Source organism: Oreochromis niloticus, linkage group LG22 (genome assembly GCF_001858045.2).
Source record: "Oreochromis niloticus isolate F11D_XX linkage group LG22, O_niloticus_UMD_NMBU, whole genome shotgun sequence".
In the NCBI taxonomy this organism is placed as follows: domain Eukaryota; kingdom Metazoa; phylum Chordata; class Actinopteri; order Cichliformes; family Cichlidae; genus Oreochromis; species Oreochromis niloticus.
This window is the reverse complement of record NC_031985.2, coordinates 7,377,938-7,654,709: the sequence shown is the minus strand read 5'-3', so window position 1 is coordinate 7,654,709 and position 276,772 is coordinate 7,377,938. Positions and strand designations below refer to the sequence as shown.

Below are 276,772 nucleotides of genomic sequence, written 5' to 3'. Positions count from 1 at the left end.
CACACATTTGTAAGTATTCAAAAGTACACATATCATTGTACATGCTTCATAATTGATCACACACACCTGCTGTAGAGTCTTATGTCACTTTTACTAAAACCTTAATAATCATATTTGAACTGAATCATACTGAATTAATTGTATTTCCGATTAATGTTTATATATTTTATTTACTTGTTTACTAAAGTTATAAACATTTTTGTCCCACAGTGAAACATTTATTGGTTAGTTTTGACACTGGTTCCTCTGGAAACCCAAACATCTCCGAGTTTGTCGGTTTCCCAGTAATTGATGGCATTCAGATGGCTTACTACTGTGACAGCAGCAACAAGATACTGGAAGCAAGACAGGACTGGGCGAAGAAAATATTAGATACCAACCCTCAGATGTTGGAGTCGCTCACTGACTATTGTTTTGTGGATCGGCCAAATCTGTTCAGATTATGGATTTCTAGTTTGAAGCAGCAGTTAAACCAAAGTAGAGGTGCAGTGTTTTCTGTTATTTGTTAAGCCAAATCATCATAAATCATGTATATGCATAAACATCACTGATTAATGTAAAAGATTGTTAGCTAATAATTAGTTAATCATTAAAAAAAAATTAATTTTGTAATCATCAAACCTCACTAATGTGAATGTCTCCTAAAAAGAATGATAAAATAATTGTTCTCAGTTTTAGTCGTGTGTTAAAAATGCAAGATTCAGATTTTACCTTTAAAAAATGATATATCTTTTTTCATGACTGTTTTATATCTTGCATTATGTCTTTATTGTGCTTCTTAGAGTTTATAGCCTCTGAGTTTCAGATGTTCACTGCAATCTCTGTTTTCTCTCTCACCTCAGCTGTCCACATTTTACAGATGATAGAAGGCTGTGAATGGGATGAAAACACCGGAGAGGTTACTGGACTTTTACAGTACGGATATGATGGAGAAGACTTTCTTAAATTGGATCTAAAGATGCTGACGTGGATCGCACTGAAACCAGAGGCTGACATTATCAAACAGAGTTGGGATGCTAACACAACCAGAATGAAAGACCGTGAAAAATTCCTCACTAAGATTTGTCCAGCGTGGCTGAAGATGTATGTGGAGAGTGGCAACAGCTCTCTGCAGAGAACAAGTAGAATCACATGACCTGATGCAGTAGTGTTTGTTTTACTTTGTATTATCTTTTGAATAATAGTTATAAATGAAAGAGAAAATGGAAACATGTTTTGGTAGATTTGGTATTTAATGATTTAGAAGATATGAAAACATCTATGAAGTTTTCCTGATAGCTCCAGTTTAAGGTTTTTCATCAAAAACATCTTCAGGCACAAATAGTTTTTGCAAATTATAGCAAAAATAGAAATGGACATTTCCAACATCAACACACATTGCAGCACTCGAACAGCATTTTGGATAATATCACTTTCCTAAGAACAACTAAATTATAAAACAGTGTTGTTTTAGCCCAGCTACTGCCATGTTTTCTGATCTCAGATGCCATGTTATATATACTGCTCAAAAATATAAAAGGAACACTTGGAGTTACATTGTGTTGTTTAAGTTTTCCCTTTAGTTTTTTGAGCCGTATTTTTAGTGGTTCTCTGCAATGTGACAAAATATCATACCTTCAGTCAAACACAGAAACAGTGAAGAGCAGAAAGTCTGATCATCTTAAATAATTGAAACAACAAAAAGAACTGAAAAAGAGGCCACCTCTCACCATGGCCATTTTGATTATAGCTCCTCTTGAAGCCTCCTTTCTCGTTCAGATGCATTTTAGGAACTGAGACATCCTCCAACGTGATGTACTGAGACTAACTTCTGAGTATCAGGCAAGAGGACAGACAAGATAAGGAGGAACAAATTAGTTAAATCCGAAAAGTCTCAAGAAAAGCTATTATCAAAAGAAAACAGAAACTACAGTATACTACTTTAAATAACCTCCTTTTTTCTTTTAACTGAGAACATTTATACAGTAATTTGAATGTGAGTAAAATTTACAGTCAGCAGGTTGTTTAGTGAAAGATCTTAATGCAGTGATGCTGTAGTTCATCAGTGGTTTCCAAACAGTGAATGAGCCGTTTTGCAACCTCTCTTTTAGCGCCACCTGGTGGTGAGTTTGACTGCTGGTGATGTTAAAACTGATTGATAGATTAAGATAATATTTATTATTTTTGTGGTTGAAAGATAATTATTTACGTGAACTAAACCAATGATTTTTCTTTAAGTATTCTTGTGTTCACAATTTCATTACCATATCTCAGTGTATTTCGGGTTATATTTAGTTTAAAATATGTCATAATGTAGCCTCATGCAGCTGCTGGAAGCTGGTGATAAAACGTTGTATGTGTTACATCATCATATACGTTACATGTTTTAAATGTCTCTGTATTTATCCTCCCCTCTCTAAAGCACTCTGAATTACATTCTGTCTGAACAGTGCTACACAGACAACCTTGACATGACTTAAGATGATGATTCTTTGACTCTAATGACTCAGTTTTGAATATTAAGTTGTGGTTTTTATTTACACATCATTTCTTGAAGACTCCCTTCTCTCCAGTCAGCTGCCACGCTACAGGTTTCTATCCTAACAGAGCCGTGATGTTCTGGAGGAAAGATGGAGAGGAGATCCATGAAGGTGGGGATCCTGGAGAGATTCTCCCCAACAATGATGGGACCTTTCAGATGAGTGTTGATCTGAATGTTTCATCATTCACACCTGAAGACTGGGGATGGTACAACTGTGTGTTTCAGCTCTCTGGTGGTGAGGACATTATTGACTGAATAAAACTGTGATCAGAACAAACTGGGGCAAAAAAATATTTAAAACTGATGAAGGGGAGAGAGGCATTTTTTTTTTTTTTGGTTGTATTGTGGATTGTCTATAATGTTTTTGATTGTTTTGGCCTGTTGTTTTTAATAACTGTTACTGTAGGAATAGCTAATGGAGATCCTAACAGAGAAGCTATTCTATTCCTGCATTAAATCACAACAGTCACAATAATCGGATACTCACATTTTAGCATACTTGCTTTCCCTCACCAATATGTGATCTTGTTGTGTATGTTATTAGATAAATCAGATGAATGTGATAGGATGGATGGATATACTTTTGTTGTAGCCTACTTTAACTGCACATTTTATCCTGTGTTTGTTCTCATTTGTTTTTTCTTTACTGAGCTGAGACGTCCTCTGACATGCTGTTCAACAGCATCGCTGCAGTCGTTGTTTTTGTTGTTCTCATTCTCATTGCTGCTGCTGGATTTGCTGTTTGCAAAAAGAAGACAGGTAAGAGATTCAAAGAAACGGAGTTCACTAGTCAGCCAGCAGCAGAAGTGAAATGCTCAGTTATATTGTGTATTTTATATATTAGACATGGTTCTTTCTGAGTTTATGTGAGAAAACATGAGATTTTCAGGCACTTTGAACTGTAAGACACATTTGTTGTCTTTTTTATTTCAGACAGACGGCCTACATCTTGTAAGTACCACTTTTTGACATGCACTCTGGATTTAAAAATATGATTTCATTAATATTACCAATGGATTCATTCCCATGCTTTTTTAAGATGTTTGTTTCAGATTCCTTTATTATCATACAGATCTGCTGAATACTGTGATGCTTTGCACACTCTGGTTTTAATTAAACTTTTAATATTAGACCAAGATAATCTGAGTAAATGCAAATTGCAGTTTTTAAATGATTTTATTCATTAATGAAAAAAAAGATATCCAAACCTATACTCCAAATGAATAAGTTCCCATAATTTAGTTTTCTTAAGTAAACTTTACTTAGTTTTTTTGAGGCAATGAGTTTGCATAATTTTTTGGGAACTAATTAGGTTTTACAGTGTACCTGTCACTATGTAAAAAAGTAATTGCTCCACTGTAAATAATGAATTAACATTATTTTGAATGCTGAGTTCAGTTTCACTAGCTAAACCCAGGCCTGATTACTGCCAGACCTGCTGAAACAAGGCTAAAAAACTTTAAAAGCAACACATCATGCTATGATCTAAAGAAACCGCTAAGAGACAAAATCACTGATATATATATATATACCAGCATGGAAAGTCATTGCTAAGTCTTTGGAGGTCCAGTGAATCACAGTGAGAACAAATTTCCACAAATGGAGAAAACTTGGAACAGTGGTGAACCTTCCCAGGAATTACTCCACAAAGAACACATAGCATAAAGAACTGCAGGCCTCACTTAAGGTGAGAGTTCATGATTCAATAATAGGACCGGGCAAAAACGGCATCCATGGAAGAGTTTCAAGGAGAAAACCACTGCTGACCAAAAAGAACACAAAGGGTCGCCTCACATTGGCCAAAAAGACAAATGATGAGACAAAACTTGAACTATTTAGTTCGAGTTCCGTTCCATCTGACGTATCACAGTCATCATATCAACAGTCAAACATGGTGATGGTGTGATAGTCTGGGGCTGCTTTAGGACAGCTTGCCATAATTAATGGAGCTATGAATTCTGCTCTCTACCAGAAAATCCCAGAGGAAAATGTTCAGCCATCAGTTTGTGCCCTGAAGTTTAAAAGCACTTGTGTTATGCAACAGGACAATGATTTGAAACACACCAGCAAGTCCACCACTGAAGGGCTAAAAATAAACAAAGTAAAGGTTTTGGAGTGGCCTAGTCAAAGTCTGGACTTAAAACTGACCGAGATGCTTTGGCATGTCCTTAAACACATCATTCATGCTTAAACCCTCCAGTGTAGATGAATTAAAGCAATTCTGCAGAGAAGAGTGGGCCACAGTTCCCCCACAGCGATATGACAGACTAATTTCCTATTATTGCAAATGCCTGACTGGCAAGGGTGGTGCAATCAGTTATTAGATTTAGAGGGTAGTTACTTTTTTACATAGTGCCAAGTAGGTTTGGATAGCTTTTTTCCCTGAAATCCTCATTTAAAATCTACGTTGTCAGTTTACTCAGGTTATCTTTGTCTAATATGCTCTTTTTGTCCAAATCCTAATCTATAAAAATACAATAACCATAAAAGAAAGCAACAGTTTATAGGTTATAAGGATGAGAAAAAATGGCACCAGAAAAACAACCTTTAGCTCAGCTGTCTTGTAATAATCATTGAGTTTCACTAGCAAAGAGTTTTCACATCTCTTTTTGAGCCACGTGACTTTTTTAAGATAAGATAAGATAAGATAAGATAAGATAAGATAATTCTTTATTGTCATTGCACAGTCATACATAGTACAGTAGTACAATGAAATTGGAAAAACTGTCCTACGTCGGCACTACATATAACACAACACGACACGATATGACACATCACAACGCAACACAAACAACACAACACAGTATATTAACTTAGAAATAAAAAAGAAGAATAAGTGTTATGTGTATTGCACACTGTTATTATTGCACATTAATTATTATTGCACCTTGTTATAAATATAAATATTATTATTGTTATTGTTTTAAACATTGTTACCTCCCCCTAAAAAAAGTCCAGGGAGGTAGCCAATCAGGTCAGCTATTTGCATTGATTAGGGCTATTGCCCTATTGTAAAAGCTGTCCTTGAGTCTGTTTGTTCGGGACCTCAGCAGCCTGAACCTCCTGCCAGACGGCAGCAGCTTAAACACCCGATGTCCTGGGTGTGTACAGTCTCGTAGGATGCTGCGTGCCCTCTTGAGACAGCGAGTGCTGTACAGGTCCTTCAGGGAGGGAAGAGGATGTCCAATGATTTTTTGGGCCATATTGATGACCCTCTGGAGTGCCTTTCTGTGTGCTGCGGTGCAGCTGGAGAACCATACACCGATGCAATATGTCAGCACACTTTCAATGGAGCAGCGGTAGAAGACGGTCAGCAGCTCCTTCTTCAGGTCCATTTTTCTGAGGATTCTCAGAAAGTGGAGACGCTGTTGGGCCTTCTTTAAGACCGCAGAGGTGTTAGAGCTCCATTGGAGGTCTGTGTCTATGTGCACACCCAGAAACTTGAAACTGGAGACCCTTTCCACGCACTCCCCGTTAATGCTGACAGGCTGCAGCTCAGACTTCCTCCTTCTGAAGTCGACTACCAGTTCTTTTGTCTTGGTGGTATTGAGGTCCAGGTTGTTATCTACACACCAATCTGACAGCCTCTGAACTTCAGCTCTGTACGCCGTCTCATCTCCCCCTGAGATGAGCCCCACCACGGTGGTATCATCTGCAAACTTGATGACTGCGTTGTCTGGGTGGGTACTAACACAGTCATGTGTGTACAGAGTGTACAGTAGGGGACTCAGTACACAGCCTTGTGGAGAGCCGGTGTTGAGGCTGAGGGCTGAGGAAAGATGAGGCCCCACTCTAACTCTCTGTACACGGTCTGACAGGAAGTCTCTGATCCAGCGGCAGGTGGTAGAAGGAAGTCCGATTTCCAGCAGTTTAACTATTAGTCTGTCCGGGAGTATCGTATTGAAAGCAGAGCTAAAGTCAACAAAGAGCAGCCTGGCGTAACGGCCCTGCACTTCCAGGTGAGAGATGGTGGTGTGGAGCGTTGTAGCAATGGCATCTTCAGTTGATCTGTTAGCTCTGTATGCGAACTGGAGTGGGTCGAGTGTGGGTGGCAGGCAGGACATGATGTGACGTCGGACCAGTTTCTCAAAGCACTTCATTATAACAGGTGTTAGAGCAACTGGTCGGTAGTCGTTGAGGCTGCTAATGTTAGTACACTTTGGCAGTGGGACAATTGTGGCTGACTTAAGGCACGGTGGGATGCAGGACTGGGACAGTGAAGTGTTGAAGATCTTAGTGAAGACCCCAGCCAGCTGGTCTGCACACTCTTTTAGGACCTTTGCGGTTACCCCATCTGGTCCGGCGGCCTTCCTGGGGTTCACTGCCCTCAGTGTGCGCCTCACCTCATATTCCTGCACTATGAGGCTTGGGCTGCTGCTGCTGTCCAATGTTTTTGCTGCTGCTGCCTCTGGTCCCTTCACCTCAAAGCGTGCGAAGAAGTGGTTCAGCTCCTCCGCATTTGGTAAACTACCTGACACTAGGTTTTAAAGGACTTATAGGTTTTTGCATGTCATGTAATATTTTTCCTTCTGTGGAATAAAATATTTTTTAAGGACAGCTTTCTGGTAGTTTCAGCCAGCAGTAAGTCGTTTCTCTGTGATTTTTTTTATTGCCACCTTTCTTTTTACTTCCATCTGAATAACTTGTGACTTTTTGGTGATTTGCAGCAAAAGATGGTCTGAGGTTAACCTTTGCATGACCCATGTCTATTTGTGCCTTAGAGTGAAAAAGATAACTATGTTTTATTCATAGATTCTTACTGATGCAGTCTCTCTTTCTTATTAATAGTCTAGCTCATTTTCTCCTGACAACGGATCTAAACTGTTGGAGCAACTAAATCAACAAGGCTGACTGTCCTGTCTCCCTTCCCACCACATCTCAAAAGGTTCTCTATTAGACTGAGAGCCTGTCACTGCGGAGGGCATTACAGACTCATTAACTCATGAACTCATTTTGTGATATGTTTTGTTATCCTGCTGGAAGGACAACATGGGGACACATCGGTCATAATGTACATGGTCAGCAACATAGTAGTTGCTGATAACAGTCGTGGAGGCTTTGGGGTAATATCCTCCACTGCCAACACCACCAACCAGCAGCAGAACATCAGTGTTATTTGTGATGTGTATTTCTTTAGGTCAGGTAGTTTACATTTGGTAAACTACCTGACACTAGGTTTAATGCATTATTTAATGCAGTATGTGGTTCCACTTGTTTGTCTTCTGTGTGTTTGTTAGCAGTCTAGTATACACAGTTTTCAAGATGTCACGTTCAAATTATGTGTGATGGTAGACAGCAATGACAGCTCGAGCTGATGTCATTTTGGTAAAAATTGTGTCTAGGTCAAGGTCACGCCCTTCAGCGGGAGTTGCACTCTCTGAGTGCTCCTGCCAGTTGCGCTGGCTAACATTTCTTTCCAAAAACACTGAACAAACAGAAGGACTCAGAGAGTGCAGCTCCCCACGGATGGCAAGGGTTATACTGAAACTTTGCTGCTGTTTTGATGTCTTCATTACAACATGCTGAATTGGCTGAAATCTTTGGTTTCTATATGTAGCCAGGTGGAAGGTCAGTATTATGGGACATGCCACTGGAGGGCGCTGTTTCTTTTGGGGTACCTCTCGGAGCGCAAGGGATGATGGGGATCTACGGAGACATTCACAGAAGTGCTAGCTTGCATTGGTGTTATGTCGGTGTGCAATGCCGTTTTCACTGCGTGATCTGTTTTAAATGCAAAGTGTGGAACAGTTAAGGCACCAGGAGTTGCTGCAACCAACTTCACCGTTCATCTCAGAGGGATCTGTATTCCGTTTTCTGCTGGATTAATGCACTGTATGTATTTGAGTTCACACTCGTATTATAATCGCTGTGGGTAAGAGAGAAAATGTACCTTGTTAACTGTTTAATCTTGGCTCTGTATCTTAGCAGGAGAAGCCACTACAGTTATTTTTGCACTGCTAAGTTTGTTGTATTTCTGTATGGGTTTATATCAGTCACAAATTGACGCTAGACATCCTTGAGTTCCAGACGCTGATAAAGTTGGGGAAATAACCTGCAGTAGCAGTAGGTTACCAGTGCACAAAGCTGTTACTGGATAAGAACTGTCTGTAACAATTTTATTTCTTTATTTTTACAACCTTTTTTTATTTTCTTCTGAGCGCTTACTTTATCATTCAGATTAAAAGAACCCCAAAGATAATCTGTGTTCTGGCCTGGTTAATTTAGCCAGGCTACACAATTTGGTACCAGGAGTGGGGTATCTGCAAAAGTGGCAGCTCAGTGATTTTGTTTTTTTTATGGGTTTCAGTTTAAGTAGGTAGGTTATTTTACGGTGCAAAAAATAACTGTAGTGGTGGTCACCCGCGGCGCGAGGGATTGGAAAGGACCTGACGATTGGGGCCATACCAGAGGTGTGCAGAGGAGCAGTGGCCAGTCTGTCCAGAAGAAGGCGATTTCGATCGAGGGAAGGATTCTTTCCAGAGGAGAGGAGGACATCAGTGGCACCTAGCTGAATAGACTGCTAAGGCAATTTCTGCATCCTGACCAAAGGCTAATCTGGACACAGACATTTCATTATGTCAGACACAAACAGTGACGATGACCAGGGTTTGGCGGGGGCCACCGGAAGGGACCCTGTCACTGAGCTTCAGGCAAAATTGTCAGAACTGAGTAACAAACATGACCAGGCTATGGCCAGGATAACTGCTTTGAGTGACGGGGCAAGTAGGTCGTATGTGTATCTGCCGCGAGAGCGACCTATCCAACCCTTTAGTGGGGATGCAACCGTGGATGGACGTTCTGTAGAGGAGTTTATTGATGAAGTACAGAGGGGTATCAGAACTAGAGGCTTGGGTAATGATGATCAGGTTGACTTCATTTTTTCCCTCCTCAGGGGTTCTGCACTTGAAGAGATCAAGTTGTGTACTGGGGGAGAGCAGACTGAACCCGAAGACATTTTTTGTTTTCTCAGAGAAGCTTACGGTGAGAGGCGCAGTGTAGCACAGTTACTGCAAACCTTTTTTAGCCGTTTCCAGCTAGAAGGTGAAGATTTCTTTGAGTACTCACACGCTCTGTCCCAGATCCTCCGCTTAGCCCTTAAACAAAGGCCTGATGCAGTACGAGACGCAAAGATGGCAGTTAGAGACCAGTTTGTGGAGGGAGTAAGGGACTCCACTCTGCGAAGGGAGCTTCGCAAGATGGTGAGGGAAAAGCCAGAGTCTACGCTTTTTGATGTACGTCAGGAAGCAATTGCTTGGTCTATGGAAGAAAAACCTACTGGCACCAGAGTTGCCAAGAGCAGGCCCATATTAAGTGCCAGTGCGGTTGCAGGGGATCAGAGTACCCGTGAAGCTCCAGATAGGTCATCTGCAACTCTAGATGAAATCCTTAAGGTGGTGTCTGAGCAGGGCAAGGCTATTGGGGAGTTACTCAGTGTGGTTCGGGAGAGTGTTACATCCGGAGAAAGGGCCCCTAAACGTGGGATTCCCAGATCAAAGTTCCAGTTCACTGATGATGGGAAGCCCATCTGTTTCAAGTGTAAGGGAGTTGGACACATTGCTAGGGAGTGCAAAACCCTTAAGCAAGGAGCTTCTCCAGTTTCTGTTCCTGCACCTGTTCAGGGAAACTAGCTACCTCGGTTGCCAAGAGCCGGGCAATTCGAGGGGAGACTACTGGCTCAAAGACCCTAACTCGTGAGAGATTTTTTGACAGAGCAGTTGGTAAATGTCCTGAAGTTGAAATTGAGGTGGGAGGGATTAAGGCAAGAACCCTTTTGGATACAGGGAGCCAGGTTAGCACCATCTCAGAGGCATTTTTCCGACAACACCTAATGGGTGAAGATGATGATGTAACCCCTACAGCTAAATGGCTTAAATTGACTGCAGCTAACTCATTGCCAATTCCTTATATAGGTTACATTGAGCTGGATGTGCAGGTCATGGGGTTAACAGTGCAGGAGTGTGGGTTTTTGGTAGTCAGGGACCCCGCCCCAGAACCCGGAGGGCCACAGGACCAAGAGCTAATGTCAGCTAAAGTTAAGGTGCAGGAAAATGATGTGGAACAGCAGGTGGAAAAAAGTGCCAGCAGACTAGAGGGATCCCCCCCTGTTCTTGTTGGAATGAACATAATAAAGAGATGTAAGGAGCTAGCCATTGCTAGTTTTGATTCAACTCTCGGAGGACAGTTAAATGCCGCTTGGAGAGAAGCTTTTCAGAGGGTGCAAGCCTGCGAAGTATTAGAGAGGTCATCCACTGCCCGGTTAGCTGGTAAAAATACTGTACACGTGCCGGCATCATCCGTGGCCACAGTATTTGCTCGGGGGCTTGGGAAAGTTTCAGATGACCAGACCCTAATGTTACTTGAGCCAACCAACACGCTCGTTCCCAGCGGTTTGGTTGTGGTTCCTACTCTTGTTGAAACTGACAGGCACGTGTTTCCAGTTCAAGTTGTGAACTTCTCTCAGGAAGATGTATGGTTGGCTCCCCGGACCAGACTTGGTGTGCTTACTGTAGTGGAGTGTGTTGAAAATGCAGCTGAGGTGCAGTTTAATCGCATTTCTGCTGACCATGAGGAAGTGTCACTGAATAAGAAAGGGGCTACAGAATCTGATGGTGAACTGAAGTTGCTGATAGAGCAGCTGAGTATTGGTGGCTCCCAAGAGGAACAGACCAAATTAGCTGCAATTTTGGCTCAGTATGCAGATGTTTTTGCTTTCAAAGATGAAGATCTAGGTTATACAGAGAAGGTCAGTCATGAGATACACCTAGTCGATGATGTCCCTGTCACCCAGGCCTACCGACGGATACCTCCAACACAGTACAAAGAGGTGCGAGAACACATAACCCAGCTTCTGAAAAAGGGTGTGATCAAAGAAAGCACTAGTGCCTATGCATCGCCCATTGTGCTGGTGAGGAAGACAGACAACAGCTTGAGGTTATGTGTCGATTACAGGCGGCTAAATGCCAAGACCAGGCGTGATGCCTTTCCTTTGCCCCGTATAGATGAATCCTTTGATGCATTACATGGTGCAAGGTTTTTCTCGACTATCGACCTGGCAAGTGGCTATCATCAAGTGGCAGTTCACGAAAGGGACAGGCACAAGACAGCTTTTACAACTCCATTTGGGTTGTTTGAATATACCAGATTGCCCTTTGGTGTGTGTAATGGTCCAGCCACCTTCCAAAGACTCATGCAGGCCACTATGAGTGACTTAATCCTTCAGATTATGCTTGTGTACCTAGATGACATATTAGTCTACTCATCAACTTTTGAAGACCATTTGGCACGTCTTCAGACAGTGTTGCAGAGACTCAGGGAAACTGGGCTGAAGGTTAAGGTGGAGAAATGTCATTTTCTCCAATCTAGTGTACGCTTTTTGGGTCACCAGATCTCAGCTGAAGGGATAGGTACGGACCCAGACAAGATAGCTGCAGTGAGGCAGTGGCCAGTACCCACCACAGTTAAAGAGCTGAGATCCTTCCTGGGATTTTGCAGTTATTACAGAAGATTTCTCCATGGATTTTCGCAGCTGGCAGGTCCTTTGCATGATCTGATTAATGCATGGGGCAAGGATGACAGTCCAGCTAAATATAAAAACTTGCTTGAAAGTGTGTGGACGCCATCTTGTCAAGAGTCATTTGAACAGCTGAAAGAGAAGCTCACAAGTGCCCCCCTACTTGCTTATGCTGATTTCTCACTGCCATTTGTTGTTGAGACAGATGCCAGCAGTTTAGGACTGGGAGCAGTTCTTTATCAGGTGCAGGGTGGCAGGAAACGTGTTATAGCATACGCCAGCCGAAGGTTGAGAAATGCAGAGAGAAATGACAGAAATTATAGCAGCATGAAATTAGAGCTCCTCGCCCTTAAATGGGCTGTGTCTGAGAAGTTTAGGGGGTATCTCTTAGGCTCCAAATTCACAGTTGTGACAGATAACAACCCCCTGTGCCATCTGAACTCAGCAAAGCTGGGAGCCATCGAACAGCGCTGGGTTGCCCAGTTAGCGCCATTTGACTTTGAGGTGCAATATCGTCCTGGTCGGTGTAACACAGCAGCCGATACCCTCTCTAGGCAGCCATTAGCAGGGGAGCCCCAGCCTGCAGGAGATGAGGAGGAGTTTGATGAATGCATATCCATCTGTAACCTAGTCAGCAGAGGGACAACACTTGGGCTGGATTTAGTAAGTGCAGGTGTAAAATGTTGTCAAGTGAGGCAGGCCCGGGTTACAGCAGTTGAGCAAGACACTCATTTTACTGATTCCCAAGGGAATACACCCACTCTGCCAGGGTATTCTAAGGAAGAGTTGCGACAGTTTCAGAGCTCTGACCCTACTATCAAGTCCTTTAGGCAGTTTTGGGACAAAAAGAAGAAACCCACACACCAGCAGAGAAAAGGTTTGGCTAAATCTGTGATTTCTCTGCTCCGGCAGTGGTCACGTATCATAGAGATTGAAGGATTGTTGTATCGGGTCATTGAGGATGGACATTTGGGGAGGTGTCAGCAGCTCCTTTTGCCAGCTTGTTTAAAGGAAGCTGTACTGGGGAGTGTGCATGATCAGATGGGGCATCGGGGTGGAGCGGACCCAGAATCTGTTAAGGCAGAGATGTTTTTGGGTTGGTATGTATGAAGAAGTGGACCAGTGGATTAAGAAATGCTATAGATGTGTGCTCACTAAGTTGCCACAGCCCAAGATTCATGCCCCTGTGAAGCCTTTTCTGGCCACTAGACCTCTTGAAGTGGTGGCAGTAGATTTTAGTCTGCTAGAGCCGGCCTCAGATGGACGGGAAAATGTGTTGGTGGTTACAGATGTTTTTACCAAGTTCACACAAGCTTTCCCTACACGTGACCAGAAAGCTGATACAACTGCTAAGATTTTGCTCCGAGAGTGGTTCATGAGGTATGGTGTACCAGAGAGGTTACATTCTGATCAGGGCAGAAATTTTGAAAGTGAGGTGATTCAGGAACTGTGCAAGTTATATGGGGTTAAAAAAAGCCGTACTACCCCACATCATCCCCAAGGCAACGCACAATGTGAACGTTTCAATAGGACACTTCATGACCTATTGCGTACTCTCCCACCGGACAAGAAACGCCGTTGGCCTGAGTATTTGCCAGAGTTGGTCTATGCATACAGTGTGACTCCCCATGCCACCACAGGTCACTCGCCGTATTACCTCATGTTTGGAGTGCACCCCCACCTTCCTGTAGATGCTTTACTAGGTCAGGAGCAGGTGCTTGATAAGAAACATGACTGGCTGATTGTGCATCAGCAGCGCTTAAATGAAGCACATAACAGGGCAAGGCAGTACACGGAGCAGAAAGCAGCAGAAAGGCTTGAGCTGGACAAAACCCGGGTCTATTGCCCTCCTGTTGAAATAGGTCAGTTTGTGTATCTGCGACACTGGCCTCAAGGCAGGAACAAAATTCAAGACGCCTGGAGCCCTGTGGTTTATAGGGTTGTCGAAGTCCAGGGCAGCACACATGCGGTGGAGCCTGTGGAGGGTGGGCCAGTAAAACGGGTTCACAGAGCTAACCTTAGACCTTGTATTGGCCCCATTCCTGCACCCAGGAAAAAGAAAAATAATGAGTCCTCTGTGGTAGCGGGTCCTATGACAGAAGAGAAAACAGGCTGTTCAGATTCAGATCCTGAGTATGTGTTGTTAGGAGAAACCTCATACCCAATTGCAGAACAGGGGTCTGATGGAGACAGGGAAGCAGTTCAAAGCAGTGGCGTTTCAGAGTCTGTAAACACTGATGATGCTCGTGTTACTGCACCGTCTGCCTCTGAGCAGGTGTCCACACCAGAGACAGTTGCTGCTGAAACCAACGGGGATATTGGGGTCATTACACCAACGCCAGTGCCCCGTCGGAGTAAGAGAGCTAATGCTGGAGTGCATTCAAACCCTTACAATGTCCCTGTATCAGCATGTCATGCCATCACTTTGAGCCCGGAGGTACTGTCTCAGTTGTTGACTAATATGGGTACTGCCCTCTTTAAAGAAGCAGTGCATGAGTTGAAATATACCAATTGAGTCACCGGGGACGTTGACTCTTAAGCAGGGGAGAATGTAGCCAGGTGGAAGGTCAGTATTATGGGACATGCCACTGGAGGGCGCTGTTTCTTTTGGGGTACCTCTCGGAGCGCAAGGGATGATGGGGATCTACGGAGACATTCACAGAAGTGCTAGCTTGCATTGGTGTTATGTCGGTGTGCAATGCCGTTTTCACTGCGTGATCTGTTTTAAATGCAAAGTGTGGAACAGTTAAGGCACCAGGAGTTGCTGCAACCAACTTCACCGTTCATCTCAGAGGGATCTGTATTCCGTTTTCTGCTGGATTAATGCACTGTATGTATTTGAGTTCACACTCGTATTATAATCGCTGTGGGTAAGAGAGAAAATGTACCTTGTTAACTGTTTAATCTTGGCTCTGTATCTTAGCAGGAGAAGCCACTACAGTTATTTTTGCACTGCTAAGTTTGTTGTATTTCTGTATGGGTTTATATCAGTCACAAATTGACGCTAGACATCCTTGAGTTCCAGACGCTGATAAAGTTGGGGAAATAACCTGCAGTAGCAGTAGGTTACCAGTGCACAAAGCTGTTACTGGATAAGAACTGTCTGTAACAATTTTATTTCTTTATTTTTACAACCTTTTTTTATTTTCTTCTGAGCGCTTACTTTATCATTCAGATTAAAAGAACCCCAAAGATAATCTGTGTTCTGGCCTGGTTAATTTAGCCAGGCTACATATAAGCTGTAAAAACCTAAGATTGTAAAATATATTCATGCATTGTGTCTGTTTGTCTGTCATTGTGATGTCATAGAACATTGTATTAAAAAAAATATATAAAACGTGTGTTGTACAGCTCTGTCCATGCCCTTTCATGATACATTACTTGACATGGTGTCTTCAAAGTTTTTTTCAAGGTCAACTTTGACCTTGGACACTAACAATGAAGGTCAAGGTCAAATGCTTAGCCAACCTAAATACTCTTGTCCCACAAGGCCTAGTATATTTTTCTGAAGTTTGAACACAATCCATAAAAATTGTGCGTGAAATAAAGTTTTCACTGATTTTCATATTTGGTGTGACCAGACAGACAAAGAGAACCGATTACATGCTCCCTCCCTTTGGGGGAGCATGAAGAAAGTTGTTTCTAAGTACTAAAGATGTAACACTATATTTAACTTTATACTTTTATCTAGATTAATCCTGCTAAAATAATTACCAGTATACAAGAACCTGGGGGTCACTTTTGAATTATTGCCATTTACATCAAATTATGCATGAGGTTAGAAAATATTTACACCCTTTGTTAAGAGACCAGAGCAGTTCAACATGGTGAAATCTCTCTTATTAATTCAGTGTGCAGGATGGCACTGAATGTAACTTTATAAAGAATCAGTCAATTATACAAACAAGATCACGAAAGGTTCTGTGTTGACAACCAAGTGCCAATTGAGTTATATTATGATGATACACTACATACATGATTATCTATGTTTGTGACTTCCAACCTTTTCAAATGGCGATGAGGATTTTCATACACAAATCCATTCTTGAGTGAATTGAATCTGGCAATGTTTGCCAAATCATCATTGCTCTTGAAACTCAACTAGATCCACACTGCACTGGACTTTTACAGAGCTTCCTCTGAGTACTGTGTCCACAGGATGGGTGGTATTCTGCTGGGCCTCATGAGCTAAGGCCCTATCACTACATGCTAGCAGGGGTGGTTAGTTCTGCAGTTCAACTCCAATTATCAACACATGAAGAAGCTAATGGTGCCGCTCCTTCTATGTCAGACTGCATCTGCAGGTAAGCTCATGATGCACAATTAAATAATATGAAATAATTAAATATTACAATTTCATATTTAAATGACAGAACAGATCTAAAAACAGACAGCAGACATCATCTTAAATACAGTAACTAAGTGAATCCATATCACAGATGGGTATGTTGAACGTGCTTTATAGTACCCAAACCATATTTTATAACATATTGACTGGGAGCTCTGTTTAAGAGCTAAGACTCTGGTGCATTGTATTATCTGGGCAGCATGAAGTGATTTAGAACACTGTTTTTGGTTGATTAAAGCTTCTGACTCAAAAATAAATTCAAAAAAATAGTTTGTGAGACAGTCAACATTTGGTTTATTAAGACAACAAAAAACGTATTAAGGCAGCTGGGATCACATGCTGTAATCACTGATTGTTCAAAAACAATTTGTTAATAATAAAATAAAATGATCAATGATCTTCTTGTCTTAAGGAGTGTGTTGAACTGAAGACAATACAAAGGCAGGAGAGGCCTTTGAACATTAAGGTGTCTAAACATCCACCCCATCAGAGCTAAACAACCAGAACTAAAAAAATTTAACCACAAATGTTCAGAATTACCAGAAAGATAACAAGACAAACCCGAGTATAAGAACTAAAAACCTCAATACAAATGAACATAAATGAACTAAGAACAGAGATGACAAAGAAAATCATACAATACGAAAAGATAACCACGAATACAAAACTAAAGGAGAGACTTAACAATATACGAATGCACACAGATAAGGTTGTAATAATGAACAACACAGAAGGAACAACACTGGTTAACTAAGTTTAAAAAGTCACAAGGAACAAAACTCCATAAACTCCAACCAAACCCACCAAATAGAAAACAAGGAAAAAAATCCAAAATCAAACAAACCATCAAAATCCTGGGTCCAAGATCAAAGTCTGTGACATCTTTGCTTTTAATGTGTTTAACTGCAGGTGTGCATAGCTTTCCATATGGCGCTGTGTGGGCTTTGTTTCCAATCTCAATTCAGTGTCTCAGAAAGTTCATAGATGTTAACAGGAGCTATAAGATCCAAAACATATAGTTATTCCACTGGTCCTAGTCTGGATTTATACATACAGTTAAGCCCATAATTATTCATACCCCTGCCGAATTTTGACTTAAAGTTACTTTTGTTCAATATGCAAGTTCTTTTTTGAGCAGAAATGACACAGGTGTCTCCCCAAAGATAATAAGACGATGTACAAGAGGCATCATTGTGGAAAAAAATATTTCTCAGGTTTTATTTATATTTTAGCAAAAAGTATCATGTCCAGAATTATTCATACCCTTCTCAATAATCAATAGAAAAAAGCCTTTATTGGCTATTACAGCAATCAAACGCTTCCTATAATTGCAGACCAGCTTTTTGCATGTCTCCACAGGCATTTTTGCCCATTCATCTTTAGCAATGAGCTCCAAATCTTTCAGGTTGGAGGGTCTTCTTGCCATCGCCCTGATCTTTAGCTCCCTCCACAGATTCTCAATTGGATTCAAGTCAGGACTAAGGCTAGGCCACTGCAAAACGTTACTGGTGTTGTCTGCTAACCATTTCTTCACCACGTTTGCTGTATGTTTTGGGTCATTGTCGTGCTAAAATGTCCACTGGTTCCCAAGGCCAAGTTTTTCTGCAGACTGCCTGATGTTGTTGTTGAGAATCTTCATGTATTGCTCTTTTTTCATGGTGCTGTTTACTGTGATTAGGTTCCCTGGTCCATTGGCTAAAAAACACCCCCAAAGCATTAGGTTCCCACCACCATGTTTGACAGTGGGGATGGTGTTCTTTGGGTTGAAGGCTTCTCCATTTTTATGCCAAATGAAGGCAACATCATTGTGACCAAATAATTCAATTTTTGTTTCATCTGACCATAACACTGAAGACCAGAAACCTTCTTCTTTGTCCAGATGAGCATTTGCAAAGGCCAAATGAGCTTTTGCATGCCTTAGAAGTGCCTGGAGAAGTGGCGTTTTCCTTGGTCTGCATCCGTGGAACCCAACAGTGTCCGTTGGACTGTCTGGCTTGAGACATTGCCACCAGCAGAGCCCAGATTCACCAGAATGGCCTTGGTGGTGATCCTTGGATTCTTTTTCACCTCTCTCACTATTCTCCTGGCCAGCACAGGTTTCACTTTTGGCTTCCGACAACGTCCTCTGAGATTTTCCACAGTGCGGAACATCTTGTATTTTTTAATAATACTTTGCACTGTGGCCACTGGAACTTGAAAACATTTGGATATGGCCTTGTAGCCCATTCCTCACTTGTGAGCAGCCACAATGCACAGCTGCAGGTCCTCACTGAGTTCCTTTGTCTTAGCCATGACTGTCCACAGACCACCTGCAGAGAGCTGCTGTTTTTCACCTGTTGAGTTGATCAAAACAGCTATTTCCAATTAATCAGGGTAATTGGGATGCTTTAGAACAGCTTTGACTATTTGGAATGGTATGGAACTTTGGATTTTCCCAGAGACTGTGACAGTTTGTAAAGGGTATGAATAATTCTGGACATGATACTTTTTGCTCAAATGTAAATAAAAGCTGAGAAATATTTTTTTTCCACAATGATGCGTCTTGTACATCATCTTATTATCTTTTGTGAGACGCCTGTGTCATTTCCAGTCAAAAAATAACTTGCTAGTTGAATAAAAGTAACTTTAAGTCAAAATTTGCCAGGGGTATGAATAATTTTGGGCTTAACTGTATATAATAAGACTCTCTTGTGCAATATTAACACAACCTTTTTTAAATCCATAGATCAAAGTAAAATTGTAAAATATTTTACTTACAAGGTGCAATTTCTTTTTCTGAAATAAAAAGGAAACATAATTGCAGACATGTTCAGTTTTATTAGAGCAACAGCTCAGCTCATTTGAATCTCTCACCTTTCTTCTTTTTGTAAACAACAAATCCAACAGCAGCAACGGCGATGAGAACAGGAACAACAACAACAATGATGGAGAGGAGTTCTGCTCAGAAAAAAACAAGACAAAATACAGAGATGAACCCATTACTATGAGATCCATTCATCTTTAAATCACATATTGATAAGGGGAAAAAATAAAGTATCAACTCTATATGAGGCTGTACTGCTGTGAAATTATTATGAGTATGAAAATAAAACAAGGGTGGGAAAGTTTTTTCCCCCACACAAAAGCAATTTAGGAACCAAAGTGGTCCTGAAATATTGTAGGATATCATTTATCACTGCTGTCATTTCGGGGATGCATCTACTGTTTGCTTCTCTGGCTGGCTGGCTGGGCCAAAAAGTGAAAAAGAGGGCAGTGTGCTGAAGTCCCTCCTGCCAGTACATAGCCTCTCCTCTGTCAAGACTCCTGCCTTTCCTCTACCTGGTGCACCACAGAAACTGGGCATTAGATGTGCAGGTGATCTCTGAGCAGGTTGGACCCCCAGAGGTGAAGTGTGCATGGCACACCGGTGTGTGGGCATGCCTTGGCACCCACCAATCCAATCACCAACTATTCGGTTATAATTCACCTCAAGACTATGCAGAAGAACACATTACATATGTCAATGAACAGAAGGTTACAGGGGTGGAGGAGACTGCAGCTATTTAGGAGGTTATCTAGGACAACTTCAAATTAAACCTGCAAATTAAACCTCCTCAACAGCCGTGGCAAACTCGTGGCACTAGTTGCATCAGTGTAGCAATGACCGCTGATAGAGAAGACAGTGGGATTGGCTCTGGACAAACCTCAGCCACTTTAATATACTCAGTGTGCAGGAAGAAAATATGAATGCAACACTTTAAAATTTAACAGGATGAATGTCAACTAAAGAAATTTAGTGTAGGGGGCATTTATGTAAGATTTGTATGTGTGCCTTTTTCCTCACCCCATAAAACCCCTAAATTCATTCAGTAACAGTTCTCCAATTGTGAGGCTAAACATAAATCAACATGATTTTTTTTACTGATTAGAAACAATGTGAGGAATTTTGAAATTCTAGGATTACTGTCAGGGTTGCATGGTCTAAACAGTGAATGTGAAATTAAAATAGGATTAATCTTAAGGGCAATGACAAAAAAATGCTTGGGATTTCCCTGAGTTCAAACACAAAAGTGGACAAAACATTCAAACACCACATATAGTAACAGAAAACAAAATGAATGGAATGAGTTTCTCTCACCCATCCTGTTGTTTTCATGCCAATTAGTTCTGATCACTGTTTTATCCAATTTGGTTACGATGTTGTTCTCAACACCAGAGAGATGAAACACACAGTCGTATTTTTTCCAGTCTTCTGGTCTGACTGATGAAACGTTCAGATTAACAGTTATCTGGAAGGTCTCATCATTGTTGGGGAGGATTTCTCTGTGGTCAACACCTTCATGAGTCTCCTCTCCATCTTTCCTCCAGAACATCATGACTCTGTCAGGATAGAAACCTGTAGCGTGGCAGTTGACTGGAGAGGAGGGAGTCTTCTGGAGGAGAGACACTGAAGGAAGAACTGGAGAGAGAGAAGGTGGAAAAGAGTTTAGAGTTGTCTTCAAAATACTGTTCATACACTATGCCTTCACAGAGTGGTTCAGGTCAGTTTTGACCTGGCCCGAAATTCCCTCATATCCCTCACAAATTTTGGACAACAGATGTATTATAAATCTATACAAAGCCTAACATTAATACATGGAGAATTAAACTTTAGTGTAAATTAATTTCAGCTGGTTCAGTCCCAACTGATGGTCTATAAAAAGGTGTCTCATCATCAAGGTGTCACACAAGAAACATCTCACGATGGGTAAAAATCAGTGAGCTCTCAAGACCTTTGCTACCTTATTTTTGCAAGATATACTGATGGCATCAGTTACAAAAGAATTTCTAATTTGGCATTACAACATGCTTTATCTTCAGCAGTAAAGTCTATTTAAAATTTTCTGAACAACATTTAGGCAAGCCTTAGAAATACTGGGAGAATATATAGATAGTTCAATATATAGTAATACACACCATGTTTGGGGGTCAAAGGCATTGCATATAACCCCCAAACACCAGACCAACAATGAAGTTTGGAGGTGGGAACATCATGGTGTGAGGCCCTTTTTAGCATGTTGAACTGTCACACTTCATATAACTGAAGGAAGGATGAATGGAAAAATGTACCAAGACATCACTGATAAAAAATCTGCTGCCATCTACCAGGATGATGAAGATGAAATTAGGGTGGATGTTTCAGCAAGACAATGATCTCAAACACAGCCAAGGAACCTCTCAACTGTTTTCAGAGAAAGAATATAAAGCTGCTAGAATGGCCCAGCCAATGACCTGACCTGAATCCAACTGAAAACTCTATGGAAAGAACTAAAGCTCAGAGTTCATAGCAGAGACCCACAGAACCTTCAGGATTTGAAGACTGTGTGGAAGAATGAGGCAAAATCACACCTGAGCAAATTTCAGGCTAAAAAAAGTACAAAACAAAGAAACTAAAAAACATTTAAGGTATATTTACTGCAGTTAGAGTTACAGTTTTTCTGAATTGCTAAAACACTAAACTTCATTCTCTAAACCAAATTCTTCGTGGCCTAACTTATTTTTCGAATCAAACACTCTTTTGGCCAAACCTTAAACACTGTTCAGGTACTTAAGACACAATTTGCAAAACTCATCCACTCTTTTTTTCAAAACCTTAAACACATTATTACTCACTAAACACATTTCACATATGTGTTGCAAAACTGTAAACACTGGCAGCAAAATGTAAAAAAAAAGTCAACACAGCTGTCATCTTTTACACACAGCAACTGAACACACATGTTTCTAATGATGTGATCAAACCTTTTGAGCAAAACTTTGCAAGAGTTAAAGATCTTCAATATCAGGATGCGCAAGTGTAACCTACATACACTTTCAGCAGCGACTCTTCGAGGACAATTCTATGCCCACAAGCCTACTGTTACTGTAGGCTAGGTTGTTGCAGATGGTACTCTTGCAGTACTGTAGACTATATTGTAATGCACATATATCTGAAGTGCATATACTGTATTTCATAAGTCTGTCTTTTTGTATCACTACTTATCTATTATCTATCACTGTCATGGCGGGGTGCGCCGGTGTGAGGAAAGAGGTAGACCCAGATGCAGACACGGTGGAGACAAAAACGTAGTTTCAAAAATAAAACGAGCCTTTATTGGCTGATTGCAGAAGAAAAACATGGAACTAGGGAAACTAAGGAGGCTATGAACACTGTGTTAACAGAAGGCTGTGACACTCAGTGAAAAACTATGACAAACTATGAACATTGAGTAAACTAGGAAACACAGAGAAACAATGGAGTAAACCTATGAAAACTGTGGTGAGGTTAACAGATGATCTGACACTGAGTGGAAACACACAGACTAAATACGCATAAGGAATGATCAAAGGAAGTAGAATCACATGGGGAAAACAGCTGACAACAATTAACATAATGACAGGACACGTGAAACTAAATACAATAAACACACAACACAAAGCTCTTTCAAAATAAAACAGGAAACATAAGGAGGCCCAGACATGACTTGAACTTGACAAACAAAGAAAACTTGGACATGAAACATGGCAGAATGTAACTAGATAAACTGAAATGAAACTAGACTAAAAAGAATAACAAAAACACCAAGAAACTCAGAATACTGGGTCACACGACCCAGGGCCATGACAATCACAGTTTTTTCTGAATGCTTAAACCCTAACTGTGATTCTTATAGCACAATTTCTAAAACTGCTTTGCACTCAGTTTGCCATTTTGTAACACACACTTTGCAAAACTGTTGGTACAATCCACTGCACAGCACTCTTTTTGCAGAACTGTAAACACAACTCACTGCTTTACACTCAATTTCCAAATGATCAACACACTCCTAGCAAAACTATACACATTTATGAATATTATTTACACTGTTTTGCCAACTGTCTGGCACAGTGTCACATGTGAAAACTGTTTTAGAGAATTAGTTCACTTTGCAATCAGCCTAAGCACTTTACAGTTTTTTCTGAATGCTTAAACCCTAACTGTGATTCTTATAGCACAATTTCTAAAACTAGTAATACTTATAGCAAAACCACTCACTGAGTTTGCAAAACTAAAAGCACAAACACTGCTTTGCACTCAGTTTGCCATTTTGTAACACACACTTTGCAAACCTGTAGCTACAATCCACTGCACAGCACTCTTTTTGCAGAACTGTAAACACAACTCACGGCTTTACACTCAATTTGCAAATGATCAACACACTCCTAGCAAAACTATACACATTTATGGCCATTATTTACACTATTTTGCCAACTGTCTGGCACACTGTCACATGTGAAAACTTCTTTAGATAATTAGTTCACTTTGCAATCAGCCTAAGCACTATAATACAGGTAAGCTGTGTGTGTGGAGTACAGTGGAGGGAGCAGGAAGAGTGAGAAGTAGAGGAGGCCGAGGAAGAGGACGTGGAGGTGAAGAAGTAGGATGAAGAGGACGACAAGGACAAGGAGGAGCAACAGGAGGACGAGGAGGGGGGAGAGGAAGGGTAAGAAGAGTAAGAAATAGAATTGCTGATGACATCAGAGCTACAATAGTGGACCATGTAATCAACCATGGAGTGACCCTGAGGGAAGCTGGCCAACGGGTTCAGCCTAACTTGAGCCGCTACACTGTAGCAAGCATCATAAGGACATTTTGAAATGAGAGTCGGTTAGTACAGTCACTTTGCACTAAGATTTGTAGCACTGCCATGCTAATGAGAAACACAACAATACCATAGATGTAAAATTCCAGAATATATTTTCCCCTGTGCCTTGGACTAGAGCAGCGCTCCCCAACCCCCGGGCCTCGGACCGGTACCGGCCCGTGAGTCGTTTGGTACCGGGCCGCGAGAGTTGAGGCTCAGGTGTGAAATGTATGTTTTTCAGGGTTTTTATCGGTTTTTAGCGTTATTTTGTTATCGTTTTTATCGTTAACTTGCTTTTCCTGGGTCTTTTCACGTGTGTTATGAATAAATCTTCTTTTTTTTTGGTACCGGTACTAGTTTTATTTTGTTGTGTTTATCCGCGACACCTTAAAGGCCGGTCCGTGAAAATATTGTCTGGCATAAACCGGTCCGTGGCACAAAAAAGGTTGGGGACCGCTGGACTAGAGGACATTTCATGTGATGTAGACGAAATTTTGTGGCCAGATCCACAGAGATGACACAATGTAGACTGATTTCTTTTTTTTCCTCAGTGAAATTACTATTTCGTTTTGACTTGGAAATAAACACTTGTGTTTGTTTTGATGTTTGTGAATAAACACCAGTACTTGAAGTTTGGATTCCTCTATGTTTACGGACCTATGACAAAAGTATGACCTCAAACTGACATAGCCTACCTTGTGCACAGAGAAAGCAAAAGCCAGATGTGTTTTTTATTCATACCATCAGTGTGTAGTTGGTGCATTGTGTGCTTATTAATTTGATGGCTTGTGTGAACTGTCTGATACAAAAATACCATTTTTATAAAGGTGTGGTGAGTTAAGCAAAGGTTATTCGCTTTTACAAGAAAACTACAATGTTTTGCTGATTGGGTGAAGAGTTTTCTTATTTGTGTGTAGAGTTTTGCAAAAATAGCCAATAGTTACAAAAAATGTGCTCAAGCCATCAGAAAAAACTGTAAATAAGCTACAGGTAAGCTGTCCGTGTGGAGTACAATGGAGGGAGCAGGAAGAGTGAGAAGAGTGAGTATTAGAGGAGGCCGAGGAGGCCAACGGGTTCAGCCTAACTCGAGCTGCTACACTGTAGCAAGCATCATAAGGACATTTTGAAATGAGAATCAGTTAGTACAGTCACTTTGCACTAAGATTTGTAGCACTGCCATGCTAATGAGAAACACAACAATACCATAGATGTAAAAATACTGAAATTGTTACTTTACAGAATTGCTAGACGACCAGATGCTGGGGGCAGAGGAAGGATGTTCACTGCAGACCAAGAAACCCATATAGTCAATATGGCGATTGCAAATAATCCTATACTTGGAAATAAACACTTGCGTTTGTTTTGATGTGTGTGAATAAACACCAGTACTTGAAGTTTGGATCTCTCTATGCTTACGGATCTATGACAAAAGTATGACCTCAAACTGACATAGCCTACCTTGTGCACAGAGAAAGCAAAAGCCAGATGTGTTTTTTATTCATACCATCAGTGTGTAGTTGGTGCATTGTGTGCTTATTAATGTGATGGCTTGTGTTAACTGTTGGATAAAAAAATACAATTTTTACAAAGGTGTGGAGAGTTAAGCAAGGGTTATTCGCTTTTACAAGAAAACTACAATGTTTTGCTGATTGGGTGAAGGGTTTTCTTATTTGTGTGTAGAGTTTTACAAAAATAGCCAATAGTTACAAAAAATGTGCTCAAGCCATCAGAAAAAACTGTATAGAGAGTGTTTGAACTGGATTCCATGGAAACCCCCATGAAATATATTTTCAAAGATGAAGCAGGGTTCAATCTGGCAAAAAGGAGTTGGAGAGACAGGAACATAATTGCTCAATGTGCCATTGTGGAAGTCCCTGGCCAGAGTGGTGGGAAGATCACAATCTGTGCAGCAATTGCGACAGCAAATCCAACCATGGTGTCATCCATCACTATGCCGCCCTTGGCCCCTTCAACACTGCCCATCTGATCACATTCCTGGAAATCCTACACACACAGAGCAGCTCAGGTATGTTGTCATTTGGCCATGCTAGGTGATATTTCCCCCGCTGCTTGGCCAGGGCAAACATTGCTTGTGATGTGGATGAGGTGCTGTGGCCAGACCGAAACAGATGAGAGGATGCAGCATAGTTGCTTTTTTTTGTTTGTTTGTTTGTTTTTTTAAACTGTAACTGTATTCAGTACATTCTTCTGTTGTTTGTATATGTAGACCACGGTATGTGGAACTTTGTGTTGGTTGGGATGAACACTGTGTACATATTTTTGTGGGAAAACTACAGTAACATATATTTGGTACCATGTATTTGTGTATTTTGTATACAACCAATATTCTGAAATATTTTACAATGCACTTATGTAGGCCTATGTACTGTCTGTAGTAAGTGTAACACTGAACAAAAAAAAGGCTTACAGCAAGTCATTATGATGACTGGAGAAGAAGTGGTCATAGTGTTTTACATTAAGCACATCAGCAATCAACTGATTCTTATAAATGTCTATTCATGTGATGGTTTGTGTGTGTCATTTGAAAACAAAATACCATTTTAAGGAAATTACATTGTTTTGAATGTAAAGTTTCATTTTGCAGGAGAATTGAAGGGTTTTGCCCATTGTGTGTATGTTTTTTGATTTGTGTGTAGAATTCTGACAGTATGAGGCATGCTTTCAGAATATGTGTGTAAACAATTGGGAAATACTTTAAATACAAAAGCCTAAACATTGTACCATTTTCCTTTTCTATTACAAAAAACGTGTCTATTTTATACAATATAAAATAGACACTACTGTATCCTTGAAACTGCATCAGGTCATGTGATTCCTGTTACCTGTTCTCTGCAGGAAGCTGCTCCCATAGTTCAAATACCTCTTCAGCCACTCTGGGCAAAACTTAGTGAGGAGGCTTTCAATTTCTTTTATTACATCTCTGTCAGTATCCCATTCCTGTTTGATAATGGCAGCTTCTGGTTTCAGTGGGATCCATGTCAGCGTCTTAAGATCCAGTTCAAGAAAGCCTTCTCCATGATACCCATACTGTACCATACCAACCACTTCATCAGTGTTTTCATTCCATTCACATCCACCTGTTCTCTGTAATATGTGAACACCTAAAAAGAGAGAAAAAAAAAAACAGGGTAAGCAATAAACTATGATAATACTCTTTCTATTATCTGAAGTTAGCACTATACCCATGATTCAAGTCAGATAATCTGCTGACTTTAAATTGTTAAAGTTGGTATGATAATTCAAGATTAAAAAAAAGATGATCCCAGGAATCATCTGACAGACATCTAGCCTATAAACCATGTTTTCAAGATATCATTTTCAGATTTTGTGTGTTGGTAGATACCAGATTTAATTTGGGTAAAAATCGGTCAAAGTCAAGATCACACCAAATGTGAAAATCAGTGAAAACTTTATATTAACCAAAATTTTTTTATGGTTTTTCAAACTTCACAACAATATATTGAGACCTTGGGGGCATGAGTACCTATGTTGGCTAAGCATTTGACCTCGACCTTCATGGTTAGTGCCCAAGGTCAAACTTGTGCTTGAAAAAAATATTCAAGAACCCATATCCAGTAATATTTCAAGTGAAAGGGTATAAAGAGAGCGCTTTACAACTCACAACTTTATTTTTTCAATATAAAGTCCTGTGACGTTGCAATGGTGCCATAAAATGTGACAAATATCACCCACATATCTTCAAATGTCAAATTATTACAGCTTATAGAAGGCAAAGATTCCAGCCAATTTTACTCAAATCATATGGGTAAAGTGGGAAGTTCCAAGTTACTCTTATGCTGGGGGGCATGACTCCAACAATAATTTTTTTTAAGTATACATCTACATTGTACCAATCAGACAGAGCATTATGGCCACCTGTCGAATATTGTGTTGGACCCTCATTTTGCTGCCAAAACAGCCCTGAACCATCGGTGTATGCCACTAGAGCCCCGATGGTGTGCTGTGGACCCAGATGTTCATAACAGACACTTTAAGTCCTGTAAGCTGTGAGGTTGGAGGCTGAATGAATCAGACTTGTTTGTCCAGCATATCTCACAGTGCTAGGTTGGATTGAAATATGAGAAATTTGGAGGACAAGTCAACAACTGAAACTTGTTGCTGTGCTCCTCAAATCATTCCTGAACCGTTTTTGCTTTGTGGCAGGGTGCATTATCATGCTGAAAGAGGCCACAGCCATTAGGGAATACAATTTCCATGAAACAGTCTGCAACAATGCTTAGGTAGGTGGTACATGTCAAAGTAACATCCACAAGGACAGCAGAATCCAAGATTTCCCAGCCTGAAATTTGCTCAGAGCATCACACTAATATTTCCAGCTGCATCCTGATGTCAGATGTTCCCTTTCTGTGTGGAGTTTGCAGATTCTTCCTGTGCTTGCATGCTTATGTGTTTCTCCAGGTAGTCTGGCTTCTTGCCACAGTCCAAAAAGTATATATGAATTAGCTTAACTGGTGATTCTAAATTGGCTGTTGGTGTGAATAGCTGTCTGTCTCTCTATTGACCCTGTGACATTCTGTTGACCTCTGCAGGGTGTACCTTGTCTGTTACCCTAAAACAGCTGGGATTAGCTCCTGATCATGAGCTGGGTAAGTGGAAGAAGATAGATTAAAATATGATTAAATTAGTTTTACTTAAGCATATTCATTGATTTATATTAATCAGTGTTAGGTCTAATTGTTGAATGTTGCCATTGTGTTTCTTAAATTTGTACAGTCTTATTTCAAGCAGTATTATCAAAGCCATTCCTTTGATCCTGAACACCTCTAACCACTTTGTGTTGGGGGAGGTTTTATTGTAGATACACCCTATCTGAAAGATCTGTTTCTTGTGTTGTAAGCTTCCTGCTTTTATGACCCTTTTGGTCATCAGGAGGTCACACAAACGCACCCCCAAAACACACACACACACACACACACACACACACATTCTTACTTACATACAGAAGTTCACACATATACATACAATGCCTTGTCTTAGAGCCATGCGGGCGTTGCTTTGCTGTGTGAACTGTCTCTCAATAAAAGGCAGCAGGAGGAGGCCATCATCGGGGTCATTTTCGTGCTGGACACAGATGAGGCCTCCCTTGTGCAAGTAATCGATCGATCGCTGACTGTCTTGTTTTCTTTCATGATGAATAAGTCTCTAGAATTAGTGGGTTTGTGGGAACAGACCCAACAATCAGGTTTAACACAAAATACTGTACCTTCTATTTGATTGAACAGCTGCATTAAAGTAGAAATCAAGAATCTGAAGATGTCTGGCTGATCTTCAAAACACTGTTGCATGTACGATGCCAAGTGCTGAGAGTCATTACTGAATATTTTTTTCATCCACTCCTGTCTGGGTTCTAATATCTTGTTCCTGCTGTCACAGTAAACGGCCTCAGTGCCATCAACCAATACAACACCTGTAAACTCTGAGATGTTTGGGTCTCCAGAGGATCCAGTGACAGAGTGCATCAACGAGTGTTTCACTGTGGAACAATATTTACAATATTAGTAAATAAGTACATGAAATATACAAACATCATCAGAATTATGATTAATTCAGTATGATATGGCTTATATAGCCTCCTAAAGAGAATGTTAATCTCAGATTGGTAAACTCATGTGGCCAAACAATAGACTCTCATGGCAGTTCGTGAAATAGTCACAAGCTTTTGTCTATCAACTCGTGTCCCTTAACGCAAATCAATTATTTTCCACTTAAAAAACAACACACACACACACACGCACACACGGCTCATATCCTTTTAAAATATGTTACTAACTGAAAATAATTCATTTAGGCATTAACAACGACTTAGTTAAGGTTAAATATTAAAACTGTGTTTATTGTTAAAATACAACACGATTGTCTATTCAAACCACGTTTTTTTAAAGCTTTGGTTTCCTGGTCACCATGGTGACGCCTCTCCTTTTCTCTGGACACAGGCTGCTTCCTGATAAAATACATTACTTGTGCTCACTGACCTGAAAAATAAAAAGTGTCCGGCTTGGCTCAAAAGACCAATCTAGAACAACAATCATAGATATTTTTGGTCAGTAGTACTTGAGTAAGTCCATGATAAATATTAAAGATTTTTCATTAAATAACAAAACCTTTATCATAAAATATCTATTTACTTTTGTCTTTGAGCTTGATGTGCTGTTTAAGTTTTCTATAAATTGCAAAGATTTTAATGACAGATACAATCTGTCAGACCTTTTCGGTTTGTGGATATATAAATGATCGAGCATGAGCTATGCAGAAAAACAATGTGTAAAACTAAAAATCAAAAGTTTTCATTTCGGAATGCCAAAAAATATTACAGATATGTATCTTTTGAAAGCTTCTGTAACAAGGTAAATCTGATTTAAATTGTTGTGCAGTTTTTATGCTCCATTTTCGAAACATGTATTCTAAAGACATCTCTAAAGTAGCCGTGCCAGTAAAATTCCATTGTCAAGCCACAAAGCATAACTGATAAAATGTGGATTTGTCCGTCTCCCATTTACACCCTCTTTAATCTAGTAAATGATGCATTAAAAAGAGAGGGGGGCGGGGGTGGTGCTGTTAGAGTTGAAAATTGTTCTTACCTGCAAATAAACCATGGTAAAAGAGAGGAAACAAAAATAATATCATCTTCGCTTTGTCCTTAAACCTGCCGAACCAGGAAACCATGAAAATATGGAGGACTTGGCTTGAAAATCCGAAAGAGTACAAATATCAGATTCCTCCCCCTCCCACATGGCTGTGTGTAAGTTCTGCCTCCAAAGTAAGCGATTAATGCCGTGCCATGACTTAAAAACAAGCCTTCAAATGTTCACGTTTTAATTGTAAAGGTTTTGCAAGATTCAAAGTAAATTCTGAAAGCTTGATTTGAATTTGACTTTCCCCTTTGTGCAGACGGCAGCACAGGTTTACAGTGTCCAGTTTCAGAGTTGCAGATTTGTTATTGTCCTTCAGCTGCACTGAAACATTGTAAAGGGTATAAATTGGATTTATAAAACTGTCGCTTATATATAGGATCAAGTTATACATACGGCATATGTCTGAAAAAAAAAAACGTGACATTTGAAAGCTTTAATTTGCAGCTCTTGCAGTTGTAAAGTGTTCTTTCACTGCTGACTTTACAGCGTCAACTTTCAGAGACGCCTTCACAGCTCTGGTTTTATAAGCAGTGTTTTCTCGCAGCTCGGATTTGAAAGCAGCATGAATAAAGCGTGCGCATGCTCCCCGGGGGCAGACACGCTTCACGTTAGCGTGAGGACTTATCACCAATCATGTACGTGAACAGGATCTATCTACTACAGGATGCACGAGTCTGTGCTGTCTGATTATTCTGGTCTGTGAGTGAGAATGGTTGTCTATGTGTTAGCCCTGTCAGTAGCGGTTTTTGATACGGGCGACACGGGCGGTTGCCCGGGGCAGCATCATGGGCATCGGCAAAATAAATACATTTAAAAAAAATTGCTCGTACTCATGCTGCCCCGACATCAGCCAGCACATAGTGGGAATGGCATAGGCACCGATCGGTTTTCTATCGCCCATTTGGTGGGAGTAAGGACGCCCTCCGTTTGCGAGGTGCGCCTGCTGCTTGCGGCACAGGGAGAAGAGGGCGGGGGATTCTCCGGCTGGCTGGAGCAGCATCTAATAACCAACTCGCAAAATCCAACAAAATAAAAACAAAACAACAAACACCAAAACACCTGACATTATGATACAGACTTATAATTTGCACCAATGTTTTTTTTTTTCGAAATTCTATACACAAAAAGTGAGCCGAGAGCCCTCCGTGCGCCTGCTTGCTGCTGAAGCCAGAGGGAGTGTTCGCTCAGGGCGCCAAACAGGCTAGGACCGCCACTGAGCCCTGTGATACGCTGGTAACCTGTTCTGGGTGTACCCTTCCTCTCGCCATATGGCAACTGGGATAGGCTTCGCCCCCCCGGGACCCAGAATTGGATAAATGGAAGAAAATGGATGGACAGTTCATATTGGCTGACAAACTTTAATATTAATTTCTCAATAACAATATCCATAATTTACCAATCTGAGCCTTGCACTACTGCTACTGGTTGATGAAATCTGCTTCTTTGAATCTCTCAGCTTTCATCCTTTTTGTAAACAGCAAATCCGCTGACAGCAACAAGGAAAAGATCAAGGACCACAAATGCAGCAGCAACAGGGATCATCATATCAGAGGGCTTTTCTGCTCAGTAAAAATGAATATGCTACCTTTGCTTGACCATAAATTTCAGTGATTTCCACTGATGAGCAAAGAGCGCTCATTCGCAATCAGCTCTACTCCAGAGACTGCCTATCGCTTGCAGTGACCGTTATGGAAGCCATAACCGGTTGAGCTGTGGTCGGCGTGGTACCTGCGGCCGGTTGAGCTAAAGACAGCGTAGCAGCTGCAGAAGGTTGACCAGGAGGTTGAGCTGGCGACGGCGTGGAAGCCTCAGGTGGTTGAGCTGGCAACCGTATTTCATTCCAAGGTGAAGTGCTTGTTGTGTGCAAAGCAACTGGGGGGTACCAAATCAATTCAATTCAATTTATTTATAGTGATGTGCGGATCGATCCCGAAATATCAATTCCTTCGATACCAGTCATTTATGTTCTAGAATCGATTCTCACATTAAAATATCGATATTTTTGTAATTTCGGGTAAATTTGTAGTTTATCATTAACAGGAACACAGTGGAAAGAAACTATAACATTCGGATTGTCTACATTCGAAGAAACTACTTCCTCTTCCGCCTTTCAAAGTCATATGCGAAATACGGCTGTATAAACGTGTTGCAGCCAGTGGCAGAGCGGGGGGTGGCTTACTGGGCTTAAGCCCGGGTTGTTTTTTCAGAAGCCCGGGGTCTTTTGGAGTGTTAGATGCCTGGCTGACAACTGTATAAAACAAAAACTACACACAATATTCGAAGCACATAGTGCACACTGTGGGAATTTACGACTGTGCGTAAATCCCCCCTAATATTGGTATGATCCGAGCTCAGGCACTAAGCGACTGAGCGAGGGGGCGGGGGGAGCCGCTGCGCTGTTGGAGAAACGGAGCGAGGCAGACGCAGACAGAGGAGAACTGAAGTCTGACCAGGTACCAAAGCAAATTATTCGTACTGTACAAATGATGTAAATATGACGGTGTATCACGAAAGATTGATATCAAACTGATCACTTGACCCATATTACATTACTTCCTCTTCAAGTAAATCAACAAATGGCGAAATGAAAAGCCGAACAACAACAATGCTGTTTCTTTAGAGAGTCTTAGCTTACATGTGTGTTTATTTCATATTTTCAGTTGTTACCCTCCACGGCTAAATAAATCGGTTTCAGTAATGTACTGATATACAAGAATGGACATAAGGAGCTTCTTTCAAAGAAAAAACTCAGGTAGATGTTATTTTATATATTATGCTTTCTATGTTGTTCAGTATATTTCTATGCAAAACAAGAGGAATTTCAATACACAGCAGTATATTCACAGTTTAAACCAGATATTTACATACACTTTATGGAAAACACAAGAAAATTTTTTACTGTACAACATCAATTTAGAGTAAACTTGTTTTGTTTTGGATAAATAAATATTGAAATATCTTTTGAATTAGTTAAATGTCAGAATAAAGAGAGACAGAGCTGTCTATTTATTATCACTTTCATCAAATTTAGGAGTACATATACACTAAGTTTATTGTTAATTAATAAGAAAACTCCAGACGATTCCATTCTGAGCTGAAGAAGCTTCTGATAGGTTAGTAGAGTCCATGTGAGCCTGTTTCTTTGACATGGGAAAAACAAGAGATGTCAACCAAAACACCAGGAAAAGAATTGTGGAGCTCCATAAGTGTGGCTCAATTTTGAATACAATTTGGTGCCATTTGCAATTAAGAAATACAGATAGTTTCTCTCTTTACTCTTAAAGTTAACAAATATGTTTTTTATATTTATCAATCTAAAAAAATAAACATTTAGTCTGATTTGATGTTACAATTAAAAAAGTGTTTTTATCTGAAGAGTATGTAAATATCTGGTTTCAACTGTATATTTGATGATGTTGGTGTTTGGTCTGATTGTCGGCACAAAGAAGGAGAGAGAGGAACAGAGAGGGAGAGAGAGGAACAGAGAGGGAGAGGGAGAATGAGGACAGAACAGAGATGGAACAAGAGCAGGTGAGACCGACATGTTAGTCAAATGGTTGTTTACCAAAAGTATCACCGTATCATAGGTACTCATGTATCTCGTACCTAGTGTTTCTTTTTAGGTTTGTTATTTTTCACATTCTGTATTTATTAAGTTATGCAGGCTTGTTTGCACAACAAGGCTAAATAGTTATATAAACTTTTCAGAATCTAAATAGTGTACTTTGGTAGAATTAAAAAATAAGTGTAGTGCAGGTCTATGATGATTTTCAGTGCTACTATCATCTAGTTCTGATTCTGGTTCTGTTTTGGTTAAGTCCTAAGTAGTCCTGATCTTGTTCTGCCTTGCTGCTCAATTAAAAAACTAGTTTAAGGTGTCCCGCATATGTGATATATATTTTTCCCTATATGAAGTCATTCTTTTTTGAACAAAAAATCCACATGCATACTACCCTTTAGGGCTAAGCCCCGGGTGTATCAAATGTCTTCCTCCGCCTCTGATCTCTGCTATATACAGTCCAGTATATAGAGAGACGAGAGGACGAGGCTCCAGTTACAGCAGTGCAAGTAAACAAACAACAAATATTTAAGAGTAAAAAAATAAATATACAATTTAGGACTCGGGGTAAAGGGACCAATAACAATTTAAAATGTATATTTTATATTTTGTTGATTTTAAGTCTCACACACAACCCGTGGAAAGGGGAGGGAGACCTGCTGCTCCCAAATAGAGCACATTTCATTCATAATGTTGTAAATCTGAGCCCATTTTTTATTAATGATTTGAATCCTGGGTTGTGCGAAATCCCAGAAATACACCCTAGACAAAGCGAATCTGTGAACTAAGGTGTAGGTCTATTAGGTTATGTTGTGGTGATCCTCGGGTTGGGGGATGGGTGATCATACTGGAGTGCAAAATTAAAATCAAGATGGACAAGAAAAGGTCAAAGCCATCAGGTGCTCAGTTTAAAAAAAGAGAAAGAAGAGGAGTGTAGCGATTTCCACAGTCGCTAGAGGCCGGGGATTGAGCCTGCCTATTTGCCTGACGTGCTGTCAACTTTACGCAATAATGTGAGAGGTGGAATTGCTTGCTTGTTTATTAAAGTGCTTGAAAACTTGACAGAGCAATGTGATCGGCTCGCGATTCAAACAGGACCGTCACTGCCAGACGCCTTAACGCCCACTCACACCCTGGGCCATCTGACCTCAGGAAATCACATGATAGGGTGGAAAGAAAAGCGTCTGGTCCTGGATGACTGAGAACCTTCACAGACACATGATAGGGTGGGTCCAGCTCCTTTCAATAGGAGCTGTAAAAATTAAGTACATTTTTTTTCTCCTGGTAGTATTAGACTTCTAAATAACTTAGTCTAAAAGCAAATGACTTGATCTTGTATCTTCTGTTTTTTCTTTTTATCTTACACTGACAGCAGTTTCATTATGACAGCAGCTGTATGTTAGTGCAATAACAATAAAAGCATTCTGTTCTTTTCTTAATGGTCCTGGGTCAGTTTACCCAGTGTTTTGTGTTTATGATCTAATGTTCTAGTTTATTTTGATTTTGTATTCTGGGCAAGAGTTAGGGTTTTGGTTCTCCATGTGATGTCTAGTGTTTCTGGTTCTATGTTCATGCTTTCTGGTTTGCTTCCTCCAGGTCTAGCCTAATTAGGTTCAGCTATGTGAATGTACTTTTACTATAGATGTGGATTTTAGAATGTGGTATGATTTTATTTGTACTGCAATGTATGTTTGGAGTAAAGAGTTACAGAAGAGTTATTAGCAGAAATTTAAGTTTGACTACAAGTATTTCATCAGCGAGCAGGTTCTCAGTGTCTCAATGCTGAATCTAAAACAATTTCTAGTTCATATTTAACCCTCTTAAATTATACAGAAAGTATATAATAGGAATGCCTCCTAATTCAAAGTCTTCCAAATTTTTACAGTAAAACACTCCCTGAAGTATTTCTTCACAGAAACCCCAGGAGCTCAGAGCATCCCAGAGTATGTGGCTGTTGCAGTTGTTGATGACGTTCCTATAGGTGAGTTCAACAGTGTAAGAGGAGTACAGCCAAATAAAGACTGGATTCAATTCTTTGAGGATCATCCTGAGCACCTGGAGTTAGGGCTGTTCGATATAACGATATATATCGGATGACGATATAAAAACGTCTATCGTTTCATTTTACGCTATCGTTTGTTTCGTGGTGTCGCAAAATAAACTGTTTACGGCAATATTTTTTCATTATTTTGATGGTCGTAGATGGTGTAGTGGCTATATTAATTTCCTAAAGTTCTCTCTTTCTCTTATATTTAATATAACCACACTACAGACGGACAAGCGCTTGTTTTTATGCCTTGTCGTTAGCAACAATGACGGTAAAACCACCTCGTGTCTGCTTGTTTATTTTCCACATAAACCTTTCACAATAAAGCTCAAGATCCTGTTGAGACTTTTCAAAATAAACTGAATCACGTGAAAGATGCAGAGTATTTACGGATGAGAAGCAAAAAAGAGCCGCCAGGTGCTAAAAAATAAACCTTAGACTCAAACGTTAGAACAGGCTTTTCCCCGCAGAAAACGACAGCCGTTACAACCTATGTCTAAAAATGTATCGTTTCATGCATCAGTTAAAACACTCGACTCCAGGTACGCGACCCCCAGCTGGAAACACTTCACGCAAGTCGAGCTGCCCGACATTCACAGAATTTACAGAAAATGTTACATTTTTGTGATTTATATCGTTATCGGACGATAGATGTCTTAATATCGGGATATGAGATTTTGGTCATATCGCACAGCCCTACCTGGAGTGGTATAGTTTACAATCTGTAGATAGACATCACTTCTTAAAAGCTACCATTGAGACTTTGAGGCAACGTTTAAACCACCTGAAGGTACTGATTTGTTTCACTTGTTACTGCTGAAATGGTTGTTTTAAATCATTTTATTTTTTATTTTTTGAAAAAGCCTTTATTTTTGCATTTGTATTATTTATTTATGATTAATGTGTAGTTTCAGGTATAAGCTGTGCTGACATCTTACTGGTTTATCACAGTCTGACATGGATCACTGCAAAACCACAAGCTGTCATCACCAAAATGAAATGGGATGCTCAAAAAGTCCGAGTTGAGGCAAATAAAAACTTTTTCGGTGATCAATGCCCTCAGTTTTTAAAGGAGTATTTGCGATATGGAAGGAGATTTCTGCAGACAACAGGTAGAATTATATAATAATAAAACAAAATAAAATAGAAAATTCATGTTTTTCTTGATTTGAAGGTAGAGTAAAATAAAAATAAATGAAGAATGTAACCAGTTCTTCCCACAGTGTCTCTCCTCCAGAAGACTCCCTCCTCTTCAATCAGCTGCCACGCTACAGATTTCTATCCTGACAGAGTTATAATGTTCTGGAGGAAAGATGGAGAGGTGCTTCATGAAGGTGTGGATACTGAAGAGATCCTCTCCAACAATGATGGGACCTTCCAGGTGAGTGTTGTTCTGAAACTTTCATCAGTCACACCTGAAGACCGGCAGAGGTACGACTGTGTGTTTAGGCTCTCCGCTGTGAACGAGCACATTATCAACAAACTCGACAAAACAGCGATCAGGACCAACTGGGGTAAGACTGGATCCTGCAGGGTTTATAAAACAGGAGCTTGATGTTATCAAGCTGTTAACTAAACATTTATTTTTCAGTTAACTAACCATAACCCTTGAGTACCATATACAATATGATGCATCACAAGAAGATTACTCAAACTAATGTCTGAGTAACTGTAATGACTGAGTAGTAATAGTTTTGTGTCATTTATTGTTTCACTCATATCAGGTCGTTCCTCACTCATTCCTTGTTATCGGCACAGTTTTCTGTTTAATATTATAAAATGCTGCCATGTGTTGTTCAACAGAGAAGCCCACTGACACTGTGACCTTCATCAGTGCTGCAGTGGTTGTTCTAACTGTCACCATCATCACAGCTGTGGCATTTGTAGCTTACAAAAAGAAGAAAGGTGAGAAATCTGAATGTGGGAAATATTGAGTTTAGTTTTTGAATTCATCTCCGAGATTTTTCTCCCAGAACAGTTTGGATACAAACACATAAATTCTAAAGTAACTGTATAAAGCTCAGAGACACAGTGAGATGATTACACGCCATAAAAAGGATGATGAGGGAAGAAAATAATCACATAAAAAGGAAATGGACACAAAATAATTGTGCAATCAAGAAAAAAAAAAAGACAACTGATATGATTTTTTTTTTTGTTTTAGCCAAATGTTCTACATCCAAAAATCTGCTTTTATTAGTTTGTAATTTGTCAGATGTGGGGTGTGATTAGAAATATAATAATCAGGATTTTCATGAAAGTAAAGTATAGATTCATTCAGTTTCATGATACATATTCTGCTGACTCGAATGCCACTGATCTCCTTGGGAAGCAGGGTCATATATTCAAACAGAAAACAATAGCACTACAAATGATCTCCTTGAAAAGGATAAAATATTTGTAAACTGTGTATTTTCTATCTTCCAGCTCCTGACGATGGCTCTGAGCAGTCTGAGAGACTAAATCCACAAAGTTGACTGTCCTGCAAAGAGTTCTTCACTTCACTCTCTGTGTGACTTTCCTTCAGCTGCTGCAGTTTATTTCATAGTTCAAAGACATGTGTTAAAAACACCAGTAAATACATAAAGCACAGGTAATGATCACTGTGAACAGGCTGCTGCACTTACTGTAAATTAGTGCATGGTCATATATCTGTATCTAGCTGCTGTGTGTACGTGTTTCATGCATTTGTGATTTTATTGTGCTTCAGTCTGTAATCACCGTATCGCTCAGTGATATCACAAGTCTGCTAAAAAGCAAAAGTAAATGTTATACCTTTATTGATAGTTATGCATCTGACAATGACAGTTTGTTAGACCTGAAGTGTGTGATTTCACTGAGACGTTGGCAGCGTACAAACCCTGCAGTATTTTCCAAATGACACCAACACATCTGAAGGATGACAGCAACAGACTCTCATTTGGAACTGAAATGTTTTCAGTTTATTATTTTATTCTTCTGTGAAAATAACTAACCTGGGATTTCCTGCATTTGATCTGTGAGGTCACATGACCCTGATCTTTCACCACCTTTGGCTGCGTCCTAATTCAAACAAGGAAAACTGTTGTTTTGATCCTACTATAACTTCCTTACTGTGTTCTGTCTCATGTATACAAACTGATTAAATAACATGATGTTAGAACAGCTTGACACTGTTCAGATTAGTGATAATGTTATACCTTTATTGATAGTTATGCATCTGACAATGACAGTTTGTTAGACCTGAAGTGTGTGATTTCACTGAGACGTTGGCAGTGTACAAACCCTGCAGTATTTTCCAAATGACACCAACACATCTGAAGGATGACAGCAACAGACTCTCATTTGGAACTGAAATGTTTTCAGTTTATTATTTCATTCCACTCAATATCAGCAGATTCTGGAGACCAATGTCCAGGAATCAGTGACAAAGCTGAAGCTGCGCCGGGGCTGGATCTTTCAACAAGACAACGACCCGAAACACTGCTCAAAATCCACTAAGGCATTCATGCAGAGGAACAAGTACAACGTTCTGGAACGGCCATCTCACTCCCCAGACCTGAATGTTATTGGAAATCTGTGGTGTGAGTTAAAGAGAGCTGTCCATGCTCGGAAGCCATCAAACCTGAATGAACTAGAGATGTTTTGTAAAGAGGAATGGTCCAAAATACCTTCAACCACAATCCAGACTCTCATTGGAACCTACAGGAAGCGTTTAGAGGCTGTAATTTCTGCAAAAGGCGGATCTACTAAATATTGATTTCATTTCTTTTTTTGTGGTGCCCAAATTTATGCACCTGCCTGGTTTTGTTTAAACAAATTTTGCACACTTTCTGTAAATCCAATAAACTTCATTTCACTTCTCAAATATCACTGTGTGTGTGTCTCCTATATGATATATTAAACTGACATTTTTTATTGTAACAACCAACGATTTATACAGGAAAATAATGACTATTAACAAGGTTGCCCAAACTTTTGCATCCCACTCTAAGTATCATTTATTTCAGCAGTAGGGTTCGAGTAGGCCTCACGTGTCACATGCTGATGTGTTGGAGGAGTTCTTTTTATGCGAACAGCTCCTCATTTCAACCTCATCACACACGGGTTGCATTGATACTGCATGTAAAAGTCAGTGCAAGATTAGTGGGACTAACTGTATTTTTGGACCTTACAGCTCCGGGTGAAGTCTCTGAAATTGAGAACTTGAGAAGTTAATATTTGAGAGACTGAATCCAAAGACCACACAGACAAACCCACCGCCCTCTTGACAAGTATAGAAACCTCCAGTTAAGCAACTTGAGTGCAAAGAAGATTGTTGGTCATTTTATTATTTTTATTAATAACAGTTTTTACATTTCTGGTATTTTTCTGATGAGCATGTGAATCAGAACTTGAATCAGCTCTTTCTTAGTGATTACTGAATAATTGTGCTGGCAAAAGTAATACAGCCTCCTTGTTTTTAAGGTAAATTTAATCATTGATTGCAGTGCAAATTTATATTGTAACCTGTTGTTCTGATATAAATTCAATCTCAAAAATTCATCTGCAAAGTAATACCTCTGTGAAATTAGTCAGATAACAGATTACCCATGTACAAGATAAAATATGTTTCAAGCAGAATTAAAATGTCTTTCCATTTTCCAAAATATCATAACAGTAACAATTAGACAAATGCAAGGTAGGTCCAACCTAAAGCATATCCATCGTTTTTTGACTCCAAATTTATTGAATGACCATCATGTAAGGTTTAAAAGTAGTGACTAATACTATAAACTCATCAGGAAACCGTTTACTGTTCACCAAGTTCAAGGGAGCTATTTGGGCATCTGTCATAGAGCTCCCCCGTCTGGCCATTAGTAAGAATGCAGAATAAAGGCACTTCCACATTTGCCTCTCTGTAAAGACTGAAAACTTCATCTCTGCTATACATACACTATGTTTACCTCATGAAACGTCTCCAGTCTGCTGATCCAAGTTTTTTTTAACTTATTTGTCATCAACACGCCGGTGGGTCTTTTGCTCAGACCAATTACAGTCGTCAGAGTAAACTTGCAGTGAGTTAAAATGTGTTGTATACATATTGTGTGTATACTGCTTGACTCAGTGTTACATCCTATTCCAAAACTTCTATTTTAATTTAGAGTTCTCTAAATCAAAATAGATTTTAAGTGTATATTTAATGTGTATATATCAAATGTTCTTGACTTTTTGAAATACTGTGTATGTGCATTTAATTACATGTTTATATATGCAATAAGAAATGTAAAAATGCATGCAACCATATAGAGGTAAAAAGAATTAAATTTATAAATTAACAACTACATATATATAAAGCTGGTGCTTTTACAAGACAATTTATTTTTAAAGGAATTTAAGAGTCAAGAAAAAAGAATCTTATTGATGTGAAAAATACAGAAAATAAAGATCAGCTGAACCTGTCAGACCTCCTTTATCACAGCAGACATTTTTACTTTAGACTCACCTTCTTTTAAACTTCCCAGAACACCACGATAGTACATCAGCATCCACAGCCACGATGGGCGAATTCAGCTCACCCAAAGTGAATTGTATGGAATTAGGAATTAAGAAATTAAAAATAAAAACACCTGTAACAAATCTGATTTCTGATTTCTCAAACCAGATCATAAATTAAAATCAGAGGGAGAAAACAACAAGAGGAGATAGAGCAAGATTGTTTTCTTTTTCTTTTTTAGGAATTAGAATTCTGAATTAAATCCTGTGATCAACAGTGACGAGAGCAGCAGTGAGATCAAGAACAACTAAAACTGATGCTCAGTGAATCATTGTTGATCTTCAGGCCATTGATAATTTCAGTAAGAGCTTTCTCGTGTGCCATGATTGGTTCTGAGCTATGATTGGTACTTATAATAAACACTGTGAATTTAAAGATATTCATTCAATTGTTTGTAAACATTTTTCAAATATTTTACTGAGAAAAGAAAGATTAGAAAATGGTCTAAAATTATTAATTACCAATGGATCTATGTTTTTTTTTTTCATGAGAAGCAGTATAAATACAGCAAACAAACAAAAAAAAAACAGTAAAGCTTTATCTAAGTAAAGCAGCAGAGAGAACAGAGCAACTGGCAAACAGTCCGACAATAAAAAAAAATGCCACAGGCCAAAGTTTACCACAGAGACAAGTATCTGAGGACAGTGGTGAGAGAGGAGAAGTAAAAATTGCTGAAAGCAAATTAACTAGAACCAAAATAGCAGAGATTGGGCAAGTTTAGATTGAACACTTTAAAGCCAGCAGACAGTTGATCTGTAACAGAAAAGTATGTTATTACAAGAGTTTCTGTTAGAGGGCTACTGAGCTACTTCTACTACTGGGTTACTATTTCATTAGTGGCAAGAAATCCCAAACTTTTCAAAATGTGATTTTAAACAGTAACATATATGAATTATTTCACCCTGACTGAGTCGTTAACTCTAAAACTGAAGAGACAATGTAGCTAAAAGACTGAAAATGGCTCCTCCCATGAACATTCAGCAGCCATGCTGGTGTTTCTGTTTTACTCTGTGAGTTGTTGTTTTTTTTGGGGGGGGGGGGTTTCCACACAGAACAAACCTGCTCCTGACTACATTTGATTTTATGAGTTCAGCTGGACAACTGCTTCAAAGAAAGATCCAGGATCCTGAGAAATCATCAAGAATTAAATGGTAACTGGTATGCCATACTTTCATACAACTTCTGAAAAATAAACAGCTGTAAAGAGCTTTTAAAGAGCCTAATCCAATGAAATTATAGAAAAGAGAATCAGTCCAACACTGACAGCTGTCATTTACCAAAGTTTATCTGAGGGACAGTGAGGCGAAAAAAATAAAAACTTCTAAGAACAAAGCAAAACAGTGGAAACAGATATTATTAGAAAGTGGGAAGAAGTGGATTCAGCTTTAACCCTTTAAATGCACCAGACAGTTAAACCAGGAGGACAATAGGACTCACACTCCTATACCTGCACTCAGAGAGAATAGATATTTGCTATTGTCATTGGATGTGACACATAGGAGATTTATTATCTCTCTTAATTGAAAGCTAAATAAAAACAACAATAAGAGAGGGAAATATTAGAAGCAGTTTAAAATGATTAAAATACCATAAAACAGACCTAAAGCCTCAGAAAAGACTGATCAAAAGTAAACTATGCAAAGGTGCTAGTGTGCATGTAGAATGAGCTTCATGACTTTGTCATGAATGCTCCTGGATAAAAAAATTTAAAAAAAAAAAACTAATTATTTTTCTAAGAAAAAAGTTATCCTTTTCCTCCTTTTGAATAAATCTGTATTTATATCTATAACCTTAATTTACCTTCCACTGCAAATTTACATAAATACAACCAGTGAGCATTTAAACACGTCTACTCTATAGTTTTCTCGTCCACATGAAAAGGACTCTGTGGACAGAATTAACAGTTTCACTTGTTTATGTGTACTACTCGTGACCCTGGGTTTCACTTCTCTGTCTGAGTCACACTTTTCTTGAGTGACTTGTGTCATATGATATTCTTCATATTCCCTGTCACCCACTCTTCAAACATGACTGTATAATGTTATTCTGGCTGTATCAGTATCTTCCGCAGCTTAATGTTTTTACTACTGATTAAACCTATCAACATATAATGTGATAACATCTAATAGACCACTGGTGCACAGGTTGCTGTACATATTCTGTAAATTAGTACTCGGTTGGATGTTTGTATTGCATGAACAGGCCCAACTTTAATTTTTGCAGCTGTGTTTGTCTATGCTTGTGTTTATGTAGGGCAACATATCTGATTTACTGTCTCTATGCCATAGTTGATTTATGGATCCATACTTCCATACAGAGATAGTTGATCTATGGATCAACTATCTTTTGATCTATGAAGTTTATCAACTATTTCTTGTGCGAAAAGAGAGAAACAGTATGAGGAAGTGAGAAGTGGCAGAGAAGTCTGTGAGGAAGGTGCAGGAAATGTATGAGGACAGTGTGAGGTGAAGTGTGCAGTAGGAGTGATAGATGGGTTCAAGGTGGGAGTGGGATTACATCAGGGATCATCTCTGAGCCCCTTGTTGTTTACAATGTTGATGGACAGGTTGATAAATTAGGTCAGACAGGTGTCTCTGTTAGTTCTAATTTAATCTATACAAATCCTGATTTACAAGTACAAAATATTTATGACCACATTTTGAGCCCATAGATGTTGGCAGATGACAATGTGATCTGTAATGAGCGTAGGGAGCAGGTGAAAGACAACCTGGAGAGGTTGAGTTATTTTCTCCAGAAAATATTTTCCGGGGAATATGACATGTGTCACTTAAAATGTGTCACTTAAGCATTCACTATGTTTTCTGTTCTTCTGTTGTGAATAAAATATGGTTATATGAGATTTGAAAATCATTGCATTCTGTTTTAATTTATGTTTAAGACAGAATTTTTTTGAATCGGTGTTGTATTTGTGTTATTATTTTAGACAATTCAAAATCAGGTAAAACAAAAAAAAAAAGAAGAAGCTCTGTGCAAAAGTATTAAAGGGAAAAAAATATTTAATTTACTCTAATATAAAACTTTCATTTTCAATAAAGCACAAGTGTTTTCCAAATGAACTTGCAGCGCAGAAAATTTAAACGGGGGTTCTTGACCGCGCATCAGGCACTGTAGGGGAAACACACAAGTTAACTGCCCTGGCGCGCGTCATAATTTTGTCTCGAGGACGGGATGTGATGTTTCACATGCTATTCGGGACGATACATCAACGCCACCAATAGCCCACTGCTTTGGTCCTATAGGTATAATTCAAATGAAGTTACGATGGGAAGGTTCTTATTGTTGCTTTTCTTCTGTCCGTTTTCCTCATCAGGTAAGATTACGTCCACATTCTTCATATTTTCTTTGGGTGCACTCGCTCTGTATTTTTAGTTTCTTCAGTTTCACTTTTACAACTGGATGAAAGTTAGTATTTATTGAGAGGAGACAGACCGTGGACGGTTCTATGTTCTACATTTGCTTTCATAAATTACAGACCATAAATCAACTTTACAAAAAAATAAAAACGAACGACAACGAGAAATATAGATCAGATAAAGAAGGTTTAAATTTGAACGGATCCGTCGCTATCTCTCTCTCTCTCTCTCTAATTGTAATGTTTTGGTAAATTTATGGCTATAAACAAACTGCCACACTACATCGTCGCTAATATTCGAGACTATTACTGGTGTTAGTTTGATTGGTTTTCATATTAATGTTTGTCAAACTGTCAATCTCTTGTAAGAAACTGTTTCTTGTCGCATATTCGTCATGTTTAAAATCTTAGAAGCGAAAGTTTTAAGTAATTATTTTTTTAAAATAATAAAAGGGTTCTTGTCAAGATTCCATGATATCTTATACCTTATGACAGGGTATATAGCAGTCATAGTCATTTTCTAGATAACTGCCAACACTTGAGAACGGGCTGATACATTGAGACTATTCCAGCAAAAATCAAGGAACTTTCTCCACTGTTTCCTAGGTTCTTTCAAACGCTAAGCACAATAGAGGTTTCTGTAATAAGCAGATAAAGAACTCAAACGCAACAACCTGTAAACTAATAGGAAAGCATAAAAAGGATGAAAAAACGTCATTTGTTCTGTTTGTAAAGGGCAGTCCTTGTTTTCCATTGAGTCTATTAGCAGTAACCAACCCAATAATGTCATGTTCTGTATTGACACAAGGTGACGCCAAACGTGCTCTAAAAACTTCAACCTTAAACACTTATTTCTTAAATCCATCTTCACAGACAGGGTTAAACCAATGGCAGTTTATTTTTAACAGTAGAGCAACATTATGTAAATTGGCCTTAAAACATGAAGTGTGAATCTGCTCCCTGGTGCGAAGATAGTGGTGGTCCTTGCAACAATGGCAATTTTAATTGTGCAAATATGCTTAAGATCACTATTGCACATTCATACCTTGATAAAAACAAAACAAAACAAAAAAAAACTTTCTGTCACAGCTTCTGAATATTATACAAGCTATTTTCAGCAGCTTCCTATTACAAGAAGACGCCTACCTGGGAACAGGCTACTGGTCTGACAAGCAGACTTTAAATACAGACTTTTTAATTTTTAATGTTTTCTGCTTGAGTGTGTCTCTTTGTGAGTGACTGGAATGTGTGTGTGTATGTATCTTGCTCTGACAGCAAGTCAAGTGGCTTTTATTGTCATTTCAACCATGTACAGTTGTTCAGTACAGAGTGAAATGAGACAACGTTCCTCTGAGATGCTGGTGCTACACATGACATATAATGGACAAACGCAGGACTACATAAAAGTGCAATGTGCTAAAAATTGCAAAAATAAACAAGACAAGACAGTGCAACACTAGACAGAACAGGACGATGCAGACACAACACAGTGCAATGGAAATGTGCAAAATGCTGAGTATTGTGCAAAAGTAACTTGGCGTCTGTAAGAGTGTCTGCATGTGTGTGTGTTTGTGTGCATGCGTGTGTGTGTGTGTATGAGCATGATATACTGCAAATAAGTGTTTGGTAGTGACGTGTATGAAAGTGTGCAGGAACGTTGTCTGGACCAGCAGCAGTGTGTGTGTGTGTCAGTCTAATCACTGAGTGTTTAGGAGTCTGACGGCTTGGGGGGAGAAACTGTTCTGTAGTCTGGTAGTGAGGGCCCTGAGTGTGTGTGAAGGGTGTGTGGGGTCTTCCACAATGCTGGTGGCTTTGCGGATGGAGCGAGTGCTATAAGTGTCCGTGATGGAGGCAAGAGGGGCTCCAATGATCTTCTCAGCTGCTCTCACTATCCGTTGTAGGGTATTTCGCTCCAATACGGTGCAGTTACCATACTAGACAGTGATGCAGCTGCGCAGGATGCTCTCGATGGTCCCTCTGTAGAAGGTGGTAAGAATGGATGATGGCAGATGGGCTTTCCTCAACTTCTGCAGGAAGTAGAGATGCTGCTGGATCTTCTTGGTTATGGAGTTGGTGTTGAGGTACCAGAAGAGGTTCTCCGCCAGGTGGACACTAAGGAATTTGGTGCTCTTGACGACCTCCACAGAGGATCCATTGATGTTAAGTGGGCAGTGATCTCTCTGTGCTCTCCTGAAGTCAAAAATCATCTCTTTTGTTTTTGTCCACGTCCAGAGACAGGTTGTTGACTCTACACCAGTCCGTTAGCTGTTGCACCTCCTCTCTGTATGCTGACTCGTCGTTCTTGCTGATGAGACCCAACACAGTCATGTCATCGGTGAACTTGATGATATGGTTTGAACTGTAGAGCAGAGTGAACAGCAGTGGGCTGAGCACATAACCCTGGGGGGATCCAGTGGTTAGTGTGATGGTGTTGGAGATGCTGTTGCCAATCCGGACAGCCCGTTCTCACTCCCGAGGCGTAACATGCCGACGTTTTGTCATGTCCCGCGGCGTTCCTGAGGAACGCGAAAGGAGACCTTCTGCGTTCTTATGGTATGCGCCGGGTTATGGATGAAATCCAGTGCAATGACGCTGCCGCGGTAATAGACGTTCCAGCCCTGTATTCCAGCCCTAAACCTAACCTTATCCCTAGCCCTAACCATAACCTTATTCCTGACCTTAACCAGGACTTTAATGATGTTAAATAGCGTGTTTCCAAGCGATTTGAAGGAAAAGAGTGAACATGTGTAGATTGAGTCCAGACGGTTCTCATATTTCCTCATTTTTCCGAGGTCGTCATTTAGGAACGTGGTGGGTAGCCGAAAACGTAATATGTTGACGATTTGTCACCTAGCGTAAAATGTTACACTTTGGGAGTGAGAACGTGTTGATCCGGACTGTCTGAGGCCTCTCTGTCAGAAAGTCCAGGATGCAGGGGGAGGTGTTCAGGCCCAGCAGGCTCAATTTTCCAATCAGTTGCTGAGGAATGATTGTGTTGAATGCCGAACTGAAGTCTATGAACAGTATTTGTACATATGTGTCCTTATTGTCCAGGTGGATAAGGGCAAGATGTAAGGTGATGGCGATGGCGTCGTCTGTTGACCCGTTGGGGCGATAGGCCAACTGCAGTGGGTCCAGTGTGGGTGGCAGCAGGGTCTTAATGTGCCTCATAATGAGCCTCTCGAAGCACTTCATCATGATGGGTGTGAGTGCAACAGGACAGTAGTCATTGAAGCAGGACACTCGGGACTTCTTTGGCACGGTAATAATGGTGGTGGTCTTGAGGCATGTTGGGACAACAGCAGTGCTCAGGGAGAGGTTGAAGATGTCAGTGAAGACATCTGTCAACTGGTCTGCACATTCCCTGAGCACTCTACCAGGAACGTTGTCTGGACCAGCAGCTTTCCATGGGTTAACTCTGCAAAGAGTTTTCCTCACATCAGCAGAGGTCAAACACAGAACCTGGTCGTTGTGACAGCGGTGTACTTCCTCACCAGTGACATCATCGATGCACTTGCTGATGTAGCTGATCACCTCTGCTTCTAGTGTCTGTTTTGTGTGTCTTTGTGTGTGTGTGTGTGTTTTAAACATATAAAGACAGGAGAGTTGAAGGCTGCCCACTCAATAAGTTAGAAACATTACTTCTATTTTATTTAATTTTTTCTCTCACTGTCTGAAAGAAAAGCGTTATTTCTTAACTCTGGAATGAAAGGTCAAAGTGAGTGAGCTGAGCTCAGTCCTACTGCCAATCTAACCGCTGTACTATTGTGGGCTACTGGGATAGTTAAAGGAACTGAGACAAAATCTCTGCCATGATGAATGTCTATTATTTCCTATTTTTCCACAGACTGTAAAATAAATGTAAAAGTTAAAAATTATTCTGACACTACTGTTGTTGTCTAAGGTTTTCTATTATGTCTATAATTCAACTTTGACTGTTTCAGTGAGAGTTTCAGCTGACTGATCCCAGGCCTTGCAGTTGGTAATCCTCTCGATGGTACAGAGTGAGCAGAAGCAGGTGGAGATGAAAGCATATAGCACAGATTATTCTAATATAATAGTAGTATTATGGCTGGGACATCGTGAATACTGTAAAGATATCTGTTGAAGTTAGAGTAATATATAAAGACTTCCTATGTACGGACAGCATCCTCACACTGAAAGATCATTATTTGAAATGAATTTTTATTAATGTTAACATGCTAAATATGACATTAACTCACACCACAAATAGCTAAATTGTCTAGCCAGCCTTCCAGAATGAAATGTTTAGGAGCCCTCCAGGTAATATTCCCAGAAGGTTCTCTTAAGGTCAGTACGTTCTAGGAACCTTCTAAAAAAGTAACCTTTAGGGAATGTACCCTGAAGTTTGAAGGTTACTGGTTGTGGGCAAATCATACTAACCTGGTTACTTAATAAATAACTTAATTAACTTTCACTTAATTAAGTTAAAATGAGGATAAACACTTGCCTTCGCCAGCCTGTTTGAGTTGAATCATAAGGTACTCTCTAATGGCACAATATTTAATTTTTTAAAAGACTGAAACACTTTAAGCTATTTACGCTTATTTACATAAAAATCCTCTCTCGTTTATTGCGTGGCGAACAGTTAGAATAATTACTTTGCTGTCCTTAATTCCAGCATCATAAACCCAGGGAGCGTTACCTCAGGCTCCACCAACAATACAGTAACTAAGCAGTTTGAGATGTTGCTTAGAAAGCAGTTTTTTTGTCAGTCTTTTTGTTGAGAATGTTTATGTCTAATTAGTTAGCAAAAACAATTCTTAAATATAAACTTTCTCTTGATTGAAAGCCTAACAAGTGCATTCAGGTTACATTGAAGTACACCAAACAATGTTAGCGTACTGTCTGTGATATCAGTAAAACTTTCATTTTGGAAATAATTTTTTAACATGGAAGTTACTTAAAGGGTTAATGACAAAACATATAAATCCTTGAATAAAATGCTGACAGTCTTGTAAGAAAGTCGTCTATATAATAGCAATGCCATCTAATTCAAAGTCTCATCATTGTTACAGTGAAACACTCCTTGAAGTTTTTCTTCACTCAAACATCTGGAGTCCAGAGCATCCCTGAGTTTGTGGTGGTTGCACTTGTTGATGAAGTCCAGGGAGGTTACTATGATAGCAACACAGGGAGACCAGAACCCAAAACAGAATGGATGAAAAAGCTCGTGAAGGATGATCCTCAGCACCTGGAGTGGTACACTGCTCGCTCTTTGGATGTCCAACACTTATTCAAACATTACATTGAGAATTTGAGGAAACGTTTCAACCAAACTGGGGGTATGAATTTGTTTCATTTGTTGCTGCAGAATTTATTATTATTGTGGTTTGGTTTAAAATAGAAAACTAAAAGTTTTTAAAATTAGGTTAGATATGGTAGATATAAAATGTAAAGTATGATCATGTGATGTGCTACTTTACGCACAAGTGGAGAGAAAAAAAGAAAATAAAACAAGAACAGTGAAAAAAGCAGGGAAAAAATTACTGTGACTGTTTTTTTGTGCCAGTAACTGTATGACCCTCTATTTTTTTTGCATGTAATGCTGACATCTCACTGTTTATTTGTAGTTATTGTCATTGTGTATTTTTTTCAGGTGTTCATATTTTGCAAAAGTTGGATGGCTGTGAATGGGATGATGAGACAGGAGAGGTTAATGGGTTCAATCAATATGGTTATGATGGAGAAGATTTTCTTGCACTGGACCTGCAGAGACTGACATGGATTGCTCTAAAACCACAGGCTGTCATCACCAAACTGAGATGGGATGGTGAAAAAGACAGATTAGAATACAACAAAAACTTTTATGTCCATGAATGCCCTGAGTTTTTGAAGAAGTATGTGCAGTATGGGAAGGATTTTTTGCAGACAGCAGGTAGAATGACAGAATTTGATGTAGAAAAAATTAAATTTATATGACAATTCAAAGAGAAGGTAACACTTTTCTTTTTTCAGTTCTTCCCTCAGTGTCTCTCCTCCAGAAGTCTTCCTCCTCTCCAGTCAGCTGCCACGCTACAGGTTTCTATCCTGACAGAGCCGTGATTTTCTGGAGGAAAGATGGAGAGGAGATTCCTGAAGGTGTGAATCCTGGAGAGATCCTCCCCAACAATGATGGGACCTTCCAGTTGAGTGTTGATCTGAAACTTTCATCAGTCACACCTGAAGACTGGGAGAGGTACGACTGTATGTTTCAGCTCTCCGGTGTGAACGAGCACATCGTCACCAAACTGGACAAAGCAGCAATCAGGGCCAACTGGGGTAAGACTGGATCCTGCAGTGGTTATAAATCATTTTTACAGATTAGTTATTTATTTTAAAAAAGTGAGTACTCTGTAACTGCTCTCTCACACCAAACCTCTGCATGTCCTTCTTCATACACTCGTGAATCTTCTCTGTGTTCTTCCTCTTTTCTTCCTGGCTGGCAGTTCCATCTTCAACATCTATTGTCTAATGTTCTCTGCTGGAGGTTTCTTAAAGCTATGTTTAAAGCCGTTTTTCACATACAGAATCCCAAATATGATCAAGTGATTGTTAATGTACTTTAATACTTTAATGTAATCGTTTTACATTAAAGTATTACGTTACTTGAGATGATGCTGGATAAGCTGACCATTGCCATATTTATATTCACTAATCAATCAAACTGTCACAGCCAGCAGGAGCTGACTGTGTGCTGAGAGAGTAGTGGCCCAAGTGCAGACATGGAAGGAGACGGAACTGTGTTTTAACCAAACTGTGAGCCTTTATTACAGCTGTTTACATGAATACAAAAACAAAGCAACAAGAACAGTGGCGAAAACCAAACTAAAACCTAAACTGGAAAAACTAGGAATGGAAAAACTAGGAACAACTATGAGCATGATTTTGAAGAGGAGCATGAGCGAAACTATGAGGCCAAGAAACATGAATTAGAAACACAAACATGCCCTGAACAACGTCATAAAAATCCTGGAAGCCTGATGAGACGTGGTGGGAGGTAACACAGACAACCTGACAAAGAATGAATGAAACACACAGACTAAATATACACAGGAGGAAGTGGAAACATATGAGGAAACAGCTGACACTAATGAACATAATGACACCACAGGGGAAGAGTAAAACTAAGCACACTGAACATGGAAACACCAGACTTTCAAAATAAAACAACACTGAAACACTAATGACTCAGAAATGATAGAAGAAACAAAAGTAGAATGAAACTCAACTAAATCCTAACTAATAATGGCTACACAAGAACTAAGGATATATTCAATAGAATATGAGAAATCCAGAAATCCAAAATGAACTCAAAATGCTGGGTCACAGACCCAGCCCCTGACATATAAATTCTCTTAGCAGTTCATAAAGAAATAATTACTAATAAATCAGTAAGAAGACTTAAAATGGAACACAAATGGTAGATAACTGAAGTAAGCTAAAAGTAATAAAATACTATATGTAGTATTTTTATCTTCAGTGTGCTCAAGACGAATATCTAACACTGGAGTATTAACTGAGTATTAGTGGTTTTGTGTCCATATCTTATTTCAATCAAATATGTCAGATTCATCAACTATCAGGTCCCTACTGAGTCATTCCTCATTTGTTCTTTAGTACTCTCATTCATCTGTGCTCTGTATAATAAAGTGTTTCCATGTTTTGTTCAACAGAGAAGCCCGCTGACATCACAGTTTCAGTGGTCGTTCTAGCTATCGTCCTCATTGCAGCTGTTGCAGTTGGGGCAGCTGTGGTGTTTGTCACTTACAAAAGAAAGAAAGGTGAGAGATCTGTTGGAGAAATGCTGATTTTAATTTTTGAATTTGTGTTTTAATCAATACTGACACATTTAACATGAATTCCAAACACCCACAGTGTGAAATAAGAGCCACAGAGAGATTATTATATGACAGTAAACTGATGATGTGAGAAGCATCTGTGTAATAGATGTAATAGAAGTGCAGCGCTGCCAATCTTTGTAGCTGTTTTCATAACACAAACTTTTGAACTCTCTAGCTGTGAACTACATTTTGGGAAAAGATTTTGCTCATGTGGAACAGTGTAGAACATGTTAATCTGAGCATTTATCACTACTCCCTAAAAACATTAAGCATCACAGGAAGCAAAAAATTGTTTCTATGGTGTCATGTGACCTTTAGTCATGTGTCTGGCAATGATTTCTGGGTTTGTAAGCTTTAAAAAAATCAACAACTCGTGATTGTTGCAGTAGCATTTCTTTTCCTGGTGGTACTTTCCCTCATGTTCCACCAAAATCTCTATAGCATGTGATTCTGTTTTAGTTATAGCTTCTTGATAATGTGACTTCCCTATTTATCTTCTAGCTTGCCTGACACTTTGTTTTATGTTTAGCTAGAGAGTTGAAGTGTGTTTACTAACAGAAATCAACCTTCACTATACATTATAGAATATATCAGCTTTATCTTTTTGTTCTTGCAGCTCCTGACAATGTCTCTGAACAGTCTGAGAGACTAAATCCACAAAGGTGACCGTCCTTCAAGCAGTATGACTTTACTCTGGCTGTTTCAGTTCTTCCACAGTTTAAAGTTTTACATGTTATATGCAGTAGTGATTAATTTCCCAAAAGGTAACAGGATAACATCTTACAGAAGGTTTGTGCTGTTTATTTGCTGTTTATGTTAATGGCATAAACTGTAATAAATGTGCCTCAAATAAAGCTCAAAGACTGATAATAGAATAATTCATTCATTGCATGAACAGTCTTTTCATGTAATGAATGAATAATTGAATGCAGAAACACTTCCTCATTCCGTTTTGAAATCATTCTTTCTTCTTTATGTCTATCACGTGTAAACCAGAAGAACTGTTTAACAGCTGAATTGTATGTGCTGGAACACTCGTACTATTTTACCTGCTTAGGATGTGTAGAAGGCCCCTATGTGGCTGATTACCTATGGAGAGAAGTATGTCTTAAGGGTGGTACAAATGTGTATGTGGAGTTTGTTTGTTTGTATGTGGAGTGTGTGAATGTGTGTGTGAATGGGTGGATGACTGAATGTGTAAAGCGCTTTGGGGTCCTTAGGGACTAGTAAAGAGCTATACAAATACAGGCCATTTACCATTTGGAGTTCCATAAGTTAATTTTACTTCCAGTGATTTTGGCTAAATTTAGAAAAAATAAATCATCAAACCCAAAAGACTCTATTATTTTGTCCCAGTTTTACCCAAAAACTATTTTAAAAATTATTATTATCCTGTCCTGTATGGCAGCTTTTGTTTTCAGGATTATGATCTGAATGCATTATTGTGCCAAACACATGTTGTTTTTCCAAGATCAGCTCTACAAATTCTCTATGGGCTCCTCTTGTTGATGTGTTTCTTTTATCTGTTTATTTATTTCTATTTGTATTATTTCGGTTCTTACATTATATGTAGTAAAGTATGATGTATGTAAATCTAGAACATTGTTTTTTCCATTAACACTCAGAATTATGTTTTATGTATTCTCCAACACTTTACATCATTTCTTTGTGCTATAAAAAGGTTGCTATGCTATTAGAACTTTTGTATTAATAAAGTTTAATTTTTTTTTAAAGAAAAGTTCACTCTGAGCTGCTCTGTGTGTGTGTCCTTGAAAGAGAGAGAGAGACTCACAGTGTCATGATCTGGGTGAGTGTGTAGGAATTTCCGCCAGGTTTCTGAGCTTCTCTGGTCTCCACCTCTTGGCAGGGCTGCCACCTCCCCAGCAGCTCCACGTACCTGGATCTGATTCAAAGCTATCAGGCTGAGAGATTTAAGCTCCCTGTTGACTCTCCTTCACCATCACTTTGTCAACTACTCCAAGTTGTTAACTGGCTCCCATGATCCATGTTACTGTTTCCTAGTGTGTTACTTACCTTGTTTTCCTGTGCCAGCTCTACTGGACTCTCAACACTTGCCTTTGGCTACAGCTGCTCTTGGATTATTACCTCACTCTGAATCTCTGTCTGAGCCTCACCTGCCTGCCCTCCAACTAGTGATGGCCAAATGAAGCTTTCTGAAACACTGACGCTTGTTTTAAAAAATGGTTGTGCCATGGCATGGTCTTTCTTTGCTTATGACTTCTTGATGGTGGTACATACCATAGATGAAAAATGCATGTAATATACATATAAAAATGTACAACACATTATGGAGTATGCTTCTGCTGTGACGTCCTGTCTCCAGGTACTTATGTAATTAATCACTGGACAGCTGAACAGGTATGTATGTAAGTAAGTAAGTAAAGTTTATTTATATGGCACCTTTCACAGACGTGTCACAAAGTGCTTTACAAGGCAAAAACACAATACAGTCATAAATACATCATAAAAACCCTGGTCTATGTTTATCAATAATATCATATTAGGCCAATTTTCTTATACATATTTTTAAACCTAGGAGTAGACTTGATTGTGAACTGGAAAGGAAAAATGCTTCTGAACTTGTAAAGTAAAAACATGATACATTTAAGGGCATCCTGTTTGGTTGTTATTTAACAAGAGAATTTGTTCCACTGTGCAACGGCTGAGACTCTTTGTTTTCTTGAAAATAATTTCTCCCTCCTTAGAGAAAATCCTCTCACATAGAACAGAAGAGGCTGGAGTGCACAGAAACTGCAATGCAAGTTGGTAAAGATGCAGGTATACAGTCTTCCTGGGTCCCACAGACCATCAGCTAAAAAGAAAAAACAAATTAATTTGCTGCACATATTGTAGAATAACATTTTAAGATTATTTTAAAACTAAATAGTTTTTTTATTATAATACATTTAAAGAGTCAAATTGAAGTCTTTCTAAAATTATTTAGTGATAGTTATATTATGAAAAGCAGATTTTTGTTAAGACATTTTAAGTTTTTCACATACAAAACAAAAGCAAACAACAAGAACACACAGCTGGCAAACCCAATCAACTGACCAAAATCAACTCAAAATACTTCCACATGAGAGAACCTCCCCTCTTCCTCGCTGGCTCCATATCTCTCAATAAAATGATCCATGATTCACTATCTCTCACCCTCAAAGCACTCCACAAATCCCACCAATGATTCACTTCCTTATAAACCATCGAATCAGGTACCGAAGCAGTTATGCTCTAATTGAAACTTCGGACGTCACTGATCACGTAACTCTGGCCAAACAAGTTAAGCCCCGACACAGTGCTTCTGAAGCAGTGTGTTGTTTTTTTGACACATGTGCTGGAGCGTCAGCTTCAAGTGGGCTATCACTACCTCCAGCCATCACACACTATTCAAATCCTGCGGAACTCAGGTCAGCCAGCTCGTACCATCTAACTTACCCAGATACTCACCGCCTCTCCCTCAAAGACTGTTTCATTCCTGAAGTGATCAACAATGACGGTGGAGCTACTCATTACTGAGTTCATGTTTGAATCTCTGATTTCTGTTTTTTGAGGCGTGGTTCTAAACTTTTAATCAGGTGTAAAACAGCCTATTTCAGTTTAGGTGTTGTTTTAAATAAAATAAAAAAAATGGGACTGTCTCACTCCCATTTCTTCTTGTTGCATTTTGAAGCTCTACTTGGAACCTCGTTAAGATTTTTCAAGTGGTCTTAAACTTTTGTTTGAGATTGAATAAGGGAGGATGTGACACATACTTCAGGGTTTACAGAGAATGGTTCAAAAAAAGAAAATATCCAGTAAGCAGTTAAGTGGAAAGACCTCTTCAAGGAAGGCAACAGGAACTATCCAAGGACTTAAGATTTATCCTCCTTATTCATCCTCCTTATCCTCCTAAGTAACAATAACCAGTAATTGGTTTCGCTACTTAATCATGCATAATTTTAATCACATACAATTTTAAGCAGTGTTTGTCCCTGTGATCACCATTAAAAAGGCCACATGGCATAAGCTAGCAGGAGTCCTTCATCAAAGCACCTGATCAACAAACTCCAACATAAAGAAAAGTGAACCTTGTAGTTGTGCCCATCCACTGGCATTTGCTGTTTTTTAATGGTGAAAATTTAGAGTAAGCTTTAAGAAGGTGAATTAAAACCTCTATATGGTGTAAAATGGAGAATTTAGATTAAAATTTGAAGATTTACTGTTAACTTCATCTGATACAATGTTTAAATTAAGCAGCTTGTGTTAGGATACTGTTGGGGATTTTTTTTATGACAAACAAGACCCAAATATTTAGGTCAAATATCATCTACAATTACATTATTAAAGTCTGTGCCACTTGTTGAATGAGAATATGTTTGAAATGTAGTAATTAGGATCAAGAAGTAACGTTTGATCGTGTTATGGCCTATGGTGGCAAGTATAAAACATATGGTTAACTTGGCCCTGTGTTGTGGATTTTTTTATGACATGTATACCTTTATATAATAGACATGCAATCATAATTACTCAAATAAATTGTGTGTAATCATATATGCTCATATATACTAGGCACACTTACAATGAAGTATTTTATATAATGGAGTCACTGTGTTAAGCGTTTAACCTGCATGTTCAAATCACACGACCCATATATGAACGGGTTGTTATGTCATGGTCCTGAGTCTATCTACTCATTGTTTTGTGTTTCTTTATATTATTTCCTGTGCTTGTTTATCCTGTTATATCTTTGGTTGAGGTTTGCCATTTGTTAAGGTTTTGTTCTGTGCCTGCCTGCTCCCACTTCTGTGTTCCCTCCGTCTGTCTATGGTGTCACTGTGTCCGCTCGTGAGTCTGCCTGTCTAGTTCAGTGTCCTGTCTGGTTCTCTGTGTCTGTGTGTTTCCTGTTTTATTCTGAAAGTTCATGTCTCATGTCAGTGTGTTCAGTTTTACCTCTCCTCTGTCTCGTTAGCCTCATTTCTCCCAGCTGTGTCTCCCTCCTGTTGCCCATTCCCTGATTACTCCCCTGTGTATTTAAGCCCTGTGTTTTCCTGTGCTCTCTGTTGCGTCGTCTGTTTAATTCCATGTCAGTCTGCATTATTCTATGTTACCCGGTATTCATTCTGCGTCTCTCTGCCATCTCTCTTTGTGCATTTTGCTCCTCCTCCCGTGAGTGTCTGGTTTAAGTTTTGTTCTTTAGTTTTCCCAGTTTAGGTTTGTTTACTCCCCGCTCTGCTCTTCCTGTTTTTGTCACCTTATCACCGCTGTAAATAAACACTCACTCGCACCCAGCCAGTACCTGCATTTTGGATCCTTTTTCAATACTCCACACGACTGCTCCCCAGCCGTGACAATTTAGGTCAAACGCTGCTGATTTGCTGAGGAAAAATAGCCTAAAAATAGGGAATGTTTCGAAGTGACATGGCAAGAGAGAGAGCGAGTTTTGAGATGTGAAAGAGTTGTGACGTTTAGCGTGTTTGGAGTGTGTAGTTAGTGTGTTGTATAGTGTAGTCGATAGTTTTTTTTTTTTTTTAATATGTCAGAACACTACTGCTACTGCTGAATGTCACAGCTGTCACACTGTTCAGGCCTGCAGGTATCAGGCTTGTAATGTTCCCCCTGATCTTATAGTGGACTGAAATTATCTTTTGGAGTTGCACAAATAATTTGTGTGGGATCTTATTTGATGCAGAACACCTGATTGGTCTGTAAATGGTTTGAAATGTTTATTTTAAAAAATCCCACCTTGGCTGCATTTTAGATAAATAGCTGCATATAATTTTGTTGTTTGGAAAAGTCAGTAACTAGTAACTTTTATTAATTACTACTTCAAAGTAACTTGCACAAAATTGGTCATTGTATACTGTATTTTACAAACAAAAAAATTACAGTACTCCCTCCCAGACCATAGTCAGGAGCTCAGTGCACAGCAGGAGCTTCACACAGGAGGGCCTGAGATGTTCCCAGAGAGGTGGAGTCTGAGACCCAACCTGACAAAGACATAAACAAACACACACACACACACACACACACACACACACACACACACACAAACTCCTGCCTTTATGCACACATACACAAATACTCAGCACTCACCCAACATGGAGACAAACAGAAATGAACACTGTACACCCATTCACAGTCCCCAAACATACTCTATACACCCAGGTCCAGGTGCCCTCACCCCCAGAGGAGCAATCCACCCCCATACCCAAGAGATGTTGCCCTTTGCCCTGGGATGGAGACAAGCAGACTGCCCCTGGTCCTGCACCAGCAGGGAGGCCCAGCATTCCAGACCCCAACCAGATGGCCAACTCCTCCTTTTGGCCCCCCACCCCCAATGGTGAACAGAGAACAGGGGTGTGAAGACCTCCCTCCGCCCGCTCATATGTGGTGTTGCTGTGTGTTGTTCTAAAGTGCATTTAAAACTTGGAAGTTACATGGTGCAGGCAGATCCACATCCTTAAAATGAAAAAAAAAATTACTTCCAAGAATTCCTTCAACAGCTCATCTGGGTTTAAATTTAAGTCGACACAGAAAGCTTTTAGACTGCATTCCTGTCAAACATCAACACTGATATTCTGGTGGAGATAAGAACTTAATATCAGTTTCCACTTTTGGTTCTATTCAAACTCTTTAGTTCAAGTTCAAGTTCAAGTTGGCTTTTATTGTCACCTCAGCTATATACAGTTGTACACAGTGAGGCGAAACAGCGTTCCTCCAGGGCCAAGGTGCTACATGCAACATAAATTTACAACATAAATTAACAGAAAATTACTAAACTAGCTAACTCGAGACAGGGCAGACTGACCTAGCATAAATTACAACATAAATTAACAAAAACTAACTATCTAACTAAAACTAACTATTCTAACTAGGTAAGTAGTGCAAAGATGTTTTTAGAAACCGTAAACATACTTGGTATGTTTAAACATACTTTGGTATGTTTAAACAATAAAGTAAAAAATATTCACAGATAATCTAGATGAATGATGAAGCAATGTTTGATATCCCACATCAGTGACGTGCAGCGAGGTTCATCATTGCACCAACTCCCCTGGGTCAGATCAACAAATATTAGAAGCTTTTGAATTTTGCTATAATTAATTCTAGACTGTTTGACAATATAATTTATAATTCTAACTGTAAAAACATTAAAAATTAAAAGAAGATTAGAACTGGGCAATATGGACTTAAAACCCTATCACAATATTTTCTGGTATTTATTGTGATAACAATGAAAGTTAAGATAAAACATAACACTTCAAAATAGTGTTTTTGCCTATAAATCTATCAATGCATTTAACCCAGACACCCACAAATATAAATATTGAAAATTAAACTTAGCTTCCAGGACACGGGGAGCATGTGAAGCTAACTGGTTCACCTGATCTACTTGAAGAATCAATATGACATTGGCTCAAATGTGTTTCCATGTTTTAAATGAACAAGGGCATTGTGCATGGATATGAGTGTCTTTGACCTTAATGGCCATGCTTTCATCTGTAATGTTTTAGTAATTGGTAATTTGTCAACACACTATCAGCACACTGTTTGCACTTCCACAATTAATTCTAGAAAAAAATGGGAGAGTCATTAGCAATAACTGAAATAAAAAAAAGTAGTGCTGTCAGCATTGACTGGTTAACACAGTGTTAACGTGGCTGAATGCGTTAACGCGGTCATCACGATTAATGCGATTAAAATTTTTAACGCACTAAACCTGTCTGGAGCACAAAATGGAGAAACTTCTGACAAACTGCCCGAAATGCATTGACAGAGACATTCCAGGGATTTTTAATCAGTCTGCACTCCAGATGACTTAATTGTTAATCACGTTAGTCGTGATGACGGCGTTAACGTGCTTAAGCTGCATTGATGGTTTAACGCAGAGTAACCCCTCACACGGACGAATCTGCGTTAACTCGTTAACGGGAATTTGCCAATTTTGACTGTGCTGTCAGCGTTAACTCGTTAACCCAAACTGATGCATGTTAACACTGATAGCACTTTGTTTATGTATGGAGCACATGTTCCATTAATACTTCAGATAAATACTTACAACCACAGATTAGGCACTTTTGTTCCTGAAAGTTCCTGTGTAGCATCATAGAGGCAAAGATGAATAATAATAAAGTTCAACACATGAGTAGGGCCGAGAAAGGGAGAAGCAGTAACACTAAGGGTTTAAAAGACCAGCTCCTGCTAGGCAGAGCAGTCACTCGAGACTGTAGACTAGACTGACCTATGCCTCACACATGGATCCGGGAATGGTTGGAAGCTGTTAAGGTCAACCCTAGGAGCCTTCAATAGCACCTCAGTGGAGTTGTGAAAAAAAAAAAAAAAACATTAGAGGAGTGTAAATGTGTATGAATGTTACATAGAAATCATAGCCATAGAAAAAAAAGTGCTTGCATGAATGGGTGAGATGGGGTGAATGAAGTATGTTGTATAAAAAGCTTTGACTGCTCAGGTCTCTACTTCCTGTCCGATAGACCCCAGAATGTCAGGATGGGAGACTTTGTCTGTGAAGGTTCTCAGTCATCCAGGTCAACATAGTCTAAGGAGCTTGGAAAGAAAAGCGTCTGGACTGCTTTAAGTTGCTTGAAGACATTTCCCTCTGAACTGAACTGAACTGAAGTGAACTGAACTGAAGAAGCTTCTCGGATGAGAGAAGCTTCTTCAGTTTTGGGGAGAGCACACCTCCTCCACCCTCATTCTGAATGTAGGCATCCCACACAGGTATATCCTCAGTCCCCTCTTATCCTCACTTTTCACCCATGACTGCTCTCCAATTCACACCAGTAACACCATTATAAAATTTGCTGACAACACCACCATTATAGGACTGATTGACAACAACAATGATTCAGCCTACAGAGAGGAAGTTCACCATCTGAAGCGATGGTGTGACAACAACAACCTGCATCTGAACACAGCCAAGACCAAGGAGATGGTAATCGACTTCAAGAGCACTCCACCCTCTACATCAAGAGGAAGTAGAAAATGGTACACATATGTAAATGGTTTTACATATGTGTACACTGGCTGCTTTCATTTTAGACCGATGGCAACCATTTCAACAAAAATGCATATTTGACTCTCAGCTTTCAATAATTAAGAAGGCCAGCTAAAGTACCTTAATTTAAAAAGAGTAATTGCAGGTTGAGTATCACCCATGGTTTGATCCTATAATTACAAATAAAACAGAAATTAAATTATTTCTGTAGGAGACTGTAGGAGGCACGCAGTCTGTTTAATGTTTAATTTTTTGTTTTGAGTCAGATAACTTTGGCCCAGCCTAACAGAGCATGGACTTTGGATAAGTCACGTTACCACTCCCAGTTGTTTTTTGTCTGTTGTGTTTCTTGTGTTAGTGAATGTGAAAATGAAAAAAAGATGAATAGTGTGCTCATATTACTCCTCTGCTGCCACGTTGCATCTCCAGGTAAGATCATATTTCAAGTTTTTCTTTAAAAAATATTTCTCCTAGTTTATAGGAAGTTTAATTGCAAGAAACGTGGTCTTTTTTATCTTACACTGTCTTCTGCACCACTGACTGGAGTTTCATTATGACAGAAGCTGTATGTTAGTGCAATAACAATAAAGGCATTCTGTTCTATTCTTAAGGTGACTGATGGTGAAAGGAAGATGTGTGCACCACTGAAATGTCACAGTCAGTCTATGTAGGAGACATATTAATACTGTCAGTGAATGTACTTTTGCTTTAGATTTGGATTTTAGAATGTGGAATGATTTTCTGTATGTGCAGGTAATGTATGTTTGGAGCAGCAGGAATAAAGAGTTACAGAAGAGATATTAGCAAAAATTAAATTGTGCACAACACTAAGATTATTTCATCATTCAGTAGGTTCTCAGTGTCTTTTCACCCTTATACTTTTGAAGTTAATGCTAAATCTGAAACAGATTCTAGTTCATATTTAGCCTTCTTAAATGATACAAAAAAGCATATAAAAGGGATCCCTCCTAATTCAAAGTCTTCCTAATTTTACAGTAAAACACTCCTTGAAATATTTCTTCACTGAAAGCCCAGGAGCTCAGAGCATCCCAGAGTTTGTAGCTGTTGCAATTGTTGATGACGTTCAGATAGGTGACTCCAACAGTGTAAGAGAAGCAACACCAAAGAAAGACTGGATTAAATTCTTTGAGGATCATCCGCAGCACCTGCAGTGGTATAGTTTACAATCTCATGACAGTCATCACTTCTTTAAGGCTACCATTGAGACTTTGAGGCAACGTTTGAACCAAACTGAAGGTACTGATTTGTTGAACTTTTTATTGCTGAAACGATTTGCTTTAAATCATTTTTTAATTTTTATTTAAAAAAAAATATATTTTTGCATTTGAATTGTTTATTTGTGGTAGAGGTGCATTTTCAGGTATAAGCTGTGCTGACATCTTACTGGTTTATCACAGTTACAGTTACTGTCTGTCTTTTCAGGTGTTCATATTTTGCAAAGGATGAAGGGCTGTGAATGGGATGATGAGACTGGAGAGATTAATGGATATGATCAGTATGGTTATGATAGAGAAGATTTTCTAGCGTATGACCTAAAGACACTGACATGGATCGCTCCTAAACCACACGCTGTCCTCACCAAAATGAGATTTGATGCTCATGAACATCAATTTGAATCAAATAAAAACTTTTTAGTTTATCAGTGCCCTGACTTTTTAAAGGAGTATTTGCGATATGGGAAGAGGTTTCTGCAGACAGCAGGTAGAATTACATAATCTGATGAAATGTAATAGAATAGAAATTTCATATGGGTTTCTTGCTTAAAAGTTAGAGTAAAATAAAATTAAATGAAGAACGTAACCAAATGCCAATCTCTTTCCAGTCCTTCCCAAAGTGTCTCTACTCCAAAAGACTCCCTCCTCTCCAGTCAGCTGCCACGCTACAGGTTTCTATCCTGACAGAGCCGTGATGTTCTGGAGGAAAGACGGAGTGCAGCTTCATGAAGGTGTGGATCCTGGAGAGATCCTTCCCAACAATGATGGAACCTTCCAGATGAGTATTGATCTGAATGTATCATCAGTCACACCTGAAGACTGGCAGAGGTACGACTGTGTGTTTCAGCTCGCTGGTGTGAACGAGCACATTATCACCAAACTGGACAAAACAGCGATCAGGACCAACTGGGGTAAGACTGGAGAGTTTATAAAACTGCAGCTTGATATTATGAAGTTATTAACTAAACATTTCTTTTCTTCGTCTCATGCGTGCTGTTACTGCTGATACACTACACTTGTATAGACTCATGTTTATGTAAGTTTGGGATTTAGCCCAACTCAACCGACACGGAACACACAGTGAAGAATGAGGAACGACACAATGATGAGCAAGGGAGATGCAGGCACTAAATACAGGATATGAACAGGACCAAGAGGAAACAGCTAGGAGACACGGCTGATACTGGTTACACAGATGAGACGGAGGAGCGCTTAAAACTGAATACAGAAAACAGGAAACTCAATACACACGCAAAGATGTAGACTCAGAGAACTGACTGAACAAGAACAGAGGGAGTACAGAACCAAAACTTAAATAGCAACAGAATACATGACCAGAAAAAACAAGAACATAGGATAATATTAACAAACACAAACGGCATCAGACTCAGGACCATGACAACTTCAGCGTGCACAAGAAGAGTAACTAATGTCTGAGTAATCTGTATTGACTAAGTAGTAATGGTTTTGTGTCATTTATTGTTTCACTCATATCAGGTCGTTCCTCACTCATTCCTTGGTATCGGCACAGTTTTCTGTTTAATAATATAAAATGCTGCCATGTGTTGTTCAGCAGAGAAGCCAGCTGACATGGTGACCTTCATCAGTGCTGCAGTGGTTCTTCTAACTGTCACCATCATCACAGCTGTGGCATTTGTAGCTTACAAAAAGAAGAAAGGTGAGAAATCTGAATGTGGGAAATATTGAGTTTAGTTTTTGAATTCATCTCCGAGATTTTTCTTGCAGATCAGTTTGGATACAAACACATAAATTCTAAAGTAATTGTATAAGGCTCAGAGACACAGTGAGATGATCACAGTCCCTGAGAAGGATGACGTGAGAAGAAAATAATCAAGTAAATTAAAAAGGAAATGGACACAAGATATCTGTGCAATTAAGAAAAAACAAAACAAATGACAACTGATATCTTTTATTTTGGTTTGTTTCATCTATATGTTCTACATCATTTTCATGATACATATTCTGCTCACTGAAATAACAATGATCTCTCACTTTCATAGCTGGAAAGCAGGGTCATGTATTCAAACAGAAAACAACAATCACTACAAATCATTTCCTTAAAAAGGATAAAATATTTGTAAACTGTGTATTTTTTATCTTCCAGCTCCTGACGATGGCTCTGAGCAGTCTGAGAGACTAAATCCACAAAGTTGACTGTCCTGCAAAGAGTTCTTCACTTCACTGTCTGTGTGACTTTCCTCCAGCTGCTTCAGTTTATTCCAAAGTTCAAAGACATGTTAAAAACACCAATCAATAAATAAAGAACGGATAATGATCACTGTGAACAGGCTGCTATACTTGCTGTAGATTGGTGCATGGTCATATATTTGTATTTAGCTGCTGTGTGTACGTGTTTCATGCAATTATGATTTTATTGTGCTTCAGTATTTAATCTCTGCATTGATGCAGTGATTTCACAAGTCTGCTAAAAAGCAAAAGTAAATGTTATACCTTTATTGATAGTTATGCATCTGACGATGACAGTTTTTTAGACCGAAGTGTGTGATTTCACTGAGACGTTGGCAGCGTACAAAGCATGTGGTATTTTCCAAATAACAACAAAACATCTGAAGGATTACAGCAACAAACCATCATTTGAAAATGAAATGTTCTCAGTTTATTATTTTATTCTTCTGTGAAAATGACTAACTCGGGATTTCCTGCATTTGATCTGTGAGGTCACATGATCCTGATCTTTGACCACCTTTGGCTACATCCTAATTCAAACAAGGAAAACTGTTGATCCCACTATAACTTCCTCACTGTGTTTTTTCTCATGTATTTAAACAAACAAACAAACTGATTAAATAACTTGATGTTTGAACATTACTGATATCATATAGAAAATATTTTTGTTTTAGCTCAGAAGGTAAAGTTCTATATGAGGAATTGTATAAAATGACAACTGCTATATGACATAATAACATTTTTACTCTCAGATGGGAGTATCAGCAATGATCTGATAGCAAACTGTCTGAAGCTGCAAGTAAAAACAGCTTGACACTGTTCAGATTAGCGATAAAAGAAAAAATGCAAAATATATCACTGATATAAGAGTTTGTTTCTACAGTTTCTGGACTTCTGCCACAGCAGTTCTTGGTTCCAACCACACATAAAGAATACCCGGAAAGAAAAATATTGTTCCGTATATCTGAACAGAGGTTTGTTGTAGAATCCCTGTTTAATTTGAAAAGAAGATGATATTTTAGCATGTAACCGTAGGAGTAGTGGTAGAATTAATCTACTCACTATAATCACAATTATACCTGTTAAACAGCACGGGCATGTTCTTCAATTCTCCATTATAACTGTGGTTTTCAAGTCTCAAGTCCCTGGTCCACTGCTTTCAGCCAGAACATAGTAAAATGGACCATAGCTCATATAAATGACATGCAGTTACAAGGGCGTAGATTTGGTTTTGGCATTGGTGGGGACGGATGATTCGAACCCTGCCCTGTTTCTTTTTTTTTTTTCCTTTTTGTTTTTGCTTCTTGATAAAAAAGGGAGAAATATACTTGCCTGCATATGCTATTCTACATGCTTTTAAACCATTTAAAATTACAATTCATAGTTTTATATGTGAATTATATAATGTTAAATTACTATTAAACAAATGACTGACTAAGAATTTTAGGCTTTAGTTTACTTCAGCCATATTCCATATGAATCAGGTGTCAGACAAAAATAAAAATAGCTTCAAATAGAGTCATGACAATAAAAGAATATGACTTTAAGGACTTAACAACATTACTTCAGTTATAATACACCGACATCTCTGATACATTAGCACTAAGGCAACACTGAATGACCTGGTGGTTTTTGTCCATAAAACTACTCATCTAAGATTACCACAAAGTAAAAGATCTCTCAGCAAAATTATGCAACATTTTAGGCACTATTGTCCCGATCAAATCAGTGAGCTGGGATTTTTTATTCTAAACATGAACTACTGTTACAGCAACAGACATGGACTACTGGTGCCCCACACAACAACTCAATGTCCACTATGTGAAGGAGCCAAACACATGCCTGCTCCTCTCCTTAACTGAGATAAACTGCTGGTATATTTGTTTTACATTTATACTGTCCAGTCTCTCCTGGTGGACATGGCAACATGTTATTCATGGTTACATTCAATTTTAGACTGATGCAGGCCAAAGCCGCCCTAGTATAACCTGTAACGTTATTATGACGGACACATTTTATGAGTGAACTTGACTTTAAGTGACTTACAGGTTTCTTTGAAAAATACTTTCTTATATCCAGGTTCTTCCTTTGTGCTGCCATCCTCTCCTCCTCGCAGCGCAGGCTTGCCGCTGCTAAAACTAAACAGAGCTCCCTGAAAGGCACAGCCAATCACATTGGCCATATTTGTCACATGAGGTAGGACTCCAGTAGAGAACGTAATTTAACTCTTTCTGCACCGCTGGGTGAATGAGACATTGACAGATCGTTTTCTTTTTCTTCCGATCGAGTTTGTTTGTTTTTACTGGAAGAGATGAAATTATTGGTGGGGACATGTCCTTTCCGTCCATGCCAAATCTACGCCCTTGTGCAGTTATCTATTTTCAGTTTATCAGTCCCAGCTGCATTGACACTCATTTTAGTCATGTTAATAATATCAAATTTTGGCTGTCCCAAAGCCTCAGATGTTTCAATCATTAATCAAAATTAAATAGAATCAAATCAAAATCAAGTCAAAAATTTTAAAAACAACAGTGTTGACCAAAGTGCTTCACAGTCAGACAAAAAGCGAATTAAAGATAAAAACAAAGCATTAACAAACAAAACATACCAACAAACAACACAGGTGACAAACATATAAAGCAAGCCAGATGATAGTCAACTAGTTTGATTCAAAAGCCAAAATAAAAAAGTGAGTTTTAAGACATGATTTAAAAGACCAAATAGGCTTGAAGAACAAATATCGACAGGAAGGTTATTTCAGAGTCTAGGTGCTGCAGTGGTAAAGGCACGATCACCTCTGGACTTCAGTCGAGACCTTGGTTGTACTAAGAGCATCTGATTAGAAGATCTTAGTGCTCTTTGGGGGGTTTACAAGTAGAGGAGTTCAGTTACATAGCTAGGCGCCAAGTTGCTTAAAAGTTTTTAAAGTGAGTGATAGGTTTGTAGCTTGAACCTATTCGCTGGAACGTTGAAGACAATTTAATTACACAGCAAGCAAGACACGAAGTAGGCAAAGTTCTTTATGTTTTAGGTGCACGGGAGAGAACTGAACCTCCTATACCATAAAACAATAAGACAAGGCACGGCCTCTCCCATGCTCCCAAGATGTGGGTGTGAAAGCCAGAGTGCTCTGGAATGCACACCAAGTTTGCAGACTATTAAGGATCAAACCTCTACCAATCTACAACTAATTATAAAACTCTAAGCATATATAAGTAGATATTTCTAAGCATAAATGACAATCAACAATACAAAACCTAACAGTGAGCAAGGGAATTTTAAAATATATATTTGACAGGGAGCGAGTGCAAGTTAGCTAAAAGTGGAATGATGTGATCATACATTCTAGTACCAGTTAAAAGGCGTGCAGCAGCATTTTGAACAAATGACGGAGAGAAGAGTGTTGGAGGCCCAAGTAGAGAAAGTTGCAGTAGTCCAGTCTAGTGGTGATAAATGCATTAATATGTTTTTCAAGGTCTTTCAAAGGAAGATAGGGCTTCACTTCGGATATCTGACATAACTGATAAAAACTGGTTTTAACCACTGTGGACACTTGCTTTTCTAATTTAAAAGAGCTATCCAAAAATACTCTGAGCTTTCTTACAGTGTGGGACCGATGGCTAGCAAGAGGAAAAAAAGAGTATCAGTTAGCTGGCCCAATGGGTATGATTATCAAAAACAATAATTTCGGTTTTATTTTCATTCAGAAAATTATGTGATATTATGTGATAACCAGACTTTGACATCATGAAGACAGTTAAACAGTGGTTGCAGTGGGGCAGAGATATTCAAATTCAGGGGAAAGTAAATTTGGATGTCTAGTAAACACAGCAGAGAAGTGAACAACGGTCTGAAAATTAATCGTGCGCATCTGGTGCAAAGGACGCTCACTGTTCAACCGCACATTGCCTAGTGCAATATAAAACATAACTGGGAAATGTCTTGATGCGTTCTCAATCATCCAGGAAAGTAAATCTCCAAAAGTTGAATCTGTTCATCTGGACGTAGCGTTTTGTGGGAGAAACATTTCGTCACTCATCCAAGTGACTTCTTCAGTCGGATGACTTGGATGACTTCTTCATCCAAGTGACGAAACGTTTCTCCCACAAAACGCTACGTCCAGATGAACAGATTCAACTTTTGGAGATAACTGGGAAATGATCTGAAATTCCAGAGTCCTTGATATCTGTGATGCAAATATCCAGACCATAAGACAGTACCAGATCAAGCGTGTGAAGGAGATTAAAAGTGTCAATAAGAGCAAGGAAGTCCTTAACTAGTGGACCATCCTCACAACAAACATGGATGTTGAAATTGTCAACAATTAAAACATGGTCATACCATAACAGTGTGTTCACACCGAACGCGATAGACGCGACCAAAAACACGCCAGATGCCCCTAAGTTGACGCGTGCAAATTTGCACCTCGACGCGTGTCCACGACGCGTGAAGCACTGCACCCAACTCTGAATAGGTAGAAGCTCAGACGGTAGGTCCAAGTGAGCATGAAGTCCAACAGGGCAAATCTAGTGATGACAGAACAATCTGAAGCTAGAATGGTCCCGGAGAGCAGGGGAAGAAGGTAGACTATCCATAAGTGCATGATGATTAATCACTTCATGTGAATTTAGGTAAGCCTTGATGCAAACACTGATGTCGCCCCGTTTACCCCATCTAGTTAAGCGTTTCCTGTATGGAAGGGTAAGTGGTAGGCGGCATATGTAGTCAGAAATGTCTGTTGGAAGCGGAGGAAAATTCTCTGGTTTCCATTTGAAATCAGGCGTTTTGTGATTCAATGGCCAAAGGTTGGCCATTGAATCAAACGAGAGATTGATCATAGATAAGTAGCGCAAAGACATCATGGCAACACAGAGAAAGTAAAATACCAGACAGCATGCCGTGCACACTGGCGCCATCTTGGATTGACGATGTAGATTTGGGTTCATTGACTAAAAACAGTAAATAATCTGGTAGATATCATAAAGATAAAGATATCATATCATATCATATCATAACATATCTAACATGATTTGACTGCATCCAGCAGTAGGTGACACTAAAGTATAAGATAAAAATAAAAAGAGGCAATACAGTGAAATAAATGTTTTAAGTAACATTTATTTCAGCAGTAGGGTTAGAGTAGGCTTCACATGCCACGTGCTGATGTGTCAGAGGACTTCTTTTTATGCAAACACCTCCTTATTTCAAGCTCATCGTGTACTTTGTCAAGTGTCTTTTTTATATTAATTAAGAGCTGTAAAAAGCCTTTTAAGGAGCCTAATCCAATTAAATCATCGGAGAGAATCAGTCCAACACTGAAAGCTGTCACTTACCAAAGTTTATGAAGGAATAATATGAGGGACAGAGAGGCGAAAGAAATAAAAACTTCTAAGAACAAAGCAAAACAGTGGAAACAGATATGAGTAGAAAGTGGGAAGAAGTGGATTCAGCTTTAACCCTTTAAATGCACCAGACAGTTAAAACAGGAGTACAAGAGGACTCACACTCAAATACCTGCACTCAAGTCATTGGATGTGATGGATATGAGATTTATTATCTCTCTTAATTGAAAGCTAAATTAAAAAAAAACAAAACAATATAGTTTAGAGACAGAAATATTATAAGTGGTTTAAAAATGCTTAAAATACCATAAAAACAGACATAAAGCCTTAAAAGACAGATCAAAAGCAAAATATGCAAAGGTGCTACTGTGCATCTAGAATGAGTGTCATGACTTTGTGTGTTTCTAGATTTAAAAAAGTTATTATTAGTTATTATTTTAAAGAAAAAAGTTATCATTTTACTCCTTTTGAATAAATCTGTATTTATGTCTATAACCTTAATTTACCTTCCATTGCACATTTAGATGAATGCAACCAGTGAGCATTTAAACACGACTACTATGTAGTTTACTTGTGAACATGAGTTAATAGTTACTCGTGACCCTGGGTTTCTGTAGCAGTTTTCACTCTGTGTGAGTCACACTTTTCTTGAGTGACTTGTGTCATATGATATTCTCCATATTCCCTGACACCCACTCTTCAAACATGACCGTTTGACTCTGGCTGTATTTTGTATCTTGCACAGTTTAACCCTAGAACACTATCGCTATAAATAGTAACACAATCACTAATGCCAGGTGATTTTTACCCGATATAATATAACCAATAAAAAGTAATCAAATATATCAAAATATGACAACACATGACAAATTAGAGTGGTCTTCTTTTACTTTCAACTGTGCCATGTCTAACAACATGAAAAAAAAACCTCCTAAAACAAAATAATGACTCTGGAAAGCTGGTCTTTGGTCCACCCATTCCTGGGACATTTGAGACTTCCCTGGTGAAGGCACAGGCTCCTCGACACGCAAACAGCTGCAGGAGAGAGAAATCATGTAAATGTATTTGCTCGGGTATAAATCACCCAGCGATAGTGTTCTAGGGTTAATGTTTTTATACTTTATAAATACTACTGATTAAACTTCTCCACATGTAACGTGATGTCTTATAGACCACTGGTGCACAGGTTGCTGTACATTTCCTATAAATTAGTACTCGGTTGGATGTTTGTATTGTATGAACAGGCCCAACTTCAATTTTTTTCAGCTGTGTTTGTCTATGTTTATGTTTATGTAGGGCAAACTATCTAATTGACTCTATACATGACTCTATCTGTTGTGCCAAGAGCGAAACAATATGAGGATGTGAAGAGCGGCAGAGAAGTGTGTGAGGGCAGTGCAGGAAATATATGAGGACAGCTTGAGGTGAAGTCAAACTGAATTTCTGTTATTACTGTGGCCCATCTGCAGTACATTTGCAGCCCAAAAGGGCATGATTAATTTGAACCTTAGGGACATGGAGTCTTCCTACAGATTAACTCTATTAACTGCTTTTAATGTCCAAGGAAATACTTTTAAATAACCCTAAAGAACAGTGATCAAAATAACCTTTAACTACAGCATTACATATTACAAGTTTTTGTGTTTCTGTGTTTTCCTGTCTTCATTAGTCATCACACCAATAACACTGTTCTGTTTGAATTAAGATGCTCCTTCACACCAACTATAAATCATTGTTTGAACTTTCTGACATCATCAGGTTGTGAGCTTCTCTCTCATATTCAGAGGCATTTTTTAATATTTGTATTCACATGTGGGACACTTCAACTCAGAATGTACTTATATTAAAGTCCCCACATTAAGGTGTTAGGAGTATTACCCTCACATGAATTTTCATTACAGTGATTTATAATGAGGCCATGGAGAGTGAGTGAGTCACTGAGCTGTCTCTACTTTGATACATTCAACTATATCCTGTTTTTTAAACTCATTCAGTTTTCTGACACCAGGAGCAGGAAAATAATGAAGTGAGAGCAGTGAAACTGTTCACGAAAACACAAAGCAGCTGATAATGAATAGCAGGAGATAACTGATAGCAGTTTTAAACTGATCAGGCTGATCAATACATGGTGACTGAGACAGCTTATGTTTTTGCCTGAACTAAAAACAACAAAAACATTATGACATTTTACATATTTTAGGCAATTCTGTTTGATTGGAGATCTTTTTTTAAAGCATCATACTGGGAGTGGTTTTAGATTTACTTCATCCATGAAGAGACCTTACAAGCAAAGTCATTAACAGTAAAGTTTAGTAACTTTGACACTGTGATAAATTCTTCAGGTTTCGTTCGGCATCAGTAGTGAGGTTTTATATATCTATAACTCATGTTTCATCTTACTTATTTCCATACATTTAACCTTTTATTGAGAGCTACTGGCTGAATTCTGATGGCATCAGAGGTCTGAGATCACTTCCCAAATTTGCCTGAAGAATGTAACTGGCAGTTTACCTGACCAATAAGAAAGCAGCAGAGGAGATCCTTGTGCCTACCTGTCAGTCACAGTTTATCTACACCGTTGTAGATGGAGCGACTTCCTATGAGTACAAACCCAAGGACTCTAAGATGGGTCACAACAGATCAAGGACTTTGCTGGAAAATCATTTATTTGATGACACTTTGTCTTTTATTGTTGGGGAATGCTGGCATGAAATACTTAATCTGCCCAATACTCTCACATATCAGCTAGCTCCCAAACAGGCTGCTATCAGCAACAGGAGACCGTGGTCTGAAAAATTAACTTTATGATCTAGCATTAACAAAGTCACAGTCAAAGCCGAGAGAAGCAGCTTGAAGACAACAGAGACCTGAGTACTTTTTCCTCTGTTAACAGGTTCACGCTCTGTTATCAATAGACAATTAACAACTAACTGAAAACTCACAGTCCACATCTGTCTCCTCACTTCCATCAGACCTCTCCCTCTATTCCCTACATCCAGCCTATGCTTCAGCAACATATTGATCCTGATGTCATGCTGCAATGCACAAACTATGCCCAATATACTAACTACAATCTTGTGTAATACTGACATCATGGCAATGGAGTCTGCTGTCTGGGATCTCTAATCTTCCCCAGTTTATCTTTTCTCTCTAGATTTTCCTGTTACACCCAAACTGGCCGCAGCAGATGATTATCCTCCCAGATTTTAGTTCTGCTGAAATTTTCTTGCTGTTATAAAGGATTTTTTTTTTCTCAGTTTTGCCAGGTATATTCATTAACTACAGATATCAAACCCATCCCCACATACAGTCCATTTTGATCTTACGTGCACTGTTTCGGTCAGTGCAAATATCTTTGATTACTCATTTAAAGTGCACTTCACTCTCACACTGCAGGCTTACTTGTTATTCCTAAAGTATTTAAAAGTAGACAGGGAGGCATTTAGAGCCTTCATTTTTCCGGGCCCTCTTCTGTGGAACCAGCTTACAGTTTGGACTTGGGAGACAGACACTATCTCTACTTTTAAGATTAAGCTTAAAACTTTCCTTTTTGGTAAAGCATATAGTTAGGGCTGGTTCAGGTGACCCTGAATCCTCCCTTAGTTATGCTGCAATAGGTGTAGGCTGCCAGGGATTCCCATGATGCACTGAGTATTTCCTCTTCAGTCACCTTTCTCACTCACTGTGTGTTAACCGATCTCTCTGCACTGAGTTGTACTTGTTATTCAGCTCTGGCTCTCTTCCACAGCAAGTCTTTTGTCCTGTCTTCCTTCTCTCACCTCAACTGGTCGTGGTCGATGGCCGCCCCTCCGTGAGCCTGGTTCTGCTGGAGGTTTCTTCTATTAAAGGGAGGTTTTCCATCCCACTGTGCTTGCTCTTAAGGGGTTATGTGATTATTGACTCTGTAAATATTATTGTAGTATCTACCTTAGAATATAAGTGCCTTGAACTGACTGTTGTTGTGATTTGGTGCTTTATAAATAAAACCAAATTGAATCAAATTGAATTAATTCACATACTGAAAAAACAGGAAATTTTATGTGTTTTAATTTGTATTGTTTATCTATTTACTTTGGTGTAGTATGAATGGCCACAGTGGGGCCATTTGAATTTCTACTTTAATCCGTACTGACAAATTTAACATTAATTCCAAACACTCACGGCCTGAAATAACAGTACAGGTGTCAGAGCCACAGTGAAATGACTGCATGACTGTAGACTGATGATGTATAAATGAAATGATATTATCTTCTATCTCCATTTCTCCATCTATGTCATGGATAAGTAAAGAGCTGCAGGTCGGTCTCTATAGCTGTTAAAAACATAAACTGGAATTCCTTAGCTGTGCGATACTTTAAATAAATTTGGGGAAAAGAGTTTGGTTATGTGGAACAGTGTAGAACAAATCCTGCCATTTAACATGCAAATCACACACATGATCTTTTTGACTGCAGTTTTCTTTACTCACTAAAAACATTAAGCATCACAGAAAGCAAAAGCTTGTTTTTATGGTGTCATGTGACCTATAACTAAAAGATCTGTTATACTCTTGTCTGGTAATCGTCCCTGGGTTTCTGTTAGGAGTTTTCACTTCTCTGTTTTCTCGTGGTGTGTACTGTCTGTCGTGGAATTTTGTGATTAAAGTCTGCAACACGGAAAGAGCTGTGATCAAGCTATTTATTACTGCGCGCAGGAGAACACACATTAAAACATAACAGGTTTATAGTAATGAGCGTTCTAACCTCAGGGCGTATAGCAGAGCCCCTTTTATAACATCGCACAAACTGAACAAGACAGTTAGCAGATAATATAGTGAAACATCGTTAGGCCTAGCTGAGCAGTTTTCACAAGCTCAAGCTGACACACACTTGGTTCATCTTAAGGAGGCAAAAGTTATACAAGAATCATACAGTGAGATTCTAAACACATAAAGCTAAATGTGAGGATAAATTAGAATTTTCCATAGCATGCCACATTCGTCTGTAGTTTGTATCCTCAGTTGTCATTGTTGTGTTATTGTTGCATTTTCAAAATCATTAAAATTAACCCATGGTTGACATGAAATTCTCAGTGCATTCTTCTTTTGGGTCACTCAGAGTACACATGTGCAAAGCTTCACCTAAAATTGATGTCATATTTTAATCACACTCAATAAGATAAATGGATAAGGTGTAGCTGTCATTATATTTAAAATTGGGTAATATTCTACATGAAACAGTAAAATGTGACACTTTAAGCATTTTAAATATTTTATGTTCTTCTCTTTTGAATACAATAAAATTTGAAAATTATTGCATTCCGTTTTAAAACAGGGAATAATATACCTTTATCAGGTTTAAGACAGCATTTGTTTTAAATCTGGGTTGCATTTATTCGGCTATTATTATTTCAGATGAGTCAAAATCAAGTTTAAAAAAAAACCTTTATTTTCAAAGTATTACAGCCGATCAAAATAAATTCGTTCTGATACTGTAACATAAAGCTTTCATTTTTAATAAAGCACACGTGTTTTTTAAACTGACTCGTAGGCGGCTCTCTACCGCAGTCTCGACGACGGGATGTGATGTTTCACATCCACTTCAGGACGATACGTCAACGTCACGTCTGCCAAATGGGAGAAGCCTGGGCTAAATTAGAACAATGGGAAGGTTGTTATTGTTGCTTTTCCTCTGTCAGTTTGGGTCATCAGGTAAGATTATGTCCACGTTATTCATATTTTATTTGGTAATTTGATCTCGCTCTGTACTTTCACTGTCTTCAGTTTCACTTTTACAACTGAATGAAAATACGATTTTACTGAGAGGAGACAGACCGCGAACAGTTTTATGTTGTACATTTGCTTTCATAAATCACAGACCATAAATCAACATTTGAAAAAAGAAAAAAGAAAGAAAAACGTAAATATCGACATCAACGGACAGATGTTGACATTGTTTCCACAGAATAGAGTTCAGGCCGACGATGAGAAATATCTGATCTATATATAGATCAGATAAAGAAGGTTTAAATTTAAACGGATCGGTCTCTCTCTCTCTCTCTCGCTCTCTCTCTCTTTCGCTCTGTTTTGGTTAATATATGGCTACAAAGTATTGACTCAGGGGGCTGAATAATTACGCACACCCCACTTTCAGTTATTTATTTGTAAAAAATGTTTGGAATCATGTATGATTTTCGTTCCACTTCTCGCGTGTACACCACTTTGTATTGGTCTTTCACGTGGAATTCCAATAAAATTGATTAATGATTGTGGCTGTAATGTGACAAAATGTGGAAAAGTTCAAGGGGGCAGAATACTTTTGCAAGCCACTGTATATAACTGCAATGCCACCTAATTGAAAGTCTGATTATTGTTACAGTGAAACACTCCTTGAAGTTTTTCTTCTGTCAAACATCTGGAGTCCAGAACATTCCGGAGTTTGTGGTGGTTGGACTTGTTGATGGAGTTCAGAAAAGTTACTATGATAGCAACACAGGGAGACCAGAGCCCAAAACAGAATGGATGAAAAAACTCATGAAGGATGATCCTCAGCACCTGGAGTGGTACACTGCTCGCTCTTTCCATACGCAAGACTTATTCAAACATTACATTGAGAATTTGAGGAAACGTTTCAACCAAACTGAAGGTATGAATTTGTTTCATTTGTTGCAGCAGAATTTATTTTCGTTGTGATTTGGATTAAAATAGAAAACTAAAAGTATTTTAGATTAGGGTATGACATAGAATGTAAAACACGATAATGTGATCTGCTACTTTACGCACACGTGAAGAGAGAAGAAAAGAAAATGAGAACAGTGAATGAAGCAGAGAAAAAATGTGAACCTTCCAAAGTGTCCATTAGTTGATAGACTGTTTTATGTGCCAGTAGCTGTATGTCCCTCTATTTTTGTTTCTGTAATGCTCACATTTCACTGGTTTCCTGCAGTTATTGTCACTGTGTCTTTTTTCAGGTGTTCATATTTTGCAGAGTATGAATGGCTGTGAATGGGATGACGAGACTGGACAGATTAATGCGTTCAATCAGTACGGTTATGATGGAGAAGACTTTTTAACATTCGACCCGCAGAGACTGACATGGATTGCTCTAAAACCAAAGGCTGTCATCACCAAACTGAGATGGGATGGTGAAGAAGATCAATTAAAATGCAATAAAAACTTTTATATCCACGAATGCCCTGAGATTTTGAAGAAGTATATACAGTGTGGGAAGAACTTTTCTCAGACAGCAGGTAGAATTAAAGAATCTGGTGTAGAAAAACAGAAAATGTATAAGGCAATTCAAAGACAATGTAAAACCTTCCTAGCTGTATCTTTTTACAGTCCTTCCCTCAGTGTCTCTCCTCCAGAAGTCGTCCTCCTCTCCAGTCAGCTGCCACGCTACAGGTTTCTATCCTGACAGAGGTTTGATGTTCTGGAGGAAAGATGGAGAAGAGCTCCATGAAGGTGTGGATCCTGGAGAGATCCTCCCCAACAATGATGGGACCTTCCAGTTGAGTGTTGATCTGAAACTTTCATCAGTCACACCTGAAGACTGGGAGAGGTACGACTGTGTGTTTCAGCTCTTTGGTGCGAACGAGTACATCATCACCAAACTGGACAAAACACTGATCAGGACCAACTGGGGTAAGACTGGATCCTGCAATGGTTATGAATCATTTTTACAGAGAAGTTATTTATTTTAAAATCAACCCTTTGCATGTCCTCCTTCACTACATCCATTTTCCTTTTCCTCCTGGCTGACAGCTCCATCTTCAACATCTGTTGTCTAATGTTCTCTGCTGGAGGTTTCTTCCTGTTAAAAGCTGTTTTTAACATATACGATCAATTGAGTGTTATCAAGTCTTGATAATGGTGTAAGGGTTTTACATTAAAATATTAAGTTTCTTGAGATGATGCTGGATAAGCTTAACTTTGTCACACTGATGTTCACCAATCCAATCAAACAATTCTATTATCAATTCATAAAGAATAATTACTAACAAATCAGTAAGATGACTTAAAATGGAACACAAATGGTAGCTGAAGTAAGCCAAAAGTAATGAAATACTATATGCAGTATGGTTTATCTTTAGCGTGCACAAGAAGATTAAGTACACTGGAGTATTAACTGAGTTTTAATGGTTTTCTGTTGTCTCTAGTTTTGTCAGATGTATCAACTATGAGGTCCTTACTGATTCATTCCTCACTTGTTCTTTATAACACAGAGCAAAAATGTGTGGGATTACTAAAGTGTTTCCACATTTTGTTCAACAGGGAAGCCCGCTCACATTACAGCTACAGTGGTTGTTCTAGCGATCATCCTCACTGCAGCTGTTGCAGCTGTTGCAGCTGTGGCGGTTATCGCTTACAAAAGAAAGAAAGGTGAGTGACCTCAGTTGGAGAAACATTATATTTAGTTTTTGAATTTGTGTTTTAGTACATACTGACACATTTAACATTAGTTCCAAACACCTACAGCCTGAAAGAGTAGCGTATACGTGTATATATATATATATATATGAGTTTACGTCTCAGAGCCACAGAGAGATTAATATATGACACCTGACTGATGATGTGAGAAGCATCAGTGTAATAGATAAGTACAGAGCTGCTGATCTTCATAGCTGTGCAGAACACAAATGATTGAAATCTCTACCTGTGAACTAAATTTGAGGAAAAGAGTTTGCTCATGTGGAAGAGCGTAGAACATATTAATGCTGGCATTTAGAATGAAAAGCACACTTAAAAAAAACAAGCTTCGTGTTCCTGTGATGCTTAATGTTTTTAAGGAATAGTGATGAGATTTTGTGTCATGTGACCTTTAGTCATGTGTCTGCCAATCATTTCTCAGTTAAAAACAAAAACTCGTGATTGTTGCAGTAACATTTATTTTCTTGGTACTTTCCCTCATGTTCCACCAAAATCTGCACAGCATGTGATATTTATGCTTCTTGATAATGTGACTTCCCTATTTATATTCCTGCTTGCCTGACTCTTTATTGCATGTTTAGCTAGAAAACTAGTGTATTTACTAACAGAAATCATCAATCACTGTACATTATAGAAAATATCAGCTTTATCTTTGTCTTCTTACAGCTCCTGCCAATGCCTCTGAACAGTCTGAGACACTAAATCCACAAACATGACCGTCCTTCAAGCTGTTCTGCGCTCTGCATGACTTTACTCTGGCTGTTTCACTTCCCCAGTTTAAAGTTTTACATTTTATAAAGAGTAGTTATTAAAATACCCAACAGGTAACATGATACATCTTAAAAAGTTGTTTGTTGTTTATTTTAAAGGCATACACTGCGATAAATGTATGTGCCTCAAATGAAGCTCAAATATTGATATAGAATCATTTCAAAATGGTAAATGGTAAATGGCCTGCATTTGTATAGCGCTTTACTCAGTCCCTAAGGACCCCAAAGCGCTTTACACATTCAGTCATTCACCCATTCACACACTGGCAATGGCAAGCTACATTGTAGCCACAGCTGCCCTGGGGCGCACTGACAGAGGCGAGGCTGCCGGACACCGGCGCCACCGGGCCCTCTGACCAAAAAATATAATTTATCTTGGTTCATTTAAAGTTAGGGGTGTGACCTCTTCTGGATGTTTATATGTTTACTTTTTGTGTAGTTAACAGTCAAATATTTGTCACCCTTTATTAAATCTAATGTATAATAATTAATGCATTTCATAAATAATCTTTTCATGTAATGAATTTGACATTTACATTCAGTTAGAGAATTTATATGTTATGTCTGATCATTGGTCATCCTGCACGGGACAGCTGGCTCATAGATCACTCTGGCTCTGCTTCGGCATAAAGCCCAGTTCACCCTTAACTTTTTATAATTATTTGAACATTTAATTTCTTCTAAACAAGGAGACATTTTCTCCTTTAATTTTTCAAATGTATCTATTCAAAAATATTCTGTGTTTATGTGCAAAACGTTTTATCTATAAAACATTAACATGTTCGAGCTACATGTTAGTGTCATGGTCCTGAGTCTGTGACTCTGTGGTTTTGGTTATTATTATGTGCTTAAGGTTAATTCTTGTTTTCATGTTCTTTGGGGTTGTGTTCTGGTTATATTTTGAGCTGCTTCTGTTCTGTGTTTCTGCCTGCCCTGCTCCCATGTCTCTGTGTTTCCCCTGAGTCTGTGTCTGTGTTCAGTCTGTGCGTTTCCTGTTTTACTTTGAAGGTCAGTGTCTCAGATTAATGTATTCTGTTTTGCTTCCCTCGGTCTTGTCAGGTTTGATTGCTCCCAGCCCTGCTTCTCTTGTGTGTCTCATTTCCTTGTTACTGCCTTTGAATTTAAGCCTCGTGTTCTCCGTGCTTAGTCGTCAATGTCTCATCCCTGGAGCTGTGTGTGTTTCACTGTGTTTCCTTGTGTCTCGGTTTATCATTCCCAGTCTAGTGTTGTATTCTGTAACATCGTTAAGCCTGCAATAAAGCAGTGATCTTTGAGTTTTGCGTTTGCACACAGCCAGTTCATGACAGTTAGAGGTATTTAATGTATTTGATGAATAATTCAGTGGACAAACATATTTGCTTTTTAACCCAGTTTTTCCTTTATTTTTCCTTTTTTTTGTAAACTTCATATACATAAAATTTATGAAACAATCCAAAAAACAACATTTTCGATATTTCTAATATAAACTATGACTACAGTTTTCTTAGAACAACAGCCTTATTACCTTTAACACTCAGTATTATGTTTTATATACTTTCCAGGACCTTTTTCTCCTTTTTTTGAGGCAAACCTAGAAACCAGGAACTAAATATAATACAAACAGGAATCCATAATTCAAAGAGTATAACTTAAACCAAAAACACTGGGTCACCAGACCCAGTGCTGTGACACTCTCCTAGAATTCTTGCTTTTGCTTGTGAGCTATTTGAGCACCTCAATCCTGTCATAGTCATATGAATATAAGGAAGTATGCATTAGTGAGAGTTTAGCCAGAATGAATAAGAGACAACCTGTCACGGTCCTGTGTCGATGACCCGGTGTTTTGTTTGTTATTATTATTGTTTATTTATTTATTTATTATTGTCTGATTTCTTTGCTGTAAATTACTTGTGTTCTGGTTTGATGTTTGATTTTCATCATTGTTAGGACTTTTAGTGTTTAGGTTTCTTTCTCTGTATTTCTAGTGCTCTAGTTCTTTGTTCTGTGATTTCTAGTTCTTAGATTTTGTCCATATGTCCCTTTTAGTTCAGTGTCAAGTCTACATCTTTGTGAATTGTCTCTTGTTTCCTGTTTTATTTTGATAGTCCCAGTCCTATGTGCAGTGAGTCTAGTTTGCTTCTCCTTGTTTCCCTGATTACTCCACTGTGCATTTAAGCCCTGTGTTTGCCTTTGTCCTTTGTTGCATCATTAATGTTGGTTCCCCCTCATACTGTGTGTTTTCCACTGTTTCCCTGTGAGCATTACTTCCATTAGATTTATCCCAGTTTAGTTTTGGTGGTGTCACACAGTTATTTTAACTGTGTGTAGCTGTTTTGAATGGTCGTGTGTGGTGTTTTTGTATTACTTCCAAGCCTGCAATAAAGCAGTATTTAAGTTGACGTTCTGCCTTTGAGTCCAGTGTTTGGGTCCTTTTCCTGCAACACACAGCTGTTCCATGACACAACCAAATGATAAAACAATGATAAATAATTTCTATTATTGTGGCACATGATTTTTTTTCCATCTTAAAGAGTTGAAAGTGAATTGTATAGTTATTTTTAATAAAAAAAAAACTAAAAATGGTCAAACAGGGTCAAATGAGAAAATTGAAATATACATCTTGGTAGATAATAATAATAATAATAATAATAATAATAATAATAATAATAATAATGGATTGCATTTTTATATAGCGCTTTTTGGGGCCCTCAAAGCGCTTTACAATTCCACTATTCATTCACCCTCACATTCACACACTGGTGGAGGCAGCTACAGTTGTAGCCACAGCTGCCCTGGGCCAGACTGACAGATGACTTTCATTTCACAAATGAAAAGAAAAAGTTTATCTTTCATTTGATGGCTTACGTCTGTGAGTCCTTCCAGGACCTTAAGGTTTTCAGTTCAGTTGCATGAGCCTTGTATGGCAGGTTTTTGCCACAGCATTAAAATTTTCACATCTGTCAATAATCACTACATCTGTAAAAATGTAAGACGACAGTATACTATAAACATGACACAGACTAACAGAGCGTGTAATGACTACATACCATACTATAATCCTATGAGGACTAAAGCTTCACTAACAACACATCACACCTATTGAAAGAGGTGGAAAGAATGGTCTCAGTGTGAGCTGGATAATAGAAGATTACAGAAAGACCTGTATAAGTGTATCAGTAAATTTATGCCATATGTACTTTGAATTCAGGTGATTGGCCACAGGAATAATGTGTAATTTTCAATTATTCAGTTTTCTTTTATTATTAATCCTGTCTGGACTCCATAAAAACTCTCTTGTAGTGTTGCTAGTTACAGATTCTTCATATAACACCAGCAGCTAAAGTCCTGCAAACTCTATACCTTCTGTTACTTTCTGCATCTGCGCGGCTGAGGGGAGCCGAGTATCCATCATTTGACTCCACTGCTGTTCAGAGCCTTTCGGTTCTTTTAGTCCCAACAAGCTTTCTGTCATCTTTCTGTCACTTGCTCAGAGATTTGTCCTTATCCATGCCTGCTTGGGGCTTTTTATTTCAGCATAGAGCATTGATAAAAAGTTGGTTGTAAAATGACACGCCATCTCTACACAGTGAAAAGTCTGTGGGAACTAAAAACAAAGACAGCGTAAAGACGACGTGATATAAGTGAAAATAATCTCCCTTTTGCGTTTCTTCTGCCAGCTGTAGGTGGGCTCATTTTGGAAACTGTGGGCCGTATCTGAGAGTAAGATCAAATATAATTGTTTAAATAGGAGAACTTATTTCATCAGAGAGTTGATCTGGTGGGTGACGGTTTGAATTTCGCACAGTTTCAAGTCAAGTCCATCATATGTTCAAGGTCTGAAAATCCTGGAGCTTTAACAATACAGAAAGGATGAAGTTATTTGTGTTTCTTCTCTTCTGCCCTGCTGTATTTGCAGGTAAGAAAAACCATTTAATCAAATCAAATATTTGTTTTGCTTTTGTAGGTAGTTCATAGACTCAGTATCAATGCTCATTTAATCATTTTATGAGGATATAAAACAGGACAAATATATATTTTATCATGTGTATGAATTTTACTGGTGTCACAACTCTTTTTCATTACTATCATAAATGATACAGATGAGAAGGTTTGGTGTAAACAGTGTGAACAGTCAGGTTTTCTTATATAAAAGGTTCAAATCAGATTTATCTCATTAAAGTAGTTTTTTAAAGATTTAAGCTGATTATTATCAATATTTTTGTCATTCAAAAAAGGGAAAACTTTTATTTTCTTTACTCACACAGGTTTATTATTTACCTATCAGTTAGTCAGAGTCCAGTGGAACCAAATATGCTGTAGAGGTGGTTTCACTCAGCAGCCAATCACAGTGACATGCCCTCTGATCCCAACAGTCTGTGATATTTGATTGTGAATGTAAATAAATTGTTTGTATATTTGCACTTATGTCTTATTTTGAAAAAAGCCTATTTAATACTCCAGTTAACTAATAACTTCATCCACATCTTTGTCAAAATATAAATAACGTTAAGATTTTCTTCACACACACACACACACACACACACACACACACACACACACACACACACACACGCACACACAAACACACGCACGCACACACCTACTCACGTCACTTTTACTGATTCTCATACGAGAATGTGTTCACCAATTCATACTGAATGCATCATGTTTCACATTATATTTGTATGTTTTATTGACTTATATACTAACAATAGAAACATTGTTCGCCCACAGAGAGACACTCACTGAAGTATTTCATCACTGCATCTTCTGGAAACCCAAACATCTCAGAGTTTATGGGTGTTGGGATGGTTGATGGCGTCGAGGCGGGTTACTGTGACCTCAGAAACAGGATATTGGAAATAAAACAGGACTGGGCGAAGAAAATAGTAGACAAAGACCCTCGGCAGTTACAGTATTACACTCATGTGTGCTTTGAGAATCTGCCACCCTTCTTCACAGATACAATATCCACTGTGAAGCAGGATTTCAGCCAAACTGGAGGTGTGATATTTTATGTTATTCCTTACATCAGTCAGGACAAATTATACAAATTCCTACACAAAAGTGATTTAAGTAAATTAATTTTATTATTAATTAAAGATCTTAAGTCTTAAAAATTTACTTCTCCACTGAATCCAGGAATCATCAAACCTTGTAGATGTGAACATACTTAAAAAAATGTGATAAAACAATCAATTATAATCATTGTTGTTTGTCCTGCCCTTAACAATTGTATCTTAACAGTTGTTCTGATTCTTATAATTTGTCATCTAGATGTCTACTCCTGGGCTAAATTAGTTTCTGTCTCTTGTCCTTCCTCTCTCATTTTTGAGTTATCACATCAAGTTAATTTGTACATGTTACAGCATTTCAGCAAGCTTCTATTAGTCATGCTAATAAAACGTTGACAGATCAGCTCAGATCTGAGCATAGCTCAAACCCTGAAGAATAGCAGTGATTCACCAAATGAATAATATTAACAAGTTCATTTTAGTGTGTGTTTTCTTTCTCTTTCTTCAGGTGTCCACTTTTTACAGAGGATAGATGGCTGTGAATGGGATGAAACCACTGGCAAGGTGACCGGATTGACACGTTTTGGGTATGATGGAGAGGACTTTATTGAGCTTGATCTAAAGACACTGACATGGATCGCACTGAAACCAGAGGCTGTCAATACCAAAAGAAGATGGGAGAGAGATGAACTGAGAAACACTCAAAACTTTCTCACTGTGGTTTGTCCAACTTGGCTGAAGACAGTTTGGAACACTTCAAGAAGTTCCCTGCAGCGAAAAGGTCGAATTACATGACCCAAACAATTTTCATGGATGCAGTAGTCTGCAGTATTTTTATATTATATGCAGTAGTTTATGTTAAAATATATGTATAAAAAATAGTTCTCTGAAAAAATGTATAGGTTGACTATTACATCCTCAGCCTAGACTTAACAGGATTGTAATTTTCCATTCTTTCCAATCCCAAGATTCCTGAACAAAGTTTAAACAACAGTTCTCAAACCTATACTAACAACCAAAAAGCAGGAGGAAAAGGATTTCAACACAAAGAGCTTCTCATTCCCTTTAGTTTCTAGATTCTGATCATGCTGCTTACACAAACATTTAATTCAACGTTTACAATATTTGCTGGCTCACTTTGCCTCCCAAAGAGAGATGGAGAGGTAAAAATTAAAAGTAGCAGTAATGAGTAAAGCACAAAGGACATGGAGAGCACCAGAAGGTCACACAGAAGGTGCAACAGTGTCAAACCTGTGAGGCTCAGAGAGAAGACTATATCCACACCGTGTGGAGTGAACTCAGGTGAAACCAGTGAGGGTGTGGCAGACAATCACACAGGAGGGAAACTAGACACAGGTGCAGACAATCAGGGAATCAGAGGTGGGAAGTAAAGCCACAGGAGACAGGCAACCCTACTTTTCACGTTTCCAGACTGCAACTGGTTGACTCGACCGACTCCTCCCGTTGTGTCTTACTCCCAATAGAGATCTCAGGGGAGCAGAAGCAGCAAGCATTTATCAATATGAAAAATCCTTCACTCAAAGCCTCATTTTGATTTGATAACAGTTGAATATAACATGTGGAACAACTGTATCATAAACAGTTTTATTATAGCACAACCTCAGCTCTATTTCACCATCTCATGTGTAACAGAGCTCAGGCCATTTTCACAACTTGACAGTGTGAAAAATGATCATACTGGAGAGGAGTGATGCACAGGTGGGGGCGACATCCAGACTGAGAGAAATTTGCCCGAGTGTTTGGAATTTTTTGCTGAGGACTGTTACACTGGTTTATATCAATCTGAACAGATTAATTGATGCTTATTTTGGATTGCAGACTTTGGACATGGAAGCTGGAAAGTGGAGTCAGTGTGGGAGGGTTGGGCAGCAGCCTGTATAGGTCTGATTTTCTAACAGTGCTGATTAACACTGACTAACATGACAGCAGGGAAGGAGGTGGATAGCTTTAACAGCAGGGAGTTGAGCGATGAGGAGGTATATGGGAGCAATACAGAGGTAAATGAGCAGCAGGAGGTGGTGAGAGGAGGTGGATACTGGATGGCTAATGACAGAAAGAGAAAGAAGGAGCAGGAGGCTAGGCTGGAAGGTAGAGACAGTAAGAGTTGGGAGGATGTGGTGAAGAAGTCCAAGCTGGAATCCCTTCATCTTGTAGTGGGCTTCCAGGGTAATGGACAAAAACAACCAGAGCCCAGGTTTGTCTGATAAAGTATGCCAGAGTGTTATGGGATGGCAACCGGCTGATTGGCTGTATCTCAAACATCCAAGTGGAAAAGGCAACAAAGCTTGCGAGTGTAGGAAAAGTCAAAGTATAAAGAAGTGTGAAAGTTGGAGTGCAGAGAGTGAGTGGGAGTAAGGAGATGATAACAGGAGTCCCCTTTAGCGTTAACACAGCAGAAATAGTCTAAGCTTGCATAACTGTGGAGAACAAAAAGAATAATAAGAGGGTCAGAGAAAGGTGTAGGTGGAACTTAATGTTAAGGATGCAACATAAAAACTGTATTTAGTGTTTATAAAGTATAAATGTGAGGGAATGTCTCAAGACCTATAAAGTGGTTGAGTTTTGGCACATTGCCGAAGCAAGTGGAGGCAAGAGAAGGTCTTCAGGATGTGGAAATCATGAATGGAAAATGTGGGGCTGGTGTCAAACTAAAATGCTTGAACTGCGGAGGGGAAGGTAGTGCTGCCTACTGAGGATGTGAGACGATGAAGCAAGAGGACGATTTCCCACACTGGACAACCTTAAACCCATTTCTTTTGTTTTGGTACCTCCCACCAGAGGTACAAGTGGAGCTGTGGAGCCAGCAGGTGTTTAACAAAATAACACATTTCTGTTTCGTAGCCTTATGTTAAAGTAATGTCAGTTAAATATGACGTGTGGCAATACTGCAAATTGCGTTTTTCCTTGACTGTTCACATTTCCTTTCTTAACCTGTTTTTCTTTCTCAACTTTCTCTGCTACTTTCATCCACGTTCACTCACTCTACACAACTTCTATCTTCCTCCTCTCCAGTTCTTCCGTCAGTGTCTCTCCTCCAGAAGACTCCCTCCTCTTCAATCAGCTGCCAAGCTACAGGTTTCTATCCTGGCAGAGCCGTGATGTTCTGGAGGAAAGATGGAGAGGAGATCCATGAAGATGTTTATCTTGGAGAAATCCTCCCCAACAATGATGAGACCTTCCAGATGAGTGCTGACCTGAGCGTATTATCAGTCACACCTGAAGACTGGGGAAGGTACGACTGTGTGTTTCAGCTCTCTGGTGGTGAGGACATCATCACCAATCTGAATGAAAGCGTTATCAGGACCAACTGGAAAGGTGAGAAAAACATATTTGAGTAATTTAGTTCGTTGATACTGTGGATTGTCTAAAATATGAGGCTTGAATCTTTCATCCTGGTGTCTTTTTTCATTATTATTATTATTATTACTTTGGGAATAACTGATGGAGATCCAAGCTAGGGCTGGAAAATATGTACATTCTTTGAGGCTGTTAATGCTGTTAATATTCTTAAGATTAAGAAAAAAACATATTTTTTAGTCTGTGAATTAAAAAGTTTTAATAATGTTTCACACGAAAGCCATTCCACGATCAGTGGACTAACTGAAATTGTTTTATTTTTTTAAACCCTCCAGCTCCTGTCAGTGTCACTGAACTCTCTGTGTGACTGAATCAACATCACGTAGACAAACACAGCACCCTGCAACCGAGGATACACACCTCCAGTTAGACAAGTTTAGGGAACCGAAGATTCATGGTTATTTTATTAGTGATTTTTCTAAATAACAGTTCTTAAATTTCTAGTAATTTTTAATACCATCATATGATCATTCAGTTGTTACTGAAAGAGACAAGTCAGAATCTGTAATATCCATTTCAGTCAAATTAATCTATTTCATCCATATTAACAACTTTTAGTAGTTTTCAGTTTGAGTTTTAGAGCTCAGAAACACCGAACTGTCCTGTGTGTCTCCAACACTGCCTGCTGGCCTGTGTGGGTATTAAAAAGTCGCTCTACATTTATCATGTTCTCAAGTGTCAAACCAGAGCCTGACCCACTGCTTTCAGCTGGATCAGCTGGCCAAAGGTTTTTGGCAGTGTCATGCAACTCTTTGCTTAAAGTTGTTTTATTTTCCAATAAAATGAATTTATGATTTTTTCCCCAATGTTATGAGTGTATATCTGTGTCATGAGTGTGTATCTCAATAATGATATGCAGATGAGATGCAATTATGCCCCTTCTGGCTGCCTTGATAATTATTTTATTCAACTTAATGTCAAATATGACAGCCTCGCAATCGTTTTCAAAATTTAGTGATAATCATCAGCCAGAAAACTCAAAGCATAAAAATGTGACAGAAATCAGGGATTTTTGGGGGGATACTGACCTCTGTTTTGTTGCTCACATAAAAATGGTGTTCAGTCATGTTTCATTCAAATACAAATAAATAAAAATGATAAATCTCTTAACTACTGTATTTGCTTTCTTTATTGACTTTTTTTAAAGCTCTATTAAAATGGTCTTAGAAGCATTAAGGGCTAAACTGCAAATACACAACCTTATTAATCTTTGTTTAATTTTCTAAAAAAGAAAAAAGACAGACAGATGTTTATCATTGTAGAGAAATGAACGCTCATAATATATTTTTAAGAAAATAAACATCTCAAGTAAAAATAATTTTGTAGGACAGGTCAAATGTTGTTGTTAGGCCTTAAATCCACATATCAGACACTGATCAACAAACGTGTTTTATGTTGTGTGAGATTTTTATTATTATTATTTTTTTTTTTAAAGCTTTTTTTCTCTATTAGAACAAAACAAATATTTGGACATTGTGTGGTTTTTTTTGGGGGGGGGTTGCAATAAGTGCATATGTGATAATTCCTTTATAAATGCACAGGACAAAATCTCACATGCATGGTTAAATGTCCTCAGCACTGCTGTAGGTGAAGCCGATCATACACATGTAATTAAGCTCTTTCCCAGAAGGCGTCACTGCTGAGCTTTCTGACAGCGGAGGCATTGATTAAAGCTCAACCGGAAAATGACACTTTGTACACACTGTACAAATGCTTACGGCAATTTTACAGCCTTTTCACTTTTCTGTTTACTGCGTGTAGTTTATAATGAGCCCATTAAAGCTGTCTGGTCTGCTGATCCAAGACCTCTTTGAGGTGCTTACCTCGAACATGCTTTTGGACCAGAGTCTTTCTGACTCAGACTGATGGCCAAACTTTTTACAGACTTCAGAGGAAACCAACAGCTTTTTCAGTGAGGTTAGAGATGCTGTGTGTCATATAGTGCTTGAGCTCAGGTGGTTGTTAAGACCCAGAAACATCATCTGTTTGGGAAAATATGACATGACAGTTCTCTCTGCATGTTGTTCTGAATGTTCTGAACTTCTCTGTTTCCCTGTCACAAACTGACGTGGCGAGCATAAAAGTGGACTGACTGAGGCAGACTTCCTCAGAGATATAGACGGACAGAGGTTCACCAATCACTCAAAAACTCTTTTTTATAAATTCTACAGAACAATTTCAAAATTCTGTTTGTTAAAATTGTGAAGGTTTGAATATCTCATCAACTAAAGAGATCACATGGAAGAACTGAACATGATTTATTGTGATAGAGAAATTAATGTATTTAGCAAATAGACTGAGATGAACCATCATGCCAGAAGTGAATCGCAGTGGTGAGAGGATTTAGGACAGGATGGCCCCTGGAATCTAGGAGCTGTTGGTGGTAAAGATGAAAACTGAGGCTTGGATGGAGTTCAATGATTTGTAATGATATAATTCTTAATCCAAAAACAATTCACCACGTAGTCTGTAGACTGCCCCCATCTGGCAACACAGCTCACTGCAGGCAGACGGGCAGTCCCTGGATTGGATCAGACTACAAATGCGTCACGCGCTCTGAACCATAAATTCCACTGTAGATGAAGCAGCACTAAGTGATGGAGCAGTGAACTCTTGCCAATGAGCCAACACACACCTTGTGCTCAATATGTAGCCACTCCCACTACCCTCATGGTGCATATGGATCAGCAATACATCGCTGTGCTGCACTGAATGGAATATGATTTAATGCCCAAGTTTCTCTGTAAAGTAGAAACTGAGAGCACTGCCCAGTCTGTGCATTAGACCTTATCAGCTTCAGCTCACTGATCTCCAACACCCTCTTCTCCAAACAATAAACTGCTCTACAAATTCTAACATTGCATGTTTCAGTGGAGCCAGCCAATGATAAAGAACCTCTTACTCTTCAAGGGTACAAAGGTCTTTGTTTTTTTCAACATGAAATTATTGCTGCAGCTAGAGGTCCATGGTGTAAATGAGGCCTAATACATTAAATGTTTCATGTACTTTTTAAGTTGTTGAACCTTTTAAAGCCTGAACCATGAAATAATTGCCAAGAACTTCTGTTTTCCTTTAGATGGACCATTTAATGAACCGTTTGACAATTTATTTTAAGTAATTAAATTTTTCATTTCCATATCTGACTTATTTGTATCGTATTTGCTATATCTGGCTTTATTTATTATTACTTTTTTAAAAATTGCCTAAAAATGTATCATTGTCAAGGTGATTAAAAATACAGGTAAGGCTCACACGCGGGGCTCCAAGTGAATACAGTGCATTTAATTAAACACTTAAATTTTTGTGAAATATCTAAGGTTTTCATTACGTGTCCAAGGCATTCAACTATTTCACGCTTTCCAGCAGCAGAGAGATCATTTTTCCTTCCTATATTGCTTGAAAATGGTGGTCTGCTTAATAATGTGGAACATCCTTCTTTAGTAGTTTTTCCTTTAATTGGGCTCACCTGTCAAACTAATGATCATAGGTGTCCGAGATTGATTTCAGCCATCCAAAGAGCCCAGAGAGACAATTCCATCCATGGGTTTAATTGAAAAACAACTTATTTAATCTTTATGACACTTAAACACAATTTGCATAATAATTTGGAACGCGGTGTACAAGGAAAGACTCACAATAAATCAAAACACCAATAAGAGCTTCACTAACCACAAACCAGCAATTATGATTTACTGCTGTGTCCTTATGAAATGAGCTCATGCGCGCAGGTGTGCTATTACCACCAGGTGTGTGAGCCAGAAGGGGGGAAACTGCCCTGGTCCCAACAATACATATAAACAAGCGCAACTACACACACACACACACACACACACACACACAAAGGGAAAAGGGGAAAATTGTGATGCAAACCAAAACACAACAAAATGGGAGATCACAAGGACTTGGGGGACCATTGTAATTGTGCAATTTATTGATGATGCAGAAGTCTCAAAAACTCAGAAAAAACTGTGTGTATGTAATATGAGACACTAGTTGTTAAGGAGTTAAAGAGTAACTGACACACCCCTAACCTGAGGGAGCTGAAGAGATCCTGAAAAGAAGAATGGGAAAAAATGCCCCAAAATAGGTGTGCCAAGCTTTTTTGGAATGATGAAGATGAGGTTCCGGGCCATCTTCCTCCAAGCGCTGGAGGTGCACCACACCTTTGTGCCACATGTAAGTTAGTAGGATGCCTATTGTTTCAATAATAATCATCATGGTATAATGAGGAATACAGTGTATGTTCATGTATTAAGACGTTATTTACAACACAAACATCTGTTTCAGGTCATAACAGCATGTGCCATCCTGCACAACATCTGTCTCGGTGTTGGGGATGTTGTGGCCCCAGAGGATGAGCCTGAGGATGACGTGCAAGATGAGGGGGAGGCTGGTTTGGAGGCAGGCAGTGGTGCTCTCTGGCAGAATCGGCTATCTGCTGAGGTGTCTGCCCTGGAGGAGGTACCCTTGGACCACGATTATTGTTAGCAGGCAGGTATGCTGTTTGTAGTGCATTGTTAGAATACTAGAATATTACGTGTGACATCCGTATTAACAGGATTGTGTGCACCACTTTGTCCTTGCATCTTTCTGCAAACATTTGAGCGACATGGCAGGTGTCAGTTACACCAGCCCTGCAAACCCAAGTGATGAGATGATGCGGTGGACAGTGGAAACGAGCACCCCTGAATAACTCCTGGCCACCAAGCTGGAAGATGCTCCACTCAGTAGCTGGAAACACAAACCAAGGGTCTTACTTGTGGCACCTCATTCCTGGTCCAGCAGATTGAGCAGTACTGCCTGAGACTTCCTGCTCAGCCATATAACAGGCCTAGTTAACAGTGCCTGTGCATACTGGGACATTCAGGTTGATCCTGGACTTCAGTGATGAGTCCTGGTGAGTGATTGTCATGTTGTGTTTGGGTTTTTTGTGTCATTTGTGTTGCACTGATGGTATTCCCTCAGTTCACACACTGTCCTAATGCAGTTACACATAAATTGTGATGTTGTGTGTAGTATGACTTACTGCTTCAAATTCAGTTGGAGTATAACAAAAGATTTTTATTCACAGGACTTTGTACATTCTGTTCATTTTTCACATTGTTTGTTCAACAATTCAAATAACAAGTGCGACTTGTATTAACAGAACTTCAATTATTTCGTCCACATTTTACATATCCTGCACAAGCATAAATATGAAAACTATAAGTGTTTGTACAATGGGTCCTATTCACACTACCTTACTCATTTTTTTTTCCCACAACCTTCTCCAGTAGACATATGAGCCTGTCCATTCGCTCGGCACGTCTTTCTTCAATCTCCCTCTGTAGCCTCATGTCCTCTTTGATCAATTCCAGGACTTCATCCTCCCTGTCCCTCTTCCTCTTTTCTGGTCTTGCCCTCAGCTGGGCCTCATCCTCCTGCCGTTCCACATCCTGCCCTTGGGTGTCCACTGCTGTACTGGGCCCTGGAGTGTCCTCCTGGATGGAGGCAATTAGGACTGGAGGCCTGGTAGAAGGCCTCTGTCCTAACACCTCATCCATTGGGACAAACCAGGGCCAAGTGGCAGCAGTGATATTCCCACTCACCCCCTCACCTGATGCGGGATACTTGCAATCCTACAGGCAGAGGGAATCAAAGTGGCAGTTCACCACAACAGCAACAGTACAGGTTTACATGACTAGGTTCAAATAATTCATATTCCCATGGTACTGTACATACTTTGTATTTTTTCTTTAGGTTGTCCCATTTTTTTTCCGCCTGCAACGGGGTGATTTGCCCCGCCAGGCCCATCTGCTCCAGGATTGCCCTGATAGACGGAATATGAGAGGACATGTCAATGATGTTAATCCCTGAACAGGATCCACAGCAAAATGTGCCAACTTCGAACTACAAGAAAGGACAGGCACTCTCCATTATGCCCAACAGATTTATGCATGCATACTGTTGCTATACCTCCAACCTGCAGCGGCTGAGTTCTTGGCACCGGTGAACAGGTGTTCATTTTCACCCCGGAGTCTGATGAGCTCAGCCGTCTGCTCCTTACTCCCTGGAATATGACAGGACATTGGAGTACATTCTCTACCATCTTACACTTCTGTTTCATCTTTTTTCTGTTTGACGTATTGTATAATACGTTTGCACATTCAGCTGTGTGCAGACTCCCAACTTAAATCTCAGCCAAACCGATTTTCTCAGGAACAAATACAACACTGACATAAGCCAAACAATAACATTTGTAAGTTATTTGGGTGACTTATGTGACATGTTTAACCTGAGTGGCGACAACGCGGCGGTGTTGTAACGGACTACGCTGTTCTCGCCGGCTGGATGAGTTATCGGTAACAGATGTCTCCGAGAACGTCAGAGCACTTGCACTGCAGATATGTGATGTGTTGCCACATTGCGCAGATATTTGGAGTTTACACGGCTACATTTTTGTCTGTTGTTGTCTTAACAGTTTTTTTGGTGACCCTCACAAGGTAATATTAAAACTGACCAGTTACAAATCAGCGGGACTGTGTATTTCCAGTCACCTACGTGTGACGACTGTGGATGAATTCACTGTGACATGTACAATTACACTGTCATTATCTTTTCCATGTTGACATTTGTGTCAGTACTTCCGAAGTAACATACATTTATGGATGTGAGTGCCCTCCGCCGCTGTTTCTGCCACGTCTGTACTTGCTGCCATCATTACAAACTGAATTGGCCGGGGTGCGCTATGCATTCTGGGATATGTTGGGCCACGAAGGATACACAGACCCATCCTTAAAATTCAGGGAAATGAAGGACGCATTTGAAGGCTGCATTTCGAGCAGCCTTTGGATTGGGACAGCCTTTGTCACGTCGCTGTGACGTAATCGGCCTTAAATTGCGGCCTTTAAGGCTGCAGACCCTGAATTGGGATACAGCCATAGTCACAGCTGCTGAAGAGTCAGTTAAGATAAATAAGGTACATTTACAGCAGCAATCTTTCATTCAGATACTTAGATTTTCTGAAATGCTCCAATTTGTCATCATTCTTTTCATTGATTGTTATAAATTGTTGGCTATTGAAGGACTTTTGAAGCACTTTTCCAAAAATATGTATGAAATTCCCATGAAAGCCATTTCATTTTGAAGCTTTTTTAAAGGCCAGACTGAGCTGGCTAATCAGCAGGAAGAAGACTGGCTGAGCTCTGCTCCTCTGCAGACCAATCCCTGTTGACTGCTGATAAGTGGCTATTATCAGGCTATTATCATTGCTACAGCTATTCATAAATCAAAACATCATTTGCTTATTTATTGGAACAACAGGTCATGTACACTCTTTAAACATAAACTGAATCTTGAATTTAGAAAATAACTCAAATAAAATACATACATGCTATACAAACTGTAGACCCATGAACAGCTGAAAGAACATAATGAGAGGAAAATCAGAATATCAAGAAAAACTGTTCTTTAAGTATTTTGTGACCCTGCTCTCAGTGTGTTACAACAAAACTGATCCTTCCAATTCTGTGTTCTAAAGAAGCAGTTTATATCAGACTAATACAGGCACAGGCATGTGGGAAACTGGGCGAGTGCAGGCAGATTATTAGCAGCAGAAATCAGGAGTAGACGCTGCAATAGCTGCTTAAGTTAAACAGACCTCAAAGGTCTTTACATGTTAAAGGGAACAAGAGCAATAACAATGATAACATTATGGATAAAGAAAAGATGAAGCTGTTTTTGTTGATTCTCCTCTGCTGTGGCTCATTCGCAGGTAAGAAAAAACTTTAAACCTTTGAGCTCTGACAGCAGAGTCATTTGACTAAAGTTGTGTTTTTGCTTTGTTTCACCTTAAAGCTCTTTTAGCCTGAATGTTGTAAACTCAGTTTTTATATTTATTTTCTAGAATTTAAAAAAAATCCATGTTTTATCAGGTACACTTTGACAAGTGAATTTCATTGCAAAGTTCATCACATGTTTGCACTGGGTAGGAGTTGCTTTTAAATCTCATTTCACATGTGTTTATTAACAATAAAAAGGCATTCAATTCTATTCTTTTCTATTCTATTCATGTCAGATGTGACCTATTAAATACGTTTTTTAAAGATTTATGTTAAATATTAATAGTTTTATTTTTGGACATTCTTGATAATTTGCACATGCAAAGCGTATCAGCCACGTTGGTCCTTTAGCCCCAAATCTTTGTCAAAAAAAAAATGAAAGCTGCACAGTCCTGCTGTAGAGCGTTCTGTCACTGTTAGTGCAGATTAAATGAGAATTTTTTGACTGAATACTCTAGTAGTCTATCTGATCTGTCACTGGGCGAGAGGAAGGGTGCAGCCTCGATAACTAAATGAATCATATTTCTGATACTTTTTGTGCATCTGATTTATTTGCTAACATTATGAACATTGTCCTACAGTGAAACACTCGCTGAAGTATTTTGTCACTGGATCCTCTGGAGCTCCAAACATCCCAGAACTTTTTGGTGTGTTGATGGTTGATGGCATTCAGGTGGGTTACTGTGACGTGAGCAAGAAGATATTGGAACCAAGACAGGAGTGGGCGAAGAACATTTTAGAAAAACACCCTGAGCAACTGGGCTGGTACAAGAGCAAGTGTTTTGAGGAGCAGCCAAACTTCTTCAGAGAGCTGATTTCCAGTTTGAAACAGCAGTTCAATCGAAGTGAAGGTGCAGTATTTCTGTCATACCTTAAATGATAATGAAATGGAATATACCAAAACTTTTGGAACGTTTGGAATAATGTTGGAAGAATGTTTAGATTTTGCCTTTAAAATGTTTTAATTGCGCCGGTTTTTCAGTTTCTTACAATTTATAGCCTAGTTGTCAGACAGCTCCAGATGGGTAATATTAGAAAGTCAAATAATAAATAAAGTGCTGCTGTCCAGTTACAGTAGCGCAAACATTATGTTGCATATTCACAGGAATGTATATGCACTCATTTGGTGGTGCATAAAAAATATAAATATTGTAATACTTCTGATAAGTCATTTATACGTCTGGAATTGAAGCTACTACAACACAGATCACACATCAAAAATAGCTGTTCCATCAATGAAATGAATAAATTTTACCTTTCTGCTGAGAAACTAAAGAGATTTCCACATCTCCTTTAGACTGAGAGTATTAAATCTAGTTCCTCATGATTCTTTTACTGAATAGAGAGAACACGACTCAGTTTTCAAAGTGTTTATAATTATTTATTCAGTCATCTTCCGGAAGAGAGAGACATGCACAGCCCAAAGCCATTTTGCAAATCTCTGGCATTAGAAGCCAAAAATGTGTATCATATAGGTGTTATTTTGGTCCTTTACACGTCACACATAGTTTCGATAAAAACAACTCCTTCTGTGTTACTTAGTTCCGCTTTTTCTGTCTGGTTTCCTGTATTTTATTAATATGCCTCTGTTGCTAAGGCGATCTGTCACCCTCTGACCTAGTTCTCTCTCACAGCTGGCCTTGCTTTATACAGGCCTTTATTATTAAAATTCATAAAACAATGTAATCAGAAAATAAGCACTAAGAATATATATTTATTCTTTAACAGAGTAACCTTTCATTTTTAAATGGACCCAGTTTAAATGCACAGCTGTCACCTCACAGATTTATAGCAGAACCTAGAGCACACTCAGCCATAACATAATTAACTTGAATTAAAGATTTAGTAAATCATTAACTTAAATCATTACATTTAAGTTTTCCATTTATTTTCTCATTTTCAGCAGTGTTTCTTTTTCTGGTTGTATGTTATTCTTAGATTTTTATCATTTATCATCATCATGTGATAGCGTCTCTGATTTCAGTAGGCGGCACTCATGGAGATCATTTTGTGTGTAAAAAGTTATGTGACCTTTTTTTGACATGAGCTTACACACAGAAAGCCCAATTTAACAGAGAAAGATGATAACCACGTTTGTGATACTGTTGGGTCTCACAAAGAAAGCCTGGCTGTGTCGTACTTGCTGCCTGTGGAGTATAAACATGAACATTAATCAGGCTCATTTATGATTTCTGTAGCATTTCAATTAGCTTCCATTAGTTATACTAATAAAAAATTCTCATATTGCCTGACTTGAATCAGAAAACAAACCAAGGCTTGGAGAATAATAGAGCCTCACACAACATACATTATTAAAATTATTCACTGCAATGTTTTCTTTCCTTCTCTATTCAGGTGTCCACATTTTACAAAGGATAGATGGCTGTGAATGGGATGAAACCACTGGGGAGGTTATTGGTATAATACAGTATCATTATAACGGAGAAGACTTCCTTGAATTTGATCTGAAGAAACAGACATGGATCGCACTGAAACCAGAGGCTGACGTTACCAAACAGAAATGGGATACGGACCAACCTGGAATAAAACACAAAGAAAATGACCTCAAAAACATTTGTCCAAATTATCTGAAGCTGTATGTGGAGTATGAGAAAAGATTCCCACAGACAAAAGGTACAATCACACGAGCTTATAAAGTTTAGAGGCTAGTCTTTATTCACACACACAAAGAATATGGGGAACTCTGATTGGACATATGTGAACCTAGAAAGTGGGGCAGAGAACAAACAAAATAAATACATAAAAAAATACAAGGTTACAAACACAAAACACAAACTGAAGCTGAAAATATATGCATGAGTTATTTTGTGAACTAAAGTCAATTTTTTGCTTGTACCACAAGACATTTTTCTTTATTCTTTTTTCCTCCTTACACTTTTAAAAATGCTAGTGTTGCCTCTGAGCATCATAGATGTGTGCTATGAGTTTGATATTGATGTTTTTTCATGTCTCCCTATTAAATGTCTTCCTTTTCCATTTTCCTGTTATCTTTCCTTCTTCCATCAATTTTCCTTTTGTTTCCATCTCTCTTTCCCACCTTCCTTCTCTCCAGTTCTTCCCTCAGTGTCTCTCCTCCAGAAGACTCCCTCCTCTCCAGTCAGCTGCCACGCTACAGGTTTCTATCCTGACAGAGCCGTGATGTTCTGGAGGAAAGATGGAGAGGAACTTCATGAAGGTGTGGAGATAGGAGAGATCCTCCCCAATAATGATGGAACCTTCCAGCTGAGTGTTAACTTGAATGTTTCATCAGTCACACCTGAAGACTGGAGAAGATACGAGTGTGTGTTTCAGCTCTCTGATGTTGAGAACAACAGTGTCAACACACTGAATAAAACAGTGATCAGAACCAATGAATCTAAAAGAAATTCGGGTAATTCATTTTCATTACTGATACAGTGGATCTTGATGTGATGTGTTTTATTATGACTCCGCTAAGAATAGCTGTTACTGTGGTTACTGTGAGAATAGCCAATGAAGATTTATGCTGTTACTGCTGTTAACATTCCTAAACTTTCACTATTTAGACCATACAACTCTGACAGCCATTTTGGAACTTTTATATTTAATGGTTCAACAAAATGTGTTTAATCCATTAAATCTTTGGTTTAATGGATTAAACACATTAGCTTTACAACAGGAGAGCTGTTACTGAATGCATTTAGGGGTGTTTTTCAGACAGAAATACAGAGCTACTGTAACGTCTTTAAGGAGTAAAAAATACAATTGTACTTTATCTACTGTATGTAGCGTTACATAGGTACTGTATAGTGTGGCATGTATAGTCACATCAATAGACAGTCACGCAGAGATCATCATCATTATCATGTTTTCCCTTCCCTTCAGCATCTTGTGATTTATAGACTAACTAAAAAAAAAACACTATAGGTGGATGGATGTACTTTTGCTCTAACCTGCTGTTTTGTTTGTTCTTCAGGAGAGTCGCACTTTGACAAGGCAACCCCCATCGTTGTTGCAGTGGGTGCTGTTCTTATGCTCATTGTGTTGGTTTGATTGGTTGTTTATGGTGCACTGTTCCAAAAAGTAGTAATGTCAAAGTATCTTACTGTATATTTTACAGTTTTGTCACTGTTTTTCTAGAATATCATTAAATTTACACAAGTAGACTGTGATTTTACATGTCAAATGTAAAATAACATAACATCACTGTAAATATAGTAAAACACAATTTACTTGTTTTTTAAATATTTTTTTTATATGCATATTTAGATTGTTAAAATACATGCACAAATGTATCATGATTTCACAAATATCTGTCCATTATTTGAAAGATTGAACTGTTGAATTCAAATGTAATGCTATGGAAAAGTATATAACACGATTCCTATAAGCTTGTGTTACATCACATAAGTATTATTATCATTGTGATTTAGGGCGATCGTGGCTCAAGAGTTGGCAGTTCGCCTTGTGATCAGAAGGTTGCCAATTCGATCCCCGGCTCGGACACTCTCGGTATTGTGTCCGTGGTCAAGACACTTCACCTACTGGTGATGGCCAGAGGGGCCGATGGTGCGATATGGCAGCCTCGCCTCTGTCCCAGGGCAAGCAATCCAGTATTATTATTTAAACCAGCTGTTAACTGTATATTTCTGTACATTTACGTATTATGATTCATATTGCCACATTCATTGACCTTGTTTATAGGTAATTTCATTGTTTAATCACGTTAAAATGTTCCTAATTTAATGTCTAAAAGCTTTTGGAAAAGGCAGAATCCCATGTAAAATTAGCGCAACAAACTCTATTTTCATTACTGAAAATAACTGTATTTTTATGAGAAAGTTATTTTCTGTTATTTTATGGTAGTATTTTTGGCACCCCAGCTGCCGCAATATTACTGTTTTTTTAGGATTTGTTTTTTTTCTCTATTTATAGACAATTTCATTGTTTAATCACATTAAAATGTTCCTAATTTAATGTTTAAAATCACTTGACATGTAAAATTAGCACAACAAACTGTATTGTCATTACCAGTGTTGGGTAAGTTACTTTAAAAAAGTAATTAATTACTAATTACTAATTACTTAGTCAATATTGTATTTAAAATACTTATCTAATTACTGTGTCAGAAAAGTAACTTAATTACTAAATAAGTAATTTAACTAAATACTTCTTAAAATCCCTATAAACCTTGAGTGGGCAAACAATAGAAATTAAACTTTTTAAATAATTTTTTTTTTTTAAAGACGGAGACTCTACAGTACGCAGCGGTAGCATCTCTTCCACAATGTAGCCTGCAGCCATTTTTTAAGCTCACCTTCAGACGCTTTCTGTGCTGCTGAAGTAAAATCAAGGTTTGCCTGCTTAGCAGGAGTTGACGCGGTGTTATCCATGGGTGATGAACAAGGATCACTCAGAGGTGTTTGTCTATGCTCTGTGTCAGGCGCTTCAGTAGATTACTCGCGCTATTAACAGCAGCCGATAGTTTTTTCTCCCCAAGACATACTTACACATTACTGTAATGTTCTTGTCTGCTTGTTTCAGAAAAGTGAAGAGACGGTAATATGTCCATTTCTTAAAACACTTTAGAAACACTTTAGAATACGACTATGCAGCAAACTGGTATGGCAAGCCATTAGTGCCAATGGCTTGCCATAAACTGGGGCGAAATGACGTGCACCTGCACAGCAACGATATTAAAGCGTCAGAGTTCACTTCTACGTTTAGAAGATAAATTATTGAAATTAAATAATGATATTCAGCGAGTTTAATTATTTTACAATGTACCGTAAGTACACTGTAAGCAACTGTAATTAAAATACCTAAAAATGAACAGTAATTAGTTACTTTACTTTTTCGGTGGAAATGTAATTTAATTACAGTAACGCGTTACTTAGTAACGCATTACACCCAACACTGGTCATTACTGGAAATAACCGTATTTTTATGAGGAAGTTATTTTCTGTTATTTTACGGTAGTATTTTGGTGCCCCAGCTGCCGGAATATTACCGTTTTTTTAAGATGTTTTTTTTAACAGTATGGAGAGAGTGGTGTGATGACAACAAAGAAGCAGTAACAAGAGGCTACTGAGACTTATTCATTATTGCATTATTTCTGCAGTGCGGTGTATGTTAGACGAATATTTCTTTTTTTTTTTTTTTTAGAAAATTATTTGATATTTGATTGTCAGACATTTTTAACTGTAAAACTGTCCCTTTGATCTTACATGCACTCTGGTACAATATTGAAACTTTTTTTTTTAGTCCAGTCTTTTTAGGATTGTTATTTTTTTAAAGCTTCAACGTCAAACAAACCCCCAGAAACTGTATCAAGATCCATACACACAACAAACCTTACATAGTGTTACATGCTACAGTTGAACAAGAGCAGATGAGATTTGTTTTACTTTTTAATAGTTCTTTTCTGTGAACTTGAGTTTTTATCAAATTTGATTTTTCTTCATCTTGTTGTCTACTAATCTAATGATTGTTCAGTAATTAAAATAAAGTGAAGTCCACTTTTTTGTGTATCATATTTGTTAATTGTTCTATGCATAAATATGTTGTTTTGCACTTGCTTAGCTTTTATTATTAATTTCTGCAGCAGAGCAGCTCAGTAAAACGATTGTTTGATTTTATTTGTCATGACTGGATACATAAAAAATAATCAGTAAAAAGGGTGAACAGGTTTATTAACTGGTCTCTTAACAATAAGGGAAACTGTTCATTTTCAGTGAACTTCTGAATGAACTCCTGGCAACCTTTAGTGATCTATTACTAAAGAATGGTTATCCACAGGAGAAACACTTGTTTTCTTAGATGGAACTTTAGTTTCTTTTTTTGATTCCCTAAATCCAGATCTCTGTCTTTGAGTGCACTCAGTGAATAAAACACCCACTGAAAGAAATGTCTGACCTGTCTTGTACATCGATGTTAAAGATATTCTGTCATAGTATTTTTTGGGGGGGGATAAATCTAAGATTCTGATCATTTATTTTGACATTTGGGGAATTTGTTTTCTCTTCAGCTGCCTTGCAGGTGAAAAATGATTGACGTCTGCATAACACAACAAGAGCTTCAGTTTAAATACAGAGTATATTATTATCCAAATCACATATAAGTTTGATCTTTGAATGTGTCAAAGACCGGCTTTCCTGGACAGATCAGCAGTTTATGAGAGTGCTAACAGTGAGAGATACACACTCATTGATGCTCACATTCATACCTAAAACCAATTTAGAATCACCAGTTAAGCAAACCACACACATGTCTTTGGACTGTGGGGTGAAGCCAGATTACCCACAGACATGGGAACTCCGCACAGAAAGGCCTTGGGCTGGATTTGAACCACGGACCTTTTTGCTGTGAGGCAACATTGCTCCTCCATTCTGATATCAATCAATAATGCTTCATTAACGGCTTTATTGCTATTATCCTTTTAAAAGTTGACATCATGCCTGCTCAAAGTACATATATATATAATAATAAAACGGCAATTACACATCCTTTAAATCCAGTGTCACAGTGTCTGGCTAATTACAACAGTTAAAACAAAAGACAGAATACAGGACAAAAATGAATGTACTATTGCAAATGTATTGTGAAAAAACTGCCACTGACAACAGCTGAAAAAAGGACCACAACTCACCATGAGAAAGCTGTAGAACAAACATCTGTAACACAGTCACAGAGAAACCCAAACAGAGGACACGCACTAAGAAACACTAAGTTATGTGTTGAAACAAAAATATGATGTGTAAGCTCCCTGGCTGGCACAAAACAGGAGAAAACATGTTTAAATAAAATGGGAGAAAAAAAGAGAAACACTGCCAAGATTCCACTAATATAAAGGCAAGTTTAGGCAGGGCTGCCACAATTCACCTCTTTTTGCTAAAGCATATAGTTAGGGCTGGATCAGGTGACTCTGAATCCTCCCTTAGTTATGCTGCAATAGACGTAGGCTGCCGGGGATTCCCATGATGCATTGAGTTTTTCCTTTCCAGTCACCTTTCTCACTCACTATGTGTTAATAGACCTCTCTGCATTGAATCATATCTGTTATTAATCTCTGTCTCTCTTCCACAGCATGTCTTTATCCTGTTTTCCTTCTCTCACCCCAACCGGTCGCAGCAGATGGCCCCGCCCCTCCCTGAGCCTGGTTCTGCTGGAGGTTTCTTCCTGTTAAAAGGGAGTTTTTCCTTCCCACTGTCGCCAAAGTGCTTGCTCATAGGGGGGTCATATGATTGTTGGGTTTTTCTCTGTACCTATGAAGCACCTTGAGGTGACTTTTGTTGTGATTTGGCGCTATATGAAAAAAATTGAATTGAATTGAATTGAATAGAATCACTGTAAGTAGCACTGATCCATGATTTGATTGAGCCATCTGGGGCCTTTCTGTGTGGAGTTTGCATGTTTTCCCGATGCTCTTGTGTTTTCTCTCTGGGTACTCTGGCTTCCTTCCACAGTCCAGTGACATGCACTTAGTGGGTTAATTGGTTAATCTAAATTGGTGCAAATGATTGTCTGTCTCTCTGTGTTAGCCCTGTGGCAGCTTGCCCATTCTTAGCTGGCATAGGCTCGTGTGACCCTGACAAGGATAGGTGGAAGAGAAAGGATGGGTTCATTCATCTAAACTGTTTCTGATTAATGTGTGAGTAATGTCAATGGAGGTCTATCAATGTCAAGAGAACAAACAAGAAAAAACCCATATTCCTATGACATGAAATGTTTATGTTAAAACTTTTGCAGTGTTTTCTAATGATGGGACAGCGATTCTGCTCATGAGTACTTGGGTGAAGGTGACTTTAATCATTTTTATTATAATAAGTTTTCCACTGTGCTTGACTCAGACACTTTGTGGCAATAACCTCGCCGAATTTGGAGAAAACACTTTCACTTGAAACTGAGGCAGCTGTGCGCAAGTAACAGCAAGCCTGATCAGGTGCTCCACGAAAACACGCTCCTTATGTCACAGGTGAAACTCCAACATGAACACTAAAACGCATATCCATTACGCTTTATAGAAGTTCATAAATCACATCAACACTTTCTCAAACAGCGATGCTTCAAACCAGTGACTGTAGAGAATGCGTCACTGGACCAAAATACGTCACTGGACCGCAATACTTCGGGACTCGCGCTCTCAGCCCTGACTATACTTCCACAACATGAAGGAGGATAAAGCACATATGTTAATATTTTCGTTGCTTCTCTTCTCTCGTGGTTTATTTGCAGGTGAGAAAATACTTTAAAATCTTTCTCGTCCCCTCACTGTTATGTGATTTATAGACTAACTGCATGGATAATACAGCATTGATGGATGCATTTACTTCATGTGCACATTTTGTCTTGTGTGTTTGTTTTTGAGCAGAGAAGCCGTTTTACATGATCCCCATCATTGCTGTGGTGGTTTCTGCTGCTGTTGTTATTCTCATACAATTTTTTGTTCACAATAGATGGGAGGTGAGAGATTCAAAGAGGCTGAACTAATGCTCTAATTCAGACTGAAAAACTTAATATCTATTGTAATTTGAAATATTATTTTCCCTTTTCATTTCAGAAACAAGAACTGAACAAAGAAAGTAAGCCATTTTTCTTAGCTACTCTGTATTAGATTGTATCGTGTGTTGTTATTTATATTGTTGTTGTATACCGAGGTGGCAAAATTACAGACATGCTGTACTTGACGTTCTCTTAAATGTTCTTAACGTAAGAAAGTAAAGGATGGAAATTCTGCCATCTTTTTTTACACAACTGTAGCGAAAGGTCGTTCATATTAATATATTGTATTAATATTTTCATAACAAAATAATATTAGTACATGAGAATACAAATGTTATTTGAAACCAAATTCTCATTATAATAAATGTACTGAGTTTAAATCTGTTATGAAGGACACCTGAAGTGAAAGAGAATATAAAAAAAACATGTTTTCTCTTGTCTACATTGCAGAGGGTGAAAATGTACATAAATTGAGTTATCGGTAATAAAGACAAATTACACATTTACTGAAAAGTATTTAATATTTCGTATACAAAGCCTTTGTTGATGACAGCTTAAAGATGCATGCTTTATGGAGAAACATACTCGCATGCATTGCACAGGTTGGATTTTGTTCCATTCTTCCACACAAACAGTCTTTAAATCCTGAAGGGCTCCTGCTATGAACTAACCTTTGGTTCATTCCATAGACTTTCATGTGCGTTCAGGTCAGGTGATTGGCTCTAGCAGCTTTTTTCTTTCTCTGAAACCAGCTGAGAGGTTCATTGGCTGTGTGTCTGGGTTCATTGTCCTGTTGAAATGACCTTGTTTCATCTTGTTAAAAACTCCATCTCTTTGATCTTCGGGCTAAAGGAGGAACAACACTCTGTGTTTAAATGCTCAAACAACAATCACTTTAATCTTTATTCCAGATGGCTTTTGTTTTTGATTTTGTTTTGTTTTTATCAAGAATATACATTTTTTCATCCTTCCTTCAATTATATGAAGCATGAGATATATAAACAGCCCATGCTATGATGTTCCCACCTAAAAGCTGATATGGTGTTTTGGGGTGTGCAGTGCCTTTTGACCCCCAACATTGTGTGTATTATGGCACCCAAACAGTTTAATTTTGGTTTCATTAGACTAGACTATATTCTCCCAGTATTTCACAGGCTTCTCCAAATGTTTAAACTTGCTTCAGCCATTTTTTCTTCAGCCACGGTGTCTTGCATGGTGAGCGTGCATAAAGGAAAGCAATTCAGTGTATTACCTATTGTTTTCTTCGAAGCAATTGTACCTGCTGATTCCAGGTCTTTTGTAGCTCTCTACAAGTGGTCCTTTGCTCTTGGATAGCTCTTGTTGTTATGGCCCCAACAATGCTCACAGGAACCTTCAGTAGATTAGAAATTCTTCTGTAACTAATTTCATCAGTGTGTTTTGGAGCAATAACAGAACTCACTGGCTGTATCCCCATCCCTCGGAGGATGAGGTCTATGTGGGCTGCGTCCTCGAAGACTGAGAAGGCTGGAAGTGTGAGGCTTGTGAAATCGGACGGTCTAGCCTCCGTCGCGCTGCCCAGATGGCCTAGAAACATTTTAGAAAGGGTTTTTGTTGACATTTTTAGTTTTTATATGAGCTTTGTTTGATTTGTTGAGTATCTGAGGCTGAGACAACATGATTGTTGGGCTCCATTTCTGTACTGAACAGTCATTTTAATATTAGTTACTAAACAAGAATTAGCTTATGTTGTTCATGAGACTAAAGTCATCTCACTTTGGTAATGTAACCATAACATGGCCAATATTCACGTTATAATATTAATCATTATTAGTTATTACAGCAGTGAACTTGAACTCTGTGTCAAATACTGAGCTTCAGTAAAGATTAAAGTTGAGGTTATTTATATTTCTTATCACCTTAAATCTTCACTCAAAGACAAGTATCTCTGACAGTGTATATGTAGATGTATCATATATAAGAGACAAATATTGTTCTTTTAATATGCTGGTATTACTAAATTTGGCCCAATGCTTACATATATGTGTAAAAAGAAAATGTACGAGCTGTGATAACTGTTTCTGATAGAATGAAGAGTAGATTGACATATTAAATAATCCTTTATTGGGTGAGAAAATCAGACCATGTCATAACTGCTTTAAGTCATACAGAATAGAACAGAAACTTTAGGTTTCTGAATATTAAACTTGTTGCTGCCTTTCATAGTGTGTAACTTGAAGGCCCTGAGTACTTTCTCCCACACTGAAAACACTGGAATGATCAAATTATTTGAACATTACCTAATAAGACTGATTCAGGACAGACAATTAGTTATGTTAAACTTTTCTAGCAGTCCTTCACAAACAGGGAACAGTCTGTCTATTCTCTCCATCTGTCAGCTGCTGCTGGCTCTTCCTCCTCCTCTTCCTCACACACTGCTGAGTTTGTCCTGGTGGATCATCAGGGGTGCAAAGCCTCACAGATGATGTGCAGCAGTGGGTCCCTCAGTCTGTCCTCACTCTGGACACTTGCAGTTGTCACACATGGAAATTAAATGTGTGATAAGCTGCAGGATTCAAACACAAGTGTAACTTATAAATACATGTTCATACTTTTATTCCACAATCAGAGAGAAAGAAACAGAGAGAGAGTGCAGGACAGACAGACAGGTGACAGTCTCAGGTGTACACACTGCTACAAAACAGCACAAGAGAAGGAGGATTTAGTGTTTGTGTTATTACGAGTGCTAAACAAGAAGAGTTCCCAGATGGTCCAGTGGACACATGTGTGACTCCTGTGATTAAAGCATCTTTCTTTCAGCTTAACGAGTGAACCGTCAGCTCGTTCAAACACACGTTAAAGTCCGTTTGGCTCGACACCACCGAACAGAGGCAGTGGGACTAACATTGTGTTCTGGACCTTTCTGGCAACATATTTGAATTCTCGAGACTGAATCCATAGACCACATAAACAAACACAGCAGCCTATCTACACTACACATTGATTTTAAAATGTATTTTTAAAGCATTCTGTGAAAAGAGCTTGTGGCGGGGTATGGTTGGTGGCTTGGCTGGAGTGGAGGAGTGGAGTGGCAGGTTCAGGGTGTGGTGACAGGGACGCTGGTTTGTCACAGCCAGCGAGCATCTTCTAATCATGCCTTCCCTATGGCAGCCAGGCCAGAGAGAGGAAGCTGCTGCTGGAGAAGAGCACCGGAGCCAGAGCAGTGTGCACTGGAAAGTGCCATGAGTCACAAACTGATTGTGTCAAAATAAAAGGAAAAAACTCAAAACACAGTCACAGTCAGGTCCTTTTGGGATTAGAGGTCTTCTCATTATTTAGAATTTTCAGCTTGTAAACAGAGATGACTGAAGCTGCCAAACTCTGGAACAGTCTTACTGAGGTCAGAGTGTCTCCATCATTAGTGTTTCATAAATCTATTTTTAGAAGACTTTTTTTTTCATTTGTTATGGTTTTGTGTCATTGATTTGTTGTAATTTGTTGCTCTGTGAAGCACTTTGCAAGTAAGAGCTGGGTGAATTACATTATAAATAAGGAAAATTGAAGAAAGTATTTGTATATTTCATATTCTATACTTTAGCTCGTATTAAGAAAAATAAGCTAAAGAAGGCATAAATACACATTGTTTGAATTGTCTTCACCTTTATGAAAAAAGACTGAAATGTTTTTATTGTTTATTGTTGCCTTTAATGCTATTTGAGCTAAAGTATCTGCTGATATATGCGCTGTGAGTACAAGAAAATAATTATAAGAATGTAATGTGTTAAATTTGTTTAGATCACAGTAATAGGAAAGGATTTGTCTCTGTGTTTTAGTTTGGCTTAGCTGTAGGCCTGAGAGTGTGTGTAATTGTGTAGACAGAAAGGAATTTATGGTCTGGTGTCATAAATAAAAGGAGTCAGGAAGCTACAGTTGGGGGTTGCTGATGCTGATGCTTGTACCTTTAATAAAAACTCATAAGTGTTATAACTTAGAAGTAATGGTAAATGACCTGTATTTATATAGTGCTTTACTAGTCCCCAAGGACCCCATAGCGCTTTACATATCCAGTCATCCACCAAGTAGGTTTGCAGGAGACTCTCCACCTAATCTGTAAATGTAAGACAACAAGAGGCCAATGGCTCAGTGGATGCAGAGTGGTAGTCTCAATATTTGTAATATGTTAACTCTGTTTTGTATGTGGTCTAAAGGAATTTGGTGTAGCTTGGGTGAGGTTACTTTTATGACCCCTAGGAACTCACGTACGCAGAGACACACACCCACGGTGCTTTAACTGTTACACTCCTACACCTATATGCACACTCACTCACGTGCACTCACATAGACACATGGGTACGCGCGCACACAGGCATTCACAGGCTCGTGCATACACACAGACACAGAGTTTGGAGCACACCATGGGGGGTTTTATGATGCGGTCGCCTCTATAAAGCTGACTGTAACTAACAAAGGGGTGAAGATTTTTGCAGAGGGACACCGGCCTCGTCTTCCCTTCTAGAAGTGCATGCTTAAATGAAGATGAATAAAGATGAATAAAGGTTTTGTGAAATAACTACTGAGTTCCGGTGCCGTCTCTGGATGCCTTGACGAATAAAAGAACCGGGGTAAAACTGATTTCGCAACAGCACACTGATCAAACCTGCTGTTTTTGTTTTTTTATCAGGTTGACTTTTTTGATGATAAAAGGAATATTTAACAGCTGAATGTTTTTTTTTTTATTTCTATGTACAAATATTAACATTAATGCACATATTTACAGTCATTCATCAAATAATCATTTTTAATTATTCTAAAGTACATATTTGGAAAAATAATAGCAATATTTAATTAAGGTCTTTAGATAACTTAAGGGCTTAGTGGTAATGTTCCATCAAACAGAATATTTTAACTTTTGAAGAAATCAGAAAGGAACACAAGAAAATTAAGACTGAAAATGTTCATAAAACAATTGATGCTGACTCTGATGACCTGTTGATTTCCATTCTGAATTCTGTGGCTCATCTGTTATTAACTTCTGCATCCACTTCATTCAGAATACAACTTGCTGGAGAGCAGCTCAAAGTCCTTGAGTCATTGTCATTTGTCAACTGAACATTCTCTTCAAGTATGTCACAGATATGTTGACAACAGATGTTATCATAAAAACAACAAAGTACAGCGGTACATTTATAGAACTTACTTTTTTTGCAGAAAACTTTCTCAATTAAATGAAATCTTTAAAATGATTTGATGGTGTTCTGCAGCCTGTGAGATTAAAAGGACCCAGTGAATTCATTCATGCTTGAAAGGCAGCCAGACATTCCTGAATTCTGCCCCTCTGCATTTCAGCTACCGTGAGCTCCTGGAGTGACTCTTTAGTGTCAGGAGCTACAGTCACATACAATTAATTTTGTGTGTGGAAATCCTCTTCGTGGTCAAAGCGGTGCATATTAGGCCAGTCGAATCAAATTCAGTACTTTTTTTTTCCAAATCAGTTGAATTTTATTTATTTAGTGCCAATAAAAAATAACAGCCATCTCAAGGCATTTTATAGTTTAAGGCAAAGACCCTACAATAATACAGAGAAAACAAAAAAATAATCATATGATCCCCTTGAGCAAGCACTTTGGCAAAGGACAAACTGTTAGACAAGTTCGGGGTGAGAGGAGCAAGACCGGACAAAAGACACGATGTGGAAGAGACAGAGATTAATAACCATCATTATTAGGCTTTTGAAATTAATCAGACAGATGGAAACAGGGCAAATCTGCTTCGACACACATCTTTCTTTATGAACCCTTTTCATTCTAATGGGACCATAGTTAAAGAAAAAAGATCATAATGTTCAGTAAGAGTTAAAACTGTCATCTCACCATACATTTCTGAAAGGTTTTTATGGACAACATGTCTAAAGGGAGGGAAGGACAATTTTCTCATCTAATTTCTAGACAAGAGTATTCTAGGCTCACATATAGTACTTGTACCCAATGATCCCTAATTGAGCAGAGATAATGTCTGTGAAGTTTCTCAGTCATCCAGGTCATCATAGTCTAAGGAGCTTGGAAAGAAAAGAGTCTGGACTTCTTTAAGTTGCTCGAAGACGTTTCACCTCTCATCCAAGAAGCTTCTTCAGATCTAAGGTCAAATGGTCCCAGATTTAAACCCAGTGGGAGTTTCCCCCCAAAGAGGGACAAAGGGACTCTCCACCATTTGACCTTAGAACTGAAGAAGCTTCTCGGATGAGAGGTGAAACATCTTCAAGCAACTTAAAGAAGTTCAGATGCTTTTCTTTCCAAGCTCCTTAGATGAGCAGAGATAATATTATTATTACGAGGAAATCCGTCATATATATGTGTGTGTGGTGTGTGTTTGTCATTATTCCATTAAGAAAATAAACAATAGATTTTACAGTTTACATTTATATTTTCTATTTTATTTTTCTCTGTTGCATATTCTGCAAACATTTTATTATGTGCATATGATCTGTTTCTCATTAAAATTTAATGAAAAACAGATTTTAAGAATTCAAAAACAGTTGTTACTGTTTTTAATGTTTTGAATTCTTAAAATACATATTAATCAACGATAATCTTTCCTGCATCCTTAGAAAAAAACCTCTGTCCAAAACCAATGATCAATAACTTAAGCAAACAATAAAATATTAGAATACCAAGTCAAAAAAATATGAACATTAAAATGATCCATTGTGGTAAAGACAGGAAGTAGCTCACAGTAGAACAAAAACATGAGTAACAGATGACAAACCTTTATGAAATTTAACACTAATGATGTCTAATTGAAGTTGGAGAACTACTTGGATTATTCAGAAATTTTAATTTTCCTTATGTCATCAGTCAAAAATCATTTCTCACAGATCCAGGTCTTAGATACAGAAGATTGTGATCGTGTCCATTTTCCCTTAATTTCACAGCATACTGCAGAAAAACCATGATCAGGATCCTGCCGGCCTGGCACCCAAAACCTGTTGGATAAAAAATATTATATTAAACTAGACTAAAATCATGTCAGTTGTCACATTTATATAAACATGACTCTCTATAAGTATTTTCCAGATTTCTGTCGCAATTGACCTGCATTAGACTTTTCTCTGAGTATCATCATGTATGTTATCAGTTTTCAAGTTTTTTATGAATATTAAATCTTCATGCTCTTAAATCTTAGAATAAAAAGAAGGCAGAGCTGACTCTGCTCTTTGAAAATATTTTCTCAGCTGTTTACAGACATCAGTTTTAAATGTGGGTCATATATTCGGTTGCTGATGCAATGTATTGCCATTCTGTCTTCCAACACATGGTGGAATTAAATAATAACTTTTTGGTTTTGGTTTTAATTTAAAGGAAAATGTCTCACGCCTCTGTCAGCGGGGATCCATCCACCCATTCCCATTCATGTTTCCCAGTTTCCCTTTTATAACTGGCTGTCAGACCAATCCAGGAGTCTCCTCTCATATTCAGTTCAATAAATTCCTAATTGAAAACAGACATAAATATTTCGGCCAGTCATAATTCAGTACTTCTGTTGTAGTAATATCATGTTGTGAATTTGTCTGAAAGACAAACTAAATGAGATGAAACATTTCAGTTAACTTTTCTTGTCCTTTATAGAATAGATAGATCAATAGACAGTAGATGGACAGATGGTCAAAAACACAGAACCTCTGGCAGTTGCATCAAACAAACACACCCACCTGTTCCTCTTTGTTGTTTATGATCACCAGATCAGCTCCTCTGGACTGACAGTCTGTCCTGCTCTCAGACCAAATTTTCCTCTCAGTGGATTTAAAGTAACAGCTCCTTCCAAATTTGGCCCAATCAATAGGACACATCACTTAAAGTCAGACACATGATACAAAAACAGATTTCACATTTTTATCCTTCTGTTGCTTGTGTGTGTTGTGACATGTGCAGGCTTGTAAACACAAAGACTTGGTGAAACTTAATGACATTATTAAGTGAAAAAAGCACCAGACTGTAAAAGTGCACTTGTCTCAATAGAGCTGGGGTTCTGACATACTGTTGGACTTCAAACTCTGGTTGCACACATGAGTCTATTTATCAAATTGTTGTTCCTCAGCTATTCCATCCCCAGGTCCTAAGCTTAGTAAGAGTTGACAAAAGCACAGACACTCTGTACTTCAGTAGAAATACAAACACTACTGTTAACAAATACTCCAGTAAAAGTTGAATTACTGATTCAACTTCTTTACTCAAGTAAAAGTAAAAAAGTACAGGCTTTGAAATGTGTTCAAACTGAGAAAGTAAAAAGTAGCTCTTTAGAGGACATTTCTATTTTTGTGCAAAGCTAACTGAACCTTGTGTTATGTTAACATAATGATAAAGTAATATCAATAGATAAGAATACAAACTTCAGTCTAATTTTTTAAAATTCTAATTATACTCAGCTTGAATCAGAAGAAAAAGAAAGAAAATTAAAACGATTGCCTCTAAACAGGAAAATGTGTACAATCAGGGATTAAAGTGGATTCACAAGTTTGAGGATCCCTAAAACTGGTTGTAATGGTTCAGTGTGGGGAGAAGAATCATAACTCATAGTAATTTCTATTGAGAGCTCCAGCAGATTTTCTTAGTGTACAAGCTGCTCTTTATGGATGTACACAACCAAATTTAACCAGATGTCAGCAGATGTTTCATGAGTTGTCCTGGCTGATTTCCATCCTCTGCAATGACAATACACTGTTTATGCTTTTTTCTAGTTAGTATAAAGTTGGTATGAAGGTGGAATTTAGTCAGTTGATCTCAGCATCATCACCTGAAATTCATATGGACTCTCTGCTACACTCGATGTAACCTGACTCTGCCCATGAAACCACGGCCACTGTGCACCAGTCACACACTGTTCTTTAAGTTAAATCCATCACAGTACAGCAAACTAGCCTGTTTAAAAATGCCACAGTGTTTCTTTAAATAACACAGTTAGTCTACCTCAGTTTGTTTTGCAGCATGTTTTACAATATGAAAAAAAAAAAACATGGTGTTAATAATGAAATCAAATGTTAAAATGATATTTAGGTGTGCAATGTGAAATTTGAATCTAGTGACCTCAGGGTTGGCACTGGCAACATTGATCAGTCACACTGATTTGTCACAGTACTGTGTCTGAAACCCAGTGTTTGTGCTTCAGACTCTGGAATTATGTTCTTTTATTATTATCACCCTTGTCTCCAGGAGTGGGTTTTGATATTGGCAACATGGGCGGTTGCCCAGGGCCGCATCGTGGTGGGGGCAGCATCATGGCTGAGTCCAAATAAAGACGTTGCTCGCACCCATGCTGCCCATCATGTCAGCGCATTTTGGGGATTGCATGGGCACCGATCTGTTTTCTATTGCCCATTTGCGGGGAGTAAACGCGCCTTTACAAAAACAAAATAAAAACAAACCAACAAACTAGGGCCGTCAACGTTAATGCTGTCATCACGATTAACGCAATTAAAAATTTTAACGCAATTAATCCTTCTGGAGTGCAGAATTACTCAAAATCCCTGAAATGTCTCTGTCAACACATTTGATGTTTGTCCATTCTGTGCTCCAAATGGGTTGATTGTGTTAAGAAATATTTAGTTGCATTAATCATGATTATGGTGTTAACGCGTTAACGTTGACAGCCCTACAACAAACACAAAAACTGAAGACATTATGATATAGACTTATAATAATTTTGGACCGATGTGTTTTCTAAATTCTTTCACACACATATATGAGAAAAGCGAGCGCGAGGCCCCTTGGTGCACCTGCTTGCTGCTGTGCTGAAGTCTTACAACACAACCTGTTGAAAGGGGAGGGGACATGCTGTTTCTAAATAGTGCACATTTCATTCATAATGTTGTTAATCCAAGCCCATTATATATTCATTGTTTCTCCTCGGTTGTGTAAAATCCTAGAAAAAAAATTCAATATACAAGGTGTAGGTGTATTAGTCTATTAGTTCATGTTGTGGGGTTGGGTGTTCATACTGGAGTGCAAAATTACTGATGGAAGATGGACAAGAAAAGGTCAAAGCCATCAGGTCCTCAGTTTAGAAAAGAAGAGAAAAGAAGAGGAGAAACAAGCAAAAGATGCACGTAAGCAGATTTGGATGCCGGCAGGTACTATGTATCCTGAAACTAGGGCCAGGACTCTGCAGCCTATTTACACCTACAGGCCAGTGGACACTCTTTCAATGATGAGGATGTACACATCCTGGACAGGGAGGAACGCTGGTTTGAGCGCGGAGTCAAGGAGGCCATTTACGTGAAAAGGGAAAGACCATCTCTGAATCGAGGAGGGGGCCTAAGGGTACATCTTGCGCCATCTTACAATGCTGTGATTGCAGCCATTCTCCAACTCTCTGTGAATGGTACTCATGGCCATTGATGAGTGTTCTTTGATCAATGAGCTTTGATCAGTTGTTGTTGATCAATGGTCATGAGAATTTGCATATTAATGATCAAGGAACTGACCTGCCAGCCCATTGTTCCTCCAGTGGTGCTAGTTTCAGTCATTATGTAAATGATGACTGACCTGCAGTCAGCTGAGACTGAAGAAGTCACTTGGATGAGGGGGTGGAGTGGGGGGTCGCCCAGGGACCAGGACCGCCCCTGCTTGTCTCTGTGTTCGTTCATCTCCTGTTTCTCCCCAGTCAGGTCTGCATCTCCATGCCAGTCTCCTGTTTCCTGTTTTCATTTGATATTTCCTTGTCCTGTGTTCAGTTGCTTCCTCCTGGTCTCGTCATGTCAGATTAGTCCCAGCTGTGTTTCCCTCCTGTTTCCCATTCCCTTTTTGCTCACTTGTGTATTTAAGCCCTGTGTTTTATGTATATGTTGTTGCTTACATGCTTTGCTGTGAGTTTCCTCTGTGCACCTAGTAATCCACAGTTTAGTTCCTTATATTCCTAGTTCTTTAGTTTCTTGTTTTGTTTTTCTCTTTGGTTAAGTTTCTTATTTCGAATTCCTTGTTTTTGATATTGTTTCCTGTATAGATGTATTATTATGTCCAGCAAAAAAGCTACCATTTTCTTTCAACTTCCTGTGTTTAAGTCCTGCATTTTGGTCCTACATGCTACCTGCCACACAGCATAGCCATGACATGATTAGTGTGCTGGCAGCTGAGTGGTTGATTTTACACAGAAAGAGTACACTATATTACAAAAACGTCTTGATGCATTCTCAATCATCCAGGAAAGTAAATCTCCAAAAGTTGAATCTGTTCATCTGGACGTAGAATTTTCAGTGGGAGAAACGTTTCGTCACTCATCCAAGTGACTTCTTCAGTCTCAGCTGACTGCAGGTTTCCCCAAACCTTATAAACAGTACATTTGCATAATGACTGAAACCAGCCCACTGAAGGAACAATGGGCTGTGAGGTCAGTTCCTTAATCATAATTATGCAAATTCCCATGACCATTGATCAACAATCACTGACCAAAACCCACTGATCAAAGAACACTGATCAATGGCCATGAGTACCATTCACAGAGAGTTGGGGGATGGCTGCAATCACAGCAAGTAAGATGGCGCAAGATGTACCCCTAGCCCCCCTCCTCGATTCAGAGATGGTCTTTCCCTTTTCACGTAAATGGCCTCCTCTACACATACGGATCAGTATCTAAGGTTTGACTCTCATCATCCACTGGAGCACAAACTGGGTGTCATCAGGACGCTACAACACAGAGCGAACACCATCCCCACTGACACAGCGGCCAGGGAGGCAGAAGAACAGCACATCAAGAAGGCCCTGAGTAAATGTGGTTATCCCAGCTGGACTTTTGTCAAAGCTGGAAAGGCACCTAAAGAAAGCTCCAGCCGATCCAGGACAGAAGGACAACCGCTGCCCAAGCGAAAACCTGTAGTGATCCCATATGTGTCAGGAGTATCGGAACAGTTGAGACGCATTTTTTCTAAACACCGCGTCTCTGTGGCTTTTAAACCCCAAAACACACTGCGCCAAAAACTGGTCCACCCCAAGGATCGGGTCCCCCGACACAAACAGAGTAACATAGTGTACGCTGTTAAATGCCAGGAGGATTGCCAGGATTTATACATCGGGGAAACCAAACAACCTCTAGCGAAGCGGATGGCACAACACAGAAGAGCAACCTCATCAGGCCAGGACTCTGCAGTTTATTTACACCTACAGGCCAGTGGACACTCTTTCAAGGATGAGGATGTACACATCCTGGACAGGGAGGAACGCTGGTTTGAGCGCGGAGTCAAGGAGGCCATTTACGTGAAAAGGGAAAGACCATCTCTGAATCGAGGAGGGGGCCTAAGGGTACATCTTGCGCCATCTTACAACGCTGTGATTGCAGCCATTCCCCAACTCTCTGTGAATGGTACTCATGGCCATTGATCAGTGTTCTTTGATCAGTGGGTTTTGGTCAGTGATTGTTGATCAATGGTCATGGGAATTTGCATAATTATGATTAAGGAACTGACCTCACAGCCCATTGTTCCTTCAGTGGGCTGGTTTCAGTCATTATGCAAATGTACTGTTTATAAGGTTTGGGGAAACCTGCAGTCAGCTGAGACTGAAGAAGTCACTTGGATGAGTGACGAAACGTTTCTCCCACAAAACGCTACGTCCAGATGAACAGATTCAACTTTTGGAGATATATTACAAAAATATGAAGTGATTGCACAAAAAATACAACATGCAAGTAACACAGCTCCTGTGAATAATTCAGTAATGTGAAAAGAAAATCACCGTGCGGTACTTTTGTGTTAAAAGCACCATATGTATGAATGTTTTGGTCAATAAAACTTGAACAGGGCTGTTGTAAGCTGCAGAGACACATATAAGACTGCAGTCTGGCTTCCTGGTCCCAACTCTGTACAGTCATATTTTTTGGGGGGTGGAGGGGTGTGTGTGTTAAAAGATTTCTAGAAATGAGAGCTGGTCCATCAAATGTTGGATGGATACCATTTCACCTAATCACAGGTTTTCAACAGAAAGTTGTGCAATTATTTACAAAGCCCACATAATTTTCTGGACACTCCTCAGGCTGCTTGTCGTTTAAGGAAGACTAAGAAAAACTGTGAAGAAAAGGGGAAAAACAACTAAAGTACTAAAGTGCTCCATAGTATAGTGGTTTACATCTTCACCTAATAAGTAAAAGATCCCCGGTTCAGTTCTTGGAAGAGACACAAATCCTTTTGGGGTTGTGTCAGGAAGGGCATTTTGTATAAAACAAAACAAATTAACAGTTGCTCCCCATCTGTTTGAGTTTTCAACTGCAACATATCATACTACAGCTGTCTTTTTTAATACACTATACTGCCAAAAGTAGTCATTTGTCTTCCTTCACATGGATATGGACTTGAATTATATCCCATTCTTAATCTACGGGGTCTAGTATGATTTTGGCCCACCCTTTGCAGCTACAACAGCTCGAGGTTTGTTTGTTGTTTTTTTGGCGCACAGTGTCCACTCTTAATAACCCCAACGGTGTTCTTTTAGGTTAAGGTCGGGACTCTGTGCAGGCCAGTCAAATTCTTCCACACAAAAATTGCTCATCCATGTTTTTAAAGACTTTGCTCTGTGTGCTTTGGGTGCTGTCATCTTTTAACAAGAATGGATATCCCTAAGCTGTTCCAACAAAGTTGGTAGCATAAAATTGTCTAAAATATCTTTTGCATTGTGCTTAGTAATGTAATACTTGGATCCAGGTTCTCGGCCATAGAAAACCATTCCATAAAGCTCTGTTCTTGAGCTAATCTAAAGGACACATGAAGTTTGAAAGTCTGTATTGATTACCTCTCCAGAAAGTTGGTGACCTCTGTGCACTATGTGCCTGCTCTGTGATTTTATGTGGTCTACCTCTTCAAGGCTGAGTTTGTCATTCCTAATTACTTACACTTTGTTATAATCCCACTAACAGCTGACTGGAATATTAAGTAGCAAGGAAATTTCAAATGGACTTGTTGAACATGGTAGCACAATGGAATTCGCTGAGCTTCTGAAAGCGACCCATTCTCTCAAAACTGTTTGTAGAAGCAGTCTGCATGCCTAGGGGTTTGATTTTATACACCTGTGGCTATGAAAGTGATTGAAACACCTGAATTCAGTGAACACTTTGGTAATAGTATATTACAACTGATATACATTCACTTCCATGACCTAAGAGGAAAATAGTTAATAAAACAAGTATAAAATACAATTCTGAGTACTGCTATATTTGCACATGAGGCACAACTTTCTTACCTAAAAGTTGGGTTTGCAGTTGGCTGTAATTGTTGCTCAGTTTGTTGTATTTGTTCTGCAGCTGCTCTTTTTCCAAAGTGACTGAAATATCTGCTTAGAAATAAAACAAAGCAAAAACTAAAAACATCTACATATTCTACTTTATAAATACAGCCATATTTTTATTGTAAAAATCAGCATCACACATTTTTTTTCTAAACTAATTTTGTTATTCACTGTTACCGCTCTCCTTTAACCTGCATGTGTATGCAAGTGACTAAGAGCATTGATTAGCATATGACTAATAACAAACATGGACAGGTCTGTTAACAGCAGATTAGAATATTTAACATAGAGGATTAAACTACAACTTTAGAAAATATGGACAGATTAAACAACAGAAAAAAACATCTGCCACAAACAGACCATCTGTATCTCAAAAGGAAAAGTATAGTATGTGTAGTATTAAGAAGAGATGTATGAATGATAATGGTGAGTTAGAAGATATATCAGTTTCACAGATTTGATTTTCATGAATCACTAATCACAGGATAAACTGACTATAACTACAATGCATTTCCATTTAAATAACAGTCTGTTTGATGTTGCTAGTTTTAGCCTTATTCCTTCAGGTGCAGCTCCAATCTGAGACTAAATGCTGTGAGAGCAAGCAAAAATATGACCCTGATGAAGGCCACAAGCCGAAACGCGTTGGTCACTCATTAAAGTTTTTCATCTTCCCTCAAGTGTTGCTGGAGTTTCTGCTTTGCGAATTCTTTCATCCTCTCCATGCACCTTGGAAGCAGGTGAAGTTGTGCCAGAAATTTTTGTTTGCGGAGAGCAAGCAAAGAGCAAACATTTTGAATATATAAGGACCTACAGATCCTAATAGATGTTGATCAGGCATGGTCACACTATTTCCCAGTGAACTGATTGGTCAGTAAGCAGTTGCATAGTATATAATGATTTCAAATCACAAACAAACCAAGTGGTACCCCAGTAAGAAGTGATCTACCTTTGCAAGATCTAAAGCTTAAGACTAAACTTGAAGTTATATCATTAAGCTCAAATAATGCTTTATGGTACAGGCTTCAGGAGTCAGATGAGGAAGATGGTTAGCTTAGCATTCTTTAGTGCACTTACAACAATAAAATGACTGTAAAACAATGTTTATGATGATATATAAAGAGAAGATACGCCTACTCTGGTTACATTGTCAATTAAAGAAGAAGAAAAACCCTCAGCAGTGGTCATATTGCAGAAGCAGTGTAACACACATGGGGAAACACTGTAGGGTGGTTGCTTTAAATGGAAATATGAAGTCAGAAGAGGAAGGAAACAATAGCAGACTTGCAGCATCAAATAATGTTGCTTAAAAATATCTAATGTGGAAATAATACTGCCGCCTTTATTGGAATAAAATTCCTCGCGGCGTGTCGTGATTCCAGCGAGAATCAGAAGATACAGCACTCCCAGGCACACTTTAAAAGCTCTGAAACAGCTTCTTTTCTTCTGTGTTTGTCCATCTATAAAGAAACCATTAATGAAGCAGCGTTGACAGACTTTAAACATCATTTTTTCTTTCAATTGAATTAACCTGTTATGACAAATTTACCATAAGGTGACCATGTGGTTATAGTCATAGGAACTAAAACAAGATGATGTGTTCTTCTAGTCAAACTAAAGACCAAGTTGTTTTAAAACAAAAAATACAAACACACGAATCCTGAACATTAGTTTGTACTTACCACCTTCTGGTAAGTTAACTTCCTGGTGCTGCGTCTTCACCTCACTTTTCTCTTTCTCTCCATTTTCATTGGCCCCACTGCTGTATTTCACTCTAAAATGTGGGGCAGTTTCCAGTTCTGAAGACATGTTGAGATAAGATGTCTGACCAAGAGGCACTGCCTGTGTGTTTCTCTGTCGGGCTACAATGAACTGAGCATATCGAGGAACTTCAAGATGTTACTTCAAAATAATGTGAAACACTTAACATGGAGATGATGCAAACAAAGCAGGATGTTCACCACATCCTGCTAACTCTGCCTTCAACACCAAAGTTGTTTCGCTGTTCTTTTCCTCTCTTTGTTTTGTCTCTCTCCCCATTTTCACTCTTTGTCCATTTCTACTTCATCATTTGGTTCTTCTGACAAAGTGCATAAAACATTTTCCTATGTTTCATCATCCCAAATGTACTAGTCTCCTTTATAACAACTGTTGTGCTTTAAAAAAACATGTACGTATCCACATGTGGATACTTCTATCCAAATATGGCCACTTCAGGCTTGAATAAATGGCAAACTTATTAGGACAGGAAATGCAGGACCATTTCATATTTATTTGCAATAGTTACCAGCTCCAGTAAGAAGGCTTGCGGTGAAAACAGAAATATATCGAGGTACCTTATTTCATTTTACATTTCAAGCTTTTACAAAATCTAAATGTGCCAGAAAAGTATTTTAGCATTTGTTGGAAGTTTAAATGTGTGATGCAAACACTGTATAAAGAGTTATTGAGTCAGCTACAATGAAGTAAGAACACTGAGGAAGTAGAGACTTTGTGACACAACAAAACGCTTTCAGAGTAAACTTTTGTCAGTTGCATTAGCTTTGAAACCACCAAACGCAGCAAGGTGCTGTTTGCTTATCACTGTTCCCCCTCAGTAGACCTTTCTGTGGGGAACTTGCACCTTTTCCCCTGTGTCTGCACAGGTAACCTAAGTAAATCACCAGTTAACCTATGTAGGTTAGTTACTGGGTTAACTGGGGAGTTAACCCAGTTAACCTATGTAGGTTAACTGGGTTAACTCCCCAGTTAACCTATGTAGGTTAACTGGGGAGTTAGTCATAGGTGTAGCTGTGAGAGTGTGGGGTTGTCCATCTCACTGTGCTGGACTGGTGACCTGTACCCTGCCTCCTAAGCTGGACAACTGGGTAAGAAAACAGATGGATGAATCTAACAACATTTGAAATGATTAAAAGTTCAGTTAAATAACTTTTAAATGCTGGAATTGTTTAAATGAAGAGAGTTTCATACTGAATTTCTGGTGTAGTTTGTGGTTTACACATTTGAATTACATGCACAAGGTCACTGGTTCAGTTTCAGTCTGTTACTGGGATTCTCTTGAGGTTCCTGAACAGAAGTTGAAAATTAAGGTACTGGGTCTGGGTGCAGTTTCCCCCTCCAGGGGCAAGGGTACCTAGACCTGGAACTTAGAGTACGCTTGGGGAGTGTGATTGTGTGTACAGCGTCTCTTTATGTCTGTCTCCACGTTGGGTGAGTGTTGAGTATTTGCATATGAGAGCATGAAGGTGGGAATGGATGTTTGTATCTGTGTGTGCCTGTTGGTTTGTGTCTATGTGTCAGGTCGGGTATCAGACGCCACCTCTCTGGGGACATCTCAGGCCCTCCAAGGTATGGAGGTCTATCTCCCCCCACCACTCCCCCTGCCAGTGGCAGACGCCCTCAGACATCGGTGCATTGGTGGTTCTTTGTGTCCGGGGATGGGCGTCCAGGTACACACCGGCTCACTCCTGGTGGCTGCTTGTCGGGGCCTGGAGCCTGGGGCTCGCTCGGGCCACTTCGGGGTGGGGTGCCCTCAGCCTCTCGGCCTGGGGCTCGGTCACACTGGCACAACTGGCTGCTGGCGGAGCTCACGGGCACGTCACTGCAACCCCCCCCCCGGCTTCTGCTCCGCGGCTGCTGAGTGACCCCTCATCTGGGACTCTCCTCAGCTCTTTCTGGGATAGTGGCGCGGTTGCCCCTCTGTTGGTCTTCTTTGGCTCCTACCTCAAAGCACACTGTGCACTGTCAATCTTACGTGCTGTACAATAATATTTAAAATTTAGTATTTACTGTTATATTCACATAGATCATCGCAATGATGTTGTTTATTATATTGCTCTCTTTTTCTTTGCTTGTTTTCTCTTTTTTCTTTCTCAACAGGTGATCCAGGTGATTGATATATGTATTTGTTGTCTGTTTGTTTTGTTGGTTTTTGCCCCTTATCACCGTCCCTCTTCCCCGCTGTTTTTCTTTCCCTCTTTTTTCTCCCTTTTTTTTTTCCACAGTCAAGTCTGTCCCATGTTCAGCAAATGAAAATAAAATATACAATAAAAGCAAAGGTGAATCAAATAGACCAATACGGCAAGGCTGGGATGGTCCATTTGGTAAAGTAAATCCGTTGGGCATCTTTCTTTGCCTTTAGACAATAATTCTGATGGCAAAAGTACCAAACGGGACGGGCAAAAAAAAGAAAAAAAAAGAAAAGAAAATTAAGGTACTTAAACTCCACCAGATTTGACTGTATGGTTGGCATTTTTTTAAATAACATTTATCTAATTTATTTACAATATGTACTGTTTAATCATGTGTTATGAATTCAATTGTAAGACACATAGAAGCAGAACAGGCTTTTAAAGTGTCTCTCCTGCCTTTCCTTCCAATATTAACAGTAGAACAGAATATAGAAAAAGGGCACAGAGGAAAAGGGCACTACAGCTTAGTTGTTTCCCCCTCCTTTGTCCTCCTGTTTCCCCTCCCTCTCCCCTCCAGAGAGGAGTTAAACAGTTTGATGGCGTGTGGGACAAAGGAGTTTTTAAGTCTGCTGGTTTTTGACTTTGGGAGAAGCAACCTGTCGCTGAACAGACTCCTCTGGTTGTTTATGACTGTGTGCAGAGGTTGTCCAGCATTGTCCATAATGTCCAACAGTTTCTTTAATGTCCTCTTCTCTGTCACTATCACCAGTGTCCTGCTTCATGCTGACCACAGAGTCAGCATGGTTAGTCTTTCCAGCCTGGATGAGTCTTTTTTTTTTTTTTTTTTTGCTGTGCTGCTCCCCCAGCACACGAATGTAAGTATCCACTGGCAGCAATATTAAAAAAATAAGAACAATTCTTATTGCTTTTGAAATGGATTGAATCGCTACAATCCTTTTAAACACAGGACTTACCATCTCATATGGTCAGAGTCCTAGGTAGGTGAATTTCCTCAGAAGCCCATTGTAATCTAGAGAAGCTCACCTCAATTAAAGTATTTTATAGCGCTTTTACTTCCAATCTTGCAGGCCTGCTTTTAAATCATCAACACACAAAATATCACCCCCAGAGGGATGATACCTGGTAGTGTTCCCCCCCACCCCACCCTCCTGCAGTCACTGATTCTGGCTTTAATTAATAAATGATGCTTACATGGTCTAAAATCAGACTTAAGAGTCACAACCTTTGTTCATTTTCCCCAAATAATATTTACTGTTTGCCCACAAATGCTCCAGAATATCACACAATTCTGGAAAGTGTGGGGCCAACCACCATAGTTCCACCTGCTAAATACACAGAGAAATCTCCCCCCTTCTTTATTAGCAGCTGCACATTTCACACAACACAAATGTTCAAAATTAAAAGCTTCCTAAACACTTCATATCAATATTTTATCACTTGAATGTGAATTTCTTCCCCAGGTCTGTGCTTTTTTTTTTTTTTTTGCGTTTTTTTAAATTATTTTTCATTATTATTTACTAGTGTCAGCAGCTACAGTCTCAGCACACAATTTATTTTGTGTGTTGAAATCTTCTTCGCCATCAAAGCAGTGCATATTAGGCCAGTTGAATCAAATTCAATACATTTTTTTTCAAATCAGTTGAATTTTATTTATATAATGCCAATAAAAAATAACAGCCATCTATAGTGCTTTTTACATTTTAAGTCGACGACCCTATAATAATACAGAGAAAACTAAAGATAAAACTAAAAATAAAAAAATCATATGATACCCTTTGAGCAAGCACTTTGGCAAAGGACAAACTGTTATGACCAGTTTGAGGTAAGAGTAGCAAGAAAGGAGAAAAGACACAATGTGGAAGAGACAGAGATTAATAACCATCATTATTAGGCTTTTGAAATTAATCAGACAGATGGAAACAGAGCAAATCTGCTTCAATACATATGTATCTTTATGAACCTTTTTCATTCTAATGGGACCATAGTTAAAGAAAATAAGATCATAATGTTGGATTCACTAAGACTTGAAACTGTCCTGTCACCATATATTTCTGAAAGGTTTTTATGGACAACATGTCTAAAGGGTTCATAGACATTTAATTGCTCACGTATAGTACTTGTACCCAATGACCCCTAATTAAGCGTTAGAGAAAACTGGGTAGTGAAAAATCCATAATTACCCTTCATTATTGCAACTGTACACACACACACACACACACACACACACACACACACACACACACACACACACAAGAAGAATTAAAAACATTTTAATAATGTAACTGTTTTGAAATCTTAAAATACATATTAATCAGCGATAATCTTTCATGCATCTTTAGAAAAGAACTCCATTTCTTCCCAAAACAAATGATCAATAAACTAATCAAGCAATAAAATATTAGAATACCAAGTCAAAAATATGACCATGAAAATGATCCATTGTGGTAAAGACAGGAAGTAGCTCACAGTAGAACAAAAACATGAGTAACAGATGACAAACCTTTATGAAATTTAACACTGATGATGTCTAATTGAAGTTGGAGAACTACTTGGATTATTCAGAAATTTTAATTTTACATTCCTCTGTCATCAGTCAAAAATCATTTCTCACAGATCCAGGTCTTAGATACATAAGAATGTGATCGTGTCCATTTTCCATTAATCTCACAGCATACTGCAGAAAAACCATGACTGGGATCCTGCTGGTATGGTGCCCAAAACCTGTTGGATAAAAAAAAAATATATATATTAAACTAGACTAAAATCATATCTATTGTCACATTCATATAAATATGACTCTCTATAAGCATTTCCCAGATTTCTGTCACACTTGACCTGCTTTAGACTTTTCTCTGAGAATCATCACGTACATTAACACAGTTTTCAAGTATTTTATGAATATTAAATCTTCATGCTCTTAAATCTTAGAATAAAAAGAAGGAAGAGCTGACTCCCTGCTGTTTGAAACTATTTTCTCAGCTGTTTCCTCTTTTCATTATATTCGGTTGCTGATGTAATGTATTGCCATTCTGTCTTCCAACACATGGAGGTATTAAATAATAACTTTGACACCATTTTGGTTTTAATTTAAAAGAAAATGTCTCACGCCTCTGTCAGCAGGGATCCATCCACCCATTCCCATTCATGATTGCCAGTTTTCTCTTTATAACTGGTATCGAGACCAATCCAGGAGTCTCCTTTCATATTCAGTTCAATAAATTCCTAATTGAAAACAGACATAAATATTTCGGCCAGTCGTAATTCAGTACTTCTGTTGTAGTAATATCATGTTGTGAATTTGTCTGAAAGAAAAACTAAATGAGATGAAACATTTTCATTCTTCTCTTGTCTTTTATAGAATAGATAGATCAATAGATGGTCAAAAACACAGAACCTCTGGCAGTTGCATCAAACAAACACACCCACCTGTTCCTCTTTGTTGTTTATGATCACCAGATCAGCTCCTCTGGACTGACAGTCTTTCCTGCTCTCAGGCCAAGTTTTCATTTCAGTGGATTTAAAGTAACAGCTCCTTCCAAATTTGGCCCAATCGACAGGACACATCACTTAAAGTCAGACACATGATTCAAAGACAGATTTCATGTTTTTAATTCTTCTTGCTTGTGTGTATTTTGGCATGTGCAGGTAAGTAAACACTTGGTAAATACTTGGTGAATCTTAATGACAGTGATAATAGATGCAGATCCAGCAAAAAAAACACCAGACTGTAAAACTGCACTTGTCTCAATAGAGCTTCTATGAGAACAAAAAAGGTCATAGAAAATCAGAAAAATGATGAAAGCTTGTCATCCTGTTGGTCTTATGTAACAAAATAAAAAAAGGTTTTGACTACATTTTGAGGATGGGGTTCTTACATGCTGTTGGACTCCAAACTCTGGTTGCACACAGTCTATTTATCAAATTGTTTTTCCTCAGCTATTCTTACCCCTAAGCTTAGTAAGAATTAGCAAAAGTACAAAATTCTCTACTTAAGAAGAAATACAACGGGTGGACGGGGCTGTGGCTCCCCACACCCTCTAACAGATCATTACATGTAGGAACCTTTTAAAAACAAGCGCGTTCATGCTCACAGGTGTACACTTTCTTGGCTGCTACCTCAAAGCACATGGTGCGCTGTCGATCTTGTGTACTGCACAATAACATTTAATATTTAGTATCTACTGTTATCTACTGCTAGCTAGTTTATTGTGATGGTGTTGTATTTATTATGTTGCTCTTTTTTGTTTGTTATCTCTTCTGTTTTTTTCTCTCCATACAGGTGATCCAGGTGTTTTGTTTTTCTTTCTTTCTTCCCCCCTTTCTCCCCATCTCTTCTCCCCTCTATTTTTCTTTCTCTCCCTCTCTTTCTTTCATTCTTTCTCCCTTTCTCCATGTCTGTCCCGTCTGTAACAACCGAAAATAAAATAAAATAAATACATAATTATAATAAAGGTCAATCAAATGAACCAATATGGCGAGGCCATGATGATCCACTTGGTAAAGTAAATCTGCTTGGCATCTCTCTTGGCCCTAAGACAACAATTCTGATGGCTAAAGATCCAAATGGGACAGGCAGAAAAAAAGGAAAAAAAGAAGAAGAAATACAAATATTACTGTTAAAAAAATACTCCAGTAAATGTTGAAGCACTGATTCAACTTCTTTACTCAAGTACAAGTTAAAAAGTACAGGCTCTGAAATGTGTTGAAAGTAAGAAAGTAAAAAGTAGCTCTTTGGAGGATGTTTCTAATTTTTGTGCAAAGCTAACTGAACCAGTGTTATATTAACATAATGAAAAAATAATATCAATAAATAGGAATACAAACTTTAATCTAATTTTAAAATTCTAATTATACACAGCCTGAATCAGAAGAAAAAGAAGGAAAATAAAAACTATATATGTATTTTCTGTTGCTTACAGGGAGAATGTAGAGAGTGACTTTGCCTCTAAACAGGAAAAAGTGTACAATCAGGGGTTAAAGTGGATTCAGCAAGTTTGAGGATCCCTAAAATTGGTTGTAATGGTTCAGTGTGGGGAAAAGAATCATAACTCATAATATTTTCTATAGAGAGCTCCAGTAGATTTTCTTAGTGTACAGGCTGTGGTCAGCTGACCTGCTATTCTTTGTTTATGTACACAACTGAATTCAACCAGATGTCAGCAGATGTTTCATGAGTTCTCCTGACTGATTTCCATCGTCTACACTGATAGTACACTGTTCATACTGTCTGTTTTCTAGACAGTATAACGGTGGTATGAAGGCAGAATTCAGTCAATGGATCTAAGCATTATCTTTATCTGAGAAATCTTTTATTATATAATTCAAATTAATCTAAAATGATAACTCAATATGAAGAATGTGAATAAAATTGGAGTTAATTGAAAAAGGATCCATTAATTTTTTGCCTCATTTATTTTATTTACTTATCTTTTCTCCTTGTTACTATGTGGAGTGGTATATTCTGACTGTAAATTTGTTGTTTGGTCTGAGTTAGGACCAGAGATAAATGTTAATGTTAGTTTGTTCCTTGATTTTTGGTGCCCACTGGCAATATAAGTTGGATTGTAGATAGGGGGCAGGGTTTAATAAGAATATTTTCTTCTTCCTCCTCCTTTTCACACAAGGTTGCAGTTCTTTACTGATAGAAAGTGTGTTTGGTTTGTCTGAAAGAACTAACTGTGGAAACTGTTGTACCAGGTGTGAAATAAATAAATAAATAAAAATAAAATAAAAATAAATCTCTGCTACAACTCACTCTGACCATGAAACCACAGCCACTGTGTACCAGTCACACACAGTACAGCAAACTAACCTGTTTACAAATACCAGAGTATTTCTTTAAATAATACAGTTGGTTTACCTCAGTTTGATTTGCTGCATGTTTTACAATATGAAAAAAATATAGTGTCACGTGAACTAAGATTCTATAATGGACTTAAAATATGATATGATTAAAAGAATCACTGGAAAATGCTTCCAGATGATTTTTAAGTGAACATAACTGAACATAACCTCCTCCTTATAGTTTTAGTTTTCAACTTCAGACTCAGTGTGTTGAAGGGCTTCAGAGTAAAATTGTGTCTAAGAAAGAATATTTTTTACTGATGTGCATCAGGGAAGACTTTGGATACAAAAAAAAAAAAAAAATTCTGACCTTCCAGAGGTCCAAGGGATATTCCAGAAATGATGACACTATTTTTTGGAGACTTGATTGTTTAGCAGGTGTTGCTTTTATACTCGTTGATCTCTAATCTGAAACTTGACCTGTTTCCAAACACATTAGACTCACAGCATAAATTACCATGGCAATATACCCCAGTAAGAAGTAAAGACCTGTCGTAATACAAAAACCCAGGCTTAACCCTGAAGGTACCTGGATAAGGCAAAATCCTGCTCCTTGCAGTACAGGCCTCTTGCCTACTCTACACCCAAAAAGGAGCAAGTCGTTTGCTAGTAGCACTAATTGTTTTTGTGAGTAGCCTGAATGGAAGTTGTATTTATGATTTTGTTTGTTTTGTATTGTATCTTAAGTTTTAACTTGTGTAACTTAAGTTGCATAAATTAATAGCACATAAACATACAAATCCAACCAGTTAAGTACAGTCAATGAATTAAAAGGTAGAATAATATTCAGACAAAACATTTGCAGCCTCATTTAACTGCATTTAAGTCTTTTTAAACTACCTTAAATTAAGTGAGAGCAGTTTTTTAACTTTTAGTTGATTCTGCAGCAGGATAAACTAGTAGTTTAGTAGTAGTAGTAATATACCTGTACTGTTTTTGCCCCCTCTCCAAAAAAAATAAATAAAAAACACGTCCAAAAAACAACAAAAAAAATCATCAAAACTGCTCTAATCTGGTTTTCTTCTTCATGGGAAAACCCATTTTTCATGACTGTTCATAAGAGTTTAAAAAATCTGAATTTTAGAATTGGGATCCAAGAGAAAGACAGAGCATGCCAGTTTTTTTTATATCATATTATGTCTGTGTGCATTACTTACATAAAATCAGTATGGCAAGAGTTTATGGCTTCTCTGTTTTTCACAAAGAAAAGACAAAAAAAATTCGCAATATGTTAAGTAACAGCACAGCATCTCCAAATGTGTGCTTCTTTTTCAATCAGGGTGCTTTCAGAGCATCTACCAGGGCTCTAGACTAACTCTTTGCCACGGTTGCACTGGTGCGCCAAACATCTTAGGCGCACCAGTGCAAAAGATAAACCGCATCGCTTACAGCTGCAGTTTTACATGTGTACTTTTGGGGGGAAAATTGCTGTCCATACAGACAATATTGATTTGTAAATGATTAACTAACATTCTTGTCAACATTTCAACCAGAAAGATAAGCTACTGAACAACTGCTTGTGTTTAAAGTGCATTGGCACTCTTTGGTAATATTGTAGACAATGTTAAACTTAATCATCACATCGGCCTCCTCTGACGACCTCTTTGCTGCTGCCTGCCGCTGAAAGGCAGTGGGGAGAGGGGACACTTGGACAGTGCATTTATCACAGCATATCATGTGTTTTCTGGTTACACTGTGTCAGAGCACTGGCTAGGAATTTCAGACGAATCAGGCCTTAAATCAGGGGTCTGCAACCTTTTACACCCAAAGAGCCATTTGGACCCGGTTTCCACGCAAAAGAAAACACTGGGAGCCGCAAATACTTTTTGACATCTAAAATGAAGATAACACTGTATATATTGTTTTTTATCTTTATGCTTTGTGTGAACAACTAAGGTGTGCTGCTTATGAAATCCATGAAGTGCTACAGAGAAAATTAAATTTTATTTACGTAATTAACACATTTTGAACTCTTAAAGAAATATAACAAAAGGAAAGACACCCAGCTGAACTAAAATGATCCATGTAGCAAACAAAAACTGTTGTCAGCTGCCACCCTTATATCGCCTTTGGGCTGTTGGAGCCTTGACCTGACTCTTAAAAAATAATTGGAAAAAAGCACTATGCTGCTGAAAAATGAAAAATAGATATTTGCAAAATTCTGCCTAAATATGTAATTTACCTGGTTAATGCGTGCGGCGGGGCGTGGTTTGCAGCGCCGCTGCAGGGGAGGCGGACGCACCTGAGCGACACCCGCAATCACGCCTCGCCGCCTTTACGTCTGCGCTATCTATGCTGTTGTGTTGTTGGTGGTGTATGTCGGGCTGTGAGCTGAAAAGCTACAGCCGGCTGTATGCGTACAGCAACCGTGTGTGAAAAGTGCTCAATAAAGAGATGCTCAAAAGCATGCTCATGGAAACATCGTCGGGTCTGCCGTGATTTGTTTACAATGGGACTTCTGCTCCTGAACCTCTGCGCACAGAGTCCTCAAATCGGGGATATACGAAGTCAGTTTACTCACGGTGTTTGTCTTTAACATAGTTCACGGTGGAGAACAGCTGCTGACATAATGTGGATCCGAAGATCCGTAATTGGCCTACCTGGGGTTGAAAGTCTCGATAAATGCACGGCGTTTCGGCGGGTATACCGGCTTCCGCGAGTGTGACGCTTATTTTGAGCGATGAAAAAATAATAGAATATAATTTTATTTTTATATTTCAATATCACAATAATCTTCCAATTTAGAACTACGAGTTAAAAAGAACTAACATAAATAAAATACACTTCAGCTAAATACTTCTAATTTATTTTCCCAAACCACGCGGAGCCGCAGTATAAGGACTAAAGAGCCGCATGCGGCTCCGGAGCCGCGGGTTGCCGACCCCTGCCTTAAATTAATGAAAAAGTTATCAATCGTTCTTTTCATCTTTTCTTATTACCCACAGCGACATCCACTTCTGCTGGGCCTAGGCTACTCACTAGGGCTGGGTATCATCATTGATTTCTATAATCCATTCGATTCCTATTCCCAAGGTTCCAATTCAATTCAATTTTGCCTCAGACAGCCAGAAATATTATAATTCTGATCATTTTTCAGTACTGATACATGCGAGACTTCATCAGAGGTGTGAGCGTCACAGCAGATGCCTTTGTGTCAAAGTAACTGAGGATAAAACAAAGAACATGAAGGAGATTTTCCTGGCCTGGCTTTTTGTAGCAGATAACCTTAAAAATATTCTGTAATATTCTGCAATTTTGCATAATTTTAAAAAAGTTTACATTTCTTCAGTATATCCGAGGTCATTTAAGTAAAGAAAAAAAAAGGCAGCAGCCAACATCGCAGTAAACAAGCGAATGAATAACGCAAAAATTGAGATCTGAGATGGGAAACTGTTCTTGAAGTACAGAGAAAGAGAGAGAGCTGTGCATGAAGTGTGATTTTTATCATGGTGGATGCAGGAGTAAGAGAAGATGACGATATTTATCAAATGTGAAGCGTAATGGTAAATGGCCTGTATTTGTATAGCGCTTTACTTAGTCCCTAAGGACCCCAAAGCGCTTCACGCTACAATCTGTCATCCACACATTCACATACTGGCTCGAACCGGCAACCTTCCATTTACAAAACAAGCCGCCAACTCTTGAGCTACGATGGCCCTTAATTTGGATCTTTTTTTGCTGCTGGTTCAGTGAAATTTGGTTGGAGAGAGACAAAACCTGCAGCTCAAAATGCTTTCTCAAAAAAGTGAGAAAGTCAAGAAAGAGAAAGCTGATTCTGATGCATTGGATCCCCCCTCTGTGTTTACGTCTTTGTGTGGAAACTGTTTATCTGCTCTTACTTGCCGTTTGGTGGTTGTTGACATATTTTTGTGAGCTTTAACCTGAGATTCTGGTGTTCCTGGCAAAATATATGTACAGGGTGGGCCATTTATATGGATACACCGTAATAACATGGGAATGGTTGGTGATATTAAAGTCCTGTTTGTGGCACATTAGTGTATGTGAGGGGGCAAACTCCTCAAGATGGGTGGTGACCATGGTGGCCATTTAGAAGTCGGCCATCTTGGATACAACTTTTGTTTTTTCAATAGGAAGAGGGCCATGTGACACATCAAACTTATTGGTAATGTCACAAGAAAAACAATGGTGTGCTTGGTTTCAATGTAACTTTATTCTTTCATGAGTTATTTACAAGTTTCTCTTTGTTCACACCCAGAGCTTCTGAAGTCTTTGCTTTTGTAACTCCAGATCATTTCCTCCAATATACTGTAATGCCCTTCGGGTTGCGAAACGCACCTGCAACGTTTCAACGTCTGATGCAGAAGGTATTGTTTGGAGTGAAAAACTGTGAGGCTTACTTGGATGACATTGTCATTTATTCTCCGACGTGGTCAGAACATCTGGAAATGCTCTCTGAGGTGTTCAGACGTTTTTGTGAATCTTCTCTCACATTAAATCTCTCTAAGTGTGAGTTTGGTAAAGCCACCATTACTTATTTAGGGAAACAGGTCGGACAGGGGCAAGTGTGCCCTGTTGCTGCAAAAGTACAGGCCATTGTTGATTTTCCTGTCCCGCAGACAAAAAGAGCTCTGCGTTGTTTTTTAGGAATGGCCGGTTTTTATCGAGGGTTTTGCAAAGAATTTTCTGATGTGGTTAGTCCCCTAACTGATCTTGTTAGCCCTTCAAAGCATTTTATTTGGTCTCCAGCGTGTCAGGTGGCATTCGAGTCTGCCAAAGCATTGTTGTGCAGTGCACCAGTGCTACCTGCGTCAAATTTTGAGTGCCCTTTTAAACTAGAAGTTGATGCCAGCTCGTGTAGTGCAGGCGCTGTTCTTTTACAGGAAGATGGTCAAGGTGTAGATCATCCCGTCTGTTACTTTTCAAAAAAGTTTAACAGACACCAGACCCATTATGGCACAATTGAAAAAGAGGCTCTTCCCTTACTCCTTGTTTTACAGCACTTTGAGGTCTATGTCAGGTCAAGTGTGCTGCCTGTGCAGGTGTTTACTGATCACAACCCACTAGTGTTTCTTTCCCAAGTGCGCAACTTCAACCAAAGACTTATGCGCTGGTCCTTGTTGCTGCAAGATTTTAACTTGGAGATCAGTTACAAGAAGGGGAAAGAGAATGTGTTGGCTGATACTTTATCTAGAGAACTTTCTCCATGAAATAAACATTTTGGGGGTAATGTTAATTCTTGGGAAAGGGGGTGTTACGACTGTTGTCGTAATTTTATTATGTAAATCTGAGTGTGCAGGTGCTTCTCCATCATTGGTGCATCCAGGGTGGACGGATCATACCGATTGGCTAATGACCGGGAGGCAGCGCATAAGAAGACACCGCCAGGGATTGCCATTTCATTCATTCTCAGCCCATCCCAACCGGCAGACCGTGTGTTCTCTGTTAGCAATGTTTGTTTAATGTAGGAGCATGTAGGGGTGGACCGCCTTTTTGTTTGATTATAGTTTTCTCCTGTTTTTGTTAGGTAGGGAGGTAAGTTATTGTCATTTGATTTAATTCTTTTGAATAGGTAAGTTTGATTTATCCCTGAGGTAGGCTCCCTTTTGTTTATTGTTTTGGCCTACGGTTCACCCCGAAGTTATAATTCGCTCCCTTCCTTTGTTTCTAAATTCACTCATTGTAAATAAATCACTGTCAAAAAGTATTAATTGCGTGATGTGCTGCTTGGGGTCGGACGAGGATGGATCACCCCTTATGTTATGGTCTGGCCATGCCTAGACGGGCCATAACACTGCTGAAACCAATCATTTTATTCCAGAAGATGATTGAATAAAATGATTATAAATACTTTGACCACTCTGAGTCTGTGTCTTCTCTGTCCAGTAGAAGAATAAAAGAATTAGGTTCAGCTTGGATCCAGCTCCTCGACAATAGAAAACCATTCCACGAAGCTCTGTTCTTGAGCTAATGTGAAGGACACATGCTGTTTGAAAGTCTGTATTGATTATCTCTCTAGAAAGTTTGTGACCTCTGCGCACTATATGCCTGAGCATCTACTGTCCCTGCTCTGTGATTTTATGTGGCCTACCTCTTCATGGCTGAGTTTGTCATTCCTAATCTGGCTGGAATTCATTGAGCTTATGGAATCAACCCATTCTTTCAAAAACGTAGGAAGAAGCATTCTGCATGCCTAGGGGTTTGATTTTATACACCTGTGGCTATGAAAGTGATTGGAACAGCTGAATTCCACCAATACTTTTGGCAATATACTATATTATAACTGATACACTGTATATACTCACTCAATGTTGTAGACTTCCATGACCTAAGAGGGAAAAAATAATAGTAAAAACAAGTATAAGGTACAATTCTGAGTACTGCTGTATTTGCACATGAGGCACAACTTTCTTACTTTAAAGTTGGGCTTGCGGTTGGCTGTAATTGTTTCTCAGTTTGAAGTTGGGTTTGCAGTTGGCTATAATTGTTCCTCAGTTTGTCATATTTGTTCTGCAGCTGCTCTTTTTCCAAAGTCACCGAAATATCTGCTTAGAAATGAAACAAACCTAAAAAAAATCTACATATTCTACTGTATAAATACATCCATATTTTTATTGTATCCTGTGCTAGTTTAAAAATCACTATCACACTTAAAAAAAAAAAAAAAAAACTAATTCACTGTTGCCACTCACCTAATAACAAACATGAACAGGTCTATTAGCAGCAGATTAGAATATTTAACACGGAGGATTAAACTATAACATTAGAAAACATGGACAGATTAAACAGCAGAAAACAAAACAGCTGCAACAAACAGACCATCTATATCTCAAAAGGAAAAGTATAGTATGTGTAGTAATAAGACAAGCTGTATGAATGTGTGTGAAATGATAATGGGCAGTTGGAAAATTTATCAGTTTCATGGATTTGATTTTCATGAATCACTAATCAAAGGATAAAGTAACTATAACTACAATTGCATTTCCATTTAAATAACAGTCTGATCTTGTTTGATGTTGCTAGTTTTAGCCTTATTCCTTCAGCTGCAGCTCTGATCTGAGACTAAATGCTCTGACAGCACGCAAAGAGCAAACATTTAGAATATATAAGGACCTACAGATCCTCCTATTAACAGATCAACCTACTACCAGCGCTCGTAGATGTTGATCAGGCATGGTCACGCTATTTCCCAGTGAACTGATTGGTCAGTAAGCAGTTGCATAGTATATAATAATCTCAAATCACGAACAAACCCAGTGGTACCCCAGTAAGAAGTGATCTACCTTTGTAAGATCGAAGCTTAGGAGTAAATTTGAATTTACCTCGTTAAGCCCAAGTAATGCTTTATGGTACAGGTCTCAGGAATAAGACGAGGAAGGATCACATTAGTAATATCACTGTGGCGTGGGTGTGGTCTCTGGCCAGCTGCAGAGGAGGGGTGACGCAGTGAGCTCTCGGGGTGGCGCAGGGGCGGGGTGAACAGGTGTGCTGGGATCTGACAGTGATTGTGTCTCTTTATATGTTGGCAGTGACAGTCGGAGGGAGGAGAGCGGACGTGACAGCAGAGAGAGAGCGGGAGTGTCTGTGTCCCAGTGAACAAACCACAGTGTCAAATAAAAAGTTCTGCTGTCATCATATTCGCTCCAGCGTATGTTTATCGGGTCCAACGTTACAATCACTTTCTCACTTTACTATAGTAAGAGCACTCTTGTCACTAGTTTACATGCATGTGGAATGTTAACACAGTGAGGCCATCGTAACCGGAAACATTAAACAGATAGTGAGACTCCTTCAGCTTATCAGGGATGTAAATCCTTAGGTGACGGCCAAGCAGAAAACAAGGTCATAATTCTCTCTGTGAGGGAGGAGGTATAGCCCCCCGTAAGAGGGGCCAACATGTAAGAGTTTGTGGAATGTTCTTTGTCTTTGTCTCTGTATATAAGATTTAAGGGCGGCGGCCACAATTCAGAGATAATCCTGGTGTTTCACTGGGATGCTCTCTCCACATTGCAATGTGTTTATTAAACCCACTTGGAATCAAGCTCACATGGTGTTATTCTTAACATTTCCATAACAATGTTTAGAAAGAAAAGCGTCTGGACTTTGAGAGTCTCAAATGAAGAGGAGAGGTGAACCGTCTTCAAGCAACTGAAAGAAGTCCAGACGCTTTTCTTTCTAAGCTCCTTAGACTACAATGACCCGGATGACTAAGAACCTTCACAGACATACTATAGGGTGGATGCTTTAAATGGAAATATGAAGTAAGAAGAGGAAGAAAATAAAAGCAGATCATCTAAAAATGTTGCTAAAAATTTATAATGTGGAAATAATACAGCCAGTATTATTGGAATAAAATTCCTCACAGCGTGTCGTGATTCCAGCGAGAATCAGAAGATACAGCACTCCCAGGCTCACTTTAAAAGCTTTGAAGCAGCTTCTTTTCACAGCTGGAAGCTTCTTCTGGGTGTGTCCATCTAAAAAAGAAACCATTGATGAAGCAGTGTTTACAGGCTATAAAGACTATTTTTTCTTTAAATTGAATTAAACTGTTATGTAGAAACATCATCTCAAAGTCATAAGAGTAGTAATATACCTGTACTGTTTGTGCCCCCCACCCCTCACCCCCACTGTTCATGTGACTTATGGGTTCACTTAAGTTCAAATATGTTTTTACCAGGGTTTTAATTTAATCAATCGATTATGTTTTAACTAAGCTACTTTTTATAGATTCTGGAAGTGTTGCAGCAAATGTTATACAGACATATGTGTAGTAATTTGTTGTTTTGCTGTTGCCTTGACAACCCTGAAATGGCGTAACAGCTTTTTAAATTTATCTACATATGGTCAGAAAAAGCAGATGTCCGCAAGGTGTTTGATTCAAGTGTTGAGACTGCAGTTACAGCGGCGCTCCTCTTCCAGCATCACGGTGCGTTTTCTGTATTTTGTATGTGCAGAAAGCATCCTTTGTCTCAACATAAGGCCTATTGTTTGAAACTGCTCAGGGGGGAGGTTGCGGGGTTTTTGCAAAGGCAAAAGGCCGCAAGGTATACCATTTTAACAGTTTTAACTGCGATACCCAGATAGAGCGGCACCCTCTATTGTTTTTGGAAACACACAGCCTATACAAAGTGTACCTCAGAACCACTGACCCACTGCATTTCTGCGTCAGAACGCACTGTGGAGCACACCATTTACCATTTCATTTGGTAAGTAATCAGGACTATTATTGAATTTTATAAATGTGTATGATACGATATTATAGGATATTTGTTAATTTGGGTTGAACCCAGGACTGTATAGGCGTTGGCTGAATAGCAGTGGTGTTCACCTTGGGATGTCGGTCAGAACACACAGGACGCACAGATAAAGGTTATACCGTCTTTACTGTGATTCCTTAGCTTAACAGCACAGTACAGCAACACAGTAATGCAACCGCAGGCTTACAGAGTGGTGAGGGGTGTGGGTGTGGCCTGTGAACAGAACATATACAGAATACTGAATGTAATAAACATCTGAGTCATGAATTATGATTCATTAGCTTTCTTCGAATCTAACCAGAACTACAAATGGGAATTCCTATATGAACATCTACATGCACAAGTTTCATACACTACTCCCAAACCCTTACAGTACATGACACTTACTGCCAATACACCCAACAACAATATATCACAAAACACCAAATGGGTTTAGCTTACAGCTAGCAAGTATGTAGCATAACAAGTAGCATTAGTAGCATGAAATAGCCACATAGCGAACAGGTCAATACACATTGCACTTCTACATCCACTAAATGTCTAAATGGCATAAAAGACTAAACTGTCCTTTCCAGGCAGGGCTGCACAACTCTCACAATTCTTTAGTGACACACACGACTCACACCATGTGTAGACATCCCCTGCTGAGTCAGTCTGCTAGGTGGCTTTTGCTCTATGTTAGCTCAAATAAACTCTGATCACTGGAACATGTGCTCAATAGTGCAGCTGTGCTCTCTCGCCACAAGGGGGCTCCCCCACACAGCTGACAGGCTTTCCAACAATATTCAATCTGTTTTCTTTTATAAAACAAAAGCCTGATTTTGAAAATGGGCCAGCAGACGATGATATCTTCTGGCCCTTCTGCTCAAACAGCCATCAAAGTGCCAGAACTTGATACAAGCCGGTAACAGAAATGACTGTATCAGGGACACAGACCAAACTTCAGTCTCTGAAGGTCCATCCACAAACCCTACTGTTACACCTACATTTAAAGATTGGACTGAAGATATTTGCCAGTGTCGGAGTGGAGTACACCCCCCTCACCACCAAAACTTACAGACTACAGACACAGACGATGAGGAAGATATTTTGCATTTCGATGATTCTCTCAACATTGATGAGCTAGACTGGGCATGCCCTCCCTTCCAAGTCCCTGACAAAATTACCTGAACCACTATGGGTTAAAGATGAGGACTGTATTGTGATGAATTGTGAAGTAAGAATTTTTTTATGTGGAGTCCAAAATGAAACAGTTCTGCTGGGCAGTCGTGTGGCCAGTTGCTGAGCCGGCTGAGCAGGTCCAGAGGCCAACCATGCAGTGGCGGCGACTGAGTAGGTCCAGAGGCCGACCCCGCGGAAGGCGGGGCTGCAGCCTGGTCTAGGAAAACCTGGTGCTTGAGCTGGAAATAAGTCGGCTAGCCTAACCAGAGATTGTGCTAGGGCGTGGAAAGCTGGATGAGGGAGTGGATGGGATGTTGAACTGGTGGGTGGACAGGCTAGCTCTTCCGAGCCTTCAGGTCGCGAGGACAGCGGCTGGAGATCCTCAGCTGAGCCTCTAGGGAGGTCAGCCTGGGTTCTGGCTGCCCTCACCCTGGGTGCCGGGAAAGGCACAGGAGGTGGCTGGACACCAGTCATCCCCACCCGAGGAACAAAAACGGGTGTGGGGATAGAGTGGGTCACAGCTGCCCTCATTCTGGGAGATGGCACGGGTGATGGCTTAATGATAGGGGTGAATATAACGATGGGATGAGTGATACTGACTGTGGCGTGAATGTGTTTAATAATGGTAGGGGATAACGAAACAGCTTCTTCGGAGATAAGATGGTGAGTATTAACAGGAAAAGCAGTCTCTTTAGAAGCAGAATGATAGTGAATAGTAATTGGATAGTCCAGAATGTAATCACAATATACAGTGTTTGATTGTGATGATTGACATGCAATCCCTGAGTTGTGGTGAGGTGAAAGAAAAAAGTCATTTTTGCTCACCGACGGATACTGTTGCTCCAAATGGGAAGACCGACGGTGGTGTGAGCCTCGCTTCTCTTTGGTGGAAACAGATGAGTCACTAAGCGAGAGAGCCTATGTTGAGCCGAGGTGGGAGGCAGAGCCGTCGTGGCACAGCGAGGTGGTTGGGTCGGTGAGTGAAGCAGCTGGCGATGTGTGTGCGAGGAGCAGAGCAGCAAGAGAGGAAGTGGCTAAAGCAAGGTGAGAGATGCCCACTCTCTGCGGGGAAAGCTCCGGTGCAGGTGAGGCAGCAGGTGGGAGAACACGTGACTTCGAGGACCGCCCAGAGCCACGTGAGTCCCCTTGAAGACGACCATGGTCAAGTGAGCCATCATTTGTGAGCCGCGGTCAAGCCAGCCGCTTCTTATCCGCCGCATAAATTTTCTTGCGCTTCTACACGAGTTGTCTTGATGCATGCTCAATCATCGAGGTAAGTAAATCTCCAAAGGTTGATTTTGGTTAGCCTTCTTGGACTGATTTTCATCAGTAATGGGGGACATCTAAAAGCTGACGTGTACTGTAAACCTGCGCATACGGATCAGTATTTAAGGTTTGACTCTCATCATCCACAGAAGCACAAACTGGGTGTCATTAGGACACTACAGAGTGAACACCATCCCCACTAACACAGCGGCCAGCGAGGCAGAAGAACAGCAAATCAAGAAGGCCCTGAGTAAATGTGGTTATCCCAGCTGGACTTTTGTCAAAGCTGGGAAGGCGCCAAAAGAAAGCTCCAGCCGATCCAGGAGAGAAAGACAACCGCTGCCTAACCGAAAACCTGTAGTGATCCTGTATGTGTCAGGAGTATCGGAGCAGTTGAGATGCATTTTTTTCTAAACACCGGGCCAGGACTCTTCAGTCTATTCACACCTACAGGCCAGTGGACACTCTTTCAAGGATGAGGATGTACACATCCTGGACAGAGAGGAACGCTGGTTTGAGCGCGGAGTCAATTAGGCCATTTACGTGAAAAGGGAAAGACCATCTCTGAATCGAGGAGGGGGCCTCCTGTGATTACATTGCTGTGATTGCAGCCATTCCCCAACTCTCTGTGAATGGTACTCATGGCCATTGATCAGTGGGCTTTGATCAGTGGGTTTTGGTCAGTTGTTGTTGATCAGTGGTCATGAGAATTTGCATGATTAAGATTAAGGAAGTGACCTCCCAGCCCATTGTTCCTTCAGTAGGCTGGTTTCAGTCATTATGCAAATGTACTGTTTATAAGGTTGGGGAAACCCGCAGTCAGCTGAGACTGAAGAAGTCACTTGGATGAGTGACGAAACATTTCTCCCACTGAAAACGCTACGTCCAGATGAACAGAATCAACCTTTGGAGTTCTACACGAGTCTTTACGCTAGCGCCTTTTGTCGTTATATCCCGATCATCATTCTTAATAGTTGATGTCCAACTTTCAACACAGTCCTCCTCTGGGACACCTACTGTACCTCTGTGCCAAGTTTCATCCAGATTCACTGGAATATTCCTCAGAATTTTTTTTTCCTCCTTGGGAAAGGCAAGTTTTCTCCTTAATCAGTATGTTGAAAAACATTTTTGTAAATACAATATGATTATGAAAAATTTAAAAAATAACTTGATAACTATAGATGTTTCTATTTTATTTAATTTTACTTTCATTTACAGACATGGAAAATTCGTCTGAAACATGAACATATAATAAAATGCATTGAGACTTTCTCCGAACCACGAGACAGAAAGAAACACCGAAAATCTGTGTTCCGCACAAAAAAAAATCTAACCTGAATTGAAATTAAAATTAATACTTTAACAATTCTGTTTTGCAGTGTTAGTCAGTAAGTAACTGGCTGCTCCAGTACGGGATTAGAACAATGCCATCTTATCCCATAGTACATCCATTAATGTGATTCACATTCATATATACCCAGCTAATCAATGTCTTTGACAGGCTATGACAGCGTCCTTATGTGCTGATACCGGTGTTTTAGCTAGGCGGCTGATGTGGAGTGAAGCCACGTTAATGACAACATGTACAACCATTGGAGATGTGTGTGTAGGACAGACGGAACAATTGAGGGAAAAAGTGTGGACTTTATACCTGTTTTTCAGTTGTGTTGATTGTGTTGTTTTTCAATTGTGTTGATATATGGAGGACCACAAGAGCCACGCGCATCGAAATAAAAATCTCTGTGCTTTAATAATGAATTGTAGAATAAATTCTGCAATTGTAAATTCATTTTTGAATTCCAATTTAATAAACTGCATTTCAAAATCCTTTTTCCAATTGCATTTCAAAATCCTTTTTCCAATTGCACTTTAATAAACTGCATTTTAAAATCCTTTTTTCAGTTGCACTTTAATAAACTGCAGTTCAAAATCCTTTTTCCACTTGCAATTTAATAAACTGCAGTTCAAAATCCTTTTTCCACCTGCAATTTAATAAACTGCAGTTCAAAATCCTTTTTCCACCTGCAATTTAATAAACTGCAGTTCAAAATCCTTTTTCCACCTGCAATTTAATAAACTGCAGTTCAAAATCCTTTTTCCACTTGCAATTTAATAAACTGCAGTTCAAAATCCTTTTTCCACCTGCAATTTAATAAACTGCAGGTCAAAATCCTTTTTCCACTTGCAATTTAATAAACTGCAGTTCAAAATCCATTTCCCTTTCCTGTTCGCTCCGGGATTAGCTGCTGGATTAGCTCCTGGATTAGCTGCTGGATTAGCTCTTCGATTAACAACTTGCTGGAGGCTATTCAAATTAGCCACACCGTGGGATGTAAGGAGCTCTCTGATTGGTTGGTCAGACACAGGCTGTCTGCCAGGCTGGATTTTTCTAGCTCATAGCTTCTCCCTGCTACGAAGTGTGTGTGCTTGTACAAAGGCCGTTCAGCGTCGGGATTTACACTCGGCTCGACACGGATATGTGAAGAATGAAGGGACCCTGCAGCGAAACGGAGAGCCAACCTCTGACTGAGTGCCTGTCTACACAGTCTGACCACCTGTTGAAGGTAAGGTGCTAACGTGGCTAACGCTAGCATCACCGCACGTAGCCCCGTTGTTTTAAGATCATCTTAGCTAATGAAAGTTTTACGTCGCAGCTGTACGAGCTCGCTACGTGTTTTGTAAGCTGCTGTGCTCTTCACAAATAAAGCTGGAAGCAGCTCAGACTGTTAGAACCAGCACTGAGGCCCGTTACATTTATACAGTGTTAGAGCAATGGCTGCAACCTACAGCCTTTAAACTAGCGATTACAATGCTGACAGTAAACTCGTCAGTCCAGATGTTACCACATTACTCTATGGTACTTAGAGTTAAAAACAACTGAGACAGGCTGATTAAAATAACAGCTGTCAGTTCTCTCATTCCTTATATCAAGACTGGAGATCACACTACTGATTTCAGTTCATTTAATATGTGAGAGCACAGATTCATTCTCAACTGGACATAAATGATGATCAAAGGTTGTATATATGATGAATTCATCAAATCCCAGCCTCTAACACAGTGCGCTGAATCTTAGCTTTGAATGTCCAGTATATTCTAATCAGTGCAATTTAAGCATTCACTGAACCTATAGTATCTACACCTGTGTGGCAAAGATACAGATAATGAAATTTAATTATTAATACAATATACATCATGAAAAATGAAAGCTGAAATTGATTCAGTTTAGTACTTTTCTCTGTATGCTCTGTGATTATAAAGGCCTTAAATTCTGTGATATATACTGTAAATGATGTTCACAGAGGTCTTAAAGTACTTAAATCACTGCTGATAGTCTGGTTGTTTACATTTTCACATGTTTTTGTGTCTGTAGGGCTGTTTGATGACGATTTGGACTCCTCTGGGAGATGAGGACACACCCACATCTGTTCCATACTGCAGCCATTGATGGTGTTACGGCTCTGAGTCAGCTTTGGACCATCAGATGCACACACTGGAAAACCAGCACCTGGACTTCATGCAGGAGAGATGGCCTCAGTGATGTAGGTTCATAAGCGAGTTCAAACATTTCTGGCCTCTTATCACTTAGATTTTGAATGCATTTAAAGCAGGAACTGCACACTAGGGGTGGGTTTTAATAATCGATTCATCGATTAAAATCAATTCTGGCTTGGATAACGTGAAATCGATTCATTAAAATCCTGAATTGATTTTTTTAATATAAATAAAAATTTGCCCGAAACGCCAGAATCTCGAGTGAAACCTCACAAAATTTCAACAACCACCAAACAGCTAAGACAGTAAATGAGAGCAGGTACATGGATTCTGCACAAGGACATAAACACACAGCGCGGACCCGCGGATCAGCATCAGTGAGATGTTGCCTTTCTCACCCGACGGGCGCTGCAGCTTTAAGCGTCTGCGCGCGTTCCCACGGACGGCAATCACTTTCTGGCACAACAACTGCACGGACACGGTCGGTGCTGAAAGCCGACAGCTCCCTGATTCTGATATTTCGGCAGGTAGCACTTTGTGTTCACGCCCTTTTTGCACTGATTCTAAAGCTGTTAGTTTTATCTCTCTCCAAACAATATTGACCGAACCAGCAGCAAAAGAAGATCCAAACTACGCTTCACATAAACATCGTCATGAATTCCCTCTGACTTTTACTGTTTTGCTTCACCCACGATAAAATCACACTTCATGCACAGCTCTCTCTCTCTCTGTGTACTGTTTTCTGCATTATTCGCTTGGTTGTTACGCACAACTCTACTGTTGTTTACAGCGCTGTCGGCCGCTGTTTTTTTTTTTTTCGTTTTACATTCTTCCGAAAAGAAAACCGAATTTCTGCCGTTCAATACTGAACAAATTTAAACTTTTTAAAATTATGCAAAATGCAAACCGCTTAGCCGTGTCTGTAATAAAACCGCTGTAACGTCAGAGGTAACGTTCATATGTTGATTAATGGTTTTCTTTCGTTTTTGATGTACTGCAGAATATTTTTATAAAATCCCAGGCCAGGAAAACCACCTTCATGTTTTTCTGTGTTTTATCTTCAGCTACTTTGACACAAAGGCATCTGCTGTGACGCTCACACCTTTGATAAAGTCTTGCGTGTGTCAGCTTACTTTTTATAGATACAAAAATATGTCAATGTACTGATCTGAATTATAATATTTATGACTGTCAAAATTTCCCAAATTCAAATCGAATTTAATCGAATCGTGGATCGAATCGATTCGGGACCTTGTGAATCGGAATTGAATCGATTCTAGAAATAAGTGACGATACCCAGCCCTACTGCACACCTAGCTGTCAAAAGTTTGGCAGCATGAGTACTGTAAAGTTTTGTAGGGTCCTTGTTAAAAATTCCACAAGCACCACACCACATTTGTCATATACAGTTCCATTTTGTACAGGACATTTTGAAATTATATATATATATTCTAGTTATCCACTTGTCAGTAATTTTTGAGTAAATGGATGTCACTGATAAATCAGTGGTGATTCACCTGCAAATGTTTTTAACAAACTTTGTTTTTTGTAGAATTCATCAGCAGCTGTGGAGAGATGCATTTGAATATCTTCTGGTTCCACTTTTCCTTACCTGGAAGCTGAGTATTGCTGATTTCTGACAAGGACACAAACCTCAGTGCTTATCATGGGTGTTACATCCTCTGTGCAGCAATTCCAGAGAAAACAAGAGAGCAACGACCACTCATTAAGACCAGACAGAAATCTGTCCCTTTCTGGCAGCTGTGGAAACTTCCAATAAGAAAGTTTGCATTCTTAGAACAATGCTGGATCATGTGTGATGTGTCATATGAGGATATTACATTTTGCCTTAATTCTGCTCAATTAAGTGTTTTGATCGTTGATCCAGTATGGCAGCTTTGTGTTGTGCTGCAAGTTAAAACCCATTGTCCTCATGAGCACAGCATCTAACAACTCTCCTTAAAAAAAGTCGATTGACTTTAACTGGACACAATGGTTTCCAGTGGGAGATACATTCATCAGTCATCCGTGACACTGGAGAAGTCACCTGGATGAGTGATAAAACAATTTTCCATGGAAAATCAAGAGGAACTAAACTTTGTTTCTTTGGGCTCAATTTTGCCTGAGGCTGAAATTGAGCCCAAAATGTTTTCTTCTTTCAGAAGAAAACATTTTGCCAATAATCAGATAAAAAGATTGTTGAACCAGGTGGTATTCTCTGGAGTTTAAGACCAAAACTGAACTCAGTGAATTGACATTAGACTGGAATTCATAAGATGAATAGAAATACTGCTGAAGCTGAATGATATATATATATATATATATATATATATATATATATATATATATATATATATATATATATATATATATATATATATATATATGTGTGTGTGTGTGTGTGTGATCTTTTTTTCCCCCCAATTCACCAGGTCTGTAAAGTTCAGTTTGACTGTGGTACATGATACAAAAGAATAAATACAGAAGAATAAAAACTTTGTGAATAACTTTAGTCTTAAAAATAACTCATAAAACAAGTAAATGTACAAATGTGTACAAGTTAGAGACTTCCTCAGTAAGTTTACACTCTTTTGGAGTGATTTTAGGGCAGGGATAGCTCAGTTTAGGGCAGGGATAGCTCAGTAGGTAGAGTGTCTGCCCCATGATCGGAAGGTCGGAGGTTCGACTCCACTGAACGGCTACCCTGAGGTACCCCTGAGCAAGGTACCGTCCCTACACACTGCTCCCCGGGCGCTGCATTGGTGGCTGCCCACTGCTTCACTGGGTGAATGGGTTAAATGCAGAGGAGTAATTTCCCTTCAGGGACTAACACAACACACTTTAAAAAAAAAAAACACTTTTTAATTGTGTGTTAAAAAAGAAAGAGATTAGAGGTAAAGTAGAGGATGCAGAGTCCATCACTGAGGCCATCTCTCCTGCATGAAGTCCAGGTGCTGGTTTTCCAGTGTGTGCATCTGATGGCCCAAAGCTGACTCAGAGCCGTAACACCGTCAATGGCTGCAGTATGGAACAGATGTGGGTGTGTCCTCATCTCCCAGAGGAGTCCAAATCGTCATCAAACAGCCCTTCAGACACAAAAACATGTGAAAATGTAAACAACCAGACTATCAGCAGTGATTTAAGTACTTTAAGACCTCTGTGAACATCATTTACAGTATATATCACAGAATTTAAGGCCTTTATAATCACAGAGCATACAGAGAAAAGTACTAAACTGAATCAATTTCAGCTTTCATTTTTCATGATGTATATTGTATTAATAATTAAATTTCATTATCTGTATCTTTGCCACACAGGTGTAGATACTATAGGTTCAGTGAATGCTTAAATTGCACTGATTAGAATATACTGGACATTCAAAGCTAAGATTCAGCGCACTGTGTTAGAGGCTGGGATTTGATGAATTCATCATATATACAACCTTTGATCATCATTTATGTCCAGTTGAGAATGAATCTGTGCTCTCACATATTAAATGAACTGAAATCAGTAGTGTGATCTCCAGTCTTGATATAAGGAATGAGAGAACTGACAGCTGTTATTTTAATCAGCCTGTCTCAGTTGTTTTTAACTCTAAGTACCATAGAGTAATGTGGTAACATCTGGACTGACGAGTTTACTGTCAGCATTGTAATCGCTAGTTTAAAGGCTGTAGGTTGCAGCCATTGCTCTAACACTGTATAAATGTAACGGGCCTCAGTGCTGGTTCTAACAGTCTGAGCTGCTTCCAGCTTTATTTGTGAAGAGCACAGCAGCTTACAAAACACGTAGCGAGCTCGTACAGCTGCGACGTAAAACTTTCATTAGCTAAGATGATCTTAAAACAACGGGGCTACGTGCGGTGATGCTAGCGTTAGCCACGTTAGCACCTTACCTTCAACAGGTGGTCAGACTGTGTAGACAGGCACTCAGTCAGAGGTTGGCTCTCCGTTTCGCTGCAGGGTCCCTTCATTCTTCACATATCCGTGTCGAGCCGAGTGTAAATCCCGACGCTGAACGGCCTTTGTACAAGCACACACACTTCGTAGCAGGGAGAAGCTATGAGCTAGAAAAATCCAGCCTGGCAGACAGCCTGTGTCTGACCAACCAATCAGAGAGCTCCTTACATCCCACGGTGTGGCTAATTTGAATAGCCTCCAGCAAGTTGTTAATCGAAGAGCTAATCCAGCAGCTAATCCAGGAGCTAATCCAGCAGCTAATCCCGGAGCGAACAGGAAAGGGAAATGGATTTTGAACTGCAGTTTATTAAATTGCAAGTGGAAAAAGGATTTTGACCTGCAGTTTATTAAATTGCAGGTGGAAAAAGGATTTTGAACTGCAGTTTATTAAATTGCAAGTGGAAAAAGGATTTTGAACTGCAGTTTATTAAATTGCAGGTGGAAAAAGGATTTTGAACTGCAGTTTATTAAATTGCAGGTGGAAAAAGGATTTTGAACTGCAGTTTATTAAATTGCAGGTGGAAAAAGGATTTTGAACTGCAGTTTATTAAATTGCAAGTGGAAAAAGGATTTTGAACTGCAGTTTATTAAAGTGCAACTGAAAAAAGGATTTTAAAATGCAGTTTATTAAAGTGCAATTGGAAAAAGGATTTTGAAATGCAATTGGAAAAAGGATTTTGAAATGCAGTTTATTAAATTGGAATTCAAAAATGAATTTACAATTGCAGAATTTATTCTACAATTCATTATTAAAGCACAGAGATTTTTATTTCGATGCGCGTGGCTCTTGTGGTCCTCCATATTGATAAGCCACGTAAACCCAGAGTTATGATAAAAATACATGCAATGTTTGGTTTTCTTCCTGAATACTATCGCACTCTGTCAGTGCGCCCCAGGGTGGCTGTGGCTACAATGTAGCTTGCCATCACCAGTGTGTGAATGTGTGTGTGAATGGGTGGATGACTGGATATGTAAAGCGCTTTGGGGTCCTTAGGGACTAGTAAAGCGCTATATAAATACAGGCCATTTACCATTTTACCATATTTACTATATAGAAATGGTAAAAACTGTGTTTTATAAGGAAAAAGTTCAAAAGCACTCTCCGCCTGTGAGCAAAAACCAAAACCAAAAAATCCCACCCTTCCTATTGGTCAAAAAATGTACCATGTCGACCAATCAAAAAATTATATGGCAACATCGCATTTAGATGTTTGGGAAGGGGGAAAGTTTTAGGAGTGACGGCGGTGTTTCGAGATGTGAGAGATTTACAACGTTTATCGCAAATCTTGTGTACTTGTGATGTTCACCGTTATCTCATAGTGGACAGATATTACTTTTTGGAGTGGCATGAATAATTTGTGTGGCATCAAATTTGATGCAGAACACCTGATTGTTCTGGAAATAGTTTGAGAAGTGAAATGAAGTTTATTGGATTTACAGAAAGTGTGCAATAATTGTTTAAACAAAATCAGGCAGGTGCATAAATTTGGGCACTGTTGTCATTTTATAGATTCCAAAACCTGTAGAACTAATTATTGGAACTCAAATTGGCTTGGTAAGCTCAGTGACCCCTGACCTACATACACAGGTGAATCCAATAATGAGAAAGAGTATTTAAGGGGTCAATTGTAAGGTTCCCTCAACATGGGGGTCTCAAAACAACTCTCAAAACAACTCTCAAATGACCTAAAGACAAATATTGTTCACCATCATGGTTTAGGGGAAGGATACAGAACGCTGTCTCAGAGATTTAAGCTGTCTGTTTCCACAGTTAGGAACATATTGAGAAAATGGAAGACCACAGGCTCAGTTCAAGTTAAGGCTCGAAGTGGCAGACCAGGAAAAATCTCAGATAGACAGAAGCGGCGAATGGTGAGAACAGTCAGAGTCAACCCACAGACCAGCACCAAAGACCTACAACATCATCTTGCAGCAGATGGAGTCACTGTGCATCGTTCAACCAATCGGCGCACTTTACACAAAGATGCTGTGTGCGAGAGTGATGCAGAGAAAGCCTTTTCTCCGCCCACAGGACAAACAGAGGCGCCTGAGGTATGCTAAAGCACATTTGGACAAGCCAGCTTCATTCTGGAATAAGGTGCTGTGGACTGATGAAACTAAAATTGAGTATTTGGGCATAACAAGGGGCATTATGCATGGAGGAAAAAGAACACAGCATTCCAAGAACAACACCTGCTACCTACAGTAAAATATGGTGGTGGTTCCATTAGGGCTGTTCCATATAACGATATATATCAGATGACGATATAAATATATAAACGTCTATCGTTTCATTTTACGCTATGTTTGTTTCGTGGTGTCGCAAAATAAACTGTTTAAGGCAATATTTTTTCATCGTTTTGATGGTCACTGTAGTCTAAAAATGTATAGTTTCATACATCGTTAAAACACTCGACTCTAGGTACACAACACCCAGCTAGAAACACTTCACACAAGTCGAGCGGCCCAAGATTCACAGAATTTACAGAAAATGCTTAATTTTTGTGATTTATATCGTTATCGGACGATAGATGTCTTATATCGGGATATGAGATTTTGGTCGTATCGCACAGCTGCCTAGGTTCCGTTATGCTGTGGAGCTGTGTGGCCAGTGCAGGGACTGGGAATCTTGTCAAAGTTGAGGGACACATGGATTCCACTCAGTATCAGCAGATTCTGGAGACCAATGTCCAGGAATCAGTGACAAAGCTGAAGCTGCGCTGGGGCTGGATCTTTCAACAAGACAACGACCCGAAACACTGCTCAAAATCCACTTCCTGCATTCATGCAGAGGAACAAGTACAACATTCTGGAATGTCCACACTGTTAGAAAAAGCATCTTGAAAAAACGGTGATATTCCGGCAGCTGGGGCGCCAAAATACGACCGTATAATTACAGAAAATAACTCCCGAATAAAAATACGGTTATTTCCAGTAATGAAAATACAATTAGTTGCGCTAATTTGACATGGGATCTCGCCTTTTTCAAGTGCCGCTAAACATTAAATTAGGAACATGTTAATATCATTAAACAATGAAATCATCTATAAATAGGAAAAAAAAACATCTTAAAAAAACGGTAATATTCCGGCAGCTGGGGCGCCAAAATACGACCGTAAAATAACAGAAAATAACTGTCCCATAAAAATACGGTTATTTTCAGTAATGAAAATAGAGTTTGTTGCGCTAATTTTACATGGGATTCTGCCTTTTCCAAGTGCTTTTAGACATTAAATTAGGAACATTTTAACGTGATCAAAAAATGAAATTACCTATAAACAAGGTGACTGAATGTGGCAATATGAATCATAATACGTAAATGTACAGAAATATACAGTTAACAGTTGGTTTAAATAATAATGGATTGCATGCCCTGGGACAGAGGCGAGGCTGCCATTTCGCACCATCGGCCCCTTTGGCCATCGCCAGTAGGTGAAGTGTCTTGACCACGGAGAGTGTCCGAGCCGGGGATTGAACCGGCAACCTTCTGATCACATGGCGAACTGCCAACTCTTGAGCCACGATCGCCCTAACTAGCAATGATAATAATACTTATGTGATGTAACACAAGCTTATAGGGATCATGTTATATGCTTTTCCATAGCATTACATTTGAATTCAACAGTTCAATCTTTCAAATAACGGACAGATATTTGTGGAATCATGATACATTTGTGAATGTATTTTAACAATCTAAATATGCATATGTACAGACAGATACATTTAATAATCGTGAAAATTATGTTTTATTACATTACAGTGATTTAACGTTAATTTACATTCAAAATGTGAAGTCAAAGTCTATTTACGTAACTTTAATGATATTCTAGAAGAACAGAACATTACTGTAAAATGCACAGTAAAATACTTTTATATTAGGATTTTTTCCTACGGTCGCAGCCGTACCCTCGACCTTGTTGTTGTTAGTTCACATTCATTGGCCAATGCTTAGCATCATGTTATTTATATCAATTGCAATTCCTACCTCTACATTTCTTTTTCAAAATATATATTTAGTACCGTGCAGTGTTTTAGATTGTGGAATGCAGAGGAATCTTAACAAAGAAGCTCACAGAGAAAGATTGAGCTTGTTATTCAACCCCAAGCTGGTAGGAGAAGCTTTTTATTAAAACACTTGCTGGTGCTACGATGTGCCCCAAGGTTCAACAACAGCACAACAGAAGTCACTCATGGTACAGCACTCTCTCTACAAAACAACAACTGTCAGTGACTCTGCATAAACACAACATTCAAGATAACAGTTAAAAGTAACGGAACCATAAACAATAAAACAAGAACATCTAAACAGCAACACATGTCCCAAGGCATGATGGGAGAGAACTAGCTGTTCCCCCAACACGCCACAATATGTTTTTTTTAGTTTTTATTCCTATTAATTATATTTTCACTTGTTACCTCTGAATTATTGAATCAGACCTAGGTGACATGAAATTTTCAGCAAAATTATAATTCAAATACTCCTTTAATTATTGATTATTCTCATTAATTTTCGATCATTTTATATATTTTCCCATAGTATTACATTTGACTTTAACAGATCATTCTCTCACATAAATATTCGTGAAATTATGATACATTTCTGGATGTATTTTTACAATCTAAATATGCATATGTACAAAAAAATATATTTAAAAAACAAGTAAATTGTGTTTTACTATATTTACAGCGATGTTATGTTATTTTACCTTTGACATGTAAGATCACAGTCTACTTATGTAAATTTAATGATATCCTAGAAAGACAGTACAAAACTGTAAAATATACAGTAAGATACTTTGACATTACTATTTTTTGGAACAGTGCATCTCAGTCCCCAGACCTGAATATTATTATTGAAAATCTGAGGTGTGAGTTAAAGAGAGCTGTCCATGCTCGGAAACCATCAAACCTGAATGAACTAGAGATGTTTTGTAAAGAGGAATGGTCCAAAATACCTTCAACCACAATCCAGACTCTCATTGGAACCTACAGGAAGCGTTTAGAGGCTGTAATTTATGCAAAAGGAAAATCTATTAAATATTGATTTCATTTCTTCTTTTGTGTTGCCCAAATATATGCACCTGCCTGATTTTATTTAAACAATTATTGCACACTTTCTGTAAATCCAATAAACTTCATTTCACTTCTCAAATATCACTGTATGTGTCTCCTATGTGATCTATTTAACTGACATTTATTATTGATTTATACAGGAAAATAATGACTATTAACAAGGCTGCCCAAACTTTTGCATCCCACTGTAGGCTGGGTGTTTCCAAAAACAATAGAGCATTCTGCAGTGTCTGGGGGTCCAAAAAAGTTAAAATGATACCCTTCTGCCTTTGCAAAAACCCCGCATCCTCAACCCTGAGGAGTTTCAAACAATAGGCCTTATGTTTAGACAAAGGATGCTTTCTACACGTGCAAAATACAGAAAATGCACCGTGATGCTGGAAGAGGAGTGCTGCTGTAACTGCAGTCTCAACACTTGATTCATACACCTTGCGGACATCTGCCTTTGCAAAAATCCCGCATCCTCCCCCTGAGGATTTTCAAACAATGAAGCCTTCAGTTGAAACTTACGATGCTTTCTACATGGACAAAATAAAGAAGGTTATGTTGGGTGTTTTAGAAGTGTCGCAACAGCATTTTATTTCTAAAGGGTGAATGTGATTTGGTGTTCTGGTGCTGTTTGCTGAGACAGAATCCATAAAAAGTAGTTTAATTGAAGCATAATTGATTGATCAAATTAAAACCCTGGTTAAATATAAATGAACTGAAGTGAATCCAGAAGTCACATGAACGAGCAAAAGCACCTTTTGCGCACACACATGAACCCGCACGGGGGGGGGGGTTCGTATTTTTTTAAAACAAAAATTACGAACACATGAATCCTGAACATTAGTTTGTACTTACCACCATCTTCTATTAAGTTAGCTTCCTGGTACTGCGTCTTCACCTCATTTTTCTCTTTCTCTCCATTTTCATTGGCCCCACTGCTGTATTTCACTCTAAAATGTGGGGCAGTTTCCAGTTCGGAAGACATGCTGAGATAAGATGTCTGACTAAGAGGCACTGTCTATGTGTTTCTCTGTGTCGGGCTACAATGAACTAAGCATATGGAGGAAATTTAAGATGTTAATCAGGCAGTGTTTCCCCTTTAAAATTGAGATGATGCAAACATAGGTACAAAAACAGTTCTGTTCTCTCTTTTCACTACATCCTGCTATGTCATCTCTCTTGACTCAACACCAAACTATTTCTGTTATTTTCTTTCTGTTTTCTTTAAAAGTAAAATTTCAGCCCACAAAAATATATCAACAGCAGTGATCACAAAACGGTGTATAACTGAAAACAGTAGTGAGATCTTTATCCAGGTCTTCCCCTTAACACCTGACCTGTCCAGAGGTTCAGTCAATGAGCTTGTCAAAAGCTTCAACGCTAAAATGTTAAATGTAATGGACACTATTGCTCCCATTAAGGTGAAGGTTATGTCTGGAAGGAAAAAGTCTCCATGGAGAAACTCCAGACTGGTGAAAAATGAAAAAAGAGAGTGTAGGAAAGCTGAGCGCAAATGGAGAAAAACAAACCTCCAGGTTCATTATGACATCTATAAAGAGAAACTTCACAATTATAATTTACAACTGAGGAGTGCAAGGAGGTCCTATTTCTCTCTCTCATAATGCTCGGTTCTTATTTTCTACAGTTGACAGGCTAACAAACCCTCCTGTGTCAGTGGCAGCTGAACTTCATTCGACCATGGCCTGCAATGACTTTGCCAAATTCTTCACAGAAAAAATCCAAAAGATTAGACAAGCAATTGGTACATCAACAGCAGATTCAGGATATGTACTGTGTCCACCGAAAAACTGTTTAAACACCATCAAACAGTTTCACCCTATTAACAGCAAAGACCTGGAGGACATCTTAGGTCAACTGAACTCCTCCTCTTGCTGTTTAGATGTCCTGCCCACAAGTTTTTTCAAAAAGGTCTCAAAGACTTTGGAGTCAGATCTGTTACAGATCGTAAACTTTTCTTTAATGTCAGGTGTGTTTCCAGAACCACTAAAAACTGCTGTAATTAAACCTATACTGAAAAAGGACAATCTTGACAAGACACAAATGAACAACTACAGGCCGATCTCAAATCTCCCATTTTTAAGTAAGATCATTGAAAAAGCAGTTTCTCAACAGCTCAATTACTTCTTAAAACAGAATAACTGCTATGATGCCTTCTAGTCAGGTTTTAGACAGAACCACAGCACTGAAACCACTCTGACCAAAGTGTTTAATGACATATGTCTGAATACAACCAGTGGAAAAATGTCAGTCTTAGTTTTACTGGATCTCAGTGCAGCATTTGCAGGGTTCGTACGGGTGCTTGAAATCCTTGAAAATGCTTGAATTCTAATGTCGTCTTTTCAAGGTTTGAAAAGTGCTTGAATTTCAGATGTGGTGCTTAAAAGTGCTTGAAAATGTAACTGTATTTCATTCACAATAAATAGCTATCTGATTGAATTGTTTTCTTATCAGATAGAGAAATAAAATGAGACGCAAAAGCAAAATTTCCCCACCTGGGCTGCCTTGCGTCTGTTTCAGTATGTGGCCCCGCCCCTCTCTCGGACAGTCGGGGATGAGTGCGCTAACATACCTGTAGGTTCCTGTTTTAATGAGTGTTTGATGGAAAACAACAATGGCGGAGTTTGCGTTCTCCAGTCGCATGATAGGTGAGTCCAGTATGTGTACGTTACACATGCTATTTTTTTTTAAAATTATGGTTATTATTTTGCTAGCTATCAAACTCGCTGGAGAAATGATTGAAATGCACTGAGTGTGATGCAGTATGGCAGCGCTATTACGGAATATGCCAAGAGCACCTGGCTGCAGCCACTGTGGAGCTCCACAGTAACCGGAAACACGTGACCTCCACATTAACCGGAAACATGTGACCTCCACAGTAGCAGGAAACACGTGACCTCCACAGTAACCGGAAACACGTAACTTAAGTTTAATCGACTTTAACAGCGAAAACTAATTTGCGTTTTTGTTACTATTGATGCTGCTGAGAAATAAAAATGGTTTTAACTGGGTTTTTTTTAACACTCTGGGTTTGTTCAAAAAAATTCAACATCCCCTAAATTGTTCGTGGCCAAAAGTGTACAGTGGTCCCTCGCTATAACGCGGCGCACCTTCCGCGACACTCGCTGTTTCGCTAATTTTTTTTTTTTTTTTACAGCACATCGTGTTGTGCGTTCTGATTGCTGTAGACCATTGTCAATCAATCTAGTCCAGTGTCTCCTGTACAGGAGCGGTCCCTAATAAGCCCACGGACCGGTACCGGTCCGTGAGTCCTTTGGTACCGTTCCGCGAGAGTTGAGGCTCCGGTGTGAAATGTATGGTTGTAGTTGTGTGTCTTATTTTGAAAGAACTATTTACGCGTTACCATAGCGACCAGAGAGCATTAAGAAGCAGAGAGGAGGATGTGATTGTTGTTGGCGCACAGCTCAAGTCACGGTTATTATTATATTTACAAAATACCACAGTTTCTTTTTTATTCTTTTGTTGTATTTATCCGCGACACCTTAAAGGTCGTTCCCTGAAAATATTGTCTGACATTAAAGTGGTCCGTGGTGCAAAAAAGGTTGGGGACTGCTGCTGTATAGTACAGAATGCGTTTAGCTTGTCGAATTTACATAAATCTTCGATCGCTAGCAGTGTAACTCTGAAGTGCTGCACTGTATGTTTGTAAGTTTTCTCCCAAACAAACACAACAATGCCGACGAAACGTTTTGCACCCTCAAATGCACCTTTTGGTTTCATTCCATAATACTGGACTATGTTTCTACGAAGGTTTGAACTCTAAGAGTGTCTGAGAAAAGTGTATAAAGCATGTAGTGAGGGGTTTTACAGTCTTAACATCAATAATAATTGTAAAAAATAAAGTTGGCTACTTCATGAATTTCACCTACCGCGGGTTATTTTTAGAACGTAACTCCTGCGATAAACGAGGGACCGCTGTATTATTAATAGTAGAGTCTGGGACATCTAATTGATTAACATCAACATTGATTATTATGCACTGTTATTTTTGTTCAAGGAGAGCAAAAAATATAAAACTTTCTCTCAGTTTGTTCGTTGCCAAAAATGGCCACTTTCTGCACCTGCATAAACTCCCGGACACATTTACTAACAGTGTTTGTTGCTGTATGTGCTGCAGCTTTGAATTTTTTATTAATATATATTTTGTTAATATTTTGGCTATGGTGTCTTGTTATGAAATGTACAAGAGTAAAAGTGTTTTTAGCATGTGCTTCAAAGCTAAGTTTGACTGGGAAACTCAAATCTCAATAGACAGTATCAACAAAAATTCACTGCAGCCTGTGTAATATTTGATGCGTCATCATTATTTATTTCAGTCTATCTTGCAAATACATATTTGCGTTGCAATGTCATGCACAAACACACACAAGTATTAGATGCTTAAGATCAAACCTATGTCATTCTTTTGGTCCACTGCAGTGTAGTAGTCAAAAAAAAAAAAAAAAAAGAGAAGTCAAGCCGCAAATGGCCAGGATAGAGCCCAGAGGGGTAATGCGTAAATTGTATAAAAATATTATTGATTACAGGGTAATATATTAATGTTAATATCAACAATAAGCTTTTTACTCTGAAGTTACAAGTATAAACCATGCTGTTGCATTTACACTTAATTTTTTTACTATAACTATGGACATGGAAACAAGTGAATATTTAATAATAAGTTTAACTGGAATTCTGTACACTGAAAAACAAACAACAACACATAAAAAACACAAACAAACAGCCAGTGCCTTCATCTGTCCATTAAATGTCAAACATCGCATTGACCCGTAGTCCCTGCTCATCAGCACATGATTTTAAAAAGAGCTCCATGTCCTCTGCAAACTGAAAAACACAGAGGAAGAAGTCCCTCTACACAAAAACACTGCAGATGACAAGCCAGGCAAACATCTATTTGAATGCCTCCTCATCATGTGAGCCTTGAAGTTTTTTTTAAGAAGACTAAGACCACAGTGAGGGCGTTTCATTTTCAAGGACTTTCCACAAGCCAGTTTCATTTAGCACAGAGGGTAGAGCACATGAATGTTCTACTGAAGATTCAGAAAATGGTTTAGATACTGGAGACAAGACATCGAGAGGGAGATGGGGCTCCTCGGAGAGTTCAGTGGGGAGCAGTCCTGAATGCTGACATGAGAAAAATTGCCTTGCCATATCCCAACGCTGTATGACTGTCATGTTACAGACAGGGCAGTGAAAGTGCACTGGTATATCATTTTGTCTGTAAGAGAGAGAAAAAAAGAAAACAAACAACAACATGTAATTTAAATGTAGTTGTATAGAATGCAATCAGTTTATCTAAAAATCGGATTGTACATATTAACAAAAATATCCAAGCCATCCTCAATAATGAAAGCAAAATGGCGTGGATTACAAGAGCTGTCAGGAAATGTGGTGAACAGGAAAAAAAAATATTTAAGGAAAACACGCTTTTTTCTCTCGCAGATGAATGCACTGAACTGTACAATGTGAAAAGCAACTTTTAAGTCAACAAAGAGACTGCAGAAGTGCTGAAAAGAAGAGCATATTTATAACTTTAACTATGAGGTATATTTAATATCAACATACCTTTGAAAGGCAAAGCATTTTTAATGTGTCCATTTATATGCTCCTCAATCTTTGCCTTGAGAGTAGGGCTGAAAGTGGGGCACAGAGGGCAGTGAAAGAGTCTTCTGCAACATGTTGTGCATTCCTGCAATTCTGGATTGGAGGCAGAACTCCAAATTGATATGAGCATCTAAAACAGAGAGTAAAACAGATAAACACCATATACACATTTAAGTTCAGGTTTTAGCAGAAATAACACATTACAGTTAGCATGTAAGAGATTTGGTGAGAAAATTCTTTACAAAAACATAATTTACAAAACACTTTTATTTGTGGCATACGTATCTATTGACATATAACAGACAATTTAACAAAGGCTAACTAAAATCTGGCCAATAAAAAAGCAGAACAGAATGGAATAGAGAATATTAGTATTTATACATATATAAACCTCTTTGTGACAACCTTGTTACAATGTTTTTGCAGGTGGAATGAAAGACATGAATAAAGTGCAATATGCAGTAAATGGAACAATGTGCATTGATGTTACAGATAGTGAAAAGTAGTTCAATAACAAGCAAAAAATAAATACGTTTGAAACTGACCACTAAATGCTAACCAGAGGTGTCAAAAGTACACACATCCCTTACTAAAGTTTAGATACTTCGGAGGTATGACCGTTGTTGTAACGCTAACAAAGTGCCAAAGTAATCAGTGTAAGCAAACTAGATGATTCCTAAAATTATATAATTATTAACGGCAAAAAAAAATAATTTATACATGAAAGACTCTGTCCCAACCTTTACGATCCACTTGCAAGATTTCCACAGTCGATGATCCACGCAGGAATGTATTTCTGCCTACTGTGGAGGTCACGTGTTTCCGGTTACTGTGGAGGTCACGTGTTTCCGGCTACTGTGGAGGTCACGTGTTTCCTATGGGCAGAAATCTGTGCCATCAGAAACTGAATTTGAATATGTTAAATTTGAATTTGAATTACTCGGATTGAATCTGAATTCTAACTTGAATGAAAGCTTTTGAAAACTGAATTTGAATTAGTCTAATTTGAAATTGAATTTATGGTTTGAAAATGAATTGATTTGCTTTGAAACTGCATTTTATCCTTTAAAAATTCAGCTCTCGAATAATTTCAGATTCACTTCTCACCATTCAGTTTCAGTTCTACAATTCAATTTCAGTTCCAAAATTCAGTTTTTTGGGACTTACATCCGGTTCCGGTTCAAGCGCAGATTAATAGAACTACAGACTGATAGCGTTACTGACGGAATCTACAGCGTCTTGAGCTGAATTAAGACTTCAGAAGTCATTCGTCACGTCGAATGACCAGCGGATAAACTCTCAGGTTGGTAATAAATGTATTACATGTATAAGAACAAGCGTCATGTTAACAAATGATAGCCGTACAGTAACCTTTATGCTTATTGTAGCTGCTAGCTAAAAACGCTAATTTAGCCTAGTTTGCCCTGGATTCAGCTTTGACAAACAAATATGATCGACTGTTTCTAGTAGAATTCCAAAGTTGTCATCTTGTACCCTGTCAGAGCCCTGTATGCTTGCAGAGACCCCTACAGTAGGGAAACATGCAAAACGCTGTCCAAACCTTTGTATTTGAGCTTTATTTATGTCTCACACAGCATCCCAACTCTTTAGCTAACTTAATAACTTTAGCTAAAGTGAATAGTTAGTCTAATTCATTAGTGCAGCGTTACTGGATCACCTCTGTTTGAAGTGATATAATATGATATACAACTATCACTGTGTTTAACTATCATAATTCTTAGGGTACTGAGTGCATGCTTAATTAGATTTTTTTTTTTTTAAACATACTGCTCCATTGCTATGTTTGACAGGCTGAAGTTGTCGGGTCACCTCCTAAATCGACCATCTTTTACAGGTGTTTTGTGCCAGAAATGGAGTGTCCACTGAAGACTGAAGATACTGAATCTCTACGCCGTGCCATTGATCCCTCCTGTGCCTTCATCTAGACAAGAGACATTAACTTAACCACTCTCACATGCTCTGTACCTACATCACCTTCCCTGACAGTCGTAGCTTGGCTCATCTGAGGGTGAAATTATAAGAATGTGTTATTTTGCAAAGTGCTCTCCAGGGTTCCTAAATAAAATATGGCATTGAGGTCATTTCTTTTGAATTAATCCCTTCTTCTGAAATATAAGAGCCTCTCCTGGTTTAAATGGCACTTTCTGTTCCTTACTTCCTGTTCCACTCCCAACCCCAAATAGATGCTGACAAGCTGACACAGTAACATGGAAGAGGGAGAGAAGCTGGAAAGGACTACTACAAATAAACCCAATGCCTAACAATGAAAAATGTAAAATAAGAACAATAATAAAGATAAAAGATGAAGTAACAAGTTTTTTGTTTTTTTGTTTATTCCAAATGATCATCCAGATGTCTGTGACATGTGATGACAAACACCATAATGGAAGGACTTTGTCATCACATGCTTAAACTTATCATATATTTTTGCATATGCTGAACAGGCAGTCAGACATGCTGTAACTGTGGGGTAGAAAACTGCATGAACACCATACAGCAGGGGTCTCAAACTCCAGTCCTCGAGGGCATGGAAAAGTTGCATGAAACCGGCCCTCGAGGACTGGAGTTTGAGACCCCTGTCATATTCCATATGACAGGTGTGGTTGAACTTCATGAAGACTCTGAAGTTTCTCTTCTCTTCTGGCAGGACAGGAATGTGGCCTTGTCCTGTGAGCCACCGTAAGGATGTACTTAGAGTAGAACTGGACTGTCACCGGCCTCAGGCTCTTCACCTTTTCAAAGACAAAGCAGTCATTTAGATAAAATATTAGATATTGTTTACCTGTAAATGCACAAAGAGAATTTAGAAATGTAATTATTGTCAAGAGTGAACAAGCACTGATAGTGTAATTCACAGCTGTGGCCAAACGTTTAGAGAATGAGAAGTGTTGTTTATTTACAAAGTTTGCTGTTTCAGTGATAGTTGTATATAATATTATATTACTTCAAACAGAGGTGATCCAGTAACGCTGCACTAATGAATAAGACTAACTATTCACTTTAGCTAAAGTTATTAAGTTCGCTAAAGAGTTGGGATGCTGTGTAAGACATAAATAAAGCTCAAATACAAAGGTTTGGACAGCGTTTTGCATGTTTCCCTACTGTAGGGGTCTCTGCAAGCATACAGGGCTCTGACAGGGTACAAGATGACAACTTTGGATTTCTACTAGAAACAGTCGATCATATTTGTTTGTCAAAGCTGAATCCAGGGCAAACTAGCTAAATTAGCGTTTTTAGCTAACAGCTACAATAAGCATAAAAGTTACTGTACGGCTATCATTTGTTAACATGACGCTTGTTCTTATACATGTAATACATTTATTACCAACCTGAGAGTTTATCCGCTGGTCATTCGACGTGACGAATGACTTCTGAAGTCTTAATTCAGCTCAAGACGCTGTAGATTCCGTCAGTAACGCTATCAGTCTGTAGTTCTATTAATCTGCGCTTGAACCGGAACCGGATGTAAGTCCCAAAAAACTGAATTTTGGAACTGAAATTGAATTGTAGAACTGAAACTGAATGGTGAGAAGTGAATCTGAAATTATTCGAGAGCTGAATTTTTAAAGGATAAAATGCAGTTTCAAAGCAAATCAATTCATTTTCAAACCATAAATTCAATTTCAAATTAGACTAATTCAAATTCAGTTTTCAAAAGCTTTCATTCAAGTTACAATTCAGATTCAATCCGAGTAATTCAAATTCAAATTTAACTTATTCAAATTCAGTTTCTGATGGCACAGATTTCTGCCCATAGTTTCCGGTTACTGTGGAGCTCCACAGTGGCTGCAGCCAGACCCTTCTCGAATATGCTGTGAACTTAGCTAACATTACTTAGCAGTAATATGAGTTAATTTACTCAAGTGAAAGCTTTAAACATTAGCCCGATACATAATTAGCTAACTTAAGGCTTTCTGATTAACCCTCTGGGGTCGACGGACCCAGAGTCTCCATTTCAACTTGGGTCGAACGTGCGGACTTCAAGCTATATACCAGTTTTTAAATTGTGTTGATAGGTCACGTAAAACCGATGTTTTTTGGGGGGGGGGTTTCTGAATAAAACAGTGGCGTTTACTCCGGGAAGAAACGGTAAAAACTGCGTTTTTTTATGGAGAGCGCTAGCAAACATGCTTTGCTTGTGAGTGAAAAAAGAAAAAACACTCCTTCCCTACTGGTGGAAAAATGTACCATGTCGACCAATCAAAAAATGATACGGCAACGTGGTATTTGGTTGTTGGGAAGAGAGAGAGCGAGTGAGCGAAAAAGAGAGAGTTTTGATACGTGAGAGATTTGTGATGTTTATCATGTTTGGAGTCTCAAGTTAGTGTGTTGTCTTGTGTAGTTAGTGTGTAGTGTAGTCGTTTTGTTTTGTTTTGTGTGTCAGTTCTACTAGTGAACGTCACAGTTGCTGCAACTGTGTGCTGGAAAAGCTTAAAAAGGGACCTTGAAAGTGCTTAAAAAGTGCTTGAATTTGACCCTGAAAAAAGCGTACGAACCCTGCATTTGATACAGTTGACCACAACATATTACTCAAACGACTGGAGAACTGGGCAGGTCTTTCAGGAACTGTACTAAACTGGTTCAAAACATACTTAGAAAACAGGAAATACTTTGTATAAATAGGTAACTTCACATCTGAGCAGACAAGTATCACATGTGGAGTTCCCCAAGGTAACATCTTGGGACCCCTTCTGTTTAATATTTACATGCTCCCACTGGCACAGATTATAAAGAACAACAAAATAAACTATCATAGCTACGCAGATGACACACAAATATATATCACAATGTCACCAGGAGACCGAGGCCCTGTACAGGCTCTTGGTAAATGCATTGAGGAAATTAATGACTGGTTGTGCCATAATTTTCTCCAGCTAAACAAAAACAAAACTGAAGTAATAGTCTTTGGTGCCAAAGAAAAACGATTACAGGTCACCAGAGAACTTCAATTTATACACCTAAAAACCACAAAACAGGCGAGAAATTTGGGTGTAGTGATGGATGCAGACCTAAACTTAGAAAAACACATTAAGACAATAAGAAAATCAGCTTACTATCACCTCAAGAATATTTCAAGGATAAAAGATCTGATGTCTCAACAGGACCTGGAAAAACTAGTCCATGCATTCATCTTTAGCAGGCTTGATTACTGTAACAGCATCTTTACAGGTCTACCTAAAAAATCAGTCAGACAACTACAGCTCATTCAGAACTCTGCTGCTCGAGTCCTCACTAAGACCAAAAAAGTGGACCACATCAGTCCAGCTCTGAGGTCTTTACACTGGCTGCCTGTCTGTCAGAGGATAGACTTTAAAGTTCTGATGCTGGTCTATAAAGCTCTGAATGGTTTAGGACCAAAATATATCAGTTACCTCCTGACCCACTATGAACCTTCCAGATCTCTCAGGTCATCTGGATCCGGTTTTTTATCAGTTCCCAGAGTCAGAACCAAACACAGAGAAGCTGCATTCAGCTTTTATGCTCCATATATCTGGAACAAACTCCCAGAAAGCCTCAGATCAGCTGAAACACCCAGTTTATTTAAATCCAGGTTGAAGACCCACTTATTCTCAGCTGCATTTGAATAAAAGACCAAATCCACACTTTTAAGCTTAAATTTCAAAACTTAAATTTTAACTACTGATTTTATCTACTGTTCTGATTTTATCAACTGTTTTTTTAAATCAATTCTAATCATGCTTTTTATTTGTTTTTGTTTTTAATGTCTCTGTAAAGCACTTTGAATCACCTTGTTGTTGAATTGTGCTATATAAATAAACTTGCCTTGCCTTGCCTTCTGTCCCTATTTTCACTCTTTGTCCATTTTTACTTCCTCAGTTGGTTATCCTGACAAACTGCATGCAAAGTTTCATCATCCCAAATTTACTAGTCTCCTTTATAACAACTGTAGTGCTCTTTTTTTGAAAAAGAAAAAAAGGATGTATGTATCCATCAGCACTTTGCTCAACGCTCGATGTCCTTTCAGTGTGCTATATAAAGATAGTTGGCTTGATTTGACTTGACATGTGGATACTTCTATCCAAATATGACCACTTAAGGCTTGAATAAATGGCAAACCTATTAGGACTGGAAATGCAGGACCATTTCATATTTATTTGCAATGGTTACCGGCCATAAAGATAGTCTTGCAGTGCAAACAGAAATATAGCCAGGTACCTTACTTCATTGTACATTTCAAGTTTTTACAGAATCTAAATTTTGTCAGAAAAATATGTTAGCATTTGTTGGAAGTTTAAATGTGTGACGCAAACACTGTATAAAGAGTTATTGAGTCAGCTACAATGAAGTAAGAACACTGAGGAAGTAGAGACTTTGTGACACAACAAAATGCTTTCAGAGTAAACTTTTGTCAATTGCGTTAGCTTTGAAACCACCAAACGCAGCAAGGTGCTGTTTGCTTATCACTGTTGCCCCTCAGTAGACCTTTCTGTGTGGAATTTGCACCTTTTCCCCTGTGTCTGCACAGGTAACCTAAGTAAATCACCAGTTAACCTATGTAGGTTAACTGCTGAGTTAGTCATAGGTGTAGCTGTGAGCGTGTTGTCTGTCTCACTGTGCTGGACTGTTGACCTGTACCCTGCCTCCTACACGATGAGATTACTTATCCTAAGCTGGATAACTGGTTAAGAAAACAGATGGATTAATCTAACAACATTTAAAATGATTAAAAGTTCCCTTAAATAACTTTTTATTGCTAGAATTGTGTCAATGAAGGGAGTTTAAGACTGAATTTCTGGTGTAGTTTGTTTGCTTTACATGCAGAAGGTCACTAGTTCAATTCCAGTCTGTGACTGGGATTCTCTTGCAGTTGCCCAACAGAAGTTGAAAATTAAGGTACTTAAACTCCACCCGATTTGACTGTAAAATATGGTTGGCTATTTTTAAATCACATTTATCTAATTTATTTACAATATGTATGAATATTTGATTAAAGAATGTTTAATCATGTGTTATGAATTAAATTGTAAGACACATAGAAGCAGAACAGGCTTTGAAAGTGTCTCTCCTGCCTTTCCATCCAATATTACCAGTAACTTACACTGTCACCACAGAGGGGCAGCTTTTGTGTGCATGACTTACAACCTTACTGTACAGCACAGAGCATAGACAGATGATATATTTAATCAACATATCATGCAGAATGAACAAGTAAAAACTGTAAGATGAGTCTGAGGCTCATCCGGGACATTTAGTGAGGTATTTTGGATTTATTATTCAATCATTTTAATTTCACATTTCCATTTATCTATAGTCCCAAAATGATATACAGTAATGACTACAACAGACAACATTTGGTTGTGGTCTCATCTCAGGGTGGGTTTTAGACATTAGAGAGTGTCTATTGACTATCACACAGTGTAAATGTATTATGCCAAAGGATCCAAGATGAAGTTTTCCAGTCAGAGTTAACTGCTGTACGTCTTGGTGAAATCTGGTGAAACATCATGACAGAACATTTAACCTTAACATTCACACTATTTGAATATGTTTCTGCTTAATAATAAGACTTGTATAGCCAAATCCTGTGGCCTCTCTTCAATGTTGGCAGAATTTTTTTTTCTTCGTAGTATATAATGCATTAATGTGTATCGCATTAAATCACACGAGATTTAAAATATATTCAAATTATGATGGAATCAAAGGTACCTTAGAAATACAGTATAATAATTAAATGTTCTTAAGCTGAGGAACTGAATCACATTCAGTATGTGTTATTTAGCTGTGTTAAATATTTGCAGAATTTAAACCAGGAAGCATAACAGGGCAAAAGAAAAAAAACAACAATTAAAAAAAGAAAGAAAAGAAACTAAAAAAAGACTAGCATTATAGCTCTCATAGTACCCTGAGGTGTTTAATGTGCCAAGATCTGTGCTGTGTAATGTTCCCTATTTTTAGACTCTAGCAAATACACGCGCAGGCGAATAGCCCAAACAAAAAACGATGAGTTTACACAAAAACACTGATCAAGTCTTTTAGAACATAAGCCTTTTTATAAAATAACCTCTGAAATAGTTGGATTAAACATTTGTTCACCAGAACACGCTTCAAATACTCAGCATGTAATAGAAACCAGGAAACATTTTCAGACTGAACAAACCTGTAAAACCATTTCCGACTTCTTTACTTTAACTCAACTATCTAAACTCAATGACGAACCAAATAATGCTCATTTTGCTCTTTCATATTGGATCTACAGGTAAGATCATGATCATTTCAAGAAATACAATTTTGAATTTACTCAACAAAACTATTCCAAATAGAATAAATAATGGTTTACAATAACTAAACTCGAATAACATTGCCAAGTATCCCTTTAGCAAAATAGAAAAGTTACATGTACTCATGTACTCACATGTACAGTCAGACTGTTGTTTTAATTGTATTAATTGTGTCTGTCCTACAGTCAAACACTCCTTGAAGACTTTTTCATGTTGTCTTCTGGAGTTCCAAACACCCCAGATTATATGACAGCAGGAGATCTTGAGGGAATTTTAATAGCTTACTATGACAGCAACATGAAAACACTAGAACCCAGACAAGACTGGATAAGATAGTCTATGGAAGATGATCCACGTCAATGGGAAACACTGATTAAGAACTGTAAATATTATAAACAGCTACTAACAGATGAAACACTTTCAAGCAGTTTCAAGCAGTACTCAAACCAGACTGGAGGTATGATTCTAACATTTTTTCTATTTGTTATTGTCAGAGTATTTCGTTTCAGTAAGTAAGGAAAGAGACGACAAGCTTGTTAAGACATGTACATGGGTGAGAGCTCTGAGTGAGACTCACACCCAGCTGTAGTCCGCCTTCTTTGTTTATACACTCGTTTACACAATGTATAGTTTCATAACTCTGACAAGGGCAAAGGCGTGCTTCCCCTTTTGACAACTCTTCTGCACGTCTTCGTCCTCGTGAATATGGCATAATCTTCTAGTTTCAAGTTCCTTAGGCGTTTCCTGTTTTTCACAAAAAGTAGTTGAAACACTGGTTTCACAAACAGTTATACAAGAGTGGTTATTTTCCACTGCAGCAATATGTGTGCTAAAGACGTAAAACATAGGCTTTATAAAAGTATAGTAAAAGAAGTAAAAATCTCTTAACAGTTATTCTTTTATTTATTTAAGATAAGATCAGATTCCACGGCGGGGAACCACTGCATTACCTCAGCTCAGGTAAAGATAGCAAAAGAAAAATATAAAAAATACAAATAAAATACAAAATAAGTAAGATAATACACTATATGCAATTGAAGCATACACAGTATGTTATTATGGAGAGGGTTGCGGAAATATGCAAGACATGAATTTAACTATTCTACCACTACTGTTATTACTTATTCGTTTGTTTGTTTGTTTGCTTGTTTACTAGATTAGATCAGAAAAACTTCACTTTGGAGTCTGAAAATTTCTTTAAAACCAGTGACAGATGCTACAGAAGCTAGAATGAGTTGGATCCAGAGTCTCAGTGTGGTTTACTTCAGTCTCTGTCTCTCTTTCATGTGTTCATATTATCCAGAAAACAGCAGTGGGATACAAATACAGCCAGTAATGGAGTTTGGAAGAACTTCCGCATAGGGCTGTGCGATATGATCAAAATCTCATATACCACCGATATAAGACATCTATCGTCCCGATAACGATATAAATCACAAAAATGTAAAATTTTCTGTAAATTCTGTGAATCTCGGGCAGCTTAAGTGTTTCCAGCTGTGCCTCGTGTTCCTGGAGTTGAGTGTTTTAACCGACACATGAAACTATACATTTTTAGACATAAGTTGTAACGGCCGCCGTTTTCTTTGTGAGTATTTATTACACAGCGTGCTTCTGCGAAAAGCCTTTTCTAACGTTTGGGTCTAAGGTTTATTTTTTAGCACCTGGCGGCTCTTTTTGCTTCTCATCTGTAAATGCTCTGCATACTCTTTCACGTGATTCAGTTTATTTTGAAAAGTCTCAACAGGATCTTGAGCTTTATTGTGAAAGGTTTATGTGGAAAATAAACAAGCGGACACGTGATGGTTTTACTGTCGTTGCTGCTAACGACAACGCATAAAAACAGGTGCACATCTTGCAGGAGCTCTTCTCTCTTCAGGAACTCACTCTGCAGGAGGGGGAGATACAGGAGAGGTGGAGGAAGATCTCAGCCTGGGCTCTATTGTCTTGTATAGTCTGGAAGATGAGTGGATGACGGGGTGGGTGCAGTTTTCTCTGCGGTGGGGTCGGGTGGGCTGTCCCGGGCTCTGTGGGGCCGGGCGGCGCTGCTGCACTGGGCCCCGGTCCGGATGGGCCTGGGCCCCCTTTCCCTGGCGGGTTGCAGAGTATGGGGGTGCCTTGCCCCTCCCTTCCTTCCCTCCCCATCTCCAGCTGCCTCCCTCTTCCCGCTCCACCACAATCACCCGCACATGCAGGGCCTTGGGGTAAAGGTGTGTCACCAGGGTGCAGGGGAGGCATCCCTCCCTCTGTCCCCTTCTGGCTGCCTGTGCCTCAATTTTATCTCACAACTTAGACATTCACATTACTCACACTCTCATAACACATACATATAGGATCTTGGGGGTGGGCACGCTACACGGACTCCAAAAGACCATCAGGGTGTACACCTCACCCCTGGCGTCGTTGCCCAGCTCTCAATTTTAAATACATGTAGACATTGAGGGCTATCAGGAGGGGCTATGCGCTTACCTGCTGCTCTCTGGCAGGTAGCTCCATGCCCTCCTGGGTTTTAAATGCACCTTAGAACACACATGCATCAACACTACATATGAGCGGGCGGAGGGAGGTTTGGAGTCTTCTCACACCCCCGTTCTCTGCTGCCTGTTGGAGCGGGGGGGCTAGGAGGAGGAGTTGGCCGTCCGACTGGGGTCTGGAATGTGGGGCCTCCCTGCTGCTGCGGAGTCGGGGCGGTCTGCTTCTCCCCACCGCAGGGAAAAGGGTAACACCACCTGGGTCTGGGTGCAGTTTCCCCCTCCAGGGGCAAGAGTACCTAGACCTGGGATATAGAGTACGCTTGGGGAGTGTGATTGTGTGTACAGTGTCTCTTTATGTCTGTCTCCACATTGGGTGAGTGTTGAGTAATTGCATATGAGAGCATGAGGGTGGGAATGGATGTTTGTATCTGTGTGTGCCTGTTGGTTTGTGTCTATGTGTCAGGTCGGGTATCAGACGCCACCTCTCTGGGGACATCTCAGGCCCTCCAAGGTATGGAGGCCTATCTCCCCCCACCACTTCCCCTGCCGGTGGCAGACGCCCTCAGACATCAGTGCATTGGTGGTTCTTTGTGTCCGAGGATGGGCGTCCAGGTACACACCGGCTCACTCCTTGGTGGCTGCTTATCGGGGCCTGGAGCCTGGGGCTCGCTCGGGCCACTTCGGGGGTGGGGTGCCCTCAGCCTCTCGGCCTGGGGCTCAGTCACTCGGGCACAGCTGGCTGCTGGCGGAGCTCACGGGCACGTCACTGCAACCCCCCCTGGCTTCTGCTCCGCGGCTGCTGAGTGACCCCTCATCTGGGACTCTCCTCAGCTCTTTCTGGGATAGTGGCGCGGCTGCCCCTCTGTTGGTCTTCCTTGGTCTCTTGTGTTCTGAGGGCCTCTGGATGTCTGGAGTTTTGATCTCCTCCATACCTGCTTCATGCCCTGGAGGACGGGGCAGTGATCCCCCACACCCTCTAACAGATCATTACATGAAGGAACCTCTTAAAAACAAGCGCGTTCATGCTCACAGGTGTACACACGGGTGATCACACACACAAACTACACCCTTTTTGGCTCCTACCTCAAAGCACACTGTGCGCTGTCGATCTTACGTGCTGCACAATAATGTTTAATATTTAGTATTTAGTGTTATATTCCCATAGATTATCGTGATGTTGTTTATTCTGTTGCTCTTGTTTTCTTCTGCTTGTTTTCTTTTTTCTTTCTCAACAGGTGATCCAGGTGATTGATATATGTATTTTTTGTCTGCTTATTTTGTTGGTTTTTGTTTTTTTGCCCTTTATCCCTGTCCCCCTTCTACACTGTTTTTTTCTTTTCCCCTCTTTCTTTCTCCCTTTTCTTTTCCTCATTCAAGTCTGTCCTGTATCTAGCAAGTGAAAATAAAAAATAAAATAAACAATAAAAGGTGAATCAAATAGACCATTACGGCAAGGCTGGGATTAGGGATGGGTACCGGTATGGTTCTGACATAAACGGTAGTAACCAGACCGAAAAGCAGCGCACATTTCGGTGCTTTATTTCGGTGCTTTTTTTTCCTGAGATGTCATACACTTTGGATTCTAGCCAATCATTTTACCTTTGCAAGCGTAGTAGGCGGGCCCAGGTGCGTACGTTCTTGTAGAGCAGAGCTACAGATTAAAAACGCCCAAGGCGAAGCAGTCAAAGTCTGGCTGTACTTCACAGCAAAAGATGCAAATTCAGCAGCCTGCAACAAGTGCTTTAAGCTGATACTGTGATACTGTCAAAGGAGGTAACACCTCGAATCTGATGAAACACCTGGCGACGCATAGCGTTTTTTTAAAAGCCGAGAAATGCACCGTATTTGATAGATTGCTGCGAGACCTCACACCGTGCACATCTACTGCGGGTGTGGTGCCTGTTATCTGACCCGGAGTTATCAACATCCCCCAAAAACCCGAAGAGTAGAGTCCTGGCCCCTAGCCCTGCCAGTGTAGCAGAAATGATGACAGATGATGATGGCAGCAGCAGCCGTTCTCCTCTGCGTGAGTAGCTTCATGTTGTTCGTGTGTAATTTACGTTGAGTAGGCTAACCATGTTATTAAATTAATGCACGTAAGGTGAACTACCAAACACTGTCGTAGTTACATGTGGATGTCTTCTTGTTTGATGGCAGATACTCCCTTCACCCTGGCCAAAAAGGCTAAAATGACCAAAGAAAAAGAGGGAAACAGCTAAACATGAGAGGTTTTTGGACAAAGTTTGTGTTTTTTTCCCCATTGATTAAGCACTGCTTCCAGCCAAGAGTGATACCATAAATCCCCTATAGCTGCAGAAAAGGCTAACATTGTTATCTTTTTACAAAAAAACAGCTAAACATGAGAGATTTTTGGACAAAGTTTGTGTTCTCTATTCTTTAAGCACCGGTTCGAGCACCGTTTAAGCACCGGCACCGTTTCAAAAGTACCGGTTTGGTACTGGTATCGGATAAAACCTAAACGATACCCATCCCTAGCTGGGATGGTCCATTTGGTAAAGTAAATCCGTTGGGCATCTTTCTTTGCCTTTAGACAATAATTTTGATGGCAAAAGAACCAACGGGACAGGCAAAAAAAACCAAAACAAAAAAAACAAACAAACAAAAAAAAAACAGGCGCTTGTCCGTCTGTAGTGTGGTTATATTAAATATAGGAGAAAGAGAGAACTTTAAGAAATTAATATAGCCAGTACAGTGACCATCAAAACGAAAAAATATTGCTGTAAACAGTTTATTTTGCGACACCACGAAACAAACGATAGCGTAAAATGAAACGATAGACGTTTTTATATCGTCATCCGATATATGTCGTTACATCGAACAGCCCTAATGGAACCACCACCATATTTTACTGTAGGTAGCAGGTGTTGTTCTTGGAATGCTGTGTTCTTTTTCCTCCATGCATAACGCCCCTTGTTATGCCCAAATACTCAATTGTAGTTTCATCAGTCCACAGCACCTTATTCCAGAATGAAGCTGGCTTGGGCTGTTCGATATATATTGTTATATCGAACAGCCCTACTTCCTCACAACAGTGTGCCCTGACTTGATGAAGATGTTTGTTAATGATGCAGAGTTTTCAGTATGTTTCAATGTTCACTATCATCATGTTCTCTCAGGAACACCGCTAATGTTCTATCATGTTCTGTTCATTTACAACCCGTTCTCACTCCCAAAGCGTAACATTTTACGCTAGGTGACAAATCGTCAACATATTACGTTTTCGGCCATCCAACACGTTCCTACGTGACGACATCGGAAAACTGCGGACACATGAGAACCGTTTGGACTCAATCTACACATTTTCGCTTTTCCCCTTCAAATCGCTTGGGAAAACACTATTTCACCTCATTAAAGTGCTGGTTAAGGTTAGGAATAAGGTTATGGTTAGGTTTAGCGATAAGGTTAGGTTTAGGCGTAGGGATACGGTTATGGTTAAGGTTAGGAATAAGGTTATGGTTAGATTTAGGGATAAGGTTAGGTTTAGGCGTAGGGATACGGTTATGGTTAAGGTTAGGAATAAGGTTATGGTTAGGCACAAGGTTATGGTTAAGGTTAGGCATAAGGTTATGGTTAGGCTTAGGGATAAGGTTAGGTTTAGGGCTGCAACACAGGGCTGGAACCCGCCGCGTACCATAACAACATGGAAGGTCACCATTCGCGTTCCTCAGGAACGCCGCGGGACGTGACAAAACGTCAGGATGTTACGCCTCGGGAGTGAGAACGGGCTGTCATTTAGATGGTGTGGGGATCAGGGAAATTATTTTACTGCTACTGTTCATAACCATCATCTTTATCATTGCGTTAATCATCATTTCATCAAAGCATTTATTGAAGCTGTTGACATTACATTAAAGTCTGTATTACAGGTGTTATCATAATCATATAATAATCTTTTATTGCAGGTGCAACTATAATCATTTTTATACACATTGCATTTTGTGCCTATAAAAGACTTGTGGCTCAGTCTATTAATTGAAGGTCAAAAGCTTTGGCTGGCAATATGTCCAGCCAATCTATTGTGGTTTTGACTAGAGCTAGGGAAGGATTGCCTACACGCTTACAAAACACACATGACACAAGTCATTCATTATTATCTTTTATTCTTTTATATTCTTTTATTAAGCTTTGAGTAGTGGCATTTGATAAAAACATTTATTCAATATATTACACATATAGTTTCAGTTGTGTACGTGCTTACAGGAGAGCTGGCCTTCTGTCTGGTGGAAGGGTCATGAGTTTAGTTGGCGAGGTGAGGCAGAGTGCATTTGAGGTCGAGACACACACACACGCACACATACACACATGCAGAGTAGGTGAACTTAGGTCTAGGTAAGAGTTCAGACATATTTTGCTTGCAACTGCATTTTTGTGCCTGCATAAGTTACAGTTGTTATAGGACGTGCTGCTGATGTTCCAGACGATAAGCGAGAGTCAGAAGATAAACAGGAAGCACCTGGCTTGGAGGCGAAGAAAATGTTCTTTTAACTGTGTCACAGGTCGTCAACAGAACATTTGTGATGTAGGTGTGATGTATCTGCTTTGACGCATGAGGGGGCGTCATAAATAATACCCTGATGTTATAAAAACAACTGCTGGTGTATTTTTGGGCGGAGATCTACAGCTGATGTTTTGCAGTGTACATCTCCCCACACGTGTGTTCATTAAAATCATCGTTTGACCAAACTCTCCTGGACCATCGTTGTTTTGTTCTCATCCTCAATATGAGAACAAAACAAATACATAAAAGTCCAAACAGAGAATTCACAGCGGAGTTCATAATTTAGCTTTTAACTAACGTTTATTTATTTTATGCTTATTTATTCTATCCTGTTATTCTATTTATATTATTAATTTAGTTTTACCTAATATTTATTGATTGTATTCTTATTCATTTTTTATCTTCTTACTCTGTTTATACTTATATTTATATTGTATCCCACTCTTATTTATTTTATCTTTTTATCCTGTTTATATTCTTATTAGGTCATATCTCCAGTGTTTCCTCGGAGGGGGCTCTCTGCACCGGGGCTGTGATCGACCGTGGCTGCTAGGGCTCTGTGGATCCTCTCAGCCTGGCTGAGGCAAAGAAGCAGGAGGGCTTCTTTGCCTCCCTCCTGCTGTGTGCCCAGCCTGGAGGCTGCGGTCTGTGACCGGCTCCCGGTGCAGACAGCTCCCTGTGATAGTGTTTCCTCACTTGGCTAATGCGTACCCAGCCCAATTTTACTCTTTAAGTGCGTGTGTGTGTCTGTGCGTGTGTGTGTGTGTGTGTGTGTGTGTGTGTGTGTGTGTTGGGGGGGGGGAGAATGTGTGTATCCATGACCGTTTCTGTTAATGACAGTGTGGGGAATGAGTGGGAGGGTGGGGTGGGGTGGGCTACTTTTAACCATGTAAAGCACTTTGTGCTACAGTTTTTTTTTGTATGAAAAGTGCTTTATAAATAAAGATTGATTGATTGATTGATAAACTTTTTGAGCTCCAGATGCTGGTTAAACAGCCAAAAATAAGCAGACTACAGATCAAGGAGAAGTTTACAAACTCAGAGGCACAGATGATTTGGGCTCTATAGGAAGGGAATTAACTATACTCAGGATATGGCGATCAGGATAAACCAACCATAATACCAACAAAAAACTAAGAAATAACTGTACAGACATTCCTTTACATTTACTTTTACTTTGTTGAGTCTGTGTTTCCACAGGTCCAGCTAGTTTAGAGACTTATGCCTTGAAGAACGAAAACAAGACAGAACATCTTCAACCAGTCTTTTACTTGCTAACGAGGGAAGCTTGATCAGAACCAGGTGGTGGAGCTTAATGCTCCTCACCTGTCTCTAGCCTAAATCCTTCAAAGAGCAGGTCTCCTCACAGCCTTTTTATTGAAAACTGTTACAATACACAACACAACACAAGCACCTCCCACTGTAAACCCCCCCAATGGTTCTAAGACAAGGCACTATATGTGGGTATGTGTGTGCACGTATAAGCACGTGTGCAAGAATGTGTGTGTGGGTTTGTGTTTGAGTGAGTGTGTGCGTCTCTCCGTGTGCGTGACTTCCTGATCACAACATCCTCGGTCATAAGGGAGTAATCTCCCCCACACCCAATATATGGTTCAATTCCTGTATTGGTTCACCATACACAACACAGTGAAGCCATAAAAGGGCAGGAAGCTTACCAAACATCAAACAAAACCTTCAGATAGGATGTATCTACAATAAAACGTCAGCCTCCCCCAGCACTAAATTGGCTGGAGAGGTGGTCAGACAAAGGAATGTCTTTAATCCTATAGTTTGAACTAAGACTTTACAAATTTAAGAAACACAATGCTAACATTCAGTCTATGAGCTTTTAGCATCATCTGCAGAGAGACATTACTTGTAAACTGCTGGGGGAAGGACTTTCATCACTGTAGTACACAGCATTTGTTATGGTCTGGGCGAGCCTGAGTAACTTTCCACAGCATCAGCTCTCCTCCTCTGGGTGGAGCCCTTCCTGCCCCTCCCCGTTCCTCAGCTGCAGGCAATTATTCTGGCAGTATTTAGGAGCAGCGCACACAATGAATCTTCACCAGATTGTCTGCTAACCTCAGTTAGTTCACAGCCTCATGGTCCTGTGTATTTATCAGTGTGCATTACTTAACTCTCTCTTCCTGTCTCCTAGTCGGTACCTGGACTCGTCATTCCAAACCCTGCCATAGCCTCGCTTCTGGATTCCGGTCAGCTGCTGCTTAATCCTTTTCAGACAAACTGCCATTCTCACCTGCCTGCCTCCCTGCCCACCTGTATTGGACTCAGCACTCGCCTGGACCTCGCCTCGCCCCCACCTCCAGCTAATCCCCGCCTGCGAACACGTAAGCCATCCCAGCTTGTCAAATGGGGAAACACTCACAACTCCTTGGACTGTTCTGATTTTCCTCTCCTACATTTCAGTGCCCTGGTCTGCCACAGTTTCCACCTGCCCCGCTCCAGTCTCAGCAGTTTAGTGTCCTGACTGTTCCATGCTCGCCTTAGCCCCGCACCTCACAGACACCACGCTTTTGCACAAAGCTTAATCTTGTTTTTTGTCTTGAATATTTATGTTAGGAATTCTTGTAAATAAAAGTTTTGATTTCGCAAATCACTTCGGGTTTCCGGTCTTTGGTTCTGCGCATGAGTCCATTCCATGCCACGGGCCTCTGAGCCATGACAGCATTGTTAGCAACTCAGTTAATTCTGTGCTATCACAGCGAAAAAGGATTTGGCATGCAATTGTGGCCATGATTCATTTACAAAGTTTAAAAAGATGTATTAGTATTTTTAAAAAAATATATCTTTTCTTTGCAGTTCCTCCCTCAGTGTCTCTCCTCTACATGACTTCCTCCTCTCCAGTCACCTGCCATGCTACTGGTTTCTATCCTCATAAAATCATGATGTTCTGGAAGAAAGATGGAGTGGAGATCCATGAGCATGTGGACAAAGGAGATATTTTCCACAACTATGATGGGACCTTCCAGTCGAGTGTTAACATGAATGTTCTATCAGTGCCAGCTGAAGACTGGATGAGCTACAGCTGTGTGTTTCAGTTCTCTGTTGTGGAGGACAACATCGTCACCCAACTGAACAAATCAGCGATACGGACCAACTGGGGCAAAATTGAAAATCGAACATATAATATTGACCAGTTGTTAAACTGATGAATCTAAACTTGTTATTTATTTAGTAAAAGAAGTGACTTTTTCAAATCTTTGACCTGATATTTGAAAAAAAGAATTTTTTTCATTATTTCAAATTTTCATTATTGTTTTTATTAGAGCTAAAAGTTATTTAAGTTGTACTGGCACTAATTAAGTTTGGGTTTGTTTTCATAGAGAAAATAATGCATAAGCCATAAAATGTTAAATCAACAGTTTAACATTTTTTTAGATATGCTGTAAAATATGTAGTAAATACTATGTATTTGTACATACATAAATACATCATTCACCTACTGTACTGTGTCATAGATTACGCTACCATTGCATTTGTAATCAGTGTGATAACAGGGAGGATGTACTGAATATACATTATGATCTGATTATCTTTTACTCATCTTTTTTTACCTGAGCAGAGAGGCCCATGATGATCCCCGTCACTGCTGTGGTTGTTCTTGTTCATCCTCATTGGTGCAGTTTGATTTGTTGTTTACAAAAGGAAGAAAGGCAAGAGATGTAAAAGAGGTGAGCTGATATTCTTATAAAGACTGGAAAACTGAAGCTAATACTGTAGTACATTAACACATGAGGGAAGCGATAAGAGCAGCACAAGACTCAGAATCACATTCAGTATGTCAAGTAAAAAAAGTAATGCTTTCTGTATTTATATGTCATACAGAGTGACTGAGACCGGTTTTTCAAAATGTAAAAGCTGAATTTTGTTACCTGGATTATATTTTTCAGAAAACATTCCTATGTATCGTAAGTATAACATTTTATTTTCTTACTTTCTTACTTGATTGTGGCTCAAGAGTTGGCAGTTCGTCGCGTAATCGGAAGGTTGCCGGTTCAAGCCCCGGCTCCGATAGTCTCGGTCGTTGTGTCCTTGGGCAAGACACTTCACCTGTTGCCTACTGGTGGTGGTCAGAGGTGGTGCCAGTGTCCGGCAGCCTCGCCTCGGTCAGTGCGCCCCAGGGCGGCTGTAGCTACAATGTAGCTTGCCATCACCAGTGTGTGTGTGAATGGGTGAATGATTGAATGTAGTGTAAAGCGCTTTGGGGTCCTTAGGGACTAAGTAAACCGCTATACAAATACAGGCCATTTACTTTTTTTCTCTCTTGACGTATGCCAATTTTTGTCATTTTCAGTCTGTTTTTCTTGTCTTTACTTTTTTCTTTTTTTCTTTTTCATTGTTATACATACAGTTTTTGTTTTATGATCAGATCAGTTTTTACCGTGTTTTATTTGTGAATGCTGGCAGCATCATGGCCTGTTAGAGCAGCGGAGTCTTGAGCAGGTGAAGGTCTCTGAAGTGTAGTTACAGTAGAAGAGGTTGCTGGCAGCAGTAGGAGAGCAGGTAGGCTGCGAGAACCTTCGGTTTCCCTTTAGTATTGTGGAAAATATATATTATGTATCAGTATTTGAGTATGTGTCATAGTAATCCAGAAGTTAATAAATGTGTAAATCACAGGGTATTAAAAGAAGCTGTCTGTTTGTAACTGCATACGGTAAAGTTAGAACAGGATGTGGTCAGGATGTGCTATTTACGATTATGGGCCTCATGACAAGAACAACAGAAAACAGCTCGGGGTGAAGGAGCATTGAAACGGTTAGGTATAAATATCAACACCATAAAAGGGGTTGCAGGTAACGGTCACTGATGCATGATAATATACTCTGCTTACGCATACAGGATGTGTACAGCCCTTTAAATAGTGAAGCTTGTGTATTTCTTTTCTGAGATCTACCAGACTGCGCTCTGGGTGGTAGCGTGTATGTCTCCCACATATGTGCTTAATAAAGCACATATGTGTATAATAAAAGTTTGTTATTGTTTGAACGTGATCGACTCTTGATTGTTTGTTCTCAGTAAACAAAGCAGTCCATTCTCAATATGTTTTATTTTAAAATTGAGCTGCTGTGAGCAACATGAAAGGTAACAGGTGGAGAATTTTGCTGAAATACACTGTTTGTAATACAGGGAGTGCAGAATTATTAGGCAAGTTGTATTTTTGAGGAATAATTTTATTATTGAACAACAACCATGTTCTCAATGAACCCAAAAAACTCATTAATATCAAAGCTGAATGTTTTTGGAAGTAGTTTTTAGTTTGTTTGTAGTTTTAGCTATTTTAGGGGGATATCTGTGTGTGCAGGTGACTATTACTGTGCATAATTATTAGGCAACTTAACAAAAAACAAATATATACCCATTTCAATTATTTATTTTTACCAGTGAAACCAATATAACATCTCCACATTCACAAATATACATTTCTGACATTCAAAAACAAAACAAAAACAAATCAGCGACCAATATAGCCACCTTTCTTTGCAAGGACACTCAAAAGCCTGCCATCCATGGATTCTGTCAGTGTTTTGATCTGTTCACCATCAACATTGCGTGCAGCAGCAACCACAGCCTCCCAGACACTGAGGTGTACTGTTTTCCCTCCTTGTAAATCTCACATTTGATGATGGACCACAGGTTCTCAATGGGGTTCAGATCAGGTGAACAAGGAGGCCATGTCATTAGTTTTTCTTCTTTTATACCCTTTCTTGCCAGCCACGCTGTGGAGTACTTGGACGCGTGTGATGGAGCATTGTCCTGCATGAAAATCATGTTTTTCTTGAAGGATGCAGACTTCTTCCTGTACCACTGCTTGAAGAAGGTGTCTTCCAGAAACTGGCAGTAGGACTGGGAGTTGAGCCTGACTCCATCCTCAACCCGAAAAGGCCCCACAAGCTCATCTTTGATGATACCAGCCCAAACCAGTACTCCACCTCCACCTTGCTGGCGTCTGAGTCGGACTGGAGCTCTCTGCCCTTTACCAATCCAGCCACGGGCCCATCCATCTGGCCCATCAAGACTCACTCTCATTTCATCAGTCCATAAAACCTTAGAAAAATCAGTCTTGAGATATTTCTTGGCCCAGTCTTGACGTTTCAGCTTGTGTGTCTTGTTCAGTGGTGGTCGTCTTTCAGCCTTTCTTACCTTGGCCATGTCTCTGAGTATTGCACACCTTGTGCTTTTGGGCACTCCAGTGATGTTGCAGCTCTGAAATATGGCCAAACTGGTGGCAAGTGGCATCTTGGCAGCTGCACGCTTGACTTTTCTCAGTTCATGGGCAGTTATTTTGCGCCTTGGTTTTTCCACACGCTTCTTGCGACCCTGTTGACTATTTTGAATGAAACGCTTGATTGTTCGATGATCACGCTTCAGGAGCTTTGCAATTTTAAGACTGCTGCATCCCTCTGCAAGATATCTCACTATTTTTGACTTTTCTGAGCCTGTCAAGTCCTTCTTTTGACCCATTTTGCCAAAGGAAAGGAAGTTGCCTAATAATTATGCACACCTGATATAGGGTGTTGATGTCATTAGACCACACCCCTTCTTACTACAGAGATGCACATCACCTAATATGCTTAATTGGTAGTAGGCTTTCGAGCCTATACAGCTTGGAGTAAGACAACATGCATGAAGAGGATGATGTGGACAAAATACTCATTTGCCTAATAATTCTGCACTCCCTGTAGTCACAGCTTGTTTTTAATGATTTCAATATTTTATCTTGTCTTGTTTCTCCAAAACATGTGTTGATCACCATTTTTGGCAGTCTGGTGTAATAAGTAGCTTTGTTTGGAATTGTGCACGGCTTGTCTGCTTCATTGTTTCACAGAATAGCATTATCAAGGTGCAGCAATAGCTAAATTGGCCAGCAGGTGTCACTGCAGTGATGGCCATCATCCATCTAAAACCAGCTTGTTCTTCTAGAGTGGTTCCCTGGTTAAACAGACTAATTTTAATCATTCATGAAGTCAGTCTGATTTTATGTTTCAAAGCTAACATCATGAAATCACGAATTACCTCTGTCAGTCATCGAATCATATAGCAGTGACTCATGTATAGTTCACTGCAATCTCTGTTTTCTTTCTTTCCCTTGTCAGGTGTCCATAATTTTACAGAGAAGTGGCTGTGAATAGGATCAAAATACTGGTGAGATGACTGGCTTTTCACAGTGTGATTGGAGAAGATCTTCTTGAATTGGCTCTGAAGACACTGACCTGGATCCCAATGAAACCAGAAGCTGCCATTTTTAAACCAAGATCGGACGCTGACTGAGCTTTAAATAAATACAACGAAATCATGCTCGCTAGACTTATCCAGAGTTCCAAATGTGTAAACAGGTAGAATAACATGATGCTTTCTTAGGATGCAGTAATGCTTATTTTTTTCTAATATTGATTATCTTTTAAAAGAGGTAAAATGTACAGGCTATATCTCACTTGGCATTTAATGTTTTTAATCTTCAGGTTGATGCAAATCTGGGTCGACCCACTGAGACTGAATTAGATGATTTTTGGTGGTAAAAATGTCCAGGCTCAGGCTCTATATTTTAGATACTGTGTCTTTCAATTTAATGACTGAATCTCAATCTGTGAACATGTTTTAACATGAAATGTTCAAAAGTGACTGTCTGCGTCTGCAGGCTGCATTTAAAACTTTAGATACATTTGGTTCAGTGTTAGAGTCTAAAAGACATCTGAGTCTCATCATCGCTCATATATTTAAACAATCTCCAAGATCCATCAGCCACAGGCATTTTTCAGTCATTGTGAATGATTTTAATAAGACAAATGATTGATCAGTGATCAATGCGTAACATACAGTAAATGATTTCATGGCAAGGAAACTAAGATTCTGTCCACAGAGTCACAGAGTTAGAAAGATGGAGACTACTCAGATTTTCTTAGCTCATGATAGATCTATAATATAATCACTGTGCTTATTGACAACTGAATGATTGTAAAAGCATTCATAAGTATACAAAACAGTGAACTAACATTTATCTGGAATTTCAGTGTTTGTAAAATGTTAACTTCTGCACAGTAACCTGCTCCTCTGCTCTTTGGTAGTGACTTTATGAATGAGGAAATTGATCAGTGTCAGTCAGCAGGTTCAGGTGCAGCAGGAGGGGAGGAGTCAGAGAGAAACTAAAAGTTTATTAATGAAAACCTGCTAGCAAGCAGGTTAGGTTCAGAGTCTGTTACCAGGGTAACTGCTAAGCTGCAGCAGATACCTTGTAGCTCTTTGCCACAAGGTGTCACAGCTGAGCTTTCCAACAGAGGAGGAAAGTTCAACCAGCAGGTGAAAAATAGTGGAAGTTACACAGATATCGTTTAGTAAGCCCAGGCTGCTTAACACCACTGTCTAATGGTGACATATAGGCTGATTTGGCAGAAACACAACAATAATTATGGAGAAGATGAAACATTAGAACATGTTTTATTACAGTTTCAAAACCTCAGTAGAGTGAAAGTTAAAATGGATTTTAATGCACAGAGAGCTTTATGAACTAATAGGAGGATCTTGAAAGTAAACTGAATTGGGAGCCAATGAAGTGACTTCAGTGCTGCGCAAATATGTTTAATGTCCTATGTTTGTTTAAGGAGACTGCTTTAAGGAAGCTGCACTATTTCTTCTTCTTGAGGAAAGGCACCACTCCCTACCTGTTGGTTAACAACAAGCAGAAAAGCCTGTTTGGCACAGTAACTAAATCAAGAAAGAAAAGGAGGAAGAAGCACTATGATATTCACTTCAGCTAATGACACAGAACCTGAAGTCTCTTAATGTTCGAACAATGATTAATATAACACTAAGAAAACGCTACTTCCAGATGAAGAGAGTCAACCTTTCGGACAACATTGAGAAATCATGAAGTTATTTTTGTTGATTGCCTTTTGCCACGGTTTATTTGCAGGTAAGAAAAACCTTTAAATCTTTATACTCTAACACAGTCTCATTTGAACTAAAGCAACATTTTTGTTTTAGTTAATGTTTCAAAGTGTAAAGAGAGGAAGTGCATTTTCTAGGATTTACAATACTTGTTTTGAGAGAATCACATCTATTTTCACACTAAAAAGTATTTTAACTTTCATCTAAGACACTATCATGTCATTATTATCTAAGACAGGACACAATAATCCTTAATAACACAAGATTGTTTTCTTATAACTTTCTCAAACTCTCACACAGCTCTCTGTTAGTTTAATATGTCTTTATTTTGCTACATTAGAGGGACAAACATCTCAAATTTATATAATGCTGTTCTAGTCTTATTGAGCACTCAAAGAACTTTTAACAAGGATTCACATTTTAGCCATAAATTCATGCAGTATTTTGTCTGTGTCACATTCATGGACAGTTTAAAATCACCAGTTGATCTATCAGGCATTTCTTTGGACTACAAGTAAAGTTAGGTTTGGTTAGCTGGGGTATCCACAGGAAACCCAAGCAGGCCCAAGCGAACACATGCAAACTCCACACAGAAAGGCTCTTTGCTTGGATTTTAGCCGGTAACCTTTCTGGTGTGAGGTGACCGCACTGACCACTGTACCACCATGCTGAGCTATTTGACCCAAACATTATGTTAGTGTTAAAAAAGTGTTCTAAGTTTCATCTCACATATACACTATTAAAGAGGTTTAATAAAGAATATTGATATTACTATTATTTGTTTATACACATTTATTTTGGTTAGATTTTGGTCATTCTTGATCACTTTCAGCTGGTTTCAAACAAATGCAAAGCAGATCAGCAGGATCACACAACTTTATCAAGTTAATATTAAAAAGTTACACACTCCTGCTACATATTATGTCATTTGTTACTGCAAATTATGAATACGTTAACACAATCAAACTGAATGCATCATATTTCTGAAATTGTTTTCATGTTTTATTTTTGTAATTATTAAAACTATAAACATTGTTTGTTCCACAGTGAAACATTCACTGAAGAATTTGGTCACCGGATCCTATGGCATTCCAATCATCCCGGATTTTGTGGGTGTGTTGTTAGTTGATGACATTCAGACAGGTTACTGTGACAGCAGTCAGAAAACGTTCAAAATACAACACGACTGGGCAGAGAAAATATTAGAAAACGACCCACAGCAGAAGGGCTACTACAATAGAAAGTGTTTTGAAGAAGAACCAAACAAGTTCAGACAGCTGATTTCTAGTTTAAAGGGGGAAAGTGAAGGTACAGTATTTTTTACACTTTATCTTTGATGGTTATAAATATAAAGTTAAAGAAAAAATGAATCATGTAAAAATAATTTTAAATCATTAAAGACTTATAGTCTCAAATTTTTTCTTCTTGACTGAAACCAGTATCCATCAAGACTTTTGCACAGTACTGTTCATTGAAATTGCAATTTGTCTCTCCTCAGGTGTCCACATTTTACAGAGGATAGATGGCTGTGAATTGGATAAAAATACTGGAGAAGTGGCTGGTGTGTTACAGTATGGTCATAATGGAGAAGACTTTCTTAGATTTGATCTAAAAACTCTGAAATGGATCGCACAGAAACCAGAAGCTGAAAGTATCAAACAAACATGGAACGCTGATGTAGCTAAAAATAATTATTATAAAAGTTCGCTCACTGGGATTTGTCCTCAGTGGCTGAAGAAGTACTTGGACGCTGGGAACAGCAGCCTGCAGAGAAGAGGTAGAATCGTATAACCTTACGCATTTTTCATGGATGTAGAAGAGTTTATATGTTATGCTGCATTTCTTTCTGAATAATACAGTGACCTCTAAAAAAGAATATGGCATAGTATTTAGGCTGCCTTTATATGTAATGCCTTTAAAGAACCTAAATTTTCTTCTTTCAACTTGATTTTCATATTCTAGCTGTGTGTCAGGTCTCTCTATGTGCTGAAGGTGAAAAAACTTTCCAAAGAAAACTACTGCAGCTTAATTTTCCATTTTTCTTCTCCAAAAGCATTTTAGGAATTAAAAGAACTTTATTTGCAAACAAAGACTAATTTATTTATTGTTATAGTCAGGAGGAAAAAGATGAAATGAAACAGTTTTCTTGATATCTTCTTATGAAGGCTCTCAGGGTTATTAAAATTTCCTTACCCCCCTCCCCTGAAGATCTTCCTTCAGTCTCTCTCCTCCAGAAGACTCCCTCCTCTCCAGTCAGCTGCCACGCTACAGGTTTCTATCCTGACAGAGCTGTGATGTTCTGGAGGAAAGATGGAGAGAAGGTTCATGAAGGTGTGGATCCTGGAGAGATTCTCCCCAACAATGATGAGACCTTCCAGATGAGTGTTGATCTGAATGTTTCATCACCTGAAGACTGGAGAAGATACGAGTGTGTGTTTCAGCTCTCTGGTGGTGATGAACACATTGTCACCAAACTGGATAAAACATTAATCAGAAGAAACTGGAAGGAAAAAAATGACAAAAGTGAGATAAAAACAGCTGATTAATTTTGTTTTTTGATACTGTGTATTGTCTATAATGTGATGTTTGAATTTTTTGCTCTGTTTTTTGTACTGACCCCAAGAAGAATAGCTGTTACTTTATCTGTTTGGTTCCAAAAATATTGTTTAAAACCCCCCCAAAAGTCTCTGTTTTAAATTTAAAATTAAATTCACGATTTACACACAACTTCACACAACCATTTTAAATTCAGTTCAATTCAATTGTATTTATACAGCACCTCACTGCTTTATATTGTAAGGTAGACCCTACAATAATACATACAGAGAAAAACCCAACAATCATATGACCTCCTATGAGCAAGCACTTTGGCAACAGTGGGAAGGAAAAACTCCCTTTTAACAGGAAGAAACCTCCAGCAGAACCAGGCTCAGGGAGGGGCGGGGCCATCTGCTGGGACAGGTTGGGGTGAGAGAAGGAAGACAGGATAGAAGACATGCTGTGGGAGAGAGACATAGATTAATAACATGTTTGATTCAATGCAGAGAGGTCTATTAACACATTATTCTTGGCCTTACAGCTGGGGAACTGTTACTTAATACAAATATTTTATTCAGAATATTTTATTGTTAAAATGTGTAATATTTAGGGATGCACCGATACCGATACTGGTATCGGGTATCGGGGCCGATACTGTAAAATGTGTGCGTACTCGTACTCGTAAAAGTTAACCGATACCATGAACCGATACTAATGTAGCCCGGATGGGAATTTGGGAGTGGATACTCATAATTCCCATGGACTTAAACGCCACGGTAACATAAGGTGTTCACAGTTATGTGATGTAACTCTACACTGAATGTAATTTGCCCTGTAATATGTCGCAAGGTAAATACAGGTAATTAGAGCAATCAAACTGTTATGTTAATCATAAAAGTATTATTTTATGGTATGTAACTCTGAAGGGAGTTAAAATATTTTTCAGAGTTCTAATTTTCTGGAGGCCCGTGAAGGTAGCATAAAACGGGACCTGTGTATCTGTTGCAATGGAGGAGGAGAAGAGAACGGCATGGAGAGATGCACGAGGTTAGCTGAACCAAAGTGAGAGACTTGGCTAGTTTTACTGAGGTTAACCAGCACAAAAGAGTGTGTGACTAGAAAGCTGACTGTGTGAGAGCTTTACAACAGAGTGTGGGTGACGTGACTTTTTGTTTCAATGGTCGCACCACCGTGCTGTGTTTCCAGCTACGATCGCCGAGGCTAAAGGCTAGCCCGGACTGCTTGGCTTCGCCAAGGAGGCAGCCGCTATGGACTGTCGGAGAGCTGGACAGTGACTGGCTAACGCGCTGTAGCAGAGACAGCATCGGGTCCGCAGGGAGTGGATTTAGTGTGGGACTGGTGAACGGCGACCTACCGAGCAACGGAACTGTAAGTCAGACTTTTGTGCTCTTACTGGGGAGAAGAGGATTTTTCTCCATCGTCCGGCGTGAGCAGCAAACAGGCCTGCAACAAGTGTGAATGTGAGTGTGTGGAGCCCATGTGTGAATATTATATGTTTAGTGGATTTATATAACGTGTTTTGGAGTGTATATTAGTGAGTCACTTACCAAAAGGTGATAACATAAGTTGGGTTGTTTAATATAATTTGAAAGGGAATTATGTCATTTATACAGTGTATTTCATTTGGTTAAGGAATTGGAATATCATTTGAGTTTAAAAAAGGGATGTGTTGTACAGTATTTGTCTCTGCCCTTATGTTCAGTAAACGTTTCGTTTGGGTTAAAGAGTTGTCTGGGGTCGTTTCTTTACTACTGGTTAAGTTTAACTTGTGTGTGGTAGAAGTATCGGTTTTTGTACTCGGTATCGGCAAGTACTCAGATCCAAGTATCGGTATCGGATCGGTTTGAAAAAATTGGTATCGTTGCATCCCTAGTAATATTAGTGTCACATGTATGATCACATAACTAGAGCCTCACATAGATATTATATAAATCTGCTACTGTATCTACAGCCTACACTGCTATTGGTTTTATAGAGTAACTAGATCAGTACTACAGAATGAATTTATTTCTGTTTTAACCTGCTCCATTTTACTTGTTTTTTTACTGAACAGAGACGAACATTTTTGCCGTGGTTGTTCCTGTTCTTCTCATCCTCTGTGCTGTTGGAGTTGTTGTTTATAGAAAGAGGAGAGGTGAGTTATTCAAATAAGCTGACCTGATGCTCTAGACATCAAAACTGAACTTGTTTGGAATTTCAAAATTATTTGCACTTCTTTTTTATTTTACAAGTACAAGACAACATAGGTCTTGTAATTAACTACTTTTCTTTTATACTCTGGCTTTTAATTTGGCAAAAAAAACAATGACTAATCTCTGCTGAATTTGTAAATTTGTTTACCCACAAAGAAATAAACAGCATTTAATTTTTATACTACTTTTTTTAAATGGTTTGAGACAGTATATCAACCAAAAATCCAGAAAAAAAACCAAATTACATTAAATTGATAAATTAAATTGATTAAATTGATTCAGCAAAATACAAAATAGTAATTGGTGGAGAAACTTGAGTTGGCAACACCAGGTTTACACACATCTCAGCCCACTCCACTTTACAGAAACTCTCTAAATCATTCTGGTTTCTTGGCTGCTTTTTCAGCTTCAGCTCCCTCCACAGATTCAGTTCTGCAGACTGGCTAGGCCACTCCATGACCATAATGTGCTTACTCATTTGTTACCTTGGTGTTATGTTTTGTGTTATTGCTATGCTGGAAGATGCACCCGTGGCCTATCTTCAGTTTTCTGAGTGAGGGGAAGAGGTTCTTGTCCAAGATTTTATGGTACACAACCATGTCCATTGGCACTCAGTGCAGTGATGTCCGGTATATATAGTAGAAACACAAGCCGGAATTTGTTGGGGATGGTGTGTCCTTTGAGTTATACTCAGCATTTCTCTTTCCCCAAAAATGGAAGGTGGAGTGATGCCAAAGTGTTTGATTTTGATGTAATCTGATCACAGCACTTTCTTCCAAGGTTTCTCTGAATCATCACATGTGCCCTCTTGTTAAAATGAGTTTTCCTGTCACCATAAACGCACACCTATGTACACAAAAAACCTCATATAGAGACAGACCCCTCACACACAGCATAGACACAAAACACACACACATGAGAGACAATCACATATAAAAACTTCCATCTTGTGGCACATGTACAGGGTCAACAAATGGTGTAAATTTTTGTAATTACAACAAGGACCTAATGTACACAGTTCAAGACTAGGATGTCACAAGGCTGTGCAGGCAGGCAGGAAAAGGACCCAATATGCAGACTCCAGGACATGAAATATAAACTCAAAGATGGCTTTAATGCTGACCCAGGAGAATACTAACCAAACAGATGATACAAATACACTAGGCAGGTTGACGGACGGAATACACAGTGATATATGAGGGTGACTATTGTTATAGTGCAATGACGTGCACAGGAAGACACAAGCTGGAACAAGAGGGAACGAGGAACAGGTGGAAACACAGCTGGAACTGGGGGGAGGTTGAGATAAGGAGACCCCCAGCAAGAGGAGACTATCGTAGACATAACCATATGTGGTATCACATGTGGAGCAGCAGCAGGTATAAATGTAAATGTGGATAGGTTGTCTCTTTTGTCTGACTCTGAAGCACGGAGGAGATAAGACCCACGTGTGAATAAATATCTCAAACCAACTGACAACTATCTTTTTCATTGTCTCCTTCCACAACTAAACCACCATCATTACACCTCTATAACAGCAGAACCTTGCAGGTGCTGCAAGATTCCGGCTCATTATGGTGTTGTGCTGGTGGTGGTCAGAGGGCCCGGTGGCGCCAATGTCCGGCAGCCTCGCCTCTGTCAGTGCGCCCCAGGGCAGCTGTGGCTACAATGTAGCTTGCCATCGCCAGTGTGTGAATGTGTGTGTGAATGGGTGAGTGACTGAATGTAGTGTAAAGCGCTTTGGGGTCCTTAGGGACTGAGTAAAGCGCTATACAAATGCAGGCCATTTACCATTTTTTTGTGCATTACCAGGTGTGTCCTTGTTGACTGCAGTCCTAATTGGCTTCAGATCATCATACATTTCCTCCTGTAAAATTTTGGGATGATCAGCCTTAACCCATAAAGCAAGATCTTGCATGGAGTTCCAGATCAAGGACAACGGATGATGATTTTATATTTTATATTTTTTTCATTTTCTGAATAATCGGACCAACACCTGTCACCTTCCCATCAAGCTTCTTGCTGATGGTTATGTAATTCGTTCCAGCCTTGTGCAGGTCAATGTCCTCTGAGAGAATTCTGCCTGGCGTGTATGAAATCAATCACTTGTGCCACTCAATGACATGCAAATCAATTTATACCTTTTAGGAAATGTGTTTTCTTTTTCTGGATTTTTGGTTGATATTCTGTTTCTTTCCTACAAAATAAAACTATAATAAAAAATTAGAGACTTTTAATTTCTGTGTAATTGATCAGATTCTTGCCCACACTGTACTGACATTTCCTGTTCTTTTCTTTTCTTTTCGTTCAGGTGTCATCTAGTAGATCTTCTTTGTAAGTAAAACTCAATTTATATTTTAATTATTATTAAATCAAAGAAACCGACCTCTGAATTTAAAAAAAGTGACTGATAAATACAATTCAGTGGAATATAGAATTTAAATACACTACAAAAAGTCTTTCAGATTGTATCAAAATCACCAAAATGATTCAATTCAATTCAATTTTATTTATATAGCGCCAAATCACAACAAAAGTCGCCTCAAGGTGCTTTATATTGTACAGTAGATACAGAGAAAAACCCAACAATCATATGACCCCCTATGAGCAAGCACTTTGGCAACAGTGGGAAGGAAAAACTCCCTTTTAACAGGAAGGAACCTCCGGCAGAACCAGGCTCAGGGAGGGGCGGGGCCATCTGCTGGGACCGGTTGGGGTGAGAGAAGGAAGACAGGATAAAGACATGCTGTGGGAGAGAGACAGAGATTAATAACAGATATGATTCAATGCAGAGAGGTCTATTAACACACAGTGAGTGAGAAAGGTGACTGGAAAGGAAAAACTCAATGCATCATGGGAATCCCCGGCAGCCTACGTCTATTGCAGCATAACTAAGGGAGGATTCAGGGTCACCTGGTCCAGCCCTAACTATATGCTTTAACAAAAAGGAAAGTTTTAAGCCTAATCTTGAAAGTAGAGATAGTGTCTGTCTCCCGAATCCAAACTGGAAGCTGGTTCCACAGAAGAGGGGCCTGAAAACTGAAGGCTCTGCCTCCCATTCTACTTTTAAATACTCTAGGAACAACAATTAGGCCTGCAGAGCGAGAGCGAAGTGCTCTAATAGGGTGATATGGTACTACAAGGTCATTAAGACAAGATGGGGCCTGATTATTTAAGACCTTGTATGTGAGGAGCAGGATTTTGAATTCAATTATGGATTTAACAGGAAGCCAATGAAGGGAAGCCAAAACAGGAGAAATCTGCTCTCTCTTTCTAGTAAATGGTAAATGGCCTGTATTTGTATAACGCTTTTACTAGTCCCTAAGGACCCCAAAGCGCTTTACACATTCAGTCATCCACCCATTCACACACTGGTGATGGCAAGCTACATTGTAGCCACAGCCACCCTGGGGCGCACTGACAGAGGCGAGGCTGCCGGACACTGGCGCCACCGGGCCTCTGACCACCACCCCTGCAGCAAGAGTCCCTGTCAGGACTCTTGCTGCAGCATTTTGGATTAACTGAAGGCTTTTCAGCGAGTTTTTTGGACATCCTGATAATAATAAATTACAGTAGTCCAGCCTGGAAGTAATAAATGCATGAACTAGTTTTTCAGCGTCACTCTGAGACAGGATATTTCTAACTAGAGATGGTATGATACCACTTTTTTTTTTTTTTTTTTTTGTCCGATACCGATACCGATATCATAAATTTGGATATCTGCCGATACCGATATGAATCCGATATAGTGTGTTTTTTAATCAATAAAACTGTTTTTTTAATATCTTGCTGCATTTTGTATAAGTTCATACTCAAGTTTAAATAAACAACAACACTAAAGCTATTCTGTTATACCTGTATGTAAAAAATACACTGCGCCCAAAATATTTCATAGTTCAGCAACACTGATCAATCTAATAAACTTAAACCTACTCCATCCTCCCTATTCTGGTATTTTAAAGAGTACTTAGCAGAAATATTAAGCAACCTAACTAATAGGGTTGCAAACTCCCAGCAAAAGAAAATAGGGAACCACCCACCCTCCACCTCATGATGCTTAATCGATGTAATCAACTTTAATTTGATGCAGGGTGAAAAAAAAATGCACAGAAATAAATAATTTTTCAAGAATAATTAAATGGATTCAACATCTTTCTTCTACAGAATTGCAGAATTCACAGACGGTACCTTCCCAAAGGAAAAAGTACTATAGCTTACTAGGGTACATTAGATTTAACAGTTACTATGTACAGTAATGGACTTCTATACATTTTACATCAGATTAAAACTTTGGGTGTAAGATTCAGATAATTATTTATTAAAAGCTAGACGTTTTAAATGAGAATAAGAAAGAAAAGTATGTCTTTGTGCCCCCCTTTTCCCTGTTAATGCCCTGTCGGCCCCCCTGGCTAAACTTTGCTAGATCCGCCCCTGCACAGTTACCAGCCGTCAGCTACGTAGAAAAGGATCCTGGTGTAGAAAGTAATATTAAATAAATTCTAACAACAGCTTATCAAGCTTAAACGTGCTGCTGTTGTTCCGCCGCTGGTTTCTTCTTTCTGGTGCAAAGTGGGCCAAAAACAAAGAAGAGAGACGGACTCGCGACAGAAAAGCCGATCAGGAGAGGGAGAGAAGAGGCAGTTGCTCCATATATCGGTTGTTAAGCTTAACATGGGAACACTTTACAAACATTCAGAGATGAACTTACACACTTGCTGGGATAACTTCCTCGGAGATGAAATGCTGGTTTGGTAGCGAGGCTACAGATACACACAGCCGCTCTATCACGTGAGCATACTGCTCCGACGTGCTACGGTTATGAGCCGAGTTACGCCGTGTCGCAAGTTTTGTGAGGTGCTTTTTTGATATTTAATGGATCGGATTACATTTTTTATTTCTCTCCGATATCCGATCCAGTAATTTAGGTCAGTATCGGACTGATACCGATACGTAATATTGGATCGGTCCATCTCTATTTCTAACTGATGCAAAAAATATAGTTTTTTGTGTGACAATGGCTGTTAGAAACCAAATTGAATTGCACATTCAAAAACGTTTTCATTGAAGTTAAAATTATTGGCTAAATGGCAACAAAATTTCACTCTCAGTCCATCTATTATTGTAAAATATAAATAATAAAATATTAATTCCTATATATTTTTTTTAATTATTGATGGTATGTTGCAGAGAGAAGGTCTCAGAAGAACAGAAAAAAGGAGCTCGTGTGTGAAACGTCTGTTTGAAGATGGGCTTCTGATGTCCTGATGAACTCCAACGTCCAGTTGCACATCCATGAGTCAAATCATACGGTAGTCAGTCAGACACTCAGCTGTAGTTCCTTAGCTGTTCTGTTCCTGGCTCCCAAACTTAGCGACAGGTCACATCTAACCTAACCTGCTCCAGAACAGGTTAGGTTAGTTTAGAAGGCTCCGTTTGAGAATGACTGGAACAGACAGCTCCTCCTTTTCATCCATTTATTGTTTATATATTTATTTAAGATGATCAAACTTTCTACCCTTCAGTGTTGTGTGTGTCATTAAGAAAATTTTATCTTGTCACAGTGTCATGTTGTGAATTTAAATATAAAACCTGTAATGAGCACAAGACTAAAAGTGAAACTAGATGTAAAAAAAAAACAAAAACATTTTATTTAAATCAGTGTGAAATGTTTTCACTGCACAGTCTTCGTAATGTCACCCAGAGTTGGCTGTAGATTATACACCAAATATTTACAGTGTTTCAGGAAATCAAAAAAGATTAGTGGTACCAATAAAATTCAATTGTCAAAAGAATTGTAGACATAGATAGTATGGGGTTTAGTGCTGCTCGAGCACTATGGAGTGACATCATATCACTTTTTTTTTCCAAGTGAGGAGGTAAAATATTGACATTTGGCTTAATCGGGAAAACTTTAATTGTCACTTTAAGCATATTACATGGAAGAAAACCAAAACACAAAATGAATGGTCAAAGCTGTCATCATTAAATCTGAAGCCAGATTTATCAACTGTCAGCACCAGTTCAGACTTATAGCATCAAGAAGCTGCTGTTGGGGTTTTTAAATATGCACTGTGTATTCTGTGGCAGAAAGTGGCAGGGGAAATAAAACAATGCAAACACCTCTCAACCTGAGAACATGGAAGAATCTCTGGATACAGAGACTGCATAGAGAAAAACAGCACCCTAAAATAGCTTCTAAACAACTTCTATAATGAAGTTTTTATGCAGTGTAGGTGTTTAAAGTTGGGCTTTAAAGTTCACAAAAACACAACCTACTTTTAATGCTTTCAATTTAAGACTATTTCCAAACTTCACTTCAGTTTACATTGTTTACATTGTGTGCTTCTGATTAACAAATGCAGCTAAATGAGTTACCTCTTATGGGAAAACTGAAGTCTTTGGCATGTCTCAGATATAATTAAACTATACTAAAAATATGATTTACTACCATAAACATGAAGCGCACTTTCAAAAACCTTTTCAGTAAAGTTATAATTATTATGTAAATGACAACAATAAATTAACACTGTCTTTCAATACTATAATATTAATGTAAACTGATTATTACTTAATTTAATTTTTAAGAAATTCTACCAAGGAGTTTTTATTTTAAATAAGCTTTTTGTGTCTTATTGTGTCTGTAAACACAATAGTTTAAAAAGCATGAAAAGTGGCAAAAACCCTTATAATTTAAAATATTCTCACAAGTGTCATCTTTATTGTCAGCACACAGAAATTAAAATATATTTAAAATAGTGTAAGCATATACATATATACCCAGCTACTTTAGGGTGTTTTAAAAGTCATATTAATGACAGAGAGCTATATAAAACAAACTGTTATTTTTGGCTATTTTTACTGTCTTTGTTTGTATTGACAACATATAGACACATTGTGAATGATATATGGTGGCTCTAAATAGCTTGCTACTTTGGATCTCTGACCTCTTCTTCGAGGACAAATAACATCAAACTTTCATAAAATGTCTTTTATCTTTAAAATTGTGCTTAAAATTCTGCTGCCTTAGTTTGTTTTGGCAACTGCATACAAATATATTAATTGCATTGTGTTAGTATGTTGATTTACACTATATGCAGTTCAAAAACACAACATTTATTTAGAGGTTCTTTTCTTTGATTGCACAGCGTCATCGTACCACTGTAATTTTTAATTAGCCATTGGTTAAACTGACACTAGTGGAACCAGATATGGTTTCAATCACCAATAACATTCCATTGACATGCATAACAGATACAACAGAAATACGGAGCCTGGGCTGCCACACACTCTGTAAGCTTTGCTTGTGAAATAAATAAATGTATTGCTCTTTATATTTGCACTAATTTCTCACTTTTCAATAAAGTTACTTTAACACTTCAATATCACAACATGACCCTTAATTTGGAAACTCTGAGACAGGGATTCTGTTTTCTGTAATGCTGATCTGAGTTTGTGTGTGTGTGTTTTAATACCAGGACTAAGAAATGTAAATGCCTGAGTTGTTTGTAAGTCGTGAGTTTCCAAATGTGGCAGCTGCACAGGTCAAAACATGCATCTGCAAAAGCAAGAATCAAGCTGCACACAAAAGAAAAAAATCTTGCTTGACTTGATTTATTTGAGTTGATCTTATTTTACGATCACTTGTATCCTCCTCACAGGTTAAAAACCTGGTCATCTCAATCCCTTCTTGTTTCATTAGGTAGCTTTTAAAATCTTTTTGTACAATCTATGTCTTATGCTCTTGAGCAAAACAATAAACCCTAAAATTCTCACAGTGCTTAATAGGATTAGAAGTGCAATTAATAATGTAAATAATAAATTTTTGACCATGTTCTGGAGCACCTTTAATTTATATTTATAAATTAATTTTATTCCCTGTGGAGATATAATGTGTAACAATCCAAACCCTCTGATTCTAGTTCTGCACCATGAGACTCTAGACTGGAAACAACATGAAAATCACAAACTGACAATAGCGACAACACCCCGTGAGGTTCCCACCTTCAATATCCTTCACTGTGAATGATGCAGTGAATGACCTAACCATCATTAACAATATAGAACCTGTGATTCATGATACTGTAAAACCCATGACGGAGAAGTCATTTTTACATATTTATTGATTCTCATATTTGACCATCTGCTGCTGATCTCAGTAAATGTAAAAGTTACCTCTATGCTGAGATTTACAGATAAGGGTAAAACAGGGTTGATATGCTGTGGGAAAGTTGAAAATGTCATCATCAAAGCAGACTCTTTTCTTTGTCTTATGTCTACAACTGTAATGAAGCAGAGTATTTTAAAATTTTTTAAATATCACCATTTTGCGCTGCGGCATTATGAGATTATCTCCTATTAAATATTGAAGTTACATCGCACAGCCGGGAAAATAGCACTGAGCAGAAGTGGTATTTAATTCTGGTTATGTGTTTAAGTTCTGAACTTTAGTTGAAGTTTAGAAGTTTATAATTATTCTATAAATGTTGCACTGACAGCGGTGACAAATAATAAATACTCTAACAAGCTTCAGAGACTATAGGACCACTGGTTCCTGAATTATCCTTGAACTGCAGGTGTTAGTCCTCCTCAGAGAATCTGCTGCAAGATTAACTGATTCTGGATCATGTGGGAAATTGGTTCATGTGTTACTATAAAACTCAAGAGTTCACAGAGCAGACCCAGTTCTTCAAGATGGTTTTTTTTTTTTTTTTTTCAATTACTGTATTTTACATTTTTGGAGACCCCCTCCTCCCCCACCACTGGATCCTCATGTGTTTTCTTCTATTCAGGACTAATGACGTTCTTCCCTTTAATGTAGAGAGTTTAGAGAGAGTCATCTTATTATCACACTTCTACTGAGGACATAGATGTTTCTGTTCATCTGTTTTATCTTCTCATCTTTCACAAAAACAAAAAACACTGTGATGAAGGAACAAAGACTGTGGATGAACCACTGTTCATGTGAGGGAGAGTGAGTCAGCTGCACTTGATGTTTGGCTGACTGTTCTGTGCAAATGAGTGACTGGATCAGGTTTGTAGAAACAAGGACGCCTACACACCCTCACACCACTTTTATTTTGCTTTTTATCTCATAAAGCACTTCAACCGAAACACATTTTTTCTGCTATCCAAATTCACTCTGTTATTTGATACATTGTTAAACATTTTTTCTGCCTTGCCTACATGTCCAAATGTCAGAGTTTGCTTTAGCAGCACTTGCTGTATATGACAGAGAAGGTAAACTGAAACTATCAGGGACATTACACACACGGAAACTATGAACTGAGAAAAAAAAAAACTAAACAAACAAAAAACCTGCTGAAGAAAACTGGATGAAATAAGTCTGTGAGCTTGATTAACTCCAATCTTTATTTCTCAAAGATGTTCATGTGACTCTAAATGCCTGATAAATGAATAATTTAACAAAATTCATTTAAGCCAACTGAGCTCTTTTCCATCAGCTTGAGTTACTTGGAGCAGTGTCACCTTAAAAAATATAAGTATGTATAGGATAACTGGAGAAGGGGAAGAAAAATGTAGCCATCATCCAAAGAAGAGCTTTGAATGTACTTCAAGAAGTCTGAAGAACTATTCCTGAAGACTTGACTTTCAAGCTTGTAATATTGCCTTATGTAAATATAAATGCATATACAGTATATGTTTCAGTATATCACTGTACCTATTTCCACTGTTCCTAGCAACGTAGAACAAATGTGGGGTGAGTCAAGACTTTTGCACTGTACTGTAGGTAGTTTGCTGATTATCTGTTTTTACTTCAGTCTGGAAAATTTAGAAGATCATCATTTAGCCTGGAGAAATAGTTTGCTGCTTTATAAGAAAGCCCTCCGCAAAGCCAGAACATCTTACTATTCGTCACTGATTGAAGAAAATAAGAACAACCCCAGGTTTCTCTTCAGCACTGTAGCCAGGCTGACAAAAAGTCAGAGCTCTACTGAGCCAACCATCCCTTTAACGTTAACTAGTAATGACTTCATGAACTTCTTCACAAATAAAATTTTTATCATTAGAGAAAAAATTACCAATAATCATCCCACAGATGTAATATTATCTACAGCTACTCTTAGTACCATTGATGTTAAGTTAGACTCTTTTTCTCCAATTGATCTTTCTGAGTTAACTTCAATAATTACTTCCTCCAAACCATCAACGTGTCTTTTAGACCCCATTCCTACAAAACTGCTCAAAGAAGTCCTGCCATTAATTAATTCTTCGATCTTAAATATGATCAACCTATCTCTAATAATCGGCTATGTACCACAGGCCTTCAAGCTGGCTGTAGTTAAACCTTTACTTAAAAAGCATCTCTAGACCCAGCTGTCTTAGCTAATTATAGGCCAATCTCCAACCTTCCTTTCATATCAAACATCCTTGAAAGAGTAGTTGTCAAACAGCTAACAGACCATCTGCAGAGGAATGGCTTATTTGAGTTTCAGTCAGGTTTCAGAGCTCATCACAGCACAGAAACAGCTTTAGTGAAGGTTACAAATGATCTTCTTATGGCCTCTGACAGTGGACTCATCTCTGTGCTTGTCCTGCTAGACCTCAGTGCAGCGTTCGATACTGTTGATCATAATATCCTATTAGAGCGATTAGAACATGCTGTAGGTATTACAGGTACTGCGCTGCAGTGGTTTGTATCATATCTATCTAATAGACTCCAATTTGTACATGTAAATGCAGAGTCCTCTTCACACACTAAGGTCAATTATGGAGTTCCACAGGGTTCAGTGCTAGGACCAATTCTATTTACATTATACATGCTTCCCTTAGGCAGCATCATTAGAAGACATAGCATAAATTTTCACTGCTATGCAGATGACACGCAGCTCTATCTATCCATGAAGCCAGGTAACACACATCAATTAGTTCAACTGCAGGAATGCCTTAAAGACATAAAGACCTGGATGGCCGCTAACTTTCTGCTTCTTAATTCAGATAAAACTGAGGTTATTGTACTCGGCCCTGAAAATCTTAGAAATATGGTATCTAAGCAGATTCTTACTCTGGATGGCATTACCTTGGCCTCCAGTAATGCTGTGAGGAACCTTGGAGTCATTTTTGACCAGGACATGTCCTTCAACACACATATTAAACAAATATGTAAGACTGCTTTCTTCCATTTGCGCAACATCTCTAAAATTAGAAATATCCTGTCTCAGAGTGACGCTGAAAAACTACTTCATGCATTTATCACTTCCAGGCTGGACTACTGTAATTCATTATTATCAGGATGTCCAAAAAACTCGTTGAAAAGTCTTCAGCTAATCCAAAATGCTGCAGCAAGAGTACTGACAGGGACTAGAAAGAGAGAGCATATTTCTCCTGTTTTGGCTTCCCTTCATTGGCTTCCTGTTAAATCCAGAATTGAATTCAAAATCCTGCTCCTCACATACAAGGTCTTAAATAATCAGGCCCCATCTTATCTTAATGACCTTGTAGTACCATATCACCCTATTAGAGCACTTCGCTCTCGCTCTGCAGGCTTACTTGTTGTTCCTAGAGTATTTAAAAGTAGAATGGGAGGCAGAGCCTTCAGTTTTCAAGCCTCTCTTCTGTGGAACCAGCTTCCAGTTTGGATTCGGGAGACAGACACTATCTCTACTTTCAAGATTAGGCTTTACACTTTCCTTTTTGCTAAAGTATATATTTAGGGCTGGACCAGGTGACCCTGAATCCTCCCTTAGTTATGCTGCAATAGACGTAGGCTGCCGGGGATTCCCATGATGCATTGAGTTTTTCCTTTCCAGTCACCTTTCTCACTCACTATGTGTTAATAGACCTCTCTGCATTGAATCATATCTGTTATTAATCTCTGTCTCTCTTCCACAGCATGTCTTTATCCTGTTTTCCTTCTTTCACCCCAACCGGTCGCAGCAGATGGCCCCGCTCCTCCCTGAGCCTGGTTCTGCCGGAGGTTTCTTCCTGTTAAAAGGGAGTTTTTCCTTCCCACTGTCGCCAAAGTGCTTGCTCATAGGGGGTCATATGATTGTTGGGTTTTTCTCTGTATCTATTGTTGTGCGATCTACTGTACAATATAAAGCGCCTTGAGGCGACTTTTGTTGTGATTTGGCGCTATATAAATAAAATTGAATTGAATTGAATTGAATTGAATTGAAAAACAGATGGTGGCTGTCAGTTTGCCACTTTGTGTGTATCTTTTTGGCATTTCTGTATGGTGGGCATCATAAATATCTGCAACAGTAAAATGGTGAATACAAGTATTTTAATTTGTTGATATACTGATGCTAAAACTTTTGAACTGCTAAAGTTGGAGTATAAATTTTACTTAAGAGTCTAAACACAATGTCTAAATTCTCGTGCAGTCACTTTTCCTGTAATACACATGCACGAGGACACACAGCTGCAAATAAAACAGAAAAACAAACCAACGTTTTCTCATAATACATATCTACATATAAATATTATTAATATTCTAATGTCCTGTGGGCCATTCATATTGCTTTTTTTCACTGCGATACCCCATTAAAAAATCCTGGGATGACCCTTGAAAGTGAACATGTACAAAACGATTGTGGTGAGGATTTGTTTTATTTCACTATTTAAATGTCAGATTAAGAGAAAATGTTTCTGAGCAATTGAATTTCAGTAAAAAATCATCACGACGAAACCTTTAAATCTGTGATGCAGAAGCAGCCAATTCATGTGAATGTGAGATGGGCAGATTAGAAGAAAATGAAGATTATCTGCAGTCTCAGCTTCTGACAGAGTCCCTAACAGAAGCAGTCTACTAAAGTCACTTGTTCCTCTTCTTATACAATCATCAAACCGTTTGTTTCCACAGCAGTAAGATGCGTATCAGCAACATTCCTGTCCTAGCAGCTCTGTCTGAACATGCTGAGACCTGCTTCACTTAAACAGAAAAAAACTCACAGAACTTCTGAATTCCATATGAGCCTGAGGAAAAAGAGAAACAGTGATGGACATGAATCAGAAGCTTGAATGCCTTCTAAGTTTTTTCTTTCTATTGAACAGCTGTAGATATTAAACATCTCATGCAAATGAAATGAAGTTGTAGTAAATATGTAAACAAACCCATCTCTATTTAATAAATGCAAGTTTACTAGTTTTCTATTTACTTCCATGCCATGAACTCTTTCAGAGTCACATCTGTGGGAGCATTATTAATTCTTGTAATTTATTTGAAGGCATGCATGCACGCACACATACACAAACACACAGGATCAGTTTCTGCACTATTTGTAAGAACTGAAACACGAGACCTTTAGCTCCACCTGCTGGTGTGTTCAGCTGCCTGTAACGTTAAAGTTCTGATGTAAAGAACAATATTTTCACCAAATGGAATAAAATAGAAGAACCAACTGAGAAGTACAAAAAAAAAAAAGGAAAGATGAGAGAATGAGAACATTTACACATTTTGCTTGTCTGTAATGCGATGTTTGAATGTTTTTTTTTTCATTGTTTTTTTTTCTGTTTTTTTTATTGGGTTGTTTTTTATATGCTGGCTGTTATGTGAGAATAACTAATGGAGATCCTAACAGAAAATTTAAAATATTTATTTCTTATTAATATATAATATTAAATATCTTTCATTCCAAATATTCAAGTGATTAAAGTCAACCTTACTTTAGTGCTCTGCTTAACTGAAATATGTTGTGGTAGATGTGGACACTCCACGATATGATATTGTCACAAAACTTCACTGACGATAAGATGTTATTGCTATAAGACAGTGTCAGTCTGTTATCACTATTTGATTGAAGATCAAGGTGCACTTTTTTCTGATGATACAGCAATTAACTGTGATTAATTGTCAAAAACAACTTTTGCTGTCTACAGAAAATCACGTTTAGCAGAAATTCACATTTAACTATTAGATCTGTGTTCAGCAACCATCCTATTCTATAGCAATATAACCAGAATATAACAAGCTGGCATCCAGTTGAGTCAAATTCCCTCAAGTTGTGCTCATTGACAAAGATTGATTCACACTGATGGCATCTGTGCATTTATGAATCAGATATTAAGATATTTACAAGCCTTTGACAATCTCTCTGAGAGTGAATGTTTGCAGGAAACTTGCCTTCTATCAGGCAATCTGTGCAATCAGATTGCCATCAACAGTGGTTGTTAGTGTGCAACACCCCCAAGCTCCAAGTTGTTCCTGGGATCTCCTGCGAGCCACTCACCCAGTTTGGGGGTCGCTACACCGAGTGCTCCGATTACCACTGGGAACACTGGTGCCTTTTCCCTCTACATCTTCTCGAGCTCTTCTTTGAGCCCTTGCTATTACTCCAGCTTCTCGTGTTCATTTTTTGTGATGTTGTTGTCACTCTGTATAGCAACATCTATCACTATAACCATCTTCCTCGGCTTGCCCTCCACTGCTACATCCACTTGGTTAGGCATCTTTGTCTGTCTGTATTTAAAAGTCCCTCGTGATCTCACTTTGAATATTTGTCACACTTAAATGTTTCAGATCAAATAGATCTCAAAAGTTAACACCAAATGTAGTTTCTAAATTAAGATGTTTATTAACAATTGAAAATAAAGGAAACCTACATATTCCTGTGCAAAAAAAGGGATTGCTCCCCCAACATTTAACTGTGGTGTTTCTTTGTAAAGCTGAGTTCACTTTCTTTCTTAACCACATCCAGACCTGATCACTTCATTACTGTCACAACTGTTCTCAAGAAATCACTCAAACAGGATGTGTCTGTCAAAGTGCAGCACCAAATGATCCTCAAAAGCCAGACGTGATGCCGTGATTAAAGGAAACTCAGAAACAAATGAAAAATCTAATAATGCTTTACATTTACTTTTACTTGTGTACTTTTTGACACTTTACAGAAAACAGTTTAGTTTGTACAACTTTCCAGAAGTCTATGAGTTCAGCAAAGCATCTTCAGCAGAGAGTCATTATATGTAAACTACTTGGGAAGGATTTTTCTGCTTTCATCAGTGTGGTACAGAATCTTGTTAATTCTGTGTTATTACAATGAAAAAATAGCATCAGATGATGGAGCATGATTTATTTACACAGTTTAAAAAGATCTATTAATAATTTGTTTTAAACAGCTCTTTCTCAGCAGTTGTTCTTTCAGTGTCTCTCCTTCAGAAGACTCTCTCCTCTCCAGTCAGCTGCCAGCTGCAAGTTTCTACCCTGAGAGAGCCACGATCTTCAGGAGGAAAGACGGAAGGACATCCATGAATGTGTATAAAGGAGAGATTTTCTATAACCATAATGTGACCTTCCAGACAGATTACAGTACCCCATGCTCTGTGTGAGAACAGGATCTTTTTACTTTTTTACTCATCTTTTATAAGGCCAGCTGACATGATGATCTCTGTCACTTCTGCAGTGGTTGTTCTGGTTCTTCTCATCTTCATAGCTGCCACTGAATTTGCTGTTTACAAAAAAGAAAAGTGAGAGATTTAAAGGAGGTAAGCTTTAACTTTTCTTTCTGTCCTTTCTCTTTGACATGACATGGGTGTGAAAAAACATGCTACTGATGATCAGTTATTTTCTACATAAACTCAGTCCAAGATCAGTGGATTAACGTGATGTTTTGGTCCTTGTAGCTCCAAACAGCATCCATGAAATCACATTGAAACTGATTCCAGAGAGACAAACACAGGACCCTACACACAGGTGTTTTATATATATTCACTATAGTTCTTTTGCATTTTGCAAACTTTTCTAGAAAGTGTGTTTTCTTGTCTGTTAAACATTTGAAGGGATTTCATTCACATTCATTCACATTTTCCATTTCAAGTAAAATATATTTTTATGTGTCCTCTGATTGTTACAATATATTACCTATAATTTTCAGAAAATAGACCATAAATATAGAAAATTTAAAAAGATATAAACTAGTTATAAAAATGAGGTGATGGGTTACTAGGTACTGTCAGCTTTGGCGCACTTTCGTATTGATTATTCAAGTTTCACAATTCAAACTTTGTCCTACTGGAACAGAGCACTGCCATTATGACAGAAATGTTTCATCATTGGATAAAGGTGATTACTCTGAACAGGTTTTATTGATTGCTCTAACTCTTCAATCTACAGGCATAAGTGGACCCAAAATGGTTGTAACTGTAATATTCCGCCTCTACACAATATATATTTTGATTTACAGACACAGGAGAAGCAGCATCATTAATCATTCCTCATTATCTTTGCAATACTCCCTACTGGTTAACAAATCAAATCAAATCAAAATTTATTTATATAGCACATATTAAAACAACAGTGTTGACCATAGTGCTTCACAGTCAGTAAAAGCATGAGACAATTAAAACAAACAATAAAAGAGGACAACAAACAATAGGTAACAACACAACAAGCTAGACCAGCCAACTAGTCAGAATCAAAAGCCAAAGTAAAAAGATAAGTTTTAAGACGTGATTTAAAAGACTGGATAGACTCGGCAGTACAAATATGAACAGGGAGGTTATTCCAGAGTCTTGGTGCCACGGATGCAAAGGCCCGGTCACCTCTCGACTTCATTCGAGACCTAGGTTGTGCTAGGAGCCTGTGATTGGACGATCTAAGTGCTCTGTTGGGATTATATAAGTGGAGTAGTTCAGAAAGACAGCTGGGCGCTAAATTATTCAGAATTTTAAAAGTGAACAAAAGAATTTTAAAATCTATGCGATATTTAACAGGGAGCCAATGTAATTTGGCTAAAATTGGAGTTATGTGTTCATAGATTCTCGTACCTGTTAAAAGACGCGCAGCTGCATTTTGAATTAACTGAAGCTGGTAAAGAGAAGAGTGTTGGAGGCCCGAGTAGAGGGAGTTACAGTAGTCCAATCTGGATGTAATAAATGCGTGGATAAGCTTTTCAAGGTCCTTTAGAGGAAGGAACAAGGACTTAACTTGTCAAAAATATAACTGCTAACCAAGGTTTGTGGCCTTTAACTGTTCCGTATAAATCGTTGTTAAAATCCAGTCCAAAGTGGAATTTAGAGTACATATCAATGTTATGTTCAGTTTAATTTATTTTACCCACCACACTGCTAAAAGAATGGGATGATGAGATCACATAATCTGATGTACTAAGAGAAAAAAAGTAACATGGCTTTCTTTTTCTAAGGTAGATTACAACTCAGAATCTAACATGTGTCTGTTTTTACTTTCTCTTTGCAGTTCTTCCCTCAGTCTCTCTCCTCCAGAAGACTCCCTCCTCTCCAGTCAGCTGCCACGCTACAGGTTTCTATCCTCAAAGAGCCGTGATGTTCTGGAGGAAAGATGGAGAGGAGCTTCAGTGCTCTGCTGGGGTTATACGGTACTGTGAGATCTTTAAGATAAGATGGGGCATGAATAGTTAGGAGAACGATTCTTAAATTTTACAGAGACTCCAAGATTTTAAGGCGTAGTGCGAGTTCACATAAGCCAGATCACATTGATGAACAGGTCATCATTAAGTAAGAGAGAAATGTGGTATAGCTGGTGCCTCAGTTAGATTTGATATGGAACTACGCACTGGAAGAGACAGGATACTCAAATCAGCCCTCACATTTTTCATTACTTCTTTTATTTATTTTTTCCAGCCAAATGTTAAACATGAGGTAATTTTCTAATCAGATGTTATAGATGAGGTTTCCAGTGAATGTAAAAAGTAGAAATGCAAACCAGAATTTCACTGCTGCAATTGTCTGTAACTACAGTAACCTTAAAGGGAACGTGGAGAGCGCTGACCTCTCTCAAGGGCAATAAACCCTGCTCCATATCCCAAAAAGTTGATTCTTTTAATCTGGACGTAGCGTTTCCAGTGGGAGAAATGCCACTGAATGAGTGATGAAACGTTTCTCCACTGAAAACGTTGCGTCCAGATGCACAGAATCAATTTTTGGGTTTTCCTTACCTGGATGATTGATCGGGTGCTCTCCCCCATTCCGTCTTTCCACCACAATTTTTCTATTCTCAAGCAAAGGGGGGGGGGTGCCTATAATAAAGCCTCCCTCAGCACCAGAGTGGCTGGAGAGGTAGCCAGAGACAAAGGAATGTCTTTGATCATGCTGCTTGAACTAAGACTTTACAAATTTAAGAAACACAATGACAACATTCAACAATTTGACTCCAACAAGAAGCGCGATGAAGCACGACTGGGTAGGGCTGTGCGATATGACCAAAATCTCATATCCCGATATAAGAATTCTATCGTCCGATAACGATATAAATCACAAAAATGTAACATTTTCTGTAAATTCTGTGAATCTCGGGCAGCTCGTCTTGCGGGAAGTGTTTCCAGCTGTGCCATGTACCTGGAGTCCAGTGTTTTAACCGATGCATGAAACTATACATTTTTAGACATAAGTTGTAACGGCCGCCGTTTTCTTTGTATTTATTACACGGCGTGCTGCGGGGCAAAGCCTGTTCTAACGTTTTAGTCTAAGGTTTATTTTAAGTATTTGAAGTAAAAAAGAGCACCTGGCGGCTCTTTTTTACTTCTCATCCGTAAATAATCTGCTCTTTCACGTGATTCAGTTTATTTTGAAAAGTCTCAACAGGATCTTGAGCTTTATTGTGAAAGGTTTATGTGGAACATAAACAAGCGGACACGCGATGCCGTTACCATCGTTGTTGCTAACCACAACGCATAAAAACAGGAGCTTGTCCGGTCTGTAGTGTGGTTATATTAAATATAAGAGAAAGAGAGAACTTTAAGAAATTAATATAGCCACTACAGTGACCATCAAAACGATGAAAAAATATTGCCGTAAATAGTTTATTTTGCGACACCACGAAACAAACGATAGCGTAAAATGAAACGATAGACGTTTTTATATCGTCATCCGATATATATCGTTATATCGAACAGCCCTACGACTGGGGGTCCCGCGAAACTTCAGAAGCAGATTTGCATCGTAAAAACCCTTTTCTGCCTGATTTGCGCGAACAATTAGCACGACTGATGCGTTTGAAGCATGAAGTAAAATATGCACTGCATTTTATGTGGTGCATTTTGTGCATTCGCGCTTATCGCATCTGCCACTCAAGTTGGAAAAATCGGAACTCCAGCGACAAGTCGCGCCACTACAACCAATCAGGTGACGGGTGTCAGTGATGCTGTGACTGAGTGAATGGAGTCACAGCATCAGCAGGACATGGATACTGATAAACACCGTGGCTTATCACCCTGAGTTACATGACACCAGCTGTTTTCTATACAGAGACAGGAATAAAAAAAAATAAACATTATAAAGAGGTTAAACTATTTAGACAGGAAAGCTCTTGAGAGGTTTGTGGGTGGCTCTTAAAAGAGCCGTTGTGGCTGCAAAGGCCCCGCTCTCTCTGTCGAGAAGTGAGCCATGAACAGCTTCCTCACCCGGACACCCAGGCCTGATGACTCCACCACAGCACGTCCCGCGCCACTCACATATTATAAACTTTTACTAACCGCAGACAGATGGACAGGTGCTCTGCAGGTGGGAGTGAGCACCTGTAGTTGGTGTCTAGGCGGGCGATGCTTGGACCGACGCGGGACAGCAGCTCCTCAAACTGGGTGAGGGACAGACGGTGGTACCGCTGAAAGTGGCCGTCAGCCAGACGCAGCTTGTGGAGCAAGTGGTGAAACTCATCAAACTGCTCACACTCGTGGAGGACCTGATGGACCCAGGTACGGTGAGGACGTCCTTTATGCCGCTGCTCTGCTCTCCACAGTAAATAGAGAAGGGAGACTCTCTCCTCAAACGCTAGATCGACAGCTGCCATCTTGCAAACATACTGTCTGGCACTACTTCCTCCCACATTTCCGGTTCACGCACGTGAAAATTGCATATTTGAAAGTGCGACCAGTTTGCTTTGAACGCGCTTCGAGGTGCGAATGTGCGAGCGACCAGCTAGGGGCGTGTGGCGCTTTTTGGTCGCTTCTATTGCGTCCGGTGTGAACACACCGTTAGTTTCTTTTAAATTGTGAACAAAATATTTCTGGTAAAGAATTAAAAGAAAACAAAATTGTAAAAGCCCTTTCATCATAACTTAGAAGAAACTTGGAGCCTTGGACACAAAAATGTCAGTAATTTGGGACCATCTGCTCAAGTCCAACAGAAGCATTGCCCTGGTGATTGAGGATCAGATTGACCTCAATGACGTCTGTGACTTCTCAACTGCAGTTGCACTTTTGCTTGGACTCATCTATGCACTTAACCTGGATCATCTAAAGGACTTAAGGTACACTTTTGAAGTAATTCAAAAGGTGTTCATGGGTCTTGGTACTCAGTGCTCTGCCTGGGGTTCATGCTTTAAAGAATAATTTGCTGAAACAATGGGCAGAAAAGTGTTCGTGATAACAAAACCTGTTCTCATACCGGTTTTTTTTTAAGTGACCCACTGCTGTGATTTGACCATGATTTGGTCAATAAAGTCATCTTAAAAGTCACTGCATACACTTCAGTTATTATTTAATTTATTTCTTTTTATATTCATACTAGAAAAAAAAAGCAATATCTGACCATTGATATCGTACAGATAAAAATATTGGTAATAGCATTCTTGTTTGTTTCTGTGGGTATGTTCTTGGTATCTTAGCAGTTCTTCTTGAGGTAATATCTTTTTTAATACATTTCACACTAAGGAGGTAAGATACTGAAGTTTTATTCAGTAACGGTCAGTCAGCCTGCATGTGGTCTTTGACTTAACTTTATTTTGTTGCCAGGTCATCCAGGGTTAGGATACAAAATGCATTCCACACCATGGAGTGTAGTTACTAAAGAACAAGTGTGGAAGAAAGAAAGAATTCAAAAATAGTTACTAGGGCTGAATTGTTATGTAATCATTCGTTCATAATTGTCTCTTTCTTCTTAAATCTAATTCAAACACTTGGAAAAAAAGAAAATTATCGAGTGTGAAGTTATTACTGAAGTACTTACAAAAGATCCAATAACTATCAACACGTTCCTAATTCATTCGTCTTCTTTAGTAACTGCACATTTAATGCACATTGTAACGTGTAAGTTAATGTTCCTTTGTCCAGTGTTTTTACACAGCTGGGTTTGGGGAATAGTTTCTTCAGATGTTTTAAACTTTGTTCTGTGTATTAGATTTATGTATATAAGTTTACTTTTTACATTACCACTTGATTATAGTACACCTGAACTATCCAGTGCTGGCTCTGCACTTAGGATGTATCATGATTTAATATTTTGTTTGTTTTTATTTTCATGTGCTATGAAACAAGTGTGTGTTTCACTTTACATGTTTGAACCTTAGAGGTGACACAGGACTTTGTATTGCTAGAAAAACTTTTTAATTGTGGACCCTTTGCTGTCAACTATTTTAATGTTTGATATTGACAGACCTTAAACAAATCATAGTTTTGTTTTGTGTATGGTAATGTACAAAGTCTTTGGCCCCTCCACATATATTTTGCTGGGCAAAATTGGTAACAGGAATAGTAATTTCTTGACAAATGTGCAATCATACAGGTGTGGTGAGAAGTTTAGATTCACTCTTTATGGGTATGAGTGTTATGGGAATTTGGGTTTTTAATGATTTAGCCGAACTGTTTTTTTTTTGTTTTTTTTACCTGAATGGTATGATTGTACAGTATTGTATCTTTAATGACTTTAAAAAGCAAGAATTGGGTGCACAAGTTTTTAATTTACGGAGGAGAACAAAAGGCCTAAACTGAAAATGTATACACAATCTGAAGACAAATAAAACAAAGCTCAAAATGAAGATCTTTTTTTTTTATTTTTTTGTTCTTTATTATTTGTTGGTAATAATTTCATGTTGTAAAATGATTATTATCCAGGCTGGTCTGATTGCCAATTATGTTGTTGCCAGTCTGTTGTAGTTTAGAATCCCCAATTTTAACAGTCAGTCAGATTAAGACTCAGATACCCGACACCTGCACAATCAGATGCAGGTGTCAGGTAAACTTCAGCATGCACATCAAAAAAAAACATTGAGGCAATTTTGCTGCCTAATTTGTGTTGCTTATAGCTGGTATAATCAGATCTTTAGTGAACAGTTCCACAAGTCCTTGTTACTCTTCTGGGCTTTTAAATAAAGTGAGTAATCTTGGTAACGCCACCATGTTTCAGGTAAACTTTAGCGTACACATGAAAACATCCTAGAGAAGATATTTGGTCTTCTCAATGGGGCCTTACTTTTGAAAATTCTGACAATCATTTTGTCAAGTCTTGGATTTCCATTATTCATAAACCCCAGGACATTGTCAGCACCTCTCCACTTTTCCCGGAGTTCATTGTATACTCTCACAGTGAGATCTTCCATGTTCTCCAAGGAGATTTCAAGATTTTGGGACACAATTTTAGCCCAGAATTTTTCGGTAAGCCTCTGTATAACTTCTTCAGCTGGACGCCATTTCTTCAACCCCTTTATGTTGCTCATTGCGTGCATAACCAGATCTCTAGCAAAGCATTCCACAAGTTCTCTGTACTCGTCTCGGTTTTTAGATAAAGTGAGTACTCTTTTGGGTAATGCCAGCAGATGTTTGGTGAATGTTGGGACAGTAATATCGTCCTCAAGCTCTTCCTTCAGACTTGAAATCAAATGTTTTTCCTTGCACTTATGTGCTTTACAAAGATTGGTGAAAATGGCTTTCTCAATACTGGTCAGCCTCTTTGGAGATAGATCCAAATGTTTTCCCTCAATTTCAGGCCAGATTTTCTCAAGCAGACGATGACAGTTGGATTTAGGAGTGAGAATCCATGTGGAGTCTTTGTGTTTAGAGGAGACTTTCTTTAAGGCCCGTGAAACTACCAACTGAATAACTGCATAAACATACATTTTTTCTGCAGACAGATCATCAGATGCCAGACTGATGACAGAAGAAGAATCAACTTCTGACTCATGTACAGCTGGAATCACAGGCTTTTCCACGGGACAAGCTTCTATTTTGTCCCAGTCTTTTGTATCAGCTGGGGGCTTTTTCTTCATACAGCTTTTCTTTGGTTCTGCTGTGGCTTGGGATTGTGTGTCCACATGCTGAAGACATTTGCCGGCCTCTGTCTCCAGTTCTGGAGTTTCTGTTATTTTATTATCACCGCAGTTGTCTACAGATATTTCTTTCAGGATGCTGTCTTTTGCTCCTTTTGCCTCTGTTTCCTTGCGGTTATCAACGTCTGACTCATATGCAGCTGGCATTGCAGGCTTTTTCATGGGACAAGGTTCTATTTTGTCCAAGTCTTTTGTATCAGCTGTGGACTTTTTCTTCATACAGCTCTTTCTTGGTTCTGCTGTGGCTGTGGTTTGGGATTGTGTGTCCTCATGCTGAAGACATGCACTGGCCTCTGTCTCCAGTTCTGGAGTTTCTGTTTTTTTATTATCACCGCAGTTGTCTACAGATATTTCTGTTACGATGCTTTCCTTTGCTCCTGTTACCTCTGTTTTCTCATGGGAATCAGCGTCCACTGTCTGAAGACACTCCTCTGTCTGTGTGGACACCGGAGCTCCCTTCTCCATGGTTGTCTCTGTTGCATCCACTAACATGGAGCAAAGTTTCAACATGTCCTTTAACAAAGTGGAAGGCAGCTTAGTGTTGCAGGACTCTGGGTTTAACTGCAGAGATCGCCACTGTGGTACAATTGCACCAAAAAAGTAGTCGCTTATGGACTTCCATGTTTCCACTGAGGAGTAACTGTGTGGAGTTGTCATGATTAAGGTTGTATTTCTACTTCTTTGACTCTGAATTGGAGAAGTGGAAACAAATTGCTGGGGGATTGATGTTGTGGCAGGTATGTCTGCTCTTTGTGAACTAAATGTGTTTGAATGTTGCTCGCTGTTCTGATGCATGAATGCACTCTGAACTAAATCGCAGATGTTTATGGAGTTCTGGAGGTATATTTATGGGCTCGTGTTCTATAGGCCCCGCCCACCTCCCTTTGATAATTGCCAAGCCCCGCCGACGTTTGAATGACTGTTGCCTAGCAACCGCTAGATGATAGTAGCATGGATGGGCTCAGCCACTGTGACGTCATCCAGTGTACAGGTCTGGTGAGAAGTTTAGATTCACTCTTTATGGGTATGAGTGTTATGGGAATTTGGGTTTTTAATGATTTCTCTTAACTGTTCTTTTACTGAGTGGTATGATTGTACAGTATGTATCTTTAATGACTTTAAAAAGCAAGAATTGGGTGCACAAGTTTTTAATTTACTGAAGAGAAGAACGGCTATATAGGAGCTGTGCCACTGACCAACACGTTCTCATTCCCAACTCGTCAAATGTGTGACGCATGGTCAGGCTCCCTCTGCTTCACGCGCAGGGTACCCCCCTCGCCTCCAGAATTGACGTGCAGGGTCCTCCTATTGAATACTATAGATCTCCTTAAACGTTGTTTATTGACGACAAGAGATTGCCGCGGAAGAGCCTGTTGTCCATATATTTATACATTTCCGAAATCACATTGTAGTGACGTATACAGAACACAATATATTTTATAATGTAAGCAACTATCTGAGAAACAGCAGATACAGCAGATAAATTAATTATAGGCCATTACTTTTGTATCGTTTATTGCATTTATGGAGGGAGTGGTGTATGCTGGGTAATGGCACAGCTAGCGACTGGGTGACTTTATTCACCCGCTTCGGATGTTATCAGTCCATACAGGAGTTATTAGCAGAAATCAGTCCCATAGATATGGGCCATCTCCACCTGCTAGATTGTTCAGAAGGTTGTTATCATCCATCCAGATGGAGGATCACTAACAGGAGCGTGGGAAGACTCCAGAATTCACTCCGGCTGGAATCCGGTGGATACAGCAGTGTTACAGGTAAGACCATTTAAACGGACAGCATTTATAGAATGACTATTAAACGTCAGCGAGTGTCAATAATGTTAATGTGGTTATGTTAGTAATACACCGAGTGCTAATATAACAGCTTTAAGATGCATTTGTAGATATTATTACGTGTTTTACCGTCTTTATGGTGCTAGCTTAAAGTTACGGTGTAAACGTTAGCTTATATTGGAGTAAAGCTATTATGTTAGGACAGAAATATTAGCTTCTGTCATGACTGATGAAGTTACTAGTTAATAAAGTTTCCAGTAAAGTGATTAATCGCAGCCACAGACTGACAGTAAATATCTCGATTAGCTTCAATGTATCTGTAATAAATATGTGCAAGTTTCAGTGCTTCGTTTAAACTGTATGATACTTATACTGACCCAGGGTCAGTGTAAAATACAATCCTAGCTGTGTGAACAAAGCCTGGCTCCTTTAATCCTGCATGACAAACCTCAGGATGCAGGTTATTATTACTCTTTCCTGCTGGCACACCTGTCACACCTGAGAGTCAGCTAGAAACTTACAGTGACGTGGACATCATGCAAAGACTGCCAGACTCTGTAATACTGTAAATGATCAGTGACTCAGGTTAACACTAAACTTTAAACAGTCCTTCTGTGTCTCTGTGTGTGCTGAACATTTAGGATTGAGTCAGGCTGCATTGACTGTGGGACTTTTCTGTGTTAAAAGCATTTGAAGATTAAAATTTAGCATTATGGCTGGTGGTGGTGTGTAAAGCCTCTGCTCAGCTGTATTTTTGTTACTAATTTATGTTTGTTGTTGTTTAACACAGATTTCAGAAAAGCAAAGATGAGCACTGTTGCTTAATCCTTAATCGTTTAACTGGATTGGAAATCAAAAAAATCCTGATTCTTCTTCCACAGAAGTTTCATTTGTCAGTGTGGATCTGCTGAGTCACCTGAAGAACTCATTTCATTCTCCATGATGTTGATTTACAGAAATGTTTCACAGGAACTGATTCCTCCTAAAGGGTGAACTAGTGTGTTTCCATAGATTATCTCTGTATGAATGTACTTCTTAAATGAAGGCAAGTGTTTGTCCTTTTTTGTTCAGGTACAGTACGTGATATTAAGGGCAGAAGGTCATCACTGGGGGAAGACAAGAAGCAGAAGTCCTCCAAGAGGGAGTTGCAGAGAGGACACAGCCTGGTCACTGAGGTCAGAGGTCAGAATCTGAAACAGCTCAGGTTTATATTCTAGGGGTTATAAAAAAAAATCTAAATGTATTTATAAAGAAACCTTTAAATAATATTTTAAATAATAGTCATAATTATGATTATTATTAGAAATATCAAATATTTAAGTAGATTTTCTGTCACATGTATTGTTTTCGCCCTGCGATAAACTGACAGCCTGTCTTTGTCCTGTATCAGCTGGGATAGGCTTCATCCTCCCGAGACCTTGAATTGGATACATTGTATTCCAATTATGTAATCTGATCATTTACAAACTCAAGGTATCTAATCAAAATGTAAGTAATAATTATAAAATGGGAAAGCAGAAATAAGTGTGACATAAATGTAAATGTGTTAGCTGACATAGAGGACAGCTACATGTAGTCTGAAAAACCTTTGTTGTCAAGTTTGCAGGTCCATCAGCACGAGACATTCTTACATAGAAGAGACTATTAAAGTCTCTAACTCAGTGAAGCATTATTGGTCCAGTCTGTTTGGATAAATATAATAACCTGATGTTTGTCCATTTATTGACACACTTTCTTAAGTGCTTATCCAGTTCAGGATCACAGTGGAGCTGCAGCTGGATATGTTCAGTAAAGAAACCTTAGAAAAGTTAACAATAAACCTGCATCTCTGTACGTTGTTGTCCACAGGATGAGAAAATCAAACTGGAAGACTGTGGAACATGTTCATAAATGTGTGTGTGGTTATGCCTGAAAGGTTTCCCTAATAGTTCCTGGTGAATCAAAGCAGGACCATAAAGGTTGCTGGACTACATGATGGCCTTACCCCTGAGCAGTCATCCTGTTAAAGGAGGAACCTGTTAGAAGCTGTTTTCAAAGTAGCTGAGCAGATTTCATCTCAAGTAAGCGATTAACTGTTTGTTTGTTTGTTCTGCCACTTAAAGGACATTTAAGGACGTCTTTTGAGTGTCCAGTTGAATTTATTCTAGTGACTGTCATGACAATTTGTATTGATGGACATATTTTACATGTTCATCCAGCTATTTAGTAAATTCTATATATTTAGTAATATCTGTCAGCTATAAAATGTAATATAAATATAAAAAATATCTAAACATCTCCTGCCCGTTATATTTTAATGATGTAAGACCAGACGTCTGTTATCGTGTTACATTAGCATTCCTCACATATCAATGAGATGCTGTACAGTACAATCCTACTGACACAGCAGAGGGATAACAACGGCTATTCTACATTGTTACACAACACACTGAGCTGCATGATACAGACAAAGTGACTAAATCATCTTTTTTGTGGTTTATTGTCTTCAAACCAGCAGACAAAGCCGATGGCAGAAGATGTTTGGAGAAGAACTTCAGGCCGTGGACTGAAAAGGTATTTTTTTCTTGTTATCAAAAGACATTTGGAGTGACGGCTTCTACAACTGTGCTGAAGTGAAGCTTACAGTCTAAGAAGTCACAGTGTTGATATTCAGCACAAAGAGAAAAGCTCACTAGTTTGAATTTATTTACAATCATAGTTTTATAAATTCTGACTGTAAACAGCTTTTACAGCTTTGATATTGTTTGACACTCGATATCAGGTGATGGTATTTAATTTAAAGGTTTCTATGTCCCAATGAGCCATTTACACTGACCAGTGTCACTTTAACTGTAACACGTTCATTATTTAGATCCAACATTTCTAAGAGAAACAACTGAATGTAAAAAATGGCAGCCCTTAGGCCAGGTTTAATTGATAGAGATATCTGCATGCATTATGAAAGTTATGTATCCCAGATAACTGTTATTCATCTAGTCCTGGCAGACCCACCCCTTCCTCCCAAGTTAACTGCAACCCAAAAGAACTAGTGGGGGTCATTACACACTCACAACCAGTGTGGGATAAAAAGAGCCATCAAAAACCTGTCAACCTGCACAGATACAGATGTGCTAAAAGCTATAAGAGTTAGAAGCTCTGCTTATGGAGAAACTTTCTAAGCCTAACAGAGACAGGTACTCCTGCCCAAATAACATGATATAACCCCACATACAGCCCAGCCATAAAGTGAACCAAGTCATTTAGTTAGAGACAGCATGGGACCAAATGCATGTAACCACCCTGCACCAACCTGACATTTCTTCCTCCTGAATTAAATGAATGAATGGATGAAAGTTAAATGACTACAAACCTAAAGCCACTAGTTCCCATACTGGAGTTCCCCGACACTGTGTGTTAACTGTACTGAGCTTGTATCAACAGTTGCAGCAGGCTAAGCTACGTGAGACACTGCATTAAACGATTGTTTCTATCTTAATGTGTCAGGGGAAAATTCCCAAATAGAAAGCTGCCAAAGTAAAACAGAGACACAGTGAGACAATATAAAAAATCATATGTACATGGGTGAACTCTCGAGAGAGTCACACAGTACTCTTCTTTATTGCAGGTTATATAGGCACGTAGGTTACACAGCAGACGGAGGCAGTCTCCGCCTGTTCTCAGAATATATTGCTTAACTGACAAATGCATATCTTACTAAACATTCTGTCCGTACTATACTAAACGTCTGCTTAAGTGGCATTTTCCTTTGCTTTTTGCACAGGAACTTGTCTTCACAGGCATTTGATAAGCATAGGCAAGGTTTCATGTTTTATCAGGGTGAATCATCATTCAGAGTTTACACAATCACAAGCAAAGCATATTTGAATAATAAACAAAATCTTTTCACATTTCCCTCCTGTTGTTTAACTTTCACACTAGTTAAAACACCATTGGTTTATTATCTGTGCATGATTTCTTGCAGCACATTTTTAATCAGCACGTCATACATTGGTGTATCACAGCATTTCAGTGTCAGGTGGATTATCATCATCTTCGTCCATGGGCAGTGTCAGGTATGCCTGCACATGAACTGCAACAACTTTATTATTCATTGATTGTGCACATGGCAAAATACAAGAAGTAAAACAACAGAGTAGGAGTAGAAGAACTCCTACAAAAACCAGTCCTTTTATTAAAAGAGATTTCCAGGAACCACTCAACAGCCGGGTAAGCCAATCTTCAGTGTTCGTGACATAGTCCTGTTGCTGAGCGTCCCTGAGTTGTTTCAGCGTGCGTAAGGCGTCGGTCATGTTGGAAGAGTGAACATTATCTGGAATGTACGTACAGCATGTGTTGTTAAAGAGTATACAGAGTCCTCCTTTTTCAGCCAGAATCATGTCCAGTGCGACTCGGTGTTGCATCACAGTTATGCGCAGGGCATCAATCTCTTCATTTGAATCAGCTTCATCATCAGTGTCTGTGTCAGTGTCAGTGTGTTCTAATAACGTCATAGTTTCTCTTGGGCTGACAGGGTCTGGTGTAATGGCAGTTGCTATCAGCCTGTTGATCAGGGCTCTTACGGTCCAGTCGTTGCCAGTGTAGGTGAAGACTGTGTCCTAGCCTTGGTCCCAGTCCGTGCTTGACAGGTACCAGTCATATTCGTTCCACTTGTCACCTTGATAGCCTCCAATGTGGAATGAGTTTAGTGGGATGGCTATTGTCAGGAACACTGAGAACACAAACATGAAGCACAGGGTTGTGACTGTTGTCAGCTGGCATCCTGTTGTCCAATATTGACGTCGTCTATGTCCATCTCTCCTTTCTCCCTCAGTGGAATCTTGGGTTCTTTGTCTAGCATCTCCATTCCTGTGAGTGTTCTCCTCTTCTCGACCACCAGACACACCCGTAGCCTCTAATGAGTAGACCTCAGCCAGAGGAGTGGGATCACGAGTGTTGCCACTGATCACCCTACCCCCCACCGAGCGAACACTAGAGGTTGGGGAGGACCAGAGTCTAAACTTATCACTCACTTTAAGGAGATGTTGGTGGGTCTTGGATTGGTTCAACCTTCTTTGTGTGGCTTTGATGAATCCACGAGGGTCGTTCAGCAATCCTGCATGCTGTGGGTGTTGTGAGCAGGACCTGGAAGAGACTGGGAGAGAATCACGTGGCAGTTGGTTGCTCAAAACTATTTCTTTGTTTTCCAGTAGTTTTGTCATCCACTCTGCTTTTGTTGAGGGCAGGGTGCCTTGGTTTAGCTGACCACACTTTTCAACAGTGATGTGTGACTGTGAGAGCAGGATGCCTACGTAGGAGAGCTGTCTTGCATGTGTTAGATAAGAAAGATTAGCCTGTAGTAGTATTGGAGTTACTGCGTGTGGGACCTTGATAATCAGCTTGTGTCCCAAAACAATGTCGGCAGATTTTTTAACAGCCTCTGCTGCTGCTGCACAGGCTTGCACACATGTAGGTAGGCCTGAGGCTACTGAATCTAGTTCACATGAATAAACGGCTAACGGTCGTTGTTTGTCACCAAAAGCTTGGGTCAATACTGCTTTCATATAGCCTGAACTGCCATCCACATGCAAATGAAATGGTTTCTCATAGTCTGGCAGTGCTGTTTTGTTTTTCTGTACCTTTACTGCATGCTCTGCATGCTGTAAAGCATCAGCTAGACTTCCGGTATTTTGAGTGACCCAATGTTTATCTACGTGGGCGCGGACCTTTGGGAGGAGGCCTTTTAGAAACGCGTTTTTTAGTTGTTGTTCAAAAGGGGTGTTCACGCCCTCATCATATTCTAGACCTGAGTTTTGTCTAAAGACTGGTCGTAGTCTGTCTAGGAAGTCAGAGGCAGACTCGTTTTCTTTTTGCTTTGTTTCTCCTATTTTTCCGTAATCTGGGTTTGGCGCCTGAATTAACGGAAATTGCCCTAACGGGCCTGGAGGCCATGGCGGTGGGTCTTCGCGGGTCATTAGGTCCAGTTGTTGTCTCGCTGAGACATAAGGGTCTTGTGGTTTCACAAAGGGATTTTTTGAAACAGGGGATAAGGATTTGGGGGTATGGTTGCTCAGTATCAGGGGGACTTGGGGCTGAGGGAGGTGGTTGACAAGGAGGAGGATTGGTGGTTTCGGTAGGTGGCTTTTCGCTTTGTTTATTTTGCTTTTTGTTTCTTTTCTCTTCACGCTTTTTACTTTCCTCCTGCCATGGTACAAAGAAACTTACGTATTCGAACATGCGCAGGACTTTCTTTTTACCACTAGTCTTTTCTATCTCTGCGTGTAGGCATTTACTTAATTGCTGTATTTGGCCAGGGCTACAGTTCCCCTCCCAGGCGGTGCAGTTTGTTTTTTTGGGATTTCTCCACCTATTTGCGCTTATCTGTCCTGCACCGGGGCATTTTTTCTCTAACCATTGTTCATCTGCAGTCAATTCGGGTTTTGTAGATTTATTTCCCATATTTAATTTTGATTTATTAGTACTACCAACACATAAACTTCACACGCGGTACTTATAATCCTTTTTTAGTTGACACGCTCCTTATTTACCATTCACTCTTAGAGTGAGATCCCTGACTCCCAAGGTGAAATGAAACCACTAGCTCCAACCTCTTCTTTGCTGCGGAATGGGCCCACACAGGACAAATGATTCCGTCTTACACAGGCGAGCGTTTACGTGCGGGTCCACACAGGGCCCGGTCCACACAGGACGTTTTTTATTCAGACCTTTTAAAATTGCGGAATGAGCCCACACAGGACTGCCAATTCCGTCTTACAGGCGAGTCTCATGAAACGAGCCCACACAGGACTTTCAGTTTCGTTTATCTGAATTTCAGCCCACACAGGACTTTCAGTTTTGTTTATCCGACTTTTTGGCCCACACAGGACTAGTCTACTGAGAGTCGTGTCAAACTAGAATCGATTTTTAGACGCAATGTGTTTTTGAGTGCTTAGTAATACACACATACCTGCGGCGCTTTCGCTGGCACGAGAACAGAGAGAGGTGGCTGACACGCCCTTCTACTTTTGAGCTATTCTCAAAAGCGGTGTCAACTTTATGTGATAAAACACGACCTTCCTCTCGATTCACCAGTACTTCAGCAACCGACAGTAAACAAATCAGTGGAATAGTTCAGCCTCCTTATTGTGCTGTAGAAATCAACTTATTCCACCAAAAAACAATAAAAGACAGACAGTTTTAACGCGCGTTCACGCTACCAGCTTCCTTGAAGCGAGCGTAGTGCTTCCAGCCTTTTAAACTGCGGAATGAGTCCACGCAGGACTACCAATTCCGTCTTACAGGCGAGTCTATTTTTACCCTTTCGGGGAGCTACCAATCATTCTTAGACGAGCTCAATATTTATTTTACTGCTTCCAACCCTCTGCGGGCGAGCTGACTACCAGTCCTCAGGACGAGCTTAATGCTTCCAGTCTGTCTTGGACGAGTCTTAAGTTTCGTTTTCGTTTTTGCGCAAACCTTTATTATCTCAAAGTGGTCTGTCCTACCTTGGCGCTGGTTTCTTCAGATGCACCTGATCAGCCCCCGACGGTGCGGACCGCTTGTAAAACGTTGCAACGTGGGCTTCTCGTACCGACGGGACCTGGTGAGGTGCTTTCTGTGAGAGCTGCTTTAAATAGGCTGTCTCATCCGGCTTCGAAGGACCAAGAAATGTCAGGGGAAAATTCCCAAATAGAAAGCTGCCAAAGTAAAACAGAGACACAGTGAGACAATATAAAAAATCATATGTACATGGGTGAACTCTCGAGAGAGTCACACAGTACTCTTCTTTATTGCAGGTTATATAGGCATGTAGGTTACACAGCAGACGGAGGCAGTCTCCGCCTGTTCTCAGAATATATTGCTTAACTGACAAATGCATATCTTACTAAACATTCTGTCCGTACTATACTAAACGTCTGCTTAAGTGGCATTTTCCTTTGCTTTTTGCACAGGAACTTGTCTTCACAGGCATTTGATAAGCATAGGCAAGGTTTCATGTTTTATCAGGGTGAATCATCATTCAGAGTTTACACAATCACAAGCAAAGCATATTTGAATAATAAACAAAATCTTTTCACATAATGGTTTCAGCTCATATGTTCTGCTTTTTCCTTTCAGTAGATCAAAGCAGCTCGTGCTCTGTCTGCTTCCATTCTGATGGCAAGAAGAAGAAGAAGAAGAAGAAGAAGAAGAAGACTTCAGCGAAGTGGCATTCATGGTCTCAGTGGACAGTCATGGTCACACACTGCATGTGGTTTTAAAAGCAAAGGTGTCTGTTCACCACAACAATCGAGATGTGTAATATTAGTGCAGCTACAGTTTGTTCTTGAACATCAGTTCTGTTTTCTACTTTGACCACTTAGACCAAAAAAGTGTTGTTTTCAGATTCTTTCTTTTTAAATCTATAGAGCATCTATTCATTTTTTATTACAATTAGTTTCACATAAATGTTAGTGTTTCCTTTATGATCTTTTAATGCAACACTACACTCTACATGTCTACATTACAGACATTTCTGTTACCTATTTATGAGACTGGGCTGCTTGACTACGATTTGGAAGTGGATGCAAAATCACACGGATCGTGCTATTGTTTGTTTTTTAATACTATGGACAGGAGGTGTCTGACTAAGCAAAGATTAATCTGATCCCATTTCTACCTGTCTCTGCTGTTTCAACATTTCACTGAAGTTTGCTCAACTGTAATTGTCAGGATATATATTTATTCCAGCTCTCATAGGGCAAAGGAATGACTCAGACTTGTCAAATGTTCTTTGATTAGATACACAATATGGAGTTCACAATTTTCTTACAAATAAAACTATAATGACAAACATGAAAAGCTGTGCTTATTTGTGAGACATGATTTTTTTGAACGTGTTCATATTTAACAGTGTGCATTTGTATGCTGAAACTGTAATGGTGAACCTGAGGTGATGGTCAGCAGAAGGCAAATATACATAAATATAAAACAGTATTGAAGTAATGTCTTTACCCTCTGCAGCGTGTGGACGCTGTGCACGCAATCACCTTATTCACTGTAGTAAACGTGCACCGCTAGCTCACGTGACTGACTGTTTCCATGGTTACATCGTATATTATTAGCTATGTAAACAGCTTCCAAAGATACCGCCATAGCTCTCTGCAGCTGTAACACTTTAACGCTTTGCAAATCATTTCACGTTTTTGATAGTTATGAAGACAGAATATGTTTTTAAGGTCATGCTAGGCTGTTGCTATGGTGGTTGCTGTGGACTAGGGTGGACCGCGCGTCCGATTCCTGTTATTAGCTGTCCGCCGTAGGAAGGCTGCGTTCCGTTTAGAAGTAGCGACAGTCTGCCGTAACTCGAACTCAACCCCCGCTTTGTTCTGTAATTAAAGGCATTTTATATCCGTTCATGAAACGCACGCACACACACATAAAGCACTTTGCCTCACCATGAGAATGCAACTTTACTAAAACCTTTAAAGTATCTGATATAGGATAGAAAAATTAAGCAACCAGAGATTTAATGATGAAGACTCGGTTCTGTAGTTCACGTTTTACAGTCCTGAATGACTCACTGCACATCCATATAATTTATTGAAGAGGAGTTTAGAATGCACTTTAAATTTACACTGTTGCTGTTTAATTTTTTACATTGTTACTGTGTTATGTCATAAGGTTTTTTACCTGCTGGGGGTGTGATGGATCAGCTGGACAATACAGTCAAAGACAGACTTCACCCATCATATGCAAGAATTCCTAGTTGGATTTTTGTTTTCACTCATATTTTTTAACCAAATATTGAAAACAACTCTGACTGACTGCATACCTGGTCAGGGTGTACATTACCTTTCACTCAAGCATCCCAGGACAGAGCCCTGCCCCACCATGAGCCTGGGTGGATACGTGGTTATAATATAAAATGACTGATGCTGAATATGAATATTTCATGAATTATAATGCAAATTCCTAGGCGTTTGTTATATCCAGCAAGAGTAGTATTGATTACATATGTCTGGATTGCTAACCCTAACCCTAGCTCAACAGACCACAATGCCGTGGTCTCTCAGCATTATTACATGCTGTGAACATAAGTAGCTTTGATCAGTTTATGTTGTAAAAGGAATATTGAAAAAAAGATCGACATTGTGATGTTATTTCTTCCAAACTGACCAGAAACATGCTTATCAGACTCTCACAGCACAGGATCAGACTCACTGTGCATGATGGCTCAGGCCAGTAATGTTTGTTAGATTGTCAGTTGTTTAGTATACTTCTGTACAGTTAGGGTCACCATCTCTATTTCAGTATAATTAATATGCAGAAAACACTAAAAGTTGATTCTCTTCCAATATTCTAACATAATTAAAAAAAACTTTGACTTTGTAAGTACATATTGTTACAGTCCTAATGCCAATATGATTCTTCATAACTCCTGCTTTGAAATACTGAACTTTAAAATTGACCTGATGAAAGATAATTTACAGTGGCACTCTGTCAGGATAATGCTGACTGTAAGATCACTGTATTAATCTGAATCCTTCTGCAATGTGCTGTGAGTGAATGCTGATGCAATTCACTGTGGGAAAGCTGTTAATAAAATGAATCTGTGACACATGCAACACATTCACAGAGGAAGAGGACACAAAGGGAGGACACGCAGAGGCTGTGTTAAAGTCAGAAATCCAAATCTTTAGTCAAAAACAGGCGGCGGTTACAAACAGGAAGACAAGCAGTCCATCAAACAGTCTACAGGGTCAAACATACAGAGAAATTTCCCACGTGTGGGACTAATAAAGGTTATCTTATCTTATCTTAATTCAAACAGAAGTAAAAAAATAACTGTACACTGAAAAACTTAAAGCAATATGAGACGCAATAAAAGGAAGCAGCGCAGTATATTCACTGAATTATCATCAATTACAAAAGAGAAAAATGACGATTGCTAAGGATTATTTTCTTAATTGCAGGCAGAGTGTGGCTGGTAAAGATGGAAACATACAGAATGTAAACTGTGTGAGTTTGGTGATCTTTGTTAGTAACAAATGAGGTAAAAAAAAACAAAACAGACAAAACACAGAAAGAGGCTCTCAGTATTCATGAATAATTAGAAAGCATCTAAACATTCTGGTCGTGGATTTTTACAGTCTTAGTTCCGCTCGCTGTCATCATTGTAATCATGATCATTACGATTCGTCTCTCTCTAAGAGTATCTCCTTTAAAGGTGAGACAAGTGTATCCACTGATCCACGTCACTTTACCTGGATGATGACTCCTCTCTCCCTCACTCAGAAACACTCCTAATATAACCAAGCAAATAAATAATATTGAAGATTTACTTACATCATTAGAAAAACAGTAAAAACTTCTCCCTTTGATTCCATTCCTCCATTCCTGCTAAACATCAGGCAACAAATATCCCAGTAAATCACAGTAAAATGTAAAGCACATGTTTTCTCTGCTTTGTCTAACCTCTGCAGAGTCCCTCTGTCAAGAAAAACATATCTGTAAGCATAAAACAAATATACATTTCATAACACGTCACTGGACAAACCTCGGTCAGTTGATTTCCTCTGTGCAGTGCAGATGAGCATCAGTCAGCAAGTCAAGGTGGTGAGAAGGACTCGTGCCCTTTGTGACTCTGCTAGTTCTTCTGAGGAAACACCACCGTCTCTCCACACCGTCACCATCTGTGAGCACAAACTGCTCCTCTGCCAGCATGTAGGAAATCAGATATCACACACACAAGGGTGAAGAAACATCAGAGCTCAACTTTGGATACTTTAGATCTAAATAGATCAAAGTAGCTCTTAGGCTACGTTCACACTGCAGGTCTTAATGCTCAATTCCGATTTTTTGATCAAATCCGATTTTTTTGTCTGCTTGTTCACACTACACATAAAATGCGACATCAAACGCGCTCTAGTGTGAACGCTCAAAGCGGCCCGCATGCGCAAAAGAAGATGTCACACACAACTCGCTCTGTTTAGACCCAGAGCAAACAATATTGTTTGACTGATTGCCCTTAATATAAAGACTTCGGACTTTATGTTTCCAAATTTTTTCTTTAAGTTATTTTGTTATTTACATAATAATGTAGATGACCTAATAATGATCCTTTTTGCTGTTTTAGAGGAGCGGTGCTTCAAAGGATAGTTGCAGATTTCTGTCAGAATCTGCAGAAAATACAGTAAAAAATAAAATGTTCACATTTCTCCAACGTTGTCTTCTCAACAGTTTCACCGGATGGTAGGAAATCGTTCGCGATGTGCTATCGGGCGCTTCTCCGGCGCTGATAATTGGCGTCTGTCTTGTGTCAGTGACGTAAAAGACGGATTTAATGCGACTTGACCGTTCACACAGCAGTCGCTTTCTAAAACATCGGATATGTATCGGATTCAGTACCACATACGAAAGTGACCCAGATCGGATTTGAAAATATCGGATTTGTGCCGTTCACACTGTCATACCAAGATCGGATACGGGTCGCATAGGGGCGAAAAAATCGGATTTGATGCGCTTTCGCCTGCAGTGTGAACGTAGCCTTAGTTTCAGCAATCAGTGAACAGACAGACAATGATACCAAACTGATTCTGTATGAATACAATATGGTATTTTCAAAACAGGTGTCAAATTAATGTATTAAAACTAATACAGATATATGTATATATATATATATATATATAAATTATAAGAATATATATTTATTTTTTTATTTAACAATTGCAACTGAATGAATTAAATATTGAACCAAAATATATTGCCACATTCTTCATTCTCAAATACAAATTTCACAAAGTAAAATTTTGATTAACATAAACAATATGAATTACAAAAAATAATTGTATATTATTAAAATATTATGCAACTGTGACCAAAGTCAGAATCATCATTACAGTACTGTGGACTTACTGCTTGATAAACTTCAGGGGAGATCATGATGACAGAAAACTGTAAACAACACTCTGAAGTCTGAAGCTTCTTCTCTTGTTTCTGTGACCTCAGCACGCTGACAGACCTGAAGTTGCTACATATTTTAAAAAATGATAATTATAGGGAAGAAACTTCTCTTTTTCATCCGTTTAATCAAACATTTGATGCCTCAGCTGTCTCAGTCCTATGGCATTCTGCAACTACAACTAACCTGAGGAGACTTGGATTTGGCTGCAGGTGCCCCTGTACATCCTTCTCAGCAGCACACATGTGGGTACCATTTAATCATACTTCTTCCTGAGCTTTGCTTCATCACAAGACTAAAGGTGGCATCCCATGTCACGGTCTTATCATCATCCAATTGGAGAAGAAACATTTACGGTCATTCTGGTTTTGTTTTCTGATCCTGCAAAAAGACTGAGGACAACAAAGCCCAGAGAACACGAGATACACAACATCCAACATTCAGACTCAACAGCCTCCATAAATGAAGAGCACCAGGTTGGTTCAGTTATACTAGATATGAGCATGCTTCACATTACTGTGTATGAATAATAATCAAGAGACAAACTTTGAAGATGCACAGCATGATCTCCCATCATCAGACTGCAAACAAACATCCACCAGGCTTCTTTGTTGGCAGAGGTGATGATGCTCCCATCAGGGATCAGTAGAGTGTATTAACCTGTGGTATAAGCAGCAGTCACTGAAATATTACTGTTTCACTTTCTCTGTATTTATTATTATTATTGTGCTATCTACTGTACAATATAAAGCGCCTTGAGGTGACTTTTGTTGTGATTTGGCGCTATATAAATAAAATTGAATTGAACTGAATTGAATTTCAGATATGAAATCTAGCACATAAAAGCCAGGGTGGGAGGGATCTCTGCAAACTGACTTACCTCTGCAAGTGTGAGGCTGTTCCTCCAGCCTCAACAAAAATCTGACTCTCCAGTCACAGACAAACAAAAAACTCCAGCTGGGAGATAGAAAACGCTGCTTGGGTCTTGCTGGATGTTGCTGGTCAGAGTCTCACATTAGCAGAGTGCTGCTTGGTCCCACTGACCCATGTGGACAGCGACTGTGAAGAACTGTTCTGGCAAACAGAAAAGAGAATTAAATGACAAAAAGCCAAACAGGATTTCCACAAAGACTCTCTTAGAATCAGTAATCAAAAAAATCATTGGTTCATGTTACAATTAAATATGACCAGGCTCCTTAAATATAAGCAGTTAAGATCTGATTTGATTTACATTCTTCACACAGCACATTTGTCCAGGCTGTCAGGTAAACATAGAATTAATCTCAGGTAACATGACTCATAGTAGAGATTCAGTAAGAAAGATTGCCAGCTCTAATATTATTGCCACACCAACAGCTCAGATTTCTAGAAGTATTTAAACAAATGTCAGTCTATCCATTCATTTTCTTCTGAATATTCAGTTCACAGTGGGAGGGTGGGGGGTGTTGTGGAATTTTGTAAATAAAGTCTGCAACACAGAAAGAGCTGTGATCAAGCTATTTATTACTGCGCGCAGGAGAGCCAACACACATCAAACATCACAGTTCACAATCATGTCAGCTCTGCCACAGAAGTGGTGCTCCTACTCCTTTATGCATTCCAAGAAAAAGGGAGGAAGTTACAAACTGATCATACCACACTTCACGCGCCTCGCTATGAAACCTAACGGATCAATGGTTAAGCTGTTTTGTGCCCTCGGCCTTATCAGCACCTGCAAAGGGAGTTGTTTTCTCAAACTGCTGATGCTGAAGTAAGTTCATCTAGTTTTAGAAACTTTCACTGAACAGTCTATAACAGTGTCACAACTAAGCAAATGCATAAGCACTTAAATACTTTAAATGAGAATAATAGAAAATTTCTATTACAGGAGCCAGAGCCTGTCCCAGTAGTCATAGGTAGAGCACACATGGACAGGTCACCAGTCTGTCAGAGGACTAACACAGAGACAGACATCAGAGTAACAAATCTATTTAAAATTAATGTAAGCTTGCTGCAGCTGTATGTATGAGCATGTGTTTCTGTGCTCACAGTCCACCTCTCAGGAACCTGCAGTTCATTTTAAGTCTACTTTAAACAGACCTCACAAAAGGCTGATGTGGCTGGATCAGTAGTCTGATTTAAGTACGATACCTTTGGCCAGGGATTAATCTGGTACATCGCTTCACTGCAGTCTTGCGTATTTTCCCCACACCTGAATAAAAAATACTGATATTTACATATAACAGCTTCAGCTGATGCAGCCTGACTCACTCCTGATTCCAGATGTTCAGCACACACAGAGACACAGAGGTACTGTTTAAAGTTTAGTGTTAACCTGAGTCACTGATCATTTACAGTATTACAGAGTCTGGCAGTCTTTGCATGATGTCCACGTCACTGTAAGTTTCTAGCTGACTCTCAGGTGTGACAGGTGTGCCAGCAGGAAAGAGTAATAATAACCTGCATCCTGAGGTTTGTCATGCAGGATTAAAGGAGCCAGGCTTTGTTCACACAGCTAGGATTGTATTTTACACTGACCCTGGGTCAGTATACGTATCATACAGAAGCACTGAAACTTGCACATATTTATTACAGATGCATTGAAGCTAATCGAGATATTTACCGTCAGTCTTTGGCTGCGATTAATCACTTTACTGCAAACTTTATTAACTAGTAACTTCATCAGTCATGACAGAAGCTAATATTTCTGTCCTAACATAATAGCTTTACTCCAATATAAGCTAACGTTTACACCGTAACTTTAAGCTAGCACCATAAAGACGGTAAAACACGTAATAATATCTACAAATGCATCTTAAAGCTGTTATATTAGCACTCGGTGTATTACTAACATAACCACATTAACATTATTGACACCCGCTGACTTTTAATAGTCATTTTATAAATGCTGTGCGTTTAAATGGCCTTACCTGTAAACACTGCTGTGTCCACCGGATTCCAGCCGGAGTGGATTCTGGAGTCTTCCCACGCTCCTGTTAGTGATCCTCCATCTGGATGGATGATAACAACCTTCTGAACAATCTAGCAGGTGGAGATGGCCCATATCTATGGGACTGATGTCTGCTAATAACTCCTGTATGGACTGATAACATCCGAAGCGGGTGAATAAAGTCACCCAGTCGCTAGCTGTGCCATTACCCAGCATACATCACTCACTCCATAAACGCAATAAACGATACAAAAGTAATGGCCTATAACGTGATTTCGGAAATATATAAATATACGCGATAAATATACGGACAACAGGCTCTTCCGCGGCAATCTCTTGTCGTCAATAAACAACGTTTAGGGAGCTCTATAGTATTCAATAGGAGGACCCTGCACGTCAATTCTGGAGGCGAGGGGGGTACCCTGCGCGTGAAGCAGAGGGAGCCTGACCATGCGTCACACATTTGACGAGTTGGGAGTGAGAACGTGTTGGATTTATTGGAAACCTTTGAAAAGTGACCAATTCAGAACACCTTTAACATTAGGGACCCATTTGTGTGAGACATCTTTATTAAAACCTTTTTTATATACATATTTATATATTACCCAATGTTTCTAATTTTGTGAGCCCTTCTGTTAAATAATCATCTGCTACCTGTAGACTTTTAATACCTGTACCTGGATTCTTAGTTACTCAACCATAGACAAATTGCAAACGTTTCTTGGTATAATAATAAATAATAAAATAAGCTGGAAATTTCAAAGTTTGAAAAAGCATTTCAATATTGAGTATAATAGAACAAATTCTGGACGACAAATGACTTCACAATCTTTATTGTTCACTTATTTCACTGTATTTCTGTTATTGTGCAGAGGTTTGAGGCAATACTTATAAATGCTCACTATTACCATTATCCATATTACAAAAAAAAAGCCATTAGAATAATCCATAATTCTGGTTACAGAGATCCCACTATTCTTACAATCAAAAACACAAAAATTCACTGATCTAGTTCATCTTCTCACTGTGCCAAATTTGTATAAAGCAATAAACAACCTACTTCTTAACAGTATTCTAAAACCGTTTTCTAAAAGGAATTTGGGATAGAATTCGAGAGGAGAGATAAATTAAAAACATCCCTGTTTCTGTATCTCTGTATGTAGAGTGAAGCTGTGGAACAGACCGAGAGGAGCTGAAGCAATGTCCCAGCATGCCTCAGTAAGTATGGGTCTTGCAAAGTACAGGGAGCAGGGCCTTGACCGGGTGTCACTACTTATTCCCTGTTTATCCAAATGTGGGCGCGCACACACACACACACACACACACACACACACACACACACACACACACACACACACACACACACACACACACACACACACACACATATGTTTATATAAAACACCCAGCGCGCCCCTGCGGGCGGTTTTATCCTTCAAGCTCGGGTCCTCTACCAGAGGCCTGGGAGCTTGAGGGTCCTGCGCAGTATCTTAGCTGTTCCCAGGACTGCGCTCTTCTGGACAGAGATCTCCGATGTTGTTCCCGGGATGTATATATATATATATATATACATATATATATATATAGGTAGCATTGACCAATTTCACATGCTTGTGTCAGTGCTACCAATTCAGCAGCTTCAGCTGAATAGTGAGATAGAAATGAGCCTGCCAAACTATTCACAAAAAGCACCAGATTAGAATTAGCCAGCTGTGCAGGGTCAGGTCCGGGTGAACACATTTCAGAAATAGCTGTTACATCGTGTTGTTCACTATCTGATTCTGTGGGGAGAAGTAAAGCTGGGCGTTTTTAACACAGTTTGTGATTTGGATGGCATCAGGCCGTGTCAATACTCCATGTTTGTCTCATTTTCTAATCCACACAGGTAGATACAAAAGTTTAATCTCCATGGCCATGCAGGCTGTGATGTTTGTATGCTGCTAGTCTGTCTTTAAGGTTGAGGATAATGCTGTTGATTCATGATGAGATGGTTTGTCTCCACTTTAAAATAATCAGTCTCTATTTTAGTTGCTGTTGGTGTAAATTGTGGATCAATGTTTCCATCCAAGCCCATGACTTCATGTGGTGATGCTGTCATACAAACTGGTAGCCGGCTCATTCATTCCTGGGTTAAACTCTTTACTCGATCTGGTGACTTGAGGCGAAGATGATGCAATGGCTCCAGCAGTTTCAGGCTGGGGAAGGTTGGTTGACACTGGTGACACTTGTTTTTCAGAGTGAGGGTAGGGTGGAGGTGAAGCTGTGGAAGCCTCTGTGCTCATGGAGGAGCTTGATCCAGGTCTGGGCCTACCTGCTTTTGGCACACAGACGTTTGATTAGTAACATTTTTCATCCCTGCTTATCAAAAGTTTCTTTCCCCGATTCCTACTTTGTCCTGTCACAAGAAAAGAATCTTTCCAATGTGCATTAAGCAACACATACTTCTTTTAATTCATTTGCCTTCTGCTCACATTCATATTTACTTATTTTCCCTTTTTTGCATTATTTTATCTCTTACTGAAATACCATTTAAAAATTGCAAGGTAATTTACTCTTACATTTTATTTCTGCACCATAAATTGGACATTTGGACCATTTTTTTCCTAAATCAACATGAAAACAGAGGGAAAAAAAACATCACTCAAGAAACCTGATCTTCGTCACTAAGATTGTGTTGGAAAAATACATTGAGAATTGAACCAAACTGACTTTCTGAGATTCGTTGAAAGAAACTTAAAACCTTTGCAAAGGGATCAATACAGCGCAAACAGGGTTCATAACAGTATTGACAAATAATAACAGTGGATACAATCTTTTTCTATTCAGCTGTTGGAAGTTAAATTCTCACCATCATATAGGCATCAGCTATATAATGACGTGTTCCATGGCCTTGAACAAAGCTTACAGTTAGCTTTTTCTCCCCTCTCTTACACTCTTCTCTTTTTCTTTTCTTTACAATCATTTTCCAATATGATCTGTTTAGATTTATCTACATATTCCACTTTCTGTGTTCCAGATATTGCATCTATAGATTTGTTATTTTCACAGAATGGTCATCTCTGGCTGCCAGTGTGTCACACCACCGAGTTGCCACCACCAGCTCCTGGAAATGCATATAGCCTATATATCAATGTTATCTTTAGACAAATATGGTTTTTTTTTTTATTTTAAAAGATTAACCTTCCGCTCTGTGTTTCTGTAACATAAATCATGAGCCCACATGTTCCTCACGACACCACCGATCACTTCATCGCAATCCTGAGTTTACCTGCACACATCCTATTCACGTCATCAGCTGTTTAGCACCTGCTGCTGATTTAGAAAACACCCCCACATTAACTGGTGATAGTCGCAGTTTAATGTTGGCAGCTGGTTGCTCAGTATAACATAACGTTGTTGCATTATTCTGGACAAAATATGCAAATGTACCTTGTTTCCTCAGCTCAGGCATGCTGAAGATTGAGCTTACCGTCAGATTGATGATCTAATTTAAAACTGATAAACAGGACTTAAAAGGAGGGAGCAATGGACACTGAACAGTATATCAGCACAGAAACAGGCCGTCACTTTAATGAACCAGACTGGAATTGTTGGTTTCTGATGATTTTTGTTCATTCTTGAAGCTTTCCACCTCTGACAAGCAAGGACAATAACACCAGTGTGTGAGTAAGAGGAGGAGGAAGTGGGGCCTGGGAGCACCAACCGAGAGATGGAATAGACAATGAGAGAAGATAGAGAGGTTGTTCTCTCTGTGAATGTATTATAGTTTCCCATATTTACAAATGTTTTCAAATATTTCTAACACAAACAGGGAACAAGAAATAATTAGTTACAAAGAAAATAGGTCAGGTGAAAATGAAAGTATTTTTTAATCATACATTTTATTTATCTAACTGAGCAGTGATTACCTGGTGGTGCTGCTGGACATGGATGGACAGACATACACTCCTGTGCTTAAAAAGTCATGTTTGGCCCCTGTTAATAAGCCACCTTTCTTTGAGCTTAACAAGTGCACTGTCTGCTCGTTTCTCCCTAAGACAAACCTGAAAGTACTTTTGGCTGGATGCAACTTAACACACCCCGCTTATGTAGCAAAATAGCCAACCAGTTATTAGCCATGTTAACAAATCCAAGACTTTAAAAGTAACATTCAACTGAGTGAAAACAAAGCAGAATTAAAAAAATATCCACATTTGTTCACCTTGGAGTGCTTCTCACAATATCATTGGTATTAGTTCTTGTTAAGGAATATATATATATTTTCTTATGTGCTTATTTTATGATTATATTGTTTTATGTAGGCCAGTATATTAAAACAGGCCATCTTTCAGTCATAAAGTGTGTTAAAGGTCATAGGTTGCTGAGCAAGACAGGAAACTGTGCAGAACAGGACGCTTTGTGCAGAGCTGCAGAAGAACAGGATGCAGATGTACAGAAGTTGTTTTGATCGAAACTGTGTGTGACGTATAAGTCGAGCAGAGTACCAAAATAACTGACTATATTATACAAATTTGGCTTCTAATGCTTCAGATCTGCCGATGCTTAGCAGCGTGCACATCCCCTTTCCGAAAAGTAATGATTGAATAAAATGGTTGTAAATACTTTGACCACTCTGAGTCTGTGTCTTCCCTGTCCAGTAGAAGAATAAAAAGAACTGGGTTCAATCGCAGTTGGGACTCATTAAGTAGTTTCTCATTATTATTAATGTCCTGCAGCCGTGTCAAAGTTTAGCTAAAAACACATTTTAAGGTTCTTTGTTATCAATTGCTGAGCGACAAGAAAGCCAACACTTACTTTGAAAAACTTCTCTTTGACCAAAGAACACTGGATGACATCACAGTGGCTGCGCCCATCCATGCTACTATCATCTAGCGGTTGCTATTTGATTTATGATAAAGTAGATAAAACACATTTGTGTCGGCCTTGGCTCATAGTTCTTGTCTTTAAATGAACTTTGTCTGTGTGTGTTTCAGGTACTGCACTCTCAAAGACTGAATGAACCAGCATTGCAGCCATGGGTCACTGTGAGCATCACAGGGAAGGTTGAAGCCGCCCACTGCACCTGTATGGCCGGAGTCGTGGAGACCTGCATCCATGTCGCTGCTCTTCTGTTTAATGTAGAAGCAACAGTGCAGATCCGTGGCACAAGGACTGTTACAGATGAACCTGCATACTGGGTTTTGCTGGGTAATGTGACCAAGATACAGCCAGAGGTTGGCCATAAGATAGACTTCTCCTCTTCAGCTGCCCAAAAAAGGCTCTTGATCAAAACATAAACAGACCATCCGTATTGAAAGGTAAAAAGAGCCGTCCTCAAAAAAAGAAAAATCCCACCTGCTACTGTGGAGGAGTTGTCACTGCTATAATGCCATAATGTTTTATATAGGGGTCTAGATTTATGCCTGAAGTGCACTGCCATGTAAATAATTTGCATTTACTGAATATGTACTGACTGAGTCCCACTGTTCAAAAGTTGAATAAAGAAAAACTAATTTTTGCCTCTTTTTTTTTTTAATTAAAACCACTTTATAGAACATCACATCAGTTACAGTGTAGAATCCATGTCATTTATAGTTTACAAATGACAAAATGTTTACACCAAATCATGACAGTGTTTACATGATATCACCCACTACTAACATTATTTACTGTATCTTTTGAAAAAAAAAAATACCACTATTTAAACAGCACAAGACTTAAGAATATTTAACAGGAGCAAGTTTCATTTTCCCTGGTTTTACTACCACACTGTTCACCAAACGCAGCAAACCTTCACCATCTTATCCAGAAAGGTCACCTCTTCACCCTCACATGGAAGAAGTAATCTGATTGGCATGGTGATATGTTTGAAGCAAGTCCCTTGTGTAGCGCTGGAACACAGTCACGATGTTTCATCCATTTCATAGGCTGGTTTGCTGCAATAATGCCAAATAATTAGCAACTCTATAAATAGAAGATAGTTCTGCAAAATCACTCATTAGGATGTTTGTTGTAATTTGCTATGACCTCAGAGCGCGTCGAAAACAAAACTAATAGGCTATAAAGAGTGATACGAACATATTTAGAACTTACCGGAATGAAACCGTCTGGAGCACCAACAGATATTTGGAGATGGAAGAGAACTGGATATCAGCTCGTCTCACAGCTGCTATCCAGGCTAGACGCCTTCCTTTGGTAACATCCGATACACGAGCTGCCTCATGTTGCTTCCAGGTTGGGAAAGAATGAAAAGACAAACCCTTTTCAAGCTTATTCTCTTGCCGGTCGTGCGATCGAACATTGCAGCGGACCACACAGCCTTCGCTCCCTTTTCGCTTGCGCTTTGTTTAGACCCCCAAAATGGCGGATCGGGCCAAAATCCTTGCAACGCCCACCCCCGTGACATCACGCTCCAAAGCCCATTCGAACGTGGGCGGGGCTTGGCAATTATCAAAGGGCAGTGGGCGGGGCCTTTAGGACACGAGCCCATAAATATACCTCCAGAACTCCATAAACATCCACGATTTAGTTCAGAGTGCATTCATGCATCGGAGCAGCGAGCAACATTCAAACACATTTAGTTCACAAAGAGCAGACATACCTGCCACAACATCAATCCCCCAGCAATTTGTTTCCACTTCTCCAATTCAGAGTCAAAGAAGTAGAAATACAACCTTAATCATGACAACTCCACACAGTTACTCCTCAGTGGAAACATGGAAGTGCTTAAGCGACTACTTTTTTGGTGCAATTGTACCACAGTGGCGATCTCTGCAGTTAAACCCAGAGTACTGCAACACTAAGCTGCCTTCCACTTTGTTAAAGGACATGTTGAAACTTTGCTCCATGTTAATGGATGCAACAGAGACAACCATGGAGAAGGGAGCTCCGGTGTCCACACAGACAGAGGAGTGTCTTCAGTCAGTGGACGCTGATTCCCATGAGAAAACAGAGGTAACAGGAGCAAAGGAAGGCATCGTAACAGAAATATCTGTAGACAACTGTGGTGATAATAAAAAAACAGATACTCCAGAACTGGAGACAGAGGCCAGTGCATGTCTTCAGCATGTGGACACACAATCCCAAACCACAGCCACAGCAGAACCAAGGAAGAGCTGTATGAAGGAAAAGTCCACAGCTGATACAAAAGACTTGGACAAAATAGAACCTTGTGCCATGAAAAAGCCTGCAATGCCAGCTGCATATGAGTCAGACGTTGATAACCGCAAGGAAACAGAGGCAAAAGGAGCAAAAGACAGCATCCTGAAAGAAATATCTGTAGACAACTGCGGTGATAATAAAATAACAGATACTCCAGAACTGGAGACAGAGGCCGGCAAATGTCTTCAGCATGTGGACACACAATCCCAAGCCACAGCAGAACCAAAGAAAAGCTGTATGAAGAAAGAGCCCCCAGCTGATACAAAAGACTGGGACAAAATAGAAGCTTGTCCCGTGGAAAAGCCTGTGATTCCAGCTGTACATGAGTCAGAAGTTGATTCTTCTTCTGTCATCAGTCTGGCATCTGATGATCTGTCTGCAGAAAAAATGTATGTTTATGCAGTTATTCAGTTGGTAGTTTCACGGGCCTTAAAGAAAGTCTCCTCTAAACACAAAGACTCCACATGGATTCTCACTCCTAAATCCAACTGTCATCGTCTGCTTGAGAAAATCTGGCCTGAAATTGAGGGAAAACATTTGGATCTATCTCCAAAGAGGCTGACCAGTATTGAGAAAGCCATTTTCACCAATCTTTGTAAAGCACATAAGTGCAAGGAAAAACATTTGATTTCAAGTCTGAAGGAAGAGCTTGAGGACGATATTACTGTCCCAACATTCACCAAACATCTGCTGGCATTACCCAAAAGAGTACTCACTTTATCTAAAAACCGAGACGAGTACAGAGAACTTGTGGAACGCTTTGCTAGAGATCTGGTTATGCACGCAATGAGCAATACAAATGAGGCAGGGAAATTGCCTCTAGGGGCTGATGAAGCCATTAAAGAGAGGCTTGCCCAAAAAGTCTGGGATAAAATTGTGTCCCAAAAGCTTAAAATCTCCTTAGAGGACATTGAAGAAGTCAGCGTGACAGTATACAATGAACTCCGGGAAAAGTGGAAATATCCAAACACTGTCATGCAGTTAATGAAAATTGGCCACCGAAATGTTGACAAAGAGATTGTCAAAAGTTTCATAAGAAATGCACCATTGAAGAGACCAAATATCTTCTCTAGGATGTTTTCATGTGCATGCTTTACCTGACAGCTGCATCTGATTGTGTGGCAAAACTCTTAAATCTGGAAATTCTCAATTATAACCGGCAAGAAAATAATGGGCAATCTAACCAACCTGGGTAATAATCATTTCACCACATGAAATTATTAATAACAAATAATAAATAATTAAAATTAAAAAATCCTGATTTTGTGCTTTCCTTTGTCTTTAGACTGTGTATATATTTTCAGCTTAGTACTTGTACACAACGTGACTGTACATGGGAAACGATTTGCATGGGTCCAGTTTACAATCTGTTTGTATAAATGAGGGATAAAAATTGTTGATCAACGATTATTTATTTATTTATTTATTTATTTATTTATTTTGTATGATCATTATTAAGCAAGGTCTTTGGTCTTAGATTGTCAGTTAGGTTTGGGAATGAGTAATGAAACCTTGCATCATATAGTGTTTAGAAAAGTGCGGTTTAGAAACATTTAACATATAAAATAAATAAATACAAAAAGGGTTTTAAAAAGTGTGTAAGAGCCTAAGTGAATGTTTATGTTTTGTTTATTTATTTTGGTGGCACAGGTGTTTAGATTTTCCTGCACCTCAGGTGATCGCGTGTTACTTACGTGACACAGGCGTACTCATCAGGGAGGAGGTGGCTCTGATCGGGTGTTCACCCACTATTTTCACAACAGTGATGTGTGTGTTGTGGGTGCACAAGTATGCATATATGTCTGTAAATTGTATATCTTTTGACGTGTTACTGGGGTTAAATAAATAAAAATTACATGCATTATGTAATGTAATTGTAATGAATTTCTGAGGGAAGAAAAAGTGTTGACTATTAATTACTAAATAGTGGAAAGGGGGTGGGATTAAATAAGCTTATGCTTCTTCCTAGTCCTTTTGAACATCTAAGTTATTTATAATTATTATTGCTTTGTTTTCCTTTTGTTTTGTTTGTTTGTCTCTTTTTTCCCTGTTGTTTTTATTTAAACATGTCCAAAATAAAGATTCAATACAAATACAAATGCTAACAAACGATGTAAGTTAATACATGCGCTATTTGTTTTGATTGAAAGCAAACGTTTATTGTTTTAGTTTTAAATAAATACGTGAAACGCAAGCGGGACTTAGTATGGCTTATTGGAGACGCGTCACAGTACAGAAACAAACTCAGCCGGCAGCGGCTGTATTTGTGGATAGAAGTCGCAACAATGGGTTAAGATATTTTCAAGATTTTAATTTAATTAAAATCAGACGCGTCCGTGCGTCATAAGGCCACGGAGGCTTCATTTCCCCATTCACTGCTTCTTTGCCTTTTGCGGATGCAGTATTGCAGCGGTCCCCAACCTTTTTTGCGCCACGGACCGGTTTATGCCCGACAATATTTTCATGGACCGGCAATGAGGTGTCGCGGATGAATACAACAAAATAAAACTAGTGCCGGTACCGAAAAAAAGAAGATTTATTCATAACACACGTGAAAAGACCCAGGAAAACCGAGTTAACGATAAAACGATAACAAAATAACGTTGAAAACCGATAAAAACCCTGAAAACCATACATTTCACACCTGAGCCTCAACTCTCGCGGCCCGGTACCAAACGACTCACGGACCGGTACCGGTCCGAGGCCCGGGGGTTGGGGACCGCTGCAGTATTGGACACTAATGCACTTTCTGCGGGATAACCAGGCTGCTTTGATTGGGCTGTACAACATGTATGTTTGTCCCCCTATCCACTTTTCTTGATTTAAGCGGTATAACGGCATATTCGCGGCCCCGTTTGTAGAGTGGCCGATTTATTTAATTTCAGCCGTTGTGAAGAGAACAGCTGCCGTCAGTTTGACATTGCTTTCTCTCATTTTCGAGTCAGTAGCAAAATAATGCCAAGTGCTGCTTACCCCAGAATTTAGGGCGCTAAGTGCTAAATCTTTTGTTATTTCCTGCCCGCTAAAGCCTCTGTTCAGCAGTCAGTGGTGGTTGTTGAGGGAAACGCCTGCAGCAGCCGCTGTTTTGGGCCCATCGTTTAAGGATCTTGTCCTCAGTCTCAGCTGACTGCAGGTTTCCCCAAACCTTATAAACAGTACATTTGCATAATGACTGAAACCAGCCCACTGAAGGAACAATGGGCAGTGTTCACAGCCCAAACCTTATAAACAAAGCTGTTTATAAGGTTTGGGGAAACCTGCAGTCAGCTGAGACTGAAGAAGTCACTTGGATGAGTGACGAAACGTTTCTCCCACAAAACGCTACGTCCAGATGAACAGATTCAACTTTTGGAGATTTACTTTCCTGGATGATTGAGAATGCATCAAGACATTATGTAAGACAGTTTATAATTGTTGTGCTCAGTCGGGCTTTCGTGATCCCCTGCCCGTGCATTTTGATGGTCGTTCACAGCGATATTTGTATGTTTGACTTGTTCCAGTCGCCACAGAACTATTCTACATTCCTTTTTGGAGTGCGCTGGAATCAAATATCACAACAGCTATAATTGGCTCAGGCAACAGTTCAACTGTGGGGGTGCAAATTACTAGGATTGTATACTTTTTTTTCCTGTTTAATACTTTTTTTTTGTATATTTTGTTTGACTGTGTGTGGTGTTGAGTGCCCTTGTAGGTTTTTGTGACTTTTAATTTTTTGTTTGTTTGTTTGTTTTAGTTTTTAATACTAGCCCGGATAGATTTGAAAATGGCGTTTTCGTCTGAAAACGCTCCGCGTCCACACTAACGTTTCAGTCGTTTTCACAGAGTTGTGCGTCCACATTGAAACAGCCGAAAACGCTTACGTTCCAGTACTGCGATACGTGAAACCCAAGATGATTTGACCTGCCTTATTTACTTTCTGGCTCTTTGAAACGTCGCAGCAAAATGTTGAGGAAAAGCACCAAGTTTTTTAAATGGACTAACAATGAGGTAGAGTTGTTGCTGCAAGTAACAAAAAGTACAAAGTTGCGAAAGCGAGTGAGAGTTAAAGAATTTGAAGAAAAGCTATCTGGAGCATGTACTGATATTAATCTTTAATAGGGCTGTCAAAATTGAGAGCAAACAAAACAACTGCTGTATTATGCCCTCCGCTATCTTAGTTTAATTGGTCACATGACTGCATCATATGACATATGACATGCGTCATCGTTTTATAAAGTCTCCGTTTTCGCTGTCCACATTGTGACACGAAAGCACCGTTTTGAAATGTATGTTTTCAAAATGCTGTTTTCCATCTGCGAAAACGCCGTCTCAGTGTGGACGGGAGGCCAAAACGGAGAGAAAATGATGCGTTTTCAAACGAAAACGCATTAGTGTGGACGTAGCCTTACGCTTTGTCCACACGTCCACATGTACCCTGGTATTTTTGAAAACCCATATTTTTCTACGCGATTGCACCTTTCGTCCACACGTAAACGGCGTTTTCGGTCACTGAAAACTGAGATTTTTAAAAACTCCTGCCAGGGTCGAGATTTTCGAAAACTCCGTTCCTCCGGACAAGGAAAAAGGAGAAAATGCAGCGTCAAAGGTGTGCGCCTTTTTTGACGTCACACTGTGCCGTCACGTTATTGTTTCGGTGAAATGGATTTCTACAAAGGCGGACTTAACTGTTACTGTTAATTTTACTCTCTGCAGTGTTTAGATGCTTACATATACACACACAGTTTCTGTCCCTCCACACATAAGACTCCGTTCTGCTTCTATGCGCCATCTTTGTTTATTCTTTCCCACCCAGGCTTCTAGTAGTGATGTGCGGATCGATCCTGAAATATCGATTCCTCCGATACCAATCATTTATGTTCTAGAATCGATTCTCACATTAAAATATTGATATTTTAGTAATTTAGGGTAAATTTGTAGTTTATCATTAACAGGAACACAGTGGAAAGAAACTATATCATTCGGATTGTCTACATTCAAAGGAACTACTTCCTCTTCCGCCTTTCATAGTCGTGCGAAGTACGGCTGTATAAATGTCTGGCAGCCCCTTGGCGTGCGCACTCACAATGGCTGAGCGTAATTGGAGTTATTTGCGGACATATTTTACATCCACAAACAGCCGAGACGTGGTTTGCGATACATGTGGCAAAAAAGTGAGGTGTTATGGCCATACTTGCCAACCTTGAGACCTCAGAATTAGGGAGACATTCAAAAAGGCTGTTGGGGTGGGGGGTAAATACATTTTACAGTGTTTATTTATCGGATAAAATACGTTAAATGTCACCGTTATTATTGGCTGGCCCGGAAACAGCGGGGGTGTCCAAATTCAGAGGCTGCTTCCACCTGAGGACCCGGCCTTCGCGGTCTAAAGAAAGCCGGGTCACGAGCTCCCTCGGTGGAGTGAAACTCTGCCGTCTGCTCCTTGCTATCTAAAATATAACCGGGCGCTGACTCTCAACTGTCTCACACTTCTGTTTAATCATTTTGTGTTTGACGTTTATTCAGCTGTGTGAAAACCCCGGAGGAACCCTCCCGAAGGATTAGTAAAGTTAAATTTAATTTAATCTAATCTAATAATTTTAATCTCAGCCAAACCGATTTACTCACGAACAAATAAAGCACTGAAAAAGCCAAACAATAACATTTTTAAGTTATCAAAGTGACTTATATATCATGTTTAAGTGAAAGACCGCGGGGGTTTGAAAACGATGTGTCGATTGGCTCAGATATTTGAAGTTTACACAGCTACATTCTCACCTGAAAATATGTTAAAAGTTTTTTTTGCGACTCAGAAAGAGAAATAAGAGTAATATTAAAACTAAGTATCTGGAAACTGGAATTGGCTGGGCCGCGCTATGAATTCTGCGATATGGTTTTTCAATTTTGTTGTCCGGGTGGAAAATCGGGAGAAATTTGGGAGAATGGTGGCTCCGGGAGATTTTCGGGAGGGGCACTGAAATTCGGGATTCTCCCGGGAAAATCGGGAGGCATGTATGGTTGTGGCAACATCACTAACCTTGTCAAACACCAGTATAAGTAAGTAAGTAAGTAAAATTTTATTTATATAGCACCTTTCAAGATAAAAATCACAAAGTGCTTTACAGAGGCAGAAGACAGACATTAAAATCCAAAACAAAACAAAATTAACCAAAAGCGAGTTTAAACAGATAGGTTTTTAACTGCTTTTGTGAGGTCACAGGGCTGTGTCTCTGATACGCTGGTCTGCAGTACGGGGGCCCCACAGGGAACTGTGCTGGCACCGTTCCTCTTCACCCTCTACACTGCAGACTTCTCCATCAACTCCCCACGCTGCCACCTACAGAAGTTCTCTGACGACTCGGCCATAGTCGGCCTCATCACAGGTGAGGACGACTCAGAGGACAGACAGTGGACTCTGGACTTTGTAGACTGGTGTCAGCAGAACCACCTGCTGATCAACACCGGGATAACTAAGGAGTTGGTGGTGGACTTCCGGAGACGCAGACCCACCACACTGACACCGGTGAACATCCAGGGAGTGGACATTGAGATAGTGGACTCTTATAGGTACCTGGGTGTTCACCTGAATAAAAAACTGGACTGGAGCCACAACACTGATGCTCTTTACAGGAAGGGTCAGAGCAGACTCTACCTGCTGAGGCGGCTGAGGTCATTTGGAGTACAGGGAGCGCTTTTAAAGACCTTCTATGACTCTGTGGTGGCATCTGTCATTTTTTACAGTGTGGTATGTTGGAGCAGCAGTTTATCGGCAGCTGAGAGGAAGAGGTTGGATAAACTCATCAGGAAGGCCAGCTCTGTTCTGGGATGCACCCTGGACCCAGTGCAGGTGGTGGGAGACAGAAGGACTCTGGCCAAAATAACATCTCTGATGGACAGTGTCAGGAGAAAATTGTATATATGTGATCAGATACATGAAATGCATTCTTTTATTGATCACTAAGCAAACCACATGTCTACGTGACTTTTCACCTAATAACTTTTGACATGAACTCTTCTGTGATAAACAACTTACAGCTTCCTCTTTCTGTTTTGGAACATACAGACTTAGAAAAGGGGAACCTCAGCTCTGAGTTCTGAGAATAACTTTGTTATCTTTGTACACACACACACACACACACACACACACACACACAGAAAAGTATAAATAAAGCACGCAGGCAGTGATGAGACGCAGATCCTGCGTTCCATGGCTGCCCTCGCGAGTTAAAGAAAATCTGCAGTGTTTGTGTTTTCTAACTCAGGAGTCTTGGCTAAAGAAAGAACGGAAGGGTGATTTAAAGAAATCCCCTGTCAGACAGAGTCTCCCACCCCATGCATGTAAATGTTGCTGAACTGCAGAGCTCCTTCAGTGAGAGACTGCTGCATCCTAGATGCATGACGGAGCGTTTCCGCAGGTCCCTCCTCCCTGCAGCTGTCAGACTTTACAATCAGAACTGCTCCCAACAATCATAGATGTTTACATCTGCGCTGTAACTGCAATAAGTTAATTAACCGATTCGCACTACAACCTGGTTTGCCTCTTACTTGTAGTTATTTTTATTTAATTTAATAACTGTACAGTACTCTGTATATAGTAACCATTGTCCTTAATGTAAATATGTAAGAAAAATTGTGTATGTTTCTGTTCTGTGTGCTGTGTACTGTTTGTTTGTATATGTGTCTTTTTGGCTGCTGATACAACCAAATTTCCCCTTGTGGGACAATTAAAGGATTATTCTATGCTATTCTACCTCAGCGTAAATCATATTAAAAATATGACAAGCGTATGCTGAGGCGAACTGAAGAGGAGGAGTGGACAGGGACAGGTGCTGCTAGGGCGAGACAGACGTCTCTCACGGAGTCCTTTAGTGCTGCAGGCTGGCAAGGTGTTCAAATAGCGCACAACTTCAGTTTTTTTATTTCTATATGATGAACTCTGCATTATTAAGTGATAAGAACAAGTAATCTGATGTCCTGTAATCATTATGACGCTATAATTTGAGATACAATAAATAAAATAAGTTTTTGTACAAAGTATCAGTATCGGATCAGTATCGTCGATACCACCCTGAATATTACTTGGTATCGGATCGGAAAGGAAATCAGTGGTATCGCACATCACTAGCTTCTAGACCTCTGATTGGCCAACATTTCTACACGGTTAGGAATATATCGCCACCTGTTGCTTTGGCATGTTCCTAGCAGCGTTTTCCTTCGTTTTTGCATTTACGTGTAGACAGGATTTTTAAAAAAAACCCAAACTATTTTCAAAAATACTCCTGTACGTGTGGACCATTGACTGTAGAAAACATGGACGACGCGACTCCGCCTCCTACCATTGTGCAAAAATGAAGCCAAAATATCCCGCTTGTGGAGGCTGCCATCTTGCAAATTTGGAGCCAGAGTCTGCGCAGTAGTGACTTGAGGTGGAGCGACTGTGTAACGCTCCCGCCCACACACCCGCTGGACATGACCGCAAACACGCCCCCCTACACTTTTTACGTAGCCCGGCTGCTCGAGTTTTTTTGCTGGTTTACCGCGACTGACGACTCGTTTAATTAAGGTAAATACAACCATGTCACTGTTATAAAAAAAGACGCACAGCATCTTATAGTTCTAAAATCACTCTGTTGTTAATTCGTTTGCTAGATTAGCCGCTAGCATACGCGCTTGTTGCTAGCTAGTTAGCGATGCTACACACCTGTTACTCTAATAGTCTGTGTTATTGAAGGATTCAGCACTTCTTATGTTTGTTTTTATCCATTTTTAGACAGCGATGAGCTCAGCTGCACACTCTACAGAAGCCCAGAGTTACTGTTAATATCAAAAATATAATGCTGTCCTTTGAGATTTTAACATAAGACTGTGAGTGTAATGGATCTAAAACTGTTTAAATCTTCAGAGCCCTCTACAGCCTGGTAACATGGAGACTTTAAAAACGGCAGCAGAACGTTTCAGTAGTGTAGTGTGATTTATTCTTTTCATTTAATAATAGAGTCCCTATTATATCAACAGCTACATTCACCCTGGAGAGAAACTAGTGAGGGAGACCACCAGGACCAAGCTGGGTTTCCTGGGTCCAGAGGTTTGGAGAAACTTCTTCCTTTTCTTTCATCACAGCTGTCCTGTGCCAGAAGTTCTGTTGACCCACTGAAAGAGGCATCATTTAAGAAACACCAGGAAGACTGAAGCTCATCGCATTGATCAAGCAGGACTCATGATCTTCACCAGCAACTCCCTCACAGGGAAATCTTCAGCACTCCTCCGTAGGCCCGATCCAGGAGATGGATAAACCCAGCATTTCATGAACACTGTGATGGAGACCTTTGGTTTGTGTAATGTTATAAATACTCGGATACTCCCCAGAGGCTCCAGACTTTTACATAAAGATATTATATTCAGTCCTTTAGAAAGTTATATATTTAAAAATATATGATCCTCTCTGGTTACTCTGGTATGAATAACTCTGAATCACTTTATGGTAAATAACACATTATCTGCAAAAAACTGTGAAAGAATTCCAGATGACAAGTTTGTAGTTCAACATACAAGTGACGACCTTTGACCTTCATCAGGTTTTATTTAATTGTGCCAGAGAAAATCTCATATGCTCTTCATGCAGCTGAATACATCAAGTGTTTAAAACGGAAGCTGTGCAGGTCTGAGATCAGCAGCTTTGTGAAACACCAAACTGAGGTCCTGTTAATGCTGATATATAGTGACACAGTTACATGAGTGATTAATCCTTTTGTTTTTTTTGTCTTTAACTTTATCAATAAAGCTGCAGCTTTCACTACAGCACATGTGGTACTTTAACCTTTGTACTGTTTTCATCAGTTCATTTTGCAGTTAACATGTTGGATGATCTGTCTGCTGTCACTGGGTGGTGCTGAGGTCTGAATCTGAGGGCAGCTCCTGTAATCACAAAGAGAACAGAACCATCAAACTCAGATATAAATTTTATCCCTCAAAATTGAAATGAAGCTGATTCTTCTGTCCTCACTCAGGATCTGAAGTTCTTCTCTTACATTTTTTCAGTATTACAGTACACTACGTACTTTAATCCATAGTTCCTGATTAATGAGGAGTTACTGAAGTACAAGCTTTTAAAAAAATGTTACTGTCTTTACAGATGTGGCAAGAGACTGAAAACATGCTGTTGTTTGCACATATTTGATATTCAGCTCTGCACAGGAGCTGAAGTAGGGTGCAGCTTGTTGCTTTTACAGTATAATACTTGTAATAAAAGTACAGTAACAGTAATTAGTGACTGATTAGCCCGGAACGTTTCTCTTGATTTCTTTAGTAAATTCATTCACCTGCACAGATTAGCTAAACGAACCCTGACAGCCGAGTGCTCATTTTAGCTAGCTAGGTCTCAGGACATAGCTAAGGACGGTAGTTACGGATTAACTTACCGAAAAAGTGCAGCGGGGCCTCGGGTCCTTCTGTCAGGTAGTCCAGTTTACTGAAGAACACCTCAGACTGTCAGGTTAAAACACTCGGTCGTGTTTTCGTAGCGTAAACGCTGGCCCTCCTCTCAGAGCCTACGCTCTATCTGCTATTCCCGAACACAGATACGCAAGTTTCTCCGTGACTGCAGCTGCCAGTCAAAGCTGCTATGATGACGTTTCACCCCAATTTAACATCACCGCGGTAGGAATTAGAATCAAACTTATGGGAAAGGAGACCCCTTGGACATCAATCAGCATGATGAGAACTATTGATAACAAAAGAAAGAATCTTTGGAAAAAAATTATCTAAGGAGAATAAATTTATTTTAGTCTGACCCCAGTCCCATCCGCTAACATGGAGGAGGCGGGGTTTATGACCTATACTGCAGCCAGACACCAGGGGGCGATAGAGACGTTTTGGCTTCATTTTTGGGGAGCTGTGGCGTCGTCCATGTTTTCTACAGTCAATGGTGTGGACGTAGCCTAAGGACTGTCACTACCCGATCCGTACCGGAAACCCGATCGGTACCCCGCATGCGCGAAAGGTCTCTACTTCCGGTCGAAGGATTTTACGATAGTTACGGGTCAGTTAAGATGTTAAGAATAATAAGTGTCCCTTAAAACGTTTCCGATAATGAAACGTTTAATATAATGTAGACAAAAACAAAAAAATAAAAAGATAGTTACGGATCAGGACTCCCCAATCCGTACTGCGCATGTGCAGGGGGTTTCTTCTTCTTCTGTTCGTTTAATGGCAGTTTACTCCCCAGTGTATAAGGATATCGCCACCTGCTGACCAAACGAATGAACCGTATTGTAAACTGAAGCAGCGTCATTACAAATGCATGTTTAATTTCATTTAGTGATAGTCGAGTGTTTTTATGCTTGTCTGTGTGGAGAGGATTGATTGGAATAGTGATGATGATGTCCGCTATCACTGTCAGTTGTCAGAAAACACTTAATCTCACTGATGAATCTTTACGTGACACATTACTAAGTCAGAATTATTAAGTCTGTAATTCGGCACCATTCTTCTTATTTTACGGCGCTGTTGTTCAATCGGAGACGCTCTCTGTTGAGGAGAAAAGCGTGAATTTTGTTTGTATACGGATTATCCATTGTTTAAATGTTCCGGGCAGTCGAAAATGAGGCAGAGCTGTTGAGAAATGCTAGGAGCTAACTGGGCGCTAACCGCATCATTCAAATATATTGAATGTCGCAATGCTGGCAAAGAGAGGAAGTGACGTAAGATTCGCGCATGCGGGGTACCGATCAGGTTTCCGGTACAGATCGGGTAGCGACAAGGACACGCGGGTCGGTGGTGTGTCATTTTCCACACCTCCTTTGTTGTCCAGCACCTTGGGTGTAGTTGGTGGTTTGTTTTTTTTTTCTTCTTTCCTGGTCCTCCCCTACTGATAAGTCCAGTTCAATGTATGGTGGTTTTATTTTATTTAGCACACTAAGCTGGATAAGTTGTGCCACAGTCAACTTTTCTTGTGCTCCATTCTTCTTTTTTTATTTTAACAAATGTAATTAATAAAGATATATTAATATTAGAGCCAGTCTTCCTCAGTTGCACACTCTTCAATGTGTAATCTTTTCTGGTTGGTTTTGAAAAGACTGTTTACATCTCCTGGTGGTGAAATTTCCTAGGTGGTGTTGTCACATTTTAATCATAACCCCTCTGACCACCTCAGTTGCATAAAGTGCCCTTTGGCCTACGACAGTGTGAGTGCCAGCAAGAATATGACATATAGATTTTTTTTTATAGAAGTCCCACAATAGTATACATCATCTGCATCAGTGTGGAAATCTTTTTAACCCTTTGGGTTATTTTTGGGTTCTGGGATCCTCTTGTTAGGACCTATGAAACACATCGTGCAGACTCTTGGATGTTAGAAGACAACTGATACTGCTCATGAATAAGACTAAAGGCAGGAAAGTGTGCTTTATAACTAAACCTTATGTTTTATATCATAGTTTATAATATAGCACGTGTATTTCAGTAATAGCTTCTTTATTTCAGTATAGTGGTGTGCAACTCTTACCAGTTTGTCCTTGAAAAATCCACACTAGTCCAGATTTCCGAGGACATGGCACGTGAAGTCTGATACTCCTATAAGTTATCCAAGTCATCCAATTCTTTTGTAATGGAAAAACAAACATTCATGTCTCCGGTAAGTTATCTCAGGGACAACTGTTTAATTCATAGCAGCTTCTGCTATGAAGCTGCTATGCTATTAGCTATTAGCATTCAAATGTCTCAGTGAATACAGAAGAAAAAATGACCGCGAAGCAAGAAAGCAGGAGATAAGGCTAATCAAAAAGGTATTGGCTGAAGCACATGCTTATTATGCCAACCCTATTAACAAAAGATAATTTAGCAAGCAGCTCATTTACATATACATAAATAATTTTTTCTTAATAAATAAATAAATTTAGTTAAGTATTGATATGTGCTGGCTGCACAATGATAACCTCCAATTATTAAATCAGTAGTATTAATACCAACATTGGCACTGGTCAGTAATAGCGTGGTTAAATCAATTCTCAATCAATTTTCTCTTCTACGTTCAGCAGACTGTTTCAGTTTCATCAAAGATGTGTCTGATATGTCTGTGAAAGCAGGTTAACCATAACTGCTTTACTGTGTTTTGCTGTTGTGTCATCACGTGACTCAGCCATGCTGCACAAACACAGGGGAGGCTCAAAAGACTGAATGTGATGGGAGAGAGAAAGCGGAGCATACCGTGGGTTTTTGCAGTGACCTGTGGGGGCTTTACAGAAAGGCAAGCAGAGCTGCTCCCCTCCCCCAGTGGCTATTATCAATATATATCATATATTCAGTACATAGACTGTACCTGTAATTTATATATCTGTGAATCTGTGTCAGCACTTGATGATACTGGCCCTGTATTTCTCAGATCAGTATGTTGTTCATTCAAAGATGCTCTTCTGCTTGGTTGTAATGGGTGATTGTTTGAGTTATTGTTGCCTTCCTGTTAGCTCAAAGTAGTTTGGCTATCAAGAAGATTCTGTAAGTTACCGAGTGATGAATGTATCAATTAACGATAACATATATGTAAGTTGCAAGTAAGTTGCAAGTTTTTTAAATCTAAATTAAGCCACGTATTTATTTCAATAATGTGACAATGATTAGTAACATTTTATAAAAGATTAATAAAAAACAATAATGGAGGTTACTGTGACAGCAATGGAAGGGGACCAGAACTCAAAACAGAGTGGATTAAAAACCTCGTGAAGAATGATCCTCGGCACCTGGAGTGGTTATCAGTTGTAAGATGTCTCTCTTTTTCAGGTGTTCATATTTTGCAAAGAATGAATAGCTGTGAATGGGGTGTTGAGACTGGAGAGATAAATGGCTTCAATCAGTATGGGTATGATGGACAAGACTTTCTACCATTTGCCCTGCAAACAGTGACATGGATCGCCACATCACCACAGGCTGTCACCACCAAACTGTGATGGGAAGCTGAAAAAGCTCAGTTCGAATATGTCTGTGTTTCACTTTTCTGGTGCAAATGAGAACATCATCATCAAATTGGACAAAGCACTAATACTGGATACTGCAGTGGTTGCAACACTGCAGTTTAGTGTTTTGAAGACAATAACTATGCACTCTAGCTTTTAGAGCTAATCCTGTCACTTTGCTTTTTAATCAATGTATTGATCAATGCACAGTAACTGTGTTATATTAGCCTGGGTTAAAACTGGGATTAAGTGATTGTGTGAGCTATGAGCACTTCTTTCAACCCAAAATATTAGCACAAAAGAGTAAACCCTCTCTCAATACTGATTACTTAAGCATTATGTGTTCTTGCACCCTCAAGTATGGCACACTATACATACTTCAGAAGTACTTTCTCATTGTTGTAATTACTGAAACTCACTTAGTGGTTGCTGTTGTTTTATTCTGTGTTTGTTGCCAAAGTGTGTCTGCTATTGTGGTATATGACAACCAAGCACTCTTTGATATCAAGTCATCCCACAAAACTTGGATAAAGCATAATATGGGTGATCAAACCTCAACCCCTACGATCACTGTTTTTTAAACCGGCACACTTGTTCACTTGCCTGCTGTCATCTAACAGAGGAAACGTTTCAGATGAAGGGGGAGATGTGTAGGTCTTCTGCTGAGAGCTAAATCTTAACTGAGATGTGGCTGTTGGTTTAATTCTTTCTGCTATTCAGGTGGATTTTTTTTTCCAACTCAACGATCACTGGGGCTTCAGTGGATCCAGCTTGCCTTTCCTGCTCATCCGGGTTTACCTAACTTGCTGGTGGAAACTTCTCCTTTTCCTTGTTTTAAAACATGTTTAAAACCAGAGTATTAGAAAAATGTATAAATCAAGAATAAAGAAGAGCAATAATAATAATAATACTAAAACTCTTGGTTGTTTTGTGTGGATTATTGTTATGAAATTTAATTTAAAGTACTTACTCATCTAAGATGGACTTTTTTTGTTTTATTTTTCTGTTTGTTTGTTTGTTTTGTTTTACTCTTTTGCTTCAAACCCTATGTAAATGAGCTGCTTCCTAAATGATCTTTTGTTAAAAGGGTTTGATTGATTGATTGATTGAATCTTTATTTTGGACATGTTGAAAAAGTACAACAACATAGAATTAAAAAGAAACAAATAAACAAAGCAAAACAAAAGGAAAATGAGCAACCACAACTACAAATAACTTTCATGTTCAAAAAGGAGCAGAAAGGGTTGGCATAACACGCGTTTGCTTGAGCCAGTACCTTTTTGATTAGCTTTATCTCGTGCTTTCTTGCTTTGTGCTAGATCTATATTCTGTATTCATTAAGAGATTTGAATGCTTATCAAATGTATAAATTTTTAAAAAAGTAAATAAAACAGACCAGGTGTTGCGATGTGAATTATGGGAACATTTGCCCATTGAGCTGCACCTCTACAACAGTTCGTGAGGACAGAATTGTTCGTTTGACTCTTAGCTCTCTAATAAACAATACTTTTCTGTTAAATGAATCCTTCGCATCTAGTGAATTGGATTTTATGTTTCTGACAGAGACTTGGCTTCGTGCTGGTGAGTTCACCCCATTCTCAGAACTTTTTCCTCTTGACTGTATGTTTTCCAGTTCCCCTCGAACTACAGGCAGAGGTCCGGGCCTAACAACTGTATTAAAATCCAGTTTCCGATGTCGACAGTCAACATCTGACCCCTCCTCCACCTTTGAAGTGCAGTCATTTGTCACAAACTGGAATACTACTAGCTAAATTCAACAAAGATGTCTTTTTTGAATTTGCAGGGACACATACTGGACCTTGTGTGATACTCCTATTTCAGACCGTTTTGCTGTTTTATTTCTTGTTATTCTGCCCAACTGTCAAGCTCAACTGTGTGGACTTGATCGGTCGGGTTGCTGTTGCTGTTCAAAATGCAGCAGCTCACCTTTTGTTGGGCAAGAAAGAGTGTGATCCCATTAAACCTATACTGGCCTCCTTACACTGGCTTCCAGTCCATTTCAGGATCCGACCTGCAGTTTGTGCATTGTGCTAGCTCCTCCTTTTCCTTTGAAGTGTTCTCACCCAAGGATCAATGTATTATAGGGTTTCTTTAATGGTGTAAGAGTTTTACATGAAAAAAAAAAGTCTCTTGAGGTGATGTGTGATATGGTGACCATTGTCAAATTTACCTAGGCAAATCTAATCATATAATTGAAGTGATCATTCTCAGTACAGGAAATGACATTGGTTTTCTAGCTAATTTTGTAATCTAAACTGCCTAATGTGGTTGCAGACACCAAAAATCTGAAGCAACAGTATAAGACTATAAGACAATAGTCTGGCTCCTTTCGATGTGGATGAGTAGCAGCTCTACTCTGAGCCCCTTCCCGATGGCCGAACACATCACCCTATCTCTAAGGGTGAGGACAGCCACCCTTCGCTGATTGTTTTCGGGATCTCATTCTTTCATGACCATAGGTGAGGGTAGGGACATAGATCAACTGGTAAATTGAGAGCTTTGCTTTTATGCTCAGCTCTCTCTTCATCACAGCTGACTGGTACACTGTCCACATCGCTACAGCCATGGCACCAGTCTGTTTGTTGATCTTCCGCTCCCCTGTCCCGAGATACCTAAACTCCCCTACTTGGGCAAAAATTTATCCCTGACTTGTAGTGGGCACTCCAACCTTTTCCAGCTGAGGACCATGGCCTCAGACTAGGAGGTGCCAGTTCTCATTCTTGTCGTTTCACACTCAGCTGCAAACTGCTCCAGTGCCAGCTCAAGGCCAAGGCCTGATGAAGCCAAAAGAACCAGATCATCTGAAGCAGAGATAAGATTCTGAGACTGTCCAAGAGCCTTAATCTTCTTGGCTAAGCCTAGAAATTCTATGCACAAAAATTATGAACAGAATCAGTGACAAAGGGCAGCCCTGGCAGGGTACAATACCCACCGGAAACAAGTCTGACTTATTGCCAGCTATGCGGACCAAGCTCTTGGAAAGGTTGTATAAGGATTTGGGATGGGAATTGATATGAATTTAGCAGTTACAGTTCCATTATCAATATCACTTTATTGATTATTGATTTACAGAGATGAGGTGTTGCATCATGTGCGGTGTGTCAAATTTGGTGTAATATGATGTGCTCTGGACTTTAGCACCAGACAAGCAGAAAGCTTCAGAAGACAACTGAATGTACAGTTTAAACAGGAATATTTATTGGATCCTCGTACCTTCAGTGGTGTAGTGGTTAACCTGTTTGCTTAGTAAGTAAAAGGGCACTGCATTGTTTCCAGCTATCGAGTCAAATTCCTTTTATAGTTCTGTCAAAAAGGCATCTGGTGTGAGAGTCTGCCAAATCAAACATGCAGAGCTGCTATGATGATCTCTTGTGGAGCTGGAAGTAGCTTTTATATTTGTGCCACTAAAGCTCAGAGATTGTTTGTCAAAATTCAACTGAAGGGTGTCGGAGTTTAATATGCCTCAAATACTCAGAATATGTAACAGACCAGGAAATACTTTCATACTGACAAACCTGTAAAACCCCCTGACTCGTCTCTCACTTCTTCAGTTTGATTCAAGAGGTCTAAACATGATAAGGATAATGATTCTGCTTTTTCTCAGTGACACGGCATCTGTAAGTAAGATCATAATTCATTATTATAAAATATTTTACATATGAATTTGCATTACAAGATTGTTCTTAGTAAAAACAGTAAAATGTGCCAGTGATCAGTAAAAAATTCTCTGGGTTAAACAGGTAGTATCTCGCAATGCAGGGCAGGTGCAGGCAAGCAAGAACATGTTTTAGCAGATAGCAGCAGAAAGAAACTGAGCTATTAATAATTATTTAAATTAAATACACTAAATCATTTTAAAAAGGTCTTTTCACCTTAGTTTTGTGGCTTCTCTTCTTCTGTGGTGGTTCATTTTCAGATTAAAACAGTTAAATCTTTTCTGAAATGATAAGAATAATATAGAATTCCATGTTTTATCATTCATGGTTTTTAGTTTGACTTTTGAATTTCAATTTTATTGTAACCACAACTCTCATTGAAAAATATTTTGACATATTTACATCATAAAATCTGCAAAGTTATAAATGTTTTAGTTTTTATATCAGATGCACACTGACAAAGTTTTCTAACAACTAAATATGTTTTTAAATGATTTTTCTAAATTTGTTTTTCAGTTGCTGGCACATGTTTAATCTCTGTATTATTTCCAGTTTACATATTCACAAGTCCAAATAGTCCATCTTCTTTTGCAATATTTTTATTAGAAAAAAATGGCTGTAAAAAGAAGTATGTGTTAGTCCATCTTAAATAAAACAAGCCTCTATAATATATGTATGAGAAATTTCACAACACTTATGTGAAGAAAACATACAAGTTTTTTGTAAAATGAATATGTTGTTATTGTTGGCACAAGAAGAAAAGCATTACCGCCTGTCCAAAACTGATTGATGAGTCTGATACCTGGAGGAAGCAAAAAAAACCTTATAGGTATAACCAAAGGGCAGAGCGTGTCTGGATGATTGGCCTCAGAATCTTGTCTTTGCTTTTTGGAGACGATGTGGTTTAGTTGGTTTCATCGAGCGATGACCTACAACTAAAACTAAGACTAAGGTGTTATTTTGGAACTGAATGGACCCGCCTAAGTAGAGAACAACGTTTGTCTGTGTTTTTGCTGAAAACCCTCCTGCTGTGATGAGGCAACACAATTTTGGAAAACAAAAACAGTTTCTACTGTACATCCCACTCACAGCTTTGTGTAGTCACTCTACCCCCCTACACAGTTCAGTGTTCTTCTGATTTGTTTGGGGTTAGTCGTAAATCCTGCCTTGTTTTGTTTTTGTTTGTCTAAACTCTACATGCCCCACTCCACGCCACCCCCCACTATGTCACACTGGGGATGGTAGCTTTCTCTCTGACACTGTAATGTCCCTAACTTTTAAACAGAAAGCACTCTGAGTCAACTGTTGATGTGAATTTTATTGTAATTTGTCCGTCAGTTTTAGATAAACAGGAAAATGGAGCAAAACCAAATATGGCGTAAAGCATATAAAGATGAATTAACCTCTTGATGCCACCAGTTCACGAGCCACTCCCCGGGGTTTTGTTTTAGCTGCTTGTAAAAGGGCTGTTTTTCAGAAACTACACAATGGTCCATCTGAAGTCCAGTTTTGATCCTCCGGTTTTCCTGTTGGCTGTTTCAAACAGGAGATAATTGTATAAAAAGAAGTTAAACTACAACTTAAGACAATAAAATTATATGAAGGTAAAATATCAAATATTCAGCAATAATACACAATTGTTCGGGAATATTCATTAACTTGGGAAGAGTCATGAACAGAAAATCATGTTAACAATGGTTCAGTGAAAAATAACAGTAAGGATTTGTTTTTTATGTTTTACAGATTTTGCACTGTTATCTAAAACCCGGAAGGAAAATTCAACAGTCACAGGAATTCAAACTAAATATTCACCCAGCAAAAGTTTCCACATGAACAAGTCATTTGTGCACGTTAGTTTCCAACCAAGATTCACCTGCCAAAGCCTCAGTCAATGATTGTGCCTCAGAGACTCGCTCACACACTTCATGTAAAATCAACAAAATTCTAAAAACCTGAATGATCTGATTTTGGAATTAGTGTCGGACACAAAAGCTTCAGTGAATAGAACATTTAGTGTATATTTGAATAAAGCACTGAATCACTGAATTTTGCTTTTATTCAACTTGCTGTATGAGCATATGCAAAAGCTCTTAAATTATTCACAGAGTAGAAAGAGATGTAAAAATTCCCGAGCCAGCAGGTGTTACTTTTTTTAAGAGTAGTTGTTCTGGAACATTTACATTCTTACGCTCTTCACATCCTTTAAAGAACATAAACACCATCATGTTTGGTTTTTCTGTCTTATTAATGTTGAAGTTTTCTTTAGAATTTAATGGACCACTGTCATATTTTACCACGATTTCCTTTCTTTGCCCTGTTTTTTCATGTTTCAGATTGGACTGAGTTTTGAGCAGCGTCTTCTATTTTATTAAGACAGAGGATGCTGCTATACCCAGATTAAACTAGTTCATTAAAATTATAGAAAAATGAAATTCATGTTTTTCTCAGTGTTCCAGCAGAACCACAACCACGTTGCCATCTCTCTTACCGGCAAAACCTCATCATCATTTCCTGTGCTGCTACACAGTTTCCATGACAGCACCATAAGGAAGTATACACCATAAGGAAGTATAAAGATGAGTTTCACTCATTTTCATGTATTTCTGTCAAATTTGCTCAGTGTGAGCGATCGTCAGCTTAAAGATCATTTTAAGTGCCTGTGGCTTTCTGTGTAGCAGTGTGAAATACAGTAGGATGTTCCTGACTCACTGTATGATGGGATGGATTGTGTTGACAGCTCTTAGCTTCTGCCTGCCTGTGTGGAGCGGTGAGTATAAACAGCCTTTTACTGATGATTTTTGTAACACTTTAAAAAACATTATTTTTAAGTTCATTAAGAACAAGAAAATTGAATGAGACTGGAATCACATTAAACAGCACCACTAACCACAGATTAAGACAATGGTGCCCACAGTCATGCAAAACCATTGCCAATGAAGCTCTGTGTTCTTTGGGGCACATAGAAGAACCTGAGGGCAGTTCTGACAGGATTAGTTGGGACACCAAAGATGTGTTGACTAGCTACTGGACCATGTACCATAGTAACTACATTTCCATATGAGCAGACATATGAAGTAGCTTGGAAGCTTTAATGGTGGAGCTGTGTAGACAAACTTTGCTCCTACATGAGCAAGTTTAAGACTTACTGTTGACTTAAAACTTAAAACTCTGCTGCCAAGCCCAGCATCAGTGATGTATAACATGTAAGGTTTTAAGGTGTCAGGTGGAAGTGGAGAGAACCATGTACTTGGTATTTTCTGTATTTAAAAGAAGTCATCATTTCAGACGCCATACATGGAATATATTAAATACATGTGAAGACTGCTGAAACCTTTAGTTTGCAGGATGTAATCACAGAGCGGACGTTAATTTGACAGGTGGAGTGACCCTTAGATCTAGACATTTTGCCACCGGAATGACAAAACTGATCATAAAGTGAATCTTCAGCAATATTTCTTTTTGATAGATGGTTCAGCTGTCCTTAGCTGAACCACTTTGCTGCTGTGGCTCTGAAGTTTACTGCTCCTTGTGAATTTAGCTAACTGTATAATAAGGCATGGTAATGTGGTTTTAGCTTTTAAAGTGCTAGCCAGGAAAGGAGACAAGGAAATTTAATGTATTCCAATTAATTTTCAACAAGCACATCATGAACCGTTCCATTGTCTGATGAAAAACATAAAAAAATAATGGAATTTCTAACGTAAGATCTAAATAATTCAGGTATATTAAATGTCACTGTTCAGCAGGCCTTCAGTAGGTAGGTGCTGAATTTAACTATAAGCTTGGTAGACATTCAAACACAGGAGTAACAGAGGAGGGGACGAGGTAAAATGATGCATATTGAGTTTGTCAATGCCAAACTTCTGAGAATCTCTGAAACGACTCGGCTTGGAGGAAAACCAATGAAACAACAATTCAAATTTGATAACTTTTGAACTGGAGGAGTCGGAATGCCTTTCCAAACATTCCTCCACACTTTACCCTCAGCTCTCAGAAAGAAGAAAATTGGTGTCTTAGCTCCTGTGAAGTTTTCCAAAGGTTGTGTCCTGTCTGTTTAATCCATACAAAGCTTACAAAAACCAGAAATGCTCCCATAATTTTATTATTTTCTTGTGTTAGCTCATTTGTCGTTATACTGGGACTTATATGAAAAGATTTATATATTTTTTTCTATGAGTGCTCAATGGAAAATGAGTTTAAACATGTTTACCTGGGAACCTTCCAACACGATTTAACCTACATTTAGGAATCACTTGGTTTTGTTGTTTTTCTTGACTGGAGTCCATTGGAACTGGACTCTGATATGTAAACGGTTTTAGCTTTAATGGTGATAGTAATGTGGCTTCTGACATGTATTTGCTTCTTCACTGCTACTACTAATAGTCACTTATACCTTTTCCCATGCCAGCTACGAAAGTGACCCAGCCCTACAGAGTGGTGAGCACCAATGGTGTGGCACAGATTCAGTGTGTTATCCATCCACAAAGCCTGAAATACCCATACCCTGAGGAGGCCAGAGTCAGTGTGCTGAAGGGCCTCCATGGCCACCAAGAACTCTGCTTCTCCATCCTTAACTTCACAGACCAGAGAGAGACACGTATGGAGCAAAAAGATCAGGTAATTGTTTTCTTTGTGCTTTTTTTGCCTGTTAAGGTTGAGTTTTCTTCAGGCATCTGCCACTGCGACTTGTTCTTTCCTGCTAGTGACACAACATAAAACTTTATGGAAGCTATGCTTAAAAATTCAGGTGGTAGAGCAGGTCACCTACTAATTGGAAGGTTGGTGGTTCCACCTCCTTCTGTTCCAGTCAGCATGCCAAATATTGTTGGGTGAGGTACTAAACCCCATGTTGCCCTCCGATGCATCCATCGGTGTGTGAATGTTAGAAAGCAGAGAAAACAGTGCTCGTGGGAATGAGGCAAGTTATGTAAAGTGCTTTCAGTCCTCAGAGTGGAAAAGCATTATACAAGAATGTTTATATCATGGCTCACAACTGAAGAAGCCCACTTTTATTACGCCCTTAATTTGCCCTCAGTTATCAAATGAAGGTGGTTCATGTGCTCAGCAAACTGCATGCATGAGACGTCTTTAGTGAATAAGGTCTCGCCTCTGTCAGTGCGCCCCAGGGCAGCTGTGGCTACAATGTAGCTTGCCATCACCAGTGTGTGAATGTGTGTGTGACTGGGTGGATGACTGAATGTAGTGTAAAGCGCTTTGGGGTCCATAGGGACTAAGTAAAGCACTATACAAATACAGGCCATTTACCATTTAAGGTCTCAAACATTAAGAATCCAGACCTCGTCCTACAAATGCATATTTCTTCCTCCATAAATATTCTTTTTCTTCATTATATAATACATTAAACTGAAGATTGCACTCTTAGAAATGGCATAAACGTTAGACATAAGACTGAAATACAAAATAAAAAAAGTGAAACTTGTACACAGAGTGTTGAGATACAATGATGTCCTGTACATTTCAGGTGCAGTGTACTGCTGAGACCACACACGACCCTGTGGAGGTGACACTCTCTGGACTGAATGTCACTGACACAGATATGTATCGCTGTGAAATCTGGACCTTCTACCCACCACCGTACCTGGAGCTTGTTGGCAATGGCACACTCATTCATGTCCTCGGTGAGGCGACCGCACTGGCACGTTTATCCACAGAGCTGAAATTTTTAGTGCACATCTTTTTTTCAGTCTTACGTTTCCTATTTTCTGTTCACAGACAGCTCCAGCTGCCCCGTGCAGGAAACTCAGAGGCAAAGTCACCACCAGGGTGAAGAAGAGGAAGATGATGATAACACGGCACCAGTCAGTGTTCCGGTGGTTGTCCTGGTGACAGCAATCATTTGTGTCTTAATCATCATCATCTACTTCCAGGTCAGAACATTATTATTGTATTTTGTCTTTATCATGAATTTGATTAGCATTTATTTCTAATTAGTAGTGTTAGAACAACCTGACTCCAACACAGTTAACTGTTTCTGATGCTAAGAGTGTGAATCTGTGGTGTAAATCATCAGTAATTGGCTAACTGCCTTGCAGACAGAAGGTAACTGGTTCTAATTTTTCACGTGGAATATTGTAGTTGCACTTATGAAAGAGCAAACACGAGGCATTAAACCATGTAGTTGCACAGGTTGGTTAAAAACCCGTAAAGCAGTTTTGTGTTTTTTAAACCTCGATGCGTTTATCAGCTGCGAGCCACTTGTCACTGATGTTTCGCCCCTCATCCAGAACAGTTTCAGAGACATGGAAACTTTTTTCTACCATGCTATTTAGGAAAATCATTTCCTGTGTGCTCGGGCACTCCATGGGGTATTCTGCCCTCTGCACAAACAAACTGATGTTTCTAAAATTGTTTCTAAAATGTTTTAAAATTTCAGCCAAAGGTACAAATTGTTGTGGTTGGACAGGATCAGGAAACTCAGTGTGGCATGCTGCATCCTCCACGTGCCGTCCCAGCTCAGCTGCCTGTTAAAGATTTCCAGAAAGTTGTTCTCTTGTTGATACTGTAACAACTGTAAAGAGAACTCTTTCACTTTGTAGGGCTTTTTTTCTCCATTTTGACAGCCTTACAGCAACCTTGCAGAAACCTTTCTTGACCTCAGTTTGCCCCACTTATTTCTTTCCAACCACTTCTCAGTGTTTTAGCCTGTTTATCGGTTAAGGCATAAAGTAGTAGTATATTCATGCATATATTCATGGTTAACAGCCCAAGAGTACTAATGGCATGAAGGTGTAGCAGTAGAAGTCTTAGTGGCTTAAAGGATTATTTAAGTTCAACAACAGAAACACAATATGTCAGGCTGACAGAAATCTTTATCCTTTAAAGGTCAAATCTTTCCATAAGCCTCTCGTGTCACAGACAAATCATGTGATCTTTTCCTTCCACGTAGCTGTCAGGCTCTGCTGCATACTATCCACTGAAAGCAATGATAATTATTCACTCCATAAACATCTGCATGCTTTCCATTTTCAGACTGTCCAATGTGAACGAGGGAGGAAAGAAATGTTGAGGCCGTGGCCTGGCATGCTTCATAAGGTGGACGGAGCTTCAGTTCCATGTGAAAACATCGTCTGTAATATGTGAACGTTGATCGTGGAGCTATCGTGTCCAGGGCAGATTTTTCTTTGGCTTAGAAGCGTTAGAATAATATTATTGCTTCTACCTAGTGAGCGGGGTGGGGATTATCATTTTCACCTCTTTGACAACTGATGAAAAACACCAAAATAACATTTTACTTTTTAAGTGAAAAAATAATGTTTACATTCTTGTAGACTCAAATTATGGTAAAAAGCTGTAGCTTTAATTTTCCATTGAGTTTAGATGTAAAATCACTTGTATTGTGCACAGCTTAAATGCAACTTAAAATGCAATGCTTGGAATAATTAAAAGAGTACAGTGATAGCTGTCTTTTACTGCAACTATTGTTATTGTTGTAATGCAAAGCAAATATTCATGTATTCATGTTGGATATTAACACAAAATAAAGTTTTTTGACTTTAAATTGTACGTTTGTTATTTGAAAAATATGAATATGTGTTGTTGCAACAGGAGACATTTTCAGACTGGAAAACACTTTTTAATAGTTTTCAGGACTTTCTAAAAGTCCTTTAGAATCAGAATAAGTCTCGTTGTGTACAAATGGGCTATTTCTTTTCTCTTATGTCAAATAACAGAGAAGCCAACAGATAAATACTGACAAGATGACGTCCACATGGCACAGACAATAACGACACATACAGCATATTTATCATGTGTCTCACTGCATAAACTATGGCTCATCGAAGGTGTTGGAGCCCTGCTTACTGACCCTTCTGGACACAGACGTCTGTTGTTGTTTCTAAAGTAGAATGGGAGGCAGAGCCTTCAGCATTCAGGCTCCTTTTCCCTGGAACCAGCTCCCAGTTTGGGTTTGGGAGACAGGCACCTTCTTTACTTTTAAGGTTAGGCTTCAAACTTTTTTTTTTGATACAGCTTAAAGTTAGGGCTTGATCAGCTGACTTAGTATGTATCATATGTATGATATATGGAGCTTTTTTTTCACTCATCTCTTTTCACAAAAGAATCCACAATAGCATCTAAAGAACTCCAGGCCTCACCTGCCTCAGTTAAGCTCAGTGGTCATGATTCAACAGTAATAAAGAGGCTAACAAGGTAAAAATGGGCGTGATAGATCCAAGGTGAAAACAGCTTACATGTGCAGCAGGGGTGACAGGTGGGGGCCATCTAAGATGCAGTGGTAATGACATGGTTGACTGATGAGTATAGGCAGGAGTCTCTGGGGACTGTTATATTTCCAGGTGACATTGTGATCTATAGTGAGAGTTAGGAGCAGGTGGAAGATGTGGATATACTGGAAAAAGGATGTTGAATGTGGAGCTGCCAGGCAGGAGGGCAAAAGGGTGACCTCAGAGGAGGCTCATGGAGGAGGATGCTAGGGAACAGCAAAACTGGAAGCAGATGGTTTGCTTTGCCAACACGTAAGGGGAACAGCTGAAAGAACAATCACAACAGTGACAATACTGGCATACTAGCATTAGCATTTAGCTCACTGCAAAACTGCTTGCATGGCTATGAATGTTTAGTGTCGTGAGCAGCACAAATGAAGTTGCACTTGTTTTCATTCCATTTGTGTTGGCAGCACAAACGTTTTTCCCTGTGAAGCCCCAGTAATACATGTGAATGAATGTGACATGCACAAGGGTCAGGTTGGTTTAGACCCAGTCTAGATGCAGTCCAGCTTAACAGGAATAAGCCTGTGCAGAGATGTGCAAGAAATACAACGTGTGCAGGATGTAGATGACACCCACTCACCATTTAATGCAAAGCAGTGCAGCACCATTCTCACATATATGCGATCACACATACCACAGACTTTGTTTCAGGGAGATGGCAGCTTGAATGGCAGCTATGTCATGGTCGTCGGTCTTTGACCCAGTTTTTGAGTTGATTATAGTCTTATGATTTGTTCTTTTTTATTAAAGAGATTTTCATGTTCTAGTTCTGTAATAGTTTTCTGTATCAGTTTGTCTTGATTTTTCTTTTCTTCAGTGTTTAGTTGCTGGTTCTTGTTGAGTTACTTTAGTTCCCTTTCATGTCCAGTCTGTTCCTGGTCTTGTCATCAGCGTCTCCTGTTGTAGTCAGTCTGATCCCCATGTCTCTGTCTGGTCCCTCTGTGTTCCATCTGGTTTTCCCTGTCCTTCTTTGTGGTCCAGTCCCTGTGTCCCGGTCACGTGTATCAGTGTGTGCTGTTTCCTGTTTTATTTTGATAGTCTCCTGCCCCCTGTGTATGGTGCTCACTTTTGCTTCCCCTGTCTCATCAGTCAGCAGTGTTCCCCAGGAACATCCTCTCTCCCCAATCCTTTTCTGTGTATACAGTATATTGTCTGAATCATTGCAGAGCCATGGTTTCCTTTAAGATCACTTAAGTGTTTTCTTACTGCAGTAAAACTGCCTCTTTTAGTTCAGTTCATTTCCATTTTATTTATATAGTGTCAGCATGTAGTGACGGCCAAATGAAGCCATCTGAAGCACTGAAGCTTGTGTTAGTGATGTGTTGTGTTAGTCATCTTTGGTGCCATCTTGTGGCCAAAAGCAAAAGTTTGCGTGAAGAGCAGCTTGCATCTACAACTTGAAATGACAGCTTCTGTTTAATATCACGGGCTAAAATAAAAACAACACATAAGGTTATTCTATTTGTTTTTTATATAGCAATAGGTAGAACATCCTCTCTTTCTTGTTCGCTCCATGTCTCTCAGTATATCCCACATGGGTTTGCGATCTCAAAAATCACCACAACACAGCACAAATCCCACTAAAGATTCACTTCTGTATACACCACTGAATCAGATACTGCAGCAGCAATGTACCGATTGAAGCTTCGGACGTCACTGATCACTTGACAGCCGAACCAAGCCTCTATACACTGGGATGAAGACTGAAATATTGTTTGTCTGCTGCTGGTTCTCAAAATTATTGGTGCATAAAAACTGCATGTATAAAGTAAGTAAAAAGTTTGCTGTTTTTTTCCCTTAAATATGGTCTTAAAATCCTTGGGTGGCCTGTCATGGTCACAGCTGAACAGAGCAGCCAAAAGGACAACAACAACAACAATGAAAATGAAACTTTTTGAAATAAAGGAGACTCTCTCAGTTTTGTCTCAACATCAAATGAAATGTACAAAGCATATTTATTTTCTGCTGAAGCTACAACAAGCCCAGAACCTTTATTTGAGCACCTCATTACATAAGTTGTTGCCACAATGGTTAAATCAGAATCAGGGGCGGAGCGGGGGTGTGGCTTACTGGGCTTAAGCCCGGGTTGTTTTTTCAGAAGCCCGGGGTCTTTTGGAGTGTAATTTTTTTCATAGTTAGATGCCTGACTGACAACTGTATAAAACAAAAACTACACACAATATTCGAAGCACATAGTGCACACACTGTGGGAATTTACGACTGTGCGTAAATCCCCCCTAATAATGGTATGATCCGAGCTCAGGCACTAAGCGACTGAGCGAGGGGGCGGGGGGAGCTGCTGCCTCGAGTGCGCTGTTGGAGAAACACAGCCAGGCAGACAGAGGAGAACTGAAGTCTGACCAGGTACCAAAGCAAATCATTCATACTGTACAAATAATGTAAATATGACGATGTATCACGAAAGACTGATATCAAACTGATCACTTGACCCATATTACGTTACTTGCTCTTGAAGTGAATCAACAAATGGCGAAATGAAAAGCCGAACAACAACAATGCTGTTTGTTTAGAGAGTCTTAGCTTACATGTGTGTTTATTTCATATTTTCAGTTGTTACCCTCCACGGCTAAATAAATCAGTTTCAGTAATGTACAGATACACAAGAATGGACATAAGGAGCTTCTTTCAAAGAAAAAACTCTGGTAGATGTTATTTTATATATTATGCTTTGTATGTTGTTCAGTATATATATATGCAAAACAAGAGGAATTTCAATACACAGCAGTATATTCACAGTTTAAACCAGATATTTACATACACTTTATGGAAAACACAAGAACATTTTTTTACTGTACAACATCAATTTTGAGTAAACTTGTTTTGTTTTGTATAAATAAATATTGAAATATCTTTTGAATTAGTTAAATGTCAGAATAAAGAGAGACAGAGCTGTCTATCACTTTCATCAAATTTAGGAGTACATATACACTAAGTTTATTGTTAATTAATAAGAAAACTCCAGACAATTCCATTCTGAGCTGAAGAAGCTTCTGATAGGTTAGTAGAGTCCATGTGAGTAAATTGGTGGCACACCTGTGGATGCATATAAGGCAACACACAGAGCCTGTGTTTTGCCTTATATGCCTGTCAACCAAAACACCAGGAACAGAATTGTGGAGCTCCATAAGTGTGGCTCAATTTTGAATACAATTTGGTGCCATTTGCAATTAAGAAATACAGACAATTTCTCTCTTTACTCTTAAAATTAACAAATATGTTTTTTATATTTATCAATCTAAAAAAAATAAACATTTAGTCTGATTTGATGTTACAATTAAAAAGTGTTTGTGTTTTGATCTGAAGAGTGTGTAAATATCTGGTTTCAACTGTATATTTGATGATTGTCAGCACAAAGAAGGAGAGAGAGGAACAGAGAAGGAGAGAGAGGGAGAGAGAGGACAGAACAGAGATGGAACAAGAGCAGGTGAGACCGACATGTTAGTCAAATGGTTGTTTAACAAAAGTATCACCGTATCATAGGAACTCATGTATCTCGTACCTAGTGTTTCTTTTTAGGTTTGTTACTTTTCAAATTCTATATTTATTAAGTTATGCAGGCTTGTTTGCACAACAAGGCTAAATAATTATATAAACTTTTCTCAATCTAAACAGTGTACTTTGGAAGAAATAAAAAATAAGTGTAGTGCAGGTCTATGATGATTTTTAGTGCTACTATCATCTAGTTCTGATTCTGGTTCTGTCTTGGTTAAGTCCTAAGTATTCCTGATTTTGAACTGTTGTAGTCCTGTTTTAATTCCGGATCAGTTCTGGGTCTGGTTGAATTGGGGTTTAGTGTCTTGATACAGCCCTGACTTTGTTCTGCCTTGCTCCTTAATTAAAAAAACTAGTTTAAGGTGTCCTGCAGATGTGTTATATATTTTTCCCTATATGAAGTCATTCTTTTTTGAACAAAACTCAAAACAGAGCCTTATAATCTTTCAGTCATTTCTAACCCCGCCCCCCCCCCCCCACCCAAAAAAAAAAAAAAAGAAAGAAATCCCACATGCATACTACCCTTTAGGGCTAAGCCCCGGGTGTTTCGATTGTCTGCCTCCGCCTCTGCTGTGACGTAGGCTAGAATCATGGCGGTGGTCAACAACGGTCCAGGCGTGGGATTTCTCTCGTGGAAATATGCACATTATCTTTTCCTTTCTATTGGTAGGTGGCACAGTGCACTTGTGGCAAGTAAGCAAGCTAGAAGACTGGCAATCTTGCTGGGTATCCAGTTACGGAAGCAACACATTAACAAGAGAAGTCTGAGTAAAACCAAAGTTACTTTTCCCAAGTAATAACTTGAAGTAACTGAGTTACTTTTGATAGAAGTAACTAGTAATGTAACTAAGTTACTAATTTAAAGTAACTTACCCAACACTGTTTGTTCCTCACCATTCCTTTTTCTGTTGCACATGAAGCATCCTGCGATGGTGAATCCCAGTGAGAGAAGTCCTCCGATACTTTTCAAAATTGGTTTTACAAGATTGAAAGTTATTACATGATCCCAATGGGAAACTGGAAAAGTAATGACAGAACATTGAACATTTTGGTTTACATTATTCAAACTTTGAAAACGATATTTAGTGGTTCTGAAAGTATTTAAATGGGTGAAAGCTCACTGAACACTGCTCTGTAAAGTAAATTATAAAAATACATGAATCACAATATTTCCATGTTACTTTGTAGAGAAGACACTGTTGACAGTATAGTTGACACTGTAATGTGTTGAGTGCCTGAGTGAATGTGCATATTTGCTGGTTTGTGATGCAGAAAATTAAAGCCCATTAGAAAAATAAAATATATAACCACCATCTCACAATTAATACAGTATAGTAGCTCTATTCACTACATATAATCTCTGAATACTTCATCTCAGTATTCACTGGAAATTTATTTCTAAGTAAATATCAAGTGATTTTCAATGTAAAGTAAATTGGTAAAGTAAACCAATTTACTTTACAATGAAATTAATGTACTATAGCCACATAAATATAAAAATTATAAAAATAACTGTACTGCAAATAACAGAGTCTTCCACCTTGTACTTGATTTTTCTGAATTACAAACCAATTAAAGTATGTTTAAAAACAAAGAAAGCAAAATGAATATATAGAAAATATAGTATTATACCCTTAAAAGTAAATACTGCCCCGAGAGTTAGCTGTGTTGGCAGAGGTTTGGGTTCTCAGAGTGCTTCTTGGTATTTGTATTGCAAGCAGCTATACAAGAGTCCAAGCAACCTGACCCATGATCAGTGTGTATATTTAAATTAAATTTGGAAACCAGAGTACTTCTGGTTCAAACTAATCATGTTCCTACAGTATGTACTCAGGGGCTGTGGCCCAGGTCAGGGGCCAGATACATCGCTAATACAAAGCTAATGGAAAATACAAAACTAGAAAGCACCTGGAACCCAAAACCTCAATATCCAGGGGTGATGACAGTTTACATTTGCTAGTAAACAGTTAGCTAATGTAGTTCATGAGAATGTGTTCATTTCACTTTCTAGTTTTGAGTAGAGTTAATTGGTTGATTATGTGTCTTTCTTTGTGTTTGTGTGTCTTTATGTTATGTTCAAATACTTGTACAATGTTTGTAATAACACTTGGAGACCTGACCTCCTGAAGAAAACCCAACTTGACTGCACTCGCTCTCTTTGCAAGTCCTGTTTATGATTCTGTTCAATCACATAGAGGAGCTGAACTGTCACCTGATCACTACCTGGTGTTGATCTGGATCAGTTGGCAGGGAAGGATGTTGGATGGGCCTGACAGTTGAAATAAATATCTGCTAAACACATATGTTACATTGTATATCTTCAACTTATCAATATTCACAAAACATAAATGTTATATTTATGTTTATATTTAAAATTTGCTCACTGTGTCTTGCAGGTCCATATTTCTGTGGTGAAAATAGAGCAGTGAGCTTAATTATATTTCCTGCACAGTAGTTGGGTGGAGCACCCAGAATTTCATTGTATATGTCCAATGACAATAAAGGGCTAAATAAGTAAGTAAGTAATTATAATAAACTATAATTATAATAAATTGCCTATGACTAACCTGTCTACTATTCTGTCACTGCTGGTCATGCTTCAAATCCCCATTGTTGTTAAAAAAAATAAATAGGCAGGCAATGTTGTCCTGTCTCAGTTTCCATAGAGTTTAGGGTTTTTTTAAAAAAAAAATATGCAATTAAAGCAAATAACTGTGTGTTTGTGATTGTGGAAACATAGCCTGCATGCAGTGAAAGCAACAAACATGAAGATAGCAACATAAGAAAATGAAATAAATAAATAAATCCCTCAGATGATGACTGAACAAAAATGTTTGTTTTTTTTTGAGACAGGCAAATAAAATCCATCTTACCCTTATTGGTCCAGATCACTGCTTTGTCCAGTTTGGTGACGATATCCTGGTTCACACCGGAGAACTGAAACACACAGGCATATCTTTCCCAGTCTTCAGGTCTGACTGATGACATTTCCAGGTCAACACTCATCTGGAAGGTCCAATCATTGTTGGGGAGGATCTCTCCTCTGTTCACGTCCTCATGAATCTCAACTCCATCTTTCCTCCAGACCATGTTCACTTTGTCAGGATTGAAACCTGTAGCATGGCAGGTGACTGGAGAGGAAGGAGTCTTCTGGAGGAGAGAAACTGAGGGAAAAGCTGGAGAGGAAGACATTGAGAAGATTAGTCAGTGTATTGATATAGTTCAAATATTTATATGCTCAAATCAAGTAATGCATGTCTACCTGGTTTTACCAGGAATGTCCTCCCGTGGTTCAAAAATTTCTTCAGCATTTCAGGACAGATTATGATGACATTATTCCTTTCTCTATTTAATGCCTCTCTGTTGTTGTCCCACTGCAGTTTGAAGATCACAGCCTGTGGCTTTGTAGGAATCCATGTACGTGTCTTTAAATCAAATGCAATGAAGTCTTCTCCATCATAACCAAACTGATTAAAACCATTCACCTCGCCCGTCTCATCATCCCATTCACAGCCAGACATCCTCTGAAATGTGTGAACACCTGAGAGAAAGAAAGTGAAACTACTGTAGTCAAAAAAACAAAAAGGAAATATGATCTATTAATCAGTACATCATAAACTCCGAAGTCACAAGGTACACCAGCACACCACACTAAAGCTGTGTACTGTTTTTTTTTTTATGCTGACATGTCTAAAGAGATGCTACTTTTGAAGACAAGCATCAAAAACCATTTTTTTTCCCTAAAAAGGACATGGCTGATCTACACCATAAATGGAGATGAAAGATGATGGAGGTTATATTTCATATACCTTACACAAACTACTGGTGAATGGGTTATTACTGTAAGGATGCCAAATATAAATCACTGAAGTAAAAGTAAAATGTACCTTTTTTGTGGTTAAAGCTTTTCATTAGCGCTTCAATGTTGAGACTTAACAAGCTTTCACTCTCACGACATTCATTTGTGAACCAGTATGTTGGTATTAGTTCCTTCACCCAGTCCTGTCTGGTTTCAGCTGTCATGCTGTTCTTGCTGCAGTAAATCACCTCAAATCCATTGACCACTGCAACACCAACAAACTCCATCCATTTTCCTTCTCCCAAAAATCCAGTGAAGAGAAGTCTTAAACTGTGAGTCACTGTAGAGCAAAGAGGTCAAGTTACATTCTTCTTAAAATAAATTAATAATTCATATTAATTAATTCATATTAATTAATACTTAATAGGGCACACAACATTATCAAGTACTGCCCACACCACACACTGTTCACGCTCCTCACACTCTCAGACAGGAGTGTGAAAGCTATGACAACCAGACTAAAAAACAATTTTAATCTTCAGGCCATCAGGCTACTAAATCAGTGATTAATTGTTTAACTGTGATTATCCTTGGCCTGTCATTTGCGATTTTGAACATTTATATACAATATAATACAACTTAATACAACATAAACAATTTTAATATTGCATATTCTGAATATATTACCACTGTGATATATAGTGCTTTTCTACTGCCCCAAAGTACTGAAAATATGTTATGGTTCCTGTGGCGGGGGCGTGGTCTTTGGCCTGCTGCAGAGGAAGAGTGACGCAGTGAGATCACAGGGCGGCACGGAGGCGGGAAGGAACAGATGCACAGAACTGACCTGATAAGGAAAGATTTTTCTTATGTCCTGCAGCGAGAAGGAGGGGGGGGAGACACAAAGGGAGTGACATGGTGGCTGAGTCTGGGGCAGGAGCCAGAAACCGCAGGGGAAATCATGATTGTAAATACCTGTAAAACACTGTTGAACTGACAAATGCAGAAATGTCCATCTGTGGGTTGTGTGTCACAGTCCCTGTGCCTCTCTTGGCGACTCACTCCAGGCCACATATTGCTTTGTTTGTTTTTGTTGTCTCTGTGGGGTTAATTTGGGCTCCCACCTTTGGTCACACACCTGGCCTGATTACCTCCAGCTGATGCTCACTGACCAGGTTTACAGCCACTACTTAAGGTGGTGGCTCTGAGCTTCTCGTCACTGGACCTTTAAGCTATCTGAGTTTGTGTTCCCGGCATTGTTCTCGAGTCTCTGTTTGCTAGTGTTCCTGACCTATTGTCTCGTGTATAGATTTCCCAGACCTTTCCTTGAACCTGCTTGGAGTGCCTGTTGCAGCAGTGGTGTAAAGTGTTGAGCAGCATGAATGGCAGGAGAGGAGTGAGCATGCAAGCTAGAAGCGGATATTGTGTGGGTTCCCTTTGCGCCCACCCCCACCCATCCTCATCCCCAAGGGCCCTGGGATCGCTTTCCCTGCACGTATGTGTGTATGTGTGTATTCCCCTTACCACCAACCCATCCCTGGAGCCCTGGACCCTCTGCCCCTTCACCCTGTATATATTCGGCACTGAGCCTGTTGTAAATAAACTTTTGAACTTCCTCTCAGTCAAACTCGAGTCTGCATCTGAATCCGTTCACTCCGCCTTGACGAAATATAGCTTAGGAATTAACTTTCAGTTCATATCAGTTCACCTTCATTTCACAAAATTACAATAATAATTGTTCCAAGATGTTTTATGTTGTAAGGTCCTGTAAGTTAAAGACCCTACAATAATATAAATAAGAAAACAATCAAGCTGATTACTGTCAAACTCGACCTCAGTGGTTTAGCAGTTTCAGTGAGTTTATTCTGAGATGCAAACAAACATTTCACATGAAAACATTGTTCACATTGATCCAAAAAGTGACGTTTGGGATTTTTTTCTCTATTTCTTTTTAAATTTTAAAGGGATGCATGTAATATTTTTAGATATGTTAAAATAATCAACAATAACAATCAATGACACAAGAAACACATAGAAACAAAATATGATCCTACCTGGCGATGCAACCTGGCAGAAGAGAAGAAAGAGAAATAAAATTTTCACCATATTTTACAGATACTGTTTAGCAGGCTATCAGTTGTGACTTAGCTGCATGTCAGCTGTGAAAGAAGTGGGCATTCATATCATGCCCAAGCAGCCTTTACAGGTGTACAACCTCAGCCTCAGGAAATGTGGTGGTTAAATGTGAGATTTGTGCCCCTGCACACAGTGACCACACTGTGCTTTTGTAACCTTTTGTAACCTACTGCATATGTTACAATTTGCCACTGATGCCTCTGCAGTAACCTATTCACTCTGACTTTGGTTTTCAAAAAGCTTCATTTCTGTAGGGGTATTTCCTGTTGTTGTGTGAAAACTCAAGATGCAAAATAAGTAGCACAGTAATAGTCTATAAATTACTACAGATTAATAAATATTATTTGATTGTCATGTAAGCTTTTATCTTGCACTAAAAATCAAACACAGCTGAGAAAATAGCACTAAGGATAAGGGGTATTTATTTCTGGTTATGGTTAAGTTCTGAGCTTGTTTAGCTGAAGTTTATAATTATTTCATAAATGTTGCACTGACTGACTGATAAATATTCTCTCAAGCTTCAGAGAATATGGGACCACTTATCTTGAACTGTGGATGCTAGTCCTCCTCCTTGGGGAATCTGCTGCAAGATTAAAATAGAGAGACTGGATCATGTGGGGAATCGGTTCATGTGTCACTTTAAAACTGAGTTTACAGAGCAGACGAAGTCGTTCACTATTCTTTTACATTTTTGGAGACCCCCACCTCCCCATTACTGGATCTTCCTCTCTTTTCTTCCTTGCTGCTTCTCTCCAAACTTCTAGAGAGTTTAGAGAGACTCATCTTATTGTCACACTTTACTGTGATTTTAATGAGGACATGCATCATTTGTTGGTTTGATCCTTTAAAGATGTTTTTTATCTGTGTTATCGTCTCATCTGTCACACCTGCAAACACTGTGATGATAAAGGAACAAAAGCCAAAACCACGCATACACAACCACACATTCACACATCATTTTTATTTTCAGTTTCTGCTTTCATTATCAAAGCACTTCAGCTGAACCACACTTAACACTTCATTTTTTTCTGCCTTGCCTCCATGTTCAAAGGTCGAAGTTGACTTTCCCACAGTGCAAAGTGACGTCAGATTGACGTCTTTATTATCGACGTTTACTGAACATCTAGTGTTGTCGTCCGTATGACCTCCGGCTGAAATGTGGTTGTTCTGGACTTCTTTTCATTGTCAAACTTCGACACATTTTTGACATTGTTTCTATACTGCTTCTATAGGCTCTGCAGTCCCATGTTTCCAGAGGGTGGAGACTACGTTTTCTCTACAGAAACAGTTATGTGTGAAGGAATGCAGAGTGATCAGCGGACATCTCTGAGATTGCACAGGCTCTTGAGCTAAAACAAAAGTGAGCAGCTGCTCAGTGGATTTTGAGCAGTTTGCAAAATATGAAAAATGTAGTTTGGTGTGTTTGCACTCACAGATGGAAAACTCACATGACAAAAGGTTTTACTGTTTCCAAGAAAACTAGTTGCTATAAAAAGCCCACAACAGCAGAGTTATCATCTGTTATGATGATCTGCATCTTTGCTACAGCGACCTGTATTTGTATAGCACTTTACTTAGTCCCTATGGACCCCAAAGCGCTTTACACTACATTCACACACTGGTGATGCTACAAGCTACATTGAAGCCACAGCTGCCCTGGGGCGCACTGACAGAGACGAGGCTGCCGGTCATTGGCGCCACCGGGCCCTCTGACCACCACCAGTAGGCAACGGGTGAAGTGTCTTGCCCAAGGACACAACGACCGAGACTGTAGGAGCCGGGGCTCGAATCAGCAACCTTCCGATTACGAGACGAACTGCTAACTCTTGAGCCACGATCGCCTGTAGAAGTAAAGTGAGAGATTTGGATAAGCTAAGCTAATGGAAAAATGAACTTATCTGGCATTTTGTTATTATTTGTTGCCTTTTAATTTCAGAAGAAAAAAAACATTCAGCACCTTGTAAGTCTCTCAGTCATCCAGGTCATCGTAGTCTAAGAAGCTTGGAAAAAGAAAAAGCGTCTGGACTTCTTTAAGTTGCTTGAAGACGTTTCGCCTCTCATCCAAGAAGCTTCTTCAGTTTTAAGGTCAAATGGTGGAGAGTCCCAGATTTAAGCCCTTTGGGAGTGTCCCCCCAAGAGGGACAATGGACCCCTAATGATTCTCTGCCTAATCACACAAGTCAAGTTGTGAAAACGGGTGTAGTTCACAATCAGCCAAGGTTTCAGCTGAGCTCATTGTGAAACCTGACCCCACCCATCATGTGATTTCCTGAGGTCAATGAGCTCACCTGAAACCTTGGCTGATTGTGACCTACAACCGTTGTCACACCTTGGCTCGTCTACCTTACACTATAAAGTGCCTTGAGGCGACTGTGGTTGTGATTTGGTAATGTATAAATAAATTTAATTTAATGCATTAATGCAGTCTGTTTGGGTAATAGCATATTAAAGATATTTTTAAACAGGTGGAACAGAGCAGTGTGACAGAGATGTGTTAAAGATGCTTGTGAAGACCTCTCTGCTTCCATGGTGCAGTCTTGCTGTACTCATCCCAGTACACCATCAGGATGAGGTGCTTTCCATAAGTTGACCCTACAGAGTGTTTATTGTACTTCAGCAGTCTGCAGGACAAGTACCTGATTGTTGCTGGGTCCCCAGTTTCTAAATCCCCCACCTCATGGTGGCCAAAGAAATGGTTGAGATTTTCAGTCAATTCATGATGTTGCTTTGGTTCGTGATGTGCCACATTCCTTGGACGGGCATGGCAAGGTCACCCACTGGTTAGCTAACATAATGTGGTGTCGCGAATGAGAGATAACCGGAGACGGTTACTAAAGTAGTGACAACGCCACCTGGGGGAGGGCGCTACAACCCCAGGAAAGATTTCTCTAGCCAATGAGAGGATTGCATTGGCTACCAAAGCCCACAGACTCGTTATTTAAAGGCAGAGGTGAGACAAAGGAAGTTTATAATTCCAAAGTTTATTAAGAGAAACTACTAAAACATAACTATAAGATTAAAAGGCACCTAGGGTAGCAGGGGTGAGAGAGTAAAATAATAAATTAAAACACTTTATTACCAAACGATGATTAAAACAACATACTCCCTGCCACAATGCTACCCTAAAACAAGCACAATATATTAAAAAGAAGCAACTAAACAAAATAGTGGAGACCGGCCACTTGAGGAGGCAGCCTACAGGGAGGAGTGCCCAAGGGTGCCACCAATTACTCACCCGTGTGATTTCACAGCAAACCTCACTCACACTAAACTCTAAAGGGTGCAATCTGCCTATGCCCGGTGTGTACACTCGCATGCATCGGGGAGGGGATTCCACCTCACGTGCTTAGCCTCTGAACAAGCGGCCGCACCTCCACTAAAGCAATAAAAGAAAAGATAAAACGTTAAACAATCAATAAAAGATCTACATAAAACCAACACGTCCGAAATCACTATACGTTATAAAAGTAGTGCATAACAAACGAAACGGCATCTGACAAGACAGCAACAGTATAATATACACCTGCAACAAGAGAGGGAAACAGTAGTCAGAGTCCACCCTACTATGCCACAGTATGATAAACACAAAGGTCACACTTACCACTCTCTAAGGGGCAATTCTAAGTAGCTTTCCTTAAGAGATATGCAGTGTTCGACTGCCTAATGCTCGCAGCCACCTTGGATTGCCACAACTGCCAAATGCCTTCTCTCAGTAGTGAAGCGCAGCTGTTTCTTATAGCCGGATAATTGTCGGCTGGAAGGTGTGTGTCAGTGATGCGTTTATGGACATCATGTAACATCCTAACCCAGAATCTACTTCACTACAATAAGCTAATGTAAATCAATTAGCCGCAACCAACCAACAACATGACTTCATGTTCCGTATTAACAGAAGATGCCACTAAACATGTTGGTAAAACTTTAAGCACTTCTTTCTTAAATCCAGCTTTACAGACAGAGTTACATCTATGTCAGTTTTTGAGAGCAGGGCTCCATGATGTAAATAGGCTTTTTTATGTGCAGCATTTCATGTCCTTGTAAGCTGTTTGGCTGTTAGACTCTGATGGTCCATCACAGCTGAATGAAATCGAAGCTGTGCCAGAAATTAAGGCAGAAGGCAAGGGAGCATGAAAGGTAAGCAGTGCAATTTAAACTATGCCGAGTGGAGACTAATTGGCTTGAAGAAGATGAGCATAAAAATGATTTTACTACAGTGCTGATGTTGGCATTGAGTTTTACAGTGTGGTAAAGTGGAAATGATGTAAAGAATAGAGAAGGAGCTAAACACCTGGGAAAGCAGGCAGATGAGTTAAGTGCTTGGACTGCTCCGGGAGAGTAGAAAAGCGCTATATAAGAATCAGTCCGTTACAATTTATCATACAGATTGTTCTTACTAAACTTTGGCATAAGCTTCATTTAATTCTCTTTTTTATTGTTAAAGGCTGTCCCTGGTGGTAGCAGGACATGTATGCAGCCCTGAAATGTCATGGTCAACCCACCACACTGATAAAATAAAACAAAAGAATCCAGAGAGGAAAAGTTCTTTAAAATATCAGCCTTTCACTCGATTGGCAGTTTGGTTTTGTTCCTGTAACAGTGGATGTAGAGCCTCTGTTTTTGAATCTGCAGATATGATATTAGCTGTGGCTTAGCTATGGCCTCTGCTGACATCTCACTGGTTTATTGCAGTTTTTGTGGCTTTATTCTTTTTTTTTCAGATGTTCATATTATGCAAAGGATGAGTGGTTGTAAATGGGATGATGAGACTGGAGAAATTAATGGATACAATCAGTATGGTTATGATGGAGAAGACTTTATAGTGTTTGATCTGCAGACAGTGACATGGATCACTGCATAACCACAGGCTGTCATCACCAAACTATGATGGAATATGGAACATGCCCGATTACAACATAATAAAAACTCTTTAAGCCATTTATGCCCGAAGTTTTTAAAGAAGCATTTCCACTATGGGAGGAGCTTTCTGGAGACAGCAGGTATAATCACATAATCTGATGTAGTAAGCGAGGAAATTCATATGGCTTCCTTTTTCTAAGATAGAGTACAACTCAGAATCTAACATTTTTCGCTTTTTCCTTTCTCTCTGTAGTTCTTCCCTCAGTGTCTCTCCTCCAGAAGACTTCCTCCTCTCCAGTCAGCTGCCACGCTACAGGTTTCTATCCTTAAAGAGCCGAGATGTTCGGAGGAAAGATGGAGAGGAGCTTCATGAAAGCGGGGATCATGGACAGATCCTCCCCAAACAAACTGGTGTAAGACTGGATACTGCCACAGTTATGAAACTGTCATTTGGTATATTGGAGAGGTTAATTTTAC

The 276,772-nt window shown here is 39.2% G+C and overlaps 11 protein-coding genes and 3 long non-coding RNA genes across 32 annotated transcripts; 8 read left to right on the top strand and 6 right to left on the bottom strand.

Moving 5' to 3' along the window:
- Positions 1–16,669: 16,669 nt before the first annotated feature.
- On the bottom strand, positions 16,670–30,715 carry LOC102078185 (major histocompatibility complex class I-related gene protein). The gene is made up of 7 exons (XR_002057985.2): positions 30,623–30,715; positions 29,248–29,517; positions 26,846–27,124; positions 20,498–20,818; positions 19,234–19,317; positions 19,138–19,155; positions 16,670–17,377 (listed from the first exon to the last, which is right to left on the bottom strand). It is a non-coding gene; the product is annotated as a major histocompatibility complex class I-related gene protein (long non-coding RNA).
- A 14,284-nt stretch (positions 30,716–44,999) lies between these two features.
- LOC100692471 (major histocompatibility complex class I-related gene protein) lies at positions 45,000–55,441 on the top strand. 2 transcript variants are annotated; one of them, XM_005457592.4, is made up of 6 exons: positions 45,000–45,128; positions 50,210–50,476; positions 50,791–51,069; positions 51,150–51,452; positions 52,847–52,954; positions 53,631–55,441. In XM_005457592.4, the coding sequence occupies exons 1-6, from the start codon at positions 45,080–45,082 to the stop codon at positions 53,678–53,680; spliced, it is 1,056 nt and encodes a 351-aa protein (XP_005457649.1). In that variant the 5' UTR covers positions 45,000–45,079; the 3' UTR covers positions 53,681–55,441. The 2 variants fall into 2 exon arrangements, with proteins under 2 accessions (XP_005457649.1, XP_025758229.1); XM_025902444.1 differs by lacking the exon at positions 45,000–45,128 and adding an exon at positions 49,125–49,188.
- A 6,886-nt stretch (positions 55,442–62,327) lies between these two features.
- On the top strand, positions 62,328–66,115 carry LOC100692201 (major histocompatibility complex class I-related gene protein). 4 transcript variants are annotated; one of them, XM_005457590.3, is made up of 6 exons: positions 62,328–62,459; positions 63,027–63,287; positions 63,474–63,752; positions 63,874–64,176; positions 64,842–64,943; positions 65,391–66,115. In XM_005457590.3, the coding sequence occupies exons 1-6, from the start codon at positions 62,411–62,413 to the stop codon at positions 65,438–65,440; spliced, it is 1,044 nt and encodes a 347-aa protein (XP_005457647.2). In that variant the 5' UTR covers positions 62,328–62,410; the 3' UTR covers positions 65,441–66,115. The 4 variants fall into 4 exon arrangements, with proteins under 4 accessions (XP_005457647.2, XP_013131533.2, XP_025758230.1 ...); XM_013276079.3 differs by having other exon boundaries at positions 64,839–64,943; XM_025902445.1 differs by lacking the exon at positions 63,474–63,752 and having other exon boundaries at positions 64,839–64,943.
- Positions 66,116–76,347: 10,232 nt separating this feature from the next.
- Positions 76,348–82,370, top strand: LOC100691933 (major histocompatibility complex class I-related gene protein). 2 transcript variants are annotated; one of them, XM_019350706.2, is made up of 6 exons: positions 76,348–76,504; positions 77,172–77,438; positions 77,764–78,042; positions 78,146–78,436; positions 79,067–79,174; positions 79,889–82,370. In XM_019350706.2, exons 1-6 carry the CDS (start codon positions 76,456–76,458, stop codon positions 79,936–79,938), a joined length of 1,044 nt encoding a protein of 347 aa, XP_019206251.1. In that variant the 5' UTR covers positions 76,348–76,455; the 3' UTR covers positions 79,939–82,370. The 2 variants fall into 2 exon arrangements, with proteins under 2 accessions (XP_019206251.1, XP_019206250.1); XM_019350705.2 differs by having other exon boundaries at positions 78,134–78,436.
- A 1,352-nt stretch (positions 82,371–83,722) lies between these two features.
- LOC100698693 (major histocompatibility complex class I-related gene protein) lies at positions 83,723–89,474 on the top strand. The gene is made up of 5 exons (XM_003452697.5): positions 83,723–83,887; positions 84,706–84,975; positions 85,495–85,767; positions 88,020–88,322; positions 88,640–89,474. The coding sequence occupies exons 1-5, from the start codon at positions 83,842–83,844 to the stop codon at positions 88,669–88,671; spliced, it is 924 nt and encodes a 307-aa protein (XP_003452745.1). The 5' UTR covers positions 83,723–83,841; the 3' UTR covers positions 88,672–89,474.
- Positions 89,475–95,951: 6,477 nt separating this feature from the next.
- Positions 95,952–102,681, top strand: LOC100691665 (major histocompatibility complex class I-related gene protein). The gene is made up of 6 exons (XM_013276082.2): positions 95,952–96,117; positions 96,766–97,035; positions 98,540–98,818; positions 99,258–99,575; positions 100,140–100,230; positions 102,204–102,681. The coding sequence occupies exons 1-5, from the start codon at positions 96,057–96,059 to the stop codon at positions 100,214–100,216; spliced, it is 1,005 nt and encodes a 334-aa protein (XP_013131536.2). The 5' UTR covers positions 95,952–96,056; the 3' UTR covers positions 100,217–100,230; positions 102,204–102,681.
- Positions 102,682–112,039: 9,358 nt separating this feature from the next.
- Positions 112,040–154,867, bottom strand: LOC102077190 (C-type lectin domain family 4 member M). Of its 5 annotated transcripts, XM_019350729.1 has the most exons (7): positions 154,690–154,867; positions 137,999–138,109; positions 136,051–136,180; positions 135,941–135,963; positions 127,260–127,399; positions 126,940–127,055; positions 126,383–126,554 (listed from the first exon to the last, which is right to left on the bottom strand). In XM_019350729.1, exons 1-7 carry the CDS (start codon positions 154,817–154,819, stop codon positions 126,434–126,436), a joined length of 771 nt encoding a protein of 256 aa, XP_019206274.1. In that variant the 5' UTR covers positions 154,820–154,867; the 3' UTR covers positions 126,383–126,433. The 5 variants fall into 5 exon arrangements, with proteins under 5 accessions (XP_025758241.1, XP_025758242.1, XP_025758243.1 ...); XM_025902456.1 differs by lacking the exons at positions 126,383–126,554; positions 126,940–127,055; positions 127,260–127,399; positions 135,941–135,963; positions 136,051–136,180 and adding exons at positions 112,040–112,622; positions 113,014–113,127; positions 113,349–113,488; positions 119,857–119,946; XM_025902455.1 differs by lacking the exons at positions 126,383–126,554; positions 126,940–127,055; positions 127,260–127,399; ... (2 more) ...; positions 137,999–138,109; positions 154,690–154,867 and adding exons at positions 112,067–112,622; positions 113,012–113,127; positions 113,349–113,488; ... (1 more) ...; positions 121,266–121,361; positions 121,584–121,851.
- A 3,940-nt stretch (positions 154,868–158,807) lies between these two features.
- LOC102076451 (uncharacterized) lies at positions 158,808–160,335 on the bottom strand. Its single transcript, XR_268709.4, has 3 exons — positions 160,218–160,335; positions 159,439–159,607; positions 158,808–159,091 (listed from the first exon to the last, which is right to left on the bottom strand). It is a non-coding gene; the product is annotated as an uncharacterized LOC102076451 (long non-coding RNA).
- A 16,344-nt stretch (positions 160,336–176,679) lies between these two features.
- Positions 176,680–178,680, top strand: LOC100691395 (uncharacterized; the record flags this gene model as incomplete). Its single annotated transcript, XM_025902546.1, has 3 exons — positions 176,680–176,817; positions 176,890–177,079; positions 177,552–178,680. Coding segments are annotated over 3 exons (678 nt in total), but the record flags the coding sequence as incomplete, so codon positions are not given.
- Positions 178,681–183,284: 4,604 nt separating this feature from the next.
- On the top strand, positions 183,285–195,763 carry LOC102077098 (major histocompatibility complex class I-related gene protein-like). The gene is made up of 7 exons (XM_005457587.4): positions 183,285–183,660; positions 184,683–184,943; positions 185,134–185,412; positions 185,844–186,158; positions 188,248–188,328; positions 190,698–190,720; positions 193,574–195,763. The coding sequence occupies exons 1-6, from the start codon at positions 183,615–183,617 to the stop codon at positions 190,706–190,708; spliced, it is 993 nt and encodes a 330-aa protein (XP_005457644.1). The 5' UTR covers positions 183,285–183,614; the 3' UTR covers positions 190,709–190,720; positions 193,574–195,763.
- A 7,134-nt stretch (positions 195,764–202,897) lies between these two features.
- LOC112843551 (uncharacterized) lies at positions 202,898–212,753 on the bottom strand. Of its 4 annotated transcripts, XM_025902433.1 has the most exons (4): positions 207,796–212,753; positions 205,529–205,692; positions 203,692–203,793; positions 202,898–203,565 (listed from the first exon to the last, which is right to left on the bottom strand). In XM_025902433.1, the coding sequence occupies exon 1, from the start codon at positions 212,154–212,156 to the stop codon at positions 210,450–210,452; it is 1,707 nt and encodes a 568-aa protein (XP_025758218.1). In that variant the 5' UTR covers positions 212,157–212,753; the 3' UTR covers positions 202,898–203,565; positions 203,692–203,793; positions 205,529–205,692; positions 207,796–210,449. The 4 variants fall into 4 exon arrangements, with proteins under 4 accessions (XP_025758218.1, XP_025758215.1, XP_025758216.1 ...); XM_025902430.1 differs by having other exon boundaries at positions 202,898–203,793; XM_025902431.1 differs by having other exon boundaries at positions 202,898–203,793; positions 205,529–205,632.
- Positions 212,754–223,860: 11,107 nt separating this feature from the next.
- Positions 223,861–229,165, bottom strand: LOC109196548 (uncharacterized). Of its 6 annotated transcripts, none has more exons than XR_003215989.1 (6): positions 228,983–229,165; positions 226,954–227,147; positions 226,260–226,733; positions 226,028–226,142; positions 224,670–224,826; positions 223,861–224,415 (listed from the first exon to the last, which is right to left on the bottom strand). It is a non-coding gene; the product is annotated as an uncharacterized LOC109196548 (long non-coding RNA). The 6 variants fall into 6 exon arrangements; XR_002057991.2 differs by having other exon boundaries at positions 224,670–224,818; positions 228,983–229,164; XR_003215988.1 differs by lacking the exon at positions 226,028–226,142 and adding an exon at positions 228,204–228,264 and having other exon boundaries at positions 228,983–229,163.
- Positions 229,166–253,621: 24,456 nt separating this feature from the next.
- On the top strand, positions 253,622–261,246 carry LOC109196543 (cytotoxic T-lymphocyte protein 4-like). Of its 2 annotated transcripts, none has more exons than XM_019350730.2 (6): positions 253,622–253,702; positions 256,190–256,508; positions 258,150–258,358; positions 259,224–259,380; positions 259,475–259,629; positions 260,732–261,246. In XM_019350730.2, the coding sequence occupies exons 2-6, from the start codon at positions 256,436–256,438 to the stop codon at positions 260,840–260,842; spliced, it is 705 nt and encodes a 234-aa protein (XP_019206275.1). In that variant the 5' UTR covers positions 253,622–253,702; positions 256,190–256,435; the 3' UTR covers positions 260,843–261,246. The 2 variants fall into 2 exon arrangements, with proteins under 2 accessions (XP_019206275.1, XP_025758246.1); XM_025902461.1 differs by having other exon boundaries at positions 253,624–253,706.
- A 6,476-nt stretch (positions 261,247–267,722) lies between these two features.
- LOC109196370 (major histocompatibility complex class I-related gene protein-like) lies at positions 267,723–269,589 on the bottom strand. Its single transcript, XM_019350357.1, has 4 exons — positions 269,391–269,589; positions 268,766–269,044; positions 268,377–268,679; positions 267,723–267,772 (listed from the first exon to the last, which is right to left on the bottom strand). Exons 1-4 carry the CDS (start codon positions 269,587–269,589, stop codon positions 267,723–267,725), a joined length of 831 nt encoding a protein of 276 aa, XP_019205902.1.
- Between the last annotated feature and the right edge of the window lie 7,183 nt (positions 269,590–276,772).

Bases quoted from the DNA above. Each gene is read 5' to 3' on its own strand.
- LOC102077098 (XM_005457587.4), top strand. From the start codon at position 183,615: ATGAAGTTATTTTTGTTGATTGCCTTTTGCCACGGTTTATTTGCAG. The intron at 185,413-185,843 runs GTAGAATCGTAT...CCTCCCCTGAAG, and splicing joins CAGCAGCCTGCAGAGAAGAG to ATCTTCCTTCAGTCTCTCTC. The intron at 186,159-188,247 runs GTGAGATAAAAA...TTTACTGAACAG, and splicing joins GAAGGAAAAAAATGACAAAA to AGACGAACATTTTTGCCGTG.
- LOC100698693 (XM_003452697.5), top strand. From the start codon at position 83,842: ATGAAGTTATTTGTGTTTCTTCTCTTCTGCCCTGCTGTATTTGCAG. The intron at 83,888-84,705 runs GTAAGAAAAACC...GTTCGCCCACAG, and splicing joins CTGCCCTGCTGTATTTGCAG to AGAGACACTCACTGAAGTAT. The intron at 85,768-88,019 runs GTCGAATTACAT...CCTCCTCTCCAG, and splicing joins AAGTTCCCTGCAGCGAAAAG to TTCTTCCGTCAGTGTCTCTC.
- LOC100692201 (XM_013276079.3), top strand. From the start codon at position 62,411: ATGAATAGTGTGCTCATATTACTCCTCTGCTGCCACGTTGCATCTCCA. The intron at 63,288-63,473 runs GTACTGATTTGT...CTGTCTTTTCAG, and splicing joins ACGTTTGAACCAAACTGAAG to GTGTTCATATTTTGCAAAGG. The intron at 63,753-63,873 runs GTAGAATTACAT...ATCTCTTTCCAG, and splicing joins GAGGTTTCTGCAGACAGCAG to TCCTTCCCAAAGTGTCTCTA.
- LOC100691933 (XM_019350705.2), top strand. From the start codon at position 76,456: ATGGGAAGGTTGTTATTGTTGCTTTTCCTCTGTCAGTTTGGGTCATCA. The intron at 76,505-77,171 runs GTAAGATTATGT...TTATTGTTACAG, and splicing joins CTGTCAGTTTGGGTCATCAG to TGAAACACTCCTTGAAGTTT. The intron at 79,175-79,888 runs GTGAGTGACCTC...GTCTTCTTACAG, and splicing joins CGCTTACAAAAGAAAGAAAG to CTCCTGCCAATGCCTCTGAA.
- LOC109196543 (XM_019350730.2), top strand. From the start codon at position 256,436: ATGTTCCTGACTCACTGTATGATGGGATGGATTGTGTTGACAGCTCTT. The intron at 259,381-259,474 runs GTGAGGCGACCG...TTCTGTTCACAG, and splicing joins CACACTCATTCATGTCCTCG to ACAGCTCCAGCTGCCCCGTG. The intron at 259,630-260,731 runs GTCAGAACATTA...TTCCATTTTCAG, and splicing joins TCATCATCATCTACTTCCAG to ACTGTCCAATGTGAACGAGG.
- LOC112843551 (XM_025902430.1), bottom strand. From the start codon at position 212,156: ATGCATCAGAACAGCGAGCAACATTCAAACACATTTAGTTCACAAAGA.
- LOC102077190 (XM_019350729.1), bottom strand. From the start codon at position 154,819: ATGTCTTCCGAACTGGAAACTGCCCCACATTTTAGAGTGAAATACAGC. The intron at 127,400-135,940 runs GTGAGTATATAC...TCTGACTTTAAG, and splicing joins ATGGAAGTCTACAACATTGA to TGATGTGTCCTGTCGATTGG. The intron at 126,555-126,939 runs GTGAGACATTTT...TTTATCCAACAG, and splicing joins GGATCCCTGCTGACAGAGGC to GTTTTGGGCACCATACCAGC.
- LOC100691665 (XM_013276082.2), top strand. From the start codon at position 96,057: ATGGATAAAGAAAAGATGAAGCTGTTTTTGTTGATTCTCCTCTGCTGT. The intron at 96,118-96,765 runs GTAAGAAAAAAC...ATTGTCCTACAG, and splicing joins CTGCTGTGGCTCATTCGCAG to TGAAACACTCGCTGAAGTAT. The intron at 98,819-99,257 runs GTACAATCACAC...CCTTCTCTCCAG, and splicing joins AAGATTCCCACAGACAAAAG to TTCTTCCCTCAGTGTCTCTC.
- LOC109196370 (XM_019350357.1), bottom strand. From the start codon at position 269,589: ATGGAGTTTGTTGGTGTTGCAGTGGTCAATGGATTTGAGGTGATTTAC. The intron at 269,045-269,390 runs GTACATTTTACT...TCTTTCTCTCAG, and splicing joins AAGCTTTAACCACAAAAAAG to GTGTTCACACATTTCAGAGG. The intron at 267,773-268,376 runs GTAAGATGGATT...TTCAACTGTCAG, and splicing joins AGTGATCTGGACCAATAAGG to GCCCATCCAACATCCTTCCC.
- LOC100692471 (XM_005457592.4), top strand. From the start codon at position 45,080: ATGGGAAGGTTCTTATTGTTGCTTTTCTTCTGTCCGTTTTCCTCATCA. The intron at 50,477-50,790 runs GTATGAATTTGT...TATTTTTTTCAG, and splicing joins ACGTTTCAACCAAACTGGGG to GTGTTCATATTTTGCAAAAG. The intron at 52,955-53,630 runs GTGAGAGATCTG...TTGTTCTTGCAG, and splicing joins CACTTACAAAAGAAAGAAAG to CTCCTGACAATGTCTCTGAA.